Source organism: Anolis sagrei, chromosome 13 (assembly GCF_037176765.1).
Source record: "Anolis sagrei isolate rAnoSag1 chromosome 13, rAnoSag1.mat, whole genome shotgun sequence".
NCBI classification, from domain to species: domain Eukaryota; kingdom Metazoa; phylum Chordata; class Lepidosauria; order Squamata; family Dactyloidae; genus Anolis; species Anolis sagrei.
The window spans coordinates 7231580-7474079 of record NC_090033.1 but is presented as its reverse complement, the minus strand read 5'-3'; the positions used below and the strand labels follow the sequence as shown (position 1 = coordinate 7474079).

The 242500-nt window shown below is 46.3% G+C and overlaps 12 protein-coding genes across 32 annotated transcripts in view; 1 reads left to right on the top strand and 11 right to left on the bottom strand.

Moving 5' to 3' along the window:
- SPEN (spen family transcriptional repressor) overlaps nucleotides 1–15237 on the bottom strand; it is a 72997-nt gene extending 57760 nt beyond the window's left edge. The window contains exons 1-2 of the mRNA XM_067472705.1: nucleotides 14576–15237; nucleotides 1–276 (exon numbers count right to left, since the gene is read on the bottom strand). The exon at nucleotides 1–276 is cut by the window's left edge and continues 48 nt beyond it. Of these exons, the coding sequence (XP_067328806.1) occupies nucleotides 1–276; nucleotides 14576–14658 (359 nt within the window). The 5' untranslated portion in view covers nucleotides 14659–15237. The remainder of the gene's footprint in view (nucleotides 277–14575) is intronic.
- An 11339-nt stretch (nucleotides 15238–26576) lies between these two features.
- TMEM82 (transmembrane protein 82) lies at nucleotides 26577–31685 on the bottom strand. Of its 2 annotated transcripts, XR_010910413.1 has the most exons (7): nucleotides 31280–31685; nucleotides 30738–30810; nucleotides 29960–30134; nucleotides 29185–29608; nucleotides 27680–27867; nucleotides 27388–27526; nucleotides 26577–26743 (listed from the first exon to the last, which is right to left on the bottom strand). XR_010910413.1 is itself a non-coding variant. In XM_060758850.2 (6 exons), the coding sequence occupies exons 1-6, from the start codon at nucleotides 31371–31373 to the stop codon at nucleotides 27443–27445; spliced, it is 1038 nt and encodes a 345-aa protein (XP_060614833.2). In that variant the 5' UTR covers nucleotides 31374–31685; the 3' UTR covers nucleotides 26745–27442. The 2 variants fall into 2 exon arrangements, 1 of the variants encoding a protein (XP_060614833.2); XM_060758850.2 differs by lacking the exon at nucleotides 26577–26743 and having other exon boundaries at nucleotides 26745–27526.
- A 3050-nt stretch (nucleotides 31686–34735) lies between these two features.
- On the bottom strand, nucleotides 34736–43299 carry SLC25A34 (solute carrier family 25 member 34). The gene is made up of 5 exons (XM_060758852.2): nucleotides 41497–43299; nucleotides 40775–40840; nucleotides 37607–37759; nucleotides 37388–37522; nucleotides 34736–36682 (listed from the first exon to the last, which is right to left on the bottom strand). Exons 1-5 carry the CDS (start codon nucleotides 41896–41898, stop codon nucleotides 36503–36505), a joined length of 936 nt encoding a protein of 311 aa, XP_060614835.2. The 5' UTR covers nucleotides 41899–43299; the 3' UTR covers nucleotides 34736–36502.
- Nucleotides 43300–46968: 3669 nt separating this feature from the next.
- PLEKHM2 (pleckstrin homology and RUN domain containing M2) lies at nucleotides 46969–73519 on the bottom strand. 2 transcript variants are annotated; one of them, XM_060758854.2, is made up of 20 exons: nucleotides 73227–73519; nucleotides 63957–64063; nucleotides 63738–63847; nucleotides 63543–63642; nucleotides 63380–63467; nucleotides 62954–63140; nucleotides 60622–60681; nucleotides 58130–58376; nucleotides 55967–56728; nucleotides 53955–54024; nucleotides 53714–53804; nucleotides 53557–53621; nucleotides 53191–53279; nucleotides 52877–53009; nucleotides 52575–52765; nucleotides 51935–52000; nucleotides 51684–51843; nucleotides 50341–50520; nucleotides 50133–50249; nucleotides 46969–47944 (listed from the first exon to the last, which is right to left on the bottom strand). In XM_060758854.2, exons 1-20 carry the CDS (start codon nucleotides 73287–73289, stop codon nucleotides 47807–47809), a joined length of 3024 nt encoding a protein of 1007 aa, XP_060614837.2. In that variant the 5' UTR covers nucleotides 73290–73519; the 3' UTR covers nucleotides 46969–47806. The 2 variants fall into 2 exon arrangements, with proteins under 2 accessions (XP_060614837.2, XP_060614836.2); XM_060758853.2 differs by lacking the exon at nucleotides 60622–60681 and having other exon boundaries at nucleotides 73227–73379.
- Nucleotides 73520–76055: 2536 nt separating this feature from the next.
- Nucleotides 76056–95945, bottom strand: DDI2 (DNA damage inducible 1 homolog 2). 2 transcript variants are annotated; one of them, XM_060758856.2, is made up of 10 exons: nucleotides 95730–95945; nucleotides 88242–88371; nucleotides 87895–88143; nucleotides 87674–87800; nucleotides 86548–86675; nucleotides 85593–85721; nucleotides 85395–85498; nucleotides 84295–84484; nucleotides 80685–80746; nucleotides 79197–79296 (listed from the first exon to the last, which is right to left on the bottom strand). In XM_060758856.2, the coding sequence occupies exons 1-9, from the start codon at nucleotides 95865–95867 to the stop codon at nucleotides 80730–80732; spliced, it is 1212 nt and encodes a 403-aa protein (XP_060614839.2). In that variant the 5' UTR covers nucleotides 95868–95945; the 3' UTR covers nucleotides 79197–79296; nucleotides 80685–80729. The 2 variants fall into 2 exon arrangements, with proteins under 2 accessions (XP_060614838.2, XP_060614839.2); XM_060758855.2 differs by lacking the exon at nucleotides 80685–80746 and having other exon boundaries at nucleotides 76056–79296; nucleotides 95730–95944.
- Nucleotides 89724–91008, bottom strand: LOC137097757 (ras-related protein Rab-35). The gene has a single exon (XM_067472702.1). The coding sequence runs from the start codon at nucleotides 90795–90797 to the stop codon at nucleotides 90192–90194; it is 606 nt and encodes a 201-aa protein (XP_067328803.1). The 5' UTR covers nucleotides 90798–91008; the 3' UTR covers nucleotides 89724–90191.
- Nucleotides 95946–103331: 7386 nt separating the features above from the next.
- Nucleotides 103332–115458, bottom strand: DDOST (dolichyl-diphosphooligosaccharide--protein glycosyltransferase non-catalytic subunit). The gene is made up of 11 exons (XM_060758857.2): nucleotides 115265–115458; nucleotides 113364–113474; nucleotides 113189–113275; nucleotides 111082–111185; nucleotides 110788–110882; nucleotides 109041–109134; nucleotides 108765–108913; nucleotides 108431–108578; nucleotides 105193–105313; nucleotides 104995–105101; nucleotides 103332–103655 (listed from the first exon to the last, which is right to left on the bottom strand). Exons 1-11 carry the CDS (start codon nucleotides 115413–115415, stop codon nucleotides 103506–103508), a joined length of 1317 nt encoding a protein of 438 aa, XP_060614840.1. The 5' UTR covers nucleotides 115416–115458; the 3' UTR covers nucleotides 103332–103505.
- Nucleotides 115459–116799: 1341 nt separating this feature from the next.
- On the bottom strand, nucleotides 116800–123460 carry SH2D5 (SH2 domain containing 5). Of its 2 annotated transcripts, XM_067472700.1 has the most exons (10): nucleotides 123117–123459; nucleotides 122745–122878; nucleotides 122433–122513; nucleotides 122242–122319; nucleotides 120777–120917; nucleotides 120412–120675; nucleotides 119603–119783; nucleotides 119411–119522; nucleotides 119141–119300; nucleotides 116801–117475 (listed from the first exon to the last, which is right to left on the bottom strand). In XM_067472700.1, the coding sequence occupies exons 2-10, from the start codon at nucleotides 122832–122834 to the stop codon at nucleotides 117254–117256; spliced, it is 1329 nt and encodes a 442-aa protein (XP_067328801.1). In that variant the 5' UTR covers nucleotides 122835–122878; nucleotides 123117–123459; the 3' UTR covers nucleotides 116801–117253. The 2 variants fall into 2 exon arrangements, with proteins under 2 accessions (XP_060614842.2, XP_067328801.1); XM_060758859.2 differs by lacking the exon at nucleotides 122242–122319 and having other exon boundaries at nucleotides 116800–117475; nucleotides 123117–123460.
- Nucleotides 123461–124764: 1304 nt separating this feature from the next.
- Nucleotides 124765–134385, bottom strand: HP1BP3 (heterochromatin protein 1 binding protein 3). 7 transcript variants are annotated; one of them, XM_060758862.2, is made up of 13 exons: nucleotides 134232–134332; nucleotides 130793–130982; nucleotides 130368–130470; nucleotides 130026–130200; nucleotides 128791–128950; nucleotides 128552–128695; nucleotides 128378–128458; nucleotides 128138–128292; nucleotides 127484–127574; nucleotides 127217–127376; nucleotides 126498–126609; nucleotides 125515–125652; nucleotides 124765–125430 (listed from the first exon to the last, which is right to left on the bottom strand). In XM_060758862.2, the coding sequence occupies exons 2-13, from the start codon at nucleotides 130880–130882 to the stop codon at nucleotides 125049–125051; spliced, it is 1791 nt and encodes a 596-aa protein (XP_060614845.2). In that variant the 5' UTR covers nucleotides 130883–130982; nucleotides 134232–134332; the 3' UTR covers nucleotides 124765–125048. The 7 variants fall into 7 exon arrangements, with proteins under 7 accessions (XP_060614845.2, XP_060614848.2, XP_060614847.2 ...); XM_060758865.2 differs by having other exon boundaries at nucleotides 128138–128289; XM_060758864.2 differs by having other exon boundaries at nucleotides 130793–130999; nucleotides 134232–134316.
- A 4181-nt stretch (nucleotides 134386–138566) lies between these two features.
- Nucleotides 138567–194859, bottom strand: EIF4G3 (eukaryotic translation initiation factor 4 gamma 3). Of its 9 annotated transcripts, none has more exons than XM_060758877.2 (37): nucleotides 194541–194859; nucleotides 179251–179326; nucleotides 173211–173339; nucleotides 170698–170802; nucleotides 168060–168155; nucleotides 165367–165399; nucleotides 163063–163083; nucleotides 162501–162680; nucleotides 162275–162389; nucleotides 160784–160893; nucleotides 160464–160586; nucleotides 160088–160268; nucleotides 158227–159045; nucleotides 157339–157430; nucleotides 157003–157243; nucleotides 156780–156913; nucleotides 156562–156681; nucleotides 155623–155733; nucleotides 153007–153177; nucleotides 152514–152711; nucleotides 152162–152308; nucleotides 150898–151134; nucleotides 150676–150780; nucleotides 150370–150502; nucleotides 150069–150163; nucleotides 149283–149376; nucleotides 148850–148970; nucleotides 147621–147877; nucleotides 147400–147527; nucleotides 145998–146170; nucleotides 145757–145882; nucleotides 144467–144548; nucleotides 144254–144352; nucleotides 143958–144104; nucleotides 143670–143751; nucleotides 142066–142212; nucleotides 138567–139701 (listed from the first exon to the last, which is right to left on the bottom strand). In XM_060758877.2, exons 1-37 carry the CDS (start codon nucleotides 194768–194770, stop codon nucleotides 139520–139522), a joined length of 5640 nt encoding a protein of 1879 aa, XP_060614860.2. In that variant the 5' UTR covers nucleotides 194771–194859; the 3' UTR covers nucleotides 138567–139519. The 9 variants fall into 9 exon arrangements, with proteins under 9 accessions (XP_060614860.2, XP_067328796.1, XP_067328797.1 ...); XM_067472695.1 differs by having other exon boundaries at nucleotides 160088–160217; XM_067472696.1 differs by having other exon boundaries at nucleotides 160088–160214.
- Nucleotides 194860–196896: 2037 nt separating this feature from the next.
- On the bottom strand, nucleotides 196897–225181 carry ECE1 (endothelin converting enzyme 1). Of its 3 annotated transcripts, none has more exons than XM_060758878.2 (18): nucleotides 225093–225181; nucleotides 216184–216270; nucleotides 212752–212893; nucleotides 212463–212666; nucleotides 210331–210455; nucleotides 209993–210139; nucleotides 209329–209394; nucleotides 208742–208933; nucleotides 207431–207573; nucleotides 207121–207235; nucleotides 206613–206723; nucleotides 205571–205747; nucleotides 205354–205457; nucleotides 205009–205119; nucleotides 203314–203381; nucleotides 202703–202893; nucleotides 202380–202475; nucleotides 196897–200268 (listed from the first exon to the last, which is right to left on the bottom strand). In XM_060758878.2, exons 1-18 carry the CDS (start codon nucleotides 225093–225095, stop codon nucleotides 200092–200094), a joined length of 2259 nt encoding a protein of 752 aa, XP_060614861.2. In that variant the 5' UTR covers nucleotides 225096–225181; the 3' UTR covers nucleotides 196897–200091. The 3 variants fall into 3 exon arrangements, with proteins under 3 accessions (XP_060614861.2, XP_060614862.2, XP_060614863.2); XM_060758879.2 differs by lacking the exon at nucleotides 225093–225181 and adding an exon at nucleotides 219707–219808; XM_060758880.2 differs by lacking the exon at nucleotides 225093–225181 and adding an exon at nucleotides 217659–217867.
- A 9031-nt stretch (nucleotides 225182–234212) lies between these two features.
- ALPL (alkaline phosphatase, biomineralization associated) overlaps nucleotides 234213–242500 on the top strand; it is a 30001-nt gene continuing 21713 nt past the window's right edge. The window contains exons 1-3 of the mRNA XM_060758881.2: nucleotides 234213–234404; nucleotides 239242–239350; nucleotides 241291–241410. Of these exons, the coding sequence (XP_060614864.2) occupies nucleotides 239296–239350; nucleotides 241291–241410 (175 nt within the window). The 5' untranslated portion in view covers nucleotides 234213–234404; nucleotides 239242–239295. The remainder of the gene's footprint in view (nucleotides 234405–239241; nucleotides 239351–241290; nucleotides 241411–242500) is intronic.

The following is a 242500-nucleotide window of genomic DNA, read 5'->3' as shown; positions in this document are numbered from 1 at the left end:
GGAGGGCCGTACGCCGAGGGCCCGCCCCCACCTCCTCTGAACCCAGAAACCTCTCTACTCCGAGACGCCAGGGAAACTGTATCATCCAAGCCGCGAGCCGCGCTGGGGATGGTCCCCGGCTCATTGTAATCCGTCCGGAGGTCCCTGTCGCCCATTTTGTTGACAGAGTTGTGCGCCTTTTGGGCGCTCTTGATGTCCACAAAATCCACAAAGGCCGCCACGCCGCCCTCCGAGCCCCGCTTGGGCAGGATCTTGACGCTCTCCACACGTCCATATCTAGAAGGGAGGAAGACAGAGAGAAATAGAGAAGATCAGGGGCACGTTGGCACACTTTCACACTATAAGAGCGCACCCTCATTTCAGTAGCAAGACAACAAACAGGCGTAAGACACACCTGCGATTCTGAGGCACACCCCATTTTTAGAGATGTTTATCTGTGGGAAAAGTGAGTCTTCGGATGGAAGAAATACAGCATATGAGTAATAATAGTAATAATAATAATAATAATAATAATAATAATAATAGGGATGACAAGCCATAAAAAGTTACAGAAAATGAACACGTCAAACTATGCTGGGACTTCCGAATTCAGACTGATAGCACAATACTCCTGACCTCACAATCATGGGAAAAAACCAAGTATGGATTGTCGATGTTGCAATTCCAGGTGACAGCAGGATTGAAGAGACACAACTGGAAAAGCTGACACAATACAAGGATTTAAAGATCGAACTGCAAAGACTCTGGCACAAGCCAGTCAGGGGGTCCCAGTGGTGATAGGCACACTGGGTGCAGTGCCTCAAGACTTGGCCTGCATTTAAACACAATCGGCGCTGACAAAATTACCATCTGTCAGCTGCAAAAGGTCACCCTACTTGGATCTGCATGCATTATTCGCTGATACATCACACAGTCCTAGACACTTGGGAAGTGTCCGACGTGTGATCCAATACAACAACCAGCATAGTGATCTTGTTTCAAATGATGATGACGATAATAATAATAATAATTTTATTTTTGTACCCTGCCTCTATCACCCCGAAGGGACTTGGGGCTACTTTTGTATAGCACAAATGCGCCTAAAACAACGCATAATAAACGCACAACACAATACAAGATAAAACCAACAGCACCCCATAACCTATGATGAGAATGGTCGTAAAACATAGCCAACTGTCAACAGGAGCAGCGAACAGGATAGTGCAAATCTGAGCTAACAAACTAGAGCATGGGACGAAAGTACAGTGCTGTGACATTAATTGCACACCATTGGGGCTAGACATTCTCAAAGGGTTGTCCAAACATCCATGTTTTCCATTCCTTCCGGAAGGAGGGCAGTGTGGGGGCCTGCCTAACCTTCCTATGGAGGGCAAGTTGGCACACTTTCGTACTATAAGGTCGCACCCTCATTTCAGTACCAAGAAGGACAACAAACTGGGTTTCACAGTCGTGTTTGTGAATAGCAATATTTCTAGCAATGACTAGGAGGAAAAACAAAGACACTGCTACCTATGACTTGAAGGCCATGGGCTCACTGTTCTCCTATGTTGAAACTATTTCTGGATGGTTCTAATATGTGGAGAAAAACTTCACATTGGGAGCCATGGAGAAGAACTCAATAAGTTCCTGGAGAACCTCAACTGCATCCACCTAAACATCCCATAGGGTCACATGGTCTACAGAAAACCTACGCACATGGAGAGAATCCGACATAAAAACTCCAACCATCACTCAAGTCAAAAAAGAAGCACAATCAAAGCCCTGCCAGACCATTCAAAAAGAATCTGCGAAGCCCACCTCCTCCAAAGGGAATGGAACCATCTCAACTGGGCTCTCCAGACCAATGGAGACTCCACCATAGGCACCAGAAGAGCTGCAAGACCAAGAACAAGTAAGATAGTCAAGACAAAGAGCTACCCAGAGGAAAGGGGACCACTGACTGCATTGGGAAGCTGAGGAACACAACCTACAAACTATCTACAGACCCACCAAGAAAATCCAACCAATGATCCTCTCACTTCTGCAGGAGTCTACCAGATACAATGCAGCTGTGGACAAGTCTCCATAGGGACCACCAAATGCACCGTTGCCTAGACACGAATCAAGGAAGATGGAAGGCACTGCAGACTATCTCAACCAGAGAAGTTAGCCATAGCAGAGCATGCAATGAACCAATCTGGACACAGCATATGATTGGAGAACACAGAAATGATGGACCACTCTCACAACCACCATCTCGGACAGCACAGAGAAGCCACTGACATCCACAAAAAGCATGTGGACAATGTCAAGAGAAAGGAGGAAAGCATGAAAAGGAACACAACTCTACAATCAGGACAGTAAATAAAGAACAACACTCTGAGGGAAAGCAGGAGGGAGGAAGCCAGTGCGGCACTTGCATGATGGGAATTGGCTCTGACTCGTGCGGAGTGATTCAAGAAATCCAACAACACGCTGATGCAAGCCTCCTCTCACGCAGGATACTTGCCAGCCCCAGTGGAGGAGGGTTCAGGGCCACATCAAGTCCAAAAGGGCGAGTGGCAGGAAAGGTCCTTGGCTGGGAAAGGCCCCAAAGAACAAGCACTAGTCAGGAACCCACAACACGGGGCTGACAGGAGGCTGCTGGATCCACAGCCATGCGAGACCCATGAAGCCCCAATCCTGGCCTATGTTGTATGTCAGCCTGTGGTTGTGTCTGATGTTCATGCTGGTATAGGGATGTTCCCGATGGTGGGCCTGGGTCTGTTGGCAATGGGGAAGCAGGTTTGCCTGGGCCTAAGATCAGATGAGCAGCTCAAGCTGTGTCAGGAAGACTCACAAGGCCACATTCCTGGGAGAGGCCCTTCGCAGTCTTTCTCAGAGCAGCTGTCTGAAGATAATTTCTCGGGTGCAGAAGTTAATGAGAGTATAAAGAGAAAGCAACATAAAAGGAGAGCATGCGGAAGAGACCCATGAAGCCCCAATCCTGGCCTAGGTGCTCACGTGTGTGCAGTCACAAGGTTCCACGGATCTGCTCCTACGCCCTCTAAGTAGGGACTAAGCCCAACAGTGGCGCTGCAAGGAGCGGGCAGAGGGAGGCAGTAGCCGGCTCTACAATTACAGTAGTTGAGGTAACAACAACAGCAGTTAAATACTACAATGGAAGCCGGTGCATGTTGCCGTGGTCACGCTCTACCCTTGGGTCACCTTCCTCTGCCCGGCTGCTAGCGCTGGGAGGGGACCTGCATTCCTTCACACGACTGGAGCGCTGGGAGGGAAAAGAAGGGGGCTCTGCAGCGCTGCATCATGGGAGCAGACACTGCAGCAGTGCCAGCAGCAGAACAATGGCCGGCCGCTGGAGGACACCGGAGCGACGCTTTCAAGGGGGAGGATGATAGGAGCGTCCGCATGGCATTGGCCAAGATGGGATAGAGAACCACTGTGACCTTCCCGGAGCCTGGGAAACCTTTGCTCTGTACCTGCGGACCCACGTCAGCCTTTCCAGGAAGGCCACTGCAAACAGAGCCAAACGAGAAGCCAGCAACACAAAAGGGAGAGCCAGAGAAAACATAGGAAACCAAGCTCTGTGCCGTGTGGGTTTCGAGGCATGGCTTGTGAGATTAGCTAATCGCTAAGCTCGTTGCAATCCTCCAAGGGCGAGCCTGTTCTGCAATACCTTTTGCTTTTCTGTGGCCTTGAAGGCCTTGAAGGCGCTGTCCTTTCAAAGTGCAAAGACACAAAGGCCTCTTTCTATGTATCTTGATACGAGGACGCCCAGCCCCTCCTTTTACGGCACCAAGGAGCCACCTGCCAGCGAGACTGACGACAACTGACTGACGGGAGGCTAAAATTAGAACCAGGCCCATTCTTACGTTGTACCACCGGCACTCGAATGCATGCACCGAGCACGCTTTCCAGGGCGACCACTGAGCATACACATCCTGCAAGGCCAGACTGGGCTTTGGGGTATTTGTGCCCCCAAGAAAGAAGGGCTGGCTCAACCAAAACCTCCACAACAGAGGGTCCAAAAGCCGGCCACACACCCGGCAATCCCCCTTGGCTAGGGCTCTGAACAGCTCCATTCCCCAGCTCTGGATCTCTTTGAATGTGATTTTTCTAATTCTTGCCAGAATGGGGTTGGACTGGATGGCCCACGAGGTCTCTTCCAAATCAAAGATTCTAACTGGGGTCCCCAAGGATGGGAGGCAGGACGCTGCTGACGCCGCTGCCAACCTGCTGGCACCAGGCTCTAATGGCCCAAGGCAGAAAACGGCTTAATGATCGATGCCAATTAGCACCGAATCACGTTCACCAATGCTGCAAAGCCTGCTTAGTAGCAACAACCACACCAAACACGGCCACGCCCGGTGGGGCCCAGGACGTGCCCTTCCCTACCCGCCGGCTCTCTCAAAGAGAAGGAGGGAGCAAGTGGGCACACGCACACGGAGATGGAAGGACTGGAAACCCTTTGTGCTGAAGCCGCTAAGCAGCCATTGTCTCGGGAAAGGGACATGCTCATCCCGCGTTCCCACAAGGGACAAACGCCCGCCACGTGGCAAAGGCGCCGGCACGGACCTCTGAAGTCGAGGACAGCAAAGGAAATGCTTTGGGAGGAAGGGGGTGAAAGTGCCAGCAAGATAAGCTCTTGAGGAAAAGCCTGGTGGCGCCCCCAAGGATTTCTAGTCTAGCCTTGATAGCAACAATAGACAAGGAGCAAATGCAACCAACTCCCAAGTCAAGGGGTTGTGTGCGGGTGGAGAGAGCCTCAAAGCAGTCCCAACTGGTATTTTCTAGGCCTTGCTCCAAACTCAGTGCCACAATGACCACGGACCCGTTTCGACACACAATGGAGAGAACACCAGCACAGCCCAGAATGGTTGGAAGCCGCTTGCAATGCATTTCCAGAATTTCTAGTTCTGTGATCCCAGTTTCCCTCGAGCAGAAAAAGGAGAGCCGCCTGCAAACGCCCCTGCCGAAGCTCCACGCCCAGTTGTTGTTGTTGTTTACCATGTATTTACATAACAAGAGCTGGGGAGTCAGCACGGTTCATTTCGCCTGGAACTAGGGCAGAGGATCCCCATGCAAACACATTCCACAGATATATAAACCCAATTTTCCTAGTTTCCAACAGACCTCACAACCTCTGAGGATGCTTGTCGTAGATGTGGACGAAACGTCAGGAGAGAATGCTTCTGGAGCATTGCCAGGAAGCCCAGAAAATCCACAACAAGCCAAATGAATGTCTCCTCAGCCAACCAACACACAACACAACAGCGTGCCCATGTTCCTTCTCTGAGAGCGGAGCCCTGAAAGAAAGGACCCGAAGTCCTGGAAGGCAATTGCTTTGGCACTGATTTCCCATGCTCACGACAAAGGGCGAGCAGCAACACGCGCCAGGGTACGAAAACGCCTGCCCCGGCAGCAGCGCAAGGAAGCACATCACTCCACAAAGGCATACCCTGCACACATGGAGGGATGCACGTCCCGACAGGTCTTCGAAGGAGGGGCCTCTTTCAATGGCTGAAAGGAGAAAGGGCTTCCCTCCAATCTAGACTCTTGCATTTCCTAAATGGGAGACCAAAAGGACAGACGGACGGACGGAAGGGGAAACGGTTGTGACCTTAAACACCACACCAGCTTGGGAAAATCAGCAAGCCGATTATTGAAGAATATATGTAGGCAAAGCAGTAAAAAAAAAATAGCAAAGCAGTAAAGATCCAATATAAGAAATAGTCCATATATTTCAGACGGAAACAAGATCCATAAAAATCCATGAAACAAGACAGGAGGAAAATCTCATAGACCAATCTTGAGCTTGGCAAAAACTTGGTACATGAAACTCAGAGCATGAAAAGACTGTGATAAAATAACAACGTTGACCCAACTGAAGCAACTCTTTCCCATGAATCATTATAAAGCCTTTTCAGATCCCAAAACTGAAAGGGAAGCATTTTTCTTGACCTTCCCACCAGGATAAGAGTTTGTTATCCCTCTTTTGCTGTGGCCGAACTGATCCTCTCACCCTCTAAAGCAGGGGTCCTCAAACTATGGCCCGGGGGCCGGATACGGCCCTCCAAGATCATTTACCCAGCCCTCGCTCAGGGTCAACCTAAGTCTGAAACGACTTTCAAGTACATAACAACAATCCTATTTCATCAGTCAAAAGCAGGCCCACACCCCATTAAAATACTAATAAGTTTATATTTGTTAAAATGGTTCTTCATTTTAATTATTGTATTGTTTCAAAGTGGGTTTTTGTTTTTTTTGCCCTACAAATAAGATGTGTGCAATGTGCATAGGAATTCATTCATGTTTTTTTTCAAATTATAATCCGGCCCTCCAACACTTTTGAGGGATTGTAACCTGGCCCTCTGTTTAAAAAGTTTGAGGACCCCTAAAGACTTTGCCTCTGTTTACTAAAGCTTTGCTTTTTGTCCAAGCTTTCATTACCATCTCCCTCATTAATTCCCGCACCTGACAAATCAAAGTTGCTCTGGGAAAAGCAGCAAAGAGCCTCTCTCAAGAATGTGGCTTTGTGAATTTTCCTGAAACAGTGCAGGCCTCTCTGGTGAACTTAACTCAAGGCCAAGCAAACCCTCATCCCCTCAAACCCTTCAAGGGGTTTCCTCAAGGCAGCCTCTTGGAAAGGCTCTCATAGCAGCTCCAAGGCCTGAGAAATCCTACTCCAAGCAAAGGCCAGCACCTTTGTTCTGACAGTGACAGTGGAGTGGATCCGAGCGCTGCAACCTCAAAGCCTCCACGCTCCAGCTTTCAAGGAATTACATGGCATTAAAGGAGTGGGTGGGATTTAAGACAAAGAACTCCAATAAGGCAACACACCGAGAGCAGCGAATATCAAGCGCCGGGATTTTGTCTCAGGGGGATCGCTCTCCTCCTCCTCCTCCTCCTCCTCGTCACGTGAAGGAAGGTCTACTTTCTCCTTCTCGGTGACTCATCTCGCTCTGCACCAAGGCCAGCCGCAAGCATGGCGTGCGCCGGCACACGCAACGCCCCAATGAAATCCGAAAAGTGTCGCCAATACAGAGACCCAGACTCACTCACTCAATCTCTTAGGCAATGAAAGGGGGCTCGGGCATCCTTTCAGGACAGCTGAGGGGCTTCAAGTTGCCCAGAGTGGGAACTGAGAAAGAGCACGCTGCTTGAGCATGAGGACAACTGAAGTGCCGCAGAAACAGAGAAGCCAAAGTGGGATCCATTGCTAGATTTACCCACCTTCCTTCCCCTCGCAAGCCGCCCTGCGTCTGTTTCCATAGTGGGAAATCACTTAAGCATTTCAAGTATCACAACAATTAGCGCACAATTAGAATTGCAAAACACTTTCGGCAACAGCTCATCCCAGGAAGGACACCTGGAAGTTTCAGGTCCCTTAAAGAAGTATTTCATGGGGAAATGTGTGGGAAAGGAGTACCTGGCCTCCATTTTTAATCCCTCACCACCAATGCAGTGTTCAGGAAGGAATCTCTCACATCTGCAGGAGGTGATACTGGATACCATGCAGCTCCACAGGGACCCCCAACGCAGCAGCATTGCCCAGGCACAAATCAAGGAACATGAAAGGCACAAGATGAACCAACCTGGACACAACCTATTATTGGAGAATACAGAAATGCTGGGCAACTCTCACAACCAGACACACACAGAAGCCATTGACATTCTCAAGAAGCACATGGGCAACGTCAACAATAAGGAGGAAACCATGAAAATGAAAATCTGACCACCTGTATTCGAAAAAATCTAAAATCAGGACAGTAAATAAAGAGAAACACTCTGTAAACAGAGGAATTCCAGACAAGAAACCACCAGGTCCAGCTAATCACCTCCCAACAAAGGATCCCCCCAGGTAGCCAGGCTTTGAAGCTGCAAGGCCATTCAATGTGAATCAAGGTTGTCAATTGCAACATTCACACTTTCTTTCTCTCCCACCCTCGAAATCATTCCACAGGGATATATATACACAGTCCAGTTGCCTCATTTCCAACAGACCTCTATGCAGATACCCTTACTGATTGACTTTGCAGATGCGAGGCCATTCAATGCTAATCAAGATGGCCAATGGCAACATTCACATTGTCCTCCAACAGACAAGAGTTCTTTCTCTCCCACCCTGGACATCATACCACAGATACATACATACACACACACATATATACACACAGTTCCCTTGCCTCGTTTTCTACAGACTTCTATGCAGACACCCTTACTGATTGACTTTGCAGATGCCAGGCCATTAAATGCTAATCAAGATGGCCAATGGTAACATTCACATTGTCCTCCAACAGAGGAGAGTTCTTTCTCCCACCCTGGACATCATTCTACAGGGATATATATACTCCATGTGCCTCATTTCTAACAAACATCTGTGCAGAGACCCTCACTGATTGACTTCGCAGATGCGAAGCCATTAAATACTAATCAAGATTACCAATGGTAACATTCACATTGTCCTCCAACAGACAAAGAGTTCTTTCTCTCCCACCCTGGACATCATTCCACAGGGATATATACACAGTCCAGTTGCCTCATTTCCAACAGACCCCTATGCAGAGATCCTTACTTATTGACTTTGCAGCTGCAAGGCTACTCAATGCTATTCAAGCTTGCCAGTTGCAACCTTCACGCTTGTTTCAAGTAGACAAGAGGTTTTCTCCCACCCTGGACAGCATTCCACAGGGATATAAACCTCGCTTTCCTAGTTGCCAACAGACCTCACAACCTCTGAGGATGTCTGCCATAGATGCAGGCGAAAAGTCAGGAGAGAATGCTTTTGGAACAGGGCCAGACCGCCCGGAAAACTCACAGCAACCCAGTGATTCCAGCCATGAAAGTCTTTGACATTACAGTTCAACTGGATCGGAGCAGAAAGAGATAGTAAACAAAGACAGAGAACGACATGCATTAAAAAATGCCAGACATATTCTCGCACCGCCCCTTGGAAGCGTTTGAGGCTTTGGAATGTGTATCATCATCATCATCAATGTGAATGAGCCCTGGACCTCTAGTTTCCCTAGACGTCCCCTTTCCCCAGCGCCACTGATTCTCTGGTCCTTGAGGGCCTCCGGAAGGAGGAGAGGGTCATTGGTCTCCCATTTGCAGACTGGGGGAAGGGTGGGAACTCTGGGCTACAGAAAGGGACCCCCCTCCTGACCCAAGGCCGCCTTAGCAGGCAGGCAACCAAGGCCCTCCCTTCCCAGGAAGTGGCCTTTCATATGGAGATGTGCAACCAGGCAGAGAAAGCAGGGCGCAGCTCTTGTGCAACCTGATCCCGGCCCAGGGACACACAAAGGGAGGGCTGTGCAGGAGAGGAAGGAGCACACGGGGCTCCACAATGGACTCCGGTATCCGGGGAAATGCTTTTGAGCATCAGCTCCCACACACATCTGCCTGCGCGAATGCAAGCAGACATGTACACACACTCATCCCTATATTTAGGCAAGACAGGGAGCCAATGGGTTTGGCTCCGTCGTTTTCCCTGATCCACCGGGAAGCGCTAGCACTAGGGCAACTCTGCTGCGTAAACAAGGCAGCGGCGGCGACAAGACAATGTTGGGAAGCTCCTCCACAACGGAAATTGTTGCCACCCTCGCTGCACCTCTTTGCACACATCCCTCCAAGCTCTGGCGAGGAGCACTCCTAGTCTTAAAGCGTACGGCTCTTCCCAGGCAACTCCTTTTGTGTTTTTATGTCACAGCCATGACAATCTGCCTATGTGTTGTCGAAGGCTCTCATGGCCAGAATCAATGGGCTGCGGTGAGTTTTGCAGGCTGCCTGGCCATGTTGCAGAAGCATTCTCTCCTCATGTTTGGCCCACATCTACGGCAGGCATCCTCAGAGGTTGGGGGGTTTGCTGGAAACTAAACAAATGGATTTTACCTATCTATGCCGGAGTCCCCGGTGGCACAGTGGGTTAAACCCCTGTGCCGGCAGGACTGAAGACTGACAGGTCGCAGGTTTGAATCCGGGGAGAGATAGATGAGCTCCCTCTATCAGCTCCAGCTCCTCATGCGGGGACATGAGAGAAGCCTCCCACAAGGATGATAAAAACATCAAATCATCTGGGCGTCCCCTGGGCAACGTCCTTGCAGACGGCCAATTCTCTCACACCAGAAGCAACTTGCAGTTTCTCAGGTCGCTCCTGACATGACCAAAAAAACCTATCTGTGGAATAACATCCAGAGTGGGAGAAAGAAAGAACTCTTGTCTTTTGGTGGCAATGTGAATGTTGCAAATAATCACCTTGATTAGCATTGAAAAGCCTTGCAGCTTCAAGGCCTGGCTGATTCCTGCCTGCGGGAATCGCAGCATAATTATTTGAGAAATGCTGGACCACTCTCACAACACAGAGAAGCCATTGAAGTCCACTAGAAACAAGTGGACAATGTCTACAGAAAGGAGGAAACCCTGAAAATGAACACAATCTGGCTCCTAGTATTTTTTTAAAAATATCTAAAATCAGGTTAGTAAATAAAGAGCAACACACAGGGGAATTCCAGACGTGAAACAATCAGGACCAGCTAATCACCCCCCAACAAAGGATTCCCCTGGGCAGGAAGCAGCCAGGCTTTGCAACTGCAAGGCCGTTAAATGTGAATCTAGCTGGCCCATTGCAACATTCACACTTTGTGAATGTTATGTTTACACTTATGCGTAAACCACTTCGAGTCCCCCTCGGGGTGAAAAACACAGTATACAAATACTGTAAATAAATAAATTTGGATAAGCGAGACTTATTATTATTGAGATGCTGTGAGTGTTCTGGCCATGTTCCAGAAGCATTCTCTTCTGACTTTTCACCCGCATCTATGGAAGGCACACTCAGAGATTGGGAGGTCTGTTGGAATCAGCCAGGCCTTGAAACTGCAAGGCTTTTCAATGCTAATCAAGGTGGTTATTTGCAACATTCACACCTGCCTCCAACAGGCAAGAATTCTTTCCCCAACCCTGGACCTTCCATAGATAGATAAACCCCTCTTGCCTAGTTTCCAACAGACGTCGCAATCTCTGAGCATGCCTGCCATAGACGTGGGCTTTTTTTTTGTTGTGTCAGGAGCAACTTGAGAAACTTCAAGTCACTTCTGGTGTGAGAGAATTGGCCTTCTGCAAAGACGTTGCCCAGGGGACGCCTGGATGTTCTGATGTTTTACCATCCTTGTGGGAGGCTTCTCTCAAGTCCCCACAATGCGGAGCTGGAGCTGATAGTGGGAGCTCATCCACGCTCTCCCCGGATTTGAACCTGTGACCTTTCAGTCTTCAGTCATGCTGACACAGGGGTTTAACCCACTGCGCCACCGGGGACTCCCATAGATGTGGGTGAAATGCCAGGAGAGAATGCTGCTGGAACATGGCCAAGTAGTCTGGAAAACTCACCACAACCATGGTTTGTTTTCCTTGGCCGGAACGAAGAAGCCTAGAACCGAGGAGGCGACTTTGCAAAAGCTAAAGGCCTGTCCCAAAAAGGGTGTTCCTTGGGTGCATACTCTATGTGTGTGTACATGTATGTCTCTTACGCATAGAGCAACAACTACTGCTCCTCTGGGAAGGGGTCTTTCCCCCCTCTGGGCGCTCTGGTCTCCTGTTACGCTCCTTCCCAGCGCTCCCCCAACCTCCCTGAGCCTGTGAACGGCTCGGCTCCTTCCTTCCTTCGGGTCCTGGCCGCCATTTTAGAACAGCTTCCAGACAAGCAAAAGGGCTGCGCCGGCCCTCGTGGAGGCAAAGCCCTCCTTTCCGAAGCTGAAAGCACATAGTGAAGAGCTTGGGGAGCTACTCCGAGTCCTCCTCAAAGACCGAGGAAGGAGGAGGAAGGTCTTTGCATTCCCCCCCCCCTCTTTCACCCGCCAAGCTGGTTCCCCCGCCAGGCAGCAGCAGCAACCAGCCTATTTTTCCCATGGTGACTCATTACGCCGCCGTCTCCATAATTTCCCAACTCTGCACACGACAACTACAAGGAAGCCAATCGCACAGGCTTCCATGCCATTTCTCCTCCACAGAGGCATTCATTACAACCCCACACACAAAACATTCCTCGGGAGAAGCAGACACGGATGCATCAACCACGGCAAAGGCAAAACCTGCCCAAACACGACCACAACGGCCCAGGAGGGAAGAAGGCACCCAGAGTCAAAGGCATGCAAAGAGCATTCTTATTTCACTTCCTCTTAAAGCAGGAAAGGGTTGGGGGGGCCTCGTAAATTCGAGCCATAATTCCACACTCCAGATTTCAAAATAAGTCACTTCAGGGAAGTCTTGCGCTGCAAACGGAGCCAAAAAGAAATGGATTCCAGAAAGAGATCTGTCTGCTTTTAGTCCAAGAGGTGCCGGGATGCCTCCAGTTCACGCCACTGCCTTCAAACATCCCTTGCTTTGTTTTGAAGGAAGAGGAAACCCACTAACACTCCTTTGCTGATGGAATGCTTGTGTTTTCACCCATGTGGGGCTACTAGGAGACATAGGAAAGACACCCCCCCCCCCCAATCATCCTCAGGAGATAGGGAGACCCTTCTTCTCTGCCATTGAACCAACTTCCTTTGGCCTTTCCTCCCACACTCTGCTTCCCCAGGGCTGGCCTTGTGGACTGCCTCCCCGTGTGAGTCCACATGGCAGAATGGATGCAGAGCGCACTGCCCCCCCCCTCCCCCGGGAAGCGCCATGGCCAACTGCTATGGGATCCCAGAGTTGATGTTATTGTTTTATATGGAGATGGTGGCGGGGTATAAAGTTTGTTAATTTCATTATATTGTTAGGACTATAATAACAATAGTGATGCTGGAGTGTCCTTCCTTCCCTCCCTGGAGGTTTCTAAGCAGGGGTTGGATGTCCTTCTGCTGGGAGAGCTTTGCTTGTGCCCCTCCTGCATGAGGGCAGAAGGGGCTTGGAGTGGATAGTTCTCTTCCAACTCTAGGACCACAATAATAATAATAATAATAATAATAATAATAATAATAATAATGGAGCCTGCTTCCTAAGCAGGGCTTGGATATTCTCTCTCTTTGTGTGTATATATAAATATATATATATGTGGGGAGGGGGAGTGGGGGGATCTCTTCCAACTCTAGGACTCTAATAATAATAATAATAATAATAATAATGTTGTTGATGCTGGAGTATCCTTCCCTCCCTGAGTTTTCTAAACAGGGGTTGGATGACCTTCTGCCGGGAGGGCTTTCCTAGTGCCCCTGCTGCATGAGGGCAGAAGGGGCTTGGAGTGGATAGTTTGCTTCCAACTCTAGGACCACAATAATAATAATAATAATAATAATAATAATAATAATGGAACCTCCTTCCGAAGCAGGGCTTGGATGTTCTCTCTCTTTGCGCATGTGTGTGTGTATGTATATATATGTGTGTGTGTGTGTATGTATATGTGTGTGTGGGGGGGGGGGGAGGATAACAATGATGGAGTCTCCTTCCTAAGCAGGGGTTGGATGTCCTTCTGCTGGAAGGGCTTTGCTTGTGCCCCTCCTGCAGTGGAGTAGGGGGGATCTCTTCCAACTCTAGAACTCTAGAATAATAATGTTGATGCTGGAGATGGTGGTGGGGTATAAAGTTTGTTAATATTATTATATTATTAGAACTATAATAACAATAATAACAATAGTGATGCTGGAGTGCCCATCCTTCCCTCCCTAGAGGTTTCTAAGCAGGGGTTGGATGTCCTTCTGCTGAGAGGGCTTTGTTTGTGCCCCTCTTCCTCCTTGCCCCTTCCCTCCCTCACTCACCGCTTGAAGTGCTCGATAATATAATATATTATTAGGACTATAATAACAACAACAATGATGGTACTGGACTGCCCTTCTTCTTTCCCTCCCTGGAGTTTCCTAAGCAGGGGCTGGATGTCCTTCTGCCGGGAGGGCTTTGCTTGTGTCCCTCCTGCAGTGGAGTGGGGGGAACTCTTCCAACTCTAGGACTCTAATAATAATAATAATAACAACAACAACAACAATGGTGGTGCTGGAGTGCCCTTCTCTCCCTCCCTGGAGTTTCCTAAGCAGGGGCTGGATGTCCTTCTGTCTGGAGGGCTTTGCTTGTGCCCCTCCTGAAGTGGAGTGAGGGGGATCTCTTCCAACTTTAGGACTCTAATACTACTACTAGTAATAATAATAATAACAATAATGTTATTGATGCTGGAGTGTCCTTCCCTGCCTGGAGTTTCCTAAGCAGGGGCTGGACGTCCTTCTGTCTGGAGGGCTTTGCTTGTGCCCCTCCTGAAGTGAAGTGGGGAGGTCTCTTCCAACTCTAGGACTCTAATAATTATTATTCTTAATAATAATAATAATAATAATAATAATGTTGATGCTGGAGTATCCTTCCCTCCCTGGAGGTTTCTAAGCAGGGGTTGGATGTCCTTCTGTCTGGAGGGCTTTGCTTGTGCCCCTCCTGCAGTGGAGTGGGGGGGGGGGACTCTTCCAACTCTAGGACTCTAATAATTATTATTCTTAATAATAATAATAATAATAACAGTGGTGGTGGTGGGGTGCCCTTCTTCTCTCCCTGCCTGGAGTTTCCTAAGCAGTGGCTGGACGTCCTTCTGCCGGGAGGGCTTTGCTTGTGCCCCTCTTTCTTTCTCCTCTCCTTCACTCACCGCTTGAAGTGCTCGATGATCTTCTCCTCGCGGACGTTCTCGGGCAGGTTCCCGACCCAGAGGTGCCTGGTCTCGCGGACCATGCTGGTGCCGCGGCCGGGCGAGGGAAGGCGGAGGAGGAGGAGGGGGACGGGGCCGGCCTGGGAGGGCCTCCTCTTCCTCCTCCTCGTCCTCCGCGGGTGCTGCTGCTGCTGCTGCTTCTTCTGCCGCCTCCTCCTCCTCCTCCTCCGCCGGGCCTTCTGGTGGTGCTGGGGGTGGTGCTGGTGCTGAGGAGGGGCCTGGGCCTGTTCGGGGCTCAGGGCCGCGGCCTGCTCGTGCTCCCCTCCGCGGCCTGTCCGGGGCCTGGGCTCCCTCCGGGCCTGGCCGCCCTCCTCCTCCTCCTCCTGGGGCGCCTAGCTTGCTCCGGCTCGAGGCCTGGTCCGGGGCCTACTGGTCCGGAGCCTGCCGCAGCCACAGCCGCCGCCGCTCCTCCTCCTCCTCCCTCCGCGGCGCCGGCGGGGGACACCATCCCACCGGGGCCCCTCGCTGCCTCGCTCCGGCTTCTCCTCCTCCTCTTCGCGAGGCCTAGGCTGCGGCTTCTCCTCCTTCTCCTTCTCCTTCTTCCTCCTCCGCGAATTCTCCTCAGCCGCGGCCGCGCATGCGCACCCGCCCGCCGCTCCTCATTGGCCGAGGCGGGGCGCGAGGGGGCGGGGCCTCGCTTCGAGGCCGCAAACAAGGCTGAGAAGAAAAGGCGAGCGCATGCGCAGTGGGACGAGAGTGAAACGAGAGGGAGGAAGGGTGAGAGAATCCCGCGGTCTGTCCCCAATAGGCCCCGGCGCGGGAAGGCGCGCATGCGCAACGAGGGGTGTGTTTTTTTCTTCCTCTCCCGCCCTACGCGCAGGCGCACTCGCGAGCTGAGGCAGGCCTCGACTCCTACTTCCCTCCTTCCCTGCCTGCCTGCCTTCTGGGAAAGGTTCGAATGACATCAAATATGGAGATTAGAATGAATTAGAATTAGAAGCATTAGGAAAATATTGTAGTCTGGGTTGCCTGGCGACGGTCCAGAAGCATTCTCTCCTGACGTTTCGCCTCAGAAGTGGTGAGGCCTGGTGGAAACTAGGAAAACAGAAAGTGGGATATATATATATATATCTACACACAAATAAAAGTAAATATATATATATATACTTTTATTTGTGTGTAGATATATATATATCCCACTTTCTGTTTCCCAAATATAAATATATTTACTTTTATTTGTGTGTAGATATATATATATATATATATATATATATATATCCCACTTTCTGTCTCCCAAATATAAATATATTTACTTATATTTATTTATTTGTGTATATACACACACACCTTGAAGTGACTGGACTGACCTTGAAGGAGCTGGGGGTGGTGACGGCCGACAGGGAGCTCTGCCGTGGGCTGGTTCATGAGGTCACGAAGAGTCGGAGACGACTGTACGAATGAACAACAACACACACACACACACCCAATTTTCCTAGTTTCCAACAGGCCTCACCACTTCTGAGGCAAAACGTCAGGAGAGAATGCTTCTGGACCGTCGCCCTGTGGAATGATGTCCAGGGTGGGAGAAAGAAAGAACTCATGTCTGTGTGAGAAAAGTGTGGATGTGGCTATGGACCATTGAATAGCCTTGCAGCTGCAAAGCCTGGCTACTTGCTGCCTGGGGAAGGAAATCCTTTGTTGGGAGGTGTTATACACACACACACACACATATATATAAACACTCCAGAGTCAGGACAGTAAATAAAGAGCAACACTAAGAAAACGGGACAGGAAAAAATCAGAGCCATCTAACACCTCCCAACTAGGCAGGAAGCAGCCAGGCACTGAAGTTGCAAGGCCATTGGGGAGGGTGTTGAGCCTTTTCTGGAAGCTTTTCTGCAGGAATTTCATTTCCCGAAAGTGGGATATATATATATATATATATACACACACACACACACAAATAAATATATGTATATTTTGCAGAGAGAATGGTATATATATACATATACACACAAATAAATAAATATAAGTAAATGTATTTATATTTGGGAGAGAGAAAGTGGGATATATATATATATATATATACACAATAGTTGTCCCCTGATATTAAGTCCAGTCGTGTCAGACTCCGGGGGTTGGTGCTCATCTCCATTTCTAAGCCGAAGAGCCAGCGTTGTCTGTAGACACTTCCAAGGTCATGTGGCCAGCATGACTGCATGGAGCGCCGTTACCTTCCCGCCGAATATATTTCTATTCAGGAGAAAGTGGGATATATATATATATATATATATATATATACACATAAATAAATAAATATAAGTAAATTTATACTCGGGAGAGAGAAAGTGGTGTGTGTGTGTATATATATATATATATATATACACACACACACAAATAAATATAAGTAAATATATTTATATTCGGGAGAGAGAAAGTATACACAAATAAATATAAATAAATATATATTTGGGAGAGAAAGTGATATATATATATATATATATATATATACACACACACACACACACAGTATATATGCACAAATAAATAAATATAAGTAAATATTTATATTTGGGAGAGAGAAAGTGGTGTATATATATACACACACACAAATAAATAAATAAAAGTAAATATATTTATATTTGGGAGAGAAAGATATATATATACACACACACACACACACAGTATATACGCACAAATAAATAAATATCAGTAAATGTATTTATATTTGGGAGAGAGAAAGTGGTAAATATATACACACACAAATAAATAAATATAAGTAAATATATTCGGGAGGGAAAAAGTGGGATATAAATAAATATTATAATAATTCTTTGTGTGTGTGTCAAGAAAACTGCAAGTCACTTCTGGTAATAGGAAAAGCTTACACGATGTGAGGATCGAACTGCAAAGACTCTGGCACAAGCCAGTCAAAGGAATCCCAGTAGGGATGGGCACACTGGGCGCAGTGCCTCAAGACCTTGGCCCACACTTAAAAACAATGAGCACTGACAAAATCCCCACCTGTCAGCTGCAAAAGGCCACCCTGCTCAGATCTGCACGCATTATTCACCAATACATCATATAGTCCTAGGCACTCGGGAAGTGTCTGATGTGTGACCGAATACAAAAGCCAGCATAGGGATTTGTTTGCTGTGAACTCATCTTGTTGTGTTTCTAATAGCAATAATAATAATAATACGTCAAGGTGGTCCCAGTGGTGGTCGACACGCTGGGTGCAGTGCCTCAAGACCTTGGCCTGCACTTACAAACAACCGGCGCCGACAAAATGCCCACCTGTCAGCTACAACTGTCTGCTGATGCTTTTATGTTATTTTCAGTTGTCTGCTTTTATGTTAAGCTTGGTTTGAATCCCGTTTGGGAGAGAAAAAGCGGGATATAAAGAAACATCATCATCATAGGATTAGTTATTTATTTATTTATTAGGTGGTTCCTTAAGTCTCTATCCAGGCACGGAGGCATCATGTGCCTATGGGCCATCCTTTTGACGGATTCATTCAATGTGATGGGAACAGCTCCCTTCCTCCTTCCTCATTTTCCCCTTCTTCATTTCCTTCTTCCCTTCTTTTCCCTTCCTCCTTCACCTTGCTTCTTTCTTCCCTTCTCTTTCCTTCCTTCTTCCCTTCTTTTTTCCCTTTCTTCTTCCCTTCCTTCTGCCCTTCTTCCTCCTTCCCTTTCCTTCTTTCTTCCCTTCCTTCTTCGCTTTCTTCCCTTCCCTTCTTTCTTCCCTTTCTCCTTCCCTTTCCTTCTTTCATCCCTTCCTCCTTCCCCTTCTTTCTTCCCTCTTCCTTCCCTTCCTCCTTCACTTTCCTCCCTCCCTCCCTTCCCTTCCCTTCTTTTTTCCCTTCCTCCTTCCCTTCCTTCTGCCCTTCTTTCCTTCCTCCTTCCCTTTCCTTCTTTCTTCCCATCTTCCTTCCCTTTCTTCTTCTCTTCCCTTCCCCCTTTCCTTTCCTTCTTCCTTCCCTTCCTCCTTCCCTTTCCTTCTTTCTTCCCTTCCTCCTTCCTCCTTCCCTTCCTCCTTCCCTTTCCTTCCTCCCTTCCCTTCTTTTTTCCCTCCCTCCCTCCCTTCTTCCCTTTCCTTCTTTCGTCCCTCTTCCCTTTCCTTTTTTCTTCCCTTCCCTTCCTTCTTTCCTTTTTCCCCCTCCCTCCTTCCCTTCCTTCCTTCTTCCCTTTCCTTCTTTCTTCCCTTCCTCCTTCCCATTCCTTCTTTCTTCCCTTCCTCGTTCCCTTTCCTTCTTTCTTTCTTCCCTTCCTCCTTCCCTTTCCTTCCCTTCTTTCATCCCTTCCTCCTTCCCTTTCCTTCTTTCTTCTTTTCTTTCTTTCCTTCTTCCCTTTCTTCCTTCCCTTCTTCTTTCCTTCCTTCTTCCTTTCTCCTCCTTTGTGCAGCAGCCAACCACACCTTCCTTCCTTCCTTCCTTCCTTCCCTTCAATGCGGCAAAGGGGAATGAGCCATTTCTCCACCAGCCCGCTCTCTTCTCTCCCTCCCAAGAAGAGCCAAGCCTACAGAGGAGGAGGAAGAGGAGGAGGAGGAGTGTTGGTAAACGCAGGCAGCCCTTCCTCCTCTTTTGGAAACTTCTGGAAGCAGAGGAAGAGCCCTCTCTCCTGCAAGGGAAACAAAGCATCCTGGTGGTGATGGTGATGATGCTCGGAGCCTCCTTTGTTCCTTCCTTCCACCTTCCTGCAAGGACCCTCTGGCCACTTCCCGCTCCGATCCCACGTCCTTGGCCTTGGGAGCTCTTGTCTCTTAAGCCTCTCGCCCAGTGGATTCTTATGGTCTCTACGCCTGGGAAATAAAGACTCAAATCAATCCTGGATTTATGTCTTCCTTTTGGAGATCTGTCTATTTTTGGTGGTGGGTTGGTTTGCAAACCCGTCTGCATGTCGGATGCCTAAATAGTTAATTGCAGACGGAGGAAAGCAAAGGGAACCCCGAGATGCAATGGAGAAAGAGAAGAAGGTATTCCTGGTGAGATGTCGTTTGTGATATTGACTCTCTTTACACCCTGCTTTACCTCTCCCAAAGGAGACTCAGAGCGGCTTAACATACAAGTATCAGCATACAATTTACAATATATTGTTATTATATAATCTATTATTATATCATATATTTATTATTATCATTATTATTATTATTTACCTCTCCCAAAGGAGACTCAGAGCGGCTTAACATAAAAACAACAGCATACAATTTACAATATTATTATTACTATTATTATTATTTAATCTATTATTATATCATATATTTATTATTATCATTATTATATTTATTTACCTCTCCCAAAGGAGACTCAGAGCGGCTTAACATAAAAGCAACAGCATACAATTTACAATATTATTATTATTATTATTATTATTATTATTAAATCTATTATTATATCATATATTTATTATTATCATTATTATATTTATTTACCTCTCCCAAAGGAGGCTCAGAGTGGCTTAACATAAAAACAACAGCATACAATTTACAATATTATTACTATTATTATTATTATTTAATCTATTATTATATCATATATTTATTATTATCATTATTATATTTATTTACCTCTCCCAAAGGAGGCTCAGAGTAGCTTAACATAAAAGCAACAGCATACAATTTGAGATTTATTATTATTATATAATCTGTTATCATATTATATATTTATTATTATCATATCATTAATTATATTTATTTATACCCTGCTTTACCTCTCCCAGAGGAGACTCAGAGCGGCTTAACATAAAAGCACCGGCATACAATTTAAAATATATTATAATTATTATTATATAATCTATTATTATATTATATTAATTATTATCATATCATACTTATATTTATTTATACCCTGCTTTACCTCTCCCAGAGGAGACTAAGAGTGGCTTAACATACAAGCAGCAGCATACCATTTACAATATATTATTATTAGTATTATATAATCTATTATTATATTATATATATATATTTATTTATACCCTGCTTTACCTCTCCCAAAGGAGACTCAGAGCGGCTTAAACATAAAAGCAACAGCATACAATTTTAGATTTATTATTATTATTATGTAATCTATTATATTATATTATTATTATTATTATTATTATTATAGTATTTATACCCTGCTTTATCTCCCCTGAAGGAGACTCAAAGCAGCTATGTATCCATTATTGGTATTACAGTGTATAATAATAATAATAATAATAATAATAATAATATGTTATCTATTATTAAATTATTATTATTATTTATATCCCGCTTTATCTCCCCAAAGGGGACTCCAAAGCAGCTTAACATAAAAGCATACAATTATTATTATTATATTTATATCCTGCTTTCTTTCTCCGCAGGAGACTCAAAGCAGCTTAACAAAAGCATCAGCATACAATTGAAAATATACACTTACTATTATATATCTATTATTATTATATTTATTTATACCCTCCTTTACCTGTCCCGAAGGAGATTCGAAGAGGCTATGTACCCATTATTGGTATTACAATGTAATATTAATATATTATTATCTATTATATAATTATATTTATTTATACCCTGCTTTACCCCTCCCCAAAGCAACTCTATTTTTTGGTATTGCAATGTATTATTGTTATTATTATTATTATTATTATTATCAATTATTATATTGTATATTTATTAATTTTTTTATTTACATACTTTTTTCTCTCCCCAAGGAGACTCAAAACAGATTAACATAAAAAGCATTAGCATATGATCTAAAATATACTATTATTATATTTATGCCCCACTTTCTCTATTATGGGTATTCCAATGTATTATTATTGATAATAATATATTATTATCCAGTATTACACTATTATTATTATTATTATTATTATTATTATTATTATATTGGTATTATAATGTATTGTTATTGTAAATAACATATTATTATCCAGTATGACATCATCATAATCAATATTATCGGTATTCCAATGTATTATTATTGATAGTAATATATTATTATCCAGTATTACACTATTATTATTATTATTATTATTATTATTATTGGTATTCCAATGTATTATTATTGCAAATAATATATTATTATTATCCAGTATTACATCATTATTATCAGTATTCCAATGTATTATTATTGATAATAATAAATTATTATTATCCAGTATTACATTATATTATTATTATTATTGGTATTAGTGTATTATTATTGGTAATACAATGTATTATTATTGATAATAATAAATTATTATTATCCAGTATTACATTATTATTATTATTATTATTATTGGTAATACAATGTATTATTGATAATAATAATGTATTATTATTATTACCCACTATCACATTATTATTATTATTATTGGCATTACAATATATTATTATTATTGATAATAATATATTATTATCTAGTATTACATTATTATTATTGCTATTACAATGTATTACTATTGATAATAATATATTATTATCCAGTATTACACTATTATTATTATTATTATTATTATTATTATATTGGTATTATAATGTATTGTTATTGTAAATAACATATTATTATCCAGTATGACATCATCATAATCAATATTATCGGTATTCCAATGTATTATTATTGATAGTAATATATTATTATCCAGTATTACACTATTATTATTATTATTATTATTATTATTATTGGTATTCCAATGTATTATTATTGAAAATAATATATTATTATTATCCAGTATTACATCATTATTATCAGTATTCCAATGTATTATTATTGATAATAATATATTATTATCCAGTATTATATCATCATCATCATCATCATCATCATTATTATTATTATCCAGTATTACATTATATTAATATTATTATTATTATTGGTATTAGTGTATTATTATTGATAATAATATATTATTATCCAGTATTACATTATTATTATTGTTATTATTATTATTGGTAATACAATGTATTATTATTGATAATAATAAATTATTATTATCCAGTATTACATTATTATTATTATTATTATTATTATTGGTAATACAATGTATTATTGATAATAATAATGTATTATTATTATTACCCACTATCACATTATTATTATTATTGGCATTACAATATATTATTATTATTGACAATAATATATTATTATCTAGTATTACATTATTATTATTGCTATTACAATGTATTATTATTGATAATAATATATTATTATCCAGTATTTTATTATTATTATTAGTAGTAGTATATTATTATTATTATTATTGATAATAATATATTATTATCCAGTATTATTATTATTATTATTGGTATTACAATGTATTATTAATTATAATAATATGTTATCTATTATTATTATTATTATTATTGGTATTCCAATGTATTATTATTGATAATAATATATTACCATCCAGTATTATATTATTCTTATTAGAATATTTATACCCACAGGAGGATCAAAGCAGCTATGTTTCCATTATTGGTATTTCAATATATTATTATTATTATTATTATTATTATTATTTTACGAATATTTTATTTCCATGTCAAAAACTACTTGGGAAACTGCAAGTCGCTTTCTAGCGTGAGATAATTGGCCGTCTGCAAGGATGTGTCACCATCCTGTGGGAGGCTTCTCTCAAGCCCCCGCGCGGGAAGCTGGAGCTAACAGGCGGGAGCTCACCCCAACCCGCGGGGTTCCCACTACACAGGAGCCGAGGGAGCAGGCTTGTTTTCTGCTGCCCCTGCCTTATGAGATGCACAAAGCCAGTGTTTTCAATGGAGTCTTGGTTCCTAAAAGGCACAAACACGCCAGAGCCGCCTTCTCGCTCCTTTGTTCTCTCTCCAGGCGCCATTTTGTGGACGCGGCGGCCATTTTGTGGCGGCGTCCAAAAGTTGCCTTGCGCATGCGCCTCCCGCACTGGCGGGCCTGGATCCAGGAGTGCAGTTCCCCCGCGCGGCCACCAGGCAGGAAAAGGGGGCGCTGTTTCCTAACAGAGCCTGCAAGCTGGATCATCCCATTCATTAATTCTACAACACACTGCATTGTATTAGAATATGTGTCTGTATGCATATTTGTATGTACACATACACACACACACACACACATATATATATATATATATATAATAAAAATTATTATGCATATTTGTATGTACACACACACAAATATATATATATATATATAATAAAATTATTATAGTCAATTATATGTATTATAAAAACATTTTATTATTTACTATTATATCTAATTGTTATATTTATTAAAAACTATTATTTACTATTATATTTAATATATTTATATTTATCTAAAACGTATTTACTATTATATTTGTCATATTTATTAAAAAACATTATTTACTCTTATATTTAATATTTTTATTTAAAGATATTATTTATTCTTATATTTTTTATATTTATTTTAAAATGTTATTTACAATTATATGTAATTGTCATATTTATTAAGAACTTATTTACTCTTATACTTGATATATTTTTATTTAAAGATATTTCCTCTTATATTTAATATATTTATTTAAAATATTATTATTTATAATTATATCTAATTATCATATTTATTAAAATGCATTTACTCTTATATTTAATATAGTTTTATTTATTTTAAATATTATTATTTACTATTACATCTAATTATCATATTTATTAAAAACTTATTTACCCTTATATTTAATATATATTTATTTTAAATATCATTATTTACTATTATATTTAATTGTTATATTTATTAAAAACTTGTTTACTCTTATATTTAATAAATTTATATTTATTTTAAATATTATTATTTACTATTATATCTAATTATCATATTTATTAATAATTTATTATAAATATTATTATTTATTATTATATTTAATTGTTATATTTTCTTTTAATTACTCTTATATTTAATATATTTATTTAAAATTATTATTTACTAATACATCTAATTGTCATATTTAGTAAAAACTATTATTTACTCTTATATTCAATAAATTTATATTTATTAAAAACATTCAGTTATATTTAATTGTCATATCGATTCAACAGTATTATTATATAATATATTATAAAATTATGATTATTATTTTAGTTGGTGATTAACACATATTTTCACTTATGTCTAGAGTCAGTCTTTACACATAAATATAGTATATGGATGTGGGTGAACTACAACTCCCAACACTGTCAGTGAATTCCTTGCAAACTCTGCCAGGATTCAAAGCTGGCTGCATTGGGTCTGCGCGCCAAAATTGGTCCAGATCCGTCGTTGGCAGGCACTCGCAATGCAGGGAGAACTACAACTCCCATCATGTTGGGTCTGTCATCCCCAAACCCCACCCATATTTCAAGCTGACCATAGTGGATATTTGTGCTGAGTTTGGTCCTCAGTTGGATGCACAGCGCTCTGTGGATGTGGGTGAACTATAACTCCCAAACTCTAAGGACAGTCTCCTCGAAACACCACCAGTATTCAAAGTTTAATACATAGAGTCTGTGTGCCAATTTTGGTTCAGATCCCTCATTGGCTGGGTTTACAGTGCTCTCCGGATGTTGGTGAACTACAACTCCCAGAACCTAAGGTCCACCCACTCCAAACTCATCCAGTATGTTCTGATGGTCATGGGGAGTCTGTGTTCCCAATTTGGTGCCAATCAATTGTCAGCTGGGTTCAGAGCGGTCTCTGGTTGTGGGTGAACTATAACTCCCAGAATCTAAGGTCCACCCTTCCCAAACCATTCCAAGATGTTGTGTTGGTCATGAGAGTCTGTGTTCCAAATTTGGCGCAGATCAATTGTCGGCTGGATTCAGAGCGGTCTCTGGATGTGGGTGAACTATAACTCCCAGAATCTAAGGTCCACCCTTCCCAAACCATTCCAAGATGTTGTGTTGGTTGTGAGAGTCTGTGTGCCAAATTTGGTTCAGATCCCATCATTAGCTGGGTTTACAGTGCTCCCTGGATGTGGGTGAACTACAACTCCCAGAATCTAAGTATTATTGTCATATATTGCTTTCACATTCAGTTTTAAGAGTTGGAGGAGAAGTCGGAAGACATTGAATAATAAGAGTTGGGAGAGACCCTCCTTTTGTATGAAGAGAAAGCACAACCAAAACAGTCCCAACAGATGACCAGAAGGTGGGGAGAGAAAGATCCTTTTGCTTCAACATAGAGTGGCCTTTCCAATGGTGGTTCCCGTGCGCCCCCTGGTGGCAAAGGCAAGCCATGTCCACAATTTCAGAAATTATTTATTATTTACGGTGTCGGAAGCGAAGTGAGAATACGGTCCTCAATACAAACTTGGGATTGTACTCAATGTCCTTTGACCACGTCAAGTGACTCTGGTGTGGCTGCGAGAAGGTTGTCAGGTTGCATTGTAGTCTGTGGTTGACTCTCCTCCGCACTCGATGTCCAAGTGCTTCTGGTGTGGCTGCGAGAAGGTTGTCAGGTTGCATTGTAGTCTGTGGTTGGCTTTCCTCCGCACTCGCATGTTGTGGACTCCACGTTGTGGCCCCGTTTCTGCATCTCGTGGTGCTCAAGCGCGGCTTTCCAGGTTGCCCACTCTTCTGCGCCCGACGTGTTTACATTCCACAGGAATCAGATAACCATGCGTTGCTGTTTCCGGCGATGTATGGCAAAGTGAACGGACGTATTTTACTCTGCTCCTGTAGATAGTGTAGACTGCAATAAAAGAGAAGAGCCGCTCCAGGCTTTGGAGCCGACTGAGCTAGCTCGCTTCCTTATTTTGCTTCTGTGCCTTTGAGGAGATGCTCAAGAGGTCAACAAATCCACAGCTTCTTCCCCGAAGGAGGGTCTTCAGAGCCCCCAAAGGGCCAACACAATGGACCCTTCTGAAAAGAAGCAGGGAAGCTGAGGGATGATTTATTGTTGCCACCAATTTGAAAGGAACCAGTATTCAGGAGATTTTACTCCAGTTCCCATCTTTAAAAAGGACTAGCCGATTTGCAATGGAGGTTGCCAATTAGGAACCAAATCTACCATCAAGTTGGAAGGGAGGCTGTTCAATTGCACCTCCTCCTTTATTAAGAAAGTAATAACTTAGTAATAATTACACTGTATATATTGTAGCGTGACTGGAGAGAAGAATGTAGATTTATTTGGTTACTTTTCCCTGCGTTTCTGCCACCACGTGAGGTAAGTTGTAATATTGTGTGAAATGGCACTTTATACCCAGAATAGACGGAACTGAGGCGATCTTCAAATAAAAGTTAACAATTTTATTAAGTACACAGCGTGTGGTTGCAAGACATAACTTTTCCTTGTTGCACTTGGAATAATACTTGTAACTTTAACAGTTCATTCTTTCAAGTAACACAGTATCTTTCTGACGTAGAGCACTTGTTTCAGACAAAGTTTCCATACAGGGATGTTTCCCTTAGTTGATCCTCCCTAGATCAAATACTAAGTAAACTATTCTTTAGCCTCTCCTTAGACTAAAGAATACCAGCTATGTTTCATCATTCGGCTGCACTAGCCTGAGAAACTTCCAATAGCCAAACCCAGCTTTTCAAAGCCTCAAAGTTTTGTTTCACAAGTCACTCCGCCACCTTTCCTTTCCTTCTCTCCCATCTCCTCACTCCTCACTCCTCTGAACCTAACTCCTGACTGCTCACTCCTCTAAACCTAAACTCTAACTGATTTTTAACTGCCGTTTTTTCAAACTCTCCTCTCTAAGCTCCTCCCACTTCCCTCTCTCCTGCAGCAGTCTCCATGGCAACGCACATGGAGGACTCCTCTGACTTAGGCCGCTCCAGCATTACTGCAGCCAATCTAAACACAAATACAGTTAAAATCATACAATTTATAATAAACTCCTGTACACCTTCCAAACCAACGCACCTGTGGGGCGCAATCACAAGATCCCGCTGGATCTCCTCTGCCAGATCTTTCTGCTTTAGGACTTGGTGGGCTGCTCTTCATGCCACTTTGGGGGCCGCCGGGAGGAGGAAGGCGAGCGAGACGACCTCTGAGAGAAGTCCTTGGCGAGAAGGAAATATCAATGCAGAGACAAGGAGATCAATAGCAGAGGCCGAAGGAAGATGTTTGTGGGGGGCTGCCGTGACCCCTACCACTCCCCCTTTGTGCCGTGGCTTTTGGGGAAGGGGCACCTAGGGGTCCGGCTTCTTCTCACCTGTTTGCGGCAGATGTCCATCATGGCCCTGGCCTGCAGGAGGCACCAGAGCTCCCCCACTAAGGAGACCAGGAGGCTGGCGATGTCCGCCCAGCGCCCCACCGTCATCAGCAGGACCAGGAGGCCCCCCATCCGCACAAAGACCGTCTGGAAGGCCATCTGCTCAGAGGGGTTCTGCCGCTGCTCTTCTGCGTGAGAGAGAGAGACAGGGAGGTGGGTCACTCCGGAAGGGGTTTAGAATTAAGAATACGTGAAAGAGTGAAAGGAGGAGGAAGAGGAAAAAAGGAGGAGAGGAAGATGAAGGATAGGAAGAGGAAAAGAGGGGAAAGAGACAAAGGAAGAAAAAGAGAAAAGAGGAAAAAGAGGGAGAGAGGAAGAGTAAAAGAGAAGGAGGAAGAAGGAGAGGAAGAAGAAGGAGGAAATCAAAGGAGAGGTAGGAGAGGAAAAAGAAGGAAAGGAAGAAGAGGAGGAAAAAGGAACTAGAGGAAGTCAAAGGAGAGGAAGAAGAGACAAAGGAAGAAAAAGAGAAAAGGGAAAGAAGAGGGAGAGAGGAAGAGAAAAAGAGGAAGAAGAAGGAGAGGAAGAAGGAGGAAGTCAGAGGAGAGGAACGAGAGGAAAAAGAAGGAAAGGAAGAAGAGGAAAAAGGAAGGAGAGGAAGAAGAAGAGGAAGAAGAGGTGGAAGAAGGAGAGGAGGAAGAAGGAAATGAAAAAGAGAAGAAGGAAGGAGAGGAAGTCAAAAGAGAGGAAGAAGGAAAGGAAGAAGAGGAAGAAAGAAGAGGAGGACAAGTCAAAGGAGAGGAAGAAGATGAAGGAGGAGGAAGAAGAAGCAAAGAAGAGGAAGGAGGATTGGGAGGAGGAGTAAATGAAGAAGCAAAGAAGAGGAAGAGGAAGGTTGATGAGGAGGAGTGCATGCTGGGCCTATAACCCAAGTGTGTTTCCTTCCAAGCGGACCTTGCATGTAGATAACTACAAGGATGTAGCAGATGGTGAGTGGGGTCCAGAAGCGCAGGGCCTTGGTGGTAGTCAGGAAGAAGAAGAAGACGACACGGGAGATGAAGAAGGAGAGGAAGTGGAGGAAGGAGAAGAGAAGGAGAGCGTGCTGGGCCCATAACCTTATTCGGTTTCCTTCCAAGCGGACCTTGCACATGTATGATGAGGAGGGTGTAGCAGAAGGTGAGAGGGGTCCAGAAGTGCAGGGCCTCGGTGGTGGTGAGGAAGAGGAAGGAGAAGAGGAAGAAGACAAAGGAGCGGAAGTATAGGAAGGGGAAGAGGAGGATGAGAGCATGCTGGACTCATAATCTGAGTCGGTTTCCTTTCAAGTGGACCTTGAACGTAGATGACGAGGAGGGTGTAGCAGATGGTGAGAGGGGTCCAGAAGTGCAGAGCCTTGGTGGTGGTGAGGAAGAGAAGGAGAAGAGGAACAAGACAAAGGAGAGGAAGTGGAGGAAGAAGAGGAGGAGAGCATGCTGGGCTCATAAAATGATTCGGTTTTCTTTCGAGCGGACCTTGCATGTAGATAACCAGGAGGGTGTAGCAGATGGTGAGCGGGGTCCAGAAGCGCAGGGCCTCAGCGGTGGTGAGGAAGTCCCGGTTGATGAGGGCCACGGCACAGAGGTCGGCCACAAGGAAGGCAACGGCCAAGGCACGGCGCAGGAGGGCCGGGATGCGGTGCCAGGTGGCCAGGAGCGAGAGACAGGCACCGCAGTAGCGCTGGGCGGCGTGGAGCCGGAAGAGAGCCAGGACGTGGAAGGTAAGGTGGGTGCAGAGGCGGGCAAGCAGGGCGGCCAGCAGCACCGCCAGCAGCAAGTTCCACATCCGGTGGGGCGCCCCTTCCTGGAGGAAGCCCAGGCTGCAGGAGATGCCGCAGCCCAGCGAGAATTGGCACAACAGCAGCAGCATCTGCGAGGAGGAAGAGGAGGAGGGTGCACCCTGCCGGAGAGAGGGAGAAATAGTAACCTGCATTGGGCAAATCCCTCTGGCTGTTTCCCAAGCCAGGTAATGATCGGATTCATTGTGTGTATGCTGAGATAGCCGACTTCCTTTGCCAGTCAGCCCCAAATGTTGGTACAATTCACACAAAACTGAGAATCTACCACTCCTCCCTTAGAGTATGTGCATTCGTTAACTCATTGATTGATTAAGATCAGCACCCTTTGAGTCTTCCATCTTTGTTTCCTAAGATCCGTTATCTTTGGACATTCGAGTTCATCAGAAGACCCATCAACATAGCTTGACCACTGCTTTTTCCCAGGACTGTGCCCTCCCAGGTGCTCCACTGACCTTCTCGAAGGAGAGGAGGGCGGAGACAGCGCGGAGGGAGAACTCGAGGACCACCAGGGCGGCCACGCGGGAGCCCACCACCGTCAGCAGGGCAGCTGTCACCGGGAGGTGGAGCCGGTCCAGGAGCGGACGACGCAAGCGCAGGGCTTCCTCCTCTGCCTGCCGCTCGGGGTCACTGACGAGAGAGCGAGAGACTGTCATAACCACTCATGTTGTGCAACTATGGCATGAGTAGGGGGCTGCAGGTGGCGCAGTGGGTTAAACCCTTGTGCTGCTGAACTGCTGACCTGAAAGTCGGCAGTTGGAATCCGTGGGATGGGGTTAGCTCTAGCTCCTGCCAACCTAGCAGTTCGAACACATTCAAATGTGAGTTGATCAATAAGTACCTCCTCAGCAGTATAAGCCCCACTTGTCTAGTTTCCAACACACCTCACATCCTCTGAGGATGCCTGCCATAGATGTGGGTGAAACGTCAGGAGAGAATGCTTCCGGAACATGACCATGAAAGTCTTTGACAACATAAACACTAAACCCATAGCAACACAGACGGAGCAAAGGACCGTTACAGAGATCCTGTTGACCCCTGGGACAGACATGGGACCCTAAACACTCACCAGTCCAGTCCTGACCAACTTTGGCCCTCCGGGTGTTTTGGACTCCAACTCCCACAATTCCTAACAGCCTACCGGCTGTTAGGAATTGTGGGAGTTGGAGTCCAAAACACCCGGAGGGCCAAAGTTGGCCCAGGACTGGACTAGCAACACAAAGCCAAACTCACTTGAGGCACTGGATGTAGAGGTAGACCTTCATCAGGCTGCAGAGGATGGAGATGGCACAGGCGCCCACCAGCCCTGCAAGGGAGGCCAGGTCAGAATCGGCAAGCGAATTGAAATTATTGTTACAATCACAAACCAAAGAATGACAAACTTTCAAAACAATATAAAAACAGAGCTTTTAACAAAATCATTCCCAACGCGCCTCCTCGAGTTTCGAGCTTCTTCACAAAACTTTGCCACTCTAAAAGTGATCAAAGTATTCCTGACCTCGATGAGATGACTTAGATCCACATTTCTGCCTGGGATCTTCCGTCCAATGGGAGTGATCAAAACGGATCGAGAATCCCTATAGGTCTGAATAGAGCAGCGGTTTGAAGAAGGATCCATGAATGACTCCAGGCTGGCACGGAATCAACGCCGTGGTAGGGGAACAAGTTGCCTTTGCCGCAAAAGCCAAGATGCATGCTGAGCATGAAGGACAACGGCTTCCACCTTTGTGAGAATCCAAGAAGACCGTCCTGAAATGCCAACAACGACGACTCACCTTGGAGGAAGGCGTCCACCAAGTGGGAACCCCACTCAAGGCCGGGCCAAGCGGGCAGCCAGGAGAGCAGCCAGGAGGCCAAGCCTGACAGCATGGTGTCCACTCTGCTTCAAAGAAGGAGGAGGAGGAGGGACTGGGACTGCCCATCCGCACTGGACCTTTGCCCGTCCCTCGCTATCCTGCGGTTAATCATTGCCCTGGGAGGAAGGAGAGGCTTTGGCTCAGAGCTGGAAGGAGTCCAGAGGAAGAGGGCAAAGGTCTGGAGACCGTCAACAATCCCTTGAGGAGCATCTTAAAGAGCTGGGGATGTTGACCTGCAGAAGACAAGGCTGAGAGGAGGACACATGAGAGCCACGTGAAAGGGTGTCCTCAGGGAGAGGATTGTTTAGACTCTGCTTGAACTTCCTAATGTTTAGATCAGAGATTCCAAGACCTTAAGAGCTGTTCAACAGTGGAACTCTCTGCCTCAGAGACTGGTGGAAGCTCTTTCCCTGGACACTTCCAAACAAGAGGCTGGATGGCCATCTGTCAGGGGGCGCTTTGTGCTTTTCCTGCATGAAGGCAGAAGGAAGTTGGACTAGATGGCCCTCTTTGGGGTCTCTTCCAACTCCACGATATGGATGGAGATGTCCATGTGCACCACTTCCGCAAAGCAACATATGCAACTATGTGATTTGAGCCACACAATCCAGACCTGTCGGTGTCACGTTGGAGTGACGAGCCCCCCCCCCCCCCCCGTTGCGGCAATCTCACCCTACAGTTCCTTGGATTCCTTCGGGGGCATTTTCCCCGCACGGCCTCCCGCTCCGGGCTGAGAGAGTGTGACTTGCCCACGTCAACGCAATGAGCACTTCCGAACTCCATCCCGATCGGAAATGAGTTCCACTTCCGAACTCCATCCCGATCGGCAATGAGCTCCGCTTCCGAACTCCATCCCGATCGGCAATGAACTCCGCTTCCGAACTCCATCCCGGTCGACAATGAGCTCCGCTTCCGAACTCCATCCCGATCGGCAATGAACTCCGCTTCCGAACTCCATCCCGGTCGACAATGAGCTCCGCTTCCGAACTCCATCCCGATCGGCAATGAGTTCCGCTTCCGAACTCCATCCCGATCGGCAATGAGCTCCACTCCCGAACTCCATCCCGATTGGCAATGAGCTCCGCTTCCGAACTCCATCCCGATCGGCAATGAGCTCTGCTTCCGAACTCCATCCTGATCGGCAATGAGTTCCGCTTCCGAACTCCATCCCGATCGGCAATGAGGTCCACTTCTGAACTCCATCCCGATCGGCAATGAGCTCTGCTTCCGAACTCCATCCCGATCGGCAATGAGTTCCACTCCCAAACTCCACCGATCGGCAATGAGTTCGACTTCCGAACTCCATCTCGATCGGCAATGAGTTCGACTTCCGAACTCCATCCTGATCGGCAATGAGCTCCGCTTCCGAACTCCATCCCGATCGGCAATGAGCTCCGCTTCTGAACTCCATCCCGATCGGCAATGAGCTCCGCTTCCGAACACCATCCCGATCGGCAATGAGTTCCACTACCAGACTCCACCGATCAGCAATGAGTTCGACTTCCGAACTCCATCTCGATCGGCAATGAGCTCCACTTCCGAACTCCATATCGATCGGCAATGAGTTTGACTTCCGAACTCCATCCCGATCGGCAATGAGCTCCACTTCCGAACTCCATCCCGATCGGCAATGAGTTCCACTTCCGAACTCAATCCCGATCGGCAATGAGTTCGACTTCCGAACTCCATCTCGATCGGCAATGACCTCCACTTCCAAACTCCATCCCGCTCCACTTCCGAATCCAGGTATACTTTTCACTGCCTTTAAGGGAGGCATGGGCCAACTTCGGCCTTCCCTCCAGGTATTTTGGACACCAATTCCCACCATTCCAAGTGGGAGTTGGACTCCACAACAATTGGAGGGAAGGCCGAAGTTGGCCCACACCTGCTCTAAGGGCAGTTCGTTTCACCGCAGGAAGTGGCCTGTGCTGGCTGGCCACTAGATGGCAGTTGGTGCATTGGGAAGAGAAAGGAGGCGAAGGCTGCCGAGCAAAACGAGGACTTTTGGGAGAGCCAGGCCTTCCTCGCAAGGCTGTTGTGAGGACAAAGTGGGAGGGATGGAAGAAGAAACCACTTTTCCATACGATTGGAGCAATGGGTTAAACCCTTGGGTTGCCGAACCGCTGACCTGAAGGTTGGCAGTTCGAAGCTGTGGGATGGGGTGAGCTCCTGCTGTCAGCCCTAGCTCCTGCCAACCTAACAGTTCGGAAAAAAAAACGCAAATGTGAGCAGCTCAGTAGGTACGGCTTCGGTGAGAAGGGATGGAGTTTGGAAGTGAGCGGGATGGAGTTCGGAAGTGGCACTCATTGTGTTGACCCTGGGCAAGTCACACTCTCTCAGCCCAGAGAGGGGGACCGTTATTATTATATCTCTATAAATAAAATTGTAATGTTCGTTTGTGGGATTAACAGAACTCAAAAACCACTGGACGAATTAACACCAAATTTGGGGACAAGACACCTAACAACCCAATGTATGCCCTTCACTCAAAAAAAAAATGTGTTTTTTTTCATTTGGGAGTTGTACTTGATGGGATTTATAGTTCACCTACAATCAAAGGGCATTCTGAACCCCACCAACGATGGAATTGAACCAAACTTGGCACACAGTTCTCCCATGACCAACAGAAAATACTGCAAGGGTTTGTTGGGCAGTGTCCTTTGGTTTGGGAGTTGTAGTTCACCTACATCCAGAGAGCACTGTGGACCCAAACAATGATGGATGTGGACCAAACTCTACAAGAATACTCAATATGCTCAAATGTGAACACTGGTGGAGTTTGGGGGGAAATAAAATCTTGGCATTTGGGAGTTGTAGTTGCTGGGATTTATAGTTCACCTACAATCACAGCATTCTGAACCCCAGCAACGATGGAATTGAACCAATCTTGGCACACAGAACTCCCATGAACAAGAGCAAATACTGGAAGGGTTTGGTGGCCATTGGTCTTGAGTTAGGGAGTTGTAGTTCAGCTACATCCAGAGAGTACTGTGGACTCAGACAATGAAGGATCTGGACCAAACTTGGCACAAATATTCAATATGCCCAAATGTGAACACTGGTGGAGTTTGGGGGAAATAGAATCTTGACATTTGGGAGTTGTAGTTGCTGGGATTTATAGTTCATCTACAATCTGAATCACACCAATGATAGAAATGGGCCAAACCTCCCACACAGAACCCCCATGAGGGCCACACATAATAATAATAATAATAATAATAATAATTATTATTATTATTATTATTATTATTATTATTATATTCTGCTCTATCTCCCCAAAGGGACTCAAGGCGGATCTAGAAGTCTCTCAAGATGCAACTGAACAGGGATCAGATTGCCCTTTGGCCGCACAGGGAGAAGAAGCGCACGACCGAGGAGGAAAACAAGAGGCGTTTTATTATTCAGGCGGAGTGCAGAGTCCGGACTTCTTCCCTCAACACCCTCCATGCTCCCCATTGCGTTCCATGGGGCCCAACGGAGAGAGGAAGCGTCGTCACTCATTCACTGGAGGAGAAGCAGCCACTTCTTTGGGCCAAGAAGGCCACTGGCCACCTCCTTCTCCTTAGTTGAGACCCTTCTGTGCAAAAAGAGTCCTAGCAGCATTCTCTCCTGACATTTCGCCTGCATCTTCAGACAGCAATAACAACAACAATTGTCAGTTTGGTCTGTTAAACTGTAATGCCCATGACCCAAGGGAGTGTGTGTAGGTGTGGCTTTTAGGGCCAGCCTGGCGGAAGTGTAGACAAGCTTGCTTTCCGCCTTAAAAGGGCTGCTGTTTAGATAGGACGCAAAGCGGGCTTCTCGGAGTCACTGCGCTGGTCCTCGAACACGTTCCGAGCGTTCCGATTCCCTTTACGAATCCCCCAAAGAGACCTTCGCTTAGCTACAGTCCTATTCGTCGAATGCGGTTATTTATTTTCACGTTGTCCAAGGTTTTCGTGGCCAGAATCACTGGCATGATGTTACGATGTTTCTAGCAGCATTTTCTCCTGACATTTTGCCCCCATCTGTGGCTAATGGCTCCTTCAGACAATAATAATAATAGTCACTGGATTGATTCGAGAAGGACTCTCCGGACAATTTTTTTGAAAAATGATTATGCGCAATTTTCTTTAAGGATTGCCTTCGCTGGGCTGCGATTCCAAATCATGCCAAGCGCAGTGTGGGATGGTCGACTCGCAACCATGATGTGCAATGGGCAATGTAGTCAATGTCAGGATACTGTGCATTGTTTGCTAAGCCTGCCCTTTGTATAGCGATCCAAGAGGAAGACACCTGAAACCCTTGTTGCTGACGCAAGGTACGGCCAGTGTGTCCTAGCAGCACTTTCTCCTGATGTTTCGCCCCCATCTGCAGCTATAATAATAATGATAATAATAGTAGTAGACACCTGAAACCCTTATTGCTGACACAAGGTACGGCCAGCGTGTCCTAGTAGCATTTTCTCCTGATGTTTCGCCCCTATCTGCAGCTGCAATAATAATAATAGTAGTAGTAGTAGACACCTGAAACCCTTATTGCTGACACAAGGTACGGCCAGCGTGTCCTAGTAGCATTTTCTCCTGATGTTTCGCCCCCATCTGCAGCTATAATAATAATAAAAATAGTAGTAGTAGTAGTGGTAGTAGACACCTGAAACCCTTATTGCTGATGCAAGGTACGTCCTGCGTGTCCTAGTAGCACTTTCTCCTGATGTTTTCCCCCCATCTGCAGCTATAATAATAATGATAATAATAATAATAGTAGTAGTAGTAGTAGACACCTGAAACCCTTGTTGCTGACACAAGGTACGGCTAGCGTGTCCTAGCAGCATTTTCTCCTGATATTTCGCCCCCATCTGCAGCTATAGTAGTAGTATTAGTTTGGTCTGTTGAACTATAATGCCCATGATCCAATGGAGTGTGTGTTTGTGTCCGTGTGTGTGTGTCTTTTGGAGCTGGAAGGAAAGCCTTGCAGAAGGGAAGTTGCTGTCGCTGAGGCCTCTCCGCAAGCATTCCGACATGGTTGGTCTGGCCTTGACCACTGACCGGGCCAGAGGTCGTCTCAAATTGGCTTGGTCTGGCCTTGACCACTGACCGGGCCAGGGGTCGCCTCAGGCCGAGAGGGGAGTGTGTTGCTCCGCAGGTGCGTTGCGGGCGCTCCTCAGGTGCCGTGGAGGTGCCGGCAGGTGACCTTGCGCAGCTCGTCCCAGAAGAGGAGACTGAGGATGGTGTGGGGCCCCAGGCGGAGGTAGGCCGGGCCCAGGCCTTTGTAGAGCGCCCAGGGGCCCTCCTTCCCGCAGACCTGCACAAAGCAGTCCCAGAAGCCCCGGTAGTGTTTGCCCTGCAAAGGAGGAAGAACAACATTACAAGGTCACAGGCAAAGAGAATTGATTTTGGGAGTTGTAGCTGTTGGGATTTATAGTTCACCTACAATCAAAGAGCATTCTGAACCCTACCAACGATGGAATTGAACCAAACTTGGCACACAGTTCTCCCATGACCAACAGAAAATACGGGAAGGGTTTGGTGGGCAGTGTCCTTTGGTTTTGGAGTTGTAGTTCACCTACATCCATAGAGCACTGTGGACTCAAACAGTGATGGATCTGGATCAAACTCTACAAGAATACTTGTGTGGGTCACTGGAGTATCAAGAAGAGAGTGAAGTCCCATCATCCATGGTCCAAACTGCACATTCTACGACTCCCATTCCCCCCTTGCATAAACATCTCATTGGGTGATACCAAAAGGAGGAAGAAATGCGGAATATGAACAACAACAATATAGGCAAAGAGGAGAAAGCAAAGGGAGCAAAAGGGGGAATGGGGACCCGGCATTTTGCAGTCTTGAATAAGAGAATAATGATAATAATAATATAATAATAATAATAATAATAATAATAATAATAATAATAATAATATATTTCTGATCCTGGAGGAGGCGAGCAAAGGGGGCAGAAGGGGGAATGGGGACCTGCCATTCTGCAAGGTCTTAAGGAGGGGAATACATAACAACAACAACAACATGTTGATTTATGGCCCTTGCTTACCAGCCCTGCTTCATCCACCGGCTGGTTGTAGAGCCTGGTGCTGACCACGTCGAAGGGTGTCATGGCCCCGGCCACGGCCACGCTACTGATCATGCCCCCGGCCAGCGCCACCATCCAGCTGCCTTCCCGGAACCACTGGAAGGAAGGGGAAGTGGTCAGTGCGCTGCCTTCCTACGTGAAGACCCTTCCTCTCTCACCTGCCCCTTCTCTCTGGCTCACCTTGCGCTTGCGGACCCACTCCTTGGCCGAGGCGAAGGTGGCCAACTGGACCGCAGAGCCCACCATTACACGTGGCACGGCGCCGTTCACCCCACGCCAGAGGCCCAGCACGCCCTGCTTCCGGTAGATGGTCTCAAAGGCCTCTGAGACGCTCTGCGAGGGAGGAGAAAGCCCAGGGGTCAAGAGAGCCATTGTAAACAAAGGGCAGAGAGGGAAAGAAGGGACAAGGGGCATTGCACTATGAGGGGCTTCTAGACCTGGAAGGGGCCCCCAAAGTGTCACAAATGGAGTCACCCTCCAATCCCTCCCAAAATAAGGTGCATGGAGCTGATTGGGGAGATGGCTGAGCCTGGGACTTTTGGGTACTGTTACATTTTTGTTCAGGCTTGAGCTATGCTGGTGCTCATAGAGAGAAAAAGAGAGAAGCAGAGAGAGAGACAGAGTTTGGAGTGTGCTCTCACTTCATGAGCTACTGAAGGAGGACACTCTTCGATCCCTCCCAACAGATGTCCATCCAGCCTCTGCTGAAAGACCTCCAGAGAATCCTAGAATTGGAAGGGACCCCCAAGGGACATCCTGTTCAACCCTCTTCTTCTAGAATGAAAGAATGAAGGGAAGGAGGACACCCTTCGATCCCTCCTGACAGATTTCCATCCAGCCTCTGCTGAAAGACCTCCAGAGAATCCTAGAATTGGAAGGGACCCCCAAGGGACATCCTGTTCAGCCCTCTACTTCCAGAATGAAAGAATGAAGGGAAGGAGGACACCCTTCAATCCCTCCTGACAGATGTCCATCCAGCCTCCGTTGAAAGACCTCCAGAGAATCCTAGAATTGGAAGGGACCCCCAAGGGACATCCTGTTCAGCCCTCTTCTTCCATTAAGGAAGACAGAACAAAAGAATGAAGGGAAGGAGGACACCCTTCGATCCCTCCCGACAGATGTCCACCCAGCCTCTGCTGAAAGACCTCCAGAGAATCCTAGAATTGGAAGGGACCCCCAAGGGACATCCTGTTCAGCCCTCTTCTTCCATTAAGGAAGACAGAACGAAAGAATGAAGGACCTGAGACCCAGTTGGAAGGAACCCCCTCCGATCCCCTCCGACAGTTGGCCAGAGTCCAGGCCCTCCCTTCATCTGCATGCTATGTTTTATTTCTCTGGTAAGGCAGTGTGCGGGCTAATCAAATGTGAACTACACATGGTTGATTCTACATTACACCACACAGTCCAGCCTTGTCCTGCACACAGGAGGACACCCTCCAATCCCTCCCAACAGATGGCCAGCCAGCCTCCTTTGTAAGACCTCCAGAGAATCCTAGAATTCGAAGCGACCCCCAGGGAACATCCTGTCCAATCTTCTTCTTCCATTAAGGAAGATACAATGAAAGAACGAAGGAATGGACCTTTATAGCCCTGAATTCCTCATGCAAGAGGTGCTAGGGTGTCTCCCAATTAGCTCGGCATTTTTAGCAGGTATCTTAACTGAACGTCATGTGTGCTCTGTCTCATGGTCTGATTCTTCTCCCTCCAATTCCTGAGCACTTCCCTGCTCCCCTTCCTCCAACTACCAGTTGGAAGGAACTCCCTACGATCCCTCCCGACAGATGGCCAGAGTCCAGGCCCTCCCCATACTGGAGAGGAGCCAGTATGCCAGCTCCGAAGGGAGGGAGGAGGGAGCGCCCGTGTCCGTGTGTGTTTTGCTGAGCAAACTTGCTGAGGCCGTTGGAAAGTGATCCGTGCCCAGCGGCACAAACAGCCAGCGTCATCAGATGCCCTTCGGCACCACACCTCCCTCTTCTTCCTCTTCTTGCTCCTCCTCGCCCGCCTCTGTCGCTCCCTTTCCCTCGCATTCAGCAACTTCTGACTGTTACAAAACACCGCCTTTTGTCCTCGTGCAAAGGGCCAACAACAGGGCAGGGCTGCCCAGAAAATGCCCCACAAACTCCCCTTTGGTATCCCTCTCTCCCTCTCTAACCATTCATCCATCTCCAGATATGCTTCCAATTGAGTAAATACAGGCAAGATGAAGAGTTTGGGGAGCTACCACCAGTAAGTCCCTGCCAGAGCAGTGGTGCCGTCCTGATTGGCAGAATGGGGTCGGACTAGATGGTCTTTAGCGAGCCCTCCCAACTCTACGCTTCTATGACTGCATCTTATGATAAATATAATCAGTCTGTAAATAAATAAATATAATATTTATAATAATAAATATAATACATATTATTATATCTAATAATAAATATTATTATCATTAATAACAACATGACTGGGTTTCAAAGCAGAGGTTGGACGGCCCTCTGTTGGGAGGGATCAGGTGGTGCCTTCCTGCCCGCAGAAGAGAGTCCGACTGGATAGTCTTTAGGGAACCCTCCCAACTCTACGCTTCTATGGCTGCATCTTATGATAAATATAATCAATCTATCAATAAATAAATATAATAAATACTTATTATAATAATAAATATGATAAATAATACACATTATTATATATAATAATAAATATTATTATCATTAATAGCAACAACATGACGGTTTCAAAGCAGAGACTGGACGGCCCTCTGTTGGGAGGGATCAGGTGGTGCCTTCCTGTCCGCAGAAGGGGGTCAGACTGGATAGTCTTTAGGGAGCCCTCCCAACTCTATGCTTCTATGACTGCATCTTATGATAAATATAATCCATGTATTTATCTATAAATAAATAAATACATATTATTATATATAATAATAAATATTATTATCATGACTAACAACAACTTGACTGGGTTTCAAAGCAGAGGCTGGACGGCCCTCTGTTGGGAGGGATCAGGTGGTGCCTTCCTGCTGGGCAGAAGGGGGTCCGACTGGATGGTCTTTAGGGAGCCCTCTCAACTCTATCCTATGATTGCATCCTATGATAAATATAATAAACATATAAATAATAAGTAAATATAGTAAATCTAGTAAATATTTATAATAATAAATAATAATAAATATAAGAAATAAGAGTAAATTATTATATAGTAATAATAACAACAGGTCTAGGCACTTGGGAAGTGTCCGACACGTGGAAATATAATATGTGCAATTTCACAGGGACCACGATGAAGAATATGACTGGATGCCTGATCCCGGTCTTCACGCCGTTGAGACAGGTTCAGGCCCAGCAGAAGGAGGGAGCAAACGAAGCATCTCACCTGGTGGTTGTGCTGGTGCCCCACGGCCACGGCAGCGATGGTCTGGGCCTGCAGGTGAGTCTTGACCTGAGAGGAGCAGAGAAGAGAAGCCGAGAGAGGAGTCTCTTAACACCCAAGACTGAAAGAAAGACCCTGAATGCAAAAACCAGGGAGGAAAGAGAGGGCTGAGATCCCTCTGCTCCATGCAGAACCAGGCTTCGCCCTCCAACCCACTTCGGAGGCTCAATCTGCACAACTAGCTGGGACGAGCTCCAAGGCTCAAGCTTTGGTTCAGAAAACCCGGGCCCGGGACAGTCCTGGACGCATGACAACGGCACTGAGTTGGACAAAACTATCTCGTATCGGTTTCACCAGGCATGGTCCAACTTCGACCCTCCCTACAAGTGTTTTGGACTCCAACAAGGAATGTGATGATGACCTGGCTTGGGAAACAGCCAGAGGGATTTGCTCAACCGTTTCAGTTCCCGGGAGATTATCTGGACAGGGTCACAGAGGATGTTCCCGAGTTACATTCTGATGCATTTCTAAGAAGCTGATTATATACATGTCATATATGAGAGATAGATACTGTGTTCAGTTGTCAGGAATTGTGGGAATCCAAAACTTCTGGAGGGAGGGCCGAAGTTGGACCATGCTAGGGATAGAATATTGAAATGGTGTCACATCGAGTAGTAATAATGGGGATCCATTCCCGGCCGAATCTGGCTCATTCACTCACTCACCAGGTAAGCAGGGCTCGCCAGGAAGGCACCCAAGGCTCCGGCCACGGCTCCGGCTGCCACGGTTCCGCCGCGGTGCTGCGTCCACCCGTGGGCCTCCGCGTGGGAGAAGCAAGAGAAGCGCACACCGTTCATGAGTCCTTGGTAGAGGAGCCCAGCCGCCAGGCCCTTCTGTAGCCCGCGTAGCCCATCGGCCCGTCCCACGGCCACCAAGGCCTGCAAGACCCCTCGGTAGTGCCGTGGGTAGCTGCCTCTTGCCCGCAGCTCGCCCTGCAGTTGCAGCCGTGTCTTGACCACTTCCAGTGGGTTGGTGAAGACGCAAGCCAGGCAGCAGGCCGTGGCCCCCAGCACAAAGTCCACCGGAGGGGAGACGTGGTGGGAGGAGGAGGAAGAAGAGGGGTCCATAATGGGGGTCCTGCCTCAAGGGTGCCCTTCTCCTCCTCTGCCTCTCGCCTGAATGAAACCCAGCGCCTGGCACTATTTATGCGCCTCCTCTCGAGCCACAGAAGGGGAGGGACAACCCGAATGTGGGGGAAAGTTCAGAGGCAGGACAAAGGCACGGCCCTGCCTCCCTCTGTCCACCATCCGCCCACCCCTCGTGTTTACTTACCCAGGAGGCATCGTCTTGCCCTGGACTGGCAGGAACAGCCAGTGCTGAAGGAGGAAAGGAGGAGGGGAAGGGACTCATTCCCAAGGCAGTGACCATCAACAGCTCGGCAAAGTACAGTGGGCAAAGACTGACCCCTCTGCCCTTTGCGCACATGTCGCCACATTGTTCTGGACCAGCACAATCTATGTCTCCCATTCCTCCCTTGGGTAAACATCTCCAAGATTGGAGTGCACCTTAGAATTGCGGCTGTGTGCCAAGTTTGGTCTGGATCAGTCGTTGGTGTGGGTCGCAGTGGTCTCAGGAAGTGAGTGAAGGTACTGCAAGTCCCATCGTCCATGGTCCATCATCTGACAAACTGCACAGGGATGTAGAGTGGGTCATGGAGGCTCTGTGTGCCGAATTTGGTCAGGATCAGTCATTGGTGTGTGTCACAGTGGTCTCAGGAAGTGAGTGAAGGTACTTCAAGTCCCTTCATCCATGGTCCACCCTCCTCCAAACTACACCAGGTTGTAGAGTGGGGTCATGGGAGGTTCTGTGTGCCGGGTTTGTTCAGGATCAGTCATTGGCGTGTGTCGCAGTGGTCTCAGGAAGTGAGTGAAGGTACTGCAAGTCCCATCATCCATGGTCCACCCTCCTCCAAACTACACCAGGATGTAGAGTGGGTCACGGGGACTCTGTGTGTCGGGTTTGGTCAGGATCAGTCATTGGTGTGTGTCGCAGTGGTATCAGGAAGTGAGTGAAGGTACTGCAAGTCCCATCGTCCATGGTCCACCCTCCTCCAAACTACACCAGGATGTAGAGTGGGTCATGGGAGGTTCTGTGTGCCGGGTTTGTTCAGGATCAGTCATTGGTGTGTGTTGCAGTGGTCTCAGGAAGTGAGTGAAGGTACTGCAAGTCCCATCATCCATGGTCCACCCTCCTCCAAACTACACCAGGATGTAGAGTGGGTCATGGGGACTCTGTGTGCCGGGTTTGGTCAGGATCAGTCATTGGTGTGTGTCGCAGTGGTATCAGGAAGTGAGTGAAGGTACTGCAAATCCCATCATCCATGGTCCATCAACCGACAAACTACACCAGGACATAGAGTGGGTCATGGGGACTCTGTGTGCCAAGTTTGGTCAGGATCAGTCATTGGTGTGGGTCGCAGTGGCCTCAGGAAGTGAGTGAAAGTACTGCAAGTCCCATCATCCATTGTCCACCCTCCTCCAAACTACACCAGGATGTAGAGTTGGTCATGGTGATTCTGTGTGCCAAGTTTGGTCAGGATCAGTCATTGGTGTGGGTCGCAGTGGCCTCAGGAAGTGAGTGAAGGTACTGCAAGTCCCATCATCCATTGTCCACCCTCCTCCAAACTACACCAGGATGTAGAGTGGGTCATGGTGATTCTGTGTGCCGGGCTTGGTCTGGATCAGTCATTGGTGTGTGTCGCAGTGGTCTCAGGAAGTGAGTGAAGATACTGCAAATCCCATCGTCCATGATCCATCATCTGACAAACCGCACCAGGATGTAGAGTGAGTCATGGGGACTCTGTGTGCCGGGTTTGGTCTGGATCAGTCATTGGTGTGTGTTGCAGTGGTCTGAGGAAGTGAGTGAAGGTACTGCAAGTCCCATCGTCCATGCTCCATCATCTGTCAAACTGCACCAGGATGTAGAGGGGATCATGGGGGCTCTGTGTGCTGAGTTTGGATCAGCCATTGGTGTGGGTCGCTGGGGTATCAAGAAGAGAATGAAGTCCCATCATCCATGGTCCAAACAGTACATTCTATGACTCCCATTCCCCCCTTGCATAAACATCTCAACATCAGGGTGCTTCCATTTGGGCAACAGATAAGTTGTGAGCTGGTGCATTGTCTTGCAGAAGGCAGACACCTTTGGTGTGTCCACATCGTCTCTTGGTTTGGATGACCTCCCGCAATGTCCGCAGCAGTGAAGCCTAGTCTGCCCCAGTGATCATGGTATCCTTTGGTAGGAAATCCATCCATTGTACTCCGTGGCGGTCCCAAAATCCCGTGAGCATGACCTTGCCTGCTGAGAGTTGGGCATGTGCCTTCTTTGGAGGTGGTGGGTCAGGATGCTTCCATGGCATCGACTGGACTTGAGTCTCAGGATCAGAGGGATGGACCCAGATTTCATCCTATGTGATCAGTCATGGTTTCCATGGCACATCATTGTCATGAGAACATTCATGGACTCGTTCCTGCTTCTGGAAAGGTGTGAGCAGCCAGGAGACCCAGCGAGAGATATCTTATACATCTGAAGATGGTTTTTTCCACGGAGTCCACACTCATCTTGACATTTTGGGCTAGGTGATCGGTTACGCGGCAATTTCCCAAAATGGTGACCTCCACTTCCTGGGTTTCTCAATAGCAGAGTGGGGTCACCCTGGAGATGTCTCCGCCAATGTCCGACCGCTTTGGAATGGACGATGCCACTTCTTGACTCCATCATATGATGGGGAATCCACACCATCAACTTCTTTCATCTCATCGAACGTCTCCTTTGGTGTGCAGACTTTCGAGTAAAGGAACTTGAGGACTGCTCTGTATTCCGCTGGGTCCATTCTCAAACCTCACTCCACTTCAGGACCTGTCACATCAAGACCGTTCTCCGCTCCAACTTGTGAATTGACACACAACCTAGAGAAACTTCTATCATTACACACGGGCAGTTTCAGCATCCTGTGATAAACAGAAGTGGGTCAGGGGAAAGCTATAATGAAGGCCCCTCGTACATCTCCGTCTCTCCAAGGAGCTGGTTGTGGTGAGCACGTTCCCGGTACTCATGGGCCTCCCTCCTTTCCTTCCTTCCCAGCAGGCACTGTTCCCGTGCTGCCCCCGTGCCGCCGGCATGGTCCGCCGGTGTCCCTCCAGGCCGGGTTGCAGAAGGGGATCCAGTTACCGAAGAGACTATTTGCAAGGAGGCCAGGCCAAGCGGGATGGGAAGTAGGTCAGCGCGGTCCTAATGGGAAAGTCCTCGTAGTCGGCTGCCCGTTTGGCCTTCCTGGAAGCTCTTCTTAGAGGAAGGCAGGAAGGAAAGAAGGAAGGGAGGATTCGCTCAACAGCCCATGTGAGAAAGATCTTGGAAGTCTTTGTGGACAAGCTGAACACGAGCCAAGAGTGTGATGCAGCAGCTGAAAAAGCTGCACCCAAAGGAGTTGAGTGTCCAGATTGAGGGAAGAAGCTTTGCTTTGGTCAGATCTCTTTGTCAGAGGCATTTTTGATTACAAAATTGTGAATCAAACAACGAAAGAGTTAGCAGGCCGAAGCCAAAACTAGTCTCGTCCTGAGGAGTGTGAGGTGAACCTCTGTGTGAGAGAAGCCTCGTGTGGGAAAGCTCCAGTGTGAAGGCTGCTGCATGTAAATCTGTGTATTTGAGTTATGGAAACCTAGTTCTTGTTTGAGAAGGACAAAGCTGACAACAACATTTTCAAGAACAAGCAGAAAGTGATGGAAGCAGCCACTGCGGTGAGGCCTGTCAGAAATATTCAAAATTAACTGGGTATTTTTGATTACAAAAGTGTGAGTGAAGCACTGAAAGACTGAGTAGGCCAAAGCCAGTTAGTCAGTGGCTCAAATCTAGTCTCGTCCTGAGGAGTGCGAGGTAAACCTTAGTGTGAGAGAAGCCTCGTGTGAGAAAGCTCCTGCGTGAAAAGCTACTGTGTATTTCTTTCTTTATGTTGTGGAAGCCTAGTTCTTGCAAATAGTGCAACCATATTATTTTACCACAAAGAGAGAGTAGGTCGAAGCCTGTTAAAAGAGTCATTGGCCCAAAGCTGGTGTTATCCTGAGAAGTGGAAGGTAAACCTCTGTGTGAGAGAAGCCTCGTGTGAGAAAGCTCCAGTGTGAAAGCTGATGCGTGAAAAGCGACTGTGCTTTTGTTTATTTGTGTTATGGAAACCTAGTTCTTGCAAATAGTGCAACCATATTATTTTACTACAAAGAGTAGGCCGAAACCTGTTAAGAGTCATTGGGCCAAAGCTGGTGTTGTCCTGAGAAATGAGAGGCAAACCTCTGTGTGAGAGAAGCTTTGTGTGAAAAGGCTCCAGTGTGAAAGCTGCTGCGTGAAAAGCTACTGTGTATTTGTTTATTTGTTATGGAAACCTAGTTCTTGCAAATAGTGCAACCATATTATTTTACAACAAAGAGAGAGTAGGTCAAAGCCTATTAAGAGTCATTGGGCCAAAGCTGGTGTTGTCCTGAGAAATGGGAGGCAAACCTCTGTGTGAGAAAGCTCCAGTATGAGAGCTGCTGCGTGAAAAACTACACTGTATTTGTTTATTTGTGTTGTGGAAACCTAGTTCTTGCAAATAGTGCAACCATATTATTTTACTACAAAGAAGGGAGAGTAGGTCGAAGCCTGTTAAGAGCCATTGGGCCAAAGCTGATGTTGTCCTGAGAAGTGGGAGGCAAACCTCTGTGTGAGAGAAGCTTTGTGTGAGAAAGCTCCAGTATGAAAGCTGCTGCGTGAAAAGCTACAGTGTATTTGTTCATTTGTGTTGTGGAAACCTAGTTCTTGCAAATAGTGCAACCATGTTATTTGGCTATAAAGAAAAGCCTCCCAAGGAAGGGATAACATTGGTCTGTGTGTTTTTGTTCTACCACTTTGGGCTACTGGCGCTGGGTCACGCTGCTGCTAAGTTACTCTGCTGTGCACTTATGAGGAGGGTCTTTTGTTAATAAGCCCACCCACCCAGGCCTGTTCTAAGCTCTGCCTTTGGAGGATCTTTCAGATGCCAAAGGTCTTGAAAAAGGGCCAAGGAGGAAGCAACCTTCAACGCCTCTCAATCTGAAGACACGGTGAACGAGTGAAAAGAGAATGTAGGGGACAGGGACCCCCGGAATAGGCAGACGAAGCACCACAAGATGTCACCCAGAAGTAGCATTTTATTACAGGATGGAATCGAGAGGGTATATATATATATATATATGTACAGGAACATCTTCCCAAGAGGCCCCCGCCTCCCAGGAGCAAAAAAACCAAAACAAAAACACAAAGGCCCCCGTGTGAATGCATGGAAGTACATGAGCAACGCCCTAGTTGTGTTAAAGTGTTTAAAAACATGTAACAGCTTAATAAAAACAACTCCCGGGCACCACCAAGGAAACGGAACGACCCAACCCCTCTGCCTGTTTCCCGGACTCAGTTCGTTCGGAAGCTGCCTCAATAGGCCTTTCTGTTTGGCTCAAGAGTGACACCTTCTGGCTACTCAAGCCATCTGCACCTCTTTGGAGATGGGCCCACTCACTCCATCGCCAGCCCTTCCCAGATAGACGGGGCTTGCGAAGAAGCCGGTGCGGCCGTACCGTAATGTTAGGCGGCGAAGCAGTGCAAATCGGGCGAGGAGGGAGACGCATGCAGGAGGGGGGCCCGAGGCAGCCCCATTCCGCTGCTTGCTTCCTTCCTTGTAAACGAACGGCGCTGCTCTGGCGTTCGGAGACCCCTTACACCACCTTCCCCGCACTCAGTCTGTACCGCACCAAGGCAGGTTTGGTTCTGCAATCCCTGTTGTGGCACTGAGAGGTCACGGCGTGCGTTCAGTCCGACGGACGGACCCGGCGACGGGTGCCCAACACCTCAACCGAGGCCTGCCTGGCCTAGGAGCCCCCCCGGGCAGAGGGCCTCACGTTCGAGAAGCAGCGGCCCTGAACCCAACCCCACTTTGCACTTCGGAGGCCTATCTTCCTCCTCCTCCCCCTCCCCTTCCTAACACCAGGGGTCCCTGGAAGCCCGGCCCCGGCAGAGGCTGTCGCTCCGCTGCCAGGAGCTGTGGATGAGGCTCAGGGCGTCCTGGCACTTCTTCCGGACAGAGGCCTCCTCCAGCCGCTTGTGCAGGAGCTCCACCTGCCGAGAAGAGTCGAAGGTGAGGAGGGCGACCACCGTTGGGAAAACTGACAATCTTGCATGCACATTGAAACAGTTCTGCAGTCTTTTCTGTCTAACCTAACTCTTTCCTTGCCAAGTATTATGGCACCCTCGGTTAAGTAATTTCCATGGGATTCGGGGAGCGTCTTAATTAAGGACGTTGGACAAGTTGTAGTTTTTTGCATGTCGCATGGTCATTTTTTGGTCCCTGCTGAACCTAGAGAATGTTACCTGTGATGTCTTTAGGTCTAGCCTCTCCCTCCTCTGTTCATGTCCTTGTTTTGCTCTATTTAGTGTGGACTGTTCCATTTGTGCTGAGTTTTAGGGGTAGAGCTTAAAATCCCCCCAGAGGTTTAGCCCTGCTGCCTCGGAGCCCGTTTAAAAGGTTTTTCCCTCCACCTTTTCCAAGGCAGAGCTTTAGAGAAAGAAGGCCAGAAATAGTTTGTGCCAGAGCTTTTTAGAGTAAGGCCAGAAATTGTCTGGGTTTTCTTGGCCTGGCAATCTAAAATGGGCATTCTATAGCACGTACATACATCGTTTATATACTTCTGTATTTGTTGGGAATCAGCCTGTGTTTGTGTTTCAGGATCCTGATTTGGGAAATGATGAGGGAAATGATGGTGCCGAGGCTGAGGTACAAGATGGAGATGGTTTGGTCAATGATTTTCAGGCAGACAATGACAGAGAGGCCCCAGTGCAAAGGGCAGTTTCTCATGAGAATATCCCTGCTGGGCATAGCAATCATGGTTCACTCCCTCTTTCTGCGAGCTTTCAAGATTTGAGTTTGGAAAACAATCTGACACCTGGGAATATTAATGAGCAGCCAGGTAGGGAGCTGAAGAATAGGCGGCTGGAGATCAGCCAGGATCGACAGCAAACTCAGTGTTTACGTCGCTTCATCTGATAAGGGGTAAATGTGGGGGAAAGTGAAACCAATTTCTGAGTTTTGGGATATAAGGTTTGCCTCAAGGGGAAGCCTGTTAGATCAGGCATCATTTGGAAACCAAGTTCATGTGCCATGGAAATCCTGTTCAACGATTCTTGTTCCTGTGGAGTTTTTTAGCCTTTTGGGTTGTATTTGCATCCTGTGTGATTCCTGTCCGGATTAATGCTGTCTTGGATTGCTTTTATTCCTTGTGTGGACATTGCTTTGTGTTAAGGCTTTTAATGGACCTATTACTTTTTGGAACCGTCATATTTTCTTACAAGCATTTATTTCTTCTGACTATTCACTAAGCTTCAATAAAAGAAGATTTGTTTCTTCACTCTTCGTGTGATGTTTTAAAGTCAGAGGGCTTCTTCCTGACCTGGAGTACAACAGTATTTACCTTATAGCCTAGAGTACATACCATAGCCTTGTATAGACTATTAGCTGTACTTAAAGATTATAGCCTGTACATATCACCTACCTCAGAATTAATATAGTTCTGTATATACCTTATAGCTTTGTATTCTTACCATAATTACAGAATTTACCATTGTAGTATATACCTCATAGATTCTCATAGGTGTATTTACCAACTATACAAACCTCATAGATCTTTATAGCAGTATATACCTCAGAGTCACCATAGCTGTATTTACCACCATATAGTTTAGTATTTACCAAATAGTCATTATAGCTTGTACTTCGCCATTTTAGTTCAGTATTTTACTTTAATAGCCAAGTACTTTTCTGAAGCTAATTTAGTCCAGTATTTTACTTTCAATAGTCAAATATTTTACCTCATATTCCATGAGTATAGTCAAGTGTTTATTTCCAGAGTAATCAAATTCAATCGACAAACTGCGTCTTTGCAATACTTTGTTTTCATTAGCTTTTGAAGAACTCTGAAATTAATTTTGCCTTTTGCTCCGGTAAACTTATTTGGTTAACCTGATTCCTGTCTCAAGAGTCTTTATTCCATTTGCATGTTAATGGGGGTGCCGTGATCAATCATTCATTTTTTTGTGTATCCTTTCCTTTTGTCCTATCTCACACCTCTGATCATCTCATTGTGTTTAACTCTGCTAATGTGGTGCTCTTAGAGAAAGATATAATTATTTCAAATAATTTTGTTTGCCTCTGGTCAAACAGCCGAGCCCTTCCGCACTCTAAGCATCTATAGAGGCCAAATAATAGGACGCTCTCTGGCAGAGCTCCTCCCCTGCACCGGAGAGGGGCTACCTGGTAGATGTTCCTCCAGGCCGCGTCCAGCGCCGAAAGGAAGCGCTCCAGCTCTGCCAAACAGCTGAAGTAGAGGATCCAGGGGGGCAGGAATTGCTTGCGGTCCTGGGCAAACTCCTAGGGCCGGGAAGAAGAGAAAGAGAGCATTCCTCCACTGGTCAAGACTCGAAGGCCACGCCACGCCACACAACACCCGAGGGGGACTCACCAGGAGGCAGTACTCCCGGCCTGCCTCGGTGGAGACGGAGGCCACGTCCGGCAGCTCCGCGGCACCCAGGGAGCGGAAGAAGCTGGTCTGACAGTCCTCGTGGCAGGTGAAGAGCTTCTGCTCCGTCAGCACCAGGCAGCAGGGAACACAGGGCGCGGGGACCACCCCTTGCGGGATGACCTACATAGAGAAAGGGGAGGGTCAGCAGGGCTGGGATTCAACCCCACACCGCGCAAGTCTGCAGTCCTCAAGGAGAAGCAGATAGATAGAATTAAGCCAGGCTGAGGGCACTGCTGAATGCCTGCTGTTGTGTATGTTCTCTCTCCCTCTCTATCCTTCCATCCTCATTGATGAGTTAGACTGGAACTACTTCAGGAGGCATGTTCCTCTGCTTTACGGCTTCTCAACCAGGCCTTCTCAAACTGAGGCCTACCTCACACTGAGGCCTTCTCACACCGAGGGCTTTTTCAGACTGAGGCGAGCTAGTACTGAGGCCTTCTCATACATCGGGACTATGGCGCAGCTGTCTGAGTGTCAGCTGCATTAAGATCACTTCCGACCACAAGGTCATGAGTTCGAAGCCAGCCTGGGTCGGAGTGAGCTTCCGACCCATTGTGTAGCTTGTTGTCGACCTTTGCAACCCGAAAGACAAGTAGGAAAATTAGGTACCACCTATGTGTGGAGAGGCTAATTTAACAAAATTTACGAGGTCATTAAAAAAACTCCAGCAAAGCACTCCAGCAAAAGCATGCAGGGAATGTGGAACTACTTCATCAAGTGTCGCAGATGCACGATGAAAGCGACAGCTCCCCTGGCAGCCAGAAAAAGTTAAATAGTCTCTGTTGGTCTGCATCTGTTGTGTGTCTTTTGCATTGAATGTTTGCCATATATGTGTACATTGTAATCCGTCCTGAGTCCCCTTCAGGGTGAGAAGGGCGGAATATAAATACTGCAAATAAATAAATAAATACTGAGGCTTACTAACATACTGAGGCCCTTCTCCCATAGAGACCTTTCACAGACTGAGACTACTAAGCACAGGCTTATATAGAACTGCAGCTATAGAACTACAGCAGCCTTCTCACACAAGGCCTTCTCAAACCAAGGCCTACTTCACACTGAGGCCTTCTCACACTGAGGGTTTTCTCAGACTGAGGCGAGCTAACACTGAGGCCTTCTCATACTGAGGCCTACAAACACACTGAGGCCCTTCTCCCACAGAGACCTTCCACAGACTGAGACTACTAAGCACAGGCTTATATAGAACTACAGCTATAGAAGTAGCTCCCAGGCCCCAGCCATAGCCCTTGGACCCTTCCCTCGTCCGCTCCCCTATTTCTTACCCCTTTGGAGACGGCCTGGCACAGGTACTGCATCCAGTCTGCCATCTCTTCCTCATTCTCAGCGCTGAGCTCCAGTCCCGGCCGGTCGGTCAGGATCACCTGGAAGGAATGCGGCCGCTCCGTGGTGTTCGACCGCCGGCATCCGCCGCACTGCTCCCCACTGCCAGGCACAGAAGGAGAGAAAGACTGCCGTGAGGATGGCAGTGGGCTTCCAAGGGAAAGAGGGGAGCAGGAGAGTGGGCAACACTCACCCCATGTTGATGGAGAGCAGAGGGGTAACATCAGTGCGGTCCGGGTACTGGTACAGGATGCCGTTGCTGCCAAGCGGGGAGAAGCCATTGTAAGAGAAAGCACAGTCAAGGGCCCATGGAGATGTTGGGTGAATGGGCTTATTAACCTCACACTGAAGCCTTTCTCCCAGAGGCCTTTTCAAACAGAGGCCTCTCTCAGACTGAACTAATACACTGAGGACTTTCTCCCATTGAGGCCTTTCTCCCACTGAGGGCTCTCTCAGACTAATGCCTCTCTCCCACTGAGGTGAACTAACACTGAGGCCTTTCTCCCACCGAGGGCTCTCTCAGACTGACGCCTTTCTCCCACTGAACTAACAGACTGAGGACTTTCACCCATTGAGGCCTTCTCACACTGAGGGCTCTCTCAGACGGATGCCTCTCTCCCACTGAGGCAAACTAACACCGAGGCCTACTAAGCTACAGGCACACCTGCTTATATAGAACTACAGCTTTTGCTGAGTCACTGCATCCATTTAACCCTTTTAGTGCTTTAATTAAAAATACCTAGTCAATTTCTAATATTTCTGACGGGAGGGTGCAGCAGCAGCAGCAGCACCTCCACCTCCTGCCCAGCGAAGGGCCTCCTCCTCCTCCTCACCTGAGCACCACAAAGCAGGGCTTCCAGTTCTCCTTGCCCAGGTAATTGGTGCCAGCCTTGTAGTTGAGGACGCCTTCCTTGGTGATGCCATTCTCGGTGGGAGCGTAGGGGGCGGGGGCCGGCCCCTGCCCCTCCTCCAGGGGGTCCTCCCAGTGAACCAGGCCGTAGAAGCAGACCACCACCTCCGAGATCTGCGGCAGAGGCACCAGCGTCATTGGCCCCAAAGGCAGGGGCCGGGAAGGGAGGCTCTGCCCTTAGGGATGGGTCTCTGTGGGGAACGGACTCCAGGGTGCCCTGCTCACCTCCCGCTTGGACTGCTGGGCCACGAACTTAGCCAGGGCCAGCTTCTCCATGGTGGCGTCCGTCAAGATGCTGGGGTAAGGCGGCTCCCGGCAGCCTTTGATCATGGCGGACTTCAGGGAGACCAGGAAGAACCTGGGGAGGGAGAAGGGAGTCCCAGGAAGGAAAGAAAGAAGTGGGAATTCGACATAATGTTCCTCCAAGAGACCTCAGAACAGTTTCCTCCTTTAACAGAACTCTCTCCGAACAGGCAGCACACATCAAGAGGGAAGAGCCCAGCCCAACCCCGGTGCCCGCTTGCCTGCCTGGCACTCACTCGGTCAGGGTGGCGTCGGCTGCATCTAGGAGGAACTGCTTCCTGCGGTTGGTGCAGACCAAGGTCACCGTCTGCTGATCCAGGCCCACCTGCCCAGGAAGGAAAGCGCACAGGCTGAGGAGGACCTACTGGCTTCCCCAGAAAAGCCATGGCATTGATACACACTCAGCTTGAGCTTTGGGAGGCTTTGGGAGCCAAGGGAGCCTTCAGGACAGCGTGATGCTGGTTGGATTTGGCTACGAATGTGGGGTAGGAGAGCAAGGCAAGTCCTGCTTGAGGACAGAGGGGAAGGGAACATGGGCAGTACCGGGATCAGCTACTACTACCACTTTATTGCACTCTGGGCCCAATCCCAGCCCAACTCACCGAGATGTAGTCCAGTTCGTTGTAGGAAACGGCCTCCTCCACCATGTAGGGCTTCTCCGCGGCCCCTGCAAAGGGAGTGAGGAGGGGCGTCACTGCAGAGGAAGCCAATTGAGTGAGGGAGAGAGAGAGCAGGCCAGACCGCTGCCTTTGCGGGTACCTTTGCGGATGAGGTAGATGTAACAGTCGGTGAGCAGCACGAAGACCAGCTGCAGCATCCCCTCCATGTGCCCCGTGCTCATCCGAATCATCTGCGCAGGAGGGAGAGGGAGGAGAAGTGGCATTCACTGGAGCTCAACAGGGACAAAGGACAGTTTCTCGTCTTCCACGAAAGAGAACCCCCCATACGGGAAAGGGAAGGAAGCAGGATCAAACTTGGAGGAAACACCTCTCCGGCCTACCCTGAAGAGCTGCTCCTCGTTCTCCCGGAAGACGTGGATCATCAGCAGCAACAAGTGGTTGTTGTCCACCCTGCACCGGAAGGGGAGGGGGCAATGTGAAAACAACTGCCTTAATGCCATACATTAAATGAAGGAGGGCAGCCACGAAGACACAGTTCCACCGTGTCTTCTGGGCCATCAGCTGGGAGCCACTCCCCACAGCAACAATATACTAATCTATAATACTAATATTGTGCTATACTAATAATATCTTGTTTGTACATATAATCTTGATCATAATAGTGTAATATAATAATAATATTACTAATAATATTGAAGTATGGTGGTATAGAGCACAACATAGTAATCTATAATATTAATATTGTGCTATAATAATAGTATCTTGTTTGTACAAATAATCTTGATCAAAAGAGACTACGACGCGGAATAATGGCTTCAAACTACAAGAAAGGAGATTCCATCTGAACATGAGGAAGAACTTCCTGACTGTGAGAGCCGTTCAGCAGTGGAACTCTCTGCCCCGGAGTGTGGTGGAGGCACCTTCTTTGGAGGCTTTTAAACAGAGGCTGGATGGCCATCTGTCAGGGGTGATTTAAATGCAATATTCCTGCTTCTTGGCAGAAAGGGGTTGGACTGGATGGCCCATGAGGTCTCTTCCAACTCTTTGATTCTATGATTCTATAATATTGTGATACAATATAATACTAATACAATACAATAATATAGTCATTATCTATTACATGTAATATTACTAATACCATTGAGGTATGGTGGTATAGAGCACAACATACTAATCTATAATACGAATAGTGTGCTAATAATATCTTGTTTGCACATATAATCTTGATCATAATATTGTATATACATGTAATATTGATCACAATACTATAATTTAATACAATACTTCTACTAATACAATGCAATAATATAACAATTATGTATTACATGTAATATTACAAATAATACTGCAGTATAGTGGCACAGAGCACAATATAGTAATACTTATATTGTGCTATGCTAATAATATCTTGATCATAATATTGTGATACAATATAATACCATTAATAATACAATATAATAATATAAACATTATTTATTATATGTAATATTACTAATACGATTGCAGTATAGTGGCATAGAGTACACTACAGTAATATTAATATTGTGCTATGCTAATAATATCTTTTTGTACATATAATCTTGATCATAATCGTGTAATACAATATCATACTAATATACTAATATAATATAATAATAATATTACTAATAATATTGAAGTATGGTGGTACAGAGTACAATATAGTAATCTATAATACTAATATTGTGCTATACTAATAATATTACATATTGTAGGTACATATAATATTGATCACAATATTATTTAATACAATACAATACTACTACTACTAATAATAATACAATATAATAACATAACAATTATGTATTACGTGTAATATTACAAATAATATTGCAGTATTATTATTATTATTATTATTATTATTATTATTATTACTTTATTTGTACCCCGCTAGCATCTCCCGAAGGACTCGATGCGGCTCACACAGGCCAAAGCCTCAAAACACAGTACAACAATACAATACCTAAAGCAAATTAATAGTAATCTATAATACTAATATTGTGCTACGCCAATAATATCTTGTTTGTATATGTATTCTTGACCATAATACTGTATGTACATGTAATATTGATCACAATATTTTAATTTAATACTAATAATAATACAATATAATAATATAACAATTATGTACTACATGTAATAGTACAAATAATATTGCAGCATGGTGGTTCAGAGTACAAAATAGTAATATATAATGCTAATATTGTGCTATGCTAATAATATAATATATTGTGTATGTACATATAACTTGTAAGCTGCTCTGCATCCCCTTCCGGATGAGAGAGGGAGGGATATAAATCTCATAAACAAACAAACCAACCAACAAACAAATATGGCCCCTCTGCTCTGCTCCTCCCGGTCAGTGGCTGCTCACCTGAACTCGGAGGGGTGTCCCGCCGCCTCGGAAGGGCTCCCTTGGCCCTCTTCCACCCCGGAGTCCTCTGCGCTGCTTGGGGAGGGGCTTGCCTGGCCCTCCTTGGGTTTGTCGAGGGGCTCCTCCGGGGCGGCCCCTGCTTCCCCTTCCTCGCCCTCTTCCGCTTCCTCTGCCCATCCGGCTACAGAGGGCCCAGCCGCCTCTCCCTCTCCGCCTCCTCTTCCTCCTCCTTCCTCTTCTGGAGCAGCTTGAGGGCCACTAGGAACATGTGCCGGTTGGCCATCCCCTGCAGGGTCATGGTGGCCACCACTTGCCGCAGGAGCGTTTGGACTCTCGAGGGTAAAGCGGTAGAAGTCCATGGGGGCCAGAGCCCCCTCCCCAAAGCCACTGCCAGGGGGAGGGGGCGAGCCCTCGGCGGGGGTCTCCCCTGGCGCATCGGTCCGAAAGGGCTGCTGCTGGAGGGGAGGGGCTTCTTCTGCGGGGCCACTCCACCCTGCACCACCAACATCCCCCAGGGAGTCGATGACCTTGCTGAGGGAGCGGCCCACCCGCTCCATGGAGGTGTCCTTCATCTCAGGGATGCAGAGGCCTAGCTGTGGCGGGGAGGGGGCCCGGGCGCTCTCCGTGGGACCCTCCTGGCGCTCGGCCCGGACCCCCCTCTGGACCCCTCCCTCCCCTTCCTCCTCCTCCTCCGGGGCAGAGCGGGCCGCCTCCTCCAGACGGGCCTTCTTCTTCTTCCCGGTCTTCTTCTTCTTCGCCAGCCTGCAAAGAGGAAGGAAGAATCAATACCTTGGCTTTGGGATCCGGCTTTCGGAGAATAGCGCAGAATGAAAGGTTCTTAAATGCTTAATATGTATTAATTTTAACTTAATCCTAGTGTCATTTGAATGGCATGTGTTTTAAGGCATTGAATAATAAATAGAGTAAAATAATAAATATAATCATAATAATAAAGAGTAAAATGATAAACGTAATAACAACAATAGAGAAAAATAAATGGAAAAATAATGGAAAAGTAATAATAATAAGAGAATAATATTATATGTAACAATAACAATAATGATAGAGAAAAATAATGGAAATGTTATAATAACAATAGAGTAAAATAATAAATGTAATAATAATAATAAATGTAATCATGCCAATAATAAATAGAGTAAAACAATGAATGTAAGAATAACAATAGTAATAGAGAAAAATAATGAAAATGTAATAATAATAGATAATAATAATAAATGTAATAATAACAATAAAGATAGAGAAAAATAATGGAAATGTAGTAACAATAGAGAAAAACAATAAATGTAATAATAATAATAATAAATGTAATAATGCCAATAATAAAGAGTAAAACAAAAAATGTAATAATAACAATAGTAATAGAGAAAAATAATAGAAATATAATAACAATAGAGAAAAATAATAAATATAATAATAATAATAAATTTAATAATGCCAATAATAAATAGGGAAAACAATAAATGCAATAATAGTAAACAGAGAAAAATAATAAATGTAATAATAATAAATGTAATAATGCCAATAAGAAATAAATGTAATAATTATTACATTTATTACAATACAATAATAAATGTAATATTAATAAATGCAATAATAACAATAGTAATAGAGAAAAATAATGGAAATATAATAATAGAAAAAATAATAATAAATGTAATAATAGCAATAATAATAGAGCAAAATAGTAAATGTAAGAATAACAATAGAGAAAAATAATAAATGTAATAATAGAGTAAAATAATAAATGTAATAATGCCAAAAATAAGTAGAGAAAAAAATAAATGCAATAATAATAGAGAAAAATAAAAAATGTAATATTAATAGAGCAAAATAACTGTAACAATAATAAATGTAATAATAGAGTAATAAATGTAATGATGATAATAATAAATGTAATAACTATAATAGAGTTAAATAATGTAACTGTAATAAAAGTAATAGAATAAAATAATGTAAATGTAATAATGATAAATAGAGTAAAATAATAAATGTAGCAAAAATGATACTAGCATGCTCCATACTCAAGAAGCAGTGAGTTCCACAGGTGAACAGATCCAGTGAATAAAGACCACTTTCTAGTGTTGTATGACAACCCAAGCCTTCCCTCCTCTCTTTTCCAAAGCCTTTCTGCCGGACACAGACCTGATGACCTCCAGCTCCGTGCCACCCTCGGACTGGTCTGTCCCTTCCGCAGCGGCGTTGTCCACTTTCTCGTGTGCAGCCGAATGGACCGGGGTGCTCTCAAGGGAGGAGAGGGCTTCCACCTTCTCATTGAAAGGATTGTAGCGTTGCGGCTGCTGCTGCTGGGGGCTCTTGGCCAGAGCCCGGCCGGTGGTCAACTCCGAGGTCACTGAACGCGGGCAGCTGAGGGTGTCGGTCAGGTCTCCGTCTGGGGAGGAAAGAGGCAGAATGGGGCAAACGGTGGAAACCCAGGGAGCGCGAGAAGGCCCTGCCACCAGAAGCAAGGAGGAAGGAACACAGAGGATCTCTGAACCATCTCGAAATGGGAAAATCCTTTGTTGAGAGGTGTTAGCTGGCCCTGATTGTTTCCTGCCTGGAATTCCCCCTGTTTTCTAAGTGTTGTTCTTTCTTTGTTTTTATTTATCTGTGGAATGATGTCCAGGGGTGGGAGAAGGAACTCTTTATTTGTCAGAAGCAATTAATCACTTTGATGAGCACTGCAAAGCCTTGCAGCTTCAAGGCCTGGCTGATTCCTGCCTGGGGGAATCCCAATTTCAACAGAAAGGGGGAAACCATGAAAAAGAACAAAATCTGGGTACCAGTAATTTTTTTAAAAAACTCTTAAATCAGGACAGTAAACAAAGAGCAACACTACAAAAACAAAAAAAAACAAACAAAAGGAATTCCAGATAGGAAACAATCAGGGCCAGTTAACACCTCCAGACAGGAAGCAACTAGGCTTTGAAGCTGCAAGGCCATTGGTTCTACAGGGATATATATATATATATATATATATATAAACCCCACTTGCCTCGTTTCCAACAGACCTCTATGCAGGTACCCTCCCTGATTGACTTTGAGGCTGCAAGGCCATTCGGTGCTAATCAAGCTGGCCAATGGCAACATTCTCACTTGCCTCCGACAGACAAAGAGTACTCTCTTCCACCCTGGACATCATTCCACAGGGATATGTACACTCCACTTGCCTCGTTTCCAAAAGAACTCTATGCAGAGACCCTCACTGATTGACTTTGCAGCTGCAAGGCCATTCAATGCTAATCTAGCTGACCCATTGCAACATTCACACTTACTTCCAACAGACTAGATGTCCCATCCTGGACATCACTCCACAGGGATATATACACTCCACTTGCCTCGTTTCCAACAGAAATCTATGCAGATACCCTCACTAATTGGCTTTGAAGCTGCAAGGCCATTAAATGCTAATCAAGGTGGCGAATGACAACACTTGATATTCCACAGATATATAAACCCCATTTTCCTAATTTCCAAGAGACCTCACAACCTCTGAGGAAGCCTGCCACAGATGTGGACAAAACGTCAGGAGAGAATGCTTCTGGAACACGACCATGCAGCCTGGGAAACTCACAGCAACCCAGTGGTTCCAGCCACGACAGCCTATGTCAACACTTATTTAAACCATCTGGGGCCACTCAGATCTTGCAGAGCGCTGAAATGCAATGACTCAGCAAAAGCCGTAGTTCTCTATAGCCTGTAGGTTTGAAGGCCTCAGTGTTAGCCTGCCTCAGTCCACTAGCAAGGTCAGGCCACCGAGATCGAGGGAACGTACTGGGAGATGTCTGAGCAGGACTGATGAGAGGTAATCTCTATCAACTCAGTATATTCTTGCTACAGATGAACCCTAACGCCCCTTTTCCTCCTGGCAACCCCGCTGTAAAGGAAAAGATCTGCAAGTAGGCCTCAGTGTTAGTTTGCCTCAGTCCACTAGCAAGGTCAGGCCGCAGAGATCGAGGGAGCTGCCTGAGCAGGACTGACAAGAGGCAAACTATCAACTCAGTACATTCTTGCTACAGATCAACCCTGACGCCCCTTTTCGTCCTGGCAGTCACCCACCCCACTGTAAAGGAAAAGATCTGCAAGTAGGCCTCAGTGTTAGCCTGCCTCAGTCCACTAGCAAGGTCAGGCCACAGAGATTGAGGAAATGCACTGGGAGCTGCCTGAGCAGGACTGACAAGAGGCAAACTCTATCAACTCAGTACATTCTTGCTACGGATTAACCCTGACGCCCCTTTTCCTCCTGGCAGTCACCCACCCCGCTGTAAAGGAAAAGATCTGCAACCATGACATCACAGAGAGAAATCAGAAAGAGGGGAGAAGCGCCATTCCTTCGGACGCATGCGCTGTCAGGACAGAGAACACGGTTAGTCTTCCCGGGTGAAAGAGGGAACCTCTGGTGCCTGCGCAGAAACATTTGTTAATTGGACAAGGAGAAAGACGGGGGTGTCTCATGCTGGAAGCTGCGGAGGGTGAAGAGGTTAAACACCGGAAGAGACCCCAGGAAAGAGAGCAGAGTGCTCTGGCTAGGCTTGGGACCTCCTCGGGTCCTTTGCGGAGCATGCAACCGGCCCCGGGGCAGAGACAGAAGCAGCACAGAGAGCACAGCGAGGCGCGACCGGGCCACTCATCCCCACCTTCCCAGGCTGCAGTGGGCACCGACGGCACCGCAGGGAAGACGTCGCCAAAATCATAATCTATAAGACGGGGGACAAAAAGGAGCGTTAGCAGAGCGGACAACGCCATGTTTGCCTGCCCGTTCCTTGGGAGTCAAAACAAAACAAACACCTTGCCAGGAATGAGCGCATCAGGTTTCTATGGACAGAGATTTGTGTTTTTTGTCAGAAATTAAAATTTACTAGCCCTCATTCTGAGAGGCCTCAGTACGAGAAAGCCTCAGTGTTGGTTCACTGTCAGGCTAAGGGAGCCCTCAGTGCTAGCAGACCTCAGTGAGAGAGGCCTCAGTCTGAGGCAGCCCTCAGTCTGTAAGAGGTCTCTGTGGGAGAAGGGCCTCAGTGTGTTAGCAGGCCTCAGTATGAATACGCCTCAGTGTTAGTTCGCCTCAGTGAGAGGTAGGCCTCAGTTTGAGTAGGACTGGCGTGAGGAGCTTCAATGAGAGAAACACCAGGTCAAAGGCCATCGTGTGTGAAGGCTGCTGTGTGTAGAAAGCTACTGTGTGAAACGCCTGTGTAACTTTGGTGTGAGAAGAGGCTCTGTGAAAGTGAAGCTGTTTATTTAAATGAGAAAGAAGGCAAAGGGTGATGACCTCATGTCCGAAGCTCAAGTGGGAATGCTACTGTGTGTTAAGAGAGTGGCCATGAAGGGTTCCATCTTGCCTCCAGTGTCACCAGTTGGGAACCCCCCCCCCCCTTCCAGCACCAACTACTGCTCTGAGGTCAGAATGAAGAGAGGGGCGATGAAGGCAGTTCCATCTTGTCTCCTGCACTGTGCTTATAATATAATATAATATAATATAATATAATATACTGTATATACATATAACACTGATAATATTATAATGTAATACAATATACTACTACTACTACTACTACTAATAAAATGATATAATTATATATTTTATATTACATGTAATATTACTAATAATATTACAATATAATATAGTACAATGTAATATATAATATTAATATTGTGCTATTATAATAATATATTGTATTTACTTTTTACTCGTAAGCCGCTCTGAGTCCCCTTCGGGGTGAGAAGGGCGGCATACACATCACGCAAATAAATAAATAAATAAATAAATAAAGGGCTACTGTGTGAAGCTCATGTGTAACTTCGGTGTGAGAAGAGGCTCTGTGAGAGCAAAACTGTTTACCTGCATGAGAAAGAAGCCCAACATTGAAGCAAAGATGATATAAAGAACTTTATTTCTGTCATGGAAATATTGTTCTTGTAACTAGTGTAACCGTATTATTTTACTACAAAGAAAAGTCTCTTATGGAAGAGATGAGTTCTATATAAGCAGGTGTGCCTGTAGGTTTGTAGGCCTCTGTTTTAGTTTGCCTCAGTGGGAGAAATGTCTCAGTCTGTGAGAAGGCCTCACTGTGAGGTAAGCCTTAGTCTGTGAGGGAAGCCTGGGTGTGAGATAAGCCTCAGTATGAGAAGGCCTTGCGTGTGAAGCTCTAGTGTGAAGGTTGAACTTTATGTTATGCAAATCTTGTTTTTGAAAGTAGTGTAACCATATTATTTTACTACAAAGAAAAGTCTCTTATGGAAGAGATAAAAGTTCTATATAAGCAGGTGTGCCTGTAGGTTAGTAGGCCTCTGTTTTAGTTTGCCTCAGTGAGAAAAATGTCTCAGTCTGTGAGAAGGCCTCACAGTGTGAGAAGAAGCCTGTGTGTGAGGTAAGCCTCAGTATGAGAAGGCCTTGTGTGAAGCTCTAGTGTGAAGGTTGAACTTTATTTGTGTCATGGAAACCTTGTTCTTGTCAATAGTGCAACTATATTATTTTGCTATAAAGAAAAGCCTCCTATGGAACAGATAATGTTAGTCTGTGTGAGTTTTTGTTCTTTTTATCACTTTGAGTTACTGGTGCTGGGTCACGCTGCTGCTAAGTTACTCTGGTGTCCATTCATGGGGAGGGTCTTTTGTCAATAAGCCCACTGGCCCAACATGGAGAGGCCTCTGAGCACTCATTCGGTCCCAGGCAGTCCCTTCATTGCTGATAGAAAAACTCCCAAGCCCGGGAGACACTTGGTTGGGGATCACATTCTTGTTCTGTGGCAATGGGAAAGTGCCAAGCGAGGGGCGTGTCAAGGGCTGGGGAAGAGGCCAAGCCTTGTTCTTCTCCCACGCACCTTTTCGGAGCAGGAGGCCTGGCATGGACCCAGGGGGGTTTGGCATTCACGCCTCCCTCTCCTGCACAAGTGCCTGGCTGCAATGGTTCACCTGTTCGCCGACAGCTTTCCGAGTTGTCCCGTCCTCCCCTCCCTTCTTGGCCCCCCTTACCCTCACTGGAGGGCGCGATGGCGCTGTCGTCCCACTCCAGATTGGTGGAGGTGACGGAGTTGAAGGAGTTGAGTGAGAGGCTGTCGGAGCCGTGGACCGAGCCGGGCAGGCGGTCCTCAAAGTCCAGCAGGTACTGGGGCTTGTAGTAGTCGGGCATGTAAGGCGCCAGGTCCAGGTAGGGAGCGTCCTGCAAGGGGCCACAGGGCTTTCTGTTGCCACTTCTGCAAGGGACCGACACCGTGGCATCCACCCCACCCCGTTGAGAGGGGACCAACCAACCAGCTCAGCAGCCCATAAATGAACCAAAATGACGAGTGTGTGCATAGGTAGGCAAGCACACAGACCGGCATCTCCTCATGCTTCTGAACTTCAATGTGTGAGGCAGATGGCGAGGGAAAGAGTTCTGCATCCCTTTCTTTCTCTTACCAGGTCCAAGTCAAAACGGATAAACTCCAGGCCAGAGACCAGTGTGAGGAAGAGGGTCAGGTGGTCGTGGCTACAGACAAGTGCGTTCCTGTGGGGCAGAGGAGGGTCATTCAGGGATCCTGCCTGTCTCATTGCCCTCCCCAAAAATTCCCAGTGGACGTACTTGACGTAATACTTGTGCAGCAGACTCAGGTTTTCCTGGAAAAGGCGCAGGTAGCTCTCCAAGGAGTTCTCATTGAGGGCCAGGTATAGCCAGGCTCGGCCTGCGAAGGGAGGGAAAGGAATGGGACCCTGCCCTCTCCAGAGCGTCAACAATGACATGGGGAGGGTGAGGATCACCATGCAAGGTCACACTTACTCCGCCCCAGGTTGGTGGCCACATGTTCCAGCAGCTCGATCTGCTCAATGGCCTCACGGCGGGTGAAGTGGACCACCAACACCCAGTAGCCGGCAGGGAGGTCTTGGAGCCTGGGAAATAGAAGAGGAAGGTGATGGAGATGCAGATGCCAAAGAGGCACCGGGACACTGGTGAACTCCCAAAGCGCTGACCCACCACGGCCGTGATTTCGGGCCTTACCCATAGAGCAAAGCATGGTCAAGGTGCTCACAGAGCCGCTGGAGGACAGTGTCGTGGTTCCTGATGGCTGGTGTCTCATCCTCGCAGGCGGCAAAGTAGCTCTGCAACTGAAAGAGAGAGAAGAAGAGAGTGAGGAGCAGAAGGTGGGGAAGAAGTTAAGTCAATGAAATATGAAGCCAACATTTTGGACACTGAGCAAATACAAATGCACGGCAACACAGAAGTTCAAAAGAGGAGGTTCCTCACACCAAGGCCTTTCTCCCACAGAGGTTTCTCTCACAGAGACCTTCTCAGACTGATGCCTCTCTCACACTGGGGCCTTTCTCCCGCTAAGACCCATCATACTGAGGCCTCCCTCAGACTGAGGCATTCTCTCATAGACCAAGGGCAACTAAGCTACAGGCACGCCTGCTTATATAGAACTGCAGCTTTTGCTGAGTCACTGCATCCATTTAACTCTTTCAGTGCTTGACTCACATTTTTGTAATTCAAAATACCTAGTTAATTTTTAATATTTCTGATAATATAGAGCCAACATTTTGGACACCAGGTAAATATAGATGCACGGCAACACAGAAGTTCAAAAGAGGAGGTTCCTCACACCGAGGCCTTTCTCCCACAGAGGTTTCTCTCACAGAGACCTTCTCAGATTGATGCCTCTCTCACACTGGGGCCTTTCTCACATTGACTCACATTTTTGTAATTCAAAATACCTAGTTAATTTTTAATATTTCTGACAATATAGAGCCAACATTTTGGACACTAGGTAAATACAGATGCACGGCAACACAGAAGTTGAAAAGAGGAGGTTCCTCACACCGAGGCCTTTCTCCCACAGAGGTTTTTCTCACAGAGACCTTCTCAGATTGATGCCTCTCTCACACTGGGACCTTTCTCACATTGACTCACATTTTTGTAATTCAAAATACCTAGTTAATTTTTAATATTTCTGACAATATAGAGCCAACATTTTGGACACTAGGTAAATACAGTTGCACAGCAACACAGAAGTTCAAAAGAGGAGAACCAAACAAGGAACTGAGGTAAGAACCCAACTGGCCTAAAACAGTGCCTGAAATGAAGAGCCAAAGATGAAAGGGGGTCAAGGTGGAGCTGCTTCCCAGGCCAGCATTCCCAGCCACTCCTTCAGACGCCACATGCGCTGGCTCTGGGGAAAGAGGGAGAGGCACCCACGCCATGCCTTGCTTCCCTCATTGGATGAGCTGGCAGAATAGCAGGGCAGCAAAGAGCAGGGCCCAAAGCACAGAGAAGTTGTTCTTAACTATCACAAGCCACTGGGCAAGGCCAAAGGTGTACACAGGTGGCACCCAGAGGAGGACAGAGAGAGAACAATGGCTCCGCATATCCATTCAGAGACTATGGAGGCAGGATGGGGCATCTTGGAAGCTCTTCTCCCAAAAGTTAACTGTTGTGGCTCAGCCTGAGCCTGAGTTTCCTCAGGACGAGGAGGATGATGGGTTACAGATTTCTGAACATGTTCCGGTTATTGAGGCAGACAGTGTTGATTCTGAAGAAGAGATGGCACTTCTGTTCCCCAGAGAAAGGAATGTGCCTTTAGATAAAGATAGTGAAACTTCACAGCTGCAGGTGGAGGCTCCTTTTGAGAGCTCAGGGCCTCTTAGTTCCCAGGGTGAACAGGCCCAGCAGGCCCAGGATAATGAGCTATCTGTCCTTGAAGATAGTGGGGATTTGATTAGACAGGACCGTTCGCAACTAAGAGTTCACAGAAGCGCACACCTTGCCAACAAACATGAAGCTAGAGGTCAACGTAATGCTTTCATGTTGGGAGAACATATTTAATGATCTGGTCGAAGGACATTCTTTGTCAGTGCAATGTTGCTTCTATCCTGTTAACTTCTGTGGAAATACCTTGGCTTTTGGGAAAAGCTTCTGGCTCTTTGGGACTTTGGTTTAGATCCTGATTTTTGGAGACTTTGTCATGCTGCCAGTGACTCTTGTTTAACCAATGCTAAAGGACTATGCTTCATGTTAGTTGCCTTTGGATCTTGGGAATTTTGCCTTTGCATTTAAGACTCTGTTTTGCCTATTGAACTTTTGCAACTTTATTTCTCTGTTTTGATTTTGCTTTTTCTCAATAAACTACAAAACCTACAGCCTTGGTGTGTGGTGGTGTCTTGAACAAGGTGAATCTATCCTGAGCTGCGACATTAACTGCACTGCAATCCAGACTGAATGTGTCTTGGGAAGCCGTCCCATCCTGTAGACACCTTGGTTAACCATCAGGTGTGGGTCCAGGTAAGAGAAGGGGCACCCTTTGCTTCTTTGGCAACCCTGGGTTTGAGTCACACAGCTATTTATAACCCTTCTGAGGGACAAAACAAACAGTGTGACTGTGTCCAAGCGCCACTGCGCATGGCATTGCCCAAGTCCACCTGCACCGCAAACAGGGCCAACTTGGGAGCCTGACTGATTACTCATGAATGTGCTTTGCCCTGGTTTTGGTCCCAGGCCCCCTTTTCCTGTATGAGGTGGGTCTCAGACCCTTGAGAGCAAAATTCAACTGGATGTCCCTTGAGTTTGTCAACACCTATAGGTTCTGGACACAACACTCCTTCAAGCTGGCACTTGGCAAGTTGGCTTGCAAACCAAGAAAGCCAGAGCCGCCCATGCCTGCTTCTGGAGAGAAGTGACTGCTTTGTGCTCCGAGTGTGTGGGACGGAGAGGGAGAAAGAGAATGGGAAAAAGGAGGCAAGCGTGAAGGTTACATATTTCCTGCCAGACACACAGACTGGCCAGCCTTGGTCTCAGCCTCCTCAGTGAAACCCCTCTTGAAAGCTGGTGGACTTCTGCAAATGCCTTGAATACTGATGTGAAACTCCTTGAGAGGAAGAAGGAAAACCTTTGCGCCCTTCCAACGGCCTTGCTGCAGCTGAGAGAAACTGATGACATAAGAGGAACTACAGCTTCGATCCTCCTTGGTTAAATGGATGCAAAATGGATGCAAAACTGCAGTTCTATATAAGCAGGTGTGTCTGTAGCTTAGTAGCCCACAGTCTGTGAGAGGTCTCTGTGGGAGAATGGCCTCAGTCTGTTAATAGGCCTCAGTACAAGAAGGCCTCAGTGTAAGCTCACCTCAGTCTGAGAGAGCCCTCAGTGTGAGAAAGGCTCGAACTTTAAAATCTTCCAGGGAAGCCCTCCTTTCGCTCCCACCAGCACGGTTGGTGGGGACGAGAGAGAGAGAGCCTTCTCGGTGGTGGCCCCGCACCTCTGGAACGCCCTTCCTGAAGAAATAAGACAGGCTCCATCCCTCCCCTCCTTTCGTAAGAGTCTGAAGACCTGGTGGTTTAAAAAACCTTTGAGAACGACTAGTTCTAGCTCTGCCATAGATACTGTTGAAATTGGCTATATCTTTTTCTACCAATTACCCAGGTCACTTTCTTCTATTAGGCCCTGGAAATGTACAGCTATAGACTCTACCTAATTTCCCGGGCCCTCTAAAATCACCCTAGCCCGGCCTGGCCTTTTAAACTGTCTTGAACAGGCAGGATTGTTTTAAATATATGTGCTATTGTGGTTTTTAATGTCTTGTTAATTTTATGTTTATGCCGATTATGTGACTTGGAAACCGCTCTGAGTCCCCTTGGGGAGATAGAGCGGTATATAAATAACATTTTGTTGTTGTTGTTGTTGTGTGAGGTAGACCTTAGTGTTAGTAGGCCTCATTTTGAGAAGTAGGACTCAGTGTGAGATGCTTTGGTGCAAGAAGTCCCAGGTTGAAAGCCACTGAGTGTGAAGGCCACTGAGTGTAAAAAGCTACTGTGTGAAGGTCCTGTGTAACTTCGGGGTGAGAAGAGGCTCTGTGAAGCTGTTTATCTACATGAGAAAGAAGCCCAACATGGAAGCAAAGAAGGAAGTATAAAGAATGTTATTTGTGTTACGTTCTTGTAAATCAGGGGTCCTCAAACTAATGCCCAGGGGCCGGATACGGCCCTCCAAGGTCATTTACCCGGCCCTCGCTCAGGGTCAACCTAAGTCTGAAATGACTTGAAAGCACACAACAACAACAACAACAACAATCCTATCTCATCAGCCAAAAGCAGGCCCACACTTTTCATTGAAATACTAATAAGTTTATATTCAATTATTTTATTGTTTTTAAGTGTTTTTTGCACTACAAATAAGATATGTGCAGTGTGCATAGGAATTCGTATGTTTTTTTCAAATTATAATCCGGCCCTCCAACAGTTTGAGGGACTGTGATCTGGCCCTCTGTTTAAAAAAAGTTTGGGGACCCCTGTTGTAAATAGTACAACCATATTATTTTGCTATAACGAAAAGCCTCCTAAGGAAGAAATAACACTGGACTGTGTGTTGGTGTTCTTTTTTTCACTTTGGGCTATTGGTCACGCTGCTACAAATAAGTTACTCTGCTGTACATTTATGAGGAGGGTCTTTTGTTAATATGCCCACTCACCCAACAATATGAAGAAAATGTTTATGCGCAGCCAACACAGAAAGCTTTTTCAACCACAGAAAACTTTCTGCAGGTTAGTAAAGAGTATCTCCATTCTAAGTTTGCAGTAGCGTCCAAGTATTTTGTTTACTAAATTGTCTTATGGAGTAAACACATTTGCAAAACACCGTCAGCAACTGAATTCTTAAAGTCTACGCAATCCAAAATTTGGTATTTCTGTGAAATTCCCAGGATCCTCTGGATGAGCTCACAAGACAACACATACACACGTGATCTAACCGGGAAGCAAGACAAACGCAAACTCTCTTCGTCAGCTCCTGCAAGCTGCCTTTCACAATGCAATCCTTGCTCATTGCTGAGCCAGGAAGGAGTTGCCCTGGAGCACGAAGCCACCAAAACACAGCGCTGGGCATCATATGATCCCTAAGTGAACGTTCCGGTATTCATGAGGAAGCGAGCCAAAAGAGTGACTAAGACGCTGTGCGTTTCTGGGGCTGTTTGGACGCTGTCAGAAGGATCGTTTGGGGTTTGGAAAGACTGAATGGCACAGAAAATATCTGCACAAAAAGACCCGGAAGGACCAGCCTCAGGGAAATGGTAGGCTTCCCTCAGGAATCTATGTTTTCCCTCTGTGTCTTATGAGTTGCCTCTACTCCGCTGTCAATCTCTGGCACATTGCAAAACAACAATTGCTGATCGCCAACATCAGATAGTTTTGGAGAGACGGATTTGCAACATCCACCCTGAACTCTCTGAAGTGTGTCAATTGCATCCACCAGTAACATCCATCAATGCAGACAGACACTACCAAAGCACCCCTGACAGATGGCCATCCAACCTCAATAATAGTAATACTGTTGGAAGAGACCTCAAGGACCATCCAGTCCAACCCCCTCCTGCCTTCATGCAGACACCATCAAAGCACCCCTGATAGATGGCCATTCAAGCTCAATACTGTTGGAAGAGACCTCAAGGACCATCCGGTCCAACCCCCTCCTGACTTCATGTAGACAGACACCATCAAAGCACCCCTGATAGATGGCTATCCAACCTCAATACTGTTGGAAGAGACCTCAAGGACCATCTGGTCCAACCCCCTCCTGACTTCATGTAGACAGACACCATCAATGCACCCCTGATAGATGGCTATCCAACCTCAATACTGTTGGAAGAGACCTAAAGGACTATCCAATCCAACCCCCTCCTGCCTTCATGCAGACACCATTGAAGCACCCCTGATAGTTGGCCATCCAACCTCAATACTGTTGGAAGAGACCTCAAGGACCATCCGGTCCAAACCCCTCCTGACCATGTAGACAGACACCATCAAAGCACCCCTGATAGATGGCTATCCAACCTCAATACTGTTGGAAGGGACCTCAAGGACTATCCAATCCAACTCCCTCCTCCCTTTATGCAGATAGACACCATCAAAGCACCCCTGATAGATGGCCATCCAACCTCAATACTGTTGGAAGAAACGTCAAGGACCATCCAGTCCAACCCCCTCCTGCCTTCATGCAGACTAACACCATCGAAGCATCCCTGATAGATGGCTATCCAACCTCAATACTGTTGGAAGAAACGTCAAGGACCATCCGGTCTAACCCCCTCCTGACTTCGTGCAGACAGACACCATCAAAGCAACCCTGATAGATGGCCATCCAACCTCAATACTGTTGGAAGAGATCTCAAGAACCATCCGGTCCAACCCCCTCCTGCCTTCATGCAGACAGACACCATCAAAGCACCCCTGATAGATGGCCACCCAACCTCAATACTGTTGGAAGAGACCTCAAGAACCATCCAGTCCAACCCCTCTCCTGACTTCATGCAAACAGACACCATCAAAGCACCCCTGATAGATGGCCATCCAACCTCAATACTGTTGGTAGAGACCTCAAGAACCAACCAGTCCAATCCCCCTCCTGACTTCATGCAAACAGACACCATCAAAGCACCCCTGATAGATGGCCATCCAACCTCAATAACTGTTGGTAGAGACCTCAAGAACCATCAAATCAAACCCCCTCCTGCCTTCATGCAGACACCATCAAAGCACCTCTGATAGATGGCCATCCAACCTCAACACTGTTGGAAGAGACCTCAAGACGATCCAGTCCAACCCCCTCTTGCCTTCATGCAGGAAAACCACCATCAAAGCACCCCCAACTTCAGTAATAATAATAATAGTAGTGTTGGAAAGCCTCCATCAAAGCACCCCTAACAGATGACAATTCAACCTCAATAATAATAATAATAATAATAATAATAATAGGGGAGTTGGATAGAGCCTTCAAGGGCCATCCAACCCCCTTTTGCCTGAATATAGAAATACACCATCAAAGCACCCCTGACAGATGGCCAACCAACCTCAATGATAATAAGTTGGATGAGATCTCAAGGGCCATCCATTCCAACCCCCTCATGCCTTCATGCAGGCAGACACCATCAAAGCACCCCTGACAGATAACCATTCAACCTCAATAATAATAATACTAATGATAACAACAACAATAGTAATAATAAGAGTTGGAAGAGCCTTCAAGGGCCATCCAGTCCAACCCCCTTTTGCCTGCATGTAGAAAGTCACCATCAAAGCACCCCTGACAGATGACCATTCAACATCAATAATAATAATAATAATAATAATAATAATAATAATAGAAGAGTTGGAAGCACCTTCAAAGGCCATCCAGTCCAACCCCCTTTTGCCTGCATAATTGAGGTTGGATGGCCATCTGTCAGGGGTGCTTTGATGTGATGGCCATCCAATCTCAATTATATTAAGTTGGATGAGATCTCAAGGGCCATCCATTCCAACCCCCTCCTGCCTTCATGCAGAAAGACACCATCAAAGCACCCCTAGACAGATGACCATTCAACCTCAATAATAATAATACTAATGATAATAACAGCAATAGTAATAATAGAAGTTGGAAGAGCTTTCAAGGGCCATCCAGTCCAACCCCCTTTTGCCTGCATGTAGAAAGACAGACACCATCAAAGCACCCTTGACAGATGACCATTCAACCTCAATAATAATAATAATAATAATAATAATAGAAGAGTTAGAAGAGCCTTCAAGGGCCATCCAGTCCAATTCCCTTTTGCCTGCATGTAGAAAGACACCACCAAAGTACCCTAACAGATGGCCATCCAACCTCAATGATAATAAGTTGGAAGAGCCTTCAAGGGCCATCCAGTCCAACCCCCTTTCGCCTTCATGCAGAAAGACACCATCAAAGCCCCCCGACAGATGGCCATCCAACTTCAACAACAGAAGAGTTAGAAGAGACCTCAAGGGCCATCCAGTCCAATCCCCTTTTGCCTGCATGTAGAAAGACACCATCAAAGCACCCCTAACAGATGGCCATCCAACCTCAATAATAGTAATAATAATAATAATAATAATAACAATAGGAGAGTTGGATAAAGCCTTCAAGGGCCATCCAGTCCAACCCTCTTTTGCCTGCATGTAGAAAGACAGACACCATCAAAGCACCCTTGACAGATGACCATTCAACCTCAATAATAATAATTATAATAATAATAACAACAACAATAGTAATAATAGAAGTTGGAAGAGCTTTCAAGGGCCATCCAGTCCAACACCCTTTGTCTGCATGTAGAAAGACACCATAAAAGCACCTCTAACAGATGGCCATCCAACCTCAATAATAATAATAATAATAATAATAACAACAACAATAGTAATAATAGAAGTTGGAAGAGCTTTCAAGGGCCATCCAGTCCAACACCCTTTGTCTGCATGTAGAAAGACACCATAAAAGCACCTCTAACAGATGGCCATCCAACCTCAATAATAATAATAATAATAATAATAATAATAATAGAGTTGGAAGAGCCTTCAAGGGCCATCCAGTCCAACCCCCTTTTGCCTTCATTCAGAAAGACACCATCAAAGCACCCCTAACAGATGGCCATCCAACCTCAATAATAATAATAATAATAATAGAAGAGTTGGAAGAGCCTTCAAGGGACATCCAGTCCAATCCCCTTTTGCCTGTATGTAGAAAGACACCATCAAAGCACCCCTAACAGATGGCCATCCAACCTCAATAATAATAATAATAATAATAATAATAATAACAATAGAAGAGTTAGAAGAGCCTTCAAGGGACATCCAGTCTAACACCCTTTTGCCTGCATGTAGAAAGACAGACACCATCAAAGCACCCTTGACAGATGACCATCCAACCTCAATAATAATAATAATAATAATAATAGTAATAATAGAAGAATTAGAAGAGCCTTCAAGGGCCATCCAGTCCAACCCCTTTTCGCCTGCATGTAGAAAGACACCACCAAAGCCCCCCGACAGATGGCCATCCAACCTCAGTAACAGAAGAGTTAGACCTCAAGGTCCATCCAGTCCAAGCATGCACCATCAAACCACCCTTGCCAGATGGCCACCCAGCCTCTGCTTTAAAACCTCCAAATAACATAATAATATTAATAATGATGATGTTGATTATGACAATAGTTCTGACTGATGGGAGCTCCCTCTCCTCCCGGCTTGAGGAGAGCACAACATGGCGAAAAGAGACATAGTATTCAAGTACACAGAGATGGAGAGGAGGACTACCATAATAAACATGGAAGGATAACGTCCAGAGTTTGGAATGTGACTGTGTGAGAGTAATAAGACAGAATTCAGGTATATATAGCTAGACAGCCTGATTGGGAAGGCCTCATTCTCATTCTGGGGTGTGCAACTGCCTCTGAAGCCTGAAGTGGCACCAAACCGGGCTAAGGCGATGGCGCGGACGGAAGGGGACGAGGGGCCTGACCTTCTTGACGGAGAGCGAGATGTTCTCGAGGATGCGGTCCTTGACCTGCCCGGGGGGCTCCATGGCGGCCCAGGCCCCTTCCCCTTCCTCGTCCTCTCCGTCCTCCTCGCCGCCGCCTCCCTTCAGCGGGGCCTTCTTCGCCCTCCGAGGCCGCCGGGCCCGGCCTCTCCGCCGCCTCTCCTCCGTCCTGGCGCCGCCGTCCACCTCCGGAGAGAGAAAGGAGGAGCGCAAGGGGCCTGCGACCGCTCCCTTCGCCGTCCCCTGCGGCTCTGAGGGAAACTTCCGGCGCTCTGAGGCGCACTTCCGGCAAGGAGGCGGCGCGCATGCGTTCTGCCAACAGAACGCCGCCGAGAAGAAGAGTATCCAATCACAGCCCAGGATGAATCTTTTCCTTTCCCCCCTCCTCTGCTCCTGAGGAGAGGACGCGCATGCGCTCTCTCAACAAAACGCCTCCGGCCGAGAAGCAGCCGCGCAGCATCCAATCACAGTCCGCCTCCTCCTGAAACACTTCCGCCCGTTCGCGTAAAGCACCTTGGGAATTGTAGTCCTGCTCTCCTGAGAGGGATTGGAGCTGAGAGAAAATGAGGGAAGGATGTGAGGGCATGATTGATGGCTCAAAACCTCGATACATACATACATACATACATACATACATACATACACACACACACACACTTGCACTAGGCCTAAAATGGAATTTGACCCTAGGAGATCAGTATAATTTATTAGTATAATAATAATTTATATATTTTGTATCAAAAATAAGTAATACAAAATACATATTAAATGATTACTCCTGCTTTCCTCTTAAAGGAAAGTTATCATCAGCATATATATATATATATATATATATAGTACTATTAATAAATTAACCTAATTATAACCTATGTTGTATTATTAATTTTTTAATATTCATATTAATATTGAATATAATATATATAACAGTATTGTAGTATTAATTTATTTATAACAAGGTTGTAATATTAATTTATTATATTACGGTTCAATTTGACCCTAGGAGATTACATTAGTATAATAATAATGTATGTATTTCGTATCAAAAATAAATAATACGAAATACATATTATTAAATGATTACTAATGTAAACATCCTGCTTTTCTTAGAGGCATGTTATCATCAGCATATATATATATATATATATATATATACACACATGCACACACACAGTATTGTACTATTCATATATTAAGTGAATTATAACCTATGTTGTATTATTAATTTATTTTATTAATTATAATATATATATATAACAATATTGTAGTATCAATATATTAAATTATAACAATGTTGCATTATTAATTTATTATATTCATATTAATATTAAATATAATATATATAACAATATAACAATATTGTAGTATCAATATATTAACTTGTTTTATTAATTTATTATATTATTAAATATAATATATCAATATTGTAGTATTTATATATTAATTTAATTATAACGTATGTTGTATTAATTTATTATATTAACATTAAACATAATATATATAACAATATTGTAGTATTCATATATTAATTTAATTATAACCTATGTTGTATTATTAATTTATTATATTAATATTAACTATAATATATAACATTGTATTATTAATATATTACATTATAACCTGCATTGCATTATTAATTTAATTATTATATATAACCATGCTGCATTAATATTAAATATTATGTAACAATATTGTAGTATTAATATATTTATTAAATTGTAACAAGCTTGCAATATTACATTATATATAACCATGCTGCTTTTATATTAAATATAATATATATAAAAATACTGTAGTATCAATATATTAATTAAATTATAACAATGTTGTAATATTAATGTATTATATATAACCATGCTGCGTTAATATTAAATATGATATATAGCAATATTGTAGTATCAATATAATAGTATTAATATAGGTAACAATATTGTAGCATTACTAAAATATAATGTATAACATTGTAACATTGATAATATATAAAATTAATATGTATTAATATTATTAGAAGGGTTGTAGTATTAAAATAATATAAATATATAATTTTTTTCATGTCAGGAGCAACTTGAGAAACTGCAAATCACTTCTGGTGTGAGAGAATTGGCCGCCTGAAAGAATGTTGCCCAATGTTTTACCATCCTTGTGGGAGGCTTCTCTAATGACCCCAAATGGGGAGCTGGAGCTGACAGACAGGAGCTCATCCATGCTCGCCCCGAATTCGAACTTCTAACTGGTAAATCTTCAGTTCTGTCGGCACAGGGGGCTCCTCTATCTATCTATCTATCTATCTATCTATCTATCTATCACTGAGCTGCTGAACTTGCTGACCGAAGTTCAAATCCGGGGAGTGGGGTGAGCTCCAGCAGTTTGAATCCAGGGAGCAGGGTGAGCTCCTGCTGTTAGCCCCAGCTCCTGCCAACCTAGCAGTTTGAAAACATGCAAATGTGAGTAGATCAATAGGTACTGCTTCTGAGGGAAGGCAACAGAGCTCCATGCAGTCATGCCAGTGTCCACATGACCTTGAAGGTGTCTACAGACAACGCCGGCTCTTCAGCTTAGAAATGGAGATGAGCACCAGAGTCCCAGAGTCAGACTCGACTGGACTTAATATCAGGGGAAAATCTTCACCTTTACTAGAGATGCCTGGTTTTGGGGGAAAAGGAGGCAAATTCCTTTTCCTTTCCCTTCCCCTCCCTTTCCTTTCCCTTCCTTCCAGGGCAGTGCAGGTGACATAAGACTATTATGACGCAGCACCTGAAGCCATCTGTGGAGCCCTGAAATGAGCATGCAAAGCCATTGACCACACCACCGCGCTGCGAAACAGTTTTTTTTATTTTTCCAAAATGCTTACACGTCTTTCTTGTCGTTTTCCCTAGAAGAAACAACCCCCCAAGTGTTTTCAAAAGAGTCAAACATGGGCTGCAAGGAGCAAGAACGAGGAGGGGGGAGGAAGGGGCCGAGAAGGGCGTCATTGAAGCAAAACAACGGGGAGATTCCTGAGAGGCTGCGACTCCCTTCAATGATTATGTTTCGGGGGGGGGGGGGAGAAAGAAAGGGAGGGGGGTTTGAGCTGAAGGACGACGATCCGACGACGAAGGCTTGGCTTGGGTTTCAAACGACTGCCTAGTTTTGGAGGAAGTCAGCAAAGCCACCAGCCAACAAAAAAGATAACAAAGCCAGCGGACCTGATGGGATCCCTACTGAAATCTTCAAAGAGGGTGGACCTGAGCTGACACAACTACTCCACCAGAATCCCACCAAGTCTGAGGGTGCAATATTTTGCAAAGCCTTTCCCTCTGAGCTGAGCCGGCCGCAGAGACAGCCTGATGCGCCTTGCTGGGGGAACTTAACAGGATCCCAGAATGACCTTTGAGAAACCTGGTTCATACAGGGTTTGCGTCCCTGCGTAAACTCTGCGCATCTCGAGGGAAGCTGCTTCCCAGTCCGAGTTGGACGTTGGGTCGGGATGAGGCCAAGAGACGGCCGGAGGGTCAAGGCAATGAGTCAGGCTGCTCTCGCAGATGAGTCGGCTTTCTCCGGTTTCCCAGCCCAATTGCCGGTTCCAGAAATGGAAACAAATCATGCCGGAGGAGGGAGTCGGCGAGAGCGCTTCAGCACCACCGGCTCCGAGGCAAAGCGCTACATTCCCAGGATTAGCCAAACAGCGTGGTGTCTGGTTTTGGGGGGGAAGGGGGCAATTTCAAGATCAATCCAAGGAGCTTTCCATGAAGACCAGGCAGCATCGCTTCTTTCCCAAAAGGCTGTAAGTTGTGCAGTTTGACAGTCGGCTCAAAACGCAGAAACGGTAAGAAAGCGGGCGAAGTTTGCCGCGTTGCATCCGTTTCCCGACATAAATCCCCAATTGAGCAGCAATCCTTATCGGGGCCAATGGGGAAGCAGGGTGGCGCTTCTAGACCACTATTATGCAGCAAACCGGGGTCTATTGCTTCCTTCCGCTGTGCGTGCTGCAGCATTAGCCCTGACTAAAACGATATGCCTCGCGTTGCTGCAATCTCTTGTGTATCACCTTCCCCAACAGCGTCTCCTCTTGCAGAAGACAGAAGCTTCCTGGGTACCTGCTTATTCCATTCCTCGCCTCATGTATTTAAATAAAGACTCTTTATTCCTCACCTTAATCATTAAAATCGTAATAATTAAAAAGCGATGGAGTTGATGCAATGCCGACATTCTGCTTCCAAAGGGAAATCGGGCAGGTGGGAACTTTGGAAAAGGAACAACCTGTTTTCCGTGCTTCTATGGAAGGAGGTTAGGAGAAGGGAGGAGGCAAGGTGGGGCGGGGGCTACGTGGGGACCACAATGTTCTTAGCCAAGAGGAGGAGGAGGGCCAGGTCCGCGTTCCCGTCCGCCTGTGCCAAGGCCTCGCCGGCTTCTTGCACTGTGAAGCCGGCCCCGACGATCTGGTCAACGCCGGAAACAGGAGGTCGCGACGGAGGAGGCAATAGCGCCGCACCGGAGGATCTCTGGAGGTCGCCGCCAGAGGGGAAGGGGGTTCCCGTTCCTTCCGGGGAGGGACGAGGGAGATTCCGAGACGCATCCTGAGGAAGCCGGCTCTCTTCTGGAACTTCAGGGTGAAGGACACGATCAGGGGATGAAAGACGGGATGGGGATGCAGAACTTTCAGCTCCGCGAAGATGCTCCAAAGGGATTGATGATTCCCGAGCAACAAGAGGAGCTTCCTTCTCCGACCCGTGCACCACCTTCACCTCAACACTCTCCGTTTCGTATGCAAAGGACTCCAGTAGAGCTTCCTTCTCATGGGCCACATCCAACCGCTGCACTTTCCTCACCTCAAAGGACATGAGTAGATCTTCCTTTTCACGGCCCTCGTCCAACCGCTGCACATCCTTCACCTCAATGCTCTCCATGTCATCCTCAACAGACTGGAGTAGAGCTTCTTTTCCACGGTTCTCGCCCAACCGCGGCATCTCCTTCACTTCAACACTCTCCATTTTGTATGCAAAGGACTCAACTACAGCTTCCTTCTCACAGTTCTCGGCCAACCGCTGCACCTCCTTCACCTCAACACTCTCCATTTCGTATGCAAAGGACTTGAGTACAGCTTCCTTTTCACGGCTCTCATCCATCCGCTGCACTTCCCTTGCCTCAAGGCTCTCCATACTCTCCGCAAAGGGCTCAATGTGTCTAGGAAAAGGGAGGCCTTGATGCTCCTCTGGAAGGGCTTCCCGCTGAGAAAGGCCCACGTCCTGCTTGGAGCTGACAACCAGGAGCTGGTGGAGCTCCTTCAAGGCGCAAGAGAGAGAGGCGCCCGGATCTTCGAGGCCAGGGCTCACCGGCGGCATTCGATCACCCTCAGGAGGAGGACCACCACCACCGAGAGGGAAAGAAGAGCCTGGCTTGGAGAGTTCCACCTCCATTGTGAGGTTTGCGTCGCCCGACAAGGCTGTTTTAGTATGGTCGACCTCCATGGAGTCCTTGCATCCCTCTCTTTCCACATCCCCCCTTCCCGCACATAAAAGGGAAGCAGCCTCCTTGGCATTGTGAAACCCTCCATTTCCAGGTTTCCCACCCATTTTGGGTTCTGAGTGAAGCTTGTGCCCCAGATCCCTTTCTGTGTGATCCAGAAGGAAGGGTGCAGACATTTCTTTCCTCTGCGGGCTGGATAAGCTCCTTTCTTTTCCTCCTTCGGCGGGAGGACTGAGAGTTTCCTCTTGCAGACTGAAGGAAGGAGCCAGCGGTCCAGAAGTGGTTTGTGAAGGAACATGCTCAGGTTCTGCTCCAAGTTTCCCACCCAGAGCAGCATTGGCAGAAGCAACGGCATCAGGAAAAAATGGCGGCGGTGGAGGTGGAAACAGCTCCTCGCTTTCGAGAGTTTCTAAACATTCGGGGAGGGAATCCTCGGGAGGAAGGGTCTCTGCCTGGCCGCTCCCACGAGAGAAAATAGAGGCCGGAGCAGAGGCGGAACGGTCAAGTATTCGGCTTCGAGGGTTGTTGGCCTTTGGACCAAGCTCTGGACGTTTAAATCCGTCGGACGTCGGTGGCGTTTCTCGTGAGGTAGTTCCTTGGTCACTATTCTCTGCACACAGAAAAAAAAGGGAAAGAGAGAGAAAGAAAAGCATGAAGCTGGGATTACACTGGGAAAATATATTTAACTTTGATCCAAACAGTCTGCAAATATTCATCTCTCGCCTCAGTTGGGACCATTTCTTTCCTCCCAGGAGTCACAAAACTATGGAATGGTTTCATGTTTTCCCTTTTCCCAGGAAAATGCAATAGGAAAAGGCGAATGGCAGAAACATATCAAAGGATAGACAATAAATATACTCATTTTCCAGAGAGAAGAGCCGGTTTAAAACAATCTGGACATAACACACAGGCCCCTTCTGCACAGCTGTATCGAATCCCATTGAACTGGATTATATGGCAGTGCAGACTCGAATAATCCAGTTCAAAACAGACATTGCGGATTGTCTGCCTTGATATCTGAATTCTGTGGCTGTGTGGAAGGGTCCTCAGAGGCGTTTCTCAACCTGAGGGTCGTGACTCCTGGAGGGGTTGAATGGGCATTTCAGAGGGGTCGCCTAACAGATATTCCTAATGGTCTGAGGAATGCCTTTGTCAGAGAAGGCTCTGCCTATCCTTCTTTTCTTTTCTGGAAACAGAGGGCAAATCCTCCCACCAAAAGCCCTCCTCCGTCGTGATTGGCCGGCCTCTCAGCCAAGGGGGGGGGGGCTGTTTGTGAGACTCCAAGTGAGGAGGGGAGAGCAGGAGTGCTTGGTGCATGTGAGGGAGAGCATGCAAGGCTGGAGAGAGGCTCACACCAGCGAGTCCCTTGAAGGCAGGGGGGTTCTGTGTGGGAAGTTTAGCATAATTCTATCGTTGGTGAAGTTCAGAAAGCTCTTTGATTGAAAGTTAACTATAAATCCCAGCAACTACAACTCCCAAATGACAACCCCCCCCCCCCCCCAAAATCCCACCAGTATTCAAATCTGGGCATATTTTGCCAAATTTGGTCCAGTGAACGAAAATACATCCTGCATTATCAGGTACATATGATTCATAACAGGAGCAAAATGAGAGTTATGAAGTCGCAACAAAAATAATTTTATAGGGTCATTTATAACATAAAGGACTGTTAAGAGGTTGCGGCATTAGGAAGGTAGAGAAACAATTCTGCTGAGCATCTAGTAACACTGTAAGCTCAAACCAAACCTGGAAAGCATGCTAGTGGCATTCCCGCATGCCGCTTGTCTCGGCTCTATAGGATTCATCCAAGCTGCTGTTCTTCGCTTCAAGATTATCAACTTGTTTGAGAACAGCCAGGAAGACACAACTCAGGGGCAGTTCAGGGTCAAACATCCCAGAAAGAGGCCAAATTAGCCAGTGAAATGCTGGCACCAAAGCTTTCAACCTGCAGCGCCGGAATCGTATATATCTCACTGCCAAGTCCCTGCTCACCCATACCTGGTCTGTGGCCCATTCCGGCGGCAGCACGCCCCATTGCATGCATCAAGGCTTCTGGCGCTCTGTTCGGATTAGGAGACAAACACACCAAACTGGGGTTAGCACACACAAGGCAGCACACACGCATGCAGCTCTGGCCTCGCCATCGCCTGCCCGCTCGCCACACCGTCCTTCCTGCGCTTGGAGCGTGCCTTTCTGCACGGTGGGAGGGGGCTGGACTAGATGGCCCGTGCGGTCTCGTCCAACTGATTCTACCATTCCTTGCTTGCAAAAGGCCTCTGTCACTTGGCATCTCCTCAATTGCATGTCTGTAGCTTAGTAGCCCTCAGTCTGTGAGAGGTCTTTGTGGGAGATGGGCCTCAGTATGAATATGCCTCAGTGTGAAGAAGGACTCAGTGGGATAAAGGCCTCAGTGTGAAGAAGGCCTCAGTGGGAGAAAGCCCCAACATCCATGGCCAGAAATTGAGCATCACCTCCAGACGTCGGAGATGAAAAGGGGAAGGCCTTTGCTATCCTGATCCTCCTGGAAGGCTACTGTATGGAAGGCTTACAAAGCTGCTGCTGCTCTTTCAGGTTTGTTCTGGTTGGACTGGATTCTGGAGGGATCTCTTGCTTTCTGCTGTCCTCAACTATCGCTGGCTTTATCTGCCGCTCTCTGCCTGCTGATGAGGGCTCTTCTAAACGTTCTCTCTGCTGTTCTCTGCCTGCTTTCTACGTCTCTTCTGAAGGTTTTCTCTCCTGCTCTCTGACTTCTTGCTACAGCTCTTAAGTTTTGGACTGAATGAGGACATCAAGCACTTTCTGGCTGTTCTAGGAAAAGGCAAGGGCATTCCCTCGCTAGATAGGACTATCCTGGCTGGCCATTGCTGCAAGGAAAAGTGGGTATGGCCTCTCTGATGTCTCTCTGTCCTGTCTCTGTGTTGCTCAGCTCTCCTCTGTGCTTCTCTGCCGACTCTGTCTCTGTCTTGAAGCCGCTCTCCTTCCTCTGGGCTCTATCTGACTTGAACAAGCCTAAACGCGCAGAAAGGGGAAAGGCGCCTCCATGTTTCGCGCTGCATTTCCATAACCTGCTGCAAAAAAAGGCAAGCTCTGGCAAGATCTAAGACGTAGGAGGCAAGTTGTGGGGCCTGGGAAGCCAGTTCAGCAGCTCTTGTCAGAAATATTAAAAAATAACTAGGTGTTTTTAATGACAAACGTGAGTCAAGCATTAAAAGGGTTAAAATGGGTGCAATAAATCAGTAAATGCTGCAATTCAATATAAGCATGTGTGACTGTAGCTTAGCAGCCGTCAGAGTGAAATAGGCCTCAGTCTGAGAGAGACCTCAGTGGGAGAAAGGTCTCAGTCTGTGAAAAGGCCTTAGTAAGGCCTCACAGTGTGGGGTTGGCCATAGTGTGTGAGAGAAGGCCTCACAGTGTGACGTAGGCCTTAGTTTGTGAGAGGCCTCATAGTGTGAGGTAGGCCTTAGTCTGTGAGAGAAGGCCTCACAGTGCGAGGTAGGCATTAGTCTGTGAGAGAAGCCTCTCTGTGTGTGAGAGAACATCTCAGTGTGTGAAAACGGTTCACAGTGCGAGTAGGCCTTAGTCTGTGAGAAAAGGTCTCAGTGTGGGGTAGGCCTTAGTGTGTGAGAAGACCTTACAGTGTGATGTAGGCCTTAGTTTGTGAGAGGCCTCACAGTGGGAGGTAGGCCTTAGTCTGCGAGAGAAGCCTCTCTGTGTGAGAGAGAACATCTCAGTGTGTGAAAACGCCTCACAGTGTGAGGTAGGCCTTAGTCTGTGAGAAAAGGCCTCACAGTGTGAGGTAGGCCTTAGTGTGCGAGAAGACCTCACTGTGTGAGAGTGTGTGAGAGGCCTCAGTCTGTGAGGGAAAGCCTCACAGTGCGAAGTAGGTCTTAGTTTGTAAGAGAACTCTCTCTGTGTGAATGAGAATGGCTCAGTCGGTGAAAAAGCCTCACAGTGTGAGGTAGGCCTTAGTCTATGAGAAGGCCTGGTGTGAGAACCTTCGACGAGAGAAGCTCCAAGTTGAAGGCGTTGTGGGTAAAGCTGTGTGTAAAGCTACTCCATGAAGCTCCTGGATTTCCTCAGCCTTGGAAGTGTACAGGTCAAGGCCAAGCCTTACGTGCATTACAGCATGCGCTGCCTCAATGCCGAGGGCAGGGAGAGGGGTCTGAACAAAACTCACACCTGAGCTCTATCTGTTCAAATGCTTTAATGTCAGAAGAAGCATACAATGCGATCTCCTTGGCGTTCCATATGGTATGCTGGCAATTCTCTGGGCGCTACAAGAGGAGGCATGCGGCCCTGCGAAGGGCAGAGGATGCCGAAGACACACGGCGCTCTCTCGCTCGTGCCCTCCTCTCTTCCCGAGGTCTTGCTTCGGATGTCACTAGGGTTTTCAAAGGGAGGAAGTTGGGCAAAGGCTCAGCCACGCTCACTTCATGTATGATGAGCGGCCAAGGCTGCTTCCTCCAAAACAGAATGAGTCCTGACTTGCCTTGCCAGGTGAGAATGGTGTTTACCTGCAGCCGCTGAGGCTGGATCTACATTGCCACACAACGCAGTTCCAGAACATGAAACCGGATTCTTTGGCAGCACAGATCCATCCTTTGAAGGGTGAGGGTTTGGGACAAGGGGTCGTAGGCAACTTCACTGCCTGACCTGGTTGCTGCTAGAGCTGAACCACCACTTTGGAGGAAGCTCATTGGTTAGAGTTCAGTGGCATTGAACAGGTTAATCAACCATCACAGCATCCGCCAATCGAGCAATCGAAAGAGCCTTTGCTGTTGCTTTCTGCCAAACTAGCAGTTCGAAAGCTCGGCGGGAAGGTAAACGGGCGCCCCATGCAGACATGCCGGTAAAAAGACCGGAGATATCTATGGACAGCAGGCTATTTCGACATGGAAAATGGAACAAGAGCACCTCCCCATTGTTAGAAATATTAAAAAATAACTTGATATTTTTAATAACAAAAATGTGAAAGGGTTAAACGGATGCAACAACAGAGCAAAAGCTGCAGTTCTATATAAGCAGGTGTGCCTGTAGCTTAGTAGCCCTATGTCTATGAGGTCTCTGTGGGAGAGGGACCTCAGTGTGTTAATAGGCCTCATTATGAGAATGGCCTCTGTGGGATAAAGCCTCAGTGTGAGGTAGGCCTCAGTGAGAGAAAGCCCCAACACCCATGGCTGGACGTTGACGTCGGAGATGAAAAGGGGAAGGCCTTTGTCGGTCTGTGTATTGTATGTTGTTTGTTGAGTAAAAGGCATTTAATGTTTGCCATATACGTGCATTGTAATGTTCTGAGTCTCTCTGGGGAGATAAAGCAGAATATAAAGTGTATTATTATTATTATTATTATTACTATTACTACTACTACTACTACTACTACTACTACCAATACTACAAGAGCTAAGGCTCAAAGGTCACAATACAAAACTGAGCGGGTGCAGCAAATGGTCCCCTGGTTGCCTTGTAAGCAAAAGAACTCATTTCTTTCTTTCTGTTTGTGCATTGTCCTCCCCTTTGAAGACAGACACAGACCGGCATCCTGGGGCACCCCCCAATGGCCAAAGCATGCGGCGTTCTTTCCTCCTCGGGACCCGCCTTCCCCTGGTACCTGCGTCCTCCACGGACTTCTGCAGGGCCTCCGCTAGCTCCTGGTCCGCAATCTCCTCGGGCCGCACCTCCTCCCTGCCAGCCCCGTAGGCCAAGCGGGCACACTCCGGGAGCTCCCCCTCCGGGAGGAAGGTGGTCTGCGAGCCTGTGGTGCCGATCACCAGGACGTTCTTCTTGAGGTCTATGGAGCACTAAAAAGGGGGGTGAAGGGAAGGCATTCAGAAAGGAAAGGGCCGCTGGGACATGAGATGCAGGGGCCTACTCGCCATCCTCGACGAGGCTCCCACAGACTCACAGTGGACCCATGGGGCAACTCCCTATCTTCTGAAGGCAGAGAAGGCTGATTCTCAAGAGAAATATCCTCTTTCTTCTGCAGCTATCGGCCCTTCTCTCTGATCTACAGCCTGCCTTTCTGTCTGTGTTTCAGCCTGATTCAACACCAACTTTGACAAATCCATCATTCCCCTCATCCTCTGAAGCAGAATCCCCAACATCTTTATTTACTTCATTTCTAACTCGCCTTTTTCACCCTTCAGGGGACTCAAGGTGGCTTACAACTCCGGTAAGAACTCAAACTTGAGAGCTAAACGTGAACTTGATTTTATGGCAATGTTGTCTGCTCTGAAGAGACCAGGAAAACATCACCTAATTTAAGCTCAAACCTGACCAAACAGACATGAGACCATCCCTTTGACACTTGAGCTTCTCACTGAGTCTTTCTGACCTTCTAATTAACCTTTCCTTGGCTCTCTCTGAGCAGAGATCTAATCTCATATCACGGAACAACTCCCCATCTTCTGAAGGCTGAGAAGGCCGATTCCCAAGAGAAACATTCTCTATCTCTTCTGCAGCTGTCGGCCCTTCTCTCTGATCTAAAGCCTGCACTTTTGTCTGTGTTTCAGCCTAATTTGACAAGAGACTTTGACAAATCCATTATTTCCCTCATCCTCTGAAGCAAAATCCCCAACACCCCTTGCTGCTGAGCCCTAACAGGTGGTTGGCACCTCACTTTGAAAAGGCAGGGGCTGCAGCCAACCCCCTTTTCCACCTGTGTTTTCTTCTTCTCCAAACCCCGCCCGCCCAACGGTCCCTCTCCCTCACCTGGTGCCTCTTGAGCATGTCGAGCCCCAGCAGCATATCCATGGGCTGCTCCTCCAGAATGGAGAAGGAGCAGGGCAGGAAGTCCCCTTCGATCTGCACCTGAGCTGAAGCAGGTGGAAAGGCGAGAAAGGAGAGCCATGTCAACTCCCAGAAGTCCCCTTCCTCTACCTCTGCCAGCCCAGGAGACCACTCACTCACCCAGGTGGACCCGGCCAATGATCTTCTGGGTCCCCACCCCTTTGGCGATGCCGGCCCACCGCCGGTCCACCAGCCGCATGATGTTGCACCGCTCCGCACAAGCTTGGCTCATGATGGTCATCTGCGCCCCTGGAAGAAGAAGAAGAGTCATGCATATGTATGTGAAAGTTGTCAGAAATATTGAAAATTAACTAGGTATTTTTAATTACAAAAATGTGAGTCAAGCACTCAAAGGGTTAAATGGATGCAATGACTCAGCAAAAGCTGCCGTTCTATATAAGCAGGTGTGTCTGTAGCTTAGTAGGCCTCAGTGTGAGATAAGCCTCAATGGGAGAAAGTCTGTGAAAAAGCCTCACAGAGTGAGATAGGCCTTAGTCTGTTACTCTGCTGTGCATTCATGGGGAGGGTCTTTTGTTGATAAGCCCCCCCCCCCCCCATGAACGCACAGCAGAGTAGCAGACTAAGGCCTACCTCACACTGTTATGCCTTCTCAGACTTTCTCCCACTGAGGTCTTCTAAGTTACAAGTCTCCTAAGGAAGAGGGGGCAGGCTTGTTTTCAACGGACTCAATGGACCCATGGGTTCAAGTAACAGAGAAGGAGATTCCATTGAACATTAAGGAAGAATTTCCTAACTATATGAGCTGCTCAGCAGTGGAACTCTCTGCCTCGGAGCCTGGTGGAAGCTCTTTCCTTGGAGGCTGTTAAACAGAGGCCGGATGGCCATCTTTCAACAGAGCTTTGATTGTGCTTTACTGCATGGCAGAAGAGGGTTGGACTAGATGCCTCATGTGATCTCTTCCAACTCTATTAGTTTATGACACTAAGAAGAAGGGGCCTCTGGTGACAAAGCCTGACCTTCTTCCCCATGATGATACCCTGAACTCTTCCACTCGAGACCCCCTACATCCCTTGTGTCAGCCAAAAGGGGAGAATGGTGCCAGTGGGGGGCCCACCTGAGTCCACAAAGGCCTTGACGGGGTGGCCGTTGACCTTGCAGTTGATGTACAGCATTACCACTTGGCCAAAGCTCTCAGGGGCCTCCTCCATGGCGATGGTCATGTTCTCCTCGATGTTCTGTTGCCTGGAACCAAGGTCAAAACAGTCCAGTAAAAGCCTGTGCAAAGCTACCCCAGGTTCAGACCAATCACCCTATTGTACCCTGCCTCGAGCTGCAAGGAGGGGAGGGCAATACATTTATTATTATTACACACATATACGTATATGTGTGTCTGTGTTTACAGTGTTCTAAGTTTTGTTTTAGGCACTTTAATATATTGTTATTTTATTATCAGTATTATTTTATTACTACTACTATTATTACAGTAACATGATGATCATCATCATCACTATTATTATATTACCACTACTACTATTATTACAATATCATTATTACCAATATTATTATAGTATCAGTACTACTGCTATTATTACAGTGTCACAATTATTATCACTATAATATTATTATTATTACAGTATCAGTAGTACTACTACAGTGTCACGGTTATTAATATCACTATAATCTTATTATTATAGTATCAGTACTACTGCTATTATTACAGTGCCATGATTATTTGTACCCCGCCACCATCTCCCTGACGGGGACTCGGTGCGGCTTACATGAGGCCAAGCCCAAAACAACAATTACATAAAATAAAACTGAAAACACAAATAATGAACAATAATAACACTATTACATAAAACAAATGAAAACATAGCAATATAAGATTATAATAAGCATCAGTATTACTACTATTGTTAGTGCCACAATTATTATTATCACTATTGTATTATTATTATAGTATCAGTATCACTGCTATTATTACAGTGTCATGATTACTATTATCATTATTGTATTATTATAGTATCAGTAGTACTACTATTATTAACATCACTACTATATTGCTATCACTATATGATTATTATTATTATTATTATAGTATTACTTCTACTGCTATTATTACAATATCATGATTATTGTTGTCATTATTATTATTATTATTATTATTATTATTATTCCTACAATTATTATTGTTATTATTCCAAGTGCCGCTCTGCCTTTTGAGCCCCTGGCCCCATTACCTGATGTCCTCTTCGATCTTGGCTTGCGCTTCCAGGTCAAAGGGGTCGGCGGAGAAGAGGCGGATCCTCTCCTGCTCCCGCCGGGCCCGGTCCTGCTGCTGCTCCACCAGCACCCGTGTAAATTTCTCTGAAACAACAAGGGAACGGTGAGCGCCACCGCCACCGCCAGGGAGAGCGGGGCAGGAAGGTGGCCGACCTCAAGGCCCCCCAAGCACGCTCACCCAGGTCTCCGCTGAGCAGGGCCTCGGCCAAGGGTGGGTTGCGCTCCTTGAGCAGGGAGAGCTCGTGCGGGTTGGCCAGCAGCATGTCCCGCAGGAGCGCCGGGTTGTCCAGCCCCTGCGGAGAGGAAGGCAGGTCCGGGGGAGGCGGGTGCGAGGCGGAGGCCGGCAGAGGGGCGGGCGGAGGGGCAGGCGGTGGCACGGAGGAGCTCCCCGGCACCGCGATGCTGCTGAAGTCTATCCTGGGCAGGCCTAGACATCATGAGACAGAGGCGGTGAGGCAGAGAGAGGCCTGGCTCTGGAGAAGCCGAGGGGAGAGTGGGGCAGGGGGGAGTGCAGGGGTTTCTCACCAGGGAAGGGCGCCGGGGGCCGCGCCTCCGCATTCTCCACCTGTTGCAGGATCACTACGTCCCCGTCCTTCAAGCCGTAGGAGGCCAGCGAACGGTGGTTGTCCGTCAGGGGACGCTCCGCATAGACGATCTGCAAGGGAGCCAAGCACGGCGTGTTATCGCCCGGAGGAAGAACAACAATATTGACTCTAAGCTGGAAGGTGTCCAAAGGATCAAAGGTCTGGAGACCATGAATAATCCCTCTGAGGAGGAGAAGAATTGTGTCTGTTGAGCTTCAGAAGAAAAGGTTGAGAGGAGACATGAGAAGAGCCATGCATCGTGATGTGAAAGGGTGTCATAAAGAAGGAGGGGGCTTGTTTTCAATGCACTCAACAGAGCCAAATGAGAGGAAAGGAGACTCCACCTGAACATTAAGAAGAACTTCCTGACTATACAGTGAGCTGTTCAATAGTGGAAGGCTCTGCCTTGGAATGTGGTGGAAGCTCCTTCCTTGAAAGCTTTTAAGCAGAGGCTGGGTGACCATCTGTCAGGAGTGCTTTGATTGTACTTTTCTTGCATGGCAGAAGGGTTTGGACTAAGTGGTCCTGTGGTCTCTTCCAACATCACTATTATTATATTGACATATATTACATATTATAATATTAATTATTATATTATTATAATATTACATATTATGTTAATGTAGAATGGTGGAATTTCCTTCCTTGGAGGCTTTGAAACAGAAGCTGGATGGCCATCTGTCAGGGGTGCTTTGATTGTGCTTTTCCTGCATGGTAGAAGGGGGTTGGACTAGACGGCGCATGTGGTCTCTTCCAACTCTATGATTCTATGCCAGTCCCTGGTCAAGGCAGGGTCTCTCGTCGGTGGGAAGGGCTCCCGACTGGCTCCTAAGGAGGCCAAGACACAGACGGAGCCAGGATAGATGGTCCAAATGGCCTGGGGGGGGGGGCACATCACTGTTGCCTGTGGGGCAGTGTTGTCTTTGCCAGAAATATTAAAAATTTACTACGTATTTTAATTACAAAAATGTGAACCATGTATTCTGTGAGAAAAGCCTCTGTGTGAAGTAAGCCTCAGTACGAGAAGGGCTTGTGTGTGAAGCTACTGTGTGAAGCTCCAGTGTGAAGGCTGTTGTGTGTAAAAAGCTACTGTGTGAAGCTCCTGTGTAACGATGTTGTGAGAGGAGGCTCTGTGAGAGCGAAGCCGTTATCTGAACGAGAAAGAATCCCAGAGTGGAAGGCCTCAGTGTTAGTAGGCCTCAGTACGAGAAGCTTCAGTGAGAGAAGCCCTAGGTTGAAGGTCACTTCCAGTCAGGTGGGAGAGGAGAGCGCAGCTACTGACAAAAGCCTCAACAATATGGGCAATTCCAGAATTTGGGGCGGGAGGGAGGCACACGACCTCAATGCAACTGAAAGCTTGGAAACATCTAAGACCCCGCTCCAAACTTCAAGGCTAAAACAAAGGCTGAAGACCAGTAGATGCCAGCAAGGAAACCCAATTTGAGGGCACTGGGGTATTTTATATCTTTGGAGGAAACAAGAAGTAAAAGATGAATTCTCAACAACTCATGATTGGCTGATGTTAAGAAGGCAGAAGCTGAAGTGACATGGGGGAGGCGCAGCTGGTTAAAGCAAATATACATTATGTACAAACTCTTAGGCTCAAAAGTCCCCTTGGTAGGCAAAGTCACATTTTGTCTCCAAGATGCTCTTGAAAAAGAGTCGGGAGGAGAGAGGGGCAGAACTCCCTCCATCCAAGACCTTCTTGGCACTATTGTGGTAAGGGTGCCTCCTGACCGAAAATGTGGGAGAGAACTCATTTAAATAACGGCACAGAGTGAGGGAAAAACCCCATCAGTCCTCCCAGGGCAGAGCTCAGTGGAAACGCTTGCACCTGGCTGGAAGGGCCGAGCTGTCCGCATGCCCAGTCTCTGCCGCAGGTGAAAGAGCATTAGCAGCACCGCTTCTTCCTTTTACTGTTCTTCGTTAGCTTCACCACGTCATTCTGTTGCTGCTGCTGTTGTTTTGCTAAGTTGTCTTTCTTGGCTCGCAGAACCAACTCTGTGATGCAGTTGAACATCTCTTCGACATTAATGTTCTCTTTAGCACTGGTCTCAAACAGTTGGATCCCCATCTGCCCAGCAAATTTATACGCGTCTTCTGTCTCCACCACTTTCCGTTCAGGATCATCATTCTTATTACCAACTAATATTCGGCAAACATCATCACAGTTCTGGTTTATTTCATGCAACCACCTCTTAACGTTCACAAAGGACTCGGCGCTTGTGACATCATAAACCACAATGACCCCATGTGTTCCTCTGTAGTACGTTGATGTGATGGTTCGGAAACGTTCCTGCCCTGCAGTGTCCCAGATCTGTAGCTTGACCTTTTCTCCATTGATCTCAACTGTCCGGATTTTGAAGTCTACTCCAATTGTGGTAATGTAGCTGCCTGAGAAAGTGTTGTCGGCAAAACGTAACAGCAAACTACTCTTGCCAACACCGCTGTCGCCGATAATGAGGAGCTTGAAGAGGTGGTCGTAGTCCCGGGCCATGGCCGGCGGCGTCGATGGGGAGGACCACGGGGGGGGAAACGGGCGGGAAAGGAGAGCGCGAGACCTCCTCAGGCGGCGGCTCCGAGGCCCAACAGCCGGAACTGACAGCAGGAGGAGGAGGAGGAGGAAGAGCGGCAACAGCGGCGGCGCTCACAACAGCGGCCAGGCTCCCTCACTCCCTCCTGGCACAACAGCGCATGCGCGCTGCTCGAGCCGCTGGAAAAAAAATTACCGGTTGAAGGTCATCGTATGTGAAGCTCCAGCGTGAAGGCTGCTGTGTGTAAAAAGCTACTGTGTGAAGCTCCTGTGTAACGATGTTGTGAGAGGAGGCTCTGTGAGAGCGAAGCCGTTATCTGAACGAGAAAGAATCCCAGAGTGGAAGGCCTCAGTGTTAGTAGGCCTCAGTACGAGAAGCTTCAGTGAGAGAAGCCCTAGGTTGAAGGCCATCGTATGTGAAGCTCCAGCGTGAAGGCTGCTGTGTGTAAAAAGCTACTGTGTGAAGCTCCTGTGTAACTATGTTGTGAGAGGAGGCTCTGTGAGAGCAAAGCCGTTATCTGCACGAGAAAGAATCCCAGAGTGGAAGGCCTCAGTGTTAGTAGGCCTCAGTACGAGAAGCTTCAGTGAGAGAAGCCCTAGGTTGAAGGCCATCGTATGTGAAGCTCCAGCGTGAAGGCTGCTGTGTGTAAAAAGCTCCTGTGTGAAGCTCCTGTGTAACTATGTTGTGAGAGGAGGCTCTGTGAGAGCGAAGCCGTTATCTGCACGAGAAAGAAGCCCAGAATTGAAGGCCTCAGTGTTAGTAGGCCTCAGTATGAGAAGCTTCAGTGAGAGAAGCCCTAGGTTGAAGGCCATCCAATGTGAAGGCTGCTGTGTGTAAAAATCTCCTGTGTAACTTTGGTGTGAGAGTGAAGCTGTTTATCTGCATGAGGAAGAAGCTCAGTGTGGAAGTAAAGAAGAAAGTATAAAGAACTTTGTGTTATGGAAACCTTTTTGTTGTAACCTCCTATGTAAATGGCGCAGCCTCTATGCAAGAGATAACACTGCTCGGTGTGTTTTTGTTCTTTCTATCACTTTGGGCTACTGGTGCTGGGTCACGCTACTACAGATAAGTTACTCTGCTGTGCATTTATGACGAGGGACTTTCGTTAATAAGGCCAGCCGCCCAACAGCCTTTCCTTTGGAGTGGTTGATGTTGTGATGGCAGCCACCCTGGCTCCAAGGCAGGTTCCCATTAGGGCTTGGCAAGGACACTTCTTGGCCCAGACTCGCTTGACAGACAGACTGACAGACACGCATCCTGGCACCATTCTCCTCCAGATCCTCCCTAAGAGTGGAGCAATCAGGCGGATGGTGCAGAGGATTGCAAGCGAGCCAGTTCTACTGGAATCAGCCTCAGTGCAGAGGAAGAGGAGGAAGAAGAGGAGGAAATAAACACAATCTGGGCACTAGGATTTTAAAAGATTCGAAAATCAAGAAGTAAATAAAGAGTAACATTCAAAAAACAGAAGAATTCCAAACCAGAAACAATCAGGGCCAGGTAGTCACCTCCCAACAAAGAATTCCCCAGGCAGGAAGCAGCCAAACCTTGAAGCTGCACAGCCATTCAATGCTAATCAAGCTAGCCAATGGCAACATTCACACTTGCCTCCAGCAGACAAGAGTTCTTTCTCCCATCCTGGACATAATTCCACAGATAGATATATAGATATCTATATAAATAAAAAGTAATGGTTTGTGGGATTAACGTAACTCAAAAATCATTGGACGAATTAACATCAAATTCTGTTAATCCCACAAACGAACATTACATTTGTATTTATATAGATGTACTAGCCGTGCCTTGCCATGCGTTGCTGTGGCCCAGTCTGTGTATACGTGGTTTTTTTGTGTTTATATATATTTGTTTATATATTTATATATGTGTGTTTGTGTATATGTGTAGTTTAGTGCATGCATTGTAACGTACTTTTTGTTTTTTGGCTTTTTAAGTCTCTTTTGCTGTGTTTTTCAGTGTTTTTATGAGTAACGGTCACTCGTTGGCCTGATAGGTGTCTTGTGTCCAAATTTTGAGTCTATTCATCCAGTGGTTTTTGAGTTATGTTAATGCCACAAACAAACATTACATACAAACACACCCCACTTGCCTAGTTTCCAACAGACCTCACACCTCTGAGGATGCGTTCCATAGATGTGGGCCAAACGTCAGGAGAGAATGCTTCTAGAACAGGGCCAGGCAGCCCAGAAAATTCACCACAACCCACTATTTCCGGCCAGGAAATCCTTCGACAACACATGTTTTATACCGTTTTAATACTTTGCATATCTGAAGTTGTATTGCACTGCTGTTAGTTGCGAGCCACTTTGAGTCTCCGGGTGGAGAGAAAAAGCAGGATATAGGTAAACGTAATAATAATAATAATTCCCCTATATGAGCTCCGCCAAAGAAGAGCAAGTGCCCACCATGGCCGCCTTCCAAGAAGCCCGACACCAGAAACCGGGGCACCAGGAGCCCCCTCCAAAAAAGACCACATGGTGTTTACAGCCTCCCAAAATAGGCAGCATAAGGAGGGGGGGGGGGTGGGCCTTGCGAAAAGAGAGAGAGAGAGACCTGATCCAGCAAAAAGAAAATTACATTGTTGTTGTTGTTAGATCCTCCTCTGAGGCTCGATCTACACTGCCATATAATCCAGCTCAAAGCAGATCATCTGGATCCATAAACTGGAATACATGGCCGAGGAAATCGGGCTGTAAACACATCATCCTAAAGCATTCGGATATAATGAAACATCCAGGCCCAACAAGGCAGGCGTTAGTGGACTACAACTCCCATCTCAGGCAGTAAGGGAAGAGCTGATGGGAGAGGTGATCCCCGAAACCCAGGTGAGGAAACCACACTGAGCTGGGCGGAGCCACACAACCCCTGTCAAGTCAACAATAAGTGTACTTCTCACTCAAACTAAAGGCTTTCCTATTATTATTACTAGTCAACAACAGCAATAACAACAACTGTACTTCTTACCCAACACAACATCGGCACAACACAGTTTAAAGGCTCTCCAATTATTAATATATTTATTTATTTATTTACTTTGCTTATATACCGCTGTATCTCAAGCCCGAAGGCGACTCACAGCGGTTCACAAACAGTAAAAACAGTATTTACTATTATATTTATCATAATATTACTATGATTATATTTCTTTCCCAACACAACACAGGCACAACATAGTTTAAACTAAAGGCTTTCCTATTATTACTATTATCATTATTATATTTCTTTCCCAACTCAACAAAAGCACTGCATAGCTTATACCAATGGCTCTCCAATTATTATTATTAATATTATTATTAATGATAATATTGCCTTTTATGATTACTATTATTTTCCCAGCACAACACCGGCACAGCACAGTGTAAGGTGAAGGCTACCCAAATTATTATTATTATTATTATTATTATTATTATTTCTCTTACTATTATTTTCCCAACACAACACAGGACGAGGTCTACTTATTATTATTATTATTATTATTATTATATTTGTATGCTTACTATTACTTTCCCAACACAATACAGGACGAGATCTAATTATTATTATTATATTAGCATTCTTACTATTACTTTCCCAACACAACACAGGGCGAGGTCTAATTATTATTGTCTTTATTATTAGATTCATATTCTTACTATTATTTCCCAACACAATAGGGGGCAAGATCTAATTATTATTATTATTATTATTATTATTATTATATTAGCATTCTTACTATTATTTTCCAAACACAACACACAGCGCGGTATTATTATTATTATTATATTCATATTCTTACTATTATTTTCCCAACACAACACATGGCAAGGTCTACTTATTATTGTTATTATTATTATATTAGTATTCTTACCATCATTTTCTCAAAAATAGTAAGAATACTAATAATAATAACATCAACAACAACAATTAGATCTCGCCCTGTGTTGTGTTGGGAACATAAGAGTAAGAATATAATAATAATAATATAGTAAGAATATAGTAAGAATATAATAACAAAGCCTCTTCAATAATAATAATAATAATTGCTATTATTATTATTATATTTCTTTTATTATTACTACTGTATTCTTACTATTACTTTCCCAACACAACACAGGGCGAGGTCTAATTATTATTATTGTTGATGTTGTTATTAGATTCGTATTCTTACTATTATTTCCCAACACAATACAGGGTGAGATCTAATTATTATTATTATATTAACATTCTTACTATTACTTTCCCAACACAACACAGGGCGAGGTCTACTTCTTCTTCTTCGTCTACTTCTTATTATTATTATTATTACTATATTGTATTCTTACTATTACTTTCCCAACACAACATTGGGCAAGATCTTACTATGATTATTGTTGTATTCTTACTATTACTTTCCCAACACAAGACTGGGCAAGGTCTACTTATTATCATCATCATTATTATTATTATTATTATTGTTATTACTATTGTATTCTTACTATTACTTTCCCAACACAACACAGGGCGAGATCTTACTATTATTATTGTTGTATTCTTACTATTACTTTCCCAACACAACACAGGGCGAGGTCTACTTATTATTATTACTATTATTATTATTAAATTAGTATTCTTACTATTATTTTCCCAACACAACACAGGACAAAGCCTCTTCAATTATTATTATTATTATAGTATTTCTCTCCCAGCACAACACAGGCACAACTTAGCTTAAACTAAAGGCTCTCCTATTATTATTATTGTTCTATTTATTATAATATTAGTAGTATTCTTTCCCAGCCCCAGCTCCTTTGACCCCATGGCTCCCCAATGAGGGCTCTTCCCTGCCTTCCCACCCAGGCGCGGCCTAGGAGGGTGAGGCCTGGCGAGGCCCTCAGGTTTCCCCCTCCGGGCTGGCTGGCTACCTGGCTCTGGGCGGCGGGGATGCCGGACTCGAGCTCGCAGAGGGCGCGGAAGTTCTGCAGCTCGAAGTCGGCGTCCACCTGGAGCGAGAAGGTCAGCTCGGAGCGGTCCCTCCGCAGGCAGAACACCGTCAGCAGCATCGCCGGCGCCCAGGCCCAAGCGACAGCCCGTCCGCACGCCACAAGCCGCGCCTCACAACTGACGACGCTGCCGGAAAGCAGCCGCCAGGCCTCCCTTCCGCTTTACGGCAACGGGCGCCGCAAAAGGAAGGCGGGGCGCGCCCTACGCCACGCCCCCTTCCCCCTCAAAGAGGGTGGAGAAAAAGGACAACGCGCAGACACTTCTGGAACCCAAGCGAACACGCACCACGCCCCCTCCTGAACAAAGAGGAGAGGGAAAAAGGGCAACGCTTACACACTTCCGGAACCCATAGGGTTGGAAAGGAGTCTTGTTTCTGCCATAGGATCTAATACAGCACAGATGTTTTGGACTGCAACTCCCATCATTCCTCACAGCCTCAAGCCCTTTCCTTTTCCCCCTCAGCCACTTAATATAATAATAATAATAGTAATAATAATGGGATATAATAATAATTATATGTAAATAATAATATGAAAAGTCAGATATAAATGATAATAGAAACACTTCTCTCACACCAGAAGCAACTTGCAGTTTCTCAAGTCACTCCTGACACAACAAAAACAAAACAAAAAAAACAAAAAAAACAAACAAAAAACCCTGGGATATAATAATAATAATAATAATAATAATAATAACAACAATAATAAAAATTATAAAAGTGGTGTGCAATAATAAATGAGAGGTTGCTTACCTGTAACCGTAGTTTCCCTAGTGGTATGCTGTGAATCCGCACTAATGGTATCCTTCTGCGCATGCGCAGCACAGCTCGGAAATTTCAGTTAAATTTTGAAATGGAATGGCGGTTGGCCCCGCGCACACTCCCCATGCTACTATATATAGCCAGCGGTAGGCTAACCGCCTCAGTTCTCTTCGGCCGCAACAGCTGCTCAAAGAGGAGGCATGACAACTGCGGGGAGGATGGGCGGGGCCGTGCGGATTCACAGCATACCACTAGGGAAACTACGGTTACAGGTAAGCAACCTCTCATTTTCCCTGCGTGGCTATGCTGTGAATGCGCACTAATGGTAACAGACTAGCGAGCCACTCACCGAGGCTGGTGGGAGTCATGCCACCGCAGAAAACAACACTGCTCGACCAAAGGCAGCATCTCTCTTCGATGTTAAGTCAAGCTTGTAGTGTGACACGAAAGTCATAGGTGTGGACCACGTGGCTGCACGGCATATGGCGTCCAGAGGCACACCTTTCAAAAAGGCTGTGGACGTTGATTGTGCTCTAGTTGAGTGACCTCTAACGCCCAGAGGAAGTTCACGTCCCGATCTTTGATACGCTAGCTTTATTACTGACACAATCCAAGCAGACAAACGCTGCGAGGACACCGGGAGGCCATTGGAATCTTGTCGATATTTTATAAATAGCCTTGGGGTCTTCCTTATGTCCTTAGTCCGGCTAAGGTAAAATGCAATGGCTCTGCGAACATCTAGTAGATGCAATCTCCGTTCCAACGGTGAGGATGGGTTCTGGAAGAAAGCTGGAAGAACCATTTCTTGAGACATGTGAAAGTTAGTCGTCACCTTTGGCAAAAACGCAATGTCAGTGCGAAGCACCACTTTGTCCTTATGAATGCGTAGGTACGGCGTGTCCGCTCTAAGCGCGCATAACTCGCTTACTCTCCTTGCCGATGTTATGGCTACTAAGAAGGCAACTTTCCAGGACAAGTAGGACATCTGACACGCAGCCATTGGTTCATACGGGGGTCCTTGGAGAGAATCTAGTACTAACTCCAAACTCCATGACGGGGCAACAGGGGAAACCGCTGGTCTCAAATTCCCCATGCCTTTTAGAAATAGCTTGACGTAATAGTCTGTAAAGAGAGAAGGCATGCCCTGCTTTCTCCTATGCCACGACATGGCTGCGAGATAGCACTTCACCGACGATAATGTAAAACCCGAGTCCAGAAGTGAACCTAGGAACTCTAGTACCTCCGTGACTGGAGCCGTAGCTGGATCGCAGCCCCTATTTCCTAAAAATTCCTTAAAGCGCCTCATTTTATATGTATAAGACCTTGTGGTTGATGGCTTGTGGGCCGCCTCTAACACCTCCCTAACCTTTAGAGACAGTTGATTAGTTAAACACTGGGAGTTATTCTCCAAGCTGTCAGCCCCAGGGTGTGGACGTCTGGGTAGAACACTTTGCCATTTTGTGTCGTTAGGAGGTCCACCCTGCCCGACAGTCTTCTGTATGTGCCCTTCGACATCTCGAGGAGAGCCGCAAACCACGGTTGGCGGGGCCACCATGGCGCGATCAGAATACAGTGGCTCTTGTCCCTCCGTAGCTTTGTTATTACTTTGAGCAGGAGTGGAAACGGGGGGAATGCATAAAGGAAGTTGCCTACCCACTTCAGAAGGAAGGCATCCCCCAGACAGCCCTGATCGTGATTGGCTCGTCTGCGAGCACAGAACTGGGAACACTTCGCATTCTCCTGGGATGCAAAAAGATCTATTTTTGGTGTTCCCCAAGCATTGCATATGAGATTCAGTTCGCCTTGATGAAGGGACCACTCGTGGTTTGACAGGGGAGACCTGCTGAGGGCATCGGCCAGTACATTCTCCTCCCCAGGTAAGTGCACCGCTATCAAATAAATGTCTCTGACTACACACCAATCCCAGATGCGCGACGTTAGGTCTAATAGTGGCCGCGATCGGGTACCCCCCTGCTTGTTTATATAATACATAGTGGTCGTGTTGTCCGTTACCACCTGAACCACTTGGCCCAGCAGATGCCGTTCGAAGGACTTCAGGGCCTTTTCCACCGCTAGAAGCTCCAGCGCATTTATGTGGAACACAGCCTCTTCGGGAGTCCACATCCCTTGAGCTACGAGACCGTCCAAATGCGCTCCCCAGCCACTCATGGAGGAATCTGTGGTAACTACCTTTGATGGTTCGGGGGGTAGAAATGGGTGGCCTGCACAGACATTTGACGGCTCTATCCACCATAACAGGGACTGCTTGACCCCCGATGGCATCTTCAGCCGGGCACTGGCCTTGTCCACTCCCGGTTTGTGAACAGACAAAAACCAGGCTTGCAGCGGTCTGAGGCGTAGTCTTGCATACGGTGTTACGGCAGTCATGGATGCCATATGGCCTAAAAGAACCTGCACTTTCTTTGCCTGCACCTGGTCCGCCTGAATGACAGGGACAATCAGGGACCGTAGAGACACGAAACGGTCCTCTGGTAAGAAGGCCTTCTGTACTGTTGAGTCTAGCACAGCTCCAATAAATTGGATCTTGCGATTTGGTTGCAAATTGGACTTCTCTGCATTGACAACAAGCCCTAGAGACTGGAGAAGAGAAATAGTTGTATTGATGTGTACAATTAACCCTTCGTAGGTGTCTCCCACCAAGAGCCAATCGTCTATGTATGGATAGATAGTTACCCCACGGGTACGAAGGTAGGCCGCGATTATTGCCATACACTTTGTGAAAACCCGTGGGGCTGTTGTTAGCCCAAAGGGAAGGACATTAAAACAGAAAGCCCGTTCCCCTACCATAAATGAAAGGTACTTCCTGTGATGTTTTGCCATTGATATGTGGAAATAAGCATCCTTTAAATCTATGGTAGCGAACCACACGTCTTTATTAAGTAATGGCAGAATCAATGACAAGGACACCATGCGAAACTTCTGGGAAAATATGAACATATTAACTTCTCTCAGATCCAAAATAGGTCGAAGCCCACCTCCCTTTTTTTTAATCAGAAAATACCTAGAGAAAAAACATCTATTGACATCACAGGGGTCGATAGGGGAGATTGCCCCCTTACCCAACAGCTTAGATACTTCCTCCAGCAAAGGAGGAGACTCAGGGGTACGTTTCAAAATGCCCAACTGGGGCAGAGACACAAATTCCATTGCATAACCAAAACTAACTATACTTAAAACCCACTTATCGGTAGTGATCATATCCCAAACATGTCTAAAAGGTTTGAGTCTTTCAAAAAACATCACGGGTTGGGGGGGAGGTGTAACACTTGGAGTGTCCAACTTATGCCTGGACTTATCCCCCAAGATCTCAAATGCAAAGGGAACATCAAAGACGACGTTTTTGATTCCCTCCATTTCTTGCCCTGTTATTATACGGCTGAAACCTCGCTTTAGCATTATAATTCTGTTTCTTATTAGGTTGGAATTTGTTGTTTACATTCCTAAAACTTGGACCATTATTATATCCATTAAAATACCCCTTACGATATGAGCTTGCTGGTTGCTGCCAGCGAGGCCTTTGTTGGTATCCCGGTTGCCACGGATACTCATACTTGGCTGCATGAAGAACCTCCCTAGAATGCTTTATTTTATCGTCAGTGGAAGGATCGAAAAGGCCTTCTTCTGTCATGGGAAGGTCTTCGGCTAAGGAACGGCTGTCCTCTGATAAAGAGGATGCACGGAGCCAAGCGTGACGTCTAATGGCAGTAGCAGTAGCTAGTAACTTGCCCGCGGACTCCGCCATGTGTTTTCCAATATCCTTCTGAAAACGTGAAAGGGAGGTCGCCTCAGTTAGAAAGGCCCGTGGCAAACGCCTTTCACCTACAGGCAGTTTGTCAACATAAGGTGCTATTTGGTTCCATAGGAAACTCTGATACCCACTTAAGTACGTTGCATAATGGGCTATTCTAGTAAATAAGCCTGCTGCAATGTGGACCTTTTTTCCTAAAGAATCTATTTTCCTGCCCTCCTTATCCGGGGGGGAGATCGTGTATTTCTTTGGCTTCTTGGATTTAGCCGCCTCAGCCACCACCGTATTTGGTGCAGAGGGACGGGCCAACCACTTAGCTGTGGACAGGTCAACCCTATAAAGAAGGTCTACCCTCCTAGGAATTGCTGATACAATGGCAGGGGACATATCAGGGATTTTAGTTAACTTTAGTAAGTATGGTAAGGTAGGGAGTATTGCAGATGACGGGTTGTCCTGTTGTTCTGGGGGAAACATAGGGTCATCTACTGTAGAAGATGGCTTTGGAATTGCAATTTCCAAAGCAGTTATCATTCTCCCTATGAGTTGCATAAACTTATTATAGTCATCAGAGCGAGCAGGATGGAGCTCCGCCTCCTTTTCTTCCTTAGAGGCATCATTTGCCTCCTCAGAGGCGTCTGAATCAATGTTATTGTCCAAGGTGTAGTCCTCGTGGTGGTGGCGCTCCATCTCATCCAAATCCCCTTCTGGTATGCCTGACAGAGGGCATCTCAAATTCTTATTTGAGAGTTGAGGGCGATGCCTTGAAACAGTGGTATGTTTCTCAGGAGCAGGTTGCCTACTAATTCTCTGGGTCATTGGAGAAGGAATGTCATCATTCCCAAAATAAACGATGCCCCCATTAGGAGTAACTTGATAGAAGCCTGCTTGTGGAGGAGGGTGGTCGCGCCTCTCCCTCTGTCCTCCCCAGTGGGATGATCTCGAAGAGGCGATTGAGAAAGCCCTCTCAATCCTCGAACGCCTCCGCTTCCTTGCAGAACATGAGGAATCTGAACATGACGTGGTGGAATCGCTGGAGCTGGACCTGTCTCTCCTGGTCCCCTTCGCTCTAGCCGATCGCGAAGGCGCACGTGTTCGGCGTCTAGCTATAACATCAGGGGCATTTCCTTCAACAGCCGATGTCGAGGGATGAACTGGAGAAGCCCTGATAGGCTCCTCCTCCCTCCCGCCTGCTAGGGATGGAGGCGGGGCCGGCGCCGAGAGCATCGGCATCGGAGGCGTGGTTCCGCTCGTTTGAGACGCCTCCTGCGCACGCGCGAGGCGTGGTTTCGACGACGCTGACTCCCCTTCCGCTCTAAGGCCACGCTCGTGGCGTGCCTGGGCCGACATCGACTCGGGCTGCTTTCCAGCCTCGGCCCGGGAAGGCTCATCTCCGGTCTCAACCAGCTTAGCGAGCCAAGACTCTCCGCTGGAGGGACCTGCTGGCTTCTTAGGTGGATTCGGTAAGGTTTTTGGTTTCTCGGTGTTTTTCGTCTTCTTCGCCTTTTTTAGCGTTTTAGAAAGCAAATCCTTTGTTTGACCGCCATTCTGCTGTCCATCCTTGGGTGGGAGAAGCGCCCGCTCATAAAGAGCCGCCTTCAAACGAATCTCCCTATTTTTCCTAGTTTGGGGAGTGAACGACTGGCAAATGTCACAGTTCTGGGACAGATGCCCCTCTCCCAAACAGGCAATGCATAAAGCATGGGCGTCATTATCAGGAATATTTGCCGGACAAGCGCTACAGCGCTTAAAACCTTTTGTTTGCGACATTAAGAAAAGAAGCAAGTTGGCAAATGGAATAAACAGTTCTCTTTTGTAACGAGCTGCCTGCGTTGAGCGCGGATGAAGAGAACTGAGGCGGTTAGCCTACCGCTGGCTATATATAGTAGCATGGGGAGTGTGCGCGGGGCCAACCGCCATTCCATTTCAAAATTTAACTGAAATTTCCGAGCTGTGCTGCGCATGCGCAGAAGGATACCATTAGTGCGCATTCACAGCATAGCCACGCAGGGAAATAGGGGGATATAATAATAATAATAATAATAATAATAATAATATGAAAGTAGGATATAAATGACAATCATATAAACACCAGGATATAATAATAATAATAATAATAATAATATGAAAGTAGGATATAAATTATAATAATATAAACACTGGGATATAATAATAATAATAATAATATGAAAGGATATAAATGACAATCATATAAACAACAGGATATAATAATACTAATAATAATAGTAATATAAATATTAAAATTGGATATAATAATTATATAAATAATAATAATATGAAAAGTCAGATACAAATGATAATAATATAAACACTTGGATATAATAATAATAATAATAATAATAATAATAATAATAATAAATATTATAAAAGTGGTATGCAATAACAATAATAATGGGATATAATAATAATAGGAAAATAGGATATGCATGACAATCATATAATCACCAGGATATAATAATAATAATAATACTATAATATTAACATTGGGATATAATAAGAAGAAGAAGAAGAAGAAGAAGAAGAAGAAGATGTAAATGATAATAATATAAACACTAGGATATAACAAAAATATTAAAATTGGGATATACTAATAATATAAATAATAATATGAAAAGTAGGATATAAATGATAATAATAATACCATTGGAATATAGTAATAGTAATAATGGAATATAATAATAATAATAATAATAATAATATAAATAATAACAGTATATAAATGATAATAATATAAACACTGGGATATAATAATAATAATATAAATAAATAATATAAAAGTGGGGTACAATAAAAATAATATATAAACAATAATATTATAAGAAGTAGGATATAAATGATAATAACATAAACACTGGGGGAAAAGGAAAGGTCCAGAGGCTGTGAGGAATGGTGGAAGTTGTAGTCCAAAGCCCTTTTGTGTATCGCAAGGAAAGGGAACTTTCACCCAAGTCTTGGAGCCAGAAAAGAAGAGAATCCTGTGGGCATTGCCTCTTTATTTTGGGAGGAAATAAAAAAACAATGATGGGATTGAAGGCAGTGCCAACAGTGTGGTTGACTCAAGTTCGTGCAGGGGCTTCCCGGGAGAAGAGTCCCCGGATATTGGGGAGCCCCATAAGGAGGGAGCAGAGTCCCCGCGGATATCGAATGCCATCAGTCGGCCTTCTCCTTCTCCTTCATGTGGAGGAAGACGACGCTGAAGAGGAAGAGGCCGGCCATCATGGAGAAGGCGCCCGCGTAGTAGGGGTAGGCCGAGGGGATGAAGCGCTCGTACTGCGTGTGCTGCAAGGGGCGCACGGACACCTTGGGTGCAAAGCAAAAAAACCACAAACACAGCATCACTACAAGAAGGTCTTGGCTCAGGAAAAGCAGCAGGATAATAATAATAATAATAATAATAATAATAATAATACTATTTTAAATAGAATATAATAATAATATTCAATATTATTATAATAATATAACTTGGGATATAAATAAATGGCAATAATATAAAAAGTAGGATATAAATAGTAATAATATAAAGAGCAGGGTATTAATAATAATAATAATAATAATAATAATAATAATAATATAACTTGGGATATAAATAAATGGCAATAATATAAAAAGTAGAATACAAATGGTAATAATATAAAAAGCAAGGTAATAATAATAATAATAATAATAATAATAATAATAATAATATAACTTGGGATATAAATAAATGGCAATAATGTAAAAAGTAGGATATAAATGGTAATAATATAAAGAGCAAGGTAATAATAATAATAATAATAATATAACTTAGGACATAAATAAATGGCAATAATATAAAAAGTAGAATATAAATGGTAATAATATAAAAAGCAAGGTAATAATAATAATAATAATAATAATAATAATAATATAACTTGGGACATAAATAAATGGCAATAATATAAAAAGTAGAATATAAATGGTAATAATATAAAAAGCAAGGTAATAATAATAATAATAATAATAATAATAATAATATAACTTGGGACATAAATAAATGGCAATAATGTAAAAAGTAGGATATAAATTATAATAATATAAAAAGCAAGGTAATAATAATAATAATAATAATAATAATAATAATAATATAACGGGACATAAATAAATGGCAATAATATAAAAAGTAGAATATAAATGGTAATAATATAAAAAGCAAGTTAATAATAATAATAATAATAATAATAATAATATAACTTGGGATATAAATAAATGGCAATAATGTAAAAAGTAGGATATAAATAGTAATAATATAAAGAGCAGGATATAATAATAATAATAATAATATAACTTGGGATATAAATAAATGGCAATAATGTAAAAAGTAGGATATAAATGGTAGTAATATAAAAAGCAAGGTAATAATAATAATAATAATAATAATAATATAACTTGGGATATAAATAAATGGCAATACTATAAAAAGTAGGATATAAATGGTAATAATATAAAGAGCAGGGTATATATAAAGATATAATAATACCTCCCTCCTTTCTGTTAATGTTTACTCAAAATCATAAAAAATTGCAAGTAATCCATAGCCATGGAAGAAACCATTCCTAAATGCGTCCACACCTTTGAAGCAAGGCCTGCATCCTGCCCAAAGAGGGATCAAGGCTGCCTTTACCTGCGTGGAGGAGTACAGGTGAGTGTAGCCCAGCCGGTTGTAATCCACTTTGAACTGGAAGACTCCGTAGACATCCGGCAGCTTGAACTGGACGCTGTACTTGCCTCCTAAGAGCCCAAAACATGTGTTTTCCAGGGATTTATGGGGGGAAGCACAAGGAGGATCCCAAAAGCCTTGCAAGAGCCGAGCCCTGCTCACCGTTCCTCTTGAGGAAGGTCCTCACAAAGGGGTCAATGCGCACAAACTCCAGCTGGATGTCGTCGCCGTCGAAGGGAACCCACTTCCCCTCGGAGAGCTTCTCAATGACAATGCTGTACTCCTGCCATGGGAATAAGAATAATACATAATACATCATACACTTTGTTTATATTCCGCTCCCTGAGGGGACTCAGAGCGGGTTACAGTATACACATATTTTTTATGATTTAACAGAAAGGAAGGAGATATTGTTATTTATATAGCCTTGTATAAAATATATATAAAATATACGCCATTTTTCATAACAATTTCATATCCCACTTTATTATATTCATTATTATTGTTTAATCCCAGTTTTTATATAATTGCCATATATTTATATGCCAAATTTATTATTATAATTATACTGTTATATTATAAATACACCACTCTTTATATTCTTATCATTTATATCCTACTTTTTACAATATTACCATTGTTTGTATATTTTATTGTACCCCATTTTTGTATTTATTATATCCCAATTTTTAAAATTTATATACTATTTATATAATAAAATTTATGTACTATTACTATTATTATCATGTATACCCCAGTGTTTTCATTATTATTTATATATTATTAATACAGCCCCGTTTTTATTATTATTATAGCCCAGTGTTTATCTTATTCTATTACATTATTAATATATCATTACTAAATCCCATTATTATTATTATTACAGCCCACTGTTTATATTATTCTGTAATTGATATAGTATTATTATATCCCATTATTATTATTCTTATTATTATATCCTTTATTATTATATCCAAGTGTTTATATTATTCTATTATTGATATATTATCACTATATCCCATTATTATTCTTATTATTATATTCCTTTATTATTATATCCAAGTGTTTATATTATATAGGCCAGAGGGGGATTGGCTGAGTGGGTAACGGTGGTGGTTAACGCCTCCCTTCGGGAAGGCAAGATTCCAGCGAGCTTAAAACAAGCTATTATAAAACCGCTGTTGAAGAAACCATCATTGGACCCCACTAAATTTGACAACTTTCGGCCAGTTTCCAATCTCCCCTTTTTGGGCAAAGTCATGGAAAGCGTGGTGGCCTCACAACTCCAGGTATTCTTGGGAGACACGGATTATCTGGATTCGGCACAGTCTGGTTTCAGACCGGGACATGGAACTGAGACGGTCTTGGTCGCCTTAAGTGGATGATCTGCGCCGGGAGCTCGACAGGGGGAGTGTGTCCCTGTTGGTGCTCCTGGACCTTTCAGCGGCCTTCGATACCGTCGACCACGGTATCCTTCTGGGGCGCCTTGCGGAAATGGGCCTTGGGGGCACTGCTCTGCAGTGGCTCCGGTCATTTCTGGAGGGTCGCACCCAGAAGGTGTTATTGGGGGACTCCTGTTCAACGCCACAGCCTTTGACTTGAGGGTTCCACAGGGCTCTATATTGTCCCCCATGCTGTTTAATATCTACATGAAGCCGCTGGGTGAGATCATCCGGAGTTTCGGGGTGCGGTGTCATCTGTACGCAGATGATGTCCAACTCTGTCACTCCTTCCCACCTGCTACTAAGGAGGCTGTCGAGGTCCTGAACCGGTGTCTGGCCGCTGTAACGGTCTGGATGGGGGCGAACAAATTGAAATTGAATCCAGACAAGACAGAGGTACTCCTGGTCAGTTGCAAGGCCGAACAGGGTATAGGGTTACAGCCTGTGCTGGACGGGGTCGCACTCCCCTTGAAGGCGCAGGTTCGCAGCTTGGGTGTGATCCTGGATTCATCGTTGAGCCTGGACCCCCAGGTTTCAGCGGTGACCAGGGGAGCATTTGCACAGCTCAGGCTTGTGCGCCAGCTGCGCCCGTACCTTGGGAAGTCTGACTTGGCCACGGTGGTACATGCTCTGGTCACATCCCGCTTTGACTACTGCAACGCTCTCTACGTGGGTCTGCCCTTGAAGACGGCCCGGAAGCTCCAGCTAGTCCAGCGCACGGCAGCCATGTTACTAACAGGAGCGGGACACAGGGAGCATACAACGCCCTTGTTGTACCAGCTCCACTGGCTGCCGATCTGCTACCGGGCCCAATTCAAGGTGCTGGTGTTGGCCTACAAAGCCCTAAACGGTTCCGGCCCAAAATACCTGTCTGACCACATCTCGGCCTATGAGCCCACGAGGACTTTGAGATCGTCCGGGCAGGCCCTTCTCTCGATCCCGCCTGCCTCACAGGCATGCCTGGCGGGGACTAGGGACAGGGCCTTCTCGGTGGTGGCCCCCCGGCTGTGGAACACCCTCCCTGTGGACATCAGACTGGTGCCCTCCCTTATGACATTCCGCAAGAGACTAAAGATGTGGTTGTTTGAGAAGGCGTTTGAGTAAATGCTGCAACAATTGGCAATGATGATTGGAACGGAACATGGATAACGAGATTTGGATTGTGATTCAATGATGAGACGTCGCGAATGATTTAGTCTAATTGTATTATTGATAGTGATGTTGTTTATTGTTGTTTGTGATATTGCTTATGTTCCAAATTGTACCTGTTTTTATATGTTGTACACCGCCGTGAGTCGCCCTAGGGCTGAGAACGGTGGTCTACAAGTGCAGTAAATAAATAAATAAATAAATAAAATATTCTATTATATTATTGATATATTATTATATTCCATTATTATTATAATATCCCATTATAATTATATCCCAGTGTCTATATTATTCTATTCTATTATTGATTTATTATTATATCCCATTATTATTATCATTATATCCCAGTGTTTATATTATATTATTATAGGCAAACATTCCATGCCTTTTATACAGTGGAAAAACAATGACATACGAAACACAAACAAAGGCGAAGGCTTCCCTTTCCATCTCCGGCGTCTGGAGGCAATGCTCAACTCTGGCCATAGGGAGGCGTTAGGGTTCTATTTTCCATGCTGAGGAGCCGGTTGTCTATAGACACTTCTAGTTGGCACTTTCTACCTTCCCCCCGAGGTGGTACCTATTTATCTACTCACATTACATGTTTTCGAACTGCTCGGTAGGCAGGAGCTAGGGCTGACAGTGGGAGCTCACCCTGACTGGCGGCTTCAAACTGCCAACCTTCCGGTCAGCAAGTTTTTCTGCAGCTGGAAGTTTAACACACTGTGCTACCACAGGAAGGAAGGAAGGAAGGGAGGGAGGGAGGAAGGGGTCCACAGCATATTTTGGGGGGAACGTAAGGGTCTCACCACGAGGTCGGTGACGGTGTAGGCGCTGGGGGGCTGAGTCTCTCCCACGCGGTGGTGGGACACCTCTCCCACGCGCAGGACGCCCTCCTCCTTGAAGACCCACCGGGACAAGGCCAGCGCCAGCTCAAAGTTGCCCGTCTGGGGGAACCTGGCGCCAGGAAGAAAGCCCCCCAAAGTCAAGGCCCAGGAAGTAAACCCACTCTCGGGGCTGAATCCTAGAGTTGGAGCCACCCAGTCCAACCCCTCCAAGTGCAGTCCGTTCCCTCCCGACAGATGGCCATCCAGCTTGCAGACACATCGCTAACACAGAAGGGAAGACCCCAAAGTCACGCACCTCTGGGACCCCGGAGTGGCCTTCTGGACGGCCGAGTTGAAGAAGGCGTCGCTGAAGAAGTCCAGGGAGCCGCTGAAGATGACACGAGCGTTGTTCCGGGCCTGGAGGCCGGCCACCAGGAGGGTGTTCTTCCCCACGGCGTGTGGGTACTGCGCACAGAAGGGGGAGGAGTGGGAGAGCAGCCAGCTTTAGGCCCACGCCACTCTCCCCAAACATTTTCCCCTAATGTTGCTTTCCAAAGTCTAGAATCCTAGAGTTGGAAGAGAAGACACGTACCTGGGTGATGGGTTTGTCGGGGAAGAAGGAATACGAAGTCGAGGAGCCAATCAGGATGTCCAGAACCAGGGGGTTGTCCGGATCGGCCACCATCCTGCAGAGAAAGGTCACCATGAGCTCAAGGAGTCAGGGAGAGTTCTTTATTTTGAATTGTTTTGATATAATAATAATAGTAATAATAATACTAAAAAGGGATATAATAATAATATACGATAATAATATGAAAGTAGGATATAAATGATAATAATATAAACACTGGAATACAATAATAATATATAAACATTAACATTGGGATAATAATACTATAAAAGTGGGGTACAATAATAATATATAAACAATAATATTTAAGGAGTAGGATATAAATAATAATAATATAAACATTGAGATATAATAATAATATATAAACAATAATAACATGAAAGTAGGATATAATAATGTATAAACATTAAAATTGGGATATATATATATGTATAAACTATAAAAGTAGAGTACAATAATAATATATAAACAATAATATTATAAGGAGTAGGATATAATAATATATAAACATTAAATTGGGATATATATATATAAATTATAAAAGTAGAGTACAATAATCATATATAAGCAATAATAACATGAAAGTAGGATATAATAATGTATAAACATTAAAATTGGGATTATATATATATATAAACTATAAAAGTAGAGTACAATAATAATATATAAACAATAATATTATAAGGAGTAGGATATAAATAATAACATAAACACTGGGATATAATAATAATAAATAATATTATATATATATTATATTATTATTATATTATAATATTATGAGAAGGATATAAATGATAATAATATAAATTCTGGGATATAATAATAATATATAAACATTAAAATTGGTATATAATACTATAAAAGTGGGGTACAAAAATAATATATAAACAATAATATTATAAGAAGTAGGATATAAATGATAATAACATAAACACTGGGATATAATAATAATAATATATAAATAATAATAATAATAATATGAAAGTAGGATATAAATGATAATAATATAAACACTGGGATATATCAGTAATATTAAAAATGGGATATAATAATATATAATAATCATAACAATATGAAAGTAGGATATAAATGATAATAATATAAACACTGGGATATAATAATAATATATAAATAATAATATGAAAATATGATATAAATGATAATAATATAAACACTGGGATATATTAATAATATTAAAAATGGGATATAATAATATATAATAATAATAATAACAATATGAAAGTCGGATATAAATGATAATAATATAAACATTGGGATACAATAATAATATATAAATAATAATATGAAAATAGGATATAAATGATAATAATATAAACACTGGGATATATTAATAATAATTTATAAACATTAAATTGAGATATTATAATAATATACATAAATATTATTAAAAATGCGGGGTACAATAATAACAAATAATAATAATATTATAAAAAGTAGGATATAAATGGTAATAATATAAAGAGTGGGGTATTAATAATAATTATATAACTTGGGATATAATTAAATGACAATATAATAATAATAATAATGTAAATAATATAAGGTCACCTCCCAAAAAAGAGGATGGGACATTTGAGATATCCCATGAAAAAAATCCAAAGGCTTCATTTGTTCACTTAACGCCGAAGGGAAATCAGTTGCTGGAGACCTTGTAGCTGAAGGCCAACCGCAACTGGTCCTGACTCACCCAACACCCCGGAAGAGGACGGGGTTCAGTGGCTTCTTGCCCACAATGGTGGGCGCCTTCAGGAGGTTCTCGGAGTCCGCAACGATGAGCGTGTGCTGCGGGAGAAAGTAAGGAAGCCCAGGAACCACCATTAGTACCCAAAAAGCAGTTTCAAGGCAAGACTTGGCTCAAAAGACAGGCCTTCAGAAACAGCCTCTGGGCCCTCAGGGTTCCCCATAAGCCACTCCATGCCATTATTATTATTACTATTATTATGATTACTATGATACACGATATCCATATGACACGACATACCTGGCCCAGATCGGAGACATCGTAGTGATGGTGGTCAATGACGGCCGTTTTCTCTTCGTCAAACTCAATCCCGCACTCGCTCCCCAGCTCCCGAAGAGGGTCGCCTGGGAATGGAAAGCACAACCATGCGCTCGAGTGAGGCCTCTGTTACGAAAGCGCCACAATAACCAATGGCTGCCTCCCTACGCAATGGCACATCCTCCCACATATATAAGCCTGGCTTCCATGTCCCCAGTATATAATCTATGTGACGCTAGAGTAGAACACGCTACTTTGGAGTGTCCTTCTCTGGAGGTCCTTAAGCAGAGGCTGGATGGCCATCTGTCTGGAGGGCTTGGGTAGTGTCTTCCTGCCTGGCAGAAAGAAGGGGGTTGGGCTGGATAGCCTTTGGTGGTCCCTTCTAACTCTAGGAGTCTATAATCTGATCATCTGTCATCTACCTTTCCATTTAATTATTTCATTATCTATCTATCTATCTATCTATCTATCTTAGGGCTGGACTGGATGGCCTTTGGGGGTCACTTCCAACTCTAGAAGTCCATGATTCGATCATCTGTCACCTACCTTTCCATTTAAATATTCTATTATTATTATTATTAATGTTGCATTTCCATTTATCTATTTATTTATCTATTTATCTATCTTAGGGCTGGACTGGATGGCATTTGGGGGTCCCTTCCAACTCTAGGAGTCTATAATCCGATCATCTGTCATCTACCTTTCCATTTAATTATTACATTATTATTATTATTATTATTATTATTTCCTTTCTATCCATCCATCCATCTATCTTATGGCTCAACTGGATGGCCTTTGGGGGTCCCTTCCAACTCTAGGAGTATATAATTCAATCACCTGTCATCTATCTTTCCATCTATCTATCTATTCATCAATTTATCTATCTATCTATCTATCTATCTATCTTAGGGCTGGACTGCATGGCCTTTGAGGGCCTCTTCCAACTTTAAGAGTCTATAATCGGATCATCTGTCATCTACCTTTCCATTTAATTATTACATTATTATTATTATTATTATTATTATTATTATTATTACTTTTCCATTTATCTATCTATCTATCTATCTTGGGGCTGGGCTGGATGGCCTTTGGGGGTCCCTTCCAACTCTAGGAGTCTATGATTCAATCATCTGTCATCAACCTTTCCATTTAATTATTACATTATTATTGTTATCATTATTACTTTTCCATTTAACTATCTATCCATCTATCTTAGGACTGGATGGCCTTTGAGGGCTTCTTCCAACTCTAGGAGTCTATAATCTGATATCTGTCATCTACCTTTCCATTTTATATTCCATTATTATTATTATTATTATTATTATTATTATTACTATCATCATTATTATTACTTTTCCATTTAACTATCGATCTCTCTATCTACCTATCTTAGGGCTGGACTAGATGGTCTTTGGGGGTTCCTTCCAACTCTAGGAGTCCATAATCTGATCATCTGTCATCTACCTTTCCCTTTAATTATTCCATTATTATTATTATTATTATTATCATCATCATCATCTTTCCATCTGTCTATCCATCTATCTATCTTGGGGCTGGACTGGATGGCCTTTGAGGGTCCCTTCCAACTCTAGGAGTCCATGATTTGATCATCTGTCATCTACCTTTCCATTTAATTACTCTATTATTATTATTATTATTATTATTACCTATCTATCTATCAAAGGGCTAGACTGGATGGCCTTTGGGGGTCACAACTCTAGGAGTCTATGATTCAATCATCTGTCATCCGCCTTCCTTCCTCTATCTCTATCTATCCATTGATCTATCTAGCTATCTAATGATCTATCTATCTATCTATCTATTGATCTATCTATTATCCATTGATCTATCTATCCATTGATCGATCTCTCTCTCTCTCTCTCTCTATCTATCCATTGATCTATCTATCTATCTATCTATTGATCTATCTATCTATCTATCTATCCATTGATCTCTCTCTCTCTCTCTCTCTCTCTCTATCCATTGATCTATCTATCTATCTATCTATCTATCTATCCATTGATCTAACTCTAGGAGTCTGTGCTTCTCTCTCTCTCTCTCTCTGTGCCAGGCCACCCGCTTGACTGACCAATGTCAGATCCGGCGGCCACCAGGACGTTCCCTCCTCCGTCGATGAAGGCCGCGATGGTCTCCACGTTGATGTTTCCTCCGAAGTCTGAAAGAGAGGCAGGTGGGGGGGTTAAAAGGGGGCCTCATTTCCCGGGTTCCGCTGCTGATCCCCTCTCAATCTTTCCGGGCCTCACCTTCGACGGAGGGCGCAAAGATGACCAGGTTGTCGTAGAGGAACTCGCCGTACTTGATGAGGGAGAGGCCGGGGTCGTCTGCCGTCCGGAAGGTGAGGTCGAAGCCCCTGTCTGGAGAGAAAAAGAAGCCCTTCACACAATGGAAACGACAACGACAAAGCGGGCTGCCAACCTGAGACCTGAAGGTGCCCAAAACAAAGGCCTGTGGAAACGACCATCACAATGCTCACCCCTCCAACCCCCTTTTGCAATGCAAAAAGACACGACTAAAGACCTCCCAACAGATGGCCATCCAGTCAATGATATGATATTGATTATATATATTTTGTTGTTGTTCATTCGTTCAGTCGTCTCCGACTCTTCCTGACCTCATGGACCAGCCCACGCCAGAGCTCCCTGTCGGGCGTCACCACCCCCAGCTCCTTCAAGGTCAGTCCAGTCACTTCAGGGATGCCATCCATCCATCTTGCCCTTGGTCGGCCCCTCTTCCTTTTGCCTTCCACTTTCCCCAGCATCATTGTCTTCTCTAGGCTTTCCTGTCTCCTCATGATGTGGCCAAAGGACTTCAACTTTGTCTCTAGTCTCCTTCCCTCCAGTGAGCAGCCGGGCTTTATTTCCTGGAAGATGGACTGGTTGGATCTTCTCGCAGTCCAAGGCACTCTCAGAACTTTCCTCCAACACCACAGTTCAAAAGCATCGACCTTCCTTCGCTCAGCCTTCCCTAAGGTCCAGCTCTCACATCCATAGGTTACTATATATGTGTGTGTGTGTGCGCGTGTGATAAGATATATTATTATGGAGGCCCCAAAGGGTATCAAATTCAAGCCCCTTTTGCAATATATATACAAACACACACCACACATATGACAGACGAAGTATCACAGAGTTGGAAGAGGCCCCGGAGGGTATCAAGTCCAACCCAGTTCTGTAATACAGTAAGGTACAATCAAAGCCCTCCCAACAGATGGCCATCCAGATTTGATAGATATGATCAATATATACATACATACACACACACATATATATATGATAAGCTATATTATGATGGAGGCCCCAGAGGGTATCAAATCTAACCCAGTTCTGTAATACGGTAAGGCACAATCGAAGCCCTCCCAAGATGGCCATCCAGATTTGATAGATAGGTATGATCAGTAATATATACGTACACACATACACATATATGTTAGATGTAGTATTACAGAGTTGGAAGAGGACCCGGAGGGTATCAAGTCCAACCCAATTCTGTAATAGATAAGGCAAAACCAAAGCCTTCCTGACAGATGGCCATCCAGATATGATAGATATGATCAATACATACATATATATGATAGATATATTATTATAGAGTCCCCAGAGGGTATCAAATCTAACCCAGTTCTGTAATACAGTAAGGCACAATCAAAGCCCTCTGGACAGATGGCCATCCATATATGATAGATAGGTATGATCGATATATATATATACACACACACAAGTCAGATGTAGTATTACAGAGTTGGAAGAGGCCCCAGAGGGTATCAAGTCCAACCCAGTCCTATAATAGAGTAAGGCACAATCAAAGCCCTACAGACAGATGGCCATCCAGATATGATCAATATATATATACACACATATATATGATAGATATATTATTATAGAGGACCCAGAGGGTATCAAGTCCAACCCAGTCCTGTAATAAAGTAAGGCATAATCAAAGCCCTCCCAACAGATGGCCATACAGATTTGATAGATAGATATGACCAATATATATACAGACAGACACACACGTCAGATGTAGTATTACAGAGTTGGAAGAGGCCCCAGAGGGTATCAAGTCCAACCCAGTCCTGTAATAGAGTAAGGCACAATCAAAGCCCTCCCGACAGATGGCCATCCAGATATGACAGAGAGATGGAGCCGACCTGCGAGGCTGCGCAGGAAGAGCGAGTGCGTGTCTCGCAGGTTGAGGTTCTCCAGCAGCACCAAGGTCCGCGTCCCTCCTCCGGCCACCAGGCCCGACGAAACCGCCACGATCACGACCACCTTCCACCTCAGGAGCGCCGCCGCCGCCATTTTCCTTCTCCTCCAACCTTCTCCAATCAGCGAGCGCCGGAAGCCGGGTCCCAGCCAATCAGGAGCGGCCTCCGCGGAAGCGAGCTGCGCGCGCACCTCGCCCAATGAGAGGCGGACAACTCGGCCTCACGTCCGGCGAGGCCACGCCCCTCGTTCTGCCGACAGCCAATCGCCGCTTCTCCTTTTTTCCCCCTTTGCGCTCCGACACCTGCGTTGCTATGGTTACGCGGGAGACTCAGGCCTAGTGCTTCGCCCTCCAAAACGAAGCCTTGGGTAAAGTGAAGACAGGCCCTTTCACACAGCCATATAACCCGGAATACCACAGGATCGATTTAGAAGGGGATTATCTGTGTCCACAATGCCAATGTGGATTTTATACAACTGTGGGCTTCGTTTGGAGATTGGCTAGCCCGTGGTGGCCCCTCAGGCCCCCCAAATAAGGCTCTAAAATGGACTGGATACTGAAACGTTTAAAATAGAGATATATTTTCACGATTGACATTCAAAATATATAATATTTATCATCGAGCAAAGCGTAAGCGCACGCAGGTTGAATTCCCTTTGAGAAAAAACTGGCAAAAGGCCCAAATAAAGAACAAAGCGGGGTAATAATAATAATAATAATAATTAGAAACCAGGAATCTTATCAATACTATGCAAATAATAATCAATAATAATCTTATACAATGCAAAAAATTATCAATAATAATCTTATTGACCCAATGCAAATAATAATAATCTTATTGACACACTGCAAATAATAATAATAATAATAATCTTATTGACACACTGCAAATAATAATAATAATAATCTTATTGACACAATGCAAATAATAATAATCTTACTGACACAATGCAAATAATGATCTTATTGATACAATGCAAATAATAATAATAATAATCTTATTGATACAATGAAAATAATAATAATAATCTTCTTGACACAATGCAAATAATAATAATAATCTTATTGATACAATGCAAATAATCAATAATAATCTTCTTGACACAATGCAAATAATAATAATAATAATAATCTTACTGATACAATGCAAATAAAAGTCAATAATAATCTTATTGACACAATGCAAATAATAATCAATAATAATGTTATTGACACAATACATATAATAATCTTATTGATACAATGCAAATAATAATAATAATCTTATTGATACAATGCAAACAATAATAATCTTACTGATACAATGCAAATAAAAATCAATAATAATCTTATTGACACAATGCAAATAATAATCAATAATAATCTTATTGACACAATACATATAATAATCTTATTGATACAATACAAATAATAATAATTATCGTATTGACGCAATGCCAATAAAAATCAATAATCTTTTGAAACAATGCAAATAATAATAATAATAATCTTATGGATACAATGCAAATAATAATCTTATTGACATAATGCAAATAATAATAATCTTATTGACACAATGCAAATAATAATTAACAATAATATTATTATTATCCTTTCCCCATTTGGCCTCTCCCATAGAATTTGCTTCCCAACGATAAAAATATAATATAATAATATATTTCTCTATTCATACTGGCATAAATATAGACGGTTGAATAGCAGCAAAGGGAAAGGCCAACAAAAGATCACGATGGTAGTAGCCAAGCTTCCGTCTCTCTTTGAAGTATAGACATCTTGGCAAATCCCTGAATTTCTGGAAGAACAGGAAAGGGTTTGAGGGGCGATTCACAGTTGACACACCAGGAAGAGGCAGCCATTTGCTGCGGCCTGAGGAGTCCCACGGGGAAGGTTGAGTCTATTGAAAATAGATTATTCTGATTCCCTTCTGCTTCTCCTATAGGCCCACGGCCAGGGACTTGCTGCCCGCCTGCAGCCAGGAGGCCTTGCGCCGTCCCCGGACCCCCCTCGGGATGACCACCGCCTCCTCTTCCTCCTCTTCTTCTTCTTGGAAGCAGTGGTTGACCCGTCCAGACTCCAAGGAGCAGAAGAGGCCACCCTGAGTGCCGGCGTAGTGCTCCAGCAGCGCCTCCATGCTGGGGAAGGCCGCATTCAGGTGCTGCGGAAGGAGGAGAGGAAGAGTGGGTGGGCAGCTCAGCCCTCTCCACACCCACCGCAAGGAACAAATCCCAGGGAGATCACCGTAGGGGCCCCAAGGGTCATCCAGCCCAACCCCATCATCCTGCAGGAACCCACCATCAACGCCCCCCTCCCAATAGATAGGAAGGAAGGAAGGGTGGATGGATGGATGGATGGAGAAATAGATAGATAGAACAGACTGGATGGATAGATAGATGGATAGATAGGACAGACGGACTGACTGGAAGGATGGACGGATAGGTAGATAGAGAGATAAGATGATAGATAGATTAGATAGATAGATAGATAGATAGATAGATAGATAGATAGATAGGAAGGACAGACTGACAGACTGGATGGATGGATAGATTGATTAGATGATAGATGGATGGATAGGACAGACTGACTGACTGACTGACTGGAAGGATGGATGGATAGATTGATTAGACGATAGATGGATGGATGGATGGATGGATAGATAGGAAGGACAGGCTGACAGACTAGATGGATGGGTGGATAGGTAGATAGATAGATAGATAGATAGATAGATAGATAAGATGATGGATGGATGGATGGCTAGATAGGTAGATAGGACAAACTGACAGACTGGATGGATGGATGGATAGACAGATTGATTAGATCAGTGGTTCTCAATCTGGGGTCCCCAGATGTTTTTGGCCTACAACTCCCAGAAATCCCAGCCAGTTTACCAGCTGTTAGGATTTCTGGGAATTGTAGGCCAAAAACATCTGGGGACCCAAGGTTGAGAAGCACTGGATTAGATGATGGATGGATAGATAGGACAGACTGACAGACTGGATGGATGGATAGATGGATAGATAGATAAATAAATTAGATGATGGATGGATGGCTAGATAGGTAGATAGGACAGACTGACAGACTGGATGGATAGATAGATTGATAGATAGATTAGATGATTGATGGATGGATGGATGGATGGATGGATAGATAGATAGATAGATAGATAGGACAGACTTAATGGATGGATAGATTGATAGATTGATTAGATGATTGATAAATAGATAGATAGATAGATAGATAGATAGATAGATAGATAGATTAGATGATGGATGGATGGATTCATAGATGGATAGATAGATAGATTGGTTAGATGATTGATGGATAGATAGATAGATAGATAGATAGATAGATAGAAAGAAAGATAGGACAGACTGACAGACTGGATGGATGGATAGATACATACATAGATATAACAGAAAGAGGTGATAGATATATCATACAATCCTATGGCTGGAAAGGACCCCAAGGGCCATCCAGTCCAACCCCTTAATCCTGCAGGAACCCACAATTAAATCCCTCCCAAGAGACATGGATGGGTGGATGGATAGATAGATCTAACAATCCTATGTTTGGAAGAGACCCCAAGGGTCATTCAGTCCTACGCCATTCCCAGGCACGTGAATACAATCAAATCCCTTCTGATAGATGGCCATTCAGACATAGGGAAATAGACACCACCCATAGATAGATATGATTGTGTGTGAGATGATAGACTCCTAGAATTGGAAGGGATCTTTAAAGTACATCCAGCTCAACCCCTTCTGCCACAATCAGAACCCTCCCGGCAGATGTCCCTCCCACTGTAGAGCGACATGTGCCTCACCTCCACCGAGAAGGACCCGACCTGGCTCCGATACATCTGGTAAGGGATGACCCCGCAGCGCGTGCGCACCGAGAGGCGCCACTGGTCGGAGGAGCCTGGCTCGGCCCAGAGGAGGAAGGCGCCCAGGACGTCCCTCCGGAGCAGCGCCATCCCGGCCTCCCTGCAGGTGGACAGGTGGGTCACAGAAGGGACCCCAAGGGACATCCAGTCCAACCCCAAGAAAGGAGGGAAGGAAGGATTCTAGAGTGGGAAGGATCCCTCCTAGCTCACCTGTCGATGCCGGCGAAGGACCAGACGTCCTCCATCAGGGAGCTCTCATCTTCCGGCAAACTAAGTGCAGCGGCGCTGTTGCTCCCCTTGTTGTCTCGACTGGTGGGGTGAACTGGAGCAAAGGGCAGAAAGTGAGCTTCCCAGGAAAGGGCACCCCAGACTGCTCCCCGCCCTCCCCCTTTGGATACGTACGGGTCTCCTGAGCACAGGGCTGGAAGGGGACGTCGAAGGTGCAGCCGCGGTAGGCGCCGGAGCGCAGGATCTTGCTGCGGATGGCCTTCTTGCGCACCAGGATCGGGGAGCAGTAGGGGTTCCCAGGGCCAGGAGCCCCCACACGCCCACGGCCCTGGCCCTCCAGGTCCAGCCGCTCACTCTGAAAGTGGGGGAGACATACACACACTCACACACACAAGGACATCTGGAATGACCGGGGTGGGGGGGAAACAAGCCCACTTGTTCTTTTCTTTCTTCCATTCCTTCCTTCTTTCTTCTGTTCCTTCATTCTTTTCTTTCTTTCATTCTTTCCTTTCTTCCGTTCCTTCTTTCGTTCCTTCTTTCTTCCGTTCGTTCTTTTCTTTCTTTCGTTCTTTTCTTTTTTTCATTCTTTTCTTTCACTCGTTCATTGTTTTGTTCGTTCTTTTCTTTCTGAGGTTGGGCTGGGTGGCTCTTGGGGATCCCTTCAATTCTAGAATTGTATGATTTCCCTCCCTCCCTCCCTCCCTCCCTCCCTCCCTTCCTTCCTTCCTTCCTTCCTTCCTTTGGGTTTAGTGGATGGACTTTGGAGGTCCCGTCCAGCTCTATCACTCTATTTCATCTATCTATCTATCTATCTATCTTCAGGGGTTGGCCTGGATGGCCCTGGGGGGGGGGTCCCTTCCAACTCTGGAATCTGTATTTCAATTTATCTCTCTCTCTCTCCTGTGGCTGGACTGGGTGGCCTTTGCACGCCCGCCCCCCCCCCCCCCCTTGCTGGCCAGCCCTGCACCCTGGGTCCCACTCACCACGCTGATGGAGGAGGCGAGGCCGGCGGGGCTGAGGAGGAGCCTCTGGAAGGAGACGAGGGCATTGACGTTCTGGGAGACCTCCTCCGGGTCGAGGGTCTCCCACAGCACCGGGGACCCCAGCAGACCCCCTCCTGCCACCTCAGGGGTCACGGCGGTGGTGGCGGCCTCTTGGGCATCGGGGGGCCTGGCCTGGGCTTCTGGGTGCCGCCGTAGGAAGCACAACTGGAAGCAGCGGCAAAGTAACAAGTGCAGCGCTTGGACCTGGCGGCAGAGAGAGAGGGGGGGCACAAGGGGCTAGAGTACCAAGGCAGGCAAGCAGGGCTGAGGGCCACTGACCAAAACACAGCCCCCCGCTTGCCCACCTCACAGGGCTGGCTGCCCACAAACACATGGCAGAAGAGCTGGGAGCTGCGCGGATTCCGGGAGACAAAGGCAAACTGGCCATCGGCCGGGCGGCAGGTGCTGAAGAAGATGCGCCTCAAGGCGTGAGCCATGAGCAGGATCTGAGCAGACAGAGAGAGAGAGAGAGAGAGAGAGAGAGAGATGGGGCCCAGCACAAGCCCACCCTGCCTTACACAAACAACAACGTTCCCTGACCTCTCAGCCCAGGCCCACATTGCCCTGCAGAAATAATAACAACAACAACAACAAATTTCGCTGACCTCTGAACAACAACAATATATTTCCCTGACCTCTCAGCACAGGCCCACATTGCTCTGCAGAAATAACAACAACAACAACAATATATTTCTCTGATCTCTCAGCACAGGCCCACATTGCCCTGCAGAAATAACAACAACAATATATTTCCTTGACCTCTGAACAACAATATATTTCCCTGACCTCACAGCACAGGCCCACATTGCCTTGCAGAAACAACAAAAACAACAACATATTTCCCTGACCTCTGAACAACAACAACAGTATTTCCCTGACCTCTCAGCGCAGGCCCACGTTGCCTTGCAGAAATAACAACAACAACAACAACAATATACTTACCTGACCTCTGGACAACAACAACAATATACTTCCCTGAACTCTCAGCACAGGCTCATGTTGCCTTGCAGAAATAACAACAACAACAACATTTCCCTGATTTCTGAACAATAATAACAATATATTTCCCTGACCTCTGAACAACAACAACATATTTCCCTGACCTCTGAACAACAACAACAGTATTTCCCTGACTTCTCAGCGCAGACCCACGTTGCCTTGCAGAAATAACAACAACAACAATATACTTACCTGACCTCTGGACAACAACAACAATATACTTCCCTGAACTCTCAGCACAGGCTCACGTTGCCTTGCAGAAATAACAACAACAACAACATTTCCCTGATTTCTGAACAATAACAACAATATATTTCCCTGACCTCTGAACAACAACAACAGTATTTCCCTGACTTCTCAGTGCAGACCCACGTTGCCTTGCAGAAATAACAACAACAACAACAACATTTCCCTGATTTCTGAACAATAACAACAATATATTTCCCTGACCTCTGAACAACAACCACATTTCCCTGACCTCTCATCACAGGCCCACGTTGCCTTGCAGAAATAATAATAACAAAAACAACAATAACAAAAACAACAACAAAAACATCAATATATAAATAAATAAATAATATATAATAATAATATAAATAAATATATTTCCCTGATCTCTGGACAACAACAGCATATTCCCTTGACCTCTCAGCCCAGGCCCACATTGCCTTGCAAAATAACAACAACCATATATTGTCCCGTCCTCACAACAGTCTAGTGAGGCAGGCTCAGCGTGAGCAACGTTTCAGAAACGAGGCGTCCTGTCCGCACCTCCTCCTTTTCTGCGCTGTACATCTTGATTCCCTGCAGGCAGAACTTGAGGGCCACCGGCCTCCTCCGGGGACAGTCCTTGGTCCAGAGAAAGGAAAGAAGGAAGCAAAGGACGAGGACATTGAGAAGCCTGGGAAGAGGTGGAGGAACCCGAGGGATCCCGCTGCCCCCTGAGCACGGGCAAAGCTCACCTTGAGCTTGTGGAGCTGCTCATGGATGGCCTGGGCCTTCTGCTGAAGTTCGGCCTCTTCCACCACGAAGGATCCCACGTACTTTCAAGGAAGGAAGGAAGGAAGGAAGAGGGAGAGAAGTCAGGGTTGTTTACCTGGAACCTTGGGTTGTGAAGTTCCATAGGTGCAATTTCACAGGCACCACAAAGAAGGAGAAACAACCGTATCAGAATACATATAGCAGTTTGCACGCAGGTCAAGCGCTTAGGGTGCTTGACCTACTAATGCGCCATGACCTCTGCTGTGACCTCTGCCATCTTGTGGCCACTCCACCTGGGCTTCCTTGGTGATGACCCTTCTTCCTCCTCCGCCGACTCCGACTCCTCCTCGAGGGGCCTCCATCAGGGTCACCTGCTTCTTCATGGCGTGGCTGGAAAAAGAGATGTGTCTCTTGGATCTTCTTACATCTACAGAAGGAGAGACAGAGATTGGCCGGACACGATTTGGACCCATCAAGGTGCCTCATCCATCCATCCATCCATCCATCCATCCATCCATCCATCCATCCATCCATCCATCCCTTCTCCTCCCAGTCTCAGTGTTACTGATGCTGAGCCTTCCTCCCTGCAGCAGCCACCTAGGAGAAGGGCAAAAGCACTCTGCACGTTCTCAGAGGAGAAGCTGGACCAGCCTCCTCTTCCTCACCTGCGGCCAAACTTTATGCACATCTCCTCCTCCTCTGGCGCTTGACCTCTTCTCTCTTTGCCGGCCCGGATCCCCGAAAAGGGCCTCCATCGCAGGAGGAGGAGGAGGAAGAGGAGGAGAGAAAAGCCTCCGCAGCATCAGCATCAGCTCCTTTGCCAGCCCTGTATCCCAGCTGGCCAATCGGAGGCCGGGAAGGTGGAGCCACGCCCCCTCCATGCCAAGCTGGAGGAAGGGCTTTGTCCTCGAGCGCAGCAGCGTCCTCACAAGGAGCATCAAAGGGATCCCTGCGCAAGGTTCCCGTGGGAAAGGGGGCAAGAAGGGCCCCTGGTGGAGGGATGCCCCTCGGAAGCCCAGGGCTGGGTCTTAATAATAAGGAAACAAGGCATTATTATTATTATTATTATTATTATTATTATTATTATTAATATAAGTCAGTATTTGTATGTGTGCTTGTGGCGCTCCGACAGGTCACTGCAACCCACATGAATGACAGACCCTAACCTGGACCAAACTTGGCACACAAAACCCCCACAATCCACCTCACGTCCTGAAGATTGGGGAGAGGACGGACCACAGAAGATGGGATTTGTAGTACTTTCAATTGCTTCTGCTCCCACAGACCACTGCTACGCCCACCAATGATGGATCAGGATCAAAGCTAGCACACAGAGCCCCTCCCCATGACCCACTTTACATCCTGGTGAAGTTTGACCAGGGATGATGGGACTTGCAGTACTTTCACTAACTTCCTGAGACCACAGTGACCCCCACAAATGACAGACCCAGGCCAAACTTGACATACAGACACCCCCCCCCCCAAATGACGCACTAAAGTCCTGCAGCGGTTTGATGGAAGATGGGCCACGGATGATGGGATTTGAAGTACCTTCACCCGATTCGGATCCTACAGATCACTGCAACTCCCACGAGTTACAGACTGGGACAAAACTTGGCACACAAACTCCCCACAATCAACAGAACATACTGGAAATGTTTCAGGGACACTGACGTTCATTTATGGGAGTTATGTGTTGTTGTTGTCGTTTTCGACTCTTCATGACTTAATGGTCCAGCCCACGCCAGAGCTCCCTGTCAGCCGTCACCATCCCCAGCTCCTTCAAGGTCAGTCCAGTCACTTCAAGGATGCCATCCATTCATCTTGCCCTTGGTCAGCCCCTCTTCCTTTTTCCTTCCATTTTCCCCAGCATATATGGGAGTTATAGTTCACCTGCATCCAGAGAAAGTGACCCCCACCGACAATAGCACAGAGAAGCCCCATGACCAACTGAATGTACTGCAGGAGTTCGGGGGAATTGACCTTGGGTCTGGGAATCGTAGTTCACCTGCATCCAGAAAGCACTGAACCCAACCAACATCAGATCTGGACCAAACTTGGCACGCAGACCCAACATGGGCAACTGTGAATACTTGCAGGGTTTGGGGGGCGATTGCCCAGGGAATCTGGGAGTTGCAGTTCTCCCTTGTCAAGAGAGCACTAAACCCAGTCAACTCCGGCAAACTCCGGCATTCCCTCCAGGTGTTTTGAACTCCCGACTCCCACCCTTTGCCCAACTTTGCCCGGGTCTGGGTTAACCCATTACGCTGCTGGCGGGCTCTGTGCTGGAAACATGTCAGAAATAAACAAATCTCCACAACCATATTTTTAATAGCCAAAATTCCAAGATGCACCCTGTACAGATTGCTCCTTTTTTGTGTTTTGTCATTTTTTGCTTCTCAAAGAACAGTCCAACGTTTCTGGTTTTGACGGGAAGAGGGTCAGGGGGAGGAAGAGAAGAAGGAGAGAAAAAGACAGGAAAGGGAAGGAGGGAGGTGGGGAAGGGGCCAGGAGGGAGGCCGAAGCGCCAGAGCGACCGACTGTGCGGTGTTGTTGTTGTTGTTGCTGCGTGGCGCTTCTCTGCCAGAGGCGGAGGCCTACTTCCTGGCGCGCAGGGACTTCCGCATGGAGGGCTTCCCCTTCTTGCCCTTGGCGGCCTTCAGGTCTTTCTTGGGGCTGACAGCCGGCGGGGGCTTCTTCTTGGTGGAGGGACCCTTCCCCGAGAGGCTTTTGGGGGCCGGGCGGGGAGGAGGGGGCGGCGGCGGCGGTGGGGCCCCAGGTTTCTTGGCCTTCTTGGTGGGGGGTGCCTTGGCTGCGACCTTGGCCTTGGGGGCTTGAGCTGGCTTGGCCGCGGGCTTAGCCTTGGCTGCGGGCTTGGCCTTGGGCGGCGGGCCCTTGCGGGGCTTGGGCTTGCGCTCCCGCCGCTTGGCCAGGGCGGGGGGCCGGTTCCGGGCCTTGGGAGGGGGCCGCTTCTGCATCCTGCCCAGGGAAAGGAGACAGAGCGTCAATCAACAGGACCGGGACCGGAAAGGGCCGCCTCAGCACTCCATGCTCCTCCAATACCTTTTCTTTGGTGGCGGCTCCTCCTCCTCGGACTCTTCCTCTTCCTCGGAGGCCTCAGACTCCTCCTCTTCCTCATCGGACTCCTCTTCCTCCGAATCCTGGGCTGCTTTCTGTTTCTCCGGGAAGAGAACCCCGGGGCTGTGCGGTCGGGAGTAAAAGAAAGAGAGGAGGGCGGTTCAAAAAATTAACTAGGTATTTTTAATTACAAACATGTGAGTCAAATACTGAAAGGGTGAAATGGGTGCAAGGACTCAGGAAAAGCTGACGCTCTATATAAGCAGCTTTGCCTGTAGCTTAGGAGGCCTCAGTGGGAGAAAGGCTCAGTGTGAGGGAGGCCTCAGTGTGAGGAAGGTCTGGTGAGAAGCTTCGGTGGGAGGAAGCCCCAGATTGAAGGCCTCTTGTGTAAAGCTACTGTGTGAAGCTGCAGTGTGTGAAGGCTACTGAGTGAAATTCCTGTGTAATTTTCAATGTGGGAGAAGCCTCTGTTTGAAAAGGCCTCAGTGGGAGAAAGGCTCAGTGTGAGGGAAGCCTCAGTGTGGGGAGGGTCTGGTGAGAAGCTTTGGTGGGAGGAAGCCCCAGAATGAAGGCCTCTTGTGTAAAGCTACTGTGTGAAGCTCCAGTGTGTGAAGGCTACTGTGTGAAATTCATGTGTAATTTCGGTGTGAGAGGAGGCTCTGTGAGAGCGAAGCTGTTTATCTGCATGAGAAAGAAGCCCAGCATAGAAGCAAAGAGGCAAGCATAAAATCTTTGTTTGTGTCATGGAAACTTTGTTGTTGTAAATAGTTCAACTATATTATTTTACTACAAAGGAATAGATAGCATTGGTCTATATGTTTTTGCTCTTTGTATCACTTTGGGCCACTGGTGCTGGGTCATGCTGCTGCGAATAAGTTACTCTGCTGTATAAGTAACTCTGCCCCCTCCCCCCAACTGCCCTTTCCCCATTCCAGAAGGTTCCCCCATAAAACCCGGTGGCCCCCGACCTGGGGTAGTAAGGGAAGCACAGCTGGAAGGTGCCGCTGAAGCCCTTCCCGGAGATCTGTTCCATCCAGCCGAACTTCTCGCACTTCTGGAGGGTCCTCTTCAGGAGATGGACTGCCGGGGAAGCAATGGGAGAGAAAGAGGGCGTGAAGGAAAGCACTCACGCACTAGCAAAGACTCAGCCAAGGTGATCTGAAGGCATCCTGGAGCAGACCAACAAGAATAAGGTTTCCATAACACAAATAAACAAATACACAGTAGCTTTACATGCAGCAGCTTTCACACAGGGGCTTCTCTCACACTGAGGTTTACCTGACTCTCCTCAGGACACTAGCTTTGGCCTACTAACTCTAACAGGATTCAGCCTAAAAGTGAGCAGGTCAGAGCCTGTTAGAGTCAGTGGGCCAAAGCGAGGGTTGTCCTGAGGAGTGTGAGGTAAACCTCAGTGTGAGAAAGCTTCAGTGTGAAGGATACTGTGTGTAACACCATAATGTATTTGCTTATTTGCGTTATGGAAACTTTGTTGTTCCAAATAGTGCAACCATATTATTTTGCTCCAAAGAAAGAGATTACATTGGTCTCTGTTTTGGTCCTTTCTATCACCTTGGGCTCCTGGTAGTGGGTCACGCTACTGCTAATAAGTTACTCTGCTGTGCATTTATAAGGAGGGTCTTTTGTTAATAAGCCCACTCGCCCAACAAGGAAGGAAGGGCTTGCTTACCCTGGAAGCTGGAGTTGGTCCCCGGGTGCTTCTCCAGGACGTACTTCTTGAGGGCAGTGGTGGAGCAGGTCTTGGGCTCGTTCATGGCCGCGATGGCCGACAGGATGGCGTCCTCCATCAGGCTCCCACCTAGCAGAGGCTTCTCCCCGGACCTCTTCAGCTGGGAGGAGGGGAAACAAGGCCAACGACAGGCAAGGCAGGCTGGGTGAAAAGGGGTCCCAACGGCTGGAAGGGCACGCGCAAGACCAGGGGGGGCTCCTGTCTCACCTGGAAAGTGCCGGAAGCTCCTTTGCCTGTGATCTGCTCCAGCTGGCCCTTCTCCACAGCCCTCTGTAAGGCATTCTTCAGCAACTGAGGTCTAAAGGAAGGCAGGGAAAGGAAGGGGTTAAAGTCACTTTCCTGGGGTGCGCGGGCAGAGGAAACAGTGGGCGCCTCCCTCTTCCTGCTTTCCAGAAGCCAAGCCCTGGTGTCCCCGACTGCCTGGAGTTCTCAATGGGCAGGTCTCTATGGAAACACCGCCTCGAGCCAGAAGATAGAAGGCATGTTTTCAGACAGAACAGACAAACACACGAATTGCTTAGGCGTTCTGCCAAGCTGAGAGAGAAACTGATAAAGAGAATCAAGGCTGCAAAGAAATCCTTTTCTAGTGGCTTGGGATAGAGTAGATTAGGGGATAAAAGTCTCAAGTACAGAATCTGTAGCCAGACGAAGCAACGTTGGAGTTGAATTAAGATGTTTGTCCTGGACCTTGTAGCCAATGGTCAGTACATTTTTGATCTTTCGGACCCTGAGCGAAAACGCTCTTTCGGGAAAGGCCCCCATTTTCGGGAGAGTTGCTCACAAACACAAACAGAGCCTTACGAAGGAAACAAACGGAAACGAAGAGCGATTCCATACAAATGGAGATGACCGGCCACTGACCTGACGTCCACCTTGAGCTTGGGGTAGTACTGGGAGACGTACTTCTTGATCAGGCTGTAGGAGGCCTCCTTGGGTTCACAGAGGCGGGTGAAGGCCAAGGGCAGGACATCCTCCAGCTTCACCGCCGGCTCCGGAGCCGAGGCTGAGGAGTTCTTCTGGAAGGCAGAAGCGCTTGCAGAGAAGGGAGAGAGAGGGGCTTCCCAGGGGATGATAGGAAACACGGCTGAGCTCCAGACTTACCTTCCGGTCCCTGGATTTGGAGGCTGTTTTCCCTGAGTTTGGGCCCACCACGAAGCTCCCGGAGGCTCCTTTGCCCTTCACCTGCAGAAGAGGAAAGCAGAGGTCTGTTGCTTTCTGGCTTCTGTGGCTTCGTGTCCGTTGTGTGTATACTTTTGGACTGGCTGCATTTCTTACCTGCCGAATGGCGCCCCGCGCCAGCTCCCTCTTGAGGGCCTGCTTGAGGAGGAAGCCCCTCCGCTCCAGCTCCAGCGAGGGGTACTTGTTGATGATGTATTTCCGGATGGCCACCACTGAGGCCCCACCCTTCTGGAAGCACGCCTGGGAGAGAAAAGCCCGTGAGGCACTGCTGTGGGAAGAGGCAGGCAAGGGGGGGGGGGTGTCTTGTGCCACCAGCCCCCGCCCACCCTCCTCACCTTGATGGCCTCAATCAAAATGGCATCCATCTTGGGGCGGGAGGAGGCCGCAAAGTGGGTCTGCTTCTGCGCCCGGGCAAGCTGGTTGGCCGAAAGGGTGGCCCAGGCGGGGATGGTCTTCTTGACTTTCTTCTCCTTGTCTTTCGCAGGGTCTTTCTCCCTTTGCGGAGGAAAAGGGGTCAAACGCAGCCAAGCAGCCTCCTCCCCATCTCCTTCCTTTGTAGAGTCATAGAATCACAGGGTGGGAAGGGACCACAAGGGCCATCTAGTCCAACCCCAATCTGCCATTATGCAGGAAAGACAACATCAAAGCCCTCACGACAAAGCTATCCAGCCTCAACAACAACAGTGGGAAGAGACCATAAGGGCCATCTGGTCCAACCCCAATATGTCATTATGCAGGAAAAGCACAATCAAAGCCCTCTTGACAGATGGCCATCCGGCCTCAACAATAAGAGTAAGAATAATAAAGTGTGAAGAGATCACATAGGCCATCTAGTCCAACCCCAATCTGCCATTACGCAGGAAAGACCATTTGACAGATGGCCATCAAGCCTCAAAAACAACAGAGTGGGAAGAGACCATAAGGGCCATCTAGTCCAACCCCAATCTGCCATGCAGGATAGACAACATCAAAGCCCTCCTGACAGATGGCCACCCAGCCTCAAAAACAACAGAGTGGGAAGAGACCATAAGGGCCATCTAGTCCAGCCTCAACCTGTCATTATGCAGGAAAAGCACAATCAAAGCCCTCCCAACAGCCATCCAGCCTCAACCATAACAAGCATAATAAAGTGGGAAGAGACCATAAGGGCCATCTAGTCCAACCCTAACATGCCATTATACAGGAAAAGCATAATCAAAGCTCTCCTGGCAGATGGCCACCCAGCCTCAACAACACAAGAGTCAGAAGAGACCACAAGGGCCATTTAGTCCAACCCCAATCTGCCATGCAGGAAAGACAACATCAAAGCTCTCCTGACACAGGGCCATCCAGCCTCAACAACAACAACAACAGAGTGGGAAGAGACCATAAGGGCCATCTAGTCCAACCTCAATGTGCCATTATGCAGGGAAGGCACAACCAAAGCCCTCCCGACAGATGGCCACTCAGCCTCAATAACAAGAACAATACTAGGATGGGAAGAGACCCCCCCGGGCCACCTAGCCCAACCTGCTTCTTTCTTTCTTTCTTTCTTTCTTTCTGCAGGGAAAGTGCAATCGGGTGCCCTTACTCCTTCTTGGCTTCCTCGGGGGGCTTGGCCTCTTCCTTTCCCTCGGCCTCGGTGGACTCCTTGGCAGGCTCTGTCTCCACAGCAGTGGAGGGATCAGCTGTGGCAGCGGGCGGCGGAACCTCGCTCTCCTGCTCCTCCACAGTTGAGGCAGATTCCTCTGAACTGGCATCAGGGTCTAAGGAAGGAGGAGGAAAGAGGGAGACAGGCACCAATGTGGACCAGGAAACAAAAAGCGTGCCGTACGGACAGAGCACACGCAGAGAGGGCGGCCCACAAGAACAGTAGAAGGAAGTCCCCCCTTTTGTCCATGTGCTAGTAAATAAATAAATTTGAATTATTTACCTGGCTTGGCCTCCTCGCCTTCGGCCGGCTTGCTCTTAGGAGGCGTTTCCCGCGTGGAAGCGTTCACAGCCCGGCGGATTGGCATGGTGCCGTCTTCGAGGGCCTAAGGGAGAGAGAAGGGGAGGGAGGCGGGGCGCCTAGGGGTCAGGGAGGGGCAGGCACGGGTGCGGCTCCCCGTCCAAAGAGAAGGCCCCACTGCCACCGCGGGCCGCTCAAGGCCGGCCCGTGCACGTAAGCGCCTCGAGGCTCATGCGGGAAAGAGAGCGAGCGAGCGCAGTGTCCAGCATCCTGCTTCCGCTGGGGCTCAAAAGGCAGAGAGAGAGACTCCGAGAAGCAGGAGGAGGAGGAGGAGGAAGAGAGGAGCGGGGCCCTCGGGAGCCGCAGTCCGAGGGCCATCCGTCGCCCGGGGAAGGGTCGGCCCCTACCTCGCTCAACTTGTCCGGGGGAGCTCCCGTTAAGAGTGGAAGCGCCTTACGGCCTGCGCCGGGGTCAGCGTCGGACAGATCGGTCGCCATTTAAATTAAGCTCTAGCCCCCAACGGGAGGAGGGTTAACACTTTTTGGAGCCCCCAGGTTTTTAACCTCAAGCGGGGGGGAAGGAAGACTTCCTAACAACCTGAAGTGCAGAAAAGACTTGGTGTGAACAAAAAGGGAACGGGAAAAGGGGGAGAAGGAGAACAGAAGAAGAAGAGAAAACAAAACAACGGAAAGAAAACTTCACATCTACCTCCCTAGAGAGGGAACCTGCGGAAGGAAAACAAAAGGGAAAACAACTCAACGTCATCAGGAAATCACGGCCGCAGGAGGCACCCCAAAGGCCATCCAGACCACGGCCCAGTGGGTTTAAAGCAGGCATGGGCCAACTTGGGCCCTCCCTCCAGGTGTTTTGGATTCCAACTCCCACCATTCCTAACAGCCTACCGGCTGTTAGGAATGGTGGGAGTTGGAGTCCAAAACACCTGGAGGGAGGGCCCAAGTTGGCCCATGCCTGGTCTAGGCACTTCATTTGTGAAAATATCAAAGACTTTGCCATTCAATGAACTTTCCCCGTTTTTTTACAATAGCACCAATTAGGAAGTGGCATTGATAACCCAGGAACGGAAACGATAGTGTCACATCGTGTTATATCTACATGCATACATATGCACTTGTCTCCCTTCCTGTGCCCAACAAGTAGTGATAACAGGGTCTTCTTCGGGGCCACATTTCCCAGGGAAACAGGAGAGAAAGGAGGGAAGGCGCCAGGGTGCTTTCCCCGCATTCTTACGGGGAGGCCTGAAGAGTGTCTACCAAAACCAAAGGGTTGTATTCTCCAAAATTTAAACTCTCGCCTTTCTAACGGGGCTGGAGGCCGGGGGAGATCTCTGGCAAGAACGTTGGAGGTGCTTCTTCAGGACCCACCGAGTCTCTAGTTATAAATGCCCAGTCCCGGCCATAGGTTTTTAAATGCTTGTGTGTCATTCTTATTGTTTATTTTTTGTTTATGAGATTTATATTAACTGTTTTTGTATTGATTGTTTTGTTACTGCCTTTGTTTACTGATGTACTGTGGGCTTGGCCTCATGTAAGCCGCACCAAGTCCCTTGGGGAGATCGTAGTGGGGTATAAAGTATTATTATTATTATTATTATTATTATTATTATTATTATTAGGTCACCAGATAGTTTGGCACTTCCCTGTCCTTATGGTACGCTGTTTGCACTATCCCTTGCCCACCCCTCTTATAGCTTGGTCACACCTATTTTAGTCATCCTGGTCACTGGTTTTTGTTGAATCCTGTCTGATGGAGCTTCAACGCAATTTGTTTTTATTCTGTTACGTTGCCGGTATTATAACGTCTTTTGTTCTATGGATCGCTTTTGCTTTTAATTACGGGTGAATGTTGCAATCATAATAATAATAATAATAATAATAATAATAATAATAATAATAATGTTGCAATCGGCCACCTTGACCAGCACTTAATAGCCTTGCAGTTTCAAGGTCTGCTGGTTGCTGCTCTGAAATAAATTTATTTATTCATTTACTTATTTACTTCATTTTTATACTGCTTTTCTCAACCCCTGGGCGACTCAAAGCAGTTAACAATAGCAAAATTCAAGGCTCAATCCTTTGTTGGAAGGTGGTAGCTGGCCCTGCTTTATTCTTGCCTGGAATTCCTCCGTTTTTTAGTGTCACTCTTTATATACTCTCCTGATTTTAACGTTTTTAAATACGGGTGAATGTTGCAATTGGCCACCTTGATTAGTAATGGCCTTGCAGTTTCAAAGCCTGGCTGGTTGCTCCCCAGGGGAGGAGGGATCCTTTGTTGGGAAGTGTTAGCCAGCCCTGGTTGATTCTTGCCTGTAATTCCCCCGTTTTCTGAGTGTCACTTGTTTGGAATTCCTCTGTTTTCTGAGTGTCCCTCTTTATATACTCTCCTGATTTTAGTGTTTTTAAATACGGGTGAATGTTGCAATTGGCCACCTTGATTAGTAGTAATGATCTTGCAGTTTCAAGGCCTGGCTGGTTGCTGCCCGGGGGGAGGGATCCTTTGTTGGGAGGTGTTAGCCGGTCCTGGTTGATTCTTGCCTGAATTCTTGCCCGTTTTCTGAGTGTCGCTCTTTATTTACTGTTCTGATTTTATAGAACAGAGGGAGCGAAATGTCAGGACAGAATGCTTCCAGAACATGCCCATACAATCTGGAAATCTCACAGCAAATCTATGCAAGCCTATATTATTATTATTATTATTGACACAAAAGCTCAGTATGTCACAGCAAACAAGATCTATATGCTGGATTTCGTATCACAAAAACACAAGTCGAACACTTCCCAAGCGTCTAGGACTGTGTGATGTATTTTTGAGTGATGCTCGCAGATCCAAGTCAGGTGGCCTTTTGCAGTTGACAGATCGTGATTTTGTCAATGTTTGTTGTTTCCAAATGCCAGCTGTGATGATGATGATGGTTATTATTGATCTCCCTCCCCAAATAGGATCCAAGAGGACCGAGGCTTCAGTGTTTGCAACTGGAATTGGTTGAGGGAGCTCCAAAAGGGAGACAAACAATGGTCGAAGCCAAGCATAGGCAAACTTGGGCCTTCCCTCTAGGTGTTTTGGACTCCAACGCCCACAATTCCTCACAGCCTCAGGCCCCTTCCTTAGTAATGGCCTGCAAAGCCATTACTACTAATCAAGATGGCCAATTGCAATATGCACCCATATTTAGAAACCTCTAAAATCAGGAAAGTAAATACAGTGGGACACTCAGAAAATGTGAATTCCAGGCAAGAATCAACCAGGGCCAGCTAGCACCTCCCAACCAAGGATTTCCCCCTGAGCAGCAACCAGCCAGGCTTTGAAACTGCAAGGCCATTACTACTAATCAAGGTGGCCAATTGCAACATTCACCTGTATTTTTAAAAACTCTAAAATCAGGAGAGTATATAAAGAGTGCCACCGAGAAAAGGGCCTGAGGCTGCCAGGAATTGTGGGAGTTGGAGTCCAAAACACCTGGAGGGAAGAAGGCCCAAGCCTGGTCTAAGCACTTTCAATAATAACAGAGACAATAGTAATAATAGTGAATTATAAAATGCACTTTAAATAATAATAATAAAATATAATAAGCACTTTAAATAATAATAACAATAATAATAATAATGCAAAAGTAATAGTGAAACATAATAGGTGAACATAACAATAACAGTACTCAGGCTAAGGCTGGAGTGAGGCCTACCTGGGGGCGGGGCTAAGGCAAGGTGACTGACAGCTCTCCCCCTCGGGTGGGCGTGGCCACAAGGCCCTCCTCAGGCAACCCGACTGGGCGCATTTGCATGATATTAGCATAGCCCCGCCCCCTGCCACTCACCGCCTCCGGGCACTCACCCTCCCGGCGACCGGCCTGCCTCTCTCTCGGTCCCTCTCTCTCAGCGATGGCGCAGAACGAAGGAAGGAAGGCGGCGACGACGACACAAGCCAGAGACGGCTCTGAGGGAAGACGCGGCGGAAGAGGCGGGGCCCGGCGGGAGGCGACAGCCAATGGGAGCCCCGCCAGCCCTGCCGCCGCCGAGCCGGGAGCCAATCCGCTTCGAGGAAACCCGTCGCCTTCGCCTCCTCTTGAACAAAAACAGTCAGGCCTAGGGAGGGGGCGCGGTGCGCATGCGCGCGCAAGGAGAGAGGCGTTGTGCGCAGGCGCGAGGCCCAACCGTCGCCCTCCCCTTGGCGGGAAACGGAAGTTGGCTTTTTGTTTCCCTCCTCCTTTGAGGGAAAACCGGAAGTGGTTTTTAAAACCCCCAATTGGACGGTTAGGCAGGAAATCCCTCCTCAGGCGCGTCGAGAATGAGGAGAGGCCAGGCCTGGGCCCCCTCCGGATGCGAGGAATTATGGGAGTTGTAGTCCAAAGGCCCTGGAGGGAGGGAGGGCCCAATTGGGTCGCCTGGCGGGGATGGGCCTTGAGGGAACTGTTCTTCCGGGCACTCTAGGCCTTCCTGGAGGGTCGTGCCCTTACCTTGGGGGACATCCAGGATAGACTACTGCAACACGCTCTATGTGGGGCTGCCCTTGAAGACTGTTCGGAAGCTTCAAATAGTCCAATGAGAGGCAGCCAGGTTAACAAGTGGGGTGGCACACAGGGAGCATACTTGGGATGCCAGACTTGGCCACAGTGGGGACATCCAGGATAGACTACTACAACACGTTCTGGTGTCACCCAGGATAGACTACTACTGCAACACGCTCTATGTGGGGCTGCCCTTGAAGACTGCTCGGAAGCTTCAAATAGTCCAAAGAGAGGCAAGCCAGGTTAATAAGTGGGGTGGCACACAGGGAGCATACGGGATGCCAGACTTGGCCATAGTGGGTCCACATTCTGGTGACACCCAGGATAGACTACTACTGCAACACGCTCTATGTGGGGCTGTCCTTGAAGACTGTTTAGAAGCTTCAAATAGTCCAAAGAGAGGCAGCCAGGTTATTAAGTGGGGTGGCACACAGGGAGCATACTAGGGATGCTAGTCTTGGCCACAGTGGGTCCATGTTCTGGTGACACCCTGGGTGGACTACTACTGCAACACGCTCTATGTGGGGCTGCCCTTGAAGATGTTCGGAAGCTTCAAATAGTCCAGATTAATAAGTGGGGAGGCACAAAGGGAGCACACGACTCCCATGTTTCACCAGCTCCAGTCCGCTAACAATTCAGGCACAATTCAAAGTGCTGGCTTTGGCCTATTGAGCCCTCAACGGCCCCGGCCCAGTTTACCTGTCCCAACGCATCTCCCTTTACAAACCATTGCAAAGACTAAGATCTTCTGGGGAGGCCCTGCTCTCGGTCCTGCCACCGTCACAGGTGTGCTTGGCAGGGACAAAAGAGAGAGAGACATGGCCTTCTTGGTGGTGGCCCCGCAGTTATGGATCTCCCTTCCTGGCAATGAAGCTTTCAAATGAAGCAGAGTGTTTGAGGACATCCGTAGGGAGACCAAGATGCTTGTTTATAAAGCTATTGTCCTCCCAACCCTGCTCTACGCCTGCGAAACGTGGACTGTCTACAGACGTTACACTCTACTCCTGGAACGATTCCATCAGCGCTGCCTCCAGAAAATCCTGCAAATCTCTTGGGAAGACAGGCAAACGTCAGCGTGCTGGAAGAAGCAAAGACCACCAGCATTGAAGCCATGGTCCTCCGCCATCAACTCCGCTGGACCGGCCACGTTGTCCGGATGCCCAACCACCATCTCCCAAAGCAGTTTCTTTATTCCGAACTCAAGAACGGAAAACTGAGTGTTGGTGGGCAGGAAAAGAGAGTGAAAGATGGGCTCAAAGCCAACCTTAAAAACTGTGGCATAGACACTGAGACCTGGCCCTTGAGCGCTCCAGCTGGAGGTCAGCTGTGACCAGCAGTGCTGTAGAATTTGAAGAGGCACAAATGGAGGGTGAAAGAGAGAAACGTGCCAAGAGGAAGGCGCATCAAGCCAACCCCGACGGAGACCGCCTTCCACCTGGAAACCAATGCCCTCATTGCGGGAGAAGATGCAGATCAAGGATCAACCCACAGTCACCTACGGATCCACAAGAATACTGATCCTGGAAGACTATCCTACTCGGCCAATGAGGGATCGCCTAAGTAAGTAAGTAAGTCCTGGCAATGTCAGAAGGATGGTGGTGGGACCAAGCCTTTGGGGCAGGCCAAGGAGGACACAATAAATATCCCATTAATAAATAGTTGTCACACCACTGTGTTCCCATTCAGCATAGTTTGTGGCAGCCACCAAGTCTGGAGTAGAACAACACCTTTCAAAGGGAGGACCGCTTAAGGAAACAGGAAATCACACCTGCAAACCAAGAACACTAGAATTTTCAAATCTTGTTACATACTGTAACCACCACTAGGACTACCAACTACTATGACTAATTACTACTACTAATCACTACTGCAACTATGACTAATCATGACTACTATTCACTATGATACTAAGCACTACTCACGACTACTAATGACAACGACTAATCACTACTCATTGCTTCGATTCAATCAAGGCTAATCACAACTCACTACTGTGCCTACTTACTACTGCAACTTATTAATACATCTACTAATCACGACAACTACTAATCACTACTCACTACTTATAATTAATTATAACAACTAATGAAAACTAATCACTACTAATGACAACTACTAATCGCTACTCACTGCTACTACTCACTAATCAAGACTAATCACAACTCACTACTGTGGCTACTCACTACTGCAACTTATTAATACATCTACTAATCTGGTGACATCCAGGATAGACAACTGCAACACGCTCTATGTGGGGCTGCCCTTGAAGACTGTTCGTCTTCAACGTCAGGAGAGAATGCCTCTAGAACATGGCCATATAGCCTGAAAAAAACCTACAACAACCCATCTACTAATCACTACAACTACTAATCATTACTCACTACTTACAACTAATAATTACACCTACTAATGAAGACTAATCACTACTGCGACTACTACTCACAACTGACTTATTACTACGAATCACTACTACTATGACTACGAATCGCTACTCACTACTGTGTCTACTTACTACTAATCACTACTCACTACTGCTACTCAAAACTACCATGACTAATTATGACTACTAATCACTACTGCGACTATTCACTACTGGTAAGTAGTGAATTTAGTAAGTAGTAGTTGTAGTCACAAGTAGTCGTGATGACTACTTGTGACTACAACTACTACTTACTAAATTATTTTATATTTTATTTAAAACATTTATATTCCACCCTTCTCACCCCGAAGGGAGACTCAGGGCGGAGCACAGCATATACACAGCAAACATTCAATGCCGGGACACTATCTGCGACTACTTACTACTGCTAATCACAACTTCAACTCAATAGTATTCCTACTCACTACTCTTATGTCAATTTTCCCACTGAAAGCACACTTTTCTGAGACAGGGCAGGGAAGTCATGTCCATGAGGATTTTCTGGTACTTGGTCCAGACCTCAGAAATGAGTTCCCATAGGGCAACGCCAAGGACACGGTACATGGGTCCTGCCTATGGAAAGCACTCTCTTCTGAGACATGGCAGGGAAGCCAAAGCCGTGAGCCATGCTGGATGGAGGCGGGTCAAGGCCTATGTGCTTCCTCTCATACAACAGGGAAGCACCAAGGACATAGTGTATAGCAGGCATGGGTTAGGGCCTTCCCTCTAGGTGTTTTGAACTCGGACTCCCACAGCATGGGTATGCAGATGATCCAGTTCCAAGAGGACAAAGATATGGCCTTCTTCCCTCCAGATGTTTTGGACTCCAACTCCCACCATTCCTAACAGCCCCAGGTAACTCTTTTCCTCCTCACTCGCTTATCTATCTTATCTATCTATCTATCTATCTATCTATCTATCTATCTATATATCTATCGGTCTCTGTCTCTATCTATCTATCTATCTATCTATCTATCTATCTATCTATCTATCAAGAGCTGAAAGTAAGCCTCTCTTAGGTCTATCATTGGGACCTGCAAGTAGGCCTCTCTTAGGTCTATCACTCATCTATCTTAAGCGGCTGAGGCTGTTAGGAATGGTGGGAGTTGAAGTCCAAAACGCCTGGAGGGAAGGCCCAAGTTGGCCCATGCGCAGTATATAGGTTTGGCCCACCGAAGGCACTCTCTTCTGATGATGAAGAGGCGAGGATGACAGCGAAAGAGAAATCCACCGCCCGCTCGGGTTGTAAACTTGCAAGGTTCCTCTTTATTTTGTTCTTTTTTATTTATAATTTTCCGAAAGTGAAAAGAAATAGTTATCAAGTCAATTTCTTCCTTCTCTTTTTAAATATTTGTTCTATGTATTTACAAGCCTTAAAGTTTGCTCTAAAGGTTCAGAAAGTGTTCTCATCACCAACACTTCGTTCGTTCGTTCGTTCTTCCGCTTCCAGGGCAGCAGCACTGTTTGGTGTGTGTGTGTGTGTGTGTGATCAATGCGTCGTTTCCAAAGCAAGTCTGGTCCACGGCCGTTTAGTTTCTCCAACGCGTATTAATTTCCCTTCGTTTACGCTGATCGAGAGGCAGGCAAGAAAAGACCGGATGCTCGTTCGTTGCTCGCTCACCCCTTTTGAGAATGCATTACCTTTGAACTGAAATGAGATGGATCTGAACGGGAGGAAAATTTATTTCTCTGGTTCGTATCTTTCTTTTTTTTTGCTTTCGTCTTTTTGCAAACAAAATTACACTGGCAATTGCAGCTCTCTGGAAAGAATAAATTAAAAGTTTGCTAACGGTTGAAAGGAGGAGTCCTTGTTTAAAAAGAAAAGAAAAACCCGGAAAATTATTAATTTTGCTTTCCCGGTAAATAACAACAGGCGTGTTTTGGTTTCGTGCTCCTGCCCCTCCGTCCAGGTTCGAAGTGGGAAATTTCCCGTTTCCACCTCGTCCGTCCTCCATGATCGCCTTTGCGTTCATTCGTTCGCTCCTCTCTCTCTCTCTCGGGTTGTTTTCCCCCCAAAATCGTGCAAATGTCGGGGGATGTATTTCTGCGCGCGAGAATTGGCCTTGCTGCACTGTGATTGGCGAAAACATGAAACTGGGTTTTTTTAAAAAAATACTTAAATTGTTTTTTCTTAAGTTTTTTTTTGTTTTTGTATTCAGTTTTTTTTTGTTTTGTTTTTTGTATTTGTGGTGTTGGTTAATTATCCTCCGACTCCTCCTCGGCTTCCCTTAGCCACGTGAAGAAGGCCGTGACCGACTTGAGCGCGACGCCTTTCCCGTTCTGCTCGGCCGGGTCTTTACTGCTCTCCCACTTGTAGAAGGCATCCTCCGAGATCACCTCCTCGTCGTAGAGGCAGTCGAAAAACATCCGCAACAAATCTGCGAGAAAGAAGAGAAAGGGGTCGTGAGCCCTGTGTTGTCCAGCGTATCTGTCCGAACGTATCTCCCTCTACGTCCCACCACGGAATTTAAGATCATCTGAGGGGGCCCTGCTCTCGACTCCACCGCTTTCCCAAGCAAGGCTGGTGGGGACGAGGAGCAGGGCCTTCTCAGTGGTGGCCCCCCACCTGTGGAACTCACTCCCAGTGGATATCAGGGCATCGACATCACTCCTGTCCTTTAGGAGGAAGGCAAAGACGTGGTTGTGGGACCAGGCCTTTGGGCAATCTGCTAACTAGATAGGACAACTAGGCAATTAGGACTGGCAGGACTGATATATGTGAACTGATAAATGTGGAAGAAAACTCTGAACCATGAGATAGCGAACATTGACTGGCAATAAGGAAGAAGCGGTTTGTATGAAATTTTATTGGTTTTATTGATTTTAACGGGTTTAGATGCAATGTATTGTTGTTGTTTGCTAATTTGTGTTATTTTGCTTTACTGTTTATTATTGATGTATGCTATGGGCATCGAATTGTGCCTTGGATGTGTAAGCCGCCCTGAGTCCCCTTCGGGGTGAGAAGGGCGGGGTAAAAGTAAACCAAATAAATAAATAAATAAATAATAAATAATTTTGTGGCAGGAAACACCAAATTGCTGTGAGTTATCCCAGCTGCCTGGCCATGTTCCAGAAGCATTCTCTCCTGACATTTCGCCCACATCTATGGCAGGCATCCTCAGAGACTGAACTGTTTGTTGGAAACTAAGTGAGGCTTATATCCCTGTGGAGTGTCCAGGGTGGGAGAAAGACCCACTAAGAAAACCCAACCAATGTTCCGGTCAGCAAAGGACAAGAGGAACCTCTCCCCTCCACCGGAGTCTACCATAAACCTCACAGCTGTGGACGAGAAGTCTCCATAAGGACCCCCAAACGCAGCAGCATTGCCCAGGCACAAACCAAGGAACATGAAAGGCCCTGCAGACTAATCCAACCAGAGTTTAATTTTACTGATGATGTACAATGTTTTGAAATGATTTTATTGTGAATTGTAATTTTTATGGTATTTATGCTGTTAGCATCCTCTGATGCACATGTGAGGCCGTGCTGAGTCAAAGAAGGAGAAGTCAAGTCAGGCAGTCCGAGTCAAGCCAAAAAACAACCAAAGGAAGCTAGTCTGAGTGAAGGTTCTCTTGCTGCTGCTGCTTCGGCGGCGGATGAAGAGAACTGGAGGCTGTAGCCCCTCCCAATGGCTACTTAGAGGGAGAGTGGGCGGGGCCTACAATCTGAAATGTTTAATAGAATTTCTAGAAGGTTCCTAAAGCTTGTTTTGCGATTCACAGTTGACCACGATAGGAAAGGGCGGGATAAAAATACTTAAAATAAAAATAAATGATAAAATAAAAATAAATAAAATAAAACCAGCACGTTATTTGAGAACGCAGAAATGTTGGACCACTCTAACCACCACCACATCACGCTACACAAAGAAGCCACTGAAAGCCACAAGAAGCTGGTGATTTACTAGCTGTGCTAAAGCCCGGCCCACGAAATCAGGATATACCTGGTGACCAAAAGAAAGGAGGAAGTGCAAAACTCCTGATTCTGAACAAATTGTAATGTTTCTCAGTTCCAACTGTGGATTAGTCTTCTCTGCAAGGACGCAAGATGCACAAGGGGTGAAGATACCAAACATCTTTAGGGTTCGGAATAATAAGCCTTGCACGACAGCTGGTAAATCACCAGCAATGATAAGATCTACCAACCGAAAGGTTGCCAATCCGAAGCCTAGGTCGGGGTGAGCTCCCAACTTTCAGCCCAGCTTACAGTTTACCTAAGCAGTTCGAAAATAGCTGCAAGTAGAGAAGTTAGGTACTGCTAAAACAAGGGCGGGAGGTATTTTATGACACCACAAAAAAAAAAAAATCAGGAAATGCCAGGTGACCAAAAGAAAGGAGGAAGTGCGAACCTCCTGATTCTGAACAAACTGTAATGTTTCTCAGCTCCAACGGTGGATTAGTCTTCTCTGGAAGGACGCAAGATGAACAAGGGATGTAGATACCAAGCGTCTTTAGGGTTCGGAATAATGAGCCTCGCAAGATTGCCCGCCTATATGGGCCTCGCTACAATATTATAAATCATGCCTGGTGCTTGCGCCTTTCCCACCTTCCAGAGCCCACCTTCCCCACTACCTTCTGGGTAATTGACTTTGATGGCTATTCATGTCCTCCCTTTCGGTCAATGGCCATGTGCTCTGAACCCAAGACAGAGCGCCAGTGTCCTTTCCCCCACAAGCCCTCCCTCCCTCCCTTCCGCCTAGATTCAAGGCCCAAAAGCAACAGAAGTGGCAGCGGGACACTTACTCGGAGGCTGGTCAAGTTTTACTATGGATGCTTGTAGTGCGTAAAGTGCTTGTAGTTCCTTCTCTGTGTCCGAGTCCAGGTACTTCAGTAAGATCGGCACTCTCTGCTTGATAACAGCTGTATCCACGCGCAAGCTAGAACTATCCACTAAAAAAAAAGAGAATAATCACCATCACCTATGCATACACATAATAAAAGTGAAAATATGTGTGTATGTGTGTGTGGCTGTTGGAAATGGCGGCCTCCCAAGCCTTTCACAATTTATTAAGTAGCTGTACTTGCCATGTGTTACTGTGGGCAACCTTCCCTCCCTCTTTCCATCCATCCCTCTTTTTCTTTCCCTTCTTTCTTTCCCCCCTCCCTTCCCTCCCTCTTTCCTTCCTTCTCTCCTTCCTTCCCTCTCTCCTTCCTTCTTTCACTTTTTTATTTCCTTCTCTCCTTCCTTTCTTCTCTAACTTCCTTTCTTTCCTCCCTTCCCTCTTTCCTTCCTTCCCTCTCTTTCCTTCCTTCCCTTTCTTTCCTTGCTTCTTTCACTTTATTTCCTTCTCTCCTTTCTTTCTTTCCTCCCTTGTCTCTTTCCTTCCTTCCTTCTTTCATTCCCTCTCCTTCCTTCCTTCCCTCTCTCTCTTTCCTTCTTTCACTTTTTTATTTCCTTCTCTCCTTCCTTCCTTCCTTCCTTCTCTCCTTTCCTCTTTCTTTCCCTTTCTCTCGCTCCTTCTCTCCCTCTTTCTGTGTATATGTATTTTGTGTGGGTATATTTGCATATATATGTGTATTTTCCCTACGTGGCTTTGCTGTGAAAACGCACATATGGTACTTCTGAAAATTCCGGAACGATGCTGCGCATGCGCAGAAGTACCATATGTGCGTATTCACAGCAAACCACTAGGGAAACTACGGTTACAGGTAAGCAACCTCTCATATATGCGGTTTTGTGTATGCATTGTAATGTATTATTTTATTTTATTTTGCTTCTGGTGTGTTTTTCAGTGTTTTTCTGAGTGATGGTCCCTCGTTGGCCTGAGAGGTGTCTTGTGTCCAAATTTGGTGTCAATTTGTCCAGTGGTTTTTGTGTTATGCCAACCCCATAAACAAACAAACATTACATTTTTATTTATATACACAGTAACGGCGCTTCATGCAGTCATGCCAGCCACATGACCTTGGAAGTGCCTATGGACAACGCCGGCTCTTCGGATTAGAAATGGAGATGAGCACCACACCCCAGAGTCAGACATGACTGGACTTAATGTCAGGGGACAACCTTTACCTTTTGATATACACAGTAGAGTTGCGCGTATCCAACATAAACAGTCCGGTGGATTGTTGGATAGGCATAAATGTTGGAGGGATTAAGGAGAAGCATATTAAATATCAAATTATGCTATGATTTTACAAATTAAGCACGAAAACATCATTTTTAGCACAAACTGACAGAAAAGGTAGTTCAATACATGGCAACATTATGTAGTAATTACTGTATTTACGAATTTAGCACCCAAACATCGCAATGTTTATGTACGATTCACATTGACCACGATGGAGAAGCGAGACTCAACTGTGTGTATGTGCCTTCCAAATATCAAAGGGTTGCGATGCCTCACCTATAATAGCCGCTTTACAAACCGCTGTCATTAAAGCTCTAAGGAATGTAGGTGAACTCATCTGGCTCTCGTCTAGATTCGCCTGGAACAAAGAGGACAAGCGAGTGTCACAAAGCAGGCCAGAAAGCGTCTCTTCTGCGGTTTGGTGCTGTTGACATGCCAAAGGGCCACACAGAGCATACTGCAGGCATAAAGGCTGGTGTTTCCCCTCCCAGGCCCAGCAATGGACGCTTTTCCTTCCCGGAATGACTATCGGGAGCAACACCCCCCTTGGAGGGCCTTCTGTACCTCGACCCAGTCAAAGATCTGCTCGTCGCTGGCCTTCTCCTCCACAATGAGCTTCTCCAGCTGCCTGTTCAGCTCTTCGTCGGAGAGTTCTCTCTTGGAAAGTGCTTCTGAGGAACCGGAACCGTCCGTCTCTGTGAAGTCCAACTTCTGCAGCGTTACAAGAGAAGGCGGAGGGGGCGGCTCAGCGTAACAAAGGGAGGCGGGAGCTCCTTCCGGCCAAAGGCCTTCCCGACGGAGGCCGAAGCCCAGCCTCGATTCCGACAAAGCGTCAGCACCCCAAACGCAGCCCAGCTCACCTGCTCCGTGAGGAAGGCGTGGACATCCTCCTCTTCGGGTAAGAAGTCTTTCCAACTGAGGCCAGCCTCCTTCCACAAGGCGGCCACTTTCTTATGGCTCTGAAAGGCAAGGCAAAGCGGACCGCGGGGCTCACTCATTCTTCCAAGCTACGACCCACGGAGACGTTCCCCGGCTGCCCATCTCTCCGGACAAACAGACCCGCAAGCACTTACCATTTGTTTGCATAGAAGGTGCAATATTTCAGAAAGCAAGATGCCGGCTCTTCCCACGGGAAGCAAGGGTTTGCTAAATTCTCTGCGATGTAAGAGAGAGGGAAGGGTCAGCCAGAGATGGAAGACATCTCTCTCAGAACTATTAAGTATTAACTCGGTATTTTGAATTACAAAAATGTGAGTCAAGCACCGAAAGGGTGAAATGGATACAAAGACTCGGCAAAAGCTCTAGTTCAATATAAGCAGGTGTGCCTGGAGCTTACTTACTAGGCCTCAGTGTTAGCAAACCTCAGTGAGAGAGGCCTCAGTGGGAGCAAGGCCTTAGTCTGATACAGCCCTCAGTATGAGAAGGCCTCTGTGTGAAAAAGGCTTCAATAGGAGAAAGCCCTGATAGAGCCCTCAGTGTTGGCAGACCTCAGTGAGAGGCCTCAGTGTGAGAGAGGCCTCAGTGGGAGCAAGGCCTTAGTCTGATAGAGCCCTCAGTATGAGGTCTCTGTGTGAGAAAGGTTTCAGTGGGAGAAAAGCTTCAGTGTTGGCAGACCTCAGTGAGAGAGGCCTCAGTGGGAGCAAGGCTTTAGTCTGACAGAGCCCTCAGTATGAGAAGGCCTCTGTGTGAAAAAGGCTTAAGCGGGAGAAAGCCCTGAAAGAGCCCTTAGTGTTGGCAGACCTCAGTGAGTGAGGCCTCGGTATGAGAGAGGCTGTGGGAGCAAGGCCTTAGTCTGATAGAGCCCTCAGTATGAGAAGGCCTCTGTGTGAAAAAGGCTTCAGTGGGAGAAAAGCCTCAGTGTGAGGTAGACTTCAGTGCTAGTAGGCCTCAGTATGAGAACGCTTCAGTGTGAGAGAAGCCCCAGGTTGAAGGCCTCGTGTGTAAAACTACTGTGTGAAGCTCCAGTATGATGGCTGCTGTATAATGCTACTGTGTGAAGCTCCTGTGTAAGTTTGGTGTGAGAGGAGGTTCTTTCAAGAGCGAAGCTGTTTATCTGTATGAGAAAGAAGTCCAGCGTGGAAGCTGTTCAAAGAAAAGAATAAAGAACTTTGTGTTGTGGAAACCTTGTTGTAAATAGTGCAGCCATATTATTTTGCTATAAAGAAAAGCCTCCCGAAGGAAGAGATCACATTGGTCTTTTTATCACTTTGAGCTACTGGTGATGGGTCATGCTGCTGCTGATAAGTTACTCTGCTAATCATTCTTTTGTTAATAAGCCCTCTGGCCCAACAATCTAGCTCCTCTTCTGGCTCCCTGACTAACCCGCTGTGGGAGTGGGCTGCAAAAGAGAGAGCCCTGCTTACGTGAGAAGCTCTCTCATAGAGATCCCTCCTTCCTTCAGCATCGGCGTCACCAATTCCGCCAGGTACAGCCAGATGTGGGGGATATCGATGGCCATGTCGTCCGCCATCTCCAAGGTCTCCGCAAACCTATGTGGGGGAGAGAGAGAGAGAGAGAGAGAGAGAGAGAGAGAGAGAGAGCCAAGCTGCTCAGAATGCCCTCCTTCCTGCCTGCCATTCCTCCCTTCCTTGGCGGACTACGCACCCCTTGAAGAAGTCCTGCTTGCCCAGCTTCCCCAACTGCACCAACTGATACAGCAGCTGGCCCATGTGGTCCCGGGTGATCTGGCTGCGCTCCAGGGTGGACTCCACGCCGACTTGCACAAAGACGGGCAGCGCACCCGGCAGGCCCAGCTCCTCCACGCACTGCATCGCTTCCTGCGTGAGGACAGAAATGCAGGAGATAGGGGAGTAAGGCATGCCACTCACTTTCTTGACCATCGGCAAGCAGACACCGAATCAGGCCGTTCTACATACAGACCAACTTAACCCTATCTGGGATTCCCACTCTTGACTACAGAATCAGCGCCAAGTGCTGAAACCACAGAACTCCCAAGAACAGCGTGAGAGAGAGAGAGAGAGAAAGAAGGCTTCAAGCCCCCCCAAATGGGCTCTATTATTATTTCTTCTTTGTGGAGTCTGTGAAAAACACACATATGGGATTATCTTCTGCGCAAGTGCACACATACAAATTTCACAGACTACCATTCAAAGAAACACAGCTACAGGTAAGCCACTCGTTATTCTTCTTCTTTGCTGAGTCTGCGATAGACGCACATATGTACATGCGCAGAAGATAATTCCATATGTGCGAATTTCACAGACTACCACTCGAAGAAACACAGTTATGGGTAAGCAACTCGTTCTTCTTCTTTGTGTAGTCTGTGAAAGATGCACATATGCGCATGTGCAGAAGATATTCACACATCTTCTGCGCATGCACATATGTGCGTCTTTCACGGGCTCCACAAAGAAGAAGAACCAGTTGCTTCCGTGTAACTCTGTTTCTTCAAATGGTAGTCTATGAAAATTCGCATGTATGTGCATGCGCAGAAGATAACCCCATACGCGCGTCTTTCACAGATTCCAGGAAGAAGAAGAATGAGTTGCTTACCCGTAACTGTGTTTCTTCGAGTGGTAGTCTGTGAAATTCGCACATATGGGGTTATCTACCACTCGAAGAAACACAATTAAAGGGAAGCAACGTGGTTGTTCCAGTGTGCCTTCCCAGAATAAGGGAAACTCTTAGCAACGTGCCCTCAAGTGCACTTTGATTTAGGATTGCCTGCGCGCCCTCATTTTTCTTTGAAAACTCTATCCTAGTTATACCCTACCTTGTTCATGCTCAGCATTATTTTTTAAGTTTTAAATTATTACATTTGGCCCAGCCATAGGTTTTTAAATGCTTGTATGTTATTGTTATTGTTTATTTTTGTTTATGAGATTTATTTTACTGTTTTGTATTGATTATTTTGTTACCGCCTTCGTTTTATTGATGTACTGCGGGCTTGGCCTCATGTAAGCCGCACCGAGTCCCTTGGGGAGATGGTAGCGGGGTACAAATAAAGTATTATTATTACTATTATTACAAGTTTTTTCCTACCTACCTTATAATCATTGATGTGCAAGAACTCATCGATGATAGACCGGCACTTCCTCTCGATCTCCTCGTCAGACAAGGCTGGCTTTTCCAGAGAGGGCGACGTGGACGTTTCTGGCTTGGCTGTTAAGGAAACTGAGGTCGGGAGAAGAGAATGAGGTGGAGGAGCCTTTCTCCCTTGAAGGGAGGACAACTCATGTGGGCACAAGCGCCGCACTGAGCCCTCACCTGGGCTCTCCTTGGCCACCTTGCTCCTCCCGGCCTCTGCGGTGGCACTGGTCCGGCTTCCTCCTCCTCCTCCCTCCGCAGTGCCACCGGTCAGCTGCTTGACGGCCTCCAGCATCTCCCTGCGCTGCTCCTCCTGCGCCTGGTTGTCCAGCAGCTGCTCCTTGCTGCCGGCACTGCTGACCCGCAGGAAGGTGTTGGGGCGGGAGAGGGCCGAGGGCAGCGGCTTGTCGTTCTTCTCCCGCCCAGTGCTCCCACGGCTGTGGAAGGGAGAGGAGGGTCAGTGCCCGGGTAAGGGGGGGGTCTCCCATCGCAGTCAAGAAGACCGCCTCATATTTAAAACTGATTGTGAGCATGTGTGGGAATCGTTGGTGGGGTTCAGAATGCTCTTTGATTGTAAGTTTGATAGATAGATTTGTTTGATAGAGTCGCCGTAAGGCTGATATATGCGGTATAGAAGAAAAGCAAATAAATAAATAAATAAATAAGTGAACTATAAATTCCAGTAACTACAACTCCCAAATACAATTTCCCCAAACTCCACCAGTGTTCACATTTGGGCATATTGAGTATTCGTGCCAAGTTTGGTCCAGATCTATTATTGTTTGAGTCCAAAGTGCTCTCTGGATGTAGGTGAACTACAACTCCCAAACTCAAGGTAAATGCCCACCAAACTATAAATCCCAGCAACTACAAGTCCCAAATGACAAAATCAATTTTTTGAGTAAAGGACATACATTGGGTTGTTAGGTGTCCTGTGTCCAAATTTGGTGTCAATTCCCCCAGTGGTTTTTGAGTTATGTTAATCCCACAAACGAACATTACATTTTTATTTGTATAGATTGCTATGTTGTTTATTTTACTGCAATTTGTATTTTTGTATTGTAATTTGTTGTTCGGGCATGGCCCCACGTAAGCCGCTCCGAGTCCCCGCTGGGGGAGATGGTGGCGGGGTATAAATAAAGATTATTATCATCATCATCATCATCATCATCATCATCATCATCTCTGAGGGGCCATGGTGGATGGATGGAGATATATATAAATATAAATATATATGAGAGTTTAGGATAATAAGCATGGGCACCATGCAGTCAACCTAACTAACAGAGCTCACCTAAGAGCTCTGTTAAGTTTCCTCTCTTGTAACACACACAGCTATGCAGATGATATGAAACGGCATGCATGGAGGGTGAATCAAGGCCACAAGAGGAGGGGGGGGGGGGGCTCACCTGGTTAAGGTCCTGCGAGCGTCCGACTCGGAGGATGTGGCCGAGGCAGAGACCGATGATGACACAGGAGGCTGCAGTGCAGAGAATCGGTTCAGACTAGTGGCACTTGGTCGTAAGGAATCTGTAAGAGGATGTTGGGGAGAGTGACAGCTGTCTCCAGACTCCAGGAAAACGCCCCAAAGAGGAGAGGGCGGAAAGCTCCCCCGCGAGCGCCTAGCCAGGTGAGGAGAGGAGCTCCCAAGCCGGGTTTGGGACCACTGGGAAGGCGTTTGGCGAAGAGGTGCTCTGTGAGTGTCTCTGAATGATGTGTCTTGCTTTTGGGACTTGGGATCCGCCCACAACTGAGGATGGGGCCCCTCTCTCAAACTCAAGAGGGTTCAGGGGATTCCAAAGAGAGAGAGATGGGACGCCAGAGCCGGCCAGCCACGCTTACCGATCTCGCTGGCCTTGGCGCCGCCGCTGCTGCCCTTTCCCCAGTTGCCCAACTGGGCTTTAGGCACAAGCTGGATCTTCTCGTCGAGCGTGGGCTGCAAGGCGACACAGAGAGCTGCCATCAGGCCCTTCCTTCCCTCCCTCCTTCCTTCCCCCCTACTTTACCTTCCTTCCTTTCCTTCCCCTCCCTTTCCTCCCTCCTTCCCTTCCACCTTCCTTCCCTTCCTTCCTTCTTTCCATCCTTCCTTCCCCCTTCCTTACTTCTCACCTTCCGTCCCTTCCCTTCTTCCCTTTCCTCCTGCCCTCCCTTCTTTCCCTTTCCCTCTCTCCTTCTTTCTGTCCTTTCCTCCTTCCTTCCCACCTTCCTTCCCTTCCCCTTTCCTTCCTTCCCTCTCTTCCTCGTTCCTTCCCTTCTTCCCTTTCCTCCTTTCCTCTCACCTTCCCTCCCCTCTTTCCCTCTTTCCCTCCCTCCCTCCCTCCTTTCTCTCCTTTCCTCCTTCCTTCTCCTTTCCTTCCCTATTTCTTCCCTTCCTCCTTCCTTCCCTTCTTCTTTCCCGCTTTCCTTTCCTCCTTCTCTACCTTCCTTCCCTTTCCCCCTTTTCCCTTCCTTCCCTCCCTCCCTCCTTCTCTCCCATCTTCCTTCCTTCCTTCCTTCCTTCCTTCCTTCCTTCCTTCCTTCCTTCCTTTCTTTCCTTCCCTTCCCCCTTCCCCCTTCCTTCCCTCCCTCCCTCCTTCCCTTCCTTCCCCTGAGACCGCTCTCCAGAAGTGCCCCTTCTTACACCCTCACCTTGGTGATTTTAAGGAACTTGGTGGGGTCCAGCACACGGCTGTTTTTCGCCCCCTGCACCGTATTCCAGCCGCCCTCCTCAACCCGCTGGACACCTGCCGGGCACACAACAAAAGGTCACTGAAGTGTTTATATATATATATATATATTCTCATTTATATCGCCCTTTGTCTCTCTAGAGATTTGAAGAAGTGGCTCACACGAAAGGCAACCAATGTTACAATAGAATTATGCTGAGAATCAATTCAAATCCTATTCCCAATGAAAACTGCTCAAGGTGACCCATTGTGGGGCCACGTACCCGGCCTCCTCTTGTCTTTGGTCATCAGTTGCTGGACCTTCCGCTGCTCCTCCTGCTCCTCGATCTTGGCCTCCTTGTGGATCTGCTCTATCGTCTTGGGGCCCTGGTCCGCCCTCCGCGACACCCAGTTGCACTGCAGAGGGCAGGAAGGCGAGTTAAGGGTCGCAGGGGCCTGTTCATTCTGGCCAGAAGCGAAGGGGGAAATGGCTGGCGGGTCTGGACACAAGCGAGCCGTGAAGCCAAGCCTTGCCCTTTAGTCAGCCTCTGGCCATCCTTTCATAAAGCAACACCCCCAGATACACGTACCTGCCTGAGATCTATGACGTCCTGAAGCATGAACCGGATCCGAGAGGAGGTTTTCCTCTCCTTCACGATCTTCTCCATTTGGTTGAAGTACTGATCCATCCGAGGCTGGAGGGAGGGGGAAACACAGCAGGCACTCTTCTTTCCACCTCTTTACTAAACCAGCCCCGCTGCTTTGATGCTGGCCTCCGTTCCCTCGGCCTGCTCCCTCCCTCCCTCCCTCACCTTGGCCTTCTCGAAGTCCAGGTCCTTCCCGATGGTGGTCAGCAGGCGGCAGAGGCACTCCAGGGACTCCTCGTCATGGTTCTTCAGGAGCTTGACCACGCAGTCGTGCATGATGGCCTCTGTCAGCATCTTCAGCTTGAAGAGTTCCCCGATGAACTTGATGTTCCCAATGGAGCGCCGCCGGGCCTTGTCCTTGGCGTCTTCCAGCTCGTCGTGGAGCCGGGTCCGCTCCTCCGGCTGCGGGAAGCTCACAGTGAGCGAGGGCCGAAGGCAAGCCAAGGGTTGGCCCGCTAGAGCTCCCCTTCCCTTCCCAACAACGGACGCTCACAAAGAACCCTTCTGCATCTGTATCTCTTAACACAGGGGTCCTCAAACGACGGCCCGGGGGCCACCTGCGGCCCACCGAGGGCATTTATCCGGCCCGCCGAGGAGGAGGCAGAGCTCCTTTCCTTCTTTCTGTTTCCCCCTCCTGCTGTCTCTCTTTCACAATATATCATTACATATTGTGTTTTTGATTAATCACTATGCTTTATGTTCAGTTTGTAACAATGAAAAACAACAACAACATCTGGTGAGCGACAGGGAAGGAGTGGCAGGTGGCACGAGTTTTTCATCCTTGCGGCCCACTGGTGGTCTACAGCCCACAGGTTAAGAACCACTGATTTACAAGAACTAGGTTATAACACAAATAAACAAATACATAGTAGCTTTACACACAGCAGCCTTCACACTAAGCTTCTCTCACACAGAGGTTTACCTCTCACACCACAGAACGAGACTAGCTTTGGCCTACTCATTCTTTTCTTTGTAGTAAAATAATATGGCTGCACTATTTACAAGAACTAGGTTTCCATAACACAAATATATAAATACATAGTAGTTTTACACACAGCAGCCTTCACACTGGAGCTTTCCCACATTACCTTCTCTCACACAGAGGTTCACCTCACACTATTCAGGATGACACCAGCTTTGGCCCACTGACTCTAACAGGTTTTGGCCTACTCACTCTTTTCTTTGTAGTAAAATAATATGGTTGCACTATTTACAAGAATTAGGTTTCCATAACACAAATAAACAAATACATAGTAACTTTACACACAGCAGCCTTCACAGTGGAGTTTTCTCACACAAAGGTTTACCTCACACTTCTCAGGACGACACTAGCTTTGGCCCACTGACTCTAACATCTCTTTCAGTACTTGACTCACCTTTTGTAATTAAAAATACCCAGTTAATTTTAGATATTTCTGACAGGACTCACCGCAGTGGCTGCTTCCAGCTCCTTCTGCTTCTTCTCGAAAACGTCATCGTCAGCTTTGTCCTTCTCAAACTCCTTCTGGCAGCGGTTCAGAAGCAATTTCCGGAAGTTGACGGTGCTCCCGGGCTTGTCCGCCATGGGCACTTTCAGCTGCCCCAAACCAAAAGGCAGTGGGAGAAGAAAGGTGAGCGTGCCTCGAAGGTGCACTTCGTCCCAAGGCTTGATGAGCTCCCTCTTAAAAAGAACACTTCCCATCCTGACATTTCACATCTCTGTCAAAGGGATCACAGACCCACTAAGCAACCACCAGCCACCCCCATGCTTTGTGGGCCTGGAGGCTGCAGTGGAGCCTTACCGTGACAAGGCATCGGCACATGTTGGCATAGGCCACGGAGAAGCTGGGCTCGTCGATGGCCTTCTCAAACACCAGGTCGATGACGCCCTTCAGCCGCTCCTCCGTGTCCACCGTCAGGTCCGTCACCTGCTTCATCAGCTGGTTGAACATCTGGGGCGTCAGCTTGTTGAGGATGCTGCGGACCTTCCGGAACAGCTCCTGAAGCAAAGAAAAGAGCGAGAGGAGGAATGAACGCCACAGAACAACAAGGAGTGCCTTCCAAGGTGAGTCCAGGCCACCGGGTGCCTCAGCAATGCCTCCAAACAACAACAAAAATATCAAAAGCAACAAATAGGAAGCTGCAAGAGGTAGTAGGTTGTCTGGTATCTCTCCCTGTTCTCCATAGCCATCCCTCCCCATGGGGTTACCTCCCAGGTGTGTGGGAATGCAAGGGGAATGATGGGAGTTATACTCGTGGCATTGATCCTTCCCCCGACGAGTGTCCCCTCCTCACCTTGGTCTTGATGTTCTCGGGGTCCTCGACTTGCGTCTCCCGCTTCAGGCTGGGCTTCCAGGCGTTCTCCGCCTTCTTCAGGTGGACGTCCTCCTTGACGCAGACCGTGATGATCTTCCTGGGCTCCCGCCTCTGGCCCGGCTGGGACCGCCGCGGCCCAACGTTCAGCAGCTGAAAGGGGAGGAAGGAAGGAAGACAGCGGATGTTGTAGTTCAGCCTTTGATTGTGCATAGTTCTGATATCACTGGGGATTCTGGGCCTGTTTTGAAGCCTGATGACAGCAGTGGGGACACCAGCAAGAGAATTATAGGTTGCTTACCTGTAACCGTAGTTCCCTGAGTGGTCACCTGTGAATTTGCACATATGGAGTTAAGACTTTAAGCAGCTCTTTATGAAAGGGCTTTGCTGCCGCCGACCGCCTCCAAACAAGTAACTCCCTTGGGGCTGCCAAACTTACCTTTCTCTCAGGGAGTCCAACATGGCGGTCCGATGAAGAAAAAGAACCCCAGTGGGCATGTAGTTCACATGGCCAAATATAGGCATAGTAGGCATGCAGTCTAAGGGAGGCATGGAAGAAGGTGCAGGGGGACCAACAAACACATACTGCCCCATAGAGGTCAGCTGCCAATAGCCCGGGTAAACCATCGGGCCAGGCCCATATGGCCCCCAGCGAGAGGAAGAGTGGGACTAAACGCAAGCACCCCCTCTTCCTTGAAGCTCCGGATGACGAGGAAGATGAAGAAGAAAAGGAGCAGGATCGATTCCTGCCCTTGATACCGACCGGTATCTACGCCATCTGGGGCTCCGGCTCAGCCGCGATGGAGACCGCATTGGGTTCTCTTGTTGCCGCGGCAGGCGGGTCCTGGGGTCAGGCTGCCTGGAATCGGGGCATCGGCCTCCAGGGTGGCACTCCCGGTAGGGTTCAGGGGCAGCAAGTGTGCGCCAACCTCGGGACGAGGGAGAGCTCCAGCCTGTGGGAATGCACCCTCCCCGACATGCAGGGCCGCGCCACTACCAGAAAGGAAAGGGACAACGCCCTTGGAGGGAGGAACGCCTCTGCCAGTCCCTGTCGGAGCGCCGCTTGCCTCCAGAGAGTTAGCTGCCTCTTTGAAGTGGGGGAGTGTTGCCCGCAAGATGGTCCTCTTGGCCTCCGCCGGCCTTGGCGAGCTCGCCCAATGCTGGCGGGGTGAGCTGCGCCGACCCTGCTGCGCGCTGGCGAGGCGTATTGGCGCTATCCAGTTCCAGTTCAGGTGCCAGCAGAGGGAGCAAGTTCTCTCCCTGCTGACAAGCAGAGGTGAGTCGCAGGGAAAGAAAGCAGAGCCGGCGAGTTTCCCGCCCTTTTCGCAGGGCTGTGAGGCTGAGAAAGGATTTGGTGGCCATCTTGGTGGCCCTTGTCCTAGCTTTTTTAGTTTTTTTCTTCATCGGACCGCCATGTTGGATTCCCTGAGAGAATGGTAAGTTTGGCAGCTCCAAGGAAGTTACCTGTTTGGAGGTGGTCAGCAGCAGCAAAGCCCTTTCACAAAGAGATGCTTTATGAGTCTTAACTCCATATGTGCAATACACAGTTGACCAATACAGGGAACCAAGAAATTTTAAGCCCAAGGCAGAAAGGCAGTTCCCTAGATATATAAGGTCAGAGGCAGAAATGAGCTCAGGGGAGGGAGATGCAAAGGAGGAAGATGTAACTCCAGGTGGATGGGCTAATGAGCAGCAGTTAGATAGGAGATAGATGTTCCGTCAACATAGAGTTTCTCATGAGGCAGTTCGAAGGTCTTGTCGCTTATTAGCTGAAAAGTCCTTATCAGCTGTCTATATATATGTCAAGTTCCATCTTGTCTCCTGCATATGTCATAGGATTAGGGAATCCAGTCCCGGGAAAGGGAAAATGGCATCTTGGAGAAGCGGGGCAAGAGTGAAGAGAGACGGGACCAGGGGACCGTTCCACCTTGTCTCCTGCATATGTCATCAGCTGAGGACGCCTCCCCCCAGCAGCAACTGCCGCTCTGGGGCAGAGTGAAGAGAGACGGGACCAGGGGACAGTTCCACCTTGTCTCCTGTGCTATGTTAATAATATAATATAATAAAATATAATATAACAATATAATAAAATATAATATATTATATATACATATATTTATAATATTATAATGTAATGCAATATACTAATAATAAATTATAATTATATATTTGTATTACATGCAATATTACTAATAATATTACAATATAATGGTATAATACAATATAGTAATATTTAATACTGATAGTGTACTACGCTAATAATATAGTAGTGGGGTCCTCAAACTGTTTAAAAAGAGGGCCAGGTCACAGTCCCTCAAACTGTTGAAGGGCCAGATTATATTTGAAAAAATCATGAATGAATTCCTATGCATACTGCACATATCTGATTTGTAGTGCATTCCATGTACTCTGAGGATTATTCCTGTTTTTTGAACATTGATTTTTACACTATTTACCCTTGGATTGGATTGTGTGTTAAGGACAGAGGCGATTCCCAGCCTTGGAGTGCAATGGCGGTGCCCTCAAACATGTCAAGGACTGGGAGCAGGAGAGGCCTTCTCGGGGAGGAGGGGAGGGGGCTGGGGCGGGAGGACTCACCCCGATCTGGAGGTTCCTCAGCTGTGGGTGAGGGGAGACCAGCAACGGGCAGGTTGGGGGGCTGCAGCGAGCAAGCGAAGGCAAGCCAGGCGGAGGCTGTACTTTGCTGGCCTGCAGGGAGGAGAAAAACACATAGAACATTTCCTACAGGTAAAGGATCTGCTCCAGAAATGGAAACCAGAGGCACCCGTATGTTCTTACCTCAGCACTCCCCCCTCCCTCCATCTGGCACTCCCAAGATGCACTGGGGCCCACCATACCCACCAGGGGATGTTGCTGAGAGGGGTAACCCAACATGTTATTGTTATTGTAGGCATCAAATTGTGCCATTTGTAAACCGGGCTGAGAAAGGCGGTATATAAATATGGTTAACTAGCCGTCCCCAGGCACGTGTTGCTGTGGCCCACATGGGGGTTCTGTGTGGGAGGTTTGGCCCAATTCTATCGTTGGTGGGGTTCAAAATAATCTGTGATTGTAGGTGAACTATAAATCCCAGCAACTACAACTCCCAAATGACAAAATCATTTTTTTATAGTGAAGGACATACATTGGCCTGAGAAGTGTCTTGTGTCCAAATTTGACGGCAATTCCCCCAGTGGTTTTTGAGTTCTGTTAATCCCACAAACGAACATTACATTTTTATTTATATAGATAATAATAATAATAAATAATGTCTGCCTGAGAGATGACCGATTCATCTCTCAGTACGATGTGCCTTTGGGATCTCAAGCACTCTGGATCCTTTTGTGATTTTTTAAGATGGGACTCTGCCTCTTTGCCGGAGTCCCATCTTCTAAATTCTTTACAGCCACATCACACGGCACTTCACGCTCTGATGCTTGACTTTTGCATCCTGTTTGTTTTTGGATGCTCTGCTGTATATTTTGGGGTAGTTTTCCCTAACATGGAGGACCCCATTTAGGAGGAAGTCACACTCACGGCTGCCGCTCGCCCGCCAGGGAGCTGCCTTCCGAAATCGGCAAAGGCCGGGGTGAAGTCCGGGCCCCTCGCCAGGATCCGAGGGTCCAACGTGCGGAGAGGCAGCTTGGGCTGATTGATCTGCATGGATGGCGGCAGAGAAAGGCAACGCTAAGGCTGGCCCTGGTGGTCCAATCCCCTAAATCCCCTCTGCCCGTGGTTTCCCCGTCCCTCCTCACCTTGTCCAGGACCACATCGCTGATGGGGGGCAGCCCTTCCGGCTTCTGGACGCAGGCCGGCATGAACTGGAAGTCCAGCAGGAACTCCCGCCCGTACTGCTTCTTCCCCTCGGGGTTGAGAGGCTTCCACTGCTCTGTAAGAACGGAAGGTGGGCTCTTTCTCAGGCCTCAGCTGGACATACGACCCATGTCTCCAGCCTAGGCCCCTTACGTTGGACTTTACCTGTCTTGCTCTGCCCGGCGGGGGCCTCGCCAGGCCCTTCCGTGCTGGCCAAACACGCCTCGCCCCTCTCGCCCTCGGAAACGCTCTCGGCTCCGTTCCGGATGGGCTCCGCTTCCTGCTCGCCGTTCTCCTCCACGGCCTTCGCTACTTTAAGGTCGGAGGCAGAGTCTCTTCTGGGGCTCAGCGCCTCGGGTTCAGATTCAAGTATTCTCTCTCCCGGAAGCTCCTCCTCGGCTTTAGGCTGGAAGGCAAGCCGGGCCCGGGTCAACCTCTCCTTGGCTGCAGAGAAGGCCAAACCCACCGGCCGCCTCCCTGCCTCTTGTACGTCCTCCTCACCTCAGGCTCGGCCTCCCTCTCCTCCTCCTCGGCGGCCTGGCCTAGATCTTTTGGTTTCTGCCACATCTTTGGTGCAGGGACAGCGGTCTGGGCTGCAAAATTTAGGTATTTATTTATTTATTTGGAAGTTTTCTATACCGGCCTTCTCACCTCAACGAGGGACTCAGGTTGGTTTACAACATATATGCAAATACAATAATATATAAGTACAAAAGCAAGTTCAGGCTGGCCGCTTGCCAAACCAAGGCCTCTCCGCATCTACTTGGTGGGGGACCAACCCCCCAACATTCCATATTGAACCCGTTGCCCATTGGTTTATGGGGTCTCCCTTTGGGGCACACTGAACACTCGGTTGTTTACCTGTAATTGTGTTTCTCCGAGTGGTCACCTGTGAAATTTGTACATCCCCGCCCATCTTCCACGCTGTTGTCATGCTTCGGCCCTTTCAGCCGCTACTCAAGGTGAAGGAACTGGGGCAGTAGCCCCTCCCACTGGCTATATATTCTATGGGGAGAGTGGGCGGGGCTATCAGTGGAGACACACGTGCATTTTCACAGGGACCACGATGGAGAAAAGCACCACCTCACAATGGCTGCCTTGAGACGCCATAGGAAAGGGGGTTCTGCCAAGGGAGGAAAAGTAGGGACTCTTTCCCCCTCAACGTTTGAACAAGGCAACACGGCGAGTCACAGAATGGCCAAAGGGGACTTCCGATGTTGTGGCAAACCCACCAGCACCGAGGGCAACGGATCTCAGTGCTCCAATCTGACAGATTGGAAGTTGCAGTGGGGTACACGTTCGCCATAGATGACAGGGGCAGGAGGGGAAAGAGGTGCATTGATATCGATAATGAATAGCTGTGTATGTGCGTATGCGCTGCCGACTCACCTGCGTCTGGGCACTTCTCTGCATCCAGGCCCGGGGGCTCCTCCTCCTCCTTTTCCTCCTCTGGCCGGCCGTCCACCTCCGCGGCCTCTTTTGTTTCCGGAGGGCTCTCCTGGGGCCCTATGCTACAGGTAGTTCTTGGGGGGCCCTCCTCTCCCCCTAGAGGCCCCTCGGCAGGGAATGGGAGGGGGGGCGAGGGGGGTGGACTGGCCGCAGAAGGGGAAGGAAGGCTGGGAGGAGGGGGTGACGGAGCAGCGGCAGGAGCCAATGGGAGGCCGCCTTCAACTTCAGAGGGCTCTGGCCCTTCCGACTCCACAGCCAGGGCCACGGCTTCCTCCTCTTGCTGGTCCGTGTCTGCGATCCCTTCGCTAACTCCATTGAGTTCTTTAACTGGATTAATACTAGCAGTCACTGGGAGGTCACAGGGGGCGATGGGAGGGGGCTCCCTGCATATATCCTCAGAGGCCTCGTCCACCGTTGGGGGGCAAGTGGGCACCGCCTCCGGGCAAGAAGGGGCAACGGGAAGCGGGGAGACCTCCTCTTTCATTGGCGCAGAGTCCAGTTCGTGTCCATCCTGGCCCCCCGCCTCCTCTTCCTCCTCCTCCTCCTCTGTAGCAAGAGCTGTCGACTCAAGTGGCGCAGGGGCCAGCACGGGCGAGGCTGGGCAAGGAAGCTCAGGAGGAATTTCCTCCACGGAGGTGGCAGCAGCAGCAGCAGGGAGGGCCTCCTCGGGCTCCGCTGGGTCCTTCCTCTCTCCGCTTGGCTCCGGCGTGAGGGCAGGGGAAGGAGGCTTTAATACTGGCTCTGCTTTAGGCTTCTCTTCTGAGGAAAAGAAAAAGGACTCGCATTAGAAGGAGCGCTCCAAAGACACAACAGACTCTCACAAATATTCAAAATTAACTCGGTGTATTTAATTACAAAAATGTGTGTCAAGCACTGAAAGGGTTAAATGGGTGCTGCTGTTCTATATAAACATGTGTGCCTGTAGCTTAGTAACCATCAGTTTGAGGTTAACCTCAGTGGGAGAAAGGTCTCAGTGTGTGAGGAGGCCTCACGGTGTGAGGGAGGCCTTAGTCTGTGAGAGAAGGCCTCACAGCATGAGGTAAGCCTTAGTCTGTGAGAAGACCTCACAGTGTGAGTTAGGCCTCAGTCTGTGAGAGAAGATGTAACTGCATGAGGTTGACCTTAGTTTGTGAGAAGGCCTCACAATGTGAGGTATGCCTTAGTCTGTGAAGTATTTTTAATTACAAAAATGTGAGTCAAGCACTGAAAGGGTTAAATGGGTGCTGCTGTTCTATATAAACATGTGTGCCTGTAGCTTAGTAACCATCAGTCTGAGGTAAACCTCAGTGGGAGAAAGGTCTCAGTGTGTGAGGAGGCCGCACAGTGTGAGGAGGCCTTAGTCTGTGAGAAGGCCTGACAGCGTGAGGTAGGCCTTAGTCTGTGAGAGAAGGCCTCACAGCGTGAGATAGGCCTTAGTGTGTGAGAAGACCTCACAGTGTGAGTTAAGCCTCAGTCTGTGAGAGAAGACGTAACCGCATGAGGTAGGCCTTAGTCTGTGAGGGCAGCATCACAGTGTGAGAAGACCTGGTGTGAGAAAGTTCAATACTACGAAGAAAAGCCTTCTTTGGAAGAGAGGACATTGGTCTGTATGTTTTTGTTCTTTTTTTTTTTTAATCACTTTGGGCTACTGGGCCTGGGCCACACTACTGCTGATAAGTTACTCTGCTGTACATTCATGGGAAGGGTCTTTTGTCGGTAAGCCCACTTGACCCACACAGACCTCCCCCCTCCTTTGTCCCTCTGAACCTCTTCCCACAGAGATGGCAGGATGGGTTGAGAGGCAACACTGGGAAGGACCCACCTGGCTTCAAGTCACTAGTTGCAGAAACGGGGCTGCTGCTGCCGCTGGGGGCTGCAGGGGGCACGTTCTCCACAGCCCCATAGGCCGTGGCAGGGCTGTGTTCAGGGACCTGGCTGGGAAGCTGCTGCTGCTGGGATTGGAAGGACAAAAAAGGGCGATGATGAGTGTGCAAACGCAAAAGCTGGCCACATGGAAGACAAGGGAAGAAGGGTCGGAGGCAGAGTCGGGTTGGAAAAGGAGGAGAAAAAAAAGACCAAAAAGCACATGGGGACGAAGGGAGGAGAAAAGCCATTACTATTAAGAATGAGGATGGTAGGCACCCACCCACCAAACCACTTCCCAGGAGGAGGCTGGGAAAAATCCATTCTGGTGCTACCTGGGGTGGTGTGGGGGTGGAGGAGGGCCGGACAGTGGGGGGCGTGGGGTTCCTGCTCCCGCCACCGGACATGATCTCCTCCGTGATGTCTCGGCCCCCTTGGTTGGGGTCTCGGATGCGGATCTGGAGAGGAACAAGCAAAGCTCATGGACCCCACGCGACTGAGAGGAGCCACATGTTCTACACTGCGCCAGTGAGGCCTCCCTCCACTGGAAGGTGGTTATGATTGGCTGGCCCCTTCCCAGCTTCTGCAACTCCATCTCCTTCCTTTCCTTTTGCTCCCTTCTCCCCCTTTCTCTTCTTGCTTCTCCCCCTCTTACCGTTTTCTTTTCCCGCTTGGCCGGAGGAAGCGGCTGCTGCTGCTGCTGCGGCGTAGGCACTATGATGGGGGCCGACTGGTACACCGGCTGACTGGGGTAGAAAGGGGCTCCTGCCATGGGAGAGGAGGGAAGAAAGTGTGGGTCCCGAACGGCCACTTCTGACAGGTATGTCAGAAGTATTAAAAAATTAACTAGGTATTTTGAATTACAAAAATATGAGTCAAGAATGGAAAGGGTGAAATGGATGCAATGACTCAGCAAAAGCCGTAGTTCTATATAAGCAGGTGTGCCTGTAGCTTAGTAGAAGTCAGTCTGAGGTAAACCTCAGTGGGAGAAAGGCCTATCTGTGAGAAAGTCTCATAGTGTGAGGTAGGCCTTAGTCTGTGAGAGAAGGCCTCACAGTGTGAAGTAGGTCTTAGTCTTTAAGTGAAGGCCTCACAGTGTGAGGCAGGCCTTAGTCTGTGAGAGAAGGCCTCAGTGTGCGGCAGGCCTTACTCTGTGAGAGAAGGCCTCAGTGTGAGTAGGTCTTAGCTTGTGAGAGAAGGCCTCACAGTGTGAGGTAGGTGTTAGTCTGTGAGAAGGTCTCAGAGTATGAGAAGTCCTGGCGTGAGAAGCTTCGGTGAGAGTAGCCCCAGGCTGAATGAAGGCCTCATGTTTAAAGCTGTGTGTAAAGCTACTGTGTGAAGCTCCTGTGCAACTTCGCTGCAAGAGAAAGCTCTGTGAGAGCGAAGCCCAGCATGGAAGCAAAGAAGGAAGCATAAACAACTTTGTGTTGTGTAAACCTTGTTGTTGTAAACAGTGCAACCATATTATTTTGCTATAAAGAAAAGCCTCCCGAGGAAGAGATAACGTTGGTCTGTGTGTTTTTGTTCTTTCTATCACTTTAAGCCATTGGTGCTGGGTCACGCTGCTGCTGATAAGTTACTTTGCTGTACATTTATGGGGAGGGTCCTTTGTTAATAAGCCCATTTTCCCACAAGGGTTATGGGCCCAGTATAGCCCAGTCGAGACCATATTGAGGCTGAAGAAAGATGGCGATGGCATTTCAAGGAAGTGAACTTTTGAAAGGTTGAATGCCAGCAATTATGCCACATGGTTATTTAATTTTTTTTAATGTTAAAAGAGACAATTTGTGGCAAGTAGCGGAGAATCCCCCAGACAAAGAACATGCTATTTCCCATTGTGGTCAACTGTGAATCACACATATGGTCATTCCTGCGCAGAACAGCTTTCGGAACCGTCTAGAGAGTTATTAAACATTTTGGCGGTAGCCCCGCTTACTTCCCCAGTGAGTATAAGTAGCCAGTGGGAGGGGCTACAGCCTCCAGTTCTCTTTATCCGTCGCTGAAGCAGTAGCGAGACCCTTCACTTAGACTAGCTTCCTGAAACTATGGTTACAGGTAAGAAACCTATATTTAAAGACAGGCATTAAGCGGATGGATCACAAGATAGCCCTCCTCGTGCTCCACTCAAGGGGAAACCCCTCCTCACCGTAAGCGTTGGGGAACTCTCCAGGTCCCGGTCCTGGGTAAAAAGGGCCCGGGCCCGGCGGCTGAACAGGATACTGCTGCGGGGGGCCAACGTACGGGGGGCCGCTGTGGCGATACTGCGGAAAAAGGGCCCAAGAGGCTCAGGAGGCAGAAATCATGGAAGTGCCCCTGCTTGGGAGCAAGGAAGGGAGATGGGAGGAGGAGAAGGAGCCCAAGGCCCACCTTACCTGTGGGATGCAGTACTGAGGGCCCTGGGGCATGGGGTAGGGCATGGGAAGGTGGTTGACCATCATGATGTGCTGGTTCGCCTGGTAGACGGCGGCCGGGGTCTGCGCTCCGGGGCGGATGGAGGGGCTGCTGTTTGGGAGCGTCGCTCGGGGGGCCTGGATCTGGGGCCTCTGGAAAAACTGTGGGGAGGAAGGAAGGAAGGAAGCGAGGAGCAGGAGCCCCGTCTTTTAAACCATCCCTTTCCTCACGGGGCCAAACAAAGCTGAGGGGACCCCCTCCTGAAGCAAAGCTTTCCTGTTCGTTCCCCACAAGCAACAAGGAGCCAGAGTCCTTATTCTCAAAGGCTTCTACGAAAGGGTTGCATTCACCATCCGCTGCGCTTACCTTCCCTCTGAACTCCGAGCAATCCCACCTTTCCTCCTACTTTGGCTTCCAACTATTTCTACCCCCAGCCCAAGGCCTTCCTTCACCCTCAGATCTGGGGCGGGCGCTGAAAGGGCCTTCCAGGCCCCATGGTCAAGAGACAGCCAGGCCATGCACAACCAGTAGTGATAAAGTTACCTGGATGGGTCTGAATCCTCCCTTCAACAACGAAGCAAGAAAGCAGCAGGAAATAGAAAGAAAGCCGATGGAAGAGCTGGCAGGTCAACAACAGGGAAGGAAGGGGTCGAGGAAGGGGAAGAGGAAGGGGGTCCGGCATGCAGCCCAGGCCCTGCGGCCTCTCTCTCCCTTGCCAGGAAGGGGTGCCTCCTGATTCCTTAGGACCTCCACGCGCTCTGCCTTTTCTGACATGTAGCACAACAATCGGACCAAAGTCCAGTGTTGCTGGGCCCAGGCCGTAATTTCAATGTTGTGTGTCTTAACAACACAAACCTTCCACAGCTATCTATAAATATTGAGCAACTGCATACTTGTTTGTTATCGTTACTCTGCGCTGCCCTGCCAGGCAATGGCACTAGGACCCAGGCGGGAACAGGCCCAGTTAAAGCATGAGGAGCAGATTATAGACAACGTAAAAGGCAGCTGTCATTTCGGAAAACAGGGCCAGGTGAGTAGCACCTTTTAGTCAGCATCATTTGCGACGCAAAGGGCAAGAGAGGACTAGAAGACTGTCTTCTAGGTTCAATGTGTTGTCAAAAGCTTTCATGGCCGGAATCACTGGGTTGCTGTAAGTTTTCCGGGCTGTATGGCCATGTTCCAGAAGCATTCTCACCTGACGTCAGGAGAGCATGCTTATGGAACAGCCCAGAAAACTCACAGCAACCCTTGTCAGAAATATTAAAAATGAACTAGGTATTTTTAATTACAAAAATGTGAGTCAAGTACTGAAAGAATTAGTAGGCCAAAGCCTGTTAAGAGTCAGCAGGCCATAGCTAGTGTTGCCCTGAGGAGAGTGAGTAGGCCGAAGTCCATTAGTCAGCGGGCCAAAGCTAGTGTTGTCCTGAGGAGTGTGAGGTAAACCTCTGTGTGAAGCCTTGTGTGAGAGAAGCCTTGTGTGAGAAAGCTCCAGTGCAAAAGAAGCCTCGTGTGAGAAAGCTCCAGTGTGAGAGAAGCCTCGTGTGAGAAAGATCCAATGTGAGAGAAGCCTCATGTGAGAAAGCTCCAGTGAGAAGCCTCGTGAGAGAAAGCTCCAGTGTGAGAGAAGCCTCGTGTGAGAAAGCTCCAGTGAGAGAAGCCTCGTGTGAGAAAGCTCCAGTGAGAGAAGCCTCGTGTGAGAAAGCTCCAGTGTGAGAGAAGCCTCGTGTGAGAAAGCTCCAGTGAGAGAAGCCTCGTGTGAGAAAGCTCCAGTGAGAGAAGCCTCGTGTGAGAAAGCTCCAGTGAGAGAGAAGCCTCGTGTGAGAAAGCTCCAATGTGAGAGAAGCCTTGTGTGAGAAAGCCCCAATGTGAGAGAAGCCTCGTGTGAGAAAGCTCCAGTGAGAGAAGCCTCGTGTGAGAAAGCTCCAGTGTGAGAGAAGCCTCGTGTGAGAAAGCTCCAATGTGAGAGAAGCCTTGTGTGAGAAAGCCCCAATGTGAGAGAAGGCTCGTGTGAGAAAGCTCCAGTGTGAGAGAAGCGTCGTGTGAGAAAGCTCCAGTGTGAAGGCCGCTATGTGTAAAGCTACTATGTATTTCTTTATTTGTGTTATGGAAACCTTGTTGTAAATTGTGCAGCCATATTATTTTACTACAAAGAAAAGCCTCCTATGCAAGAGATAGTAACATTGGTCTGTGCGTTTTTCTTATTATTATCACTTTGGGCTACTGGTGCTGGGTCACACTGCTGTTAATAAGTTACTCTGCTGTTCACTAATGATGAGGGTGTTTTGCCGATAAGCCCACTCACTCAACCAGGGTTATGGGCCCAGTACAACCCTGTCATCTATGCTGCCTAATGATTCACAGCTAGAGAAAAGAGGGTGCTCACACTACCCTCCTCTTTAAGGCTAGCCTCAAACTTCTTCCAAACACTCCAGGCAACCAAGATTTCCAGGATATTTGCACTCAATGAGCAGTGCGTTGAAAGTGGATGAGACATTTCAGGTATTTCATTGTATCCCTGGAATAACATCAAGCCTCTGGGAGTTCAGGTAAAGTAGCTTCCTATGGTCAGGTCTTGAAAGCGTGGGAGGAAGGAGAGAAGCAGGCACCAAAAGCTCAAGGGAACACCAGTGCTTTCGTGTCTAACAGAAACGGTGGCAGCCTCAGGCTTGGGAGTGCCGTTGGTGGGGCATTAACCGGCGAAGAAGAGCACCAGTGATCCCAAGGAGCGAGATATGAGCTGCCTCATGGGCCTGAGAGTCTTCCTAGCAGAGATTATGGATGCGTGAAGCCCCCCTCCCCCACAAGTAATTAGCAGAGGAGGCAGGAGGAGGAGGGGGGGTACCGTACCTGGTGATGGGCAGGTCGAGGCCCCGCAGCAAACTGATGAGGAGAAGCGGGAGGAACAAAAACACAAAAAGGAAAGGCACAGAGAGTCAGAAAACACCACCACAACAGAAGGCCAAAAACACATCACACTGTATGCAAAATAAATCCACAAAGGGATGATGATGATAATCATAGTAATAGCAATAATAGAAAGAAAGAAATGGAAAAACCAAGGATGCTACACAGTCAAAGCTTTGCTGCAGGACAGGGACAGACAGGGACCCAAAGGTCTGGCAGGGGGACTTCAGTGGCCCTTCCGTGTCCAGGAAGCCGCCAAAAACACCCGGGAAAGGCCTAAAACCCTTCAATCTGTGGCACATGCATGGGCTGTATCTGTACTGATGGACTGGCCTGCTCCTTATCCTCTCTCCGGTGTCTGTGAGGGTCCATGTTTAGGAGAAATGTGCTCACAAAATGGAAGAAGCAAACAGGAATAGCCAAGGAACAAGGAAGAGCCACCAATCCTTTGCGATCCTTTCCAACCCTTATCAACACTCATACCCATCTCCCTCAGCAGCACCAAAGTTTGCTGGGAAGCACTTCCGTAAGCTCCCTCCACCTCCAGCTTCATCTCGGAAGAGATGGCAAACTCCCATTCATTCACCTGGGAAGAGCAAGCTGGGGGCGGCCTGTAGCACAGCGAATTAATCGTCAGGAGCAATAGATCACTGCCCACCGGAAGGTGGCAAGTTCGAATCCTGAGTCAGATTGACTAGTAATGGCCGGTCTGTAGCACAGCTGGTTAATCGCCAGGAACAATAGATCACTGCCCACTAGAAGGTGGCAAGTTCGAAGCCTGAGTCGGATTGACCAGTGAGGGCCGGGCTGTAGTACAAATGGTTAATCGCCAGCAGCAAAAGATCACTGCCTACCAGAAAGTGGCAAGTTCGAAGCCTGAGTCTGAGTGACCAGGAAGGGCCGGGCTGTAGCACAACTGGTTAATCGCCAGCAACAATAGATTACTGCCTACTGGAAGGTGGCAAATTTGAAGCCTGAGTTGGATTGACCAGTAAGGGATGGGCTGTAGCACAGCTGGTTAATCACCAGCAGCAATAGATCAATACCGTCCCGGAAGGTGGCAAGTTCGAAGCCTGAGTTGGACTGACTCAATAAGGGCCGGGCTGTAGCACACCTGGTTAATCACCAGCAGCAATACCGTCCCAGAAGGTGGCAAGTTTGAAGCCTGACTGTCAAGACTAGCTTACTGTCCACCTAAGCAGTTCGAGAACAGCTGAGCTGTGAGTAAAGAATTTAGGCCCTTCTTAAAGCGGGGAGGTATTTTACGACACCATAAAAATGCCGGCAATCAAAGAAAAAGGAGGAAACAACACCTCCCTGTGGCTGAAATCAATCATAACCTCCAGGCGCAAAAAAATTGCTGAAATACCTCTTTCTGTCTGTCTTGTATGTCTAGGAACGGCACTGAATATTTGCCGTGTATGTGTGCGCTGTGATTCACCCTGAGTGTGAGAAAGGAGGACTATAAACACTGTAAATTAATCAACAATAAATAAGGGATGGCTTCCTTTCCAATCCTTCCAAAGGGGTGGGGAACGAGCGACCCTCCTTATGCACCCAAGCGTCTTCCTTATGGGAAGAAACCATCCTATCTCTAAGCTGTCATCCCATGAAGAATGAGGTTCAGAGCCGATTCAGCAGCAAAGGAGAGGCCCACAAGCCAAAGGATCTGTAAAGCCTGGGTCTTGAAGGGAAGGAACATGGTGGTGCTCCTCACGTGGCAACTGGCGTCTCCCAGATGGACGGAGAGCACCTCTCTCCCTCCCGCCAGCCCCTTCCTTCCCATATCAGAGCGCAAAACAAAGGCTTGGCATGTAGTAGGAAGGTGTCATCAGTTGGAGACCCCTCCCTCAGTGCCAACCTCCGCTCTGAGCCAGAGTGAAGACAGGGGATGCCAAGGGACGGTTCCATCTTGTCTCCGGCATATGTCATCAGTTGGAGACCCCTCCCTCAGTGCCAACTGCCGCTCTGAGCCAGAGTGAAGACAGGGGAGGCCAAGGGACAGTTCCATCTTGTCTCCGGCAAATGTCATCAGTTGGAGACCCCTTCCTCAGCGCCAACCTCTGCTCTGAGCCAGAGTGAAGACAGGGGAGGCCAAGGGACAGTTCCATCTTGTCTCCTGCATATGTCATCAGTTGGAGACCCCTCCCTCAGTGCCAACCTCCGCTCTGAGCCAGAGTGAAGACAGGGGAGGCCAAGGGACAGTTCCATCTTGTCTCCTGCATATGTCATCAGTTGGAGACCCCTCCCTCAGTGCCAACCTCCGCTCTGAGCCAGAGTGAAGACAGGGGAGGCCAGGGGACAGTTCCACCTTGTCTCCTGTGCTATGCTAATATATATTGTATATACATATAATATGTATAACATTATAATGTAATACAGTATAATACTAATACCAATATGATATTATAATTATATATTTTATATTAAATGTTATATACATTTTATATTAAATGTAATATTACTAATAATATTACAATATAATTGTATAGTACAATATATCTTGTAAGCCGCTCTGAGTCCCCTTCAGGGTGAGAACGGCGGCGTATAAATGTTGCAAATAAATAAATGAGCCACACCAAGCTCCAGCTAAGCAAGAAGAAGGGCTCCTCCTGCGGCTGCTGCTCTTCTCTTACCGGGGAGCGTGCCTGGGGCTGCGTGCTCATGGTCTGCGGGGGTTGTGGGTAGACCAGCGCGGTCGGCGCGGCATTCTGTCCAGAAGGGTAAGGGGCCTGCCGGAAAAGAGAGAGGCACGGCGGTTAGCACAGCAGCAAACAGCGGGACACCGGGCTCCTCCCACCCGCTCCCCCAACTCAGCTCAATGAGGGTACTAGAAGAAGGAATGCCTGAGAAGCAAGGACAGGATGGAACTGCCCCCCTTTCAGCTATCCTGGGCCAGAAGGAGCATTGCAAACTCCAAAAATCAGTGACTTGTACCTTTGCCCAGCACACACCCTCTGCCCTTCTCCCCGGCGCGGTCTCTCGGTCACAACAACACAACAACTTCTTCCTCCGCAACTCAAGAGGCCGACTGGAACCATTTGCCCTTGGACACCTCTCTGGAGCACAGAGCAACAAATGCTGGCTGGCAATACCAACTTGAAGGGCAGCCTCGTGGCTTTGCGAAAGCTTCTCCTGGTCCACTCAGACAGCAACCAAACACCTCCTTCTCCCCAAAAACATCATCCCAAACGGCATCAAGGGAGGACAAGAGAAGCCCATGAGGCCAGGGAACTTGGGAAACCGTGGCTGAGAAGAATCAGAGCAAAGTATCTCTTCCACCCAGTGAGGCATGCCTTTGGCAGCCTGTGGCATCCCTGGCATGCAGGGCAGAAGCTCAAGGAAGGACTCCTGCCGTTCGGAAATCTCCCCTCCCCAAGGAGGATCTGCACCTGTGTTTCCAAACCCGTATAAACCCAATAAACAGGCCGAGGAGGGGGGGGGGGTCACGCAGGGCAGGGTGTGCTGAGTCACGCCTCCCAAACAAACACAGCACGGAAAGCTCTGCTTTGGCACCGGTGCCAGCGCTGCGCTGTGTGCCAAGGAACCACCTTGAAAAACACGCCTGGGAAACGGCACGGGACGGCCTCAGGTTGACCGGTTCCCAAATGCCTCAGCCCAATCACAGGGAAGGACATTCACAAATGCACCTCAACGTTGACAACAACACATGTGGGGGGAAGCGAGACTGCCACTAATCTCAAATCACAATCTCAAATCACAAGAGCAACCCAAATGTGTTTCTCAACTTTCCTAATGAATCCAATTCCTCCTGTGGTGACGACACCCAACCATCGAAGTATTTTCCTTCACTGGAATAAATTTAGTACAAATACCTGATACATCCCAATTTGAATACTGGTGGGGTTGGGGGGGGGGGTTGGTTTTCTCATTTGGGAGTTGTAGTTGCTGGGATTTATAGTTCATCTACAATCAAGGAGCATTCTGAACACCACCAACAATGGAATGGAAACAAACTGGGCACACAAAACTCCAGTGACCAACAGAAAATACTGGAAGGGTTTGGTGGGTCTTGACCTTGAGTTTGGAGTTGTAGTTTGCCTACATCCAGAGAGCCTTGTGGACTCAACCAATGATGGAACTGGACCAAACTTGGCATAAATACTCAATACGCACTTGGCATGGATACTCAATAAGGCCAAATGTGGCATTTGGGGAAAATACACCTTGACATTTGGGAGTTGTAGTTGCTGGTATTTATAGTTCACCTATACTCAGAGAGCATTCTTAACTCCACCAATGATTGGAGGGGAGCCTCTCTCCAGCCTCGCATGCTCTCCTTCGCTCACAGATGTGCACCACGCTGCCATGCACTGAGCACACCTGCTCTCCCCTCCCCACTTGGGAGTCTCAGAAACAACCCTCCCCTTGGCTGAGAGGCCGGCCAATCACAGCAGGAGGAGGGCTTTTGGTGAGAGGATTCGCCCTCTGTTTCCAATAAGGAAGAGAAGGACAGGCTGAGAGATCTTCAGCTCTCTGGTGCGAGACTCCCTCCTGCCTCGCATGCTCTCCCCTCCCTGCTTGGAGTCTCACAAACAGCCCTCACCTTGGCTGAGAGGCTGGCCAATTACAGCAGGTGGAGGGCTTTTGGTGGGAGGATTCACCCTCTGTTTCCAATAAGTAAGAGAAGGACAGGCGGAGAGATCTTCAACTCTCTGGTGCGAGCCTCCTTCCTGCCTCGCATGTTCTCCCTCGCTCGCACATGCACCAAGCATGCCTGCTCTCCCCTCCCCTCTTGGAGTCTCACAAACAGCCCTCCCCTTGGCTGAGAGGCTGGCCAATCACAGCAGGTGGAGGGCTTTTGGTGAGAGGATTTGCCCTGTTTCCAAAAAGGAAAAGAAAGATAGGCAGCTTTTTCTGCCAAAGGGCTTCCCAAGACCATTAGAAATACGTGTTTTCTGATGGTCTTTGGTGACCCCTCTGAAGTCCCGCTCAGAGTCCATACCCCCAGGTTGAGAAATAATGCTCTAAAGACAACACACCACACCGGAAACCTTGCTCCACAGACTCTGCTCCTCTGAGCAGCCACAAAGACTGACAAGGCTGCTGTTTTTCAAGGACAAAGCAACCACCCAGCGTCACCGCCAGAGCCGAAGGTGCCTTCTCTGCCAAACACAGCACCTCGAGGCACTCTGCACGCAGCCCTTGGGAGCCCACCCTCCCGTCGGGGCCTTCTCCCTTGCGGGCGCCGGACTCTTTTCCTTCGTCCCTTTGAGCGGGGCACGGCTCCACCTCCGTCCTCTTGCGACTCACCATCCCACATCCCAGAATCCTTTGCACCAGTTCCCTTGGATCTTCAAAAAGACTGCTGGCTCTTGGGTGGGGCGGGAAGCTTCTGTCCCTCCTCCCTCCTGGCTGCTGGAGCGAGAGAAGAGTGAGAGAGAGCGACAGAGTAAGAGAGGAAGGCGGAAAGGAAGGAAAGAAGGAAAGGAGAGAGAGAGAGAGACAGAGAGTGACGGAAAGAGAGACGGGGGGACGCTCAAAGCGGGCGCTTCCTATCCTCCTTTGGCAAAGCTGGAAAAGGTAGAGGAGGGCAAGGGAAGGCTGTGGCTCGCTTGAGCATTCGAGGCAGGCGAAGGAGGACCCTTCTTGTGGGGGACACGCAGCCTGCCTCCTGGAACTTAAGAGGGCCGAATGGGCATTCCTGCGGGATCTTCGTAACTTAACAACTTGGGGGTGCCACTCAAGTGGTGACCCTTGCAAAAGTTAGAAAGAGGACCAGGGAAACAGAAAGGAAGCATTCACAAGCACAACCGGCTGCCGTGGCAGTTCCTACACTAACCATGTATGCGACCACCCTGACAGTGCATACAAGCATGGCTGGGGTTGAAGCATGCTATGTCTCCTTCCATGTAATCCCATCAAGCCCACCAGAGAAGGTGTGGCAGCTCAAGCAACTCTGACGCAGAGCCGGAGGTGGAAAAAGGCTCCTGACTGCCTCCTTGTGCCCTTCCTTCCCAGTTCCTTTCATGATCACGACCCAAAGTGCAGCCCAACATCCTCCTGCTTCAGGCTCTTGAAAAAAAAAAAAAACAATGGAAGGTGGGCTTGAAATGCAGCTTTGGGGCCTGGACAATCGGCCACTCTCTTCTCATGGGATCAAAACCACTCTTGCCAGTCTCCCTGGAAGGCTGTACCTCCTTTGCTGTACAGGAGAGTCCTGCTTATCCGACCTTCCCTTATCCGATCTTCCGCCTTATCCGACCTTCCCCTTTTCCTCCAGCATTTCCCCTTCAATGAAAGGAATGCATTTCCTCAACACTCTCTCCATTCCCAATAAGTGAAAAGGGAAAGATGGGGAGGGAGGAAAGGGGGAAAAGAGGCAGGATGGGAAGTGGAAGCGCCCTCCCTCCTTCCCTCGGTGGTTTCCACACTCCTCTTCCGCATCATCCGGGCACTTCCTGCTGGGGCACTCTAGCCCCAAAGCCTTGCCTTGCCTTCTCTCTTTGAGTCTCTGTTGATAGTACTCTAGGCGTACTCTAGTCGTACTCTGTTGATAGTACTCTAGGCGTCTAATGATGCGTCGGATGGGTATCAGTAGGAGACTCCCCATTATCCGACATTTTCATTTTTCCCGACGTTCTGCCAGCCCATTTATGTCGGATAAGTGAGACTCTACTGTAGACTGAATGGATGGAAAGATAGATGATGAATGGGCAGACTGAATGGATAGATGGATGGAGAGATACAATGGGTTGGTAGATGGATAGATAGATCGATAAATAGATTGAATGGATGGATAGGTGGATAGATAATGGATGGATGGATTGAATAGATAGATAGAATGGGTTGGTGGGTGCATGGATAGATGGATGGATGAATAGACTGAATGATGGATGAATGGATAGATAGAATGGATTGGTGGATGGATAGATAGATAGATAGATAGATAGATAGAATGGATGGATACATAAGATATATAATGGATGAATGGATAGATAGAATGGGTTGGTGGGTGCAAGGATAGACAGATCGATAGATAGATTGAACAGATGGATAGGTATGTAGATAATGGATGGATGGATAGATAGAATAGATAGATAGAATAGGTTGGTGGATGGATAGATGGATGGGTGGATGGATGGATGGATTGAATGGGTGGATGGATGGATTGAATGTATGGATAGGTAGATGATGGATGGATAGAATGGGTTGATGGATGGATGGATAGATAAATTGAATGTATGGATAGGTAGTGGATGGATGGATGGATGGATGGATGGATGGATGGACGGACGGATAGATTGAATGTATGGATAGATAGATGATGGATAGAATGAGTTGGTGGATGGATGGATAGGATAGATTGAATGTATGGATAGGTAGATGATGGATGAATGGATGGATTGAATGGATAGATGGATGGATGGATAGATAGATTGAATGGGTTGGTGGATGGATTGGATGGATAGGTAGATAATGGATGGATGGATAAATAGAATGGGTTGGTGGATGGATGGATAATGCAGTAGAGTCTCGCTTATCTGCCGTTCTGCTGGCCCGTTTCTGTCGGATAAGCGAGACTCTACTGTATTTCCAAGGGAAGCGATTCAACCCTTCCTTCTGCAAGGCAAGTCCCCCGCTCCCTTCCCACTCTCACTCACTTCCCAACTTCATTTCTTCTCTCAGTGGAAGGGTGGGGACCCATGCTTTAATCACACCATACAGTCCTCAGCTGTGGAAAATGCCTTACTGATTCCTACATGCACACAGTATGCTTGTTAAACCCGCGTGTGCTCTCTTGGCGCAAAGGCCTTATTCCTTACCTGCGTGAGGCCGGGAGAAGAGGCATGCCCGGGTGGCGTTGCGGCAAGGGAGGGGTGCCCTTTGCTTATCTCATGTGCGGAGTAAGGGGAGGGGGCGGGAGGGCCGGGCTGGCGGGCAACTTGGGCCACCTGCAAGGAAGGAGAGCGTTAGCCAAACCAAGGAGGAGAGTTCATGCAGAGCTCCACAACAAAGCCAAACAAAGGGATTTATAGGGACCAAAATGGGCAGAATGAGCTGGAACACTCATTATTGAAACATGTGTTTTCTGGTGGTCTTTGGCGACCCCTCTGAAACCCCCCTTATGACCCCCCAGGTTGAGAAACACTGATTTAAATCCTCATATTTATCCAATATAGGTGCTCCCCCCAATTCCAGTCAGAACACAATGGAAATTAAATGCAGACTATAAGGCCTGATGCTCCAGTGGAGTCAAAGGAGTGCCTTGAATGTCATGTTCCACATCCTTAGAGGCTAAGCCTCTCCTTCGTTCTATGTTTTCTCTCCCCCTCCCCCCCCCCCCCCCCCAATAACCAGGCTTCCTTCCTCCTCCTCCCCAGATCTAGTCTGCAGCCAAGAAAGACAGAGTGCTGTGGGGAAGGGCTTCCAAAGGCCTGTTTTATTACTGAACGCCACATCCGTTGCCAGGAAAAACAGGCATTCCCCTGCTAGGACCGAGCCGTTGGCTGAATCCGCAGATCTGCAGTTCTGGAAAAGCCAAACTGGGCCAACTCTGACCGGTGCCCAGTCTTTTGTTATCTTCCAAAATGGATGCCTGCTAAACGCAAACACTGTGCATCTTATTAAACTCTGACCTCCCACCCTCCCTCTGGAAAGAGTCCCGGGTTAAGGTGTTTTCTCTGCCTGATACAGAAACCAATTCTCACATCCCACCTGGAGGGAGGGCCAAAGTTGGGCCATGCCTGCTCTAACGAAGGGGTCATCGTAAGGCAAGAGGTGACTTGAAGACACACTGCCATATGGTATGGTTTAGGATTATATGGTTAGTGAATAGAATATAATAACTTCGTACAACGAAATTGAATGCTTTCCCCAGCACACATCACTAAAACAACACTCCCAGCACTACCACCACACAGCCCCCAAATGCCACATCAAGCCACGGAGTTCAAAGCTCAGAGCTTTCTTGAGGCTGCAGGACTTGTAAAGTGCTTCCAAAGAATGAAGAAAGAAGGCAACCCATGATTCTTTGTACAGAAGTGGTGACCTCTTTGGAGCGCCTTTCTACCTGCCACTGTGCAGTTACCACAACACACACAAATGCAGTAGGGCAGGGCACGCTCTGTAGAAGGGCCAGGTGACTTGCGGCCTGGACTTGACCTGTCCTGCATGGCAGAATGGGGTTGGACTAGATGGCCCATGTGTCTCTTCCAACTCTATTATTCTATCAGTCTATGTCACATCCATCTGAGGTGAAAAACAAATCCCAGAAGAGGCAGATTTTGTGTGTGTGTGTGTTTGGAGCAACTTGAAAAAGTGCAAGTTGCTTCTGGTGTGAGAGGATTGGCTGTCTGCAAGGATGCTGCACAGGAGATGCTCAGATGTTTGATGTCTTACCATCTTTGTGGGAGGGCTTCTCTCATGTTCCCGCATGGGGAGCTGGAGCTCTCTCTGCTAGCCTTTTGATAGGCAAAACAAAAGCCTGACAGAACAGCAGGAGTTTGAGAGAGGCAGATGAGGCCTGAGAAACGATGGAGGTGGACCACCGCATCCAAAGATGTCTCCTCGATGGGCCCTAAGAGGATGCCTGCTTTTCAGATCATATCTTCACATTTCTGTTTTTTCCCCAGAGGCAGAGAATAGCAATGTGTAATATGGGCCATGTTGATCTGCAAAAGGCAAGCGTCGTTTTCATGGGGGAGACAACCTTCAGCTTCGTTAAGCACTCTCCAGCTTCTTGTTGTGGCAAATGATCAAAAGCCCCCAAACCTGTTCAGGTAGAAGTGGCAAAGACACCCTCAAATCCCCGCGTGCCCCCCAAGTCCCAAAAAATGACAATGAAGTTGGCTGCTCTCGGAGCCATGATTCCCTTTGAAGAGAGGCATCCGCAGCCAGTGTGCTCCAGGCAGCCCGTCTCTCTTTGATCAGAAATTATCCACTCTTTGCAGGGACAAAGCGATGCCTGATAGATGGTTTCGCACACCACCGGATCCTTTTGCACAGGAGGCCAGGTTCTAGGCAGGAAGCCGGAGGTCATGCCCTGTCCTGGCTCAAATTACTTCCGTCTCCTAGCAATGAGGAGAGTGCATGTGACTCTGTGCAAGCAGAAGGCACGGGGCCTTTCACAAAAGGCTTCCTGCAGTAATGCTGGTGTTTGCACATTTGCCTGAGGAAGCAAAGAGTCAAAGAAAAGGGCAGGGCAATATTTTATGGCTGATAGGCTTCAATACCACAACAATGATTTAAACAGACGTAGCAGGGCAAAAGTTTGTGGATGGTGTGACATTGAAGTGGTTGTTTCTTCTTCCTTAGAGGTCTATCCCTCTTCCAAAGACTTATTTTACGGGTTGCTGTGTGTATGGCCATGTTCCAGGACATGCATATGCGTGTCGAGGGAGAGCGTGTGAGGCTGGAGAGAGGCTGTATCCTGTTGTTTCACTCACATCTACGGCAGGCATCCTCAGATGAATTATTTAATGGGTTGCTGTGTGTATAGCCATGTTCTAGGAGCGTGTGCAGGGCGAGGGAGAGCATGTGAGACTGGAGAGAGGCTCTCTCCTGACGTTTCGCCCACTTCTATGGTAGGCATCCTCAGATGAATTATTTTATGGGTTGCTGTGTGTATGGCCATGTTCCAGGAACATGTGCAGGGCGAGGGAGAGCGTGTGAGGCTGGAGAGAGGCTCTCTCCTGAAGTTTTGCCCACATCTACAGCAGGCAACCTCAGATGACTTGTTTTATGATTGTGGTGTGTATGGCCATGTTCCAGGAGCATATGCGTGTTGAGGGAGAGCGTGTGAGGCTGAGGAGAGGCCGACTCTTGACATTTCGCCCACATCTACGGTAGGCATCCTCAAATGAATTATTTTATGGGTTGCTGTGTGTATGGCCATGTTCCAGGAGCATGTGCGGGCGAGGGAGAGCGTGTGAGGCTGGAGAGAGGCTCTCTCCTGACTTTTCACCCACATCTACAGCAGGCAACCTCAGATGACTTGTTTTATGATTGTGGTGTGTATGGCCATGTTCCAGGAGCATATGCGTGTTGAGGGAGAGCGTGTGAGGCTGAGGAGAGGCCGACTCTTGACATTTCGCCCATATCTACGGTAGGCATCCTCAAATGAATTATTTTATGGGTTGCTGTGTGTATGGCCATGTTCCAGGAGCATGTGCGGGCGAGGGAGAGCGTGTGAGGCTGGAGAGAGGCTCTCTCCTGACTTTTCACCCACATCTACAGCAGGCAACCTCAGATGACTTGTTTTATGATTGTTGTGTGTATGGCTATGTTCCAGCAGCATATGCGTGTTGAGGGAGAGCGTGTGAGGCTGGAGAGAGGCTCTCTCCTGGTGTTTTGCCCACATCTATGGCAGGCAACCTCAGATGACTTGTTTTATGGTTGTTGTGTGTATGGCCATGTTCCAGCAGCATATGCGGATGAGGGAGAGCGTGTGAGGCTGGAGAGAGGCTCTCTCCTGACGTTTCGCCCACATCTACGGTAGGCATCCTCACATGAATTATTTTATATTTGGAAGCCTGGACTCCTCAGATGACTTATTTTATGCGTTGCTGTGTGTATGACCATGTTGTAGGAGCATGTGCGGGGCAAGGGAGAACATGTGAGGCTGGAGAGAGGCTCTCTCCTGACGTTTCGCCCACATCTACGGTAGGCATCCTCACATGAATTATTTTATATTTGGAAGCCTGGACTCCTCAGATGACTTATTTTATGCGTTGCTGTGTGTATGACCATGTTGTAGGAGCATGTGCGGGGCAAGGGAGAACATGTGAGGCTGGAGAGAGGCTCTCTCCTGACGTTTCGCCCACATCTACGGTAGGCATCCTCACATGAATTATTTTATGTTTGGAAGCCTGGACTAAAACTCTCATTTGCCAGAACAACCAAATCCTAACCCAAAGGTGGGAATATGTACCTCTCAGGTGTTGCTTACAGAATCTTTAGGGTTGTGTCTCTCATCCTACAATGCAGGCATTCCACAAGACTCCATAAACCAGTGAGAACTGTGTCAGTCTGCCGTTTCCCACATTGTTAACGCAACAACAGCTTTCCACTCTTGCTTTTACAGGCAGTGGTTTTAATCTGCCTTGAAGCAGCAGAATCCCAAATAGTGGGAACATTATTTAAACATGGATTCCCAGGGATCAGGCTCATGATCTATGATAAACCTATTAAGGTCAGCACTGCGCAAGTGGGGGCCTGTGAGCACCAAGGACATCGCAATAACAATAGCCGGGCACAGACGGTGTTGTGGTTCCTGGCATGACACATCACACCGCTCCAAAACACAGGTCAAGTTCACCCAACAAAGGATGAATTCAAGACTTTAAAAGCCAGTGCCATATAATCCACATCATTCTGAGCATTTTGTTCATAGCCAAGGGGGCAATTGGGGACAAACAAACCTGGCTGGAAAGCAAAACACTGGGCTAGAATATACCAGTAGTACCTAGGAATCTGAACCAAGCAATGAGCCAACTGGGAGGAAACCCTCCTGGTGGCAACCTTAGCTCTTCTGCCCAGGATTTGTTTTGCCGCCTCACATCCCCAGCGCAAACAGGATTGGCCTGCTGACCCACATCCTGAGCATATTGGCCCAGTGAGGGAGTGGCTCATCCTCTGTCATCACTTTCCTGGAGGACGCACTTTGTGGCGGGAATATCCCCTAACACAAGACACCTCTCGGCTGTTGGACCCTGGGAAGATGTCCATTGAGGATGCAACCATGGCTAACCCTCACAGCAACTAGTGAAATGGCTATACAGTCTAGCCCAGTTTTCCTCTATCTTCCTAATGGGGTTGGGGGGATTGGGTTTGTCATTTGGGAGTTGTAGTTGCTTGGATTTATAGTTCACCTACGAGCAAAGAGCAATTCCACCAACGATGGAACTGAACCAATCGTACCACACAGAACTCCCACGACCAACAGAAAATACTGGAAGGATTTGGTGGACATTGCCCTTGAGTTTTGGAGTTTTAGTTCACCTACATCCAGAGCACACTGTGGACTCAAATGATGATGGATCTGGACCAAGCTTGGCATGGATACTCAATAAGCCCAAATGTGAACACTGGTGGAATTTGGGGGAAATAGACCTTGACAATTGGGAGTTGTAGTTGCTGGGATTTATAGTTCACCTACAATCAAACATTCTGAAACCCACCAATGATAGAATTGGGCCAAACTTTCCACACAGAATCCCGATGCCTTGAAGGGGCTCGCTGGCAAGAGCCTCCCTCCAGCCTCGCACGCTCTCCCTCGACCAGACATGCGCCGAGCATGTCTGCTCTCCCCTCCCCGCTTTGAGTCTCAGAAACGGCCCTCCCCTTGGCTGAGAGGCCGACCAATCACAGTGGAGGAGGGCTTTTGGTAGGAGGATTCACCATCTGTTTCCAGAAAGGAAGAAGAGGACAGGCAGAGAGATCTTCGGCCTTCTCTGCCAAAGGGTTTCCTCAGACCATCAGAAATATATGTTTTCTGATGTTTTTTGCGAACCCTCTGAACCCCCTCACGACCTCCCCAGTGGCTGCGACCCCCACGTTGAGAAACGCTGCTCTATATTATACCTTGGAATCCTAGTTTGAGGGAAGTGGATACAATAAACAAGAGGGGAGATCTTTGGTTGGTCTTTGACGACCCCCCTGAAACTCCCTCATGACCCCCGCCCAAAGGTCTTGACCCCCAGGTTGAGAAACACTGGACTAGTCAAAAGATGCCCCAAAGTCACCGCCTGAGGCTACTGAACCTTAGAAGCAAGAACTGAGGGGCGGGGGGTCTACCAGAAGCCATCAGAAGGGCCTGGAAATCAGCAGAAGAGGCAGAAAATCACCCATGGATACTGTACTTACCGTGCTATACACAGTGGAGACAGTTGGCGTGAAGATCCGGTCCTCCAAGGGCTGCGGCACGGGTCCCCGGGGGATTCTGCAAAGCAGCCAGTTAAGGAAAAGGTGGGAAAGCAACAACGAGGCCCACACACAGAGTGGGTCTGCCACCAAAAAGGCTGCCCCCCCCCCCCCGGTAAAAGCCCCAGCTCCACATCCCAACGGGATCACATGGAAAAAGGAACCCAAAGAGGAGATGGGACAAAGACGAGGCCAAGCTAAGGAGCCGAGGCAAGAACGGCCAAGCAATGGGCAACAACAACATTTCCCTGTCAACACCGTGACTGTCAACCAACCACAAACAGCTCAAGCTTTGATGGAAGACCAGCCACAAACTTTTGCCAACACAGCGGAGAAGGTGACCAAAGAAGAGAGTGCACCCATTTCCTCCACTTCCTATTAATTCTTACCCTGACTTAACAGTCCTCTTAAAAGCAGTTCTGGGAATGAGAGGTCACTTCTGACCAACCTTGCCACTGTGCTTAAAAGAAATGTATGTATGTATGTATGTAAAACTACAAGAGCTATCTGCTTGAATTTTATATACAACTAGCCGTCCCCTGCCACACTGTGGCCCAGTCTGTGTATATGTTTTGTGTGTGTATATATGTGCTTATATGTGTGTAAATATTTGCGTATATATGTGTGTTTGCATATATATAGATATAAATATGAATATACATAGATGAGCATATATGTGTTTGTGTATATTTGTGTATATGTGTGTTTATATGTGTATATGTATATTGTGTATATGTGTGTGCTTGTGTATATATGTGTGTATGTATGTCTATATGTATATGTGAGTATGTGTATATCTATAAAAAATAAAAATGTAATTTTTGTTTGTGGGAACCTTAAAAACACACCAAAAAAACCCCCAGCAGAACTGACTTAAAACCCACAAAAATAAACTATATATACACATACACATGCACACATATTTACATATACACATGCACATATACATAAGTCTATATGTATATGTGTTTATGTGTGCATGTGTATATGTATGTGTATATTTGTGTGTGCTTGTGTATATATGTGTGTGTGTGTCTGTATGTATCTACGTGTGCATGTGTATATGTATATGAGTGTATCTGTATATGTATATATAGTTTATTTTGGGCGGTTTTAAGTCCGTTCTGCTGGAGTTTTTTTTTGTTTTGTGTTTTTAGGGGTGGTGGACACACATTGGCTTGAGAGGTGTCTTGTGTCTAAATTTGGTGTCAATTCGCCCAGTGGTTTTGAGTTATGCTAATCCTACAAACTAACATTACATTTTTATTTATATAGATGCACAACGAGGGCATCAATTCCTGGAAGTTTCAGAAAGATTTTAGACCAAGACAATTTATACCCCCCCCCCCCCCCAAAAAGGGACAACAGCAATCCCCTTGAATTTTTTGTCTGTCTTTATGACACACAAACACATAATTTCATCTTAGCACAGTTACTATTACTCGCTTGTGTGCTTTTTACATATATTTTATTTAGATCAACTCTAAATGGTGACTGCGAGGCCAGCCCTCACTTGGGTCCTTCAGCCTCATTTGAGTCCTAAGCAGCTTTGCATTCTGGGAAATGTAGTTTATGGCAGGACCTTTTGCAATTCTCTACCATTGGGGGCCTGACCTTTCCAAACTACAATTAAGATGGCTGTGATTAATCACGCCCACAGCTCCCTTCCTTATGGTTGCACCGGCAAAGGAGGAGATTTAAAAAGCACTTTATCTTATTCTGACCTCAGGAGACATCTGAATGTTACAGAAAAGTTACGAAAAAATGGGTGGGTGATTCAAATTCTAAATCCCTATCGCCACCTCGGAAATAGCTTCGTATGCACGAAAATAGCATGCCTCGGAAACAGCATAAATTCAACGAATCGGATATGAGTTTCGATTTTATTCCAAATTATGCGCCACCCTACTAAACAACAGTCTAGTTCCCGTGTTCAGATTTTTATTGACATTCTGTCAAACCACCAAAGGAAAAGCTATTCAAAACTGCAGGAAAAACAGGCACAACGAAAGTGAAACTAACCTGCTTTGAGCTTACATAGCTAAGGAAAAATAACTGAAGGCTGGTTTGTCATATGTTTGCTCGAGGAGAACTTACTTCCTGAAAACCACTGGCACATCCACAAGTTATGCTGGGAGCTATATAACTCCAGAACACACTTTTCTCAGTTAACACCTCAGAAATCAGATAAGGGGGAATTAAAGGACAGACTCTGCAGGAACGAAAACTACAGGCAAGACCAACAGGAGACAATTGGACTTCACGGCTGCCCAGGAATGTGTTGTCAAAGGCTTTCATGGCTGGAATAATTGGGTTGCTGAAAGTTTTCCAGGTTGTACAGCCATGTTCCAGAAGCATTCTCTCCTGACATTTCTGCCACATCTATGGCAGGCATTCTCAGAGGTTGCCTGTCACAGATGTGGGCGAAACACCAGGAGAGAATGTTTCTGGAACATGCCCATACAGCCCGGAAAACTCACAGCGACCCACTGCCTAGGAATGTTTGTGCCACAGTCAACAAAACAGTTTTCCCTTTGAGAGAGACTCAGGAAGTGACCAACCCAGGCTTATCTGGCAAGGGACCCAAATGTCCCCTTTATAAAATAATAATAATAATAATAATAATAATAATAATAATACTTTATTCATACCCCACCACCATCTCTCCAAGGGACTCAGAGCGGCTTACATGAGGACAAGCCCAACTGTACATCAATAAACAAAAGCAATAAACAAAACAATAAATACATTACAATTTATAGAAACCACATATAAACAATAACCAATAAACAGTAACACACCCTTTGACACCTTAATCGAGTAATCCAAAGTGTCGATCAGATCCTGAGGTGAAGTTTGCCACAGAACAATCAACGTGGAATATCAAAAGCGTCCCATAACGTGGCCATGCCCAAAGAGCCCAACTGACAGTTCTGCTAAAACAGGTGTCCTCAAACTAAGGCCCGGGGGTCGGATATGGCAACAACAAGGTCATTTACCCATGAACCTAAGTCTGAAATGACTTGAAGACACACAACAACAACAATCCTATCTCATCAGCCAAAAGCAGGCCCACACTTCCCATTGAAATAATAAATTTATATTTGTTAAAATTGTTCTTCATTTTAATTACTGTAAACTAAGGCCCGGGGGCCAGATATGGCCCTCCAAGGTCATTTACCCATGAATCTAAGTCTGAAATGACTTGAAAACACACACAACAACAACAACAACAACCCTATCTCATCAGCCAAAAGCAGGCTCACACTTTCCATCGAAATAATAAATTTATATTTGTTAAAATTGTTCTTCATTTTAATTACTGTAAACTAATGCCTGGGGGCCAGATATGGCCCTCCAAGATCATTTACCCATGAACCTAAGTCTGAAATGACTTGGAAACACACAACAACAACAACAACAATCCTATCTCATCAGCCAAAAGCAGGCCCACACTTCCCATTGAAATAATAAATTTATATTTGTTAAAATTGTTCTTCATTTTAATTACTGTATTGTTTGTTTGTTTTTTGCACTACAAATGCGATATGTGCAGCGTGCATAGGAATTCATTCATGTATTTTTTCAAATTATAATCTGGCCCTCCAACGGTTTGAGGGACTGTGACCTGGCCCTCTGTTTAAAAAGTTTGAGGACCTCTGTGCTAAAAGGTCTGGGGTAGCCCAAAAGGATTCCTGGCACGTAAAAGGCTGTGCCTGACACCAAGTCCAAACACCAAGGGAAGAAGAGGAGGACAACATTGTGTGCAACACCACCCAGCTCTAAGTGAATAGCAAGCGTGACACCCATCTTTTGCTTCTATTTCAATGCCAAAGAATGCAGAGAAAGCAGAAGAGAATGGCAGGAATTATTACCATATGTGCGATTCACAGTTGACCACGATGGGAAATGGAAAGGTACACTGAGGCAGAACCAGCGCCAGGAACTCACCTAACACACATTTCCTCGGAGACGTGTCATCGGCCATACGCTTTCAAAACTCTACTTTGTTTGGGAGGGATACGTCCCAGGCTCCACCAATAAACACGGAACGTTTCACATCCGACCCTCGGCCATTGTCGGCGGATCTCTTTCTGACGGAAAAGACCCGAAACCTGAGCCGAGAGGCAAGCGCAGCCTTCAAAACAAGGTGCCCACCATGTGACGACTTGTCACTTGGCAAAAGTGGGCAATGACCGAGCACATGTCCTCCGTGTTTTGAAATACAGACACACGATACTTTTTTGCCCCCCTCTCGGTTAGCACACAGGAAGGACTTTCCGATTGCTCAACCGGTGTGAGGAGAGGCCCAAGACGCCCAGCCTCATAAACAGAAACCGGGACTGATGCAATGCTCAAGGAAAGGGGCATTTAACGAAGGAGGCGCCCTTTCGGAGAAAGAGAAACCAAACGAGGAAAGACACAAAATGGAAAAAGGCCAACAGGAAAAACGTGAGCCCCTCCAAAACAGGTCCAGAGTTTTCACCAATCAGTTACATATTCCACGATGCTCCCAAGTTGCCTGCTGATGTTTTCCTCGCACAGTCGGGTTCTGCTTGTCACATCACAACAGTGTCGGAAAATATGAAATCCGCGCCCGTCCCTGGCAATGCAAAGGGCAGCGAAATGGGCCATTTGGAAGCAGGCCGGGAGGTGAAGGGGACAGATACCTGCCCTCCGCAGCAATGCAATGGCCACTCAGTCAAATGCCACCGCGGCGGCTGCTGAGTGAGAGAATTGACAATGGGAATCGGAACAGGGAAGAGAACGGCAAAGGGAGGGGGGGGGCTGCTAACAAAAGCTGAAAGAGGCTCTTTGTCTCCCTGTGGTCAATGCCAGCCTTTTGAATGGCTGAGCGGAGCAGAAAGGGACGGAGGGGAGGAGAGGGGAGGGAGGCTCTCCAGGGGACATCGCCGCCACCAACACACACAACGCAAGCAAAGGCCGGGCTCCACAGCGCCTCCAGAGCCAGACCCGCCTGAAGGAACAGGCTCGTTTCAAGCCAGGGGGTAATGGGGAGCAGCCAACACGACAGGCACCTGGCTGGCAGGGAAACCTTGCCTTCATACCTGGAAGTCCTTGGCTTCCCTCAATTCTTCTCCAAGGAGTGGAAGCACAACAATGCAAACATGCTGGAGCTCGGTTCATTCCAGGACACACTGTGAATTATGCCCATGGGAAATGTTTCAGAACTTCACCTGGACTACTGCTACAAAACAGGAGCTTTTTTGTTGAGTTCCAGGGCCAGAGAAGCAGGCGGTGAAAACAGAAGAATGGCCTGCCTCAGGGAAGTGTGTTTGCTCCATCAATGTTTAACATTTACACAAATGATCACCCACTGCCAGGAGGGACAGAGACTTTCAGCTATGCTGACGATCATGGCATCACCGCCCAAGCAGGAAGCTTTCAAATGGTTGAACAAAAGCTCAAGGGTCAGAGAAGCAGATGGAGAAAACAGAAGAATGGCCTGCCTCAGGGAAGTGTGTTTGCTCCATCAATGTTTAATGTTTACACAAATGACCAGCCACTACTGGGATAAAGTTTCATCTATGCTGATGATTGTGCTATCACCGCTCAAGCAGGGAGCTTTGAAATGGTTGAACAGAAATTTCCAAAGCTTCAGCTGCTCTTACTGCCCATTAAAGGGAAAACCAGCTTGCACCATTAATATTTAGCATTTACACAATAGACCAACCACTGCTAGAAAGGACAGAGCGTTTCCATCTATGCTGACGATCGTGCCATCACCGCCCAAGTAGAGAGCTTTGAGATGGTTGAACAGAAGATCTCCGAAGCTTTAGATGTCTTACTGCCTATTACAGGGAAAACCAGCTTGCTCCATCCATGTTTAACATTTACACAAATGACGAGCCACTACCGGAAGGGATAGAGAGTTTCATCTATACTGATGATCATGGCATCACCACCCAAGCAGGAAGCTTTGAAATGGTTGAACAAAAGCTCAAGGGCCAGAGAAGCAGATAGCGAAGACAGAAGAACGGCCTGCCTCAGGGGAATGTGCTTCCTTCATCCATGTTTAACATTTACACAAATGACCAGCCACTACCGGAAGGGATAGAAATTTTCATCTATGCTGACGATCATGGCATCACCACCCAAGCAGGAAACTTTGAAATGGTTGAACAGAAGCTCTCTGAAGCTTTAGGTGCTCTTATTGCCTATTACAGGGAAAACCAGCTTGCTCCAACCATGTTTAACATTTACACAAAAGACCAGCCACTGCCAGAAGGGACAGAGAGTTTCATCTATGCTGACGATTGTGCCATCACCACTCAAGCAGGGAGCTTTGAAATGGTTGAACAGAAACTTTCCAAAGCTTCAGCTACTCTTACTGCCCGTTACAGGAAAAACCAGCTTGCACCATTAATGTTTAACATTTACACAACAGACCAGCCACTGCCAAAAGGGACAAAGAGTTTCATCTATGCTGACGATTGTGCCATCACCGCCCAAGCAGAGAGCTTTGAGATGGTTGAACAGAAGCTCTCCGAAGATTGAGAGGGGAGGCCAAGGGACAGTTCTATCTTGTCTCCTGCATATGTCATCAGTTTGGGACACCTCCCCCCCCCCCAGCACCAGCTGCCGCTCTGGGCCAGAGTGAAGAGAGAGGGGGCCAGGGGACAGTTCCACCTTGTCTCCTGTGGTATGCTAATAATATAATATATTATAATATAATATTTCTTATATTATATTATAATGTAATGCAATATAATACTGATATATTACTAATAATATTACAATATAATGGTATAGTACAATATAATAATATTTTAACTTATATTGTACTATGCTAATAATATAATAAATTGTATGTATATATACCTTGTAAGCCACTCTGAGTCCCCTTCGGGGTGAGAAGAGTGACATATAAATGTCGTAAAATAAATAAATATTACAGGGAAAACCAGCTGATTTCTCATCCATCTAAAATGCAGATGTGCCTTTCACCTTAAGAACAGACAAGCATCTCAAGTTCTGAGGATCACTTGGGAAAGAATCCCACTGGAGCATTGCAGCACACCAACATACCTGGGAATCACTCTGGACAGTGCTCTGACCTACAAAAACCACTACTGAATATCAAGCAAAAAGTGGGTGCTAGAAATAATACCATACAAAAGCTGACAGGCACAACCTGGGGATCACAACCAGACACAGTGAAGGCATCAGCCCTTGCACTTGGCTACTCTGATACTGAATATGCATGCCCAGTTTGGAACATATCTCACCATGCTAAAACAGTGGATGTGCCTCCTAATTAGACATGTCGCATTATCACAGGGTGTCTACACCCAACACCACTGGAGAAATTACACTGTTTAGTCAGTATTGCACCACCTGACATCTACCAGGAAGTAGCAGCCAATAATGAAAGGCCCAAGGAGGTGACATCTCTGGTCCATACCTTGTTCAGATACCAGCCAGGAAGCCAATGCCTTAAATCAAGAAATTGTTTTCTAAGATCTACAGCAGAGGTTCTCAACCTTCCGAATGCTGTGACCCCTTAATTCAGTTCCTCCTGTTGTGACCCCCAACCATAAAATTACTTTCGTTGCTACTTCATAACTGTAATTTTACTACTGTTACAAATCGTAATGTAAATATCTGATATGCAGGATGTATTTTCATTCACTGGACGAAACTGGGCACAAATACCTGATACACCCAAATTTGAATACTGGTGGGATGGGAGGGGGGGGGGGGGTTAATTTTTGTCATTTGGGAGTTGTAGTTGCTGGGATTTATAGTTCACCTACAATCAAAGAGCATTCTGAACCCCACCAACGATAGAATTGAACCAAACTTGGCACACAGAACTTCCATGACCAACATAAAATATTGGAAGGGTTTGGTGGGCATGGACCTTGAGTTTGGGAGTTGTAGTTACTGGGATTTATAGTTCACCTACAATCAAAGAGTATTCTGAACTCCATCAATGATAGAATTGGGCCAAACTTCACCTATAGAACCCCCATACTAACAGAAAATACTATAATAATAATAATAATAATAAACTTTATTTGTACCCCGCTACCATCTCCCCAAGGGACTCGGTGCAGCTTACATGAGGCCAAGCCCAAAGTACATCAAACAAAACACCAATAAACACAACATCAATAAACAATCAATAAAATACAAATCATATAAATCATATAAATCACATAAACAAAAAACAATCAATAGTGATATACACAATTTTAAAAATGGCCGGGCCAAATGTAATAGATTAAAATTGAAAATATGCTGACGTGAACAAGGTAAAATATAACTAGGATAGGATTTTTCAGAGAGAAATGAGAGATGGTCTTTGGTGACCCCCCCCCTGACGCCCCCTCGCGACCCCCCCAAGAGTTCCGACCCTCGGGTTGAGAAACGTTGATCTACAGAGATACTCGCAGGAACACCTCAGCAAACAAGAGCCCAAAAGCGGCAGGCTAAAACCTGGAACCTCAATCAGTGGCTGAGACTGGATGAGAAACTCCCTCCTGTGCACAGAGAGGACTGGACAACTAGGAAGGCACTGAACAGGCTGCGCTCTGGCACCACGAGATGCAGAGCCAACCTTAAGAAATGGGGCCACAAAGCAGAGTCCACGACATGCGAGTGCGGAGAAGAGCAAACCACAGACCACTCACGACAATGCAGCCTGAGCCCTGCCACATGCACCAGGGAGGACCTTCTCACAGCCACACCAGAGGCACGCCAAGTGGCCAGCCTCTGGTCAAAGGACATTTAGCATCATGCCAAGTTTTCAACCTTTGTGTTTTTAAAGACATGTTAACTTTACCTTCAACTCGCTTCTGACACAATAAGTAAACAAATACCTGGAATATTCAACTCAATGCAGGGCGGTCTTCACAGAAGCTGTCTTCATAGACCTGCCAGCAGCTTATGATACTGTAAACCACCGCCTCCTCCTGAGAAAAATGTATAATACCACAAAGGATTACCACCTCACCCGCCTCATAGGAAACCTGCTACAAAACAGGAGCTTTTTTGTTGGGTTCCAGGGCCAGAGAAGCAGATGCGGAAACAGAAAAACAGCCTACCTCAGGGGAGCGTGCTTGCTCCATCCATGTTCAACATTTACACAAATGACCAGCCACTGCCAGAAGGGACAGAGTGTTTCATCTATGCTGACGATCGTGCCATCACCGCTCAAGCAGGGAGCTTTGAAATGGTTGAACAGAAGCTCTCTGAAGCTCTAGGTGCTCTTACTGCCTATTACAGGGGAAACCAGCTGATCCCTAATCCACCTAAAACACAGACATGTGCCTTTCACCTCAAGAACAGACAAGCATCCCGAGCTCTGAGGATTACCTGGGAAGGAATCCCACTGGAGCATTGCAGCGCACCCAAATACCTGGGAGTCACTCTGGACCGTGCTCTGACCTACAAGAAGCACTGCCTGAATATCAAGTAAAAAGTGAGCGCTAGAAATAATATCATAAAAAAGCTGACTGGCACAACCTGAGGATCACAACCAGACACAGTGAAGACATCTGTCCTTGCGCTATGCTACTCTGCTGCTGAGTGTGGAACACATCTCACCATGCTAAAACAGTGGATGTGGCTCTTAATGAGACATGCCGCATTATCACGGAGTGTCTGCGCCCTACACCACTGGAGAAATTACACTGTTTAGCTGGTATTGCACGACCTGACATCCGCCAGGAAGTAGCAGCCAATAGTGAAAGGACCAAGGCAGTGACATCTCCAGTTCATCCCTTGTTTGGGTATCTGCCAGCACGTCAACGACTTAAATCAAGACATAGTTTTCTAAGATCTACAGAGACACTCGCTGGAACACCCCAGCAAGCGAGAGTCCAAAAGTGGCAGACTCAAACCCAGAACCTCAACCAATGGCTGATACCAAATGAGAGACTCCCCCCTGGGCACACAGAAAACTGGGCAACTTGGAAGGCGCTAAACGGACTGCGCTCTGACACCACAAGATGCAGAGCCAACCTCAAGAAATGGGGCTACAAAATGGAATCCACAACATGCGAGTGCGGAGAAGAGCAAACCACTGACCACCTGCTGCAATGCAACCTGAACCCTGCCACATGCACCATGGAGGACCTCCTTGTGGCAACACCAGAGGCACTCCAACTGGCCTGATACTGGTCAAAGGACATTTAATCAACTACCAAGCTTGCAAACTTTGTGTTTTGTCTGTCTGTTTGTTTTGTTCTGTTAAAAATGTAATACAATTGTCTGGTTGCCCCTGACACGATAAATAAATAAATAAAATAAAATGCAGGGCTGAGCCCTGGGAAGAGAGAGACGTAGGGCCAATGGACCTGCAGGCGGGAGACGCAGGACTATTCTCCATTGATAAATGGCACCCATTAATGCCCTGCCAGCCCTGCCTGGCCTGTGCTGCGCACGGCATTCAGAAAGCCAACTTCCTTCCCAGGAAAGAGTCCCTTCCAAAGAGTCCCTTTTTCTTGTTCTGCAAACTGTGCGCAGGCCCTTTATTTGGCCATTTCCTGTCCGCTTCTTCAGAAAAGCAAAAGAAAGCATGTCAAGGGCGGCTTCAAAGTCTGCTGAAAAGAAGGGTGGGAAAAGCACCCCGCCCACAAAGAAAGGGGGCAAGCCCTAGCCCTCACCCCCAATGCCAAAAGAAGGGCCAAAGCCAGAAAAAGGAACTGCTTGGAGGAAGGAAAAGCAGGCCAAAGCAAGGACTTCCCTTAAGAAGGAAGGAGATTATTCTCTCCTGGGACCGGGAAGAATGGCTTTCCCCAAGGTGCCCCCAATATGCCGATGAAAATGTAGTCTGTGCTCATTCAGAAGAAGACCTGCTATAGAACTCCAATATGCCGATGATAACGTAGTCTGTGCTCATTCAGAAAAAGCCGTCATATAGAACTCCAATATGCTGATGATAACATGGCCTGTGCTCATTCAGAAGACTTGTTATAGAACTCCAATACGCTGATGAAAATGTAGTCTGTGCTCATTCAGAAAAAGACCTGATATAGAACTCCAACATGCCGATGAAAACATACTCTGTGCTCATTCAGAAAAAGACCTGATATAGAACTCCAATATGCCAATGCTAACATAGTCTGTGCTCATTCAGAAGACCTATCATAGAAGTCCAATATGCTGATGCTAATATAGTCAGTGCTCATTCAGAAGACCTATTACAGAATTCCAATATGCAAATGATAACATAGTCTGTGCTGATTCAGAAGACCTGTTATAGAACTTCAATATGCTGATGATAATGTAGTCTGTGCTCATTCAGAAAAAGACCTGCTATAAAACTCCAGTATGCCAATGATAACGTAGTCTGTGCTCATTCAGAAGAAGACCTACGTCTGTTACAGAACTCTAATATGCCAATGATAACTTAGTTTTGTAGATTCAAGGGGGTCAATGGAGTTCATCGCAAGGAAATACAACATTTCCAACACAACGTGACCCAAATAATAAAGATGGTTGCCAACCCAAACAAACCAGAACGTCATTGAACATCCCACATCCAACACAGGCAGGCAACAAACACAAGCACAGCAGGAGGTGGCCACAGAAATCCATAAACAAAGTGAAAGAGAAACTATAAGTCTGCAAAACTTCATTCGGAAAACAGGGAGGAGGCAGTCAAAGGCAGGACATAGGGAAATTAAACCCAAACAGTAAACAGAGACACCCTTGCGACTCTGAACCCACCTCAAGCAATAACAACAATAATAGAGTTGGACGGGATCCCAACAACCATCCAGTTCGCGCCCAATCCAGCCAGGCAGGAAGACACATCAAAGCCCTCCTGATGGGTGGACATCCAGCTCTGTTTGATGATGGAAGGGTTGGAAGGGACTCCAGGATCATCCAGTCCAACCCCAATTCCGTGAGGCAGGAATACATATCAAAGGTGTCCATCCAGCTCTACTTAATGATGATGATGATGATGATAATGATAATAATAATAATAGAAGTCTAGAGTTGGAAGGGACCTCAATGGTCATTCAGTCCAACCCTAATTCTGCCAGGGAGGAAGACACCATCCAGGCCTTCCCGACAGGTGGTCATCCAGCTCTTCTTGATGATGATGATGATGATGATGATAATAATAATAATAATAATAGATCCCCAGAGTTGGAAGGGACTCCAATGGCCTTCCAGTCCAAACCTAATTCTGCCAGGGAGGAACACACATTCAAGCCCTCCCAACAGGTGGCCATCCAGCTCTGCTTGATAACAACAACAGAACCCTAGCACTGGAAGGGACCCCAATGGCCATAAAGACCAACCCTAATTCTACCAGGCAGGAAGACACCATCTAAGCCCTCTCAACAGGTGTCCATCCAGGCCTGCTTGATAGTATTAATAATAATAATAATAATAATAATAATAATAGCACCCTAGAGTTGGAAGGGGCTCAATCCAACCCCACTCACTCCTGCCAGGCAAGACGACAGCATGCAAGCCCTCCCAACAGGTGGCCACCCAGCTCTGCTTGATAACAATAACAATAATAATAATGGAACCCCTGAGCTGGAGGGGACTGCAATGGCCATCCAGTCGAACTCCACCATTTCTGCCAGGGAGGAACACACATCCAAGCCCTCCTGACAGGTGGCCATCCAGCTCTGCTTGATAACAACAGAACCCTAGCACTGGATAATAATAATAATAATAATAATAATAATAATAATAATAATATCACCCTAGAGTTGGGACTCAGTCCAACCCCCTCACTCCTGCCAGGCAAGAAGACACCAGGCAAGCCCTCCTGACATAATAACAATAAAAATAACTATTATAGAAGTTGGAAGGGACCCCAATGGCCACCCAGTTCAATCCCAATCTTGCCAGGCAGGAAGACACCAGGGAAGCCATACAGCCCTGCATGATAATAACAATAAAAATAACTATTATATAAGTTGGAAAAGACCCCAATGGCCACCCAGTTCAATCCCGATCTTGCCAGGCAGGAAGAAACCAGGCAAGCCCTCCTAACACGTGGCCCCCCAGCTCTGCTTGATAATACCAATAACAATAACAATTATAGAAGCCTAGAGTTGGAAGGGACCCCAATTGGCCATCCAGTTCAATCCCAATCTTGCCAGACAGGAAGACTCCATGCAAGGCCTCCCGACAGGTGGCCACCCAGCTCTGCCTGATAATAATAATAATAATAATAATAATAATAATAATAATAATAATAATGGAACCCCAGAGTTGAAAGGGACCCCAGTGGCCACCCAGTTCAATCCAAATCCTGCCAGGCAGGAAGATACCAGGGAATCCCTCCTGACAGGTGGCCATACAGCCCTGTATGATAATAACAATAACAATTATAGAAGTTGGAAGGGACCCCAATGGCCACCCAGTTCAATCCCAATCCTGCCAGGCAGGAAGACACCAGGCAAGCCCTCCCAACAGGTGGCCACACAGCTCTGCTTGATAATACTAATAATACTAATAATAATAATGGAACCCTAGAGTTGGAAGTTCAATCCCAATCCTGCCAGACAGGAAGACACCAGGCAAGCCCTCCTGACAGGTGGCCATACAGCCTTGCATGATAATAACAATAACTATTATAGAAGTTGGAAGGGACCCCAATGGCTATCCAGTTCAATCCCAACTTGCCAGACAAGAAGACACCATGCAAGCCCTCCCGACACGTGACCCCCCAGCTCTGCTTGAAAATAACAATAATAATAATAATAATAATAATAATAAAAAAGCTGGAACCTAGAGTTGGAAGGGACCCCAATGGCCATCAAGTTCAAACCCAATCTTGCCAGACAGGAAGACACCAGGCAAGCCTTCCTGACAGGTAGCCATAATAACAATAATAATAACTATAATAATACTACTACTAATGATAATAATGGAACCCTAGAGTTGGAAGTTCAATCCCAATCCTGCCAGGCAGAAAGACACCAGGCAAGCCCTCCTGACAGGTGGCCATACAGCCCTGCATGATAATAACAATAACAATTATAGAAGTTGGAAGGGACTCCAACGACCATTCAGTTTAATCCCAATCTTGCCAGGCAGGAAGACACCAGGGAAGCCATACAGCCCTGCATGATAATAACAATAACTATTATAGAAGTCGGAAGGGACCCCAATGGCTGCCCAGTTCAATCCCAGTCTTGCCAGACAGGAAGACACCAGGCAAGCCCTGCCGACATGTGACCCCCCCCCCCCCAGCTCTGCTTGAAAATAATAATAATAATAATAATAATAATAATAATGGAATCCCAGAGTTGGAAGGGACCCCAATGGCCACCCAGTTCAATCCCAATCCTCCCAGGCAGGAAGACACCAGGCAAGCCCTCCTGACAGGTGGCCACCCAGCTCTACTTGATAATAACAACAATAATGGAACCCTAGAGTTGGCAGGGACGCCAATGGCCACCCAGTTCAGGCAGGAAGACACCAGGCAAGCCCTCCTGACAGGTGGCCACCCAGCTCTGCTTGATAATACTAATAACAATAACAATTATAGAACCCTAGAATTGGAAGGGACTCTAATGGCCACCCAATTCAATCCCAGTTTTGCCAGAAAGGGAGACACCATGCAAGCCCTCCTGAAAGGTGGCCCCCCAGTTCTGCTTCATAACAATAATAATAATAACAACAATATAATAATGGAACCCTAGAGTTGGAAGGGACCCCAATGGCCACCCAGTTCAGGCAGGAAGACACCAGGCAAGCCCTCCTGACAGGTGGCCATCCAGCCCTGCTTGATAATAATAACAACAATAATAATGGAACCCCAGAGTTGGCAGGGACCCCAATGGCCACCCAGTTCAATCCTACTCCTGCCAGGCAGGAAGACACCAGGCAAGCCCTCCTGACAGGTGGCCACCCAGCTCTGCTTGGTAATAACAACAATAATGGAACTCCAGAGTTGGAAGGGACCCCAAAGGCCACCCAGTTGAGGCAGGAAGACACCAGGCAAGCCCTCCTGACAGGTGGCCATACAGTCCTGCTTGATAATAATAACAACAATAATAATAATGGAACCCCAGAGTTGGCAGGGACCTCAATGGCCACCCAGTTCAATCCTACTCCTGCCAGGCAGGAAGACACCAGGCAAGCCCTCCTGACAGGTGGCCATCCAGCCCTGCTTGATAATAATAATGACAACAACAATAATGGAACCCCAGAGTTGGCAGGGCCCCCAGTGGCCCTCCAGCCGGACCCCCCTCCCTGTCCCCTGGATCCAGAGGCGGGAAGGATACGGTCCCCCCTGCAGGGCGCGGATGGGGGGCGGGGGCGCGGCGGCGGCGGAGGGGGGCGGCGGGGGGGCGGCCGGGAGCGGGGAGAGGGGCGGCGGGGGAGGTGGCGGAGGCGGCGGGAGCGCTCCCCCGGCGCCGCCCCCCGCCCCTGCTCCCGGTGCCCCTCCTCCCGCCGCCCCCGCCGCCCCCGGTCCCGCTCCGGGCTTGAGGGCCGTCTTGTGCGGGAGGCTCATGGCGAGGCGGAGCCAGGCCCAGGCCGGCGGCGGCGGGGACAGCCCAGCGGGCCACCACCCCCGGCCGGTCTCCGTGGCAACGCGCCCTGCGCTCCTCCCCCTCCCTCCCTCCCTCCCTCCCCGCCCCCTCCCTCCCGCCTCCCTCCCTTCCTTCTCCTCAGGCCGCGCCGAAGCCGCCGCTCGGGCCGCCGCCTCGCCCGCTATTCATGAGGGAGGGCCGCCGGTCCCGGCGAGAGAGAGCGGCCTGCAGCCCGGAGAGAAGGCCCCGCCGACGGTGGCGGCGCTCGGGCGGGCGATGCCGACGGATTCTCCTCACGGACCGAGCGCGGCCTCCAACATGGCGCCGGCGGCCGCCTCCAGCAGCAGTCCGGCAGGACGAAGATGACGACGAGGGCAAGCGACGCCGCTCGGCTCTTCGGCAATCTCCGGAAAAGGCCGACCTCGCTCGCTCACTAGCTCCGCCTCCTTTCAGCTTTCGCGCAGGCGCATCCTCGCCTTGCCGGCTTCCTTCACCCCGCCTCTTTCCAGCTTTCCTTCAACCCCGCCTCCTTCCAGCTTCCGCGCAGGCGCAATGTAGAACCCCCGCCTTCCTTCCAACTCCGCCTCTTTCCAGCTTTTGCGCAGGCGCACTCTAGGACCCTCACATTCCCTCAACCCCGCCTCCATCCAGCTTTCGCGCAAGCGCTCTGTAGAACTCCCGCATTCCTTCTAACTCCGCCTCTTTCCAGGTTTCGCGCAGGCGCACTCTGGGACTCCTGCCTGCCTTTCACCCCGCCTCCTTTCAGCTTTCGCGCAGGCGCACTGTAGAACCCCCGCCTTCCTTCCAAGTCCGCCTCTTTCCAGCTTTCGCGCAGGCGCACTCTGGGACTCCCGCCTTCCTTTCACCCTGCCTCCTTCCAGCTTTCGCGCAGGCGCACTATAGAACTCCCGCATCCCTTCCAACTCCGCCTCTTTCCAGCTTTTGCGCAGGCGCACTTTGGACCGCCCGTCTTCCTTCACCCCGCCTCTTTTCAGCTTTCGCGCAGGCGCACTCTAGGCCTTCTTGCTTAAGCGACTGAGGGGGAAAAGGAAGGGACGCGAGGAATTGTGGGAGTTGAAGTCCAAAACACCGGTGGGGATACACTCAGATAGATAGATAGATAGATAGATAGATAGATAGATAGATAGATAGATAGATAGATAGATAGATAGATAGATAGATAGATAGATAGATAGATACCATATTCTCAGCTTTGGAAAGACTGAGGCCTACCACACGCTGGGAAGCCTGTTTTGCAGTGGTTCTCGTTGCCATGGCAACACAGCAGGGCCCACTTGTAGGGGAGGCCTGCACGCTAAAACCGAGGCCTACAGGCCACCAAGAGGCCTGCATATGCTTCTGCAAAGGTTTTGAAAGTGGCTTGTAGATCTTCTGAATGAGCACAGACTACGTTATCATTAGCATATTGGAGTTCTATAACAGACATTGAAGACCTTCTGAATGAGCACAGACTGCATTATCATCAGCATACTGGAGTTTTATATGACATTGTAGGTCCTCTTCTGAATGAGCACAGTCTACATTATCATCAGCATACTGCAGTTCTATATCAGGCATTGAAGAACTTCTGAATGAGCAGACTGCATTATCATCAGCATACTGAATTTCTATAAGACATTGTAGGTCGTCTTCTAAATGAGCACAGACTACGTTATGATCAACACACTGGAGTTCTATAACACATTGTAGATCTTCTGAATGAGCACAGACTGCATTATCATCAGCATACTGGAATTTTATAAGACATTGTAGATCCTCTTCTGAATGAGCAGTCTACCTTATCATCAGCCTACTGGAGTTCTCTAACTTTCGTTGTAGGTCTGAATGAGCACAGACTGCATTATCATCAGCATACTAGAGTTCTATAACAGATGTTGTAGGGACCTTGATTTTGGCTCTCAACCCACTGAGGATTCTACAATGTGATTCTACAATGAGAAAGAGTACTCCAAGTCCCATGTGTCAACTAGAGAGGGAGAAATTTGGGATGAAACCCGGGATCTGGATCCATTCAACGGCAAGGCAGCTCCATTGGTCTGTTTTGGGAAGCGGAAATGTGAGCGTAAACAAAGAAATACAAACATGGTCGTATAAAAGCTTTGTTTTATTGCATTTGCCAGGAATTACAGTCATCCAAAACAGAGATAAAGAACAAAGAGAGATAAAAATAAAGCTTTTCTTTCCCTTCCTTTTCCTCCTTGCATGGATATATTACATAATTTGAACATGGAATACTACAAATCCCTGATGGGATTTCCCCAACAATCCAAACCCTGATGGGATTCATAGTTTCCGCAGAGTTATGAGCTCCTTTTCTTGATTTCACATTGGGGAAGTGGAGAATTAAGGCTGTGATGGGCCATTCTGGCATTAAGGCACAGGAAGGGAAGTCAAACCGGCAACCCGTCACTCTTCTCTTGTCATTTCCATCCCTTATTGGGGTGTTTGGATGCATCTTTCCAGCCCACTTTGGCAAGGCACTCTTGGATGAAACGTACGGGAAAGACATTGAGGTGCCGCGTGGCCAAAGAGGCCTCCAAATCCTACGAAATCCAATCCAGCCAATCGCCTCCTTCTCCTATGGAGATCACAACATTTCCCTTTTTGTTTTTACCTCCAGTCCTTATATTATGGACTCTTGAGTGGTGCTGTGGTCATAGGGTTCCCAAGCCTGGAGTCAACACTAAGTGCACATACACATATATCAATCACTTACAAATAGGTATCACAAAGCAGTTGCTCTACTCCGAACTCAAGAACAGAAAACAACATGTTGGAGGACAGGAAAAGAGATTGAAAGATGGGCTCAAAGCCAACCTTAAAAACTGACATAGACACTGAGAACTGGGAAACCCTGGCTTGTGAGCGCTCCAGTTGGAGGTCAGCTGTGACCAGCAGTGCTGCAGAATTTGAAGAGGCACAAATGGAGGGCGAAAGAGAGAAACGTACCAAGAGGAAGGCGCGTCAAGCCAACCCCGTCCGGGACTGCCTCCCACCTGGAAACCGATGCCCTCACTGCGGGAGAAGATGAAGGTCAAGTCATCTACTGACCCACCCTGGAGGACTATCCTACTTGGACAACAAGGGATTGCCTAAGTGAAGTGAAGGTATCACATATTAATGTATTATATATATATATATATATATATACACACACACACACACACACAGGATCATTTCAGACTGCATATTTATAGCATTATGACCCCACTTGAAGTATTTTATAAGTGATTTCTATTTATGAGTGTGTGTATGTAAGTAAGTGTGTGTGTGTATACACACACGTGCACACGTGCATTTAGGGCCACTTCAAACTGCACATTTCTATTTATGAGTGTTTGTGTGTGTGTGTGTGTGTATAGATCGTGTGTGTGTGTATATATACACACACACACACACACACATGCATTTAGGAGGCCATTTCAAACTGCACATTTATGACATGACTCCACCTGAACTGCCTTACAAGTAATTTCTATTTATGAGTGTGTGTGTGTGTATATATATATATACACACACACATATATTGTGTGTGTATATATATACACACACACACACACTCGTGCATTTAGAGGGCCATTTCAAACTGCACATTTATGACATGACTCCACCTGAACTGCCTTACAAGTAATTTCTATTTATGAGTGTGTGTGTGTATACACACACACATGCATTTAGGGCCATTTTAAACTGCACATTTATGACATGACTCCACCCGAACTGCCTTATAAGTGATTTCTATTTATAAGTAAGATTATATATATATACACACACACACACACACACACACACACACACATATAAACATACATGTGTGCACTTAGGGCCATTTCAGACTGCAAATGTATGGCATTATGACTCCACTTGAACTGCATTATAAGTGATTTCTAAGTGAGATTATATGTACTATGTATATGTATATTTACACACACATATAATATACACACACATACTTGTCCATGAGGGGCATTTCAGCCTGCATAGTTATGGCATTATGATTCCCCTTGAACTGCCTTGGCAACACTTATAAGTGATTTCTATTTATCAGTGTGATGTGTATGTGTATATGTGTATACACAAACACACACATTACTGCCTTGCCCTCCTGCTTCCAACTCCAGGTCGAAAAACGAAGCTCAAAAACGGGGAGAAAAGGTCTTTCACTCCAGACATTGACACAAATGGAAGTCCAGCCCCAGTTTGGGGTCACAGAAGGGGCCGGAAGAGGAGGACGAAATGAAGAATTGCCACGATTCTGCGGGAGGAAGAGTGGGAAGAGTGGGAGCCTCGGATGGAAACGATCAGTTTTTTGAACCTGAGAGTCCGCTGGTGTTTTTTTGTTTTTGTTTTTGAAGTTCTTCAGAAGGGTTTACTCAACAACCTTCATGTACTCAGCATATAGGGACATAACTCAGTTACAGATAGGTTTGAAGTCGTTTCTCTGTGCAGATCACACAGGGCGTTTTTCTTACAATCAACAGCAACTGAGAGACCGCTGGTGAGTGGGTTTGGGGCCCAGGCGACCCTTCTTTCTCCGCCTCATAACCGCTTGCCTTCCGCCTCTTTCCCGGACCGTGCGGAAGTGGACAGGAGAAGCGTCGGCCGGAGAAGACGCCGGAGGCACTTGGGAATTCCGAAGGACATGGAGAAAAAGAACGAAGGTCCCTTTTGGAAGCGATATCCCTGCAGAGCGGCTCCCCCAAATCCCAATTCCCTGGGAGTCGTAGTCCACAAAGTAACGGATTCCCACGCTTTTAGGATGGAAGGGAGTTGGGTCTTCCGCTCCAGGCAGCCGTCCTTTGGCTTCAAGCAGGATGCTCTCGCGCTCGAAAAGTAGAAATAAATACCGATCCATTCAACTTTATACACGTTCCCTGAAATTTCCAGTGTTCTGCAAGATTCAAAATAATAATAATAATAATACTATTTCTATACGTTGGTGTTTGTGTCTATGACGCAGGCCTCGGTGAAGGGTGTGAGCGTAAAGGGGTTTCCTCCTCCTCTCTTCTTGGTGGATTTCCCATTCAAGGCAAGAAGAGTCTATATTCCCTGCATAAAAATACCAGCCTTTTGGGAACGGATGGCGATCCAAGCGTCCTCCAGCATGATGGGATACGCCGGACCGCCGAGAGGATATAGGCAAGGCCACCAATAAGTCTCGAGTTTGGAGTCTTCCCTGTGGGCAAAGGCTTCCCGAGAGAGAGAGAGAGCGAGCGACAGAGAGAGGAAGGCCCGAAACGGCCCGGTGTGGCCCTTCTTTCCTCCCGGAAGGGGAGCTCCTTCACCAGACTTCACACTTCCTGGCGGGGTTCATGGGGGACCCCGGGCGGCAGTGGAAATGCTCCGAAAACTCCCTTGAGTTGGAGAGCGTCCCCACCACGCGGAAGCGGGAAGGACTGTGCGAGTCGGTCACCAGGCCCTCGTGCGCACTCTCCGGCGTGCGGACTGAGCACCAGACCTGAGAGAGAAGGAGAGAAAGAATGGAAGGAGGCAGCCCCCATCATCATCATCATCATTATTAAGCACAGCTTGACTATCTGTCGGGAGGGATTGGATTGTGTCTTCCTGCCTGGCAGAATGGGGTTGGACTAGGGGGCCCTTGGGGTCCCTTTCATCATCATCATCATTGACATCATACTCTATGTTTGGTGTATGCTTTTTTAAATAATGGTGTGTTGTGATATATGTATTTTCCTGTTCATGTTGGTATGTTTTGACTATGTCGTCCCCTGCCTCGAGCGCTTAGGAAGGGGAGAGTATGTCACACCAGAGAGTGAGGAAGGAGGCAGCAACCTACTCACTGGTAAGCAGCCCACTCCGAGTGAACCCATGGTGTGGTGGAGTGTGAGTTTTAATCTACAGTTATGTTTGATTATAGATAGTTGTTTAAAAGGGTAAGTATCTAAACTAGCATAACTGGGGGGGGGGGGGGAGAGGGATGGTAGCCAGCTCAACTCACTTTGAGCTGGGTTGCCATGGAAAAAGGGGCGGAGCCAACTGCCACTTGGCAGGGCAGCCATTTTAAAACGGGCAGTCTGTAGTCAGCGAACTACAGGGAGCGCTGGTTCTGTTGTATGTTGAGAGCCAGTGGGGTAGTCTGTAGTCTGAGATCTGCAGGGAAAGGCTGATTCTGCTGTGTTGAGAATCAGGAAAATTTTGGCTTTTAGCCTGTGTGGTTTGGATGGGTCGAGTTGACTTGTTTATATTGTTGGTCAGTGTGTGAGCAAAAGGGGGAGAGAAGCCTGGTGGGAATCTGTACTGCAACAGAAATGGCATGGGGAAAGGAAAGGCTTGTACCTGAAGTAATCAATTAAAGAAAGAAACACATTTTGAAGGAGAATAAGTTTAAAACCTGTTTAGTGAAAGGAATAGTTCTCTTAAGAGTTGTTTTATGAAATGTATTAAATGTAACCTCTGAAGAAATGTGCCTCTAAGAGCTAAGAAACATTGAAACCATCAAGCTTCTTCTATACTACAATAAACTTGTTACAGTTTCTTCTAAAGCCAAGTCTCTGTTACAAATACTTTCAAGTTAAGCCACGCTACACATTCAAGAAAGACCAAATCAACGTTACAAGCTATTAGTTATGTTATCAATTTAGTAAGTCCTTACAAAGTAGTGGCTCCTTTACAAACTTTTACCAATTGGTGGCATCGTTACTAATTGGGTGCCTCCTTTACACAAGGGCTTAAGAGGTGCCGGATAAATGCACTCTCTGGTTGCTTGAGAGTATAATGCTCAAATCACTATGCCATGCTAGCTCTCGTCTAGATAGATGGATGGAATGAGGGGATAGATAGATAGATAGATAGATAGATAGATAGATAGATAGATAGATAGATGGTGGACGAGTGGACGGATGGACAAACAGATATATAGATATAGATTGGTAAATGGATGGATGAATAGATGATAGATAGCCGTGGATGGAAAGAACAGATGGATAGATAAAATAAATAGAATAGATGGATAATAGCCATAGACAGATGGAAGGAATGATACAGATGGAGAGATGAATGGGTGGAAGAATGGATAGATAGATAGCCATAGATGGATAGGTAGATGATGTACCAATAGACACATATATATATATGGATGTATATATATAGGAGATAGATAGATAGATAGATAGATAGATAGATAAATAGATGGATGGATGGATGGATAGATAGATAGATAGATAGATAGATAGATAGATGAATGGATATATGTTACACAGAGATGGATGAATGGCTAGATAGAATAAATAGAATACAATATATTGACAACAGCCGGTAGGCTGTTAGGAATTGTGGGAGTTGAAGTCCAAAACACCTGGAGGGTCAAAGTTTGCCCAGGCTTGAGATAGATGATTGGATGGATAGAATAGATAGAGATGGATGAATGGATAGATAGAGTAAATAGAATACTTACTACTTACTATTCTATTACTTTGAATAGATTGATAACAGCCATTGACGGAGGGTTGGACAGACACAGATGGATAGATAGATAAAACAGAGATGGAGGGATAGATTATATGGGTAGATAATGTGCATTATTATTATGATTACTGTTTGGCAGAGTACCTGGGCGAACCCAACGAAGAAGAGCTGGTAGTTGGTGAGGCTGAGGGCTGGGAGGGTCTCCTCCTCCCCATTCTTCCGCACCCAGTTCTGATAAGCCTGAATACGCAAAAAAAAAGAAAAAAAGAAAAAAAGGAGGACGATGTAGGAGCCGACCCTCAAGATTCCCATGACTCCCCCGCCTCAAGTGATCCACCTGAGCCTGGACGAGCCCCCATTTGAGCCGAGGCCTCAGGGGTCTGCAGGGGAGAGCTTTCTCCTTGACTGGCACCCTTCTGGACAGGATATTGTGGTAGTTGTTGCGCCCCATTGGGTAGCGGCCTCACCCGGTAGGCGGCTTTGAGTCCTCCGTTGTCGGCGATGTTCTCCCCGAGGGTGTGCTTCCCGTTGACGGCCTCCCCGTTGACAGAGTAGTTGCCGTACTGCGCCACCATGCACTCCGTCTGGTGCTTGAAGGCCTCCGCCGAGGAATTCTTCCACCAAGGACGCAGGTTGCCCTCCTTGTCGTACTCCCGGCCTGCAAAGGGAATAAATAGGATCGGAAGGAGGCAGGCCCCATCATCATCATCACTATTAAACCACCTTGAGTTGCCATGAGGCTGAGAAAGGTGGTATACAAATGCAGTAAATAAATAAATAGATATTAGGCATATCTTGGATGACTATCTGTCGGGAGGGATCGGATTGTGTCTTCCTGCCTGGCAGAATGAGGTTGCACTGGGGGGCCCTTGGGATCGATTTCATCATCATCATCAACATCATACTCTATGTTTGGTGAATATTTTTAAAATAATGGTGTGTCATGATATATGTATTTTTCTGTTTGTGTTGGTATGTTTCGACTTTGTTGTCCCCTTCCTCGAGTGCTTAGGAAGGACAGATAACAAATAGGATGCATTATCATCAGTATGTTGCTGATGGCGATCTCCTTCCTCACCTTGATCATCAAAGGCGTGGGTCAGTTCGTGGCCCACTACCACGCCGATGCCGCCAAAGTTGAGGGCCCTGCAAAAGAAAAAGGAAGGAACGAGAGGAAGGAAAACAAAGCAGCCTATGAGAATAAGGTTGAGGGAGTTCCCGTCAATTCCCTGGAAACCCAAAAGGCCCGAAATACTCAGGAAACAATTGATTTCTCGGCCTTTGGCTTGATTTTGTGTTTGATTATCCTGGTATTCTCATAACGGAGAGAGGCAACGCCAAAAGCAACTTGCTATGGATAAGCTCCTCTCTGTCTTGATTGGCAGGGAAGAAATGAAGAAGGAAGTGGAGGAGAAGGAGGAAAAGAAAGAGGAAGAAGGGGAATAAAGGAGAAAGAAGGAAAGGAAGGAGGAGTAGAAAAGAGAAAGGAGAAGAAAGAGAAAGGAAGAAGAGTAGAAAAGAGAAAGGAGAAGGAGGAGAAAAGGGAAAGGAAGAGAGGAAAACAAAGGAGGAGGAGAAAAGAAAGTAGGAGGAAGAAGGAAGAGGAGTAGCAAAGGGAAGGAAGGAGAGGAAGGGAAAAGAGAAGAAAAGGGAAAGAACGAGAAGAAAGAAGAAGAAAGGCGAATTAGAAAGATAAAATGGGAGGAGAAGAAAGGAGGAGTAGAAATGGAAGGAGAGGAAGAGTAAGGAAGGTGTAGAAAAGAGAAAGGAGAAAAAGAAAAGCAGCTTAGAGAGGAGAAGGAGATGAGAACGAAGGAGAAGGAAGAAGAGAAAAGGAAAGGGAGGAGGACAAAAGAGGAAAAAGGAAGGAAGAAGGAGTAGAAAAGGGAAGGAAGGAGAGGAAGAGAAGGGATGGAGGAGTAGAAAAGAGAAAGGAGAAATGAGAAGGAGTAGAAAAGTGAAAAGAAGAGAGGAAGAGAAAGGAGGAGAAAAGAAAGAAGGAGGAAGGAGGAGGAGTAGAAAGGGGAAGGGCTGAAAGAAAAAGGAAGGAAGAAGGATGAAGCAGGAAAAATGGGAAGGAAGCAATCAGGAGAAGGAAGGAGAAAGAAGGAGTAGAAAAGGAAATGAGAAGGAAGGAGGAGAAAAGTGGATTAGAGAGGAGGAGGAAGAGATGGAACAGGAGGAGAAGAAAAGAGGAGTAGAATAGAGGAGGAAGGAGAAAGAAGAAGAAAGGAGGAGGAGAAAAGAAAGTAGGAGGGAGAAGGAAGAGGAGAAGAAAAGAGAAAGAACGAGAAGAAGAAGAAAAATGGATTAGAGATAAAAATGGGAGGAGATGAAAGGAGTAGAAAAGGGAAGGAGAGGAAGAGGAAGGAAGGCGTAGAAAAGAGAAAGGAGAAAAGGAAAAGCAGATTAGAGAGGAGGAAATGAGAACAGAAGGAGAAGGAAGAAGAGAAAAGGAAAGGAAGGAGGAGGACAAAAGAGGAAAAAGGAAGGAAGGAAGGAAGGAGTAGAAAAGGGAAGGAGAGGAAGAGAAGGGAAGGAGGAGTAGAAAAGAGAAAGAATGAAAAGAAAGAAGGCATGAGAAGAAAATAGGATTAAAGAGGAGATGAAAATGGAGGAGAAGGAAGCCGAAGAAAGGAGAAGGAGTAGAAAAGGGAAGGAGAGGAAAAGAAGGAGGAGAAAGGGAAGGGGTGGAAAGAAGGAAGGAAGAGGAGGAGAGGGACTGAGACGTAAGGCCGATCCCTTCCGCTCCCCGCTTTGATGCTCCGCTCACTTGGGCGAGTTCCGGGTGTAGAAGGGGCTCTGGAGGATCCCGGCCGGGAAGACGATCTCGTTCTTTGTCGGGGAGTAGTAGGCGTTCACCGTCAGCGGGGTCATGCTCCACCTGCAAAAAGAAGAACCGGGAAGGCAAAGGAGGAAGAAGGGGAGGCGCAAACAAGGCCCTGTTCCCCTCTCTATGCATGGATTTCACCAGCCATACCAGGACCAGCCACCAGGGGGCAGCAAAGGACAGGAGGAAAACAACAAGGAAGGGAAACAATCAAAGGAAAACAAACAATCAAACAAGCCACCAACAAACATCAGTGGCTTGGGGTCTCGCTCTTTCCCCTGGACTTACTGGTCGCGGTTGGGGGGCTTCCGCAGCTGGTCGGCGGCCAGTCGGGCCGAGAAGTTCAGGAACTGCATGACATTCTCGAAGTAGAGGTCGGGGGCCGCCTCGTACTGCCGGGAAGCAAGGCAGCCCCATTAATACGGGGGTCCCATTGGGGTCTCAGTTCTCAGGACTGTCCTGCCTTCCTTCCTCCCTTCCCCCGGGTTTCGATCTCGAAACTCACGTCGGCGAAGACTTTGTCCAGCTCCTTGGGGTCCATGATGAACTTGGGGTAGCCGATGAGGTCCGCGATGGCTTCGGCCTTCTCGCGGGCCGAGCGCCGCGTTTCCACGTCCATCCAGCGCAGCCCGGCCAGACTCTCCTCAAAGGCCCCCTTGATCTCTGATATCATCTCCTCCACCTGGAGATGAGGCCACAGCAGGGGTAGAGTGGCCACTCCGGGAGGGTAGAGTGGCCGTCCCTACACGCACCCACCTTGGACCCCACCCCCACCCCCTTGGGGGACAGAGGAAGCCAAGGGACTCACTGTGTCTTGCTGTCTTCGGCAAGCTCCGGGAAAGTAGAGTGGCTGTCCCCAAATCCACCCACCCACCCTGGATATCCTCCTTGGGGACTCTGGGCGGGTACAGTGGCCGTCCACAAACCCACTCACCCTGGAACCCTCCTTGGGGGGTCTGGAATGGTACAGTGGCCGTCCCCAAATCCACTCACCCTGGAACCCCTCTTGGGGTCCAGGAGGGTAAAGTGGCTGTCCCCAAAGCCACCTACCCTGGAACTCCTCTTGGGGGTCCAGGAGGGTAGAGTGGCCGTCCCCAAAGCCACCCACCCTGGAACTCCTCTTGGAGGTCCAGGAGGGTAGAGTGGCCATAGCCACCCACCCTGGAAGCTCTCTTGGGGGACGGAGGAGGCCAAGGGACTCACCACGGCCTTGCTGTCTTTGGCAAGCTCTGGGAGGGTAGAGTGGCCGTTCCCAAATCCACCCACCCTATAGGCCCCTTGGGGGGTCCGGGAGGGTAGAGTGGCCATCCCCAAATTCACCCACCCTATAGGCCCCTTGGGGGGTCTGGGAGGGTAGAGTGGCTGTCCCCAAATCCACCCACTCCATAGGCCTCTTGGGGGGTCCGGGAATGTAGAATGGCCATCCCCAAATTCACCCACCCCATAGCCCCCCTTGGGCGGTCCGGGAGGGTAGAGTGACTGTCCCTAAACCCACTTGCCCCATAACCCCCCCCCCCTTGGGGGATGGAGGAGGCCTAGGGACTCACCGCGGCCTTGCTGTCTTCGGCGTAAGTGGCCCTCACAAACATGGCGCCCAATGGAAAGCCCAGGTTGTTGTCCGTGTCGCTGACGCAATACTTCCAGCGAGGCAAACAGGTCTAGAAGGAGGAACACAAACACACCCTCATCCTCATATCTGGCCTTCATCATCATCATCATCTCCTCCTTTACTTATTCTAATTCTTTCCATTATTATACTCATGTTCATGCCCTGCCTTCATCTTCTAAATGGGAATCCCGCCTTCACATATTGTTGTTGTCGTTGTAATATCTGGCCTCAATCTCCAAAGGGAGAATCTCCCCTTTACTTAGTATGAATATTATATTTGTGTATTATTATTATTATTATTTGATGAGTCTACAGCAATCAAGATCACACTGCTGGCTGTTGTATTGGATCCTACATCGGACCCTTCCTCTCTAAAGGACTCTTCCTTTTCTCCTCCTCCAACCGCAGCCCGCTTTGGGGGCGATGGGCCCACGCAGGACCCTCACCTTTTTGGACCCGTACAGGACCTCCAGGAACTTCTCCTCGGCCTCCTGGAAGCGCTGGTCCAGCAAGGTGGCCCCTTTCCGCACCAGATGCCAGACCATGTAGTTGTGCAAGATGCTGGGGGAAAAACAAGAACAAGAGGAGTCGGAATAGCAACGGCGTTTCCTCACAGAGATCCGTCTCGGAAAGGAAAGGGTTTCCTTCCTTCCTTCCTTCCTTCCTTCCTTCCTTCCGTCCGTCCTTCCTTCCTTCCTTCCTTCCTTCCTTCCTTCCTTCCTTCCTTCCTTCCTTCCCGCTCGCTGTCTGGCTCACCGCCTGTCCGTCTTCTGGATGAGGAGGGACACCTCTCCCAGGTACTCCTTGGCGTAGACCACCACGGGCTCCGAGGCGTTGATCTCCACCGGGGAGAAGACCGCGTTCAGGAGGGGCAGCCAGTCGATGGCAGGCGCCAGGCCCTGGGAAAAGGAAAGGAAAGCAAGCTGGGAAGTGGAAGGGAAGGAGGAAGGCAGGCAGGAAGGCCCCTCCCTCCTTCCTTTGGGTCCTTCCCTTCCCTCTTTCCTTGTGTGTTTACTTTTGCAGGCCTGCCTCCTTTTCCTATTTCCCATCTTATTCCTTCCTTCTCTCTTCATTTATTCATTCCCTCTCTCCCTTCCGCTCGTTCGACTCTTCCTTCCTCCCTTGCGAGCCTCTGTCTCCTTCTTTCCTTTTTTGCTTTCTTCTTCCTTCATACTTCCCTGTTCCTTCCCCCTGCATTTTCCTTCCATGTTCAATTATTTGCTTTCATATACCTGCCTTGCTTTTCTTTTTCTTTCTTTCTTTCTTTCCTTCCTTCCCTCTCTCCCTTCTGCTTTCTTTCCTTTCCTCATTCAGTTTCCTCTGCCTGCCTTCCTTCTCTTCCCTTCATTCTTCTCTTCCTTCTCAGTCTCCTTCCTTCCTCTTGCTAGTTCATCTTCCTTCCTTCCCTCCCTCTCTCCTTCCTCCCATTCCTTTTCCTTCCTTCCCAGTCTCTCCCTCCTTCCTCATTTATTTGCTTCCTTCTACCTGCCTTGCTTCTTCCTTCCTTCCTTCCTTCCTTCCTTCCTTCCTTCCTTCCTTCCTTTCCTCCCTCTCTCCCTTCTGCTTTCTTTCCTTTCCTTGTTCGGTTGTTTCCCTCTGCCTTCCTTCCTTCTCTTCCCTTCGTTCTTCTCTTCCTTCTCAGCCTCCTTCCTTCCTCTTGCTAGTTCACCTTCCTTCCTTCCTTCCTTCCTTCTCTCCTTCCTCCCATTCCTTTTCCTTCTTTCCTCCCCAGTCCCTCGTTCCTCATTTATTTGCTTCCTTCTACCTGCCTTGCTTCTTTCTTTCTTTCTTTCTTTCTTTCTTTCTTTCTTTCTTTCTTTCTTTCTCCTTCCTTCCTTCCCTCTTTTTCCCTTCCTTCGCAGCCTCTCCTTCCTTCCTTCCCTCTTTTTCCCTTCCTTCGCAGCTTCTCCTTCCTTCCTTCCCTCTTTTTCCCTTCTTTCACAGCCTCTCCTTCCTTCCTTCCAACCTCCCTTCCCTCTTTCCTTTCCTCCCATTCCTTTTCCTCCCTCGCTCCCTGCTTCCCTTTCCACCCACCCCACCTTCCTCGTTCCCCTTCCTCTTCCCCACCTGAAGCTCCCCGGCCGTGATGCGGTGGTAGATCTGCTCCTCGTCGCGGCGCTTCTCCTGCGGGACGGTGATGGTGGCCAGTGCTGTCTCAAAGTCCAGCAGCTCCTCCATCTGCCGGCGCGTATCTGCCTCCTCGCCGCCCCCCAGCAGTGACCCCAGCCGCACCATGAAGGACAGGTAGCCCCGCAGCACCTGTGGCAGGGCAAGGAGAGAAGAATTGGGATCGATGTCATGCCCATGGCATCAGGCTGGATGCACTTGGGCTCCCCCCTTCAGACAATGTTAACTGCAAGAGGAGCAGGAGTCGGGCATGAAACCAGGGCAGCAAATAGTACAGATTACGTGCCACCGTTTTCAGCAGGAATCCCAGAACAACTGTGGGGTCAGCCTAGATGCCCTTTGGGTTCCCCCTTCAGAAAATCCTACCGTTTTAAGATGTAAGAGGAGCAGGACCTGGGCATGAAACCGAGGCAGCAAATGGTGCGGATGATGTGCCGCCCTTTTAGGCTGGAAGCTGAACTCTGCTTTGGGGTCAGACCAGATGACCTTTGGCTTCCCCCTTCAGACAAAGGAGTCCCAGCGCTTACCTTTTCATTCTGGGTCTTATTGAGGTAATAATCCCTGGCGGGGAGATACAGCCCGGACTGGTCGACCTGCGAAGGGAGAGCGGCGGGGAATCAGCACACGGCACATAGGGGTGTGTGCGGCCCCGATTCTGCCCCACTGTCCCGAATTGCCCTTCAAAAACAGCTTTAATACAATGTTGAAAGTAAAAGAAAACTGCTTTACTTCAGCAAACAGGAAGGATAAGCAAATGCAATTGAAAAGTGCAAAAGAAAGCGAGAAAGTCTTCATCCAGACACAAATTAAAGTCTCTTACAAAATCCCAAAAGAGACAGCAGTCTTCCATTAGACAACAGGCAATGAACTAAGTTTTTAGCAGCAGACACAAAGCAGATTCCATTGGAATGAAAACATCAGTATCTGGGTCGTTGTTACCAGTGAAAGCTGACTGCTCCTGATACTGATTTATAGCATGCAGGAAGTGCTAGGGCGTCTCTCAATTAGCTCAACGTTTTTAGTAGCTATTCTAGCTGAGCACCGTCTGTGCTCTGTCTCTTTTCGTCTCTCGAGAAATGTGTTTACTTTCAAACTCTCATAATCTGATTCTTCTTCTCCCTCCAATTCCCGAACACTTCTCTGCTCCCCTTCCTCTTCTGAAGATGAGGAATCCCTAACACCCACACGAACCTGGATGATGTTGACGCTGGCGTTCTTGGAGTCGGCGGCCACGTCCAGGGCGAAGAAGGGGGAGGTGTGGTGCCGGGCCATAACCTCCAGCAGCGTCTGGTTGAAGTCAGACTCCTCCCAAGGACCGCTGATGTTCCAGCCCCCCAACTGCCGAGGGAGAGAGAGAGAGAGAAAGCTGGGACGAGGAAACACACCAGACGATCCCTCCCAGCAGGTGGCCAGCCAGCCTCTGCTGGAGACCACCACGTTTTCCCAATCCTCCCTTTAATATTCTTGGTTTTAGCCCACCCAGAGATCCATTTAGTAGCACGAGGCCTGGCGTTGGGGGCTCACCCTACCTTCTGGATGCGGTCCAGCAGCGGCTTGGCTTTCAGCTCCTCGATCTGGCTCTCATTCATGCAGGACTGGTAGTAGCGCTGCGCCTTCCGCTCGGCTTCGCTCGGCACGTTGGCCGTCGTGTTCTCTGCAAAACGGAAGCCAAAACACAAGGAAGGGGGGTGATGATGATGGGAGTCGCAGTCCTGAAAGGAGGTCCGTGTATCCTTTGGAGTGGTGGCCCCTTCCTGGCGCAGCGTCTCAATCACGGAGGTCAAAAGTGGGGTGCGTGCAAAGGGAAATGCATAATATCAGCTTTGTCATGGTCATCAAAAGGGGAGTGTGGATGCTGTTAGGGGGGAGATTATGGAGCGTGAAACCCAAATATAATATTATTATTATACTTATAAAGCAGGATATAACTATAATAATAATAATATAATGATATTCACAATGATGATAATAATAATACTAATATGGGAGGAGAGATAAAGCGGGGTATAAATAAATATAATAATAATATAATGATATTAATTTTGATAATAATAATAATAATAATATGGTGGATAAATAAAGCGGGATATAAATAATAATAATAATATAATGATATTAATGATGATGATAATGACTAATATGGGAGGAGAGATAAAGCGGGGTATAAATATAATTATAATAATGTTATTATTTATGTATTCATTATAAAATAAATAAATAAATAATATATAATATAATATAATAAGATTAATATGGGAGGATAATTAATATAATTATTATTATATAAATAAATATAAATATAAATAAATATAATAAGATATAAATAAATATAATAATTATTATAATGATAATGATAATACTAATATGGGAGGAGAGAGAAAGCCAGGTATAAATATAATAATAATAATGTATAATAAGATTAATATGAGAGGATAATTAATGCGGGATAGAAATAAATATAATAATAATAATAATATTTATTTATATGATAATAATACTAATATGGGAGGAGAGATAAAGCCAGGTATAAATATAAATATAAATATAATAATAATAATAATAATAATAATATATAATAAGTTAATATGGGAGGATAAATATGAGAGGATAATTAATGCAGGATATAAATAAATATAATTATTATTATAATGATGATAATAATACTAATATGGGAGGAGAGATAAAATGGGGTATAAATGATAATAATACAGGGTTAGTCAAAATGAATAGTACCCGAATGTATGTTTACTGTAACCATATTGGCCTATTCATTTTGACTAACCCTGTATAATGATATCAGTGATGATAATAATAATAATTACTAATATGGGAAGAGAGAAAGTGGGGTATCAATAATAATATAATGATATTAACAATGATAATAATAATAACTAATATGGGAGGAGTAATATAGCAGGGTATAAATAATAATAATAATAATAATAATAATAATAATAATGTAATGATATGAATTTTGATAATAATATTAATATGGAAGGCCAGATAAAGCGGGATATAAATAATAATAATATACTGATATTAATGATGATGATTATAATAATACTAATATGAGAAGAGAGATAAAGCAGGATACAAATAATAATAATAATAATAATATGAGAAGAGAGATAAAGCAGGATATTAATAATAATATAATGATATTAATTTTGATCATAATACTAATATAGGAGAGATAAAGCAGGATATAAATAAATATAATAATAATATAAATATAATGATATTAATTTTGATCATAATACTAATATAGGAGGAGAGATAAAGCGGGATGTTAATAATAATAATATTAATAATGACGATAATAATAATAATGATAATAATAATACGAATATGAGATTAGATGGGGGATTGCTGCTCCCAGAATACCCATTGAGCGGTGGGCATTCCATAATAACTATCTCAGCTCCCTGATGAGGAGGATGACCACTCTGGCCACCTTTGACCACACTAAGTTGCCTGGGAAATGTGCAACGGGGCAAAAAGGAAGTGGAAAATCCATGCCGAGACCTGGCAGGAAAAGCGCGCTGCCGGCCTGTCTGGCCCGAGAACGAAGGCTGCTGATAAGGGGAACAAAAGGGTCCCCTCCCCTTCAGCCCGGCAGGAAGGCACCACGTGACCCCTCCCGCCAGACGGCCAGACGTACCCAGGAGGTGCTTGAGGATGGCTTGGTTATGCTCCCAGAGTTTGTTGAAGGTGCCCCACCGGGAGTGCCCGTCGGGGATGGGGTTGGCCTTGGTCCACCCGCCGCAGGAGAAGCGGAAGAAGTCCTCACAAGGGTCCACCGAGCGGTCCAGCGAGGCCAGGATGGCGCTGGAGGCCGCCACGCACGACTCCGACAGGCAGGGCCCTGGTCAGTCCGAGGAAGGAGAGGGGTCAGCCAGGGAGCCACGGGAGGGCATCTAGTCCACCCCGGTCTGCACTAAAGCACTCACGGGGCCGGAACGGGATGGCCAGGAGGCAGAGGCAGGCCAGCAGCGCAACCAGGAGGACGGCCACCAGGACCAGCAGGCGCTTCTCCGACGCAGGGCGGCGGGACCAGCAGCTCTGGACCCCGAGCGGGCCGCGGAAATTCACCTGCGAGGAGGAGGCAACAGGCAGGTGTTTGCATTATTTACAACAACACGGTTTCCGTAACACAAATAAAGTTCTTTACACTTCCTTCTTTGCTTCCATGCTGGGCTTCTTTCTCATGCTTCGCTCTCACAGAGCCTCTTCTCACACCGAATTTACACAGGAGCTTCACACAGTAGCTTTACACACACCAGTCTTCATACGAACTTCACACACAAGGCCTTCAAGCTGGGGCTTCTCTCACCAAAGCTTCTCACACCAGGTCTACTGATACTGAGGTCTATCTCACACTGAGGCCTTTCCCTCACTGAATCCTCTCAGACTCTCTCTCACAGAGGCCTTTCAAACTGAGGCCTACTAACATTGAGGCCTACCTCCCACTGAGGCCTTTCTCACACCCTGAGGCAAACTAACATAGAGAGGATTCTCATACACAGGCCTCTCTCACTGAGGTCTGCTAATACTGAGAGCGACCTCAGACTCAGGCCTTTCTCCCACAATTAACACTGAGGCCTTCTCATACTGAGCCTATTAACACACTGAGGCCCTCCTCGCACAGAGACATCTCACGGGGCTACTTCTGACTGAGGCCTATCATACTGAAGTCTCTCTTACTGAGGTCTGCTAACACTGAGGGCTTCCTCAGACTGACAGTCAACTAACACAGAGGCCTTCTCATTCTGAGGCCTCTCATAGACTGAGGGCTACCTGAGTCTGAAGCGTATTATACTGAGGCCGCTCTCAGTGAGGTTCACACTGAGGCTTCTCTCACTGAGGTCTCCCTCAGAATGATGGCGAATTAACACTGAGGCCTTCTTATACTGAGGCCTCTCATAGACTAACAGTTACCTCAGACTGAGGCCTATCATACTGAAGCGTTTCTCAGTGATGTTCACACTGAGGCTTCTCTCACTGAGGTCTGCTAACACTGAGGGCTCTCTCAGACTGATGGCAAACTAACACTGAGGCCTTCTCATACTGAGGCCTCTCATAGACTGAGGGCTACCTCAGACTGAGGCCTATCATACTGAGGCCGCTCTCAGTGAGGTTCACATTGAGGCTTCTCTCACTGAGGCCTCTCTCAGTGAGGTTCACACTGAGGCTTCTCTCACTGAGGTCTGTTAACACTGAGGGTTCCCTCAGTCTGACGGCAAACTAACACTGAGGCCTTCTCATACTGAGGCCTCTCATAGACTGAGGGCTACCTCAGACTGAGGCCGCTCTCAGTGAGGTTCACACTGAGGCTTTTCTCACTGAGATCTGCTAACACAGACGGCTCCCCCAGACTGATGGCGAACTAACACTGAGGCCTTATCATACTGAGGCCTTTCACAGACTGAGGCCTATCTACCTGGGGGCCAAAGAAACCGATTTAATTTCCTTTGGATCCTTAAGTCCTTAATTAGACGACCAATGCAATGATTCACAGATTTCTCTCTCTCGCACGCGAAGGCGCAACGCCAAAGGTCAAGCCAGGTGCTTTCGACATGTGTTTTCTCCGCAAACAGATCCATTTCTCTTTATCACCAAACAGGCCGCGAGCTTGTTTTCGCTTGGAAACCGAGAGTGACGCAACCGCTCCCTGGCCCTTTACGGGGGGCAAAGTTCGGGTTTCCAGAACGACAACAAAGGGCCGGAAGACGAGTTTTTCCAGCCAGAGTCCTCAGAGCCAATGGTCATCTTATTGTCATGCAACGGGGCGGGACTAGATGACCTTTGGGGTTCCCTTTTCAGGGCTCAGAGCCTCCTTTTCGGGATCCGGGGCCTCTTTCCCTTATTGCTCGGGAACATTCCCAGTAATCCCTTCCAGACTCCCATCTGTTCCCATCAAAAGGCATCGTGACAATGTCTTCGGAGCAGAATTATATATATTCGTTTGTGGTCTGTATTCCTTTCCCCGTCCCCAGTTCCAGATATTTCCCAAGTCAAGCAAAGGCAGTTCCGACGCCACTGGGATAATGCAAGAATTATGGGATTTGTAGTACGACGAGACCTTAACAGGACTACAAATCCCAGGGTTCAATGGCATGGAAGGTGAAGGGATGGCGTCCCCAAACCCGAAACCCTACATAAATTGGGATTTCTTTTAAAATTGGATCCTAAAGGGAACTCCAAAGACCATCCAGTCTGACCCCATTGAGCCAGGCAGGAAGGCACCACCCGAGCCCTCCCAACAGATGGCCATCCAGCTACCAATCGATTGAAAAATATAATTGAGAGAGGGACATACGACACATAGTATCCTAGAGTTGGAAGGGACCCCAAAAGACCATCCAGTCTGACCCCATTGAGCAGGCACGAAGCCATCACCTGAGCCCTCCCAACAGATGGCCATCCAGCTACCAATCGATTGATAAATATAACTGAGAGGGACGTACGACACATAGTATCCTAGTCAGAATGGACCCCAAAAGACCATCCAGTCTGGCCCCATTGAGCCAGACAAAAAGGCACCACCCGAGCCCTCCCAACAGATGGCCATCCAGCTACCAATTGATTGATAAATATAATTGAGAGAGGAACATACGACACATAGTATCCTAGAGATGGAAGGGACCCCAAAAGACCATCCAGTCTGACCCCATTGAGCAGGCACGAAGCCACCACTCGAGCCCTCCCAACAGATGGCCATCCAGCTACCAATCGATTGATACATATAATTGAGAGAGGGACATACGACACATAGTATCCGAGTCAGAATGGACCCCAAAAGACCATCCAGTCTGACCCCATTGAGCCAGGCATGAAGCCACCACCTGAACGCTCCCCACAGATGGCCATCCAGGCATAGATAAAGGGATATGTGTAATATATATCCCGCTCTCAATTGTATCTATCATAGAGTTGGAAGGGGTCCCCAAAAGACCATCCAGCCTGACCCCATTTAGCCATGCACAAACTGAGCCCTCCCAACAGATATCTATTCAGCCACCAATTGATTGATTGATAGATATAATTGAGGGAGGGAGATATGACACATATATCATAAAGTCCTGAAGGGAAACTCCAATGGCTATCCAGTCTGACCCCATTTAGCCAGGTAGGAAGGCACCACCCAAGCCCTCCCCACAGATGGTCATCCAGCCATAGATAAAGAGATATATGTATCCTATATCCCACTCTCAATTATATCATAGAATCCTAGAGTTGGAAGGGGTCCCTTAAAGACCATCCAGTCTGACCCTGTTGAGTCACCCAAGCTCTCCCCACAGATGGTCATCTGGTTGGACCCTTTTTCAGGCCATTCCCCACCACCAAACATGGAAGAGCTGGGTAAGACTGGTTGTTCTGACCTGGATGCCGTTGGGGTAGAGCTCTCCGTCCGCGGCAGCGTCCACCAGCTCCTCTTCGTCCAGCGTGGCCCTCTTGTAGGTGGACATCTGCAAGGGGAAAGGCATGGGCAAGGCAGGCTCCCTCGGGCGCTTCATCGCCATCCCAGGGGCCCACAACACCAACCCCAAGACCCCAAGCCCAGGGCTGTCCATCCCCCTCTCTTCCCCTCCCTCTTTCGGCATCTGGTGCCCAGAGCAGGGAAGGAGAAGAACAAGGAGAAGAAGACAAAGAACAAGAAGAACAAGAAGAGGAAGACCACAAAGAACAAGAAGAAGAATACGAAGAACAAGAAGAACAAGAAGATGAAGACCACAAAGAACAAGAAGAACAACAACAACAATAAGAATAAAAAGGACAAGAAGAACACAACGAAGAATACGAAGAACAAGAAGATGAAGAACAAAAGGAAGAACAAGAACAAAAAAGAATGACAAGAAGAAGGACAAGAACACAAAGAAGAATAAAAAGAACAAGAAAAAGAAGAAAATCAACAAGAAGAACGAGAACAGGAACAAAAAGGAGAAGAAGAAAAAAGACAAGAAGAACACAATGAAGAAGAATACGAAGAACAAGATGAAGGACAAAAGGAAGAACAAAAACAAAAAAGAAAGACAAGAACAGAAAGAGGAAGAACACAAAGAACAAGAAGAACAAGAATACAAGAACAAAAAGAAGAAAAATAACAAGAAGAACGAGAACAAGAAGAACAAAAAAGGACAAGAAGAACACAACGAAGAAGAATACGAACAAGAAGACGAAGAAAAAGAAAGACAAGAACACAAAGAACAATAAGAAGAACAACAAGAGCAAGAAAAAGAAGAAAAACAGCAAGAAGAACGAGAACAAGAACACAAAGGAGAAGAACACAAAGAAGAACAAGAACAAAAATAACAACAAGAAAGAGAACAAAAGAGGACAGCAAGAAGAACAGCAAAAAGAACAAAAAAGTTCAAGAAGAAGAAGGAGAAGAAGAAAAGCAAGAAGGAAAAAAAAGAACAAGAAGAAGAAGAACAAGGAGAACAAGAAGATCAAGAAGAACAACATGAAGGCGCCCCCAAAGGCAGCCAACCAAAGCCTCTCCCATCATCCGACACACCAAACACACACTTTGCTGGGCCTTTTTGCCCTGGCGATGGCTCTGAGTTCGAATCCCGCTCGGGGCGGAAGGCACACTCTCTCAGCCTCCAAGGAAGGCAAGGCTCCGTCCCCTCCTGGCTCCCATCTTGCCAAGAGAAATCCCGCCAGAGGGTTGCCGTCAAGCCCACCCAGAGATACAAGTGGACCAACAACAACAATAGTACTAGTGATGCGCCCTGAAGGCCCAGAGCAGCGCATTCTGCACCCACAACACAATATTGATTATTTCAGTCCAAGCCTTACATAAAGAAGCAAACTCTCGCATTGCAAAATGTGTTTTTGGTCGCATTTTCCTAACCGTTTTGAGATGGATTTGATGCCTGGGATGCCTAGAACGCAAGGCTCCCTTTCCTGCCCAAAGTGGCCCTTCCGCTCCCTCCTCCGCTTTTGGGATCTGGGTTCGAGTCCCATGCAATCCCGCTTTCTTCTCCTTCTCTTTGGGGCAAAAGGTTTGGAAGCACGGCTGGCTTTTGGCCGGGCGGAGGAGGTCCCTTCCTTCCTTCCTGCGTCCAGCGAGTTGCTTGCGTCCGAAGACAGAAGATCAGGTTACAGGACAACAAACAAGGCAGGGATGACCGCCACAAAATGGAGAGAGAGAGAGAGAAGGAAGGAAAGGAGGTAAAGAGGAAGGAAGGAAGGCAGGAAGGAAGGAAGGAAGGAAGGAAGGAAGGAAGGGAAAGAAGAAAAGGAAGAAGGAAGGAAGGAAGGAAGGAAAGGAAAGAAGAAAAGGAAGGAACGAGGAAAAGGAAGAAGGAAGGAAAGGAGGGAAAGGAAAGGAAAGAAGAAAAGGAAGGAACAAGGGAAGGAAGGAAGGAACAAGGGAAAGGAAAGAAGAAAAGGATGAAGGAATGAAGGGAGGGAGGGAAGGAAGGGAAGGAAGGAGAGAAAGAAAAGGAAAGAAGGAAAGGAATGAGGAAAAGGAAGAAGGAAACAAAGGAAGGAAGAAGGGAAAGGAAATGAAATGAGAGAAGGAAGAAACAAGGAAAAGGAAGAAAGGAAGAGGGAAAGGAAGGAAGGGAAGGAGGGAGGGAAAGGAAAGGAAGGAAGGAAAAGAAGGAAGGAAGGAAGGAAGGAAGGAAGGGAGGGAGGGAGGGAGGGAGGGAGGGAGGGAGGGAGGAAGGAAGGAAGGAAAGGAAAGGAAAGGAAAGGAAAGAAGGAAAGGAAGGAAAGAAGAAAAGGAAGAAGGAAGAAAGGGAAGGAAGAAGGAAAGGAAGGAGGGAAAGGAAATGAAAGAAGGAAGAAACAAGGAAAAGGAAGAAAGGAGGGGAAGGAAGGAAGAAAGAGGGGAAGAAAGGAAGGAAGGAGGGAAAGGAAAGGAAAAAAGAAAGGAAGGAAAGAAGGAAAGAAGGGAAGGAAGGAATGAGGAAAAGGATGAAGGGAGGAAAGGAAGGAAGGAAGGAAGAGGGGAAGGAAGAAAGGAGGGAAAGGGAAGGAAAGAAGGAAAGGAAGGAAATAAGAAAAGGAAGAAGGAAGGAAAAGGTAATGAAAGAAGGAAAGGAAGGAGTGGGGGAAGGGAAGGAAGGAATGAGGGAAAGGAAGAAGGGAGGAAAGGGAGGACGAAAGAGGGAAAGGAAAGAAGGAAGGAGAAAAGGAAGGAAGAAGGAAAGAAGGGAAGGAAGGGACTTCTCTCCTCCGCCCTCCCCCCTTCCTCCAAACTATGCAGAATGGGTTGTGAGTCTATGAGGGATTCATTGAGAAATTAGAGCAAAATGGGCTCTCCTGTTAGGAATGGTGGGAGTTGGAGTCCCAAACACCTGGAGGAAGGGAGAGCTCTCTCCACTGTGGAACGAGCACGGTTCCAGTTCCACTGCTGAGGCTTTTGCCTTGGAATGGGAGCCAAAAGGCGTCAATGCCTTCCACGGTGTTTACTCAACGGAGAGACAGAGAGAGGCCCGGGCACTCGCTTGTCAACACGGGAAGCGCATGCATGCACAGCGGTGCTTTCCATTTCCAAACGCCAGGGAAATGGCCATAAATCTAGCCTGGATTAAGGCAGACCTTTTCCCATCCTGCCAAGAAAACCCTTTTCCTGTTGCTCTAAGTCAGGCACAACAACAACAACAACAGACGAGGAACTCGGCATCCAAACAAACCTCTTCCTCGCATGCCCGTAACCCTTTTGGACCAGCGGAGGATGGACCGCAAAGGCCCCAAAATAAGGCCCTTCCTTCCTTCCTTCCTTCCTTCCTTCCTTCCTTCCTTCCTTCCTTCCTTCCTTCCTTCCTCCGGAGCGGCTCTACCGTCGCTTCTTCCTTCCTCCGGAGCAGCTCTTTCGTTTCCCAAACATGGCACAACTCTTCCTATGAGGACATGGCTTTGGCCACCAGGAAGGAAACGGGTTCTCACCTCTTTCTTCCTTCCTTCCTTGGAGTCCCAGGAAGAGGCAAAGAGCAAAGGGGGAAGTGCTCTAGAGGAGGGAACTCAGTGGCAAAGTGGCCTCAGTTTCCCCACCAAGGAATGGGATGGAAGGATGGATGGATGGAGAGGTCAATCGGGAGGAGGAGGAAGTGGTGACTCAGGGCCGGCCGGCCTGCCTTCCTTCCTCCCAATCGGGACGTCCATCTGTCCAGGGAGTGGGCATTTCCCTCCATTTCCTGCAAGAGGCCAAAGGTAAACAATGTCCTTTCTTTCCCCCTGAACTGGGAAGGAGGTCCATGTTGCCACTGCCTCCAAAGCGGAAGCCTAAGGCCAGAAGGGATCCCCAAAGGCCATCCAGCCCAACCCCCTAATAATAATAATAATAATAATAATAATAATAATATAACAATAATACTTTATTTATATTCCACCCAACCTCTCTCCCCAGAGGAACTCAGGGCAGATCCCAAACATAAAAGGAAGAAGGTAAGAAGGAAGGAAGGAAGGAGGAAAGGAAGGAAAGAAGTAAAGGAAAGAAGGAGGAAGGAAAGAAGGAAAGGAAGAAATGAACAAGGAAAGGAAGGCAGGAAGGAAGAAGGGAAGAAGTAAAGGAAAGAAGGAAAAAGGAAAGAAGGAAGGAATGAAGAAGGAAAGGAAGGAAGGAAGAAGGTAAGAAGTAAAGGAAAGAAGGAGGAAGGAAAGAAGGAAGGAAGGAAGGAAGGAAGGAGGAAAGGAAGGAAGGAAGAGGGGAAGAAGTAAAGGAAAGAAGGAGGGAGGAAGGAAAAGGGGGGGAAAGAAAGGAAGGAAGGAAAAAAGAAAGGAAGGAAGGAAAAAAGAAAGAAAAAGAAAGAATGAAAGAGAAGGAAGGAAGGAAAGAAAGAAGAAAAGGAAGAAAAAAAGGAAGGAAAGGAAGGTAGGAAAGACGAAAGGAAGGAAGAAGGAAAGAAGAAGGGAGGGAGGGAAGGAAGGAAGGAAGGAAGGAAGGGGAAAAAAGGAAGGTGGGAAGGAAGGAAGGAATAAAGAAAGGAAGGAAGGAAGAAAAAAAGAAAAAGGAAGGAAGGGGAGGGAGGAAGGAAAGATAGAAAGTAAGGAGGAAAGGAAGGAAGGAAGGAAGGAGGAAAGGAAGGAAGGAAGGAAGGAAGAAGGAAAGGAAGGAAGTAAGGAGGAAAGGAAGGAAGGGAGGGAAGGAGGGAGGAGTGGGGTGGATTCAATGCCGCATGTAGAGAGTGTTGCAGTAGTCCAGGCGGGATGTGACTAAGGAGTGATAGAGTTGGGTGTCATCTGCATACATCTGACACCAAACTCCTTGCTCCTAGGGAGGAAGGTACCACCCAATCTCCCCCGATGGATGGCCATCTGGCCTCTGCTGACAGACCTCCAGAGAAGGAAGGAAAGAAGGAAGAGAGACCCCAAACGCCAGGAAGCTCTCAATGCTGAGGTGGGACCGCATACGTAGTTTGGGTGGGCCTCCTCTTTTGGGTGGGCTTGGGTTGTGCCTCCCTGTGAGGGTTCCTCTCCTCTGCAAAACGGAATCAGGCTGGCCCTCTCTCAGGAGGGATTCAGCCGTGCTCTCCTCCAAGGAAGGGGGTGGAACAGATGGCCCTCGGGGGTCCCTTCAGTGGGGAGGAAAGCGGGAGAATGACACTTGCACGCTTGAAAGGGGCGAGAAAGAGGCACGGTTCCTGCTGGATCTCTGCCCGGATGGACAGAGGGATGGACAGCTTGGCTCTTGGCCCAAGGCCACCTGCCAGGTTTGCTGACCCGCCGGACGCTGGGCCAAAATCATGCCCCAAAGCCAGTCCCAACCAGCCATAGGGACCTGGAAGCGGCACCAAGGAGGAACCAAAACAAGGGCCACGCGGTGGCCACAGAGAATCACACCATAATGGAGCTGGAAGGGACCTCTCAAGGCTATCTAGTCCAACCCCCTTCTGCCCGCCATGCTGGGAATGCACAATCAAAGCCCTCCTGACAGATGGCCACCCAGCCGTTGCTTCAAAGCCTCCAAGGAAGGAGTTTCCACTACTTCATATTAATATATATATAATATAATATATAACAATATAATACAATAAGAACATATATTTATATATTATAAATTAATAATATATATACGATAATATAATATATAATATGATAATATAATATATATTATAAATTAATAATATATATACGATAATATAATAATAAATTATATATATAATTTATATATGTGTGTATGTATATATATATAATACTATAATATAATAAAATATATAATATAATGATAAATTATATATATATTATTTATTATTTATTATATATATATTCATTACATATAATTATATATGATATAATAAAAATATAATAATGATGGAAAAGATTCCATGGGCCATCTAGTCCAACCTCTTCTGCTATGCAGGAAAAGCACAATCAAAGCCCCACTGACAGATGGCCATCCAGCCTCTGTTTAAAAGCCTCGAGGAAAGGAAATACATAGATAGAATCATAGAATAAATAAAGTTGGAAGAGACCCTAAAGGCCATCTAGTACAGCCCCAGGATGCAGGAAAGGCACCATCAAAGCACACCCGACAGATGGCCACCCAGTCTCTGTTTCAAAGTCTCCAGGGAAGGAGATAGACTAATTGAATAATAGAGCTGGATGAAATCCCCAAAGGCCATCTAGTCCAGCCCCACGATGCTATGCAGGAAAGGCACCATCAAAGCACCCCCGACAGATGGCCATCCATCCCGTTTCAAAGTCTCCAGGGAAGGAGATAGAATCACGGAATAATAGAGCTGGAAGAGACCCCCAAAGGCCATCTAGTCCATCCCCCTTCATGCCCAATCCCTGGCCTAAAAGACTCTAGTTTGGGGGTCGAGGCCTAAGTGGGAAAGCACTACGCCAGTCCTCGTTGGGGTAAACAAACATATCCATTTTCTTCTCTCTTTCTTTCCTTCTTTCGATAGGAAGCCTCATCACACGCTCTGTGGGCCCCGACAATGCGCCCGCTGTGTGCCAAGCGCCCAAGGCAGACCCATTAGTCATGCCTAGGCCACGCGCTCCCATCGTCCCCCACAATCCCTCAAATTGTTTGGGGATGATGGGAGTATTAGGGTTTCCTTGTGCGTTGGAGGCAAGTCAGAAGGTTGCAATCGATCACCTTGATTAGCAATGAATGCCCTTGCAGCTTCGAGGCCTGGCTGATTCCTGCCTGGGAGGGAATCCTTTGCTAGAAGGGGTTAGCCATGCAGAGACCCTCACTGATTGACTTTGCAGCCATTCAATGCTAATCAAGGTGATCAATTGCAACATTCCCACTTGCCTCAAGCAGACAAGAGTTCTTTCTCCCACCTTGGACATCGTTCCACAGATATATAAACCTCACTGCCTGGGGAATTCCAGACATGAAGCAATCAGGGCCAGCTAACACCTCCCAACAAAGGATCTGCCCAGGCAATAAGCAGCCAGACCTTGAAGCTGCAATCAAGGTGGTCAATTGCAACAGTTACACTTGCCTCAAGTAGGCTCCACAGATAGATAAACCCAATTTTCCCAGTTGCCAACAGACCTCACAACCTCTGAGGATGCCTGCCATAGATGTGGGCGAAACGTCAGGAGAGAATGCTGCTGTAACATATTGGCCAGGCGGCCCGGGAAACTCACAGCAATCCCGTTATTATTATGCATTATTATATCATTATATTTGTTTATATAAAATGTTATATAGTTTATATGAGATATATTATTATATTGTTTCTATAAAATATTATTATATTGTATTGTCAAAGGCTTTCATGGCCGGAATCACTGAGTTGTTGTAGGTTTTTCCGGCCTATATGGCCATGTTCTAGAGGCATTCTCTCCTGTCGTTTCGCCTGCGTCTATGGCAAGCATCCTCAGAGATCATGAGGTCTGTTGGAATTAGGACAATTGGTTTATATATCTGTGGAATGACCAGGGTGGGACAAAGGACTCTTGTCTGTTGGAGCTAGGGGTGAATGTTTCAACTGACCACCTTGATTAGCAGACCTCACTACCTCTGAGGATGCTTGCCACAGATGTAGGTGAAACATCAGGAGAGAATGCCTCGTCTAGAACATGGCCATATAGCCCAAAAAAACCTACAACAACCCTATTATGTTGTTTATATAAAATATATTATTATATTCTTTATATAAACGACTATTATTATATTGTTTATATAAACAATTTTATATATTGTTTATATAAAATATATTACTTTATATTTGTTTATATAAAATATTATTATATTGCTTATGTAAAATATATTATTACTATATTGATGTAAAATATTATTATATTGTTAATACAAAATATATCACTATATTGATGTAAAATATTATTATATTGTTAATACAAAATATATCATTACTATATTGATGTAAAATATTATTATATTGTTAATACAAAATATATTGTTATATTTTGATATAAAATATATTATTATTATATTTTTATATAAAATATATTACTATTATATTGTTTATATAAAATATATTACTTTATATTTGTTTATATAAAATATTATTATATTGCTTATGTAAAATATATTAATATATTGTGTATACAAAATATATTATTACTATATTTATGAAAAATATTATTATATTGTTAATACAAAATATATTATTATATTTGTTGATATAAAATATTATTATATTTTTATATAAAATATATTATTACTATAGTGTGTATATAAAATATATTATTACTATATTGATGTAAAATATTATTATATTGTTAAAACAAAACATATTGTTATATTTGTTGATATAAAATATTATTATATTTTTATATAAAATATATTTGTTGATATAAAATATTATACTGTTGATATAAAATATATTATTATTATATTGTTTATATAAAATATATTACTATATTTATGTAAAATATTATTATATTGTTAATACAAAATATATTATTATATTTGTTGATATAAAATATTATATTGCTGATATAAAATATATTATTATTATATTGTTTATATAAAATATATTATTATAATATTGTTTATATACAATATTATTATTATTCTTATTATATTGTTTCTGTTTCTATTGAAACACAACCAGTATGACCCCCATCCCCAATTGGAAACCATAGGTTTGGCTCTGGATTTCAGCCCAATGGAGGAGGCCAAGGAGGAGGATGCTGTGGTGGTGCTCCTTGGGCCCTCCAGCTGTTTTGGACTCCCACTCCCACAATTCCTCACTTCCGGAAGCCCCCTCCCTCTCTCTCTCTCTCTCTCTCTCTCTCTCCCTCTCCCTCCCTCTCTCTATCCACAGCTTGATGGGCACTTCCTGGGAGAGGACTACAAGGCCCAGCATCCCCCCAATCCTCCATCCACCCCCCCCAACCCACTCACCATGGCGCTGCTTGCTGCCTCCTTCCTCTCTTCCCTTTTCTCTCTCTCTCTCTTTTTCTGTCCTTGGGGGCGGGGCTATCCATAGCCCCGCCCACCCTCCTCTCTTGGGGGCGGGGCTCTCGCCGGCCCCGCCCACTCCGCTTCCCAAAGGGAGGGGCCCCCACCCTGCTCTCTCTGTTGTGTGTCTCGCGCGCCCCCTGGTGGCCCCGCCTGGGTAGTGACCCACCTATTGATCTATCTCTATTGATCCCCAACCCATCTAAAACACATAGAATCATAGAATCATAGGGAGTTGAGGGGAATTGGCCTGGACATTTTGGAGTTGTAGCTACTGGGATTTATAGTTTACTTGCAATCAAAGAGCACTCTGAACTCCACTAAAAATGGAAATTGGCCCAAACTTGGCACACAGAGAGAGCAGCCATGACCAGCAAAAATACTGGAGGTCTTTGGGGGGAATTCACTTTGATTTGGGGGAGTTGTAGTTCACCTACATCTCAAGAGCACTGTGAACACAAACATTGATGGATTTAGATCAAACTTGGTACATATACCTAATATGCCAAAATTTGTTTAACGGAGTGGTTTGGGGGCGGGGGGAGGGGGGGGCGGGGCGGACGACTGACCTTCATTTTTGGGAGTTGTAGTTTGGCCACAACCAGAGAAACCGTGACCTTCACTGATGATGGACCTGGACCAAACTTGGCACACAGAACCCTCCTCAAAGGGGTTTAAGGAGAATGACTCACCATAGTGGGAGTTGTAGTTTAACCTACAGCCAGAGAGCACACTGAACCCCACCGATGATGCATCTAGAGCAAACTTGCCTAACAAAACAAACTTTAAGTCCTGATGGAGTTTCTTAGGCGATCCCTCGTAGCTTGAGGATAGAATCATAGAATCAAAGAGTTGGAAGAGACCTCCTGGGCCATCCAGTCCAACCCCATTCTGCCAAGAAGCAGGAATATTGCATTCAAATCACCCCTGACAAATGGCCATCCAGCCTCTGCTTAAAAGCTTCCAAAGAAGGAGCCTCCACCACACTCTGGGGCAGAGAGTTCCACTGCTGAACGGCTCTCACAGTCAGGAAGTTCTTCCTCATGTTCAGATGGAATCTCCTCTCTTGTAGTTTGAAGCCATTGTTCCATCGCGTCCTAGTCTCCAAGGAAGCAGAAAACAAGCTTGCTCCCTCCTCCCTGTGGCTTCCTCTCACATATTTATACATGGCTATCATATCTCACAGACATGCGCCTTTCACCTTAAGAACAGACAAGCATCCCGAGCTCTGAGGATTACCTGGGAAGGAATCCCACTGGAGCATTGCAACACACCCAAATACCTGGGAGTCACTCTGGACTGTGCCCTGACCTACAAGAAGCACTGCCTGAACATCAAGCAAAAAGTGGGCGCTAGAAACAATATCATACGAAAGCTGACTGGCACAGCCTGGGGATCACAACCAGACACAGTGAAGACATCTGCCCTTGCGCTATGCTACTCTGCTGCTGAGTATGCATGCCCAGTGTGGAACACATCTCACCACGCTAAAACAGTGGATGTGGCTCTTAATGAGACATGCCGCATTATCACAGGGTGTCTGCGCCCTACACCACTGGAGAAATTACACTGCTTAGCCGGTATTGCACCACAGGAAGTAGCAGCCAATAGTGAAAGGACCAAGGCAGAGACATCTCCAGCTCATCCCCTGTTTGGGTATCAGCCAGCACGTCAACGACTTAAATCAAGAAATACTTTTCTTAGATCTACAGAGACACTCGCTAGAACACCTCAGCAAGCGAGAGTCCAAAAGTGGCAGGCTCAAACCCAGCACCTCAATCCGTGGGTGATACCAGGTGAGAGACTCCCCCCTGGGCACTCAGAAGACTGGGCGATTTGGAAGGCGCTGAACAGACTGCGCTCTGGCACCACGAGATGCAGAGCCAACCTTAAGAAATGGGGCTACAAAGTGGAATCCACGACATGTGAGTGTGGAGAAGAGCAAACCACTGACCACCTGCTGCAATGCAACCTGAGCCCTGCCACAAGCACAATGGAGGACCTCCTTGCGGCAACACCAGAGGCACTCCAAGGGGCCTGATACTGGCCAAAGGACATTTAATCAGCTACCAAGTTTGCAAAATTTGCGTTTTTTTTAAATCTGTCTGTTTATTTTGTTCTGTTAGAAATGTAATACAATGTTCTGGTTGCGGATGACACGATAAATAAATACCTACCAATCTTGTTGTTTGTATTGTCGAAGGCTTTCATGGCTGGAATCACTAGGTTCTTGTGGGTTTTTTCGGGCTATGTGGCCATGTTCTAGAGGCATTTTCTCCTGACGTTTCGCCTGCATCTACGGAAAGCATCACTACCTCTGAGGATGCTTGCCAAGGATGCAGGCGAAACATCAGGAGAAAATGCCTCTAGAACATGGCCACATAGCCCGAAAAAACCCACAAGAACCTAGTAATCTTGTTGTTGTTCATTCGTTCAGTCATTTCCGACTCTGTCACCTCCTGGACCAGAGCTCCGTGTCAGCCGTCACCACCCTCAGCTCCTTCATGTTCAAGAAATACAAAGTCGGCCACGGCTTCCACGTTTTCTCCCTCTATTTCCCAGTTGTCAATCATTCTTGGGTTTTTTGATGTTTAGCTGCAACCCAGCTTTTGCCCTTTCTTCTTTCGCCTTCACCCTCGCTTTCGGCCATCAAAGTGGTGTCATCTGCATATCTAAGGTTGTTGATGTTCCTCCCAGCAATTTCAACTCCAATCTTGCATACGTCAAGCCCCGCATGCCGCATGATGTGAAGTTGAATACGTCGGGTGAGGGTATACAACCCTGCCATATGCTTTTTCCCAGTCTTGAACCAGTCTGTTGCTCCGTGGTAAGTTCTGACTGTTGCTATTCGGACCTTCTACAGATTCCTCAGGAGAGAGACGATAGAGACACAGATGGCAACACACCTTCTCATTGGGAGTGTGCCTGGGAGGTCAAGCTAACAAGAAACGGCAGGTCTTCTCAACTCTGCTTCCCAACTGGCTTAATCTAAAACATGGAACTGTAGGGGAGAGTCTGCTGAACAAGCCAATACCTGCCGCATACCAGTACTGCCATCTGTTGAGGAGTTACGCAGGTCCGTTCAATACTAAGACTTCCCACCAAAATGGAACTGTAGAGGAGAGTCTGCTGAACAAGCCAGAACATGCTGCATACCAGTACTGCCATCAGTTGAGGAGTTACAAAGGTCTGTTCAATGCTCCCGCCAAAATGGAACTGTAGAGGAGAGTCTACTGAACAAGCCAGTACCAGCCGCATGCCAGTACTGCCATCTGTTGAGGAGTTACGAAGGTCCGTTCAATGCTAAGGCTTCCCACCAAAATGGAACTGTAGAGGAGAGTCTGCTGAACAAGACAGTACCTGCTGCATACCAGTACTGCCATCTGTTAAAGAGTTACGAAGGTCCGTTCAATGCTAAGGCTTCCTGCCAAAATGGAACTGTAGGGGAGAGTCTGCTGAACAAGCCAGTACTGCCATCTGTTGAATTACGAAGGTCCGTTCAAGGCTAAGGCTTCCTGCCAAAATGGAACTGTAGGGGAGAGTCAACTGAACAAGCCAGTGCTGCCATCTGTTGAGTTACAAAAGTCCGTTCAATGCTAAGGCTTCCCGCCAAAATTGAACTGTAAGGGAGAGTCTGCTGAACAAGCCAGTACTGCCATCAGTTGAGTTAAGAAGGTCCGTTCAATGCTAAGGCTTCCCGCCAAATTTGAACTGTAGGGGAGAATCTACTGAACAAGCCAGTACTGCCATCTGTTGAGGAATTACGAAGGTCCATTCAAGGCTAAGGCTTCCTGCCAAAATGGAACTGTAGAGGAGAGTCTGCTGAACAAGCCAGTACTGCCATCTGTTGAGTTATGAAGGTCCGTTCAATGCTAAGGCTTCCTGACAAAATGGAACTGTAGGGGAGAGTCTGCTGAACAAGCCAGTACTGCCATTTGTTGAGGAGTTACGAAGGGGGAGGCATTACTTTTCATTCAACCCTCGTATTTGTCTGCGTGTCGATTTGCCCACCTTCCATGGCCATTCCCAGGAGGGGGAAGGCGTATGTGTGTGTGTGTAGGACTACAACTCCCATCACCCCACCTGCAGCCCTTGGGGAAGGAGTGCAGCTCCCACCCTCCCCTTTCCTGGGCCCAGCCCTGCCTGCCTGGAAGTGAATCAAAGGATGGATTTGGTGGCCGGAAATGAGTGAAATGGCCTCGTTTGGTCATAATTTCGGAGGCGCACCCACCCCTCCCTCCCTCCCTTCCTCAAATGAAGGGCCCCGCCCTCCCCAAGGACTATGATTATATCCTTATCCTCAATTATATTATATTATATTATATTATATTATATTATATTATATTATATATTATATTATATTATATTGCATTGCATTGCATTGCATTGCATTGCATTGCATTGCATTGCATTGCATTGCATTGCATTGCATTGCATTGCATTGCATTGCATTGCATTGCATTGCATTATATTATATTGTATGCCGAGGGATATTATATTATATTCTATGCCGTGGGAAGGGCCGTCCAAGGGTTAGGTTGCGTGTTCCTCCCAAGCCAAAGAGGTTTGGGGTCCTCATAGGGAGGGGTGGGGGTCCCAGGAAGACCCCCTCCAAATCAACTCGCGTGAGAGATACAGAGATATCCATCTATTCCTTGGAATCCAGAGGTTGCCTTCCTTGGCCAAGTCCGAACCGACTTCCAAATATGGAGCTCCCGAAAAAGGACTCGAACTCTGGGAAAATCTGGGAGGAAATAATCGGAAACAGAAGAGCCCGAAAACCGCAACACAGAGCAATTCCGATGCATCTTAATCACTAACAGGCCTACAAGGCAACACACACGCACACATATATTTATGCATATGTATGCGTGTGTATATAATGCATCTATACGCATAATACATATATACATGTGTGTATATATAAAGCATATATATGCATATGCATATGTGTGTATATATAACACACACATATACATAATACATATATATATATGCATATGTATATGTGTGTGCATATAATATGTATAGATGCATATGTATATGTGTGTATATAATGCATATATATGTATATGTGTGTGCATATGTATGATACATATATCTGCATAATATGTAAGCATATGTATATGTGTATGTGCATATGTGTGTATATATAATACGTATATCTGCATAATACATATATTTGCATGTGTGTGTATATATAATGTGTATATATGCACAATACATATGCAAATGTATATGTGTGTGTGTGTATATATAATGCGTATATATGCATAATACATATATATGCATATGTATATGTGTGTGCATATATGTGTCTATATATAATGTGTATACATGCATAATACACACACACATATATATATTGTGTGCATATATACAGTGTATATATATAATTTATGCATATATGTGTATGTATATATATATATAGTTTATATATGTGTGTACGTATACATTCTCTAGTCACAATGCAATATATATATATGTGTGTGTATATATAATGTGTATATATGCATAATACATATATATTGTGTGCATACATACAGAGTATATAAATAATTTATGCCTATATGTGTGCGTATATATAGTTTACATGTGTGTGTACGTATACATTCTCTAGTCACAATGCAATATATTTGTGTGTATATATGTGTGTATATATAATGTATATATATGTATAATACATATATATATTGTGTGCATATACACAGTGTAGATATGTATAGTGTATGCATATATGTTTGTGTATATATAAATAGTTTATATATTTGTGTGTTTGTATACATTCTCTAGTCAATGCAATATATATGTGTGTATATATGTGTGTGTATGTGTATATATGCACAATACATATATATATATGCATGTGTATATGTGCGTGCGTATAGAATATGTATATATGCATAATACATATATATGCATATGTGTGTGTGTCGATATATATAGTTTGTGCATATATGTGTGTATATATACAGTTTATATATGTGTGTGTACATTCTCTAGTCACAATGTAATCTATATATGTGTGTGTATATATATATATATAATATACTTTATATATGTATGCGTGTGTGTTTGTATGTATACATTCTCTAGTCACAATGCTATATATACCTATGTGTGTGTGTGTGTGTGTTATTTCAAGTTATTTCCCTAATCTTTCATATGGATCATGGTATATGATTTGCTTGTGTTTTGATGTCTTCTGACATATGTGTTTTCACCTGTTTGAGGCTCTTCTCTATGTAGTGAATGTCTTAGCCAAGGGCGCCGCCTGATGGACAATCCTGGAAATGCAGGAGAGAGAAATAATAATGACAATAATGACTCTTAATCTGGAAGAAGGCAACTAAAATAATCAAAGGCCTACAGAGCATGAACAACCCCTATGAGGAGCGTCTTGAAGAGCCGGGTCTGTTCAGCCTGCAGAAGAGAAGGCGGAGAGGAGGAGACATGAGAAGCGGAAGAGCTTCCTCACCATAAGGGGACATGTTCAACAGTGGAACTCTCTGCCTCGGAGTGTAATAGAGGCTGGGTGGCCGTCTGTCAGGAGGGCTTTGATGGTGCTTTTCCTGCATGAAGGCAGAAGGGGGTTGGATTAGATGGCCTTTAGAGTTGCCTTCCAACATAATAATAATAATAATAATTATTATTATTATTATTATTATTATTATTATATTACATTAATATATATTATTATATATTCTATTACATATTATTATTATTAAATTACATTAATATATATTATTATATATTCTATTACATATTATATTAATGTGGAGTGTTGGAAGCTTCTTCCTTGGAGGGTTTGAAACAGAGGCTGGATGGCCATCTGTCGGGGCTGCTTTGATTGTGCTTTTCCTGCATGGGAGGCAGAATAAAGGGGGTTGGACTAGATGGCATTTAGAGATCCCTTCTAACATTATTATTATTATGATTATGATTATGAGTTGCCTTCAGGCTGAAAAGTGCGGGATAAAAATGCTGTCAATAAATAATAATTATAATTATATTAATATATATTATATTATATTATTATTATTATATTAATATCTTATTCTTTTTATGTTGTTATATATAATATATATTATATATTATATTAATGTGGAGGGGTAGAAACTCCTTACTTGGAGGATTTGACACAGACTAGATGGCCTTTAGAGGTCCCTTCCAATATTATTATTATTATTATTATTATTATTATTAGTTGCCTTCAGGCTGAAAAGAGAGGGACAAAAATGCTGTAAATAAATATCATTATTATATTATATTATCATATTATTATATTAATATTTATTCTTATTACGTTATATTACATATTATATTCATATTCATATTATTATTATTATTATTATTACATATTATATTAATGTGGAGGGGTGGAAGCTCTTTCCTTGTAGGATTTGACACAGACTAGATGGCCTTTAGAGATCCTTCCAACATTATTATTATTATTAGTTGCCTTCAGGCTGAAAGGAGAGGGGAAAAAATGCTGTAAAGAATTATTATTATTATTATTATTATTATTATTATTATTATTATTATTATTTGCCTTCCGGCTGAAAAAAGAGGGACTAAAATTCTGTAAATAAATATATTATTATTATTATTATTATTATTATTATTATTATTATTATTATTTGCCTTCCGGCTGAAAAAAGAGGGACTAAAATTCTGTAAATAAATATATTATTATTATTATTATTATTATTATTATTATTATTATTATTATTTGCCTTCCGGCTGAAAAAAGAGGGACTAAAATTCTGTAAATAAATATATTATTATTATTATTATTATTATTATTATTAGTTGCCTTCAGGCTGAAAAGAGAGGGACAAAAATGCTGTAAATAAACATCATTATATTATTATTATTATTATTTTTATTAGTTGCCTTCAGGCTGAAAAGAGCGGGATAAAACTATTGTAAATAAATAAATAAATAAATAAATAATAATAATAATAATTATTATTATTATTTGGCTTCAGGCTGAAAAGAGCGGGATAAAAATGCTGTAAATAAATATAATAATAATAATAATAATAATAATAATAATAATAATAATATATTATTATTATTATTATTATTATTGAGTTGCCTTTAGGCTGAAAAGAGTGGGATAAAAATGCTGTAAATAAATATTATTATTATTATTATTATTATTATTATTATTAGTTGCCTTCAGGCTGAAAAGAGCAGGATAAAAATGCTGTAAATAAATATATCATCATCATTATTATTATTTGCCTTCAGGCTGAAAAAGAGAGGGACAAACATGCTGTAAATAAATATCATTATAATATTATTATTATTATTATTATTATTATTATTATTATTATTTGCCTTCAGGCTGAAAGGAGAGGGACAAAAATGCTGTAAATAATAATAATAATAATCATAATAATAATTAGTTGCCTTCAACTGAAAAGAGAGGGACAAAAATGCTGTAAATAAATATTATTATATTATATTATTATTAGTTGCCTTCAGGTTGATAAGAGCAGGATAAAAATACTGTAAATAAATAAATAATAATAATAATAATAATTATTATTATTAGTTGCCTTCAGGTTGAAAAGAGCAGGATAAAAATACTGTAAATAATAATAATAATAATAATAATAATAATTATTATTATTATTATGAGTTGCCTTCAAGAGTGGGATAAAAATGCTGTAAATAAATATCACGATATTATCTTATTATTATATATTACATATTATATTCATATGGAAGGGGTGGAAGCTCCTTCCTTGGAGGCTCTGAAACAGAGAGGCTGGATGGCCATCTGTCAGGGGTGCTTTGATGGTGCCATTGATGGTGCAAAATAAAGGGGGTTGGACTAGATGGCCTTGAGGGGTCCCTTCCAGGTCTAGGATCCTATGAGTCTAAGAAGAGAAGGCATGGAAGAAGGGAGAGTGGGAGGGAGAGAGGGATGAAGGAAAGGAGGGAAAGAAGAAAGGATGAATGGAGAGAGAGAAAGAGAGAGGGAGAGAGAGGGCTTGGCTTCGCCCAGCAGGGGGCACCCTGGGCCTGCCTTGGGGCTCAGCCCCCTTCCTTCCCTTCTTCCCCCCTTCTCCTCCTCCTCTTCTCCTCCTCCTCCTCCTCCTCCTTCTTCCTTCCCTCCTTTTTTTCTCCCTCCTTTAAAAAGCCCCGCGGATCCAGGAGGAGAAGAAGAAGCAGAGGAAGGAGAAAGCAAAGGAAGAAGGAGGAGAGGAAGGGGCCAAGAGGGAGAAGAAGAAGAAGAAAGAGGTGAGGAACAGCCAGCTTCACTTTCTCCCACTTTCCTTCTTTCTTTCCTTTTTTCTTTTCCTCCCTTCTTCTCTCCCCCCTTTTCTTCCTCTCCTTTTCCTTCTTTGCCCTCCTTTCTTCTTCTTCTTCTTTCCTTCCAACTTTTCATCCTCTCCCACTTTCTTCTTCTCTTTTCTTTCCTTCCTCTTCTATTTCTTCTCCTTCCTTCCTACCTTCCCTCCATCCATCCATCATCCCTAGCTCCCACTTTCTTCTCCTTCATTTCCCTCCCTTTTCCTTTCTCCTCTCACTTTCGCACTTTCCCTCTTCCTTTCCCTTTCTCCCATTCGTTTCGCACTTTCTTCCCCTTTCTCTCCTTCCTCCCCCCCTTCCTTCACCCTTCTTTCTTTTCTCTCCTTTTCCCATTCACTTTCTTCCTCTCCTTTTTCTTCTTTCTCTTCTTCTCCTTCACTTTTTCCCTTTCTTCTGCCTCTTCTCCTCCTCCTTCCTCCCCATTTTCCTCTTTTCCCTCTTCCCTTTCTTCTTCCTCCCCCTCCTCCTCTTTTTCCTTCTTCATCTTCCCCTTTTCCTTCTTTTCCCTCTTCTTCCCCTTCTTCCCCCTCTTGCTCTTTTCCCTCTTCCCTCTCTTCTTCCCCTCCTTCCTCCTCTTTTTTTTCTTCTTCTTCCCCCTTTCCCTCTTCTTCTTCTCCTTCCTCCTCCTCTTCCTCTTTTCCCTCTTCCTTTTCTTCTTCCTCCTCTTCTTCTTTTCTTCTTCTCCTTCTTTTCCCTTTCTTCTCCATCTTCTCCTTCTCCTTCCTCCCCCCTTTCCTCTTTTCCCTCTTCCCTCTCTTCTTCCCCTCCTTCCTCCTCCTCTTTTTTCTTCTTCCCCTTTTCCCTTTCTTCTCCCTCTTCTCCTTCTCCTTCCTCCCCCTCTTCCTCTTTTCCCTCTTCCCTTTCTTCTTCTTCCTCCTCCTCTTCTTCTTTTCTTCTTCTCCTTCTTTTCCCTTTCTTCTCCCTCTTCTTCTTCTTCTTCCTCCCCCTCTTCCTCTTTTCCTTCTTCCCTATCTTCTTCCTCCTCCTCCTTTTTTCTTCTTCTCCTTCCTCCCCCTCTTCCTCTTTTCCCTCTCCCTTTCTTCTTCCCCTCCTTCTTCTTCCTCCTCCTCCTCCTCCTCCTCCTCCTCCTCCTCCTCCTTTCTCTTCTGGGTGGCCATCTGTGAGGGGTGTTTTGATGGTGCTTTTCCTGCACGGCAGAATACAGGGGGTTAGACTAGATGGCCCTCTTTGGGGGTCTCTTCCAACTCTGATTATGCTACGATTCCCCTTCTTCTTCTTCTTCTTCTTCTTCTTCTTCTTCTTCTTCTTCATCCCCACTCCTTCTTTCCTCTCTCCATTCTTCCTCTTCCTCTCCGTCTTCTTTTCCATCTTCTCTCTCAGATTGAGGCCTTTCTCCCACTGAGGACTCTCTCAGACTGGGACCTTTCTCCCACTGAGGCGAACTAACACTAGAATCATAGTTGGATGAGACCTCATGGGCCATCCAGCCCAACCCCATTCTGCCAAGAAGCAGGACAAACTCAAAGCATCCCCAACAGATGGTCATCCAGCCTCTGCTTCTATTCATTTATTTATTTATTTACTATATTTGTATACCACCCCTCTCAACCCAAAGGCGACTCGAGGTGGTTTCAAAGTCCCCGAAGGAGGGGCCTCCACCACACTCTGGGGCAGGGAGTTCCACTGCTGAACATGTCTCACAGTTTCCTCACCTTTCCTGTAGTTCGAAGCCATTACTCCCTCCATAGGACTTCACGTCATATCTATATACACAGCCCTCCTCATGTCTCCTCTCAGTCTTCTCCTCTCCAGGCTAAACATGCCCAGCTCTTTCAGCCGCTCCTCATAGGGCTTGTTCTCCAGACTCTTGATCCTTTGAATCTCCCTCATTCTAGCTCAGAGTCAAAATCTCCCAGAATTGGACACAGTGAGATTCCAGGCAACTTGGTCTGAATGGAGCATGGGGAGCATGCCTTCTCGGCCTCTAGACACTATAGAGGCCCAAATCCCGTTGGCTTTTTTTGGCCGCCGCATCGCATGGTTGCCTTTCCTTTTTCTTTGCCTTGCTTTGCTTTGCCTTTCCTGCTCCGGCTGCCAGATGGCCGGCGTCCAGCTTGGGCTTTGCGTCCAACGTCGGCCTGAAAGGGGTATCGCTGTCGCTCAGCGGGGATAATCCCAGGAATTAGCCGCCAATCGGCCCACAAACCCACAGGTGCTCTGGGCCGGAGCCAGGTGACTGGCCAGGCGCCCTCGGCCTGTCCTGCCCGCACCAAAGTTGATGCGCTTTGACGCCCCTTGGACTCCCTCTGGTTACATGAGGTCTCTTCCAACGCTATGATTCTATGATTCTAGTGTTCGTTCGCCTCAGTGGGAAAAAGGCCCAAGTCTGAGAAAGCCCTCAGTGGGAGAAAGGCCCGAGTCTGAGAGAGCCCTCAGTGGGAGAAAGGCCCCAGTCTGAGAGAGCCCTCAGTGGGAGAAAGGTCCCAGTCTGAAAGAGCCCTCAGTGGGAGAAAGGCCCCAGTCTCAGAGAGCCCTCAGTGGGAGAAAGGTCCCAGTCTGAGAGAGCCCTCAGTGGGAGAAAGGCCCCAGTCTGAGAGAGCCCTCAGTGGGAGAAAGGTCCCAGGCTGAGAGAGCCCTCAGTGGGAGAAAGGCCCCAGTCTGAGAGAACCCTCAGTGGGAGAAAGGCCCCAGTCTGAGAGAGTGCTCAGTGGAAGAAAGCCCCAGTCTGAGAGAGCCCTCAGTGGGAGAAAGGCCCCAGTCTGAGAGAGCCCTCAGTGGGAGAAAGGTCCCAGGCTGAGAGAGCCCTCAGTGGGAGAAAGGTCCCAGGCTGAGAGAGCCCTCAGTGGGAGAAAGGCCCCAGTCTGAGAGAACCCTCAGTGGGAGAAAGGCCCCAGTCTGAGAGAGCGCTCAGTGGAAGAAAGCCCCAGTCTGAGAGAGCCCTCAGTGGGAGAAAGGCCCCAGTCTGAGAGAGCCCTCAGTGGGAGAAAGGCCCCAGTCTGAGAGAGCCCTCAGTGGGAGAAAGGCCCCAGTCTGAGAGAGCCCTCAGTGGGAGAAAGGCCCCAGTCTGAGAGAGCCCTCAGTGGGAGAAAGGCCCCAGTCTGAGAGAGCCCTCAGTGGGAGAAAGGCCCCAGTCTGAGAGAGCCCTCAGTGGGAGAAAGGTTCCCGTCTGAGAGAGCCCTCAGTGGGAGAAAAGTCCCAGTCTGAGAGAGCCCTCAGTGGGAGAAAGGCCCCAGTCTGAGAGAGCCCTCAGTGGGAGAAAGGCCCCAGTCTGAGAGAGTGCTCAGTGGGAGAAAGGCCCCAGTCTGAGAGAGTGCTCAGTGGAAGAAAGCCCCAGTCTGAGAGAGCCCTCAGTGGGAGAAAGGCCCCAGTCTGAGAGAGCCCTCAGTGGGAGAAAGGTCCCAGTCTGAGAGAGCCCTCAGTGGGAGAAAGGCCCCAGTCTGAGAGAGCCCTCAGTGGGAGAAAGGCCCCAGTCTGAGAGAGCCCTCAGTGGGAGAAAGGCCCCAGTCTGAGAGAGCCCTCAGTGGAAGAAAGGCCCCAGTCTGAGAGAGCCCTCAGTGTGAGAAAGGTCCCAGGCTGAGAGAGCCCTCAGTGGGAGAAAGGCCCCAGTCTGAGAAAGCCCTCAGTGGGAGAAAGGTCCCAGCCTGAGAGAGCCCTCGGTGGGAGAAAGGCCCCAGTCTGAGAGAGCCCTCGGTGGGAGAAAGGCTCCAGTCTGAGAGAGCCCTCGGTGGGAGAAAGGCCCCAGTCTGAGAGAGCCCTCGGTGGGAGAAAGGTCCCAGTCTGAGAGAGCCCTCGGTGGGAGAAAGGCCCCAGTCTGGGAGAGCCCTCGGTGGGAGAAAGCCCCCAGTCTGGGAGAGCCCTCGGTGGGAGAAAGGCCCCAGTCTGAGAGAGCCCTCGGTGGGAGAAAGGCCCCAGTCTGAGAGAGCCCTCGGTGGGAGAAAGGCCCCAGTCTGAGAGAGCCCTCGGTGGGAGAAAGGCTCCAGTCTGAGAGAGCCCTCGGTGGGAGAAAGGCCCCAGTGTGAGAGAGCCCTCGGTGGGAGAAAGGCCCCAGTCTGGGAGAGCCCTCGGTGGGAGAACGGCCCCAGTCTGAGAGAGCCCTCGGTGGGAGAAAGGCCCTAGTCTGAGAGAGCCCTCGGTGGGAGAAAGGCCCCAGTCTGAGAGAGCCCTCGGTGGGAGAAAGGCTCCAGTCTGAGAGAGCCCTCAGTGGGAGAAAGGCCGTGGCTTCCCATTGTCCCGGCAGCCATCGCAAGGCCCCGCTTTCCTCCCGCTTTCGTCCTCAGCTCGTTTCACTTCCTGCAAACGCACGCCTTCCAAAGAGAGGAGAGGGTTGAGGCCCTTGCCGAAGCAAAAGCGGGCCTTCCCGAAAGAAGTCTGTTTCACTTTCCTTGCCCACGACCTGCCATTCTGAGCCAAGAAGCGGGGCCTGCTTTGCATTTGCACTTTCCCAGAAGGACGGCAACGACGACAATGGAATTAATCCGGGAACCAGATTTGCAACTTGCATTGCGATGACAGAACTCTTTTGAGGCCAAACACCCGTTTCTGACAAAGTGCCCACATGGCCAGGGTTGGCACGTCCTCTGCGTGACACTCCGGTCGGAGTCATACTAATACTAATAGTCATAATAATAGAGTTTGGGGTTCTTCATACGCATGACACATATGTGCCTGACCCACATATGTCCGGTTTGCACCCAAACTTTGCTGTCTTGGGCCCACCACCCCTTTCGAGAATGATTTATTATTATTATTATTATTATTAATAATAATAATAATAATAATAATGTTTTCTTTTCCTTTCATTCAGAAACACCTGGGTTTGGGTTCGAGTGGCGCCCCTTCCGCACTCCTAGGAATCACCATGAAACTCTTGCATTTTCCCTTGCTGCTGGGATTGGCCCTCGCTCTCGTTCCTGGTGAGACATTTGAAACTATCCTTATTATTACTATTATTATTATTATTACATATTATTTTGTATTTATTTTATATATTATATTGTCACTCTCATTATTATATATTCTTGTTATTATATAATATTATATACTATTGTTATTATATTATTGTAGTTATTTGGAACCATCCTTATTATTATTAGTATTATTATTATGTATTTATTTTATATATTATATTGTCACTGTCATATATTATTGTTATTATTATATTATTGTAGTTATTTGGAACCATCCTTATTATTATTATTATTTTGTATTTATTTTATATATTATATTGCCACAGTCATTATTATATATTATTGTTATTATATAATATTATATATTATTGTTATTATATTATTATATTGTTGTAGTTATTTGGAACCATCCTTATTATTATTATTATTTTGTATTTATTTTATATATTATATTGTCACTGTCATTATTATATATTATTGTTATTATATAATATTATATACTATTGTTATTAATATAATTATTATTATATTATTGTAGTTATTTGGAACCATCATTATTATTATTATTATTATTGTTATTTTGCATTTATGTTATATATTATATTGCCACTGTCATTATTATATATTATTGTTATTATATAATATTATATACAATTGTTATTATTATATTGTTTTTGTCATTATATTGTAGTTATATTACTATTAAACTGTTGCTGTTGTTAATATAATATATTATTATTGTTATTATCATACCTTATTATATATATTATTTATATCCTATTATTATTATTTTGTTATTGTTATTATATTATTATATTGTTGTTATATTATTATATTGTAATTATTATTAAACTGTTGCTGTTATTATTATATTATTATTGTTATTATACCTTATTATATATATATATATATATATATATATATATAAAATTTATATCCTATTGGTATTATCTTGTTATTGTTATTATAGTATTATATTGTTGTTATATTATTATACTGTAATCATATTATTATTAAAACCGTTGATGTTAATATATATATATATATATATATAATTTATATCCTATTGATATTATTATCTTGTTACTATTGTTATTATATTATTATATTGTTGTTATATTATTATATTGTAGTTATTATTAAATCGTTGCTGTTATTATTATAATATATTATTATTGTTATTATACCTTATTATAGATACTATTTATATCCTATTGGTATTATTATCTTGTTATTATTGTTATTATTATATTATTGTAGTCATATTATTTTAATTATATTCTTGCTGTTATTATATATTATTATTATATATTATATAGCTATTATATTTTTGTGGAAATATTATATTGTTGCTGTTGTTATATATACATATTATATACTATTGTTATTATATTGTAGTTATATTATTATTTTATTATTATATATGCTGTATATATGATTCTATTGTTGCTGCTGTTATTATATATTATTATCTTGTTATTGTTTTTATTATATTGCTATAATTATATTATTATTATTATTATTATTATTATATATGTGCTGTATATATGATTGTATTGTTGCTGCTGTTATTATATATTATTATTATTATCTAACTATTATTATATTATGTTGTTGTAGTTTTACTATTATTTCATTATTATTAGAATATATTGTTTAAATTATTAAATTTTATTATTATTAATACTATTATTATTATTATTATTATTATACCTTGATTGAGAAGATGGGGCTGTCGTTCCTTTCTGTGCCACCCGCTTGGACTGAGCAGGGAGTCCTGGAAAGCCAGTCCCAAGTGCCAGAAGTGGGCAGATGTCGGGATTCATGGGTGGGAAACGGGAGGGCAGAGCTGGGAAGGGTGGGAAAGGCCCACCGATGGAGAGGCCATCCCTGCAGGGCCGGCGGTGTCCTGAGCAGGTCTTCCTTTCCCTTGCCTGCCTATCTAGAGAAGGAGAAGGACCCCAAGTACTGGCGGCGCCAAGCCCAGGAGACCCTCCAGGCAGCCTTGCGCTTGCAGGAACTCAACACCAACGTGGCCAAGAACGTGATCCTCTTCCTCGGTGATGGTGAGGTTATCAGTATTTATTATTATTATTATTATTAATTATGAATTATTATTTACTTATACTGTTATTCTTTATTATTTATCACTATTTACTATTACTATTTATTACTTATATTATTATTATTTATTATTATTAATATTTATTATTAATATGTGTTATTATTAATATTGTTATTTATACTATTTATTACTATTATTATTACTATTCTTATTTATGATTATTATTTTGCACAGACACTTATATACACATACACACAGAAGGATTTTTTTATTATTATTATTATTTCAGTATTATTTATATTATTATTGCTTTTTATTACTATTTATTACTTATATTATTATTATTTATCATTATTAATAATATTTATTATTATTTATTATTAATGTCAGTGTTATTATTAATATTGTTATTTATTCATTACTATTTATTACTACTGTTATTACTATGCTTATTTATTATGATTACTTTGCACAGACACTTATATACACATAAACACAGAGGGATTATTTATTATTATTATTATTATTATTTTCGTATTATTTATATTATTATTTCTTTATTATGATTTATTACTGTTATTATTACTATTATTTATTATTATTACTATTCTTCTTATTATTATTATTTTGCACAGACACTTATATACACATATATGACATAATAATATAAATAATACTTAATAATAATAATATTTATGATTATTATTATTTCAGTACAGACGCTTATATACACATACACACAGAGGAATTATTTTTAGTATTATTATTATTATTTCAGTATTATTTATATTATTATTTCTTTATTACGATTTATTACTGTTATTATTACTATTATTTATTATTATTCCTATTCTTCTTCTTCTTATTTTGCACAGACACTTATATGCACATATATGACATACTAATATAAATAATACTGAATAATAATAATATTTATGATGATGATTATTATTTCAGTATTATTTATATTATTATTTCTTTATTACTATTTATTACTATTATTATTATTTATTTTGCATAGACACTTATATATACATACACACAGAGGGATTATTATTATTATTCAGTATTATTTATATTATTTCATTATA

Bases quoted from the DNA above. Each gene is read 5' to 3' on its own strand.
- ECE1 (XM_060758878.2), bottom strand. The intron at 208,934-209,328 runs GTAAGCGCTGGG...GCCCTGCCACAG, and splicing joins ATAAGACCCAGAATGAAAAG to GTGCTGCGGGGCTACCTGTC. The intron at 200,269-202,379 runs GTACTCTGCCAA...CTTCTCTCTCAG, and splicing joins TCTTCGTTGGGTTCGCCCAG to GTCTGGTGCTCAGTCCGCAC.
- DDOST (XM_060758857.2), bottom strand. From the start codon at position 115,415: ATGGCGGCGGCGGCGCTCCTGAGGTGGAAGGTGGTCGTGATCGTGGCG. The intron at 113,276-113,363 runs GTGAGGCCCGGA...CCTCTCTTTCAG, and splicing joins CTTTGCGCCCTCCGTCGAAG to ACTTCGGAGGAAACATCAAC. The intron at 108,579-108,764 runs GTGCGTGACTTT...TCCTGGCGCCAG, and splicing joins GCCACTCCGGGGTCCCAGAG to GTTCCCCCAGACGGGCAACT.
- LOC137097757 (XM_067472702.1), bottom strand. From the start codon at position 90,797: ATGGCCCGGGACTACGACCACCTCTTCAAGCTCCTCATTATCGGCGAC.
- SH2D5 (XM_067472700.1), bottom strand. From the start codon at position 122,834: ATGAAGAAGCAGGTGACCCTGATGGAGGCCCCTCGAGGAGGAGTCGGA. The intron at 120,676-120,776 runs GTGGGCAAGCGG...CTCTGCCGCCAG, and splicing joins TGGGCAGCCAGCCCTGTGAG to GTCCAAGCGCTGCACTTGTT. The intron at 119,301-119,410 runs GTGAGCTAGGAG...GTCCACCTGCAG, and splicing joins TCCTTCGCCGGCATCGACAG to GGAGGCCGGGATGGCGCTGC.
- HP1BP3 (XM_060758862.2), bottom strand. From the start codon at position 130,882: ATGGCGACCGATCTGTCCGACGCTGACCCCGGCGCAGGCCGTAAGGCG. The intron at 128,951-130,025 runs GTAAGGGCACCC...TCCTCCGCAAAG, and splicing joins CCCGAGGAAGCCAAGAAGGA to GGAGAAAGACCCTGCGAAAG. The intron at 125,653-126,497 runs GTCGGGGGCCAC...CCGACCGCACAG, and splicing joins TGCTTCCCTTACTACCCCAG to CCCCGGGGTTCTCTTCCCGG.
- EIF4G3 (XM_060758877.2), bottom strand. From the start codon at position 194,770: ATGAGCCTCCCGCACAAGACGGCCCTCAAGCCCGGAGCGGGACCGGGG. The intron at 144,549-145,756 runs GTAAGCAGGGCT...CTTACATCGCAG, and splicing joins TCTATGAGAGAGCTTCTCAC to AGAATTTAGCAAACCCTTGC. The intron at 142,213-143,669 runs GTGAGGCATCGC...CTTTTTTTTTAG, and splicing joins TTGTAAAGCGGCTATTATAG to TGGATAGTTCTAGCTTGCGC.
- SLC25A34 (XM_060758852.2), bottom strand. From the start codon at position 41,898: ATGGACCCCTCTTCTTCCTCCTCCTCCCACCACGTCTCCCCTCCGGTG. The intron at 40,841-41,496 runs GTGAGTGAGTGA...TGCTCCTCTCAG, and splicing joins TGGCGAGCCCTGCTTACCTG to GTCAAGACTCACCTGCAGGC. The intron at 36,683-37,387 runs GTAAGCAAGGGC...CCTCCTTTGCAG, and splicing joins CGGTGGATGAAGCAGGGCTG to GGCAAACACTACCGGGGCTT.
- TMEM82 (XM_060758850.2), bottom strand. From the start codon at position 31,373: ATGCTGTCAGGCTTGGCCTCCTGGCTGCTCTCCTGGCTGCCCGCTTGG. The intron at 30,135-30,737 runs GTGAGTTTGGCT...CTCTCTCGTCAG, and splicing joins CTCTACATCCAGTGCCTCAA to TGACCCCGAGCGGCAGGCAG. The intron at 29,609-29,959 runs GTCAGTGGAGCA...TCTCTCCGGCAG, and splicing joins CCCTCCTCTCCTTCGAGAAG to GGTGCACCCTCCTCCTCTTC.
- PLEKHM2 (XM_060758854.2), bottom strand. From the start codon at position 73,289: ATGGAGCCCCCCGGGCAGGTCAAGGACCGCATCCTCGAGAACATCTCG. The intron at 63,468-63,542 runs GTACGTCCACTG...TCTGCCCCACAG, and splicing joins CTGCACAAGTATTACGTCAA to GAACGCACTTGTCTGTAGCC. The intron at 53,622-53,713 runs GTACCCGCAAAG...CTCCCTTTGCAG, and splicing joins CATCTACCTCATCCGCAAAG to GGGCCGCGGAGAAGCCCTAC.
- DDI2 (XM_060758855.2), bottom strand. From the start codon at position 95,867: ATGCTGCTGACGGTGTTCTGCCTGCGGAGGGACCGCTCCGAGCTGACC. The intron at 88,372-95,729 runs GTAGCCAGCCAG...GCTCCCTTGCAG, and splicing joins TCCCCGCCGCCCAGAGCCAG to ATCGTCTATGCGGAGCGTCC. The intron at 86,676-87,673 runs GTAATGGGGCCA...CCTTGGTTCCAG, and splicing joins AAGATCGAAGAGGACATCAG to GCAACAGAACATCGAGGAGA.